The 251285-nt window shown below is 37.4% G+C and overlaps 76 protein-coding genes across 76 annotated transcripts; 41 read left to right on the forward strand and 35 right to left on the reverse strand.

Moving 5' to 3' along the window:
• Nucleotides 1-2671: 2671 nt before the first annotated feature.
• Nucleotides 2672-3975, reverse strand: GCK72_019185 (uncharacterized protein; the record flags this gene model as incomplete). The annotated part of the gene is made up of 6 exons (XM_053732912.1): nt 2672-2706; nt 2749-2938; nt 3067-3242; nt 3348-3424; nt 3701-3861; nt 3904-3975. 6 exons carry the CDS (start codon nt 3973-3975, stop codon nt 2672-2674), a joined length of 711 nt encoding a protein of 236 aa, XP_053581825.1.
• Nucleotides 3976-5266: 1291 nt separating this feature from the next.
• Nucleotides 5267-6325, forward strand: GCK72_019186 (uncharacterized protein; the record flags this gene model as incomplete). Its single annotated transcript, XM_053732913.1, has 6 exons — nt 5267-5362; nt 5409-5507; nt 5550-5663; nt 5720-5836; nt 5901-6014; nt 6071-6325. The coding sequence occupies 6 exons, from the start codon at nt 5267-5269 to the stop codon at nt 6323-6325; spliced, it is 795 nt and encodes a 264-aa protein (XP_053581826.1).
• Nucleotides 6326-6436: 111 nt separating this feature from the next.
• On the reverse strand, nt 6437-9322 carry GCK72_019187 (uncharacterized protein; the record flags this gene model as incomplete). Its single annotated transcript, XM_053732914.1, has 8 exons — nt 6437-6680; nt 6725-6987; nt 7033-7153; nt 7202-7368; nt 8049-8345; nt 8399-8668; nt 9132-9249; nt 9315-9322. The coding sequence occupies 8 exons, from the start codon at nt 9320-9322 to the stop codon at nt 6437-6439; spliced, it is 1488 nt and encodes a 495-aa protein (XP_053581827.1).
• Nucleotides 9323-10563: 1241 nt separating this feature from the next.
• GCK72_019188 (uncharacterized protein) lies at nt 10564-12229 on the forward strand (the record flags this gene model as incomplete). Its single annotated transcript, XM_003115507.2, has 5 exons — nt 10564-10592; nt 10638-10761; nt 10882-11109; nt 11164-11906; nt 11992-12229. The coding sequence occupies 5 exons, from the start codon at nt 10564-10566 to the stop codon at nt 12227-12229; spliced, it is 1362 nt and encodes a 453-aa protein (XP_003115555.1).
• GCK72_019189 (uncharacterized protein) lies at nt 11972-16491 on the reverse strand (the record flags this gene model as incomplete). Its single annotated transcript, XM_053732915.1, has 5 exons — nt 11972-12224; nt 14199-14345; nt 15905-16026; nt 16073-16195; nt 16414-16491. The coding sequence occupies 5 exons, from the start codon at nt 16489-16491 to the stop codon at nt 11972-11974; spliced, it is 723 nt and encodes a 240-aa protein (XP_053581828.1).
• GCK72_019190 (uncharacterized protein) lies at nt 13525-15392 on the forward strand (the record flags this gene model as incomplete). Its single annotated transcript, XM_053732916.1, has 9 exons — nt 13525-13566; nt 13867-13988; nt 14033-14138; nt 14187-14528; nt 14624-14778; nt 14824-14904; nt 14951-15061; nt 15105-15258; nt 15306-15392. 9 exons carry the CDS (start codon nt 13525-13527, stop codon nt 15390-15392), a joined length of 1200 nt encoding a protein of 399 aa, XP_053581829.1.
• A 2232-nt stretch (nt 16492-18723) lies between the features above and the next one.
• GCK72_019191 (uncharacterized protein) lies at nt 18724-20204 on the forward strand (the record flags this gene model as incomplete). Its single annotated transcript, XM_053732917.1, has 6 exons — nt 18724-18804; nt 18998-19339; nt 19384-19592; nt 19639-19881; nt 19925-20078; nt 20124-20204. 6 exons carry the CDS (start codon nt 18724-18726, stop codon nt 20202-20204), a joined length of 1110 nt encoding a protein of 369 aa, XP_053581830.1.
• A 51-nt stretch (nt 20205-20255) lies between these two features.
• GCK72_019192 (uncharacterized protein) lies at nt 20256-21499 on the reverse strand (the record flags this gene model as incomplete). The annotated part of the gene is made up of 5 exons (XM_053732918.1): nt 20256-20404; nt 20529-20718; nt 20776-20909; nt 20960-21304; nt 21355-21499. 5 exons carry the CDS (start codon nt 21497-21499, stop codon nt 20256-20258), a joined length of 963 nt encoding a protein of 320 aa, XP_053581831.1.
• Nucleotides 21500-22959: 1460 nt separating this feature from the next.
• GCK72_019193 (uncharacterized protein) lies at nt 22960-24579 on the forward strand (the record flags this gene model as incomplete). The annotated part of the gene is made up of 6 exons (XM_053732919.1): nt 22960-23168; nt 23285-23445; nt 23546-23893; nt 23945-24078; nt 24122-24311; nt 24398-24579. The coding sequence occupies 6 exons, from the start codon at nt 22960-22962 to the stop codon at nt 24577-24579; spliced, it is 1224 nt and encodes a 407-aa protein (XP_053581832.1).
• Nucleotides 24580-25881: 1302 nt separating this feature from the next.
• GCK72_019194 (uncharacterized protein) lies at nt 25882-27043 on the reverse strand (the record flags this gene model as incomplete). Its single annotated transcript, XM_003115388.1, has 5 exons — nt 25882-25992; nt 26036-26214; nt 26295-26538; nt 26586-26801; nt 26852-27043. 5 exons carry the CDS (start codon nt 27041-27043, stop codon nt 25882-25884), a joined length of 942 nt encoding a protein of 313 aa, XP_003115436.1.
• Nucleotides 27044-30293: 3250 nt separating this feature from the next.
• On the reverse strand, nt 30294-31262 carry GCK72_019195 (uncharacterized protein; the record flags this gene model as incomplete). The annotated part of the gene is made up of 4 exons (XM_053732920.1): nt 30294-30419; nt 30517-30698; nt 30744-30987; nt 31038-31262. 4 exons carry the CDS (start codon nt 31260-31262, stop codon nt 30294-30296), a joined length of 777 nt encoding a protein of 258 aa, XP_053581833.1.
• A 954-nt stretch (nt 31263-32216) lies between these two features.
• On the reverse strand, nt 32217-33424 carry GCK72_019196 (uncharacterized protein; the record flags this gene model as incomplete). The annotated part of the gene is made up of 5 exons (XM_003115317.2): nt 32217-32342; nt 32390-32571; nt 32622-32865; nt 32924-33139; nt 33236-33424. The coding sequence occupies 5 exons, from the start codon at nt 33422-33424 to the stop codon at nt 32217-32219; spliced, it is 957 nt and encodes a 318-aa protein (XP_003115365.2).
• Nucleotides 33425-37732: 4308 nt separating this feature from the next.
• GCK72_019197 (uncharacterized protein) lies at nt 37733-39132 on the reverse strand (the record flags this gene model as incomplete). The annotated part of the gene is made up of 5 exons (XM_003115254.2): nt 37733-37861; nt 37917-38098; nt 38307-38550; nt 38601-38816; nt 38911-39132. 5 exons carry the CDS (start codon nt 39130-39132, stop codon nt 37733-37735), a joined length of 993 nt encoding a protein of 330 aa, XP_003115302.2.
• A 1198-nt stretch (nt 39133-40330) lies between these two features.
• Nucleotides 40331-42837, reverse strand: GCK72_019198 (uncharacterized protein; the record flags this gene model as incomplete). Its single annotated transcript, XM_053732921.1, has 4 exons — nt 40331-40543; nt 40654-40755; nt 40802-40996; nt 42568-42837. 4 exons carry the CDS (start codon nt 42835-42837, stop codon nt 40331-40333), a joined length of 780 nt encoding a protein of 259 aa, XP_053581834.1.
• Nucleotides 42838-43318: 481 nt separating this feature from the next.
• Nucleotides 43319-44310, reverse strand: GCK72_019199 (uncharacterized protein; the record flags this gene model as incomplete). The annotated part of the gene is made up of 4 exons (XM_003115194.2): nt 43319-43525; nt 43582-43752; nt 43800-43994; nt 44041-44310. The coding sequence occupies 4 exons, from the start codon at nt 44308-44310 to the stop codon at nt 43319-43321; spliced, it is 843 nt and encodes a 280-aa protein (XP_003115242.2).
• Nucleotides 44311-47272: 2962 nt separating this feature from the next.
• Nucleotides 47273-48319, reverse strand: GCK72_019200 (uncharacterized protein; the record flags this gene model as incomplete). Its single annotated transcript, XM_003115650.2, has 4 exons — nt 47273-47476; nt 47563-47733; nt 47813-48007; nt 48050-48319. 4 exons carry the CDS (start codon nt 48317-48319, stop codon nt 47273-47275), a joined length of 840 nt encoding a protein of 279 aa, XP_003115698.2.
• A 732-nt stretch (nt 48320-49051) lies between these two features.
• GCK72_019201 (uncharacterized protein) lies at nt 49052-50061 on the reverse strand (the record flags this gene model as incomplete). Its single annotated transcript, XM_053732922.1, has 4 exons — nt 49052-49258; nt 49334-49504; nt 49550-49977; nt 50022-50061. 4 exons carry the CDS (start codon nt 50059-50061, stop codon nt 49052-49054), a joined length of 846 nt encoding a protein of 281 aa, XP_053581835.1.
• A 256-nt stretch (nt 50062-50317) lies between these two features.
• GCK72_019202 (uncharacterized protein) lies at nt 50318-51293 on the reverse strand (the record flags this gene model as incomplete). The annotated part of the gene is made up of 4 exons (XM_053732923.1): nt 50318-50521; nt 50566-50736; nt 50786-51213; nt 51257-51293. The coding sequence occupies 4 exons, from the start codon at nt 51291-51293 to the stop codon at nt 50318-50320; spliced, it is 840 nt and encodes a 279-aa protein (XP_053581836.1).
• A 551-nt stretch (nt 51294-51844) lies between these two features.
• GCK72_019203 (uncharacterized protein) lies at nt 51845-53270 on the reverse strand (the record flags this gene model as incomplete). The annotated part of the gene is made up of 8 exons (XM_003115675.1): nt 51845-52074; nt 52129-52249; nt 52302-52402; nt 52450-52592; nt 52640-52776; nt 52844-52950; nt 52995-53133; nt 53193-53270. The coding sequence occupies 8 exons, from the start codon at nt 53268-53270 to the stop codon at nt 51845-51847; spliced, it is 1056 nt and encodes a 351-aa protein (XP_003115723.1).
• Nucleotides 53271-58263: 4993 nt separating this feature from the next.
• GCK72_019204 (uncharacterized protein) lies at nt 58264-59728 on the forward strand (the record flags this gene model as incomplete). Its single annotated transcript, XM_003115192.2, has 7 exons — nt 58264-58340; nt 58403-58484; nt 58684-58759; nt 58971-59116; nt 59159-59228; nt 59291-59470; nt 59517-59728. The coding sequence occupies 7 exons, from the start codon at nt 58264-58266 to the stop codon at nt 59726-59728; spliced, it is 843 nt and encodes a 280-aa protein (XP_003115240.2).
• A 1184-nt stretch (nt 59729-60912) lies between these two features.
• On the forward strand, nt 60913-61676 carry GCK72_019205 (uncharacterized protein; the record flags this gene model as incomplete). Its single annotated transcript, XM_003115268.2, has 3 exons — nt 60913-61080; nt 61146-61247; nt 61311-61676. 3 exons carry the CDS (start codon nt 60913-60915, stop codon nt 61674-61676), a joined length of 636 nt encoding a protein of 211 aa, XP_003115316.2.
• A 117-nt stretch (nt 61677-61793) lies between these two features.
• Nucleotides 61794-66126, reverse strand: GCK72_019206 (uncharacterized protein; the record flags this gene model as incomplete). Its single annotated transcript, XM_003115253.2, has 7 exons — nt 61794-61910; nt 61969-62357; nt 62415-62757; nt 62860-62931; nt 63014-63638; nt 63683-64007; nt 66051-66126. The coding sequence occupies 7 exons, from the start codon at nt 66124-66126 to the stop codon at nt 61794-61796; spliced, it is 1947 nt and encodes a 648-aa protein (XP_003115301.2).
• Nucleotides 66127-69892: 3766 nt separating this feature from the next.
• GCK72_019207 (uncharacterized protein) lies at nt 69893-71561 on the forward strand (the record flags this gene model as incomplete). The annotated part of the gene is made up of 5 exons (XM_003115264.2): nt 69893-69909; nt 69975-70373; nt 70473-70829; nt 70878-71249; nt 71315-71561. 5 exons carry the CDS (start codon nt 69893-69895, stop codon nt 71559-71561), a joined length of 1392 nt encoding a protein of 463 aa, XP_003115312.2.
• A 392-nt stretch (nt 71562-71953) lies between these two features.
• GCK72_019208 (uncharacterized protein) lies at nt 71954-72782 on the forward strand (the record flags this gene model as incomplete). Its single annotated transcript, XM_003115239.2, has 4 exons — nt 71954-71970; nt 72014-72103; nt 72210-72548; nt 72596-72782. The coding sequence occupies 4 exons, from the start codon at nt 71954-71956 to the stop codon at nt 72780-72782; spliced, it is 633 nt and encodes a 210-aa protein (XP_003115287.2).
• Nucleotides 72783-73802: 1020 nt separating this feature from the next.
• GCK72_019209 (uncharacterized protein) lies at nt 73803-75780 on the forward strand (the record flags this gene model as incomplete). Its single annotated transcript, XM_053732924.1, has 7 exons — nt 73803-73819; nt 74001-74186; nt 74599-74949; nt 75048-75321; nt 75371-75466; nt 75519-75599; nt 75652-75780. 7 exons carry the CDS (start codon nt 73803-73805, stop codon nt 75778-75780), a joined length of 1134 nt encoding a protein of 377 aa, XP_053581837.1.
• Nucleotides 73959-77452, reverse strand: GCK72_019210 (uncharacterized protein; the record flags this gene model as incomplete). The annotated part of the gene is made up of 7 exons (XM_053732925.1): nt 73959-74210; nt 74667-74996; nt 76137-76287; nt 76334-76456; nt 76509-76609; nt 76654-76765; nt 77304-77452. The coding sequence occupies 7 exons, from the start codon at nt 77450-77452 to the stop codon at nt 73959-73961; spliced, it is 1218 nt and encodes a 405-aa protein (XP_053581838.1).
• A 2027-nt stretch (nt 77453-79479) lies between these two features.
• On the forward strand, nt 79480-81301 carry GCK72_019211 (uncharacterized protein; the record flags this gene model as incomplete). The annotated part of the gene is made up of 5 exons (XM_003115467.2): nt 79480-79628; nt 79693-79781; nt 79831-80030; nt 80473-80946; nt 81185-81301. The coding sequence occupies 5 exons, from the start codon at nt 79480-79482 to the stop codon at nt 81299-81301; spliced, it is 1029 nt and encodes a 342-aa protein (XP_003115515.2).
• Nucleotides 81302-81567: 266 nt separating this feature from the next.
• Nucleotides 81568-84300, reverse strand: GCK72_019212 (uncharacterized protein; the record flags this gene model as incomplete). The annotated part of the gene is made up of 10 exons (XM_053732926.1): nt 81568-81727; nt 81774-81989; nt 82042-82369; nt 82412-82512; nt 82583-83121; nt 83204-83305; nt 83375-83442; nt 83490-83570; nt 83841-83989; nt 84266-84300. The coding sequence occupies 10 exons, from the start codon at nt 84298-84300 to the stop codon at nt 81568-81570; spliced, it is 1779 nt and encodes a 592-aa protein (XP_053581839.1).
• A 1719-nt stretch (nt 84301-86019) lies between these two features.
• On the forward strand, nt 86020-86232 carry GCK72_019213 (uncharacterized protein; the record flags this gene model as incomplete). The annotated part of the gene is made up of 1 exon (XM_003115812.2): nt 86020-86232. One exon carries the CDS (start codon nt 86020-86022, stop codon nt 86230-86232), a length of 213 nt encoding a protein of 70 aa, XP_003115860.2.
• Nucleotides 86233-91223: 4991 nt separating this feature from the next.
• Nucleotides 91224-91578, forward strand: GCK72_019214 (uncharacterized protein; the record flags this gene model as incomplete). The annotated part of the gene is made up of 3 exons (XM_003115631.2): nt 91224-91300; nt 91370-91441; nt 91494-91578. 3 exons carry the CDS (start codon nt 91224-91226, stop codon nt 91576-91578), a joined length of 234 nt encoding a protein of 77 aa, XP_003115679.2.
• A 2435-nt stretch (nt 91579-94013) lies between these two features.
• GCK72_019215 (uncharacterized protein) lies at nt 94014-95921 on the forward strand (the record flags this gene model as incomplete). Its single annotated transcript, XM_003115817.2, has 8 exons — nt 94014-94234; nt 94279-94410; nt 94458-94566; nt 94617-95097; nt 95142-95380; nt 95423-95532; nt 95589-95724; nt 95790-95921. The coding sequence occupies 8 exons, from the start codon at nt 94014-94016 to the stop codon at nt 95919-95921; spliced, it is 1560 nt and encodes a 519-aa protein (XP_003115865.2).
• Nucleotides 95922-95994: 73 nt separating this feature from the next.
• GCK72_019216 (uncharacterized protein) lies at nt 95995-96444 on the reverse strand (the record flags this gene model as incomplete). The annotated part of the gene is made up of 3 exons (XM_053732927.1): nt 95995-96063; nt 96123-96371; nt 96418-96444. 3 exons carry the CDS (start codon nt 96442-96444, stop codon nt 95995-95997), a joined length of 345 nt encoding a protein of 114 aa, XP_053581840.1.
• Nucleotides 96445-96706: 262 nt separating this feature from the next.
• GCK72_019217 (uncharacterized protein) lies at nt 96707-98310 on the reverse strand (the record flags this gene model as incomplete). Its single annotated transcript, XM_003115307.2, has 8 exons — nt 96707-96860; nt 96915-97291; nt 97342-97494; nt 97546-97643; nt 97705-97898; nt 97948-98039; nt 98083-98197; nt 98264-98310. 8 exons carry the CDS (start codon nt 98308-98310, stop codon nt 96707-96709), a joined length of 1230 nt encoding a protein of 409 aa, XP_003115355.2.
• A 341-nt stretch (nt 98311-98651) lies between these two features.
• On the forward strand, nt 98652-98913 carry GCK72_019218 (uncharacterized protein; the record flags this gene model as incomplete). The annotated part of the gene is made up of 2 exons (XM_003115810.2): nt 98652-98690; nt 98740-98913. The coding sequence occupies 2 exons, from the start codon at nt 98652-98654 to the stop codon at nt 98911-98913; spliced, it is 213 nt and encodes a 70-aa protein (XP_003115858.2).
• A 3049-nt stretch (nt 98914-101962) lies between these two features.
• GCK72_019219 (uncharacterized protein) lies at nt 101963-102395 on the reverse strand (the record flags this gene model as incomplete). The annotated part of the gene is made up of 2 exons (XM_003115548.2): nt 101963-102097; nt 102147-102395. 2 exons carry the CDS (start codon nt 102393-102395, stop codon nt 101963-101965), a joined length of 384 nt encoding a protein of 127 aa, XP_003115596.1.
• Nucleotides 102396-104794: 2399 nt separating this feature from the next.
• Nucleotides 104795-107010, forward strand: GCK72_019220 (uncharacterized protein; the record flags this gene model as incomplete). Its single annotated transcript, XM_003115647.2, has 6 exons — nt 104795-104956; nt 105230-105428; nt 105896-106329; nt 106412-106509; nt 106559-106775; nt 106822-107010. The coding sequence occupies 6 exons, from the start codon at nt 104795-104797 to the stop codon at nt 107008-107010; spliced, it is 1299 nt and encodes a 432-aa protein (XP_003115695.2).
• Nucleotides 107011-107198: 188 nt separating this feature from the next.
• On the reverse strand, nt 107199-107845 carry GCK72_019221 (uncharacterized protein; the record flags this gene model as incomplete). Its single annotated transcript, XM_003115480.1, has 3 exons — nt 107199-107363; nt 107478-107729; nt 107807-107845. 3 exons carry the CDS (start codon nt 107843-107845, stop codon nt 107199-107201), a joined length of 456 nt encoding a protein of 151 aa, XP_003115528.1.
• A 2001-nt stretch (nt 107846-109846) lies between these two features.
• GCK72_019222 (uncharacterized protein) lies at nt 109847-111555 on the forward strand (the record flags this gene model as incomplete). Its single annotated transcript, XM_053732928.1, has 6 exons — nt 109847-110007; nt 110055-110140; nt 110237-110682; nt 110730-110914; nt 111095-111365; nt 111451-111555. 6 exons carry the CDS (start codon nt 109847-109849, stop codon nt 111553-111555), a joined length of 1254 nt encoding a protein of 417 aa, XP_053581841.1.
• A 317-nt stretch (nt 111556-111872) lies between these two features.
• GCK72_019223 (uncharacterized protein) lies at nt 111873-112306 on the reverse strand (the record flags this gene model as incomplete). Its single annotated transcript, XM_053732929.1, has 2 exons — nt 111873-112007; nt 112058-112306. The coding sequence occupies 2 exons, from the start codon at nt 112304-112306 to the stop codon at nt 111873-111875; spliced, it is 384 nt and encodes a 127-aa protein (XP_053581842.1).
• A 256-nt stretch (nt 112307-112562) lies between these two features.
• On the reverse strand, nt 112563-113503 carry GCK72_019224 (uncharacterized protein; the record flags this gene model as incomplete). The annotated part of the gene is made up of 4 exons (XM_003115659.2): nt 112563-112718; nt 112815-112948; nt 113022-113352; nt 113441-113503. The coding sequence occupies 4 exons, from the start codon at nt 113501-113503 to the stop codon at nt 112563-112565; spliced, it is 684 nt and encodes a 227-aa protein (XP_003115707.2).
• Nucleotides 113504-115220: 1717 nt separating this feature from the next.
• Nucleotides 115221-116165, forward strand: GCK72_019225 (uncharacterized protein; the record flags this gene model as incomplete). The annotated part of the gene is made up of 4 exons (XM_003115175.2): nt 115221-115283; nt 115415-115745; nt 115827-115960; nt 116010-116165. The coding sequence occupies 4 exons, from the start codon at nt 115221-115223 to the stop codon at nt 116163-116165; spliced, it is 684 nt and encodes a 227-aa protein (XP_003115223.2).
• A 215-nt stretch (nt 116166-116380) lies between these two features.
• On the forward strand, nt 116381-116813 carry GCK72_019226 (uncharacterized protein; the record flags this gene model as incomplete). Its single annotated transcript, XM_003115731.1, has 2 exons — nt 116381-116629; nt 116679-116813. 2 exons carry the CDS (start codon nt 116381-116383, stop codon nt 116811-116813), a joined length of 384 nt encoding a protein of 127 aa, XP_003115779.1.
• Nucleotides 116517-116822, reverse strand: GCK72_019227 (uncharacterized protein; the record flags this gene model as incomplete). The annotated part of the gene is made up of 1 exon (XM_053732930.1): nt 116517-116822. One exon carries the CDS (start codon nt 116820-116822, stop codon nt 116517-116519), a length of 306 nt encoding a protein of 101 aa, XP_053581843.1.
• Nucleotides 116823-118531: 1709 nt separating this feature from the next.
• GCK72_019228 (uncharacterized protein) lies at nt 118532-119861 on the forward strand (the record flags this gene model as incomplete). The annotated part of the gene is made up of 8 exons (XM_053732931.1): nt 118532-118588; nt 118635-118738; nt 118810-118910; nt 118960-119213; nt 119265-119393; nt 119436-119630; nt 119674-119751; nt 119796-119861. 8 exons carry the CDS (start codon nt 118532-118534, stop codon nt 119859-119861), a joined length of 984 nt encoding a protein of 327 aa, XP_053581844.1.
• A 967-nt stretch (nt 119862-120828) lies between these two features.
• GCK72_019229 (uncharacterized protein) lies at nt 120829-122422 on the forward strand (the record flags this gene model as incomplete). The annotated part of the gene is made up of 7 exons (XM_003115536.2): nt 120829-121049; nt 121094-121174; nt 121222-121375; nt 121420-121617; nt 121744-121933; nt 122219-122283; nt 122333-122422. The coding sequence occupies 7 exons, from the start codon at nt 120829-120831 to the stop codon at nt 122420-122422; spliced, it is 999 nt and encodes a 332-aa protein (XP_003115584.2).
• A 94-nt stretch (nt 122423-122516) lies between these two features.
• On the reverse strand, nt 122517-123215 carry GCK72_019230 (uncharacterized protein; the record flags this gene model as incomplete). The annotated part of the gene is made up of 4 exons (XM_003115304.2): nt 122517-122668; nt 122743-122929; nt 122983-123120; nt 123204-123215. The coding sequence occupies 4 exons, from the start codon at nt 123213-123215 to the stop codon at nt 122517-122519; spliced, it is 489 nt and encodes a 162-aa protein (XP_003115352.2).
• Nucleotides 123216-126563: 3348 nt separating this feature from the next.
• GCK72_019231 (uncharacterized protein) lies at nt 126564-127923 on the forward strand (the record flags this gene model as incomplete). The annotated part of the gene is made up of 7 exons (XM_003115392.2): nt 126564-126778; nt 126910-126990; nt 127036-127273; nt 127318-127431; nt 127479-127540; nt 127583-127713; nt 127757-127923. 7 exons carry the CDS (start codon nt 126564-126566, stop codon nt 127921-127923), a joined length of 1008 nt encoding a protein of 335 aa, XP_003115440.2.
• Nucleotides 127924-128607: 684 nt separating this feature from the next.
• GCK72_019232 (uncharacterized protein) lies at nt 128608-130451 on the forward strand (the record flags this gene model as incomplete). Its single annotated transcript, XM_053732932.1, has 6 exons — nt 128608-128666; nt 128711-128819; nt 128863-128978; nt 129024-129734; nt 129832-130122; nt 130289-130451. 6 exons carry the CDS (start codon nt 128608-128610, stop codon nt 130449-130451), a joined length of 1449 nt encoding a protein of 482 aa, XP_053581845.1.
• Nucleotides 130452-138482: 8031 nt separating this feature from the next.
• On the forward strand, nt 138483-140419 carry GCK72_019233 (uncharacterized protein; the record flags this gene model as incomplete). The annotated part of the gene is made up of 6 exons (XM_053732933.1): nt 138483-138730; nt 138801-138932; nt 138985-139093; nt 139138-139253; nt 139306-140019; nt 140125-140419. The coding sequence occupies 6 exons, from the start codon at nt 138483-138485 to the stop codon at nt 140417-140419; spliced, it is 1614 nt and encodes a 537-aa protein (XP_053581846.1).
• Nucleotides 140420-141365: 946 nt separating this feature from the next.
• GCK72_019234 (uncharacterized protein) lies at nt 141366-144399 on the forward strand (the record flags this gene model as incomplete). Its single annotated transcript, XM_053732934.1, has 2 exons — nt 141366-141717; nt 144176-144399. The coding sequence occupies 2 exons, from the start codon at nt 141366-141368 to the stop codon at nt 144397-144399; spliced, it is 576 nt and encodes a 191-aa protein (XP_053581847.1).
• A 1106-nt stretch (nt 144400-145505) lies between these two features.
• On the forward strand, nt 145506-146037 carry GCK72_019235 (uncharacterized protein; the record flags this gene model as incomplete). Its single annotated transcript, XM_053732935.1, has 3 exons — nt 145506-145652; nt 145701-145779; nt 145838-146037. The coding sequence occupies 3 exons, from the start codon at nt 145506-145508 to the stop codon at nt 146035-146037; spliced, it is 426 nt and encodes a 141-aa protein (XP_053581848.1).
• Nucleotides 146038-146601: 564 nt separating this feature from the next.
• GCK72_019236 (uncharacterized protein) lies at nt 146602-147666 on the forward strand (the record flags this gene model as incomplete). The annotated part of the gene is made up of 5 exons (XM_003115400.2): nt 146602-146779; nt 146827-147017; nt 147064-147294; nt 147345-147423; nt 147476-147666. The coding sequence occupies 5 exons, from the start codon at nt 146602-146604 to the stop codon at nt 147664-147666; spliced, it is 870 nt and encodes a 289-aa protein (XP_003115448.2).
• A 476-nt stretch (nt 147667-148142) lies between these two features.
• GCK72_019237 (uncharacterized protein) lies at nt 148143-150349 on the forward strand (the record flags this gene model as incomplete). Its single annotated transcript, XM_053732936.1, has 5 exons — nt 148143-148182; nt 149078-149449; nt 149716-149969; nt 150031-150109; nt 150156-150349. 5 exons carry the CDS (start codon nt 148143-148145, stop codon nt 150347-150349), a joined length of 939 nt encoding a protein of 312 aa, XP_053581849.1.
• Nucleotides 150350-151101: 752 nt separating this feature from the next.
• On the forward strand, nt 151102-151467 carry GCK72_019238 (uncharacterized protein; the record flags this gene model as incomplete). Its single annotated transcript, XM_053732937.1, has 1 exon — nt 151102-151467. The coding sequence occupies one exon, from the start codon at nt 151102-151104 to the stop codon at nt 151465-151467; it is 366 nt and encodes a 121-aa protein (XP_053581850.1).
• Nucleotides 151468-152008: 541 nt separating this feature from the next.
• On the forward strand, nt 152009-152335 carry GCK72_019239 (uncharacterized protein; the record flags this gene model as incomplete). Its single annotated transcript, XM_003115542.2, has 2 exons — nt 152009-152084; nt 152139-152335. 2 exons carry the CDS (start codon nt 152009-152011, stop codon nt 152333-152335), a joined length of 273 nt encoding a protein of 90 aa, XP_003115590.2.
• A 590-nt stretch (nt 152336-152925) lies between these two features.
• GCK72_019240 (uncharacterized protein) lies at nt 152926-154187 on the forward strand (the record flags this gene model as incomplete). Its single annotated transcript, XM_053732938.1, has 5 exons — nt 152926-153211; nt 153452-153522; nt 153568-153798; nt 153845-153923; nt 153994-154187. 5 exons carry the CDS (start codon nt 152926-152928, stop codon nt 154185-154187), a joined length of 861 nt encoding a protein of 286 aa, XP_053581851.1.
• Nucleotides 154188-159249: 5062 nt separating this feature from the next.
• GCK72_019241 (uncharacterized protein) lies at nt 159250-160552 on the forward strand (the record flags this gene model as incomplete). The annotated part of the gene is made up of 5 exons (XM_053732939.1): nt 159250-159595; nt 159645-159835; nt 159891-159995; nt 160189-160267; nt 160368-160552. 5 exons carry the CDS (start codon nt 159250-159252, stop codon nt 160550-160552), a joined length of 906 nt encoding a protein of 301 aa, XP_053581852.1.
• Nucleotides 160553-176146: 15594 nt separating this feature from the next.
• GCK72_019242 (uncharacterized protein) lies at nt 176147-177142 on the forward strand (the record flags this gene model as incomplete). The annotated part of the gene is made up of 4 exons (XM_053732940.1): nt 176147-176429; nt 176475-176548; nt 176592-176759; nt 177014-177142. The coding sequence occupies 4 exons, from the start codon at nt 176147-176149 to the stop codon at nt 177140-177142; spliced, it is 654 nt and encodes a 217-aa protein (XP_053581853.1).
• Nucleotides 177143-187874: 10732 nt separating this feature from the next.
• On the forward strand, nt 187875-189033 carry GCK72_019243 (uncharacterized protein; the record flags this gene model as incomplete). The annotated part of the gene is made up of 5 exons (XM_003115515.2): nt 187875-187911; nt 188042-188274; nt 188348-188448; nt 188497-188590; nt 188665-189033. 5 exons carry the CDS (start codon nt 187875-187877, stop codon nt 189031-189033), a joined length of 834 nt encoding a protein of 277 aa, XP_003115563.1.
• A 238-nt stretch (nt 189034-189271) lies between these two features.
• GCK72_019244 (uncharacterized protein) lies at nt 189272-190678 on the forward strand (the record flags this gene model as incomplete). The annotated part of the gene is made up of 4 exons (XM_003115729.2): nt 189272-189308; nt 189452-189879; nt 190255-190425; nt 190472-190678. The coding sequence occupies 4 exons, from the start codon at nt 189272-189274 to the stop codon at nt 190676-190678; spliced, it is 843 nt and encodes a 280-aa protein (XP_003115777.2).
• Nucleotides 190679-192789: 2111 nt separating this feature from the next.
• On the forward strand, nt 192790-194237 carry GCK72_019245 (uncharacterized protein; the record flags this gene model as incomplete). Its single annotated transcript, XM_003115293.2, has 6 exons — nt 192790-192848; nt 192956-193158; nt 193206-193523; nt 193571-193722; nt 193800-194003; nt 194151-194237. 6 exons carry the CDS (start codon nt 192790-192792, stop codon nt 194235-194237), a joined length of 1023 nt encoding a protein of 340 aa, XP_003115341.1.
• Nucleotides 194238-195108: 871 nt separating this feature from the next.
• Nucleotides 195109-196143, reverse strand: GCK72_019246 (uncharacterized protein; the record flags this gene model as incomplete). The annotated part of the gene is made up of 1 exon (XM_003115436.2): nt 195109-196143. One exon carries the CDS (start codon nt 196141-196143, stop codon nt 195109-195111), a length of 1035 nt encoding a protein of 344 aa, XP_003115484.2.
• A 789-nt stretch (nt 196144-196932) lies between these two features.
• Nucleotides 196933-197898, forward strand: GCK72_019247 (uncharacterized protein; the record flags this gene model as incomplete). Its single annotated transcript, XM_053732941.1, has 4 exons — nt 196933-197202; nt 197254-197448; nt 197494-197664; nt 197710-197898. 4 exons carry the CDS (start codon nt 196933-196935, stop codon nt 197896-197898), a joined length of 825 nt encoding a protein of 274 aa, XP_053581854.1.
• A 220-nt stretch (nt 197899-198118) lies between these two features.
• On the reverse strand, nt 198119-198838 carry GCK72_019248 (uncharacterized protein; the record flags this gene model as incomplete). Its single annotated transcript, XM_003115671.2, has 1 exon — nt 198119-198838. The coding sequence occupies one exon, from the start codon at nt 198836-198838 to the stop codon at nt 198119-198121; it is 720 nt and encodes a 239-aa protein (XP_003115719.2).
• Nucleotides 198839-199406: 568 nt separating this feature from the next.
• Nucleotides 199407-200966, reverse strand: GCK72_019249 (uncharacterized protein; the record flags this gene model as incomplete). The annotated part of the gene is made up of 5 exons (XM_003115564.2): nt 199407-199583; nt 199672-200184; nt 200357-200446; nt 200494-200566; nt 200716-200966. 5 exons carry the CDS (start codon nt 200964-200966, stop codon nt 199407-199409), a joined length of 1104 nt encoding a protein of 367 aa, XP_003115612.2.
• On the forward strand, nt 199716-201955 carry GCK72_019250 (uncharacterized protein; the record flags this gene model as incomplete). Its single annotated transcript, XM_053732942.1, has 2 exons — nt 199716-199881; nt 201846-201955. The coding sequence occupies 2 exons, from the start codon at nt 199716-199718 to the stop codon at nt 201953-201955; spliced, it is 276 nt and encodes a 91-aa protein (XP_053581855.1).
• A 626-nt stretch (nt 201956-202581) lies between these two features.
• On the reverse strand, nt 202582-204969 carry GCK72_019251 (uncharacterized protein; the record flags this gene model as incomplete). The annotated part of the gene is made up of 6 exons (XM_003115524.2): nt 202582-202722; nt 202824-203264; nt 203348-203970; nt 204051-204525; nt 204795-204870; nt 204920-204969. 6 exons carry the CDS (start codon nt 204967-204969, stop codon nt 202582-202584), a joined length of 1806 nt encoding a protein of 601 aa, XP_003115572.2.
• Nucleotides 204970-205281: 312 nt separating this feature from the next.
• On the forward strand, nt 205282-206529 carry GCK72_019252 (uncharacterized protein; the record flags this gene model as incomplete). The annotated part of the gene is made up of 4 exons (XM_003115663.2): nt 205282-205348; nt 205544-205711; nt 205758-206065; nt 206191-206529. 4 exons carry the CDS (start codon nt 205282-205284, stop codon nt 206527-206529), a joined length of 882 nt encoding a protein of 293 aa, XP_003115711.2.
• A 393-nt stretch (nt 206530-206922) lies between these two features.
• On the reverse strand, nt 206923-208726 carry GCK72_019253 (uncharacterized protein; the record flags this gene model as incomplete). Its single annotated transcript, XM_003115762.2, has 4 exons — nt 206923-207480; nt 207558-207994; nt 208095-208159; nt 208605-208726. 4 exons carry the CDS (start codon nt 208724-208726, stop codon nt 206923-206925), a joined length of 1182 nt encoding a protein of 393 aa, XP_003115810.2.
• A 1023-nt stretch (nt 208727-209749) lies between these two features.
• On the reverse strand, nt 209750-212088 carry GCK72_019254 (uncharacterized protein; the record flags this gene model as incomplete). Its single annotated transcript, XM_003115291.2, has 8 exons — nt 209750-209974; nt 210019-210129; nt 210213-210506; nt 210558-210659; nt 210705-210812; nt 210879-211011; nt 211058-211829; nt 212061-212088. The coding sequence occupies 8 exons, from the start codon at nt 212086-212088 to the stop codon at nt 209750-209752; spliced, it is 1773 nt and encodes a 590-aa protein (XP_003115339.2).
• Nucleotides 212089-212521: 433 nt separating this feature from the next.
• On the reverse strand, nt 212522-214726 carry GCK72_019255 (uncharacterized protein; the record flags this gene model as incomplete). The annotated part of the gene is made up of 7 exons (XM_003115464.2): nt 212522-212746; nt 212793-212981; nt 213031-213114; nt 213168-213335; nt 214277-214359; nt 214443-214572; nt 214619-214726. 7 exons carry the CDS (start codon nt 214724-214726, stop codon nt 212522-212524), a joined length of 987 nt encoding a protein of 328 aa, XP_003115512.2.
• Nucleotides 214727-222592: 7866 nt separating this feature from the next.
• Nucleotides 222593-223814, forward strand: GCK72_019256 (uncharacterized protein; the record flags this gene model as incomplete). Its single annotated transcript, XM_003115811.2, has 3 exons — nt 222593-223135; nt 223179-223469; nt 223647-223814. The coding sequence occupies 3 exons, from the start codon at nt 222593-222595 to the stop codon at nt 223812-223814; spliced, it is 1002 nt and encodes a 333-aa protein (XP_003115859.2).
• Nucleotides 223815-224030: 216 nt separating this feature from the next.
• Nucleotides 224031-224901, reverse strand: GCK72_019257 (uncharacterized protein; the record flags this gene model as incomplete). The annotated part of the gene is made up of 4 exons (XM_053732943.1): nt 224031-224198; nt 224269-224356; nt 224405-224643; nt 224695-224901. 4 exons carry the CDS (start codon nt 224899-224901, stop codon nt 224031-224033), a joined length of 702 nt encoding a protein of 233 aa, XP_053581856.1.
• A 654-nt stretch (nt 224902-225555) lies between these two features.
• On the forward strand, nt 225556-227486 carry GCK72_019258 (uncharacterized protein; the record flags this gene model as incomplete). Its single annotated transcript, XM_003115750.2, has 5 exons — nt 225556-225645; nt 225825-226346; nt 226396-227106; nt 227155-227325; nt 227373-227486. The coding sequence occupies 5 exons, from the start codon at nt 225556-225558 to the stop codon at nt 227484-227486; spliced, it is 1608 nt and encodes a 535-aa protein (XP_003115798.1).
• A 1213-nt stretch (nt 227487-228699) lies between these two features.
• GCK72_019259 (uncharacterized protein) lies at nt 228700-229870 on the reverse strand (the record flags this gene model as incomplete). The annotated part of the gene is made up of 5 exons (XM_003115271.2): nt 228700-228872; nt 228925-229204; nt 229252-229319; nt 229405-229616; nt 229785-229870. 5 exons carry the CDS (start codon nt 229868-229870, stop codon nt 228700-228702), a joined length of 819 nt encoding a protein of 272 aa, XP_003115319.2.
• Nucleotides 229871-246141: 16271 nt separating this feature from the next.
• On the reverse strand, nt 246142-248071 carry GCK72_019260 (uncharacterized protein; the record flags this gene model as incomplete). The annotated part of the gene is made up of 9 exons (XM_053732944.1): nt 246142-246418; nt 246467-246733; nt 246781-246884; nt 246946-247098; nt 247144-247241; nt 247303-247493; nt 247552-247643; nt 247687-247798; nt 247923-248071. The coding sequence occupies 9 exons, from the start codon at nt 248069-248071 to the stop codon at nt 246142-246144; spliced, it is 1443 nt and encodes a 480-aa protein (XP_053581857.1).
• Between the last annotated feature and the right edge of the window lie 3214 nt (nt 248072-251285).

The raw sequence follows: 251285 nt of genomic DNA on the forward strand, positions 1-251285 counted from the left end.
TATAGTAGCTGCTCTGCAAGCGACCGATACACGTATCGGGGGCTCTCGAGGGGCTACAAGACGCTCTCTAACAACTTCTCTTACAAAACACAATAATAACTCTCTTAGAGAGAGAACAAAAAGAACACTCTAAAAAGGAACACTGAATTATAAATGGCTTTAGGCCAAGCGAGGGGAGTCGGTCGAGTACGGTCACAGTCGTTTAGCAGGTGTGCGCGTGGCGAGACCAGCGGACGTCGGAAACAGCGTGCGCCTTTGACTGGAGAGACGCAGACACGACTAAATGGCGACAACTTGAATTGTGGAATATTACTTCCGCCTGAAATGGGGTTAAAGGGACAGGGAAGAAGGGAGTTAATTAACAGAAAGTAAAATACGTAATAAGTATAAACTAAATTAGAATAATTTAGTAATACAAATTACATTTTAGTTTGGAGTGGGACAGGAACCTGATTCGGGGACCAGGAGACTGTCAACAATTTACAATGGTTTCCGTGTACTCAATTAACAATATGATGAGTACTATCGATTCTTGTTCTTTCTCTATCTTGAAATCCGATCTTTGAAAAAATGAATTCTCGATAAGAGCTGTTCTGAAATATTACAGTCAAAGTACATGGAATAGGTGCAGAGACAAAGATGAGATTAGCAGCTATGGTTAGATCTGAAAAATTTTTTTGATTAAACTGAAACTGATTATGAGATCCCACTAACTTATGGTGTCTTCTTCTGGTGTTTTGTAAGCATTCCAAATTTGAATAAAAGGAGCAAGAGCGAGGAAAAGAAATAATATAACATTCTGAAACACAACTATGGGAACAAGGACTTGCCAATAACTCTACCTGAATTAACGTGTCTTTCATAGCTTTTCGATGGTATTTCAGAATATGAGAACTCAAAGTCTTGCATTGTTGTTGAATTTCATAAAGAATAATTTGGTTTAGAATTAAGTAGAGCTAGATTAATAATGGTCCATTATGAAATTTCTAAATATACTCACCGCTCCTCCTGTAGCTAGAACTATTCTAGCACAATAAATTATTCTCTGAAATTTCCAATCGTCAGTGTAAACAAAAACTCCCCGAACATTCAAAACTTTAACGCATCTTGGGTAATACTTTGAAACATAATCATGAATTTCAGAAGCTGTCGAATAGGCTGACAGCCAACAAAAGATCATTGGGACATAACAATAAACCAATAAAATTGAAATAAACACGACATAAGTGGAAGATGAAAACTGAAATTGAAACCACTTTTATGGGGAAGGAGAGAGTGTTAAACAGGGTACTTACACTAAACTTGCTTTCTGTACGTGCCAATGTCCGTAGCCTGAGAATCAAAATAAGGCATGAAAACGGTTGTACAAAAGAGATTGAGCCAGATGTTCTGGAAGTAAAACAAAACGAACACTGAACGGTACTCGAGAATTCTTACAACGAGAGCGAAAGAACTGAACACAGAACCCAAATACCCAATACCATATAATCCAGGAAATGGGAATAAGAAAACTAAACTGTGCAAACTTCCCCAATGGAGTTGAGATAGCCAAAGCGTGACAGTCTTTATAATGAATAATACTCGATAAGTTTTAGATTCTCTTCTTTGATTTTCGTTTATTGTGAGATAAAACAAAAACGCATGGATTACAATCGAAATTAAGTTGATAAAGTTCATAATTGATAATTGCGGACTTCTATCGAAACGTTGAAGAACTGAGAATTCGTGGAGAATCGGTTGAAAGGCCATTTTCGAGCACGTAGAATAAAGTAGGTATGCCTTTTTCAAAGAAAGAAATGTATGTAATTCAATTTGCTAGTTTGACGTTGGAAGCCAAAAATAACGAAAACGGGACTCTAGTTTAATTTTTGAGAAAGTTTTGAACATTTGATTTCATTACAAACATTTGATTGTGAGATCTGTTGCCAGATGAACTGACTGATTTCCCAGAAACCAAGGCTGTCAGAAATCGCGGCCGGCCGCTGCTTTTTCATGAAAATTTCAAACAGCCGCGTCTCTCTAGAGTTTCAAGGGAAAACATGACTTGATATACTTTTGACTTTTTGGTACCAATTTGACAACCAGGGTTCGACCCCCCCCCCCACTGGTGCCGAAACTTTTTTGGGCCGACTTTTGAGATTTTCAAGAAAAAGCCGCGGCCGGCCTTGCGACAGCATTGCAGAAACTAACATTCAAAACTATTTAATCCTGCTTTCGGATCAGTTTCTGTTTGGAACTCTTCCACAGTGATGACCTGAAAAAAATAGAGGATAGTGTCATGAACAAAATCAAATTTGCACCACTGTTCTGGTTTTGCTGTAGTGTTTGTGATTTGTGAAATGGGTTCATCTGAGAATTGTGTGGAATTCTTAACGAGAAACATATCTTTGAGATGTATCGAAGTCATATTTTATTCAAATGTCTTTTAAAGATAACATCATCAGAAGTCATTGATCAACAAATTCAAAGATATGCATATAATTATGAAGCTGGTTCTTTCAAAAACATATTTTATATCTATAGATCACTTTAAGAACGCAAAAGAAAAGTTTGATATTCAAGAAGAAAAAGTTATGTGTAGTCTGATCAAAAACCTTTCTGAAATCTGTTTCTATTTTACAATCTCTGTATAGACACGAGTTTTAAATGCCTAGTTTGATTCTTTAGAAGTTCATCCACTAGCTGCAACTCGGTTATTGCTGTTGTCTGAAATGCTTGCATTTGAACAAAAAACTATTCTCAACTCACTTCTACTCCATCTCATTGGATTCTTCATCAACATGTTCCTGAATTCTCGATTCAAAAGGATCAACACTAACGGATCAATTGTATGAACCATACTCCATGCAACAGTGGTACACAAGAAAATCAAAACTGGATGAGTTTGTTTTGATGAAACGATGAAGAAGAGGACTAGTTCTGCTGCAAAAACAGCTCCCTGGATCAGACATTGTTTCACAAATGTGATCTCTCGTTGCCTCTTCTTTTCACTTTCAGCCAATGCAACCGAAGTTTGCCGCTGTGATTGGAAGAATATTCTTGACATTCCTTTTCCTCTTAACTTACCGTTTCGACTGCTGTCACTTTAATCATTATAATAGTTACAATATCAATCACTGCGATAGCTGCTACTACACTAAAATCCTTGCAGAAGTCTACATAGAATCGGATGACGTCACAATCTACAGATGTGTTCACACCAAAGTACCAGCCGAAATCAACGTATGGAAGTAGACAGTTGTCTGATAATATTTTGATTAGGGAAAAGAATTGATATTGCAGTGAAAGTCATGATAACTTTCACTGCAGATTATATCGGCAGTAAATGAATTACTCCCACAACTTACGAGCTAAATGCATGTAGATAGATGTGAAGCAAGGAATAGCATAAGCTAGACCAATAAGAATTCGTGTGTTTCGAACACTGAAACGCAAATTCAAAATTAGATGATTCGAGAGAGCATTTTTTGTTCTACATGCTCAAACAATCACTTGCCTAAACATGTTGTTATATGCTATCGGAAATGATATGGCACAGAGTCGATTGATTGCAATGAATAAATGAGAGAAAATACAAACATCATAACAAAAAAGAAGAACGAGACCAACATGTGCAGATGCAGTTTTGAAGGAGGAGATGTCACTGAAAACGGTTTGTTTGAAGACCAAATTCAAATTCAAATTCAATTTCGAATCTTACAGCAGAACCATCGGACAGTAAAAGCAAAGAAAAACAGCACAAAGTATAGCTTCAGCAAATGATTGTGATGCTGACAGTCGTCCGAATGAATTTTGAAGTATTTTCAAATTCGTAGCATACATGAAAACAGCCAAGTTGCCAATAAAACCGATAAGAGCGATCTACAAATAGTGATCACACATTTTTTCAGATCAGAAACTTACCACAAAAATTGCTAATGTTACAAAAGCCCTCTGAATTTGACTCGAAGCAGCAGGTTCAACAGATTCGTTCATAGTTTCTGGAAATATGTAATGGATCGACTTGTACGAATTCAATGTTTCGGAAAGTACACTTTTCAAGTAGAGTTGAAGTTAAACTGATGTCATTAATAACATGGTTCTTTTAATATGTCTAGTTCAGTGGACGCAATGCGACGAGGCACATCACTATGGGAGATATAAAGTGTACGGAAATTCGTTCTTCTTATCACGGAGAAAAAAAAATCAGCTGGAAAAAATGTTGTAATTCTAAATTTTATGGCTAAAAGAGAATAAAAATAAACATGCCTGATGTCACAAATTCTTGTCGAGACTGGTACGTAAAGGTTAGAATTTGGTATTTTCATTTGTCATGATCATCGAATATAACCTGTATAATTATGACCAGGTAACCACGAGACTTTCTCGACTAACATCATAAGGTTACTCTCTGAAGTAGTAAAGATTAAGTAGAAAATGATGGAAAAGGGTGTGTGATTTCTGTTTTTTTTCAGAAGATTCTTATAGAGAATCAGAAGATCAATCCGATCTTTGGAATTGAAAAAAAAACGTTCTGAGGGATGAGAACAATAATACCCATTTCTGAAAATAATTGTTTCCAGGTGAGCTTCACTTGGAAACACGAGCTGAAATTCGAAAGAATCATCAAAGTATTCAAATCGTTGATAACATACGTTTTCTGAATTTTCTGACAGAAGTGTTGATTTCAATCCATATTTTCATTTTCCAGATTCTGCCAGCCATCTTGTTCATAAAAAATCTGACCAGTTCTTTGATTTTTTGATAAACTTCAAATATACGTCTTCCAAAAAGTTCGTTTGCAACTCTTAAAGGCTGTGTTTTCTGCAATTTCTATTTTACTCAAACTTCATATTTTTGAGAAGTTGATATTTGTAAAATGTTTTTCTCTTCTGATCAATATTCCTTCTTCGTCAAAATAGTTTTTTTCTTCTCAGATATCAAACAAAGTCTAGATTTCCGTTCTTCTAGAAAGTGAGCGAGTGGATCAATCAAACGTACTTTCCTATTTTTTTCCAAAACTTCATATTTCTTTAATCAAAACTAATTTTCAGTGGTGAAAGAGGAAATGAATGAAACTATAAATCCAGACTTCCGAATATACGCTACCGTATTGTTCTCTGATCATTCACTACAATACTATGCCACTATTATTGTGAACATATTGGCAACACCTATCAGTTTCTTGAGTTTTTATTTGATTTTAAGACATTCAAAACATGAGAAAATGTCATACAAATTTTATCTTTTTGCATCGCATTTGTCATTTTACCTTGCTCAACTTCAAATGGGATTACTCGGAGGATTGGTCACTTTGAATCCATTTCCAGGGGTTTATTGTCAGGGATTATTGAGTAAATATTTCGATGCATTCACTTTAGTTGTAAGTTTTCTTTACATGATTATAGTTTTTTCTATTAAAATTATAGACGTTCTGGTGTTTTTTGCTCTGTTCTTACGCCTATTCGAGCTTCATAATGCTTCTGATTCGTCTTCAAATTGTGGCCCGAGGAGGGAAAACGTTTGATGTGAGATTTTCTTAAACTCAGAAGATTGAAACTAATTTTCAGTGTAACCAGTCTTACTACTATGTTGTCTATGGGATAATCGCATTTTTCGTTTATTTTCCAGTACCAGGTCTAATGTTTTTATCTCGTAGAACTCCAGAAGAAATGAGTGATTTCGTGAGACTTGTTGGTTCTTTATAAGTTTGAACTTCGAAAAAAAACGTTTCATTCAGAAGTTTCCCAACAATTTACAAGTCTTGGAGCACAATGGAATCCATATTTTTACGGAGCTGGACAAGACTAGTTTTGTCAATTTTGTGATGGTTGGAACAGTCGTCGGAGCGTTTGGGGTGAGCGGGGAGGGGACTTTTCCAGGAATATGTGATATTTTAAACGAATAATCATGTTTTTCAGTATCTCGTAGGCATCTATATTTGTATATATCGAGCAACCAGAGTTCACGCTATTCAAAAAAGCAGTCGACATATCAAAGAACATCTGAGAAGTCTTTATAACATGATTATTCAGGTATCATTTGCCTGTATCCCAGTTTCCTATCAGTATATACACATTTCATTTTCCAGACCACCTTCATTGGAGCATTCATGACAATATCCGCTCTTCTCATCCTCAAATCTTTTTTCAATGATCCATCAGTGGACTCCAGAATATCCAACACAATCGCTTATTCTTGTTTGTGTGGCGGATCAATACCGTCACAAATCACAATGATTTCTCGGAATACTGCGTATAGAAATTTCGTGTTAAGAAGGAAAGCAGCTTATCGGAACAGTACAAGTACCCAAAATAATCGGAGATCAACTATTGTAAAAGTTTGAAAAATAGAGAAATGATTCTCTTAAATTAGGTTTCAACGCTATTATATTATTTCTAATTTTACAACAAAATATTCTGATTTATGTTTTGAATGAAAATCGAGAGAGTTCAACTCAAAAAGTGCTTTTTCGAGAACTCATGCTCTTGCTCATGCTACTTCCGTTTCTCCCGACACTTTTGCTTTTCGAACTATTCAATTCCGTATTCGACTTCGACGTTTTGATTGCTCCCTGAATTTTTCCCCTCTTACGAGCTCGACGCTTCTCCAAAGATTTATCCAGTTTGCTGGAATTAGGATTAGTTTTCGATGACGAAGACATCTTGGAAGTAATCGACGACTTGGTGCTGGTCAAATTCCTGAAAAGGAGGACGTTGTCCTTATTTCATTTTCATTCACCCACTTGCTACTATTTCCTGGTGGTGGAACTTTCACTGCGTTCGGATCTTTGAACGCTGGTCCCTTCTTATAATTCTTCTTACTAATCTTACTCTTCACATAATCCAAACACGCACATCTACTCTTCTTCGTCTTCTTGATTGGCGTTTTCTTCGATTTCGCGTCTTTTTGTTTCTTTTTCATCTCCTTCTTCGGAACAGTCTTCTCGACTTGTATGGGTTTCGGATGCGAGTTAATCAAGTCGATGACACGAGGTGCGGTTGAAGGCTGTAAATTGGATGCGAATGAATATCCCTCAGAGTATAAACTCACATCGAATGCTGGTCTTGCTTTCGGTTCTTTCGATTTTTTCATCTTCATATTGAAAGTCGGACGACTCAACGGAAGTGAAGTGTGAGAATTGAACGAAGCAGGATTCACGTTGGCACCGCACCTAGAAATTATTTCACTGTCTATTGATGATTGAAGTAAATTGTCGTACCTAGCCAAGTTCTTTCGGATGTGACCCGGTTCCAAACAAACACGTTGGTTGCTTGGTGACTCGAGCATTCTGGTGGCAAGACGAACAAGTTTATATGGCATGTTCAGCTGGTTAAGACGTTCAGTAATGATGGTACGATCGACGGGACTCAAGAATTTAGCACGGATCTGGAATAAGAAAAAACATCTCTAAAAATTGAGAAAGTTACTGAAATGGAATGCTCGATGGAAAACACGATAACCACAGTTGCTCATACTTGTGATTCAACTAGGGAGTCTAGCTAACTATAGGCGAAGCTTATTGAAAGAAAACCTAGTTAAAGCTTAGGAGGCCTATTCGGATAGATCAGTAGTCGCGTAGCCTGACGACAGATATCAGAACTATGTAATCACCCAAAAAGTGTTTTGTTTTTCTTATCCAAAGAACACCCTCTTATCATTTCACAATCACATTGACAACACGCGGTTTGAATCTATCTCTCAAATTGTTCAAAGAACTTTCTGCAATACCCAACAAACGGATCACATTTCTTCTTATCACTTGAACTTTTTGATCAAAAAGAGGAGGAGCTTAGGTGTAGAACCATCTTTCGGTACCTTTTTCAGTGGGTGAACAGGAATTTGATATATGCAACAGGAAATTGGAATATCAAGGTGGTTGGAGAAATTCACGTGAGGAAAACTAGAGAATGTTTAATGAAAGTATGAAAAAATAGGATTTAATTGAATCCATACCTACACGCTCAACGCTATAGCATACACTCATATACAAGCTCAACAAAAAAATTAGGAAAATAGTTTTTTTTGTAAAACTACACCATCTTCTATGTACTGAAGAAAAAACTCACACAAGACAACAAAGCAGGTGCGAATGGATTCACATGATTCTGTCCGTTCAACCACAGTAAGACGACATCGGCCACAAACATTTCATGAGTGATTGGCAGTTCACAACTCGATAAAATTTGAAACAGTTGATGGAATGGAATTTTGTGGAAATCCGGAAGAGTGACCAGTTTGTCGATTGTTTCAATTGCAAGATTTTGGAGAGATTTCTCAGTATCAGGGTTGACATGTGCCACGTCACAGATGAGCAATGCCTGGAGGAGATCTGCTTCCGAAGACTTGGCTGCTTCGACCATACACTGAAAAATGAAATTTCTGCAACTAGGAACTGGCAGATATCTCAGAATCTTACATCCTCTAAACAAAACTTCAAATCCTTCATCTGAAAAGTATGTGCCAGCTGGACCAATTCAGCAATTGCATGATAAGTCAACGCCGATTTTATCTCTCGATTCTGAATGAAATTGACGAAAGCAATTATGGATTGATCGCTGTAAAGATGCAAGTCGGCAGTCATCATCATATTTCCAGAAGCTTGTTGTTGTTTGTAAAGTTGAGAGACTCGAACGAAATCTTCTACTGGAACATGGTAGACACTTCGGTTTCCGAGGAGACGGACCACCTGAAATGAATGCAAATATTGGAATTAGGTTCCCCGATTATTTCTTTTCAAATATCTCGGTTTTCTGATTTTCATTATCCAAAGTTTTGCAGAAGAATAACTCATGACACTTGTTCAGATATATCAACATCATAAACAACAGAACAATTAAAAAGAGGAAACATGAGACTAAAAGCTAGAAAGACATGGGAAATCTCATTAGTCCTCCCACGACTTTTCCCGAAACACACGTATTCTCACAAAGTGAGCAGCAGAGAACACAACTAATTAGGTCAATAATTAGAACGTTGCATGTATGCATTTTGCTCATCTTTTCCAAGAAAATGATTTTTTTGATCTCAAGTCACGAGTATTGAGTTTCTGACATAAAATAATTCAACCAATTCTGCTCGATTTTCGAATGGTTTAATTCAAATTTCGTTTTTCTGCTTCCGAATCAGTTAAAAATAGAAACCAATGATACCTTTGCACTGTTTTGAGCATCTTTTTTCTTCTGTTGTTGTTCTTTTGTCTTCATACTAGTCTCCGACTCGGACGGTTTCAATTTTCCACCGAGTCCTGCCTTTTTCTTTTTCGACTCGCTGAAAAAATTTTTTTGGATAAAGTATCAGTCTCATTCATTGTTTTTAATGACCGTAATACTTACGAGGACATTTTTTCAGTTTCCATAGCGATCCCTGCTGATCCTTGGGTTTCAAAGTGCGAGTAAAATAGGAATGAAAGAAAACGGAATAATCGAGAAAACTTTTCTGTTTTCCAGAAATTCTATTACGTGTAAACTAGGGTGATCGGTGGTTCTAGGTGGTCACGTTGGTCATATACATTCAGAAGGAAAATCCCATATTCAAGATGTTCCATACTTGAAGAAGATTACTTACCGAAAAATACCTCCACTATTTCTGACCAAAACACTAACAATCCCAACAAAAATCAAATTTTTGTCCTCGATTCCTGATCTTTACAATGTTTTTACAAGATGGACAAATTCGAATAATTTGATAGACAAGAAAGATGAAACATTTCATTTTTGATTTCTGAAATTCCATATAATCGAATCAAAACTTTAGCCTTCTATTAGTCGATGACCTCAAAAATAACATTGAAGGGGTTAAAAGTGTTCATTTGATGGGAAATGCGAGGCTAAGTTGACTGGTTTTTATTCAGTGTTTTTCGACTGAAAATATGGGAAGTGGCGGAATGATTTTTTCTGGAGTAGTTTTTTCTACTTTTTTCTGAAACTATCGTACCGTCTGGCTATCTGTTTTACGTTGGTTTATTCCTTTCAAAACGTGTACTATTGTAACTGGAGTTTCACATCAAAACTCAACTTCTTGTTTGATTTAACACCGATTCTTGATCATCTAAACTTCTTTTGTTCATAAAGATGTAAATTCTAAAACAGTTTTCCTTGGTACAATCCTATTAGACAATGAATGTTCGATCTTCCTCATCAAATCAATACGATAATCGATTCAAACCCGGAAAAGAGAGAAAAAGTAACAAAAAATTCAAAAATATGCAAATTCCAAAGAAGATAACACGTGCTCTCCACCTCTTTTTTCTCATTTTTTTCCAGAGATCATCGTCCAGTCGATGTCGTATTTAGTCGTTGAGTTGTTCACTTATTCTTTGCTTCTGTTCTCCGAAACCGTTTCTTTCTTCGCTCCGCCCACTTCTTCCTTCCTAAATGATAAGAATCTTTCCTTATGACCAACAAATATTTTGAACCGTGCCTTGTAGTTGGATGAAAGGAATAGGAGTGGCTAGAAAGTGGGCGGAGTCGACCAGATAGATCATGGTCGTTACTACAAAAACCCCGATTTTTTAGCTCAAAGTATTCAGATATTCGTCTCCACATATTCTGAAATCAAAACCAAATACAGAAACTCTTCAAAATGTCAAAACTGTGGGGCAACTACTACAGGTAAACAACTTTTTTTATTCGAAAAACCCGTGAACTTGTTTTCAGATGGGTCATTCTATTCGTTGGATTCTTGTGTCTGACATCCATCTGCTCAAATTATATCATCATAAACTTCACATTCATCTGCATGAAAAATGACATGACAAATGCAGTGGCGGATAGTAATGGAGTGAGTTTCAGACAATATTTAGTTTTAGAGGCAATACGACTAGGTTTACTGTAATGACACGGTAACTGTAACTTCAAAATTTATCAACTTCAACAACATTTACATATCGTTTTCTTTCAGACTCTTCACAGCATCTATGACTATTCCAGTGGTGAAAAGAAATGGATTCTCTGGGCAGTTGCTTTGGGAACCATGATCGGAACACTACCAATCAACGTTCTCTATGTCAAGTTCGGAGCCCGTTTCCCATTTTTGTTGGCTGGTCTCGCTTCAGTCGTCTCAACTGCTTTGATTCCATGGGCTGCTGGATTCAATTATTGGTTGCTCATTTTGTTGAGATTCGTTCAAGTAAGTTCTCTAATTCATTGATTTCAATAATTTTCATTCTGTCTTATTTTCCAGGGACTTGCCTACTCCGCTGACTTCGCAGCCATCGGTCTCATCACTGTCCGCTGGGCTCCACTCACTGAAACTGCCACATTCATTGCCATCATGACTTCGTTTACCGGTATCTCATCCACTGCAACCAACTCTGTCACTGGTGTCATCTGTGAGAGCTCTTTCGGATGGAAATGGTCTTATTATCTGCATGCCGCGGTCGGAACTTTCCTCTTTTTCCTCTGGTACGTCATCTATATCGACCATCCACAAGACACCAAGAGAGTCTCCTGCAAGGAATTGAGCAAGATTGAGAAGTCGAAATCAGCTGCCCATTTGGACAAGAGTACCGATGTTCCATACAGAAAACTTCTCACGAGTCCAGTCATCTGGTGTGTCTGGCTCAATGCATTCTTCGAGATGTCCGCTGTCATTGTCTGTTCCACCTACATGCCAATCTATTTCCACGAAGTTCTTGGATTCGGAGTAACAGAAACTGGTTTCTGGGTTGCTCTTGTTCTCTTCATCTGGCTTCCAGTCCGATGGGTATCAGCAATCATGAGTGACAAGATCAAGTTCGTTGGAGAGAGAACCAAGATGCTCATTTTCAATACAATTGCCGTCGGAGGTACCGGAGCATTTTTCGCCATCATTGGATTCATCCCAGCTGAGAACAAGTATTGGTCCGTCGCCGCATTCACAATGACCATGTGCTGTGTTGGTGTAAACTCCGGAGGTTTTTACAAATGCGGAGTTCTCCATGCTCGGTAAGTATGGGTTCAGACTGAGAACTTTTCTTTCTACTCTAGCAGTTTTTTTCGAATCTTTATCATCAATTGTTTTTCTTTTCAGTCAATACGCTCACGTTGTCATCGCCGCCATCCAATGGACCAAATGTGTTGCCCTCTTCTCTGCCCCAGCCATGGTCGCCCTCTTCGTCACCACTGAATCCGTCCGAACCCAATGGATTGGAGTCTATCTTGTCTTTGGAGGACTCATGCAAATCACCAACTTGCTCTCCTACTGTATCTTCACTGACAAACCAGCTGAATGGACCAACACTGACGAGAAACCAGTGTCCAAAGCTTAGATCAAAATGCTTTAATTTCTATTTGACTGTGACTTGATTATAGTTGATCGAGTTGGTCACAAAAATTATGTAAATAACTAGAAACAAACTGTCCACATATCACAATCCACTCTTTTCCCTCATTTTTGCTTTTTTCTGTCCATAGATTTACATACATTTGCCCCGTTGCCCTCACGTGTACATTCCCATCTTCTCCCGCTGAAACAAATGCATAAAACGGTTTTGATTCTTGTACTTTTTCGAACATTTTCACACTTTGAAACTATAATTCATAACAGCCTCAAGACTCTCTCTGTATGAAAGATGAAACGACTGAACTTTGAAATCCAAACCTCCTAATTTTTCTAATTTTTGTGGGTGGCTCAATTATAGAAGTTCAAATTTCAATCCATGCTTCCGTTCTTTCCCCTTTTTTTGACCATCAGTCCCTCTTCCACTGGTTTTGTGCACATGTTTACGGAAGCTTCAAAACACACTTCATCGGAATCTTATTGAGAAACTTGCTCTAAAACTATAAAATATTTGCAAAATCCTTGAAAACCAAAACAGATTTCTGAAATCTTTGGTTCATAGTCACGAGAATTTTCACACATCCTTCCGAATCCTCCTACCTAATTGGTGTGAATAACCAACTACGCATATTTAAAGAGTCACAAGACAAAGATCCTTCAGTTGAGTAGAGTTTCGAAGTTGGCAGGAGCTGGCTTCTGAGAATTTTTGTTTATTTCTTAGTCAGCATTTTTAAACATCATGGCAATCTGTGATGCTTCTAATAGGTTTTTCAAATTTTAACACTTTCAATATTTTGTCTGCTGAAACACTCTATTCTATCATAAATCACTAAAAAACCTCTTTTCTTTTCTTCTTCTTTTTCTCACTTCTATCCGTTTCCAACAGCGTCTTCTCTTTTTCCACTTGATCCCAACGTGTCACTATGTAACGTTCTTCGTGCGCATCACATGTTGATGAAAGGGATCACTCCGTTCAGTGCGATTTCTTATTTCTTATCAATTTTTCTCTCCTCATCGGTCAAAATTTTATTTGTCTCCATTTCTATCTTCTCATCGGCTGTACCTGTTTTGATGAACCTTGTTGAACCCATGCATTCGATATCTTCATACCATTTTTAGACGATAATCAACTATGTCTCTATGGGGAAATTACTACAGGTGGGGGATCAGAACAATTTTCGGAAAGAAATAGAAGATTTCAGATTGATAGTCATAGCAGTTGGATTTCTGTGTTTGGCATCAGTCTGCTCTAATTATATCGTGATCAATTTTACATTTATTTGCATGAAAAATGACAATTCAGAAGTTTTCGTGGATGGAAATGGGGTAAGATTGCAAATCTTTTGGTGCCAGAATTTATCAGAACATCTCAACAACTATCAAAAACGAGTCGAATATGAAAAAAAAAACAGGTTGAATAAAGTTCCAAATTTAGATCAATCTGAGCTACTTAAATAAGCAATTAGAAATCTGAAAATGGGAACATGTAACTTTTCGATCCATACAAGATTTAATTTCAACCTCATCCAATTAGAAGAAGTACAGTAACCCCAAACAGTTATTTTTATCAAATCACATCGCCTACGTGACTTCTGCAACAAAATTATATGTTCTGTCAATTTTTAGACCGTACGAAGTATCTATGACTACTCTAGCAGTGAGAAAAAATGGATAATGTGGGCCGTGGCAGCTGGTACCATTATAGGTACCATTCCAATCAACTTGTTGTATGTCAAATATGGAGCAAGGTTGGTTAAACTGTAAGGGATTAAATGGAGATCTCAGATTCTAGGTACCCATTTCTTGTCGCTGGAGTAGTCTCATCTTTAGCTACCGCATTTGTGCCATTGGCGGCTAGAGTCAACTTCTTTATTTTGATTTTGTTGAGGTTTTTGCAAGTAAGTACTTTATTATTTCACAGATATTTTTGCAACAGTATCTTCCAGGGTCTCGCTTACTCGGCCGACTTTGCGGCGATTGGTCTCATGACTGTCCGATGGGCGCCTCTTTCGGAAACTGCTACTTTTGTAGCCATTCTTACTGCATTCACTGGAATATCTTCAGTAGTCACCAATTCACTGACCGGATTGATTTGTGAGAGCTCACTTGGATGGAAGTTTGCATTTTATTTCCACGCAATCGCTGGATTCATTCTTTTCGTTATCTGGACTTTTGTGTACATTGACCATCCAGAAGACACGGAAAGAGTATCTCAGAAGGAACTCGGACATATTCAGAAAAACAAATCGGAGGCTCATTTGGATAGAAATACCAGTGTTCCTTATAAGGTAACTTTTGAAGCTGGTTCAATTATAAAAACATTTTTCAGAAAATCCTGACAAGCCCAGTTATTCTCTGTGTCTGGGTGAATGCATTTTTTGAGATGTCTGCTGTCATTATGTTTTCTTCCTACATGCCCATTTATTTCCATGAAGTTTTGAAGTTTGGAATCACTGAAACTGGATTTTATGTTGCCCTCGTACTATTCTCGTACATGCCAATCAGATTCGTTGCTGCGGTATTCAGTGATAAGTTCAGGTATGGCAAATTCAGATTCGTCTCTTGAAAGTATTTTTGGTTCAGGTTTATTAGTGAAAAACTCAAAATTATGATTTTCAACACGTTCGCAGTTGGTGGTTCAGGATTTTTCTTTGCGTGTATCGGGTGAGTATTATGATAACTCCACTCCTCAACAACTACTTTATTTCAGTTTCATTCCGGCCGAGCACAACATGTTGTCACTCTCATTTTTTATCTTGACAATGTGCTGTATTGGAGTTAATTCTGGTGGATTTTACAAATGTGGAGTGTTGCATGCACGGTGAGTTGATGACTGAATTAGAAGGAAAAAAACTTAATTTCAGTCAATTCGCACATGTTGTTATTGCTGCTATCCAATGGATGAAATGTCTTGCTTTATTTTCTGCACCAGCTCTAGTTGCAATCTTTGTATCAGATGAGTCAAACAGACTTCAATGGATGTGGGTGCATTTGGTACTCGGCGGTCTCATGATTATTGTAAGATTTCCAACAAAAGTTATTTCAAGAAATAGCTCATGTTTCAGACAAATTTCGTGTCATATTTCATTTTCACGGATGAACCAGCAGAGTGGACAAATAGTGAAGTGACAGAGAGATTTGAGAAATCATAAAATATTGAAGAACCTTTTTTTGTATAAATAATTGACTCCATATTCGTATTTCCACTTTCAGATATTTGCAACAATTGATCTCCGATGAATATGAACAGAAACTTCGGGAATTACCACCGACTTTTTCCTTCCCAACAAAAAATTTCTATACGCTGAATTTCTTGAAATCATAAGAAGCTGAGAAGGGATTGAAGCTCCACAAAGACATGAATAGGCAATTGTATTAGTCATTCTAGAGTCTGTAGATGGGTCATTGAAAAAAGATTTGAAGATGAGGCAAGAGGAGATTGTGATGAAACCACCCATCAAAATAGACTGAAAACTAGTGTAACTAACATCAAAGGTGATATCTGATTACCTGTGCTACAAAGTTCTGAATTCCTTTCAGTCTTTCTTTTATACTTTTGTAGTTTTTATTATCTCTGCTTACTCTGGTTTCCAAGTATATAGAGATATACAAAAAACATGAAATCTGAAAATAACTTACTGCCCAAAATCTTGTTTCAAAAAACCTTACCATGAAGATACCAATCACTGAACAAATCATAATAAAGTTCATGACAGTGGTGTTTCCCGAATCAGTGAGAATATAAACACCTGGATACTCGAGAACTTTCAAATTATTTGGGTACTTCTGAATACTTATTCTGGTTTCTATTTCCTTCAGATGTCGCACTAACCCTTTTCACGAACTCTTCCATTTCTTCTAAATCACTTATAGTTAAAAACATAAAACTTGGTGTTGGTACATAGACCAGAAGACCTATAACAACATAGAATGTGTAGTATGTTGACTTGTGACACTGCAAACGAAATTAAGAGATTTCCGAAAATAAATGTCTCACATCGAAAAATTTTCCGGGCCTCGCCACAGCTTGTAAACGCTTCAGTTGGATTATAAATATTGAATATCCATGAGTGCAGAATAGAAGTACCCAGACCATCTAGAAAAAGAAAATAAATTGTTTTTGCCCCGATTATTTTTGCAATGAGAGGGACAATAAATCGGATTCAAACTCACAAACAAAGTGAAACAATCGAAATAATCTCTGAGAATTCCTTGACAATACGCTGCTGGAAATGGATGTAACGTGACCATTCCTCCAAAAACACCCAGTTGTAGTTGGCTACCATAGAATGAAAGATGATAAATAGACGACCATAACTTGATTGAAAATCTCTCATGTTTCGACTTTTTCCAAATTAGATAAAATGTCAGAAAACTAATTGGAGTTGCCAGAATGCAAACGAGTACTGTAGCACGATATTGTAGAGAATTATCAGAATTGAATACAGTGACATAGGTTCGATAGTCCGTTGTGTTATCAATAGGCATGCAATGTTTTTAGAAGGTGTTAGTTAATAAGAATAGAAAAAACGTAAAAGAGCAATCTCTCTCAAAATTGTGAGATACTTAGAATTTTTGGGAAGACGAAAAATGGAAATAAATATGTGTTTCATAATTAAATTCCGCGGAAAAGAGTCCAAATTTCACTGGACAGAAATCAAAAGAAATTTTTCGTTTGATTGAATTTCGAATTACTCGGAGTTCGAAAGTCTGGGATACGAAAAACACATTTATTGTAGCTTTGTGCGTCCGAAGGATAGAAACTTAAAGTGGACTAATCCATTTGAACTATTTGGAAGTTTGAAATTTGAAATTTGGTAGACCAGGAAGTAGAAGTTCAATCATCGATTGAAAATTCATACAATTTTTCAAATGATCTTTTGAACATTTATTTTTCGAAAGAATTTGATCTGTACTTTTCGATGATGTTCCTTTTGATAGAAAATTAGTTTGTCACTTTATAATCAACCCTCTTTTTTAATCCAAAAAGTAATGAAGATGTTTTTCTCAAATCAATCTCAGTGGTTCACACATTCTGAAATTCTTGGAATTTTTAAAGAGATTTTTGAATATTGAATTTGTACACGAATCTTGTTTTTTGAACTCCTGATAACATGTCTGCAAACTATTATGACTAAAGCGGTGCCGAAAATTATTCAGTAATATATTTCTCAGAAACAATTTCTGATTCATGCAATTTTCAAATGAACTTTTGAACATTTATACCTCGAAAGTGCGTTACGAAATCTGTACTTGATCTGTACTTTTTTGAGGATCTGTATTTTTTTCGATAGTAAGGTTGAAATAAATTAAAAGTAGAGTAAAAACAATATGTAAATTTTTTGCAACATTTGTCACCCATTCTCAATTTCAGAACATAACATAAGCGGAAGAGAGGAGGAGAGATCCAACACGCGAAAGGGATTAAAATCGAATAAAAATGCCCTCTGTGAACTGTTGAAACGTTATTCTGGCAACATCATGTTCAAAATAGATGTGAATTTCAAAAAATAACCTCTTTTTTCTTTTTGAAGTTTTTTTTGGAGACGTGTGATTTTTTAATGAACAAGTTGTTATTTACTTTTAGTGTGAATTTCAAAGAAAAAATAATCGGAAGATCTCATCGGTAGATAGTATCTCACATGTTTGAAATTGGCAACCAGCGACTAGAATTGCCTTCCAAACTTTGTACCTCTTTGCTCTCATAGTCTTTTCCATGAAGATTTCAGTTTTTTCAAACTTTTTTTGTTGAAATTTTGCTTCAATCATGGAATCGAACAATTCCAGCGTTCCGAAAAACTGATTGTGAACATTTTTTGTGATTCCTTTTAAACAACAAACAAAGAAAACAACAAAACAAAACAAGAAAGGAGCAGAACATGCATTGTTCCCATTATCATTGTCACTATCTCTCCCAAATATTTCTTCTCTCAAAACATTTCGTTTTCTGGTCATTCTTCAAAAAGGGCTATCACATGGCCGTCATGCTGTTTGAGGGGTTCAATAAGTTCACATCTTCCTTGTTATTCCCCATTTATCTCTCATTACTTCTCACCTCCCGCTGTCATTTTGTAGTATGGAGGAACTTCAGTCGATCTATGGTTTTTTTGTTGCAGGGACAGTCTAACGGGATCAAAACCAAGTAGGATCAGGATACATACAAGAATATAGTGTGATATTGAATTAAGAAGAAAACAAAAACAGTATGATTTGGGGTAATTATTACAGGTGAGAAGAGAATGGAATCAGTGAACGAATTGATATTTTTTGCAGGTTAATAGTTCTATTCGTCGGGTTCCTATGCCTTGCTTCTCTATGCTCAAATTATTTGATTATTAATTTCACATTTATTTGTATGAAACATGATTTTTCAGACGGATACATAGAACATAATGGAGTTAGTTTCATTTCAGTAGGTTTTATTCCAAGTGGTTAATTTCAGACTATCCAAAGTAAATACGATTATTCTACTAGTGAAAAGAAATGGATCTTGTGGTCGGTGGCAGCTGGTACTATTATAGGAACAATTCCATTGAATACGCTGTATGTAAAGTTTGGAGCGAGGTTTGTTAAAAAAAAGTTTCTCTGATGAATCGAAATTATAGGAATCCATTTATGATAGCAGGTCTGGCATCTTGTGCGTCGACTGCGCTTATACCATGGTCAGCAAAATTAAATTTCTTTATGCTGATACTTTTGAGATTCATCCAGGTTAGCCAGTTCTATAATATATTTTCAACGGACTCATACTCTTTAGGGTTTCGCGTACTCAGCAGACTTTGCAGCTATCGGTCTAATGACTGTCCGATGGGCCCCATTATCTGAAACTGCCACTTTTCTAGCTGTGCTGACTTGTTTCAATGGAATTGCTTCAACTATCACTAACTTCGGAACTGGCCTGATTTGTGAAAGTTCACTTGGTTGGAAGTGGTCTTATTATCTGCATGCAATTGCTGGACTTGTTCTATTTGCACTATGGTTTTTAGTCTATATCGATCATCCCCAAGAGACCAAAAGAGTATCTGATCAAGAGCTTCAGAAGATTCAGAAGAACAAATCGGAAGCTCATTTGAGTAAAAAATGTGATGTGCCTTATATGGTGAGCCTAATATAAAACCATTAGATTCATGGAGACATTTTCAGAAACTGGTCACTAGTCCTATAATTCTTTGTGTCTGGGCAAATGCATTTTTTGATTTAACAGCTGCAATAATGTTTTCCACGTATGTGCCTGTATATTTGCACGAAGTTTTGAAGTTTGGAATTACCGAAACTGGATTTTATGCCTCTCTAATTCTTGGATTATCTCTGCCTGTTCGTTTCGTTTTCGCCCTTGTCAGTGATAAGTTGAAGTGAGTCTCACAATCATTAAATCATGTTCATTTTTATTGTTTTCAGATTCATCAGCGAAACTGCCAAGATTCGCATTTTCAACACTGTATCTGTAGGAGTATCCGGGTTATTCTTTGCTAGTATTGGGTATGTTTCAAAAAAACTTCTTTTCAACATGAAAATAGCTGAACCGATTAGATTCATCCCGATGGAGCAACGTGGCTGGTCGTTGTTTTGTTCTATTATGACAATGTGTTGTATCGGAGTCAATTCAGGAGGATTTTATAAGTCTGGCGTGCTACATTCAAGGTGTGTAACCTACCTTCCAGCATATAAAAATTACCTCTTTCAGACAATTCGCTCACGTTGTCATAACGGCAATCCAATGGATGAAATGTTTAGCGTTGTTTGTTGCTCCAGCTCTTGTTTCTGTGTTTGTATCAGAAGAATCAAATAGACTTCAGTGGATTTGGGTGTTCTTAGTGCTTGGTGGTTGTATGATTGCAGTGAGTTCATGAATAGCCTTTTTCAGAATAAGGTTTAATTTTCAGATAAATATAATTTCATTGTTCATACTGACCGATCAACCAGCGAAATGGACAGAAACAGAAGAAATCAATGAAAAATTATGATTTTTTGAATAAAGCATATTGTAATTCATCGAACTATGTGCAGGTGGGAGCTCATAATAGCTTAATAAATGTCATTAAAATCATGAGAGGGAATCCAGATAGAATTGCCACAGAAACTTTGGTGGTTGTTTCAACATGTCTTGGGGTTGTCGGTTTTGGGGTTGTCGGTACTGTAGTTGTAACATTGTCCAGTGCTCCTTCTAAAAATATTACTGCGACTGGGAAAAAGTGTTGAAGTTAGGATATGTTTTGCTCAGATACTATGAATTCAAATTTTTCTATGCGAGGAAAGCTCGCCCGCCATGGACGGAAACAAAAACTTACGGGATACATAATACTGCACATAATACTGTCCATCTCTAGAATTCGCAGAAGAAATGACAAAGTTATTTCCGATGTGTGGAGTACTCCATGGAGCAAAGAAATCATTTGGAACTGTAGCTTGAGAATAGTGTAAGGAACCATCGTAAACATCGAAGTTCACTACACCGTTATCTGGTAAATGTCCGAGAATCTTAAATTTTGAAAATTTTTAACTTTCGAAAGTTAGAGTAAGTTTTCAAATACTCACATTAGAACCAGTGTAACCTGTTTTAGTAAAATCTCTCAACGTGTTGATAGTGAGTGCTGCATCAAGAACACCGTATGGTTTCATATAAAATCCCGTAGTAGTAGTACTTGTTGTCGTGGAGCCAGCAAGTGGAACTGAAATGGGAAATATGTTTTGGAAACGTGTCCTCCCTCTACAAACTCACCATATCCTGGCTCAATTAGAAAACTGCATCCAGAATACGTTTTAAGATAGAAGGCAACGATTCCCAAAGAGAACTGTTCTACATTTGAGAAGTATATATCTGTTATGTCAGTATGCATTGGATTCGAAAAGATTTGAGTATTTATTGGCTCGATGGAATCCATCGGAATTCCGGCGTACATGAGTGCACGAGCTTGTTCGCCTTGCTTCCAGTTGCTTATTTTTGTAGATCTCACTGGATTAGTATTATTATTTGTATTCAAGAAAACCGAAACCACATTGACATTTCCCAGTCCTTGCATATTAATGTTTTGAGCATCAAAAACATCGAACACATAGAAATAATCTGTATAAGAGAAACATGGACACTTGTAATGCGGGTTTACGAAAACTGACTGTTCTGAGTTTGCTTCAATGTGCTTATGTAAATAACTCCGTTCAGATTTTTGAGCTCGTCTGTGCCTAATGTTGTCGTCAAATAAGCAGATGGTTTGATTGGATATCGTTGAAGTTGTCCAGTATTTAATGGCAATCGTCTCATTTTTAGATCAAACAGTCTGAAAATGCCATATTTCAGCTATCACATGCCCAAAAACTTACGAGATCTTTGTCTGCTCAGATACAAGAATAATGTTTCGTAGAGTTATTTCGTCATCAGACGACGCCGAAACATAGATAGAACACGGTTCGGTAACTTGTAAGTCATTTTTTGCGTTTCCTCCTTTGAAACCGTTCAAACTAATTAATTGTTGACTGAATACACTGGAAATCAGTGAAGAAAATATCAGAAAACAATACAAATGATTCATTTGGTGATTTCAGTCAGTATCAAAAATTTTTAAAGTCATTTTCTGTTTTTATAGAAACATTTTTAGGGTGGAGTGCTGTAAAAATAAGCTGCAATTGAAAAATGATAAGAAAATAGAGTGACTATGACATCAATTTATAGTTTATTTAATGTTGAAATAGGTTAAATGTGTGTAGTTTAGTACACAAAATGTCATCCAATATGACTGTACTCGTCTGAAATGTTCTTATTTCCAAGAGGAAACTAAAGAAATCGGAAACTGACACAGAAAATTGTTTAAAACAAAAATTTTACTGTTCTGATTATAATCTCGCAAAACGAAAACTGATAAAGAGTGTCAAAATGCACCGAGGACTTCAGTATATTCCGTAATTTATGATCACCAAAAAAGGACGGTTTCAACAAAGTTATTGAGCTGAGAAGTTTCATGAAAGTATGTTTTAGAGATGTCTCAATGTTGCCTGGGTCGTCAAGAAAATTTATTTTCGATGCCACCCTAATTTTTGATTTATCAAAAGAATAATGGGTGCACGAAATCACAAGAAGATAAGAAAACACTGTTTAGGAAATGTATTTTGTCCAAGAAAATGATTGTTGTGAGCTTTGTTAAGATCAGCAGGTCGTTGTAGGACTATAACTCACAATTGAGGAATGTTACATTTATTGTCAGTCATGAGAGAATTACAAGTCAACTGCATCTTTCCCAAATTTCATAAATCAAGTGAACTACTCGCTTGTACGTCCAAGACTCTGGCACACTTCAAATATGTTATCATGCGCTTTGTGGATCGGAGAAACACTATACACTAAGAGTAAAAATAAAACTAGAAAGCCCTAGATCTCATCGATTTTTTGCAGACGGTATTTGATAGTATTAGTTCTCAAGAGAGATCAGAAACATATAAACCTTTTCTTACCTGATAATATTTCATCAAAAACTAAGCATTTTTGAAAGAAAATATAGCTCAAACCAATAATTGAATCATTCAAAAATAATTTCCAGACATCAAAAAATCAAGTATACTGACAAATTTTCTGTGTAATATTTCCTTATCTTTTGATTAAATTGTCTTTATCTTTATGTGGTTTCATCCAGCACACCCACAAAAATGATCGTTTGGACTGTCTTCAAGATTTTCTATAAAACAGACTCTGAGAGCAGAATATCACATTTCCCGTGAGACCTTTGCAGAATGAAGTTGCTATTTCTTGTATTTCCAGCTCTTGTTACTGTATGTTTCAGTCAAGAATTAATAGATTTGAGTGACTTTAGTGGAAATAATATTAAAAATCAGTTGAATACAGTTCCTGCACCTTTTGGAATTTACATTTCTGCCCATTCGGATTCCGCGAATTTATTGTCTAGTATGTTTATTGTCACTGGAAATGGAAAACAGATTTCGTAAGTTAACAATTATTTTATTCGAAAAGCAAACTATTGAAATTTTGATATAGATTTAGTAGTCTCTTCTCTCAAATAATAATATTTCGATACGGAAGAAAATACCTTTTTTCCAGACTGAACGAGTTGAAGAACCGGAAAGCTGCAGATAATCCATCAGAACTGGAGCCTTACACAGTGGATGATACTGCATATCTGACGACTGCTCTCACTAAATATCAATTAAGTCAACTTAATGGTGTCATGTACATTGGTATATTCAATCAGTTGTTGAATAGTGAGTCTTTCAGGCCTGAATTAGAAAATAATGTATTCGCGAAGAAAACTTAGATTTTTCTCAGAAAATTAATTAAAAAAGTCCATTCCCAAAATTGCAGATAACTTCTTCGTCATGGACATTTCCAATGCAATGAATATAAAACTTCAAAGACTCGGCAAAATCAATTCAACTATTCTATTCTTAAACACTAATATGGCTTTGAATCCATATAAATCAAGTGTTATCAGTCAATGGAAACAAAATGGAGACTCATCTGCATATCTCTACGCCAACTATCCGATGGACACACCCGAGACAAAAAACTCTCAAATATTCTCAAATCCGATGAAAACCGATCAAACCGATGTGTTCTTTTCAAATGTAGAAAAGTTTTCAATCATCATGAAGTCGTTTTATTTGAAAACATTTAATGGGGGACCTGACTTCACAGTGACACCTGGATATTGTAAGTGGGGAATAATGTTTTTCGCATCTCTCAGAGAACAGCTTTCTTCAGACTCCATCGATAGAACAACTACTTCCGCATACACTACCACTGGATTCTACATGAAACAGAGTGGGAAAATTGACAGCACAATGACGATCAATACGATGAGAGATACTAAATACTCTGGAGTAACCGGTGCAAATGTGAAATAGATACAAGATTCCAAGTTACAATTATCTACTTCAGATAATCGGAAGTCTCCCAGTGGGTGGCAAGGTTCAAGTGGGAGAATATGATGGAGCATCGAAAAATGAGTTCTCGATTCCTCCGAATGATTCTATTGTTCCATGGAGTGCTCCAGTTATTGGACAGAACATTCAGATTTCGTCAGAGAATGGGGCACCCGGACAGTATTATGTGCAGTATTTTGTTTTCCGTGAGTTATTTGCTTTATTAGAAAAGTAATCAAATTTTTGGGCCAGTTTTTGTGGAAATTCAGTCAATTCATTTCATCAATTTCAGAAGGACAACTCTCTACTGGAGCCACTTCTCTCCCTGGTCGACAGACTACAGTGAACCCTGGAAATCCAACAGTTCCAGGAAAAACCACAACAAAAATTGAAACCACAACAAAATCTTCTGGGCTATTGAACACTATCGGGTCAATGATTATTATGACTGTTTACTGTCTTGTTTTGAAGTAACAACATTCGATTCAAAATAAACTTTTTTATGAATAAATAAAAAATCGGATTGAAGGAGTTATGAGAATAAGAAAGAACGAATTTTGTATAGAATCGCTTCGACAAGTTGTGCTCTGCTTAGTTCGGGTGTCTGTTGAGATAAAAATAATAAAAAAGGGATTAAATTTGAAAATTATAAGGAAACAAAAAAGTGTATCAGGAGACAATAACACTGGTGACAACAACTGAAACAACTCTTTTCAAACGAACGACATATTTTCTGATGTTGGAGTCGAGTCAGAATATACGGTAACGCCAATGCCTTCTGGAATACTGATAATGTATGTTGTCAGATAAAAGGTATCACTCACGTTGAAATGTCAGAAAAAGAAAATTGCTGTTCACGACCAAAGTGGGAAGAAAAGAGAAATAAGAGTCAAGAGGTGTGATAGCACTCCATAGAAAATTTTCTGTGTATTTTGAGCTGAATCATAAGTCGGAGTTTCATTTTTAAATCTTACCGCCAACAAGCCAATCTGTACCATCTGATAAAATGAGTTTGCATCATTAACTTTGGAGTATTCAAGAAACACAAGAAGGAATAGGTTCCATTGGAGGTGTGATCGATTGGGACATCGTTTGAGTTCAGTTTATTGAAATTAATGAAGATTGGAGAGTTGGTTCACATGAAGAAAAAGCAGGAAATCGAGGGGACAAGAACATGGTTGACAAAGATGCGGGAGAAAAGTAGAAGTTCTGAAAATGGAGTTATCGTACGGGCTCTAATAGGTCGGCACCTTTAAATTAGTTTTTATCTGAGAATTGGACACGCGATAGCTTCCTATGAATATTAGAAATACAATAGAGTTTTCACAAAATTAGGAAACAATAGCGACGTTAGCAAACAAAAATATACATATTTACAAGGCAGGTGAAAAACTAATCCTTCGGAAATGATACTGAGTAGAATCTTTTGAGTCCAGTTATTGTCTCATAAACATTCTGACCTCTAAAACTCCAGCACTAACGGGTAAAACAAGATTGCAGAATACATCCAATTCGTCTGTTCCTACTTGTATTAAATCAAGACACGTGGTTCTTAAGCATTTCTCATCTAATCAACAAGTATTTTTCTCCGGATGAAACTACATACACCTCCCAATTAGTAGATCTTGATGACTCTCCGTTTCGATAATTCCTTGTTTACATTTTTACATTTTTACATCCTTTTTAAATTTACGAAATTAGTGCAGTTTGACAACACGAATAACAGAAAAATTTCAAGGAGACCGGGGATCTGCTTGCTTCGATCTCACTAACCAGTTACGAAATATCAATTACAATGACTTTTTTGATTTCATTAGATTTATTGAAAAAATCTCGTTTCACATTTCCATCGAGACGGAGCAGTAAATATGGAAGAGAGAGTGTCATCTGAGAATTACTTTTTATTTTAAACTCAACCGAGTCCACTTACCAGATCAGAGAAAAAGCCAAGAATAACAGTATTATTTTCCTTGATAATCTTAGGAAACCAGTCAACGTAAGAGTCAATAGCAGTGAAAACGGTCCACAAGAGGATACCCACGTAGAGGAAGCAATAGGTGTACGCGACTTTTGTCAGGGTTTTTGTTATGGAAACTACAGCATTCATTTCTGAAAACAACTATTATGACCTCAAATTGTCTGGTTGCACCAGACCCAATTAGAGATATCATTTTAATTTCCAGACTTACTTTTGAGTTTGCTTACTGTAAAAACTGAGTAGCTTCCGAGAAAAGCCAGGATCAGAAAGTAGAAGAAAGCGAAAACGGCAGTGATATTAGCACCTTTCTTAAAAAGAGCATCATTTTTGGTTCTTGAAAGAGTTCCTCCGACGAGCTCAATTTTCGTTATGAATCCATGATACAGAACAAGATTTGGAAGAAAACTGTAGATGACGGCAAAGAAAGTGAATCCAGCGAGCATTTTTCTCCAGAACTTAATAAACTATTAGAGGTTGAAATGTGTATGTAAAGGGCTCTTACCAATTTAGTCGTGTTTCGTTTTTTCATCATGATGATTCGATGAACACTCATGAATGCAGCAGTCAAAAATTGGAAATGCATGAAGTAGTTGGCCAGAAATCGGGAAAAAGTCTGTAAGCCAGGGAGATAATGTTCCAGAACTTTCAAGAATGGTATGCCGATAGGAATCTTTTCCAAACGCATTGTTAGCCACGTGTTCAAATAACAGAGAATGTTCTGAAAGTAAGAATAATCGACATAGAAATAGGCAAACGATGATGGTTTACCACGAGAAGATCGAGTTGAACGATTCGATAAAATGGTCCAATGTATCGTTTTCCGAATGCAAAAAAGAAAAAGAAAAAGAGCATAAGGAAGACAGAAGGGATTCCATAAAACGCTTGAAAATAAGTTAAACCAATTGTCCACACATCCAAAGAAACAATCTCCATCGATGTGATGGTAATTGAATCCGACATTCTTGGTAAGTGTTTAGAACATTATGGAATCTGTAAATGTATTCATATAAAACACGGAAAATAATTCTAACGTAGTTGAAGAGATAAAGCGTAAAAGGATGGGTCTAACGAATCGTGTTCCACGAGAGACTTCTAGTACACAGTGCCGTAAGATGATAAAATGGGAGACTGAACTCATTTCTTCCATTTCTTTTAATTTGATAGCCTACTATTCTTTGAAATTTATCAGAAACAATATTTTGTCGTCTACTTTGGCACATCTTGTCACTTCTGCTATTCACCTGGAGACTATGGTAGGAGATAATCAGCGGGAATCTCAACGCTCTACCTTCGCCCAGATATTCTCAAATTCCAGCGAAGGAGTAGATGGTCTCTCTCATTTCCGTTATCTATACGACATTCGAAGGCGTGGCTGACTAATCGGAGTAGGAGAGTAAAGAAGGCGTCGGAAAGACACGGTCTCTCTAATTGTAATTATCTTTCTCACAATGATTTCACAAAGATACTGCTTAGAAGGAGTATAGAGTTTAGAGAGTCAAAGATACTCCTGCTACAGGAAATAGTGTGGAATAAGGATGTCGAGCAGCAGCCCTTGAGTCACGAGAAAGAACCAGCGACACTGTGGCTGAAGCGTAGACGTGGTGAATATCGTCAGGTAATGAGAGATGTGGGTAGGCGGAGCACAGACGGCCGTCTAACTCGTAGGGAACGGTACGAAATTACCTGGATAGACGAACGATATAAATGTAATTAATACAAACATTGTGATTTCCTATAGAAAAGTCAACAAAAAAGGACCGATATTCTATAGAATTATTGGTTCGAGAAGTGAAGTTTTAAGAGCGAAACAGAAAATAACTATATTTGGAATGATTGATGTTAGGGAGCCATTTTCAATAGAAAAGCTAAATAAATCATTCCAAATATAGAAAAACGCATACTCTAATGCGACACTCTGTCTCCACGTGCTCGAATGAGAAACGGTTTTCAAAAGATCATTTTAGAGTATAAAACAAGAAAAAGGATTAATGAGTTTATCATTGAATTCTTACTCAGATTTCATCTCCAGGGAACTCTAATTACTCAGCACGCTCACGCTCCTCGTGATGTTAAATTTCACAAATATTATTTGAGAATCAAACTAAAAAGAAACGAGTTGATGAGCAACACTTTATCAGAAGATCAGAAACTCTGGTACGTGAGAGATCGCACGGAACACGAGACAAGAGTACGGAGGCTCGTCGGTATTCTCAGTTTTCTGTAGACGATTAATCTTCAATTGAGTCGGAATGAGCTCATGAAGCCATGAGCTAAACGAACAATTTCATGATTTTGGTTCTGATAACTACGGGGCAAAACATTCGAGAAATTTAGAGGTCAATTTGAGGTTTTAAATTTTACCTGGGGCAATTCGGTATGCCTGAATCTTGCACAAAAAATGTGAGCGATGATCTTGAAAACGTTTTGAACAGAGCAAAAGCACCACACAATAAACTCATCCCTTTATCTAACAGTCATGTAATAATTTCTGTTCAATTCAATTTTATTCAACAAAAAAGTCATGAATTGAAATTGAAATATCCTTTTTGGCGTTCCATGATTAATATCCAGGGCAAGTGTCATCTGAAACTTTGTGAACTGTAACTTAATGCTTTATCTTCCCTATCAGAAGAAATAACCGAAAGATTTCAGTTATATTATAAAATGAATTCTGGAATGAATGGAATAATAGAATTGAGGCTGTCAGCACAGTTCATGATACTTGTGCAGCATACACAAAATAATATGTCATGGCTATTTTTGTAAGTTGCCGTTTAACGAGTACATTGGAATGATGGGTCACTGGAAGAGAAGATACAGTCTGTATTGAAAAATGAACCGAAAGCGATCACTCTTTTGATCAGCCTTCATTCAATCCCTCATCTCCACATCGCTGCTTATGCTGATGATATCAAAATTTACTCCCACCTCCCCTCCAGCCTCCAAGCAGGTATTGATTTGGTATCAAACTGGGCAGTTTCCAACGACCTTCCTCTGGCTCATTCCAAAACTAGTTTACTCCGCTTGGGTGCTCTCAACCCCCAACACCAGTTTCACATTGTTGGCTCACCCATTCTGGTTTCCAACTCGGTTCGTGATCTAGGAATTCTCTTTGAACCTGATCTCAAGTTTCGTGCCCATATTAAAAAATCTGTTTCTCTTGCTCGTCTTCGCTCTTCCCAAATCCTCAAATCTTTCAAATCTAACAATCCTGCCTTTTACTCTTTTCTTTTCAAAACGTATGTTCTTCCAATTCTTGAATACGCTTCTGTTATCTTCTGTCTTGCACCCTCCTCACCTCTCTCTAGACTTCTTGAATCCACTTTACGTATTTACTCTAGGAAAACTCTCCAACGATGTAACATCCCTTTTTCGTCCTATCCACATCGTCTTGAACTCCTCTCAATCCACTCTATAAGACACCGTAGACTCAAAGCTCAATTACTCCTTATTTACAAATTTATTGCTGGCGCTTCTCATTTCCCAAACCTCAATTCCTTTATCAGACTGTCAAGTTCTCCTCGAAGACCCATGACCCTCATTAATCTCTCCGCCTTATCCGATAACTTTTTCTCTTTTATTGTTCCCATTTGGAATGCCATTGTTGCAAATTTTAATAGTTTCCTCTCACCCACCCAGTTTGAATCTCTTCTTGACACTGCCATCACCCGGTTCTAATATGCACTTTTCCTGGTTTTTTTGTAAAATATAGTTATTTCTCTTTTCCTTTTTTTTGGCCTTTATTACGGTTTTCTCTGCCCCCTTGCCATTATGTCTGTATTATCTACATTCCGCTTTTTTTCCTTATTCCCTCGATTTTTTATTTCATGTCCCCCTCTTTTCTTACTCGAAACTGTCTCGTGAGGGACTGTTTCGAGTCTTTTGTATCTATAGTTTTTCCTTTCGACCCAATAAATAAATATGACTCTCATTTCATTTTACTTGATACCAAAGGGGGCCATGAAATAAAGAAAATTTCAGTCTAGTTCTGTTACGTATGTAAGTGGAGGGATTGCAAAAAGGAAAAGAAGAATAACAATATTTGGAAAACAAAGAGGGGAACATTGAAAGATTCTGGAGCCTGCAAATCATCTTGAGAAATCAAGAAATCAGTTCTGAGAACGGTGCACTTCCTGGGCACGTTTAAATGTAAAAAATCGAAACAAAAAAAAACAAAAACAAACACTATTTATTGACAAAACATTAGAAACTAAGAAGAAATTAGAAAGCTTGTGAAACCGAAGTTGTTGGAATTTACTGGTGTTTTCCGTCGGAAGACATGTTTCCTGACGTTTGTATCAAAGATGAGCAGAATGTATGGTAGTGACAGTGTCATCTGAAAATATATATCTTTCACAAATATTGCTGAACCTTTAGCTTTTTTCTTATAAAACTAGCGCAATACACTCTTACTACACTTGATAGAAACTCACTAAATCCGAAGAGAATACTAGGAGGTTTTGATTGATCGCAACAATGAAAAGCGGTAAAAAGTTCAGATTTGAATTCATGGCAGTGATAACACTCCACATCAGGATTCCAGTGTAGACGAAACAATATGTTAGAGCAATTCTGGTGAGTTTTTTCGCCACGTTTTCGTAAGAAGAAGAGACGGCTGAAATCAGTTATCATGACTCCGTGATAAAATTTTCATGTCAACCTTTGAATTTACTCGATACCAGTATGGACGTGGTTAGTCCTAAAGTCAATATAACAATAAAATAAATTATTGAAAATACTGCTGTTACATTAGTGGCCTTCACAATATTTTCGGAGTTTCTCTTCTTTGAAAGTATTCCGTTTATAATACTGACTTCGTTTCCGAATCCAAGCCATAAAAGAGTTGGCAAAAAGCTGTATATGAAGAAGACTAAACCAAAAATGAAATAGTATTGAGACCAGAACTGAAATGTTCTGATAAGAATAACAGCCGTCTGTGTTTACTCGAACTTACTTTCTCATATCTCAATGGAAAAAATATAGAAGATATTCTGTGAACACTTAGAACAGCTGCAGTCAGAAACTGAATATGCATGAACCACCAGGTGAAATATTTGGACCATGTTAGCACTCCAGGAAGTGTTTTTTCAATGAATTTAAGTGCGGGAATACAGGCTGGATGCATTTCGATTCGGATTCCTAGCCACGTATTGAAATAAAGAAGAAGATTCTGGAACATTCTGTCTGCCCATAACAAGGTTCAGATCTACTTACCGTTAATAAATCTAACTGAACTAATCGATAGAAAGAATTCGAATAAATTTTAGAGCAACCAAACAGAAATAGGAAAATAATCATTAGTCCGAACGATGGGAAACCATAAGATAATTGAATTGTTGCAAGTGTTTGTACGGTTGAGTCAATTTTAACAGCTTCCATTGAGAATATGTTGTCCGGAGTGACATTCGAAGACATTATTATTCTGAATAACTCGAAATCACAAAAAAAGAAATAAGAAAACAGCTGAATGTTCAAGCAATGTTTTGAAAGGTGGGTTGGGAATATAAAATTTATGAAAATAAAGACGACTGACTTCATCAGCAAGAGGCAGCTTCAGAGCTTCACACAGATCACAAAAATCCTGAAACCAGTGGAGTTAGTTGATTCATTATGGCTTATTTATGACAGTTGCGTCTTGAAAATCTAGTCTTTAGCCTGAACTTTCACGTAAATCGTTCAGAAACCGAAGAGAAAAACAGAAACAAAAATATGCACCAGTTGTTGATGTTTTATTAGATTAGAGGTTAATCCATTTACACCTGCTGGCGAGATATAACATGTTTTCAACTACTTTTTATACTCGAATTTCCCGTTTTGTTTGGTTAAAATTAGATGATTTACAGAAAAGGCAAAGGAGAGCAGTAGGTTTTGGGATACTTTATTACAGAAACGTTATGGGATCAATTGTTTTTTGTCTCTGTCTCCACTTTCAGTTTTTCGTGTTGTTGTTGGCAAGGAGAAGGCAATAGAATACTCCAATATCTTTATAAAATATCCCCTGGTTAGGGAAGAAAAGAAGTTGTTATGGATGTGTTCAGAAACAAAAAATGTGCAGTTTTTTATTAAAGACGTGACAAAATATACAAATATACAGATACCATCTTAATATGTATAAAGTGTTAAGAGAAGTAAATCAGGACTGTGATACGAAAACGATTGTTCCTTGATTCGAAACCGGACGTTTTTTGCAACAAATGCATACATCTTTCTTCACATTGGTGTCGAAAGCCAACATAATATAAGGAAGAGAGAGAGTAAACTGAAACAGTTCACGTTTGATCTGATCATCTTGTCTGAAAATTATACCATGTCGGAAGCGAAAACCAGAAGACTGTTGTTGAGTTTGGTGAACCATGGCGGCAAGAAATGCAAGTATGAGTTAGCAGAATTCAAAACACTCCAAACAACTTCAGCTGTGTAGACCAACGAGTACGTTATTGAAATCAAGGTAAGCTTCTTTTTAATATTCGATTTTGATGTTGTTGCCGCTAAAACATTATTATTTTAACAATTAATACATCTGATATGAGATTCAAACCTTCGATCTTTCTAGACGCCAAACCAATAGTCAGAACTCCATTGATTATATTGAGAACAAAATAAATCGTGGAGAATAGAGCGACCACATTGATTGCTGTATCCAGAGTCTTCGGGAAATTGATAGAAATAAGTTGTCCATTTACGATATAGACTTCATAGAGGAATCCAGTCCATATATATTTTGGTAGATGACTAACTACGCAAATCACAATAAATATAACAGGGTAGTAACGGTTCCAGAACTGAAATAAATTAGGGTTAACAATTGTGGTGACGTGTCTATCTCTCGTAAAGACTTACATTCTCATAATTATATGGAAATAAGATAGATGTCATTCGATGGAAAGTCAGTAGCTCGGCAGTCCAGAAGTGCATATGAAAGAACCAATAGGGAAAGTATTTGAGCCACGTCATCAGACCAGGGAGGCGGGATTCAACGAATTTCACAATGAACACAAAATTCGGATGCATTTCGATTCGAATTGCAATCCAGGTGTTGAGGTAAACCAGAATGTTCTGAAATGTGTTTTTTTCTGATCAAATTCAAAAAATTTTCAAGCTTTGACAAGATTTCTTCTAATTTCAAAATAATTTTTAAAGATTGAAACTGACCGTTAGCAAGTCAAATTGTACCAGACGATAAAATGAGCTGTTCTTGTATCTTTTTCCAAAAGAGATCAGAAAAAATGCAAAAATCATCAGACTAATCGATGGGATTCCGTAGGCAAGTTGTACGATTGCCATGATTTCAGTTGTACTGTCGATGGTCACATTTTCCATATAAACTGTGTAGTTTTCCATTTTTGCTTGTGAGATTTCTAATACTGAAATTTAAAAAATTGGAAAAATGTTGAATTTTCTCAAAATAAATTTTTGAGCAGTTCACAGTCTCCCAGACTTCGAAAACGAATTGCAAGGAAATTTTTGATCTACCCTCATGAAACGAAAAATTTGAGAAATTAGCAGGTCTACAAATTTATTTTTTTGATTTTTAGAATAAAGTTCCAAGTCAGGAATGATAAAATTCAAGTTTTAGAATTATTCAGAAAGCATTATCCACCCATTCAATCCAAAAAATCCTGGTTTTATATATTTTTTCAGGTCGAAATCGCAATTTTTCATTTTGATTTCGGAAGAATCTACGGGATTTGTTCATTTCTCAACATTATCTAGCGAATGATTGCTCAAAACGTGCTCCGGAGATTTTTACACATTTCTGTAGGACGGATTTTCAATTTGCTCATTAGTTTTTGAGAAATCGATCAAATTCCGAATTTTTTTCAATTTTTTGTTATTTTCTCGAAAACTAATGAGCAAATTGAAAAACCGTCCTGCAGAAATGTGTACAAATCTCCGGCATACGTTTTGAGCAATCTTTCGCTAGATAATATTGAGAAATGAACAAATCCCGTAGATTTTTACAAAATCAAAATGAAAAATTGCGATTTCGACCTGAAAAAATATATAAAACCAAGATTTTTTGGATTGAATGGGTGGATAATGCTTTCTGAATAATTCTAAAACTGAAATTTTCTTACTTCTGACCTTGAGCTTTACGCTAAAAATTATAGAAATAATGTTCTAGACCTGCTAATTTCTCAAAATTTTCGTTTCATGAGGGTAGATCAAATATTTCCTTGCAGTTCGTTTTCGGAGTCTGGGAGACTGTGCAGTTAGATAGAATTAAAGCCAATAAGCGATGAAAGGATACAGTGAATCTAGCTTCCGTTGGAGTAAAAATGAAAACTTCAAACTGAAAACAGTGGAACAAAACGAATCAAACTATTCGTCAACAACATTATGATAAAAACTCGAAAATGGTTGTTTTTAAAGAATCGTTCATCCCTCTAACATGACTAATTACAATCTTTTGGGAAATTAGAATTGATAACTCCAGTCTGACCATTTTCTATGTTAATTTGTTCAAAATGAAGATTTCCGGTTTAGTCAGAGACACTTTGAGTCATTTCAAAAACTACTCACAAATCGGTGACATTCTCCGTTCCACAGACAAATTATGTGGGTAGACACAGTGATTTTTGGAAAAAAAAAACAGCTGAAAATATGTTCCAGATCAGAACGTTTTTCAGTTGTTTCCTTTTTTGGATAGTAACGGAACAGATTTCTAGAAGAACTTCTGATAATCCGAAAGTCTGAAATAGAAAATACACTATCACTTTGGCTCATCGGAAGTTCAGAGAATTTCAAACATGGATGGGGAAAGTGTAGATTGTGAAGTCGAACAACTGTGTATTAATAAACCGTTTTAGAGACATTAGGCCTTGGGAAAGATGATCTCAGGCAAGGTTGGGCGTTTTGACATCAACTTGAAAATGTTTTTTCTAATTCATGAGAGCCTGCTCAATTGCCACGTTATCGAGAAACATCGTGATTCACTTCTATTAGGAAATTTTTAAAGTCTAATTCGCTTCAGGCTTTGGTGATAAAACTTAGAAGAAAGCTGGTCGAATTTTTCGTTATTTTGTTATCTCCTCTCAAATCTATCAAAATATCTCCTGAGAGCACCAATTAAATAGTGGCTTCGTAGTTCCAGCGAAATCAGTTTTTTTTTGTGTTTTCTCTCGTCCCTTATTACCACCGAAAAACAATAATTAGCTCCTGTCGATAGCAGAGTGAATAGTACACATGTCTTTGAAATAAACTATTTGTTATTGGACCGGAGGCTGTGATGACTGAATACAGATGCTAGATTGAAACTAAAATTTTGACTGATCACACTCGCTTTTATCAAGAATTTTAAGCGATTCTCATTAGTCATAAGCTCGTGTGATATCTAAGTTCAGTTAAAAGATCACCAGGTTCAAATGTGCGATTTGCTAAGTTAGATAATTGTAAAAGAGATTACTTCTCTCAAAACTTCAGGATCGAAGTTCAAATCATGAAAACTTAGAATAAAACTACTCTAATAACTTTCATCGCTTCAACAAAAAGGAAGATGAAGGAACTCTTCCATCAGAGACTCTGATATTGCAAAGTGATTCTATTGAGAAAACCAAAAGTTGCAATACCGTCGCAAACATATCACTCTCTTAGTTTTGCAAGGTTGTCAAAAATAATGGTTTTTGTCGTGGAAATAATGCTCCATCATTATTTCCACAACTGGTATCGTCTAACTCGTAGACTTTATTACGTTATTATTAAAATATACAACGGTGAACTTATTGTTACCCTCAAAGGTTAAACCCGCTAACCGAGTGACACGTTCGACATACCCACATCTGGATGACCTTAGCTACGTCTCACTGTCGATGTAAGCTATTGATTTGCAATCAATTAGTATCGGAAGTTAGCCATCCACCGATCGACCGTCAGAAGTTACTCGCATACCGGAAGTTCTACACCATCAAAAGGACGTGCTCCCAACAACTGCAACAATGACACCGGATCCAAGAACTCTCTAACCAAGGTGCTCGACCTTTGGGAGTACGATAATAAACCGTTTGTATTTGTCTTGTTTCCTATGTCACTGTCTCTCTCACTCATTGAGGTGGTTTGGGTTCACCAGCCCTATAAACCTCCTCAACAGTTTTCCGAAAAAGGTTTAGAATCCAAAAAATACTAAACGCCCCACTAGAAAAACAAGTTAAACTATTCCTCAAATATGTATTGTACTTATTAATTCAATTTTTCGCATATTCCATTCCCATTCTTGCTCACTTATTCCATTATTCTTGCCTCGATGTGTTCCAGTTTTTAGTAAATAGAGCAAAAATGGATTTTCAGATAAAAAAGGGAGAGTAATTCATTGGGAACTAGAAAAACCGAAATTCTTAATGTTGTCTATTCGGATCGATGAGAGTGTTGTTGAGCAAAAGATTCCGAGACGGTGACAAAAGAACAGACTGATCACTTTTGCAGATTGAAGAAATGTTATTTCGATTTATTTAAAGAACTGAAAATGTAGTCTTGATCAACCCAAATCATCTAACACTTTGACGTTTTCACTTGCACTTTTCAAAAGAATAAACTTCAGAAAGATGTATATAACAGAAAGAAATGGTTCTCGCAACAGGTTTTCGGGATGGAGCAATATAATAAAACCACCAGAAAAGTTCACTATTAGGTTTCCTTGCCGCGTTCGGGTCGATGATCCCGCGAACGTTCTTGATAAATGGGCAATCACCAAGATTACTTGTGAAGCTATTCGAGATCTTTGTCAAAGGAAGATTTACCCTCCTCGATCATTAATTGAGAAAACATCTTGACTTTTCGATACATACATATGCAGATTGACATAAAGACACGCCCAACTTTACGACTGGCGCAACGTCTATCTGTCGAAACGCGTGGGTTGCAATCCATTCAACAGTTCAAAGTCCATCAGCAAAACATCGAGAAAGAATTAAGAGAGTCTCAAGTGAATCTCATTTTTAATAACAAACCCAACGAGTCTCTCTGCTTTTTCACAGCTTAATCAGTGATATGCGTATGTATTCAGACTCTCTTTTCTCTTAGTCTATTACTAATTAGTCTCCAGAGACTCCACTCACGGACTGATCACACGAGTGCTCTCAAACAACACGTCCGCTATGTTCCGTTGATTTCTCGGATAGAATCGTCTGGAATTCTATGACGAATTCTGGGATGATTTTTGTTTTTGGAAAAAATAATCATGAGATGATTAGAAATGCGTGCGTGTGCGTCAAAGAGGTGGGGCTGAGAAGTTTCCGAAAATGGGCGGGGCTTACAACCAGGAAGTGAAGTGAGAACTATAAAAATAATGGTTTTAAACCCATTGGCATACAAATCGGGAATCGAAAAAAGGAAAAGCGCTGGAAGATCTTTGGGAGATTGAACGAAGGGATGCATGCGTTACTTTGTAGTCCGAATCGCAACAGACCAATTTGAGTATCTCATGGGGTTTTTCAAACAGATGAAATACACACACCCTCTATTACAGTTGTTGAATTTTCTATCGGAAAAGATCCATATGAGGGCACATCGAAGTTATTTTTGATTTCGATGTCAAAGGTTTCTGTCCGTCAACAGTATGATTAGGACGAATGGCTGCGAAACATCTGTATTCAATATGTTTATTACCCGAAAATGATAGAAGGAAAAATAAAAGAGAGCGAGAAAGAGAGAAAGTTATCTTGAAACGACAAAACTTGTAGAATTAATCCTGCTGATTATTCTTGATTCAGTTTTCCTTCTCCAGAGATCTTGTTTCACATTTGTATCATGTATAAAGAGAATATATGGCAGAGCAAGAGTCATCTGGAAGAGAAGGATTTTATTCGCGTTCTAGAAATGTTTAAAAGTTTCAACCTACCATATCAGAAGCAAAAGGCAACAAATTGGAACTAATCTGTGAGACGATAGTTGGCAAAAATTTGAAATTTGCGTTAAGAGCGCTGACACAACTCCAAATCAGAATTCCGCTGTAGATGATACCGTACGTTCCAGCAATTTTCGTAAGTTTTTTGCCGATTCCTCCATTAGAGAAACTGGCGGCTGGAAAATTAAAATTCTTTTGAAGATACATTTGTCACTCTCAATGTTGATTCAGACTTCACTCGATTTACAGAACTCTTTTTCAAGTTTTCAATTTTGTGAAGTTTTTTCATATTTTTCTCAACAAATTAATACCTACTCCTGGTCTACACATCATCTTTAAAAATCAGCCTGGATGACTCAAAATATATTTCCATTTCAGACAAACCTTGAATTTTCCTCGTCACTAAGTGTGATGTTGCCAGTCCGACAAAAACAAGAAGAATAAAATATATGGCCGAAAATATTCCAGTCAAATTGAGAGCTACCCCAATCACCGAGAAAAACATCTTCTTCGTGAGGGTTCCATTGTAAATGTAGACTTCTGTCATGAATCCAGGAATGAGCAAGTTACACGCAGAGCAATAGATTATGCAGAGAATGCAGAAAGGGACAAGTCCCCAATTCCATAGCTGAAAATATGTCCTTGTAATCAATTCCCTCGCCGTGATTCTGATTTTACCTTGTTATACTGTGAATGAAGAAAAACTGACGAGATTCGATGAAAACTCAACACAATTGCAGACAGAAACTGCATGTGCATGAAAAAGTAAGCAAAATATCGTGTCCACGTCAGAAAACCAGGAAATGCATACGTTAGAGCTTTCAGGGCTGGGATGGCAATAGGGTGGCGGTCGATGCGAACAGCAAACCAGGAATTTATGTAAGTGAGAAAATTCTGAAATGATGCAACCTTTAGATACGAGTCTTGAGTTAATGACTGTGACTAAACTATTTTCAGCTACAGTACTCGACGCGTTTTATCAACTCACCACCAACAAATCAAACTGCACCAGCCGGTAGAAAGAGTTTGAGTACTTTTTTCCAAAGAGGAAAAAGAAAAAGAAAATAAGTAGACCAGCCGAAGGGATTCCATAAATTAGCTGTACAATTGTGAAGATTTGAGCAGTTGTATCTGCAGTCACTGTCTCCATTGATGCTGTCACGGTCAAAGGAATGGAAACAGTAGGAGTTGTGGTGGTGTTGGACGCCATCTTGTTTACTGTAAGTTTGAGAAAAATATTGAAAGAAGTACCATAAATGATTAAATGAAAAGGAAAGATAATGAGGAATATTAAACAGTGTCAAAATCTTAAGAGACTTTCATATCAGAGATTCTCCCTCATTACTCAACAAACTCCATTCACTGGCTCCCTCCAAATGAGAGCTTCAACAGAATGGGAAATCAGAAGTGACATCTTCTCTCTTCCTCTGCCTAGTCACTCACATATATCTTCCTCGTTTTTCACTAATTAGAGCCCCCCCAGAGAACTTCTGGCAGTAGACAGTGATAATGCAAGACTCGTTTTCTGTTGTGTCATAGAAGGAAGTGGAGACAATAACAAGAAATGAGCACAAACCAATTGATTAAAATGTGTGATCTTAGAGAATTTTAAATGATTACGAAGAAGTGGCTAACCATCAAACAAAAGGAAACTAAGCTAAGTACACCCAGAAATGAATATTGAAAAAATACAAGATACCTGGGGTGTATTCAGTGCCAAGAAATTTTCAATGAGACACAAACTACATCAGATCAGGCACACTGGAAGTTTTCCCATACAAACAGTTAACTACCTGAATAAAAATTCATCTGCCTGAATTTCAGCTAGTCAAAAATCTGAAATTTTCAGTGTCTAGAACTATTACTATAAGAGGAAAACGGTGAATAATCATTGTGTTAGTGAGAGTAATGCACTTTTACTAAAAATTTTGAATTAGAAAATTGAAACCCAAATAAATTCAGCTTCTCCAGTAAAAGTAGGAGATGAATATGAGCATTTGCGTCAAAAGCAACCAATATCAGAAGACTAATCATCTAATTTTGAGACTTGTACTTTCGAGAAAACTAGTCACTTGATATTTTGATGATTTGTGTTTTGGAATGAATCACACCTTTCACAAGTATTGATTAGAGATTACAAGAAGTAGGTAAACCGATAGAAAGTAGAATTTGATAGGAATACAATGAACTCTAGGTCTCTCGAATGTGAAGATAGGAAATTACTGTTTTCGTCTTTTTGACCAAGAACTGCAGACCTTTTAGTGAAATTTACATAATTAGACAGTCTGTTGAAGAAGCCCTTGTTGTTTAATTACATGAGATTTTCATTTATTAGAAAGGCAATACTCATTATTTATCCTTCAGCACCTACATATAATTGAAATCGAACAAAAAATATTCTGATAAAATCATACAGTGGACAATCCGAGAAGAACATTTAAATTATGAGCCTGTGCACCCATAACCAAAGTGGTTCCACCGTCCACTACAATTGATTGCCCAATTATGAATGAAGATAGTTTTCTATCGGCAAGAAACAGAATTACATTGGCAATGTCTTCAGGTTTACCGGCTACGAGAGCAGGAATACATTCTTTTCTTGAAGCCATGAAATCGTAAAACTGAAAACTTATAATTTATAATGTAGATATTCAAATGATACCTTTTGAGTGGCTTCATCAGGCATTCCCATGGCATTGTTAAACCCAGTTGCAACTACTCCAGGACTAACAGAATTTACTCGAACACCAAACTGAATGAGATCAATTGCACAGCTTCTAGTGTATTGGTCTAAAGCAGCTTTGGAAATTGCATAGTACATGAACTCAGGTTGCTGAAATATGACGAAGTTATGATAAATAACAATACTTATTTTTTACCGCTTGTGGTCCTGCCACAATACTTGAGACATTCACAATTTCTCCTTTTGTTGCAAGCAGATGAGGTTTCACTTTTTGGGTCATTTCGATGACTGATTGGAGATTTATTTTCAGTGTTTTCTGATACGTATCAATTCCTTGATCGGTTCCAGTAGCACCTTGAGAGTCTGGGATGGCGGCTCCGGCGTTGTTGACCTGAAGAATAGATATTATAAAAGGATCAAGACTCGCCTGTCTTGTCTTTTAGTCTTGGTGTGTTTCTTCTAACACTTTGATATGTTGCAACATATTTATTAAATAGTATAAATAGTCGGTATAAGAGAGGTGCCAAGAGGCAACCTACTCCGACCGATGCGTATGCATAAAGTGAGGAAAAAGGCCGTTCGTACGGAAAGATAGTGGAAAGTGTAAACAAGAGGGGTCATTGGAGATAAATCATTCTGCGCGCTGGCAGGAACAACAGAATAATAAAAGAATGACAGGAACGTATTTTGCCCTGTCACATCCCCGCTTCTTAGGAAAAGATGGTTCGTCCTCGAACCACAAAAATGATTGATGGAATTTTAAATTCGAATTAGAACCATTTCCCCCCAAAAAGTATAACAATAGAACAATAACAAAACAAAGCTTTGCGGGTTCTCCCTCCTTTTCGAATAGCTACTTCGTCCCTGAAGTCTCATATCCCATGGAATGATATGAAAAATCTAGTTAGAAATAGTTACACGAAAAACCTTAACATCCAAAAGAATAAACACAATGTACTAATATTCTATCACTAAACTTATAAACTAATACGTCGGAAAAAGTCACTCTCAATAACTGATACTCTAACTCGATTAGTGACAACGACAAAACACTAAGAATCTGAGATACAATAAAATCAAATGAAACTCGACAATACAAAATAGTGAAAATCAAACTAGGAATGTAACTCTCAAAAGATTACCATACAATTCATAAGTTAACAATGGACGGAGGTCCCAACTCAAAATCCATTGGTCTCAAAACTAATCCTACTCGATAATTACCTAGGTGTAGAGATGCCTTAACAATACACTAGAATAATTTCTTTAGGGTAACGCCTACTACTCAGTGGGTCAAGCTTTTCGATAATTGTTAATGAGAACATAACTTATGATTGCCAGTTGAGAAGTCAGCATCCGACGGTTGATATCACAGCATCCGCATTGGAGATCAGCTTCCGGAAAATCGGCTTACAAATAATAGAAATAGGAATAGTAGAACGGCAAAACAGAAGGGAATAAATAGACGGTTCGGTACCCAGGTGTAGCGGTAATACTCGGGAGCACCGAGGAATATGAATCCTTGACCGAGAGTTCACGGATAACTACTGATTATAGGCGAATCAGTTGAAATCCTACTCTTAGGAACCTCCATATAAAAGGATCAAGACTCGCCTGTCTTGTCTTTTAGTCTTGGTGTGTTTCTTCTAACACTTTGATATGTTGCAACATATTTATTAAATAGTATAAATAGTCGGTATAAGAGAGGTGCCAAGAGGCAACCTACTCCGACCGATGCGTATGCATAAAGTGAGGAAAAAGGCCGTTCGTACGGAAAGATAGTGGAAAGTGTAAACAAGAGGGGTCATTGGAGATAAATCATTCTGCGCGCTGGCAGGAACAACAGAATAATAAAAGAATGACAGGAACGTATTTTGCCCTGTCACAATATTTAGGAATGTCATTTCAAAATATTATGATCAGTGTATGTGAATCCTCGTGAATTCGGTGTGACTAACTAACCAAAATATCAATTTTCCCATACTTATTCACGGTTGTATTGACCAACTGATCCTGTCCATTGGATGTTGTTAAATCAGCAACTACAGAATTTATATTTTTCTCCGAGACTCCTGATTTCAGAAGAAGTTGTCTTGTTTCCTCCAGACGATCAGCATTTCTTCCAGTAATTGTCACATTTGCTCCATCTTGAGCAAACAAAAGAGCAGCGGAACGGCCGATTCCGTTGGAGGATCCAGTGATTATGACAGTTTTTCCAGAGAAACGAGGCATCGTTTTTAAACTAAACAACGAGCAACGGTTTTACAAAATAACGAATAAAGGTTCGAATAGAGATAACCCTTCCCAACAGTTTATATATCAACCAAATATGTTTACATGATGACTTTATAATCCCCTCCTCCCATTAATGTCCTTTCCAAAAAGAGAAAACGAATGAGATAGTACACGTTTTCATAGAGAATAGTAGAACATTTTGTGACCGGATAGATCAAAAGTGAAAAGTTAATTGACAGATTCTAGGCATCTCTTTCTGCAAAAAAGGAGTGTACGATTATTGACGATCAAAATGTTATCGTGTCTAGACATTCCACAGAAGTACTATCTTGTCTAGACATTTCACGTGAATTAGTGTAAAAGAAAATTCATGAAACATTCATAATTTTATTTGGAACTTCCTTCTTCGCCATGAAAAATAATGTCAGTGTAATCCTGGAACTTCGGGAAAACAATTGAAATAAACATTTTAGTTTCGTTAAGGTGCAGTCAAGATGCTCATCATGTCGTGAGCCTGCATTCCCATGACAAGCGAAGTTCCACCGTCAGCAACAATCGATTGACCAATTATATAAGAAGACAGCTTTCTATCGGCAAGGAACATAATGATGTTGGCTATATCTTCTGGTGTAGCAACAACTCGAGATGGAAGACATTCTTTATGTTGAGCCATGAAGTCGTACAACTGAAAAACAATCACCACACGAAGGTGTAAATGAAGTTTCCTTCAATAAAACATACCTTCTTGAACCCTTCCTGCGGAATTCCCATTGCTTCTCCGAAGCCAGTCATCACTGCTCCAGGACTCACGGAATTCACTCGAACACCGTGTTGAATGAGATCGATTGCACTGCTTCTGGTATATTGGTCAAGTGCTGCCTTGGCAAGACTGTAGTACACGAAATCAGGATGCTAAAAAGATAAATTATTGTTTCAACGCTCATTATCGAAACTCTTACTGCTTGTGGTCCTGCAGCGATACTGGAAACATTCACAATTTCTCCCTTTGATTCAATCAAGTGAGGTTTCACTTTCTTCGTCATCTCGATAACTGCTTGAAGGTTTAATTGGAATGTTTTGTGATAGGTATCGATGCTTTGATCAGTTCCCTTAGCACCAGTAGTGTCTGGAATTCCTGCTCCAGCGTTGTTAACCTAGAAAGATACATCTTGTTTTCATTTTTCTAACCTTTCGACTCACCAAAATATCAAGTTTTCCAAATTTCTTTAAAGTTGTGTTGACCAACTGATCCTGTCCATTGGATGTTGTTAAATCAGCAACTACTGAGTTTATATTTTTCTCCGAGACTCCAGCTTTTAGAAGAAGTTGTCTTGTCTCCTCAAGACGATCAGCATTTCTTCCAGTAATTGTCACATTTGCTCCATCTTGAGCAAACAAAAGAGCAGCGGAACGGCCGATTCCGTTGGAGGATCCAGTGATTATAACAGTTTTTCCGAAAAAGCGAGACATATCTTTGCGGCGAACTTCTGAAAATCTAGTTTTCAATTAGATTGGGTTATTGGAAATGTAGACATCATTAGTGGCAAGGATTGTTATTCAAAAAGTCAAAGTTTCATCAAAACACGGGAGACATCCAGATGGACCAAATCTATTCCTTTTATACCATTTCTCTGTTTCCTCACAATGATAATATCTCTTCACTTGCTGTGTTTGTTTGTGTGCAGAGTGAGACTGAGAGGAAATAGTATTTGTTTCGAGGAGGTATCAACACAAACTTTTGTGACCCGACGGGTCGAAAGTGATGGGTCGACACAGAAAATTGGAGTCCATCCAGGAGAACAAGTTTCTCTTGGTACTTTCGTTGAGAATTAAAACACAATAGAATGTAGTTCTGAGTTTGCGCAGTATGATTTTTGAGTTACCGCAAAATCTGTATTATAAAGGCATGCCGTTGTATTTTTCAACTGCCTTCCAGAGAAGTTTTAGTGGTTTTTGAGACTCTTAAAGGATTACAAAAAAATTTTCTAGATGTTCTGTTTGCTATTGTAAATGTTATTCTAACCAGTCGGTTAACGCAGCCTAACGGCTGCTCAACCTCCTTCTCTACACCACCCTTCTGGGTGTTACAGCGCCTGCGGCGCTTCTTAAATGGTTCAAACTATCGAAGTCTCAGAATTTTCTCCTTCTCCTGGATCGTATTAATTTTCTTCACTTGTCCGTAGTTTTTGTTAGCTAAACAGCCCGTTCCGGTAGAGAACAATTAAAACATCTCTGCTTTTCTGATACGATTTCGACAAATTTACTCGGTGACTTTTCTATCCTGAGGAAAAAAGGATTTCAATATGAGCAGTTTTCAATTCACTAATCGAAACTGTATTCATTTTTTCTGCTTTATCTAACATACTATTTCAAAAGAACAGGAACTTTTAACTCTCCTTTCTCCCTCCTCAAGAGGCGAGTCATCTTTCAAATATTAATGTCAAACTTCGGCGACAATGCTGTCTCCCTTCTCTGAATATGGCAGACTGAGACCATGTATTAACAAATCCTCATCCTAGAAATTATCAAGGTAACTGATCAACGACAAATTTACTTATTCACAAATCACCACCACTTTTTGAGTAGTGTTTTTTTCATTCAATTTATTTCTATTAAGCTTCTGACTATTGCAACTTCTTTAATGATGGAGACATCCGAAGTCTCAGAATGAATTGTACTAAACACAGCAAATGACTTTTTTGGCTTCAGACTGAGAAAGCCTTACCAACTCTTTTACTGAAGCTTAGAAATTTGAAAATTTTCCTATTCACATCTTTAAAAAATTAACCTAAAGTACTACTTTTAAGTTTTTGACTGATCGGCAGTGATGCCGCCTCCCTCCCCAAAATCTTTCAAGATTGTTTCTCATATACACGAAAATCTTCTCTTCAGTCTGGTTTGATCTGAACTGTTCTGCTTTCTGATTTTTTTTTCTCTAAAAGACTTCAAAGCTATTCTACATATTTCTAAGTGTGAAAGTTAGACAGCCGGTAAAAATGGAGTACAGTAATGGCCATAAATCGAACAACTTTGATCGTTTTTCAGTTAAAAATGTCCAACTTTGAAAGGGTGTCAATAAAGAGATTCTATTCCAGTTTAGATGTCCTTTGAAAACTCGAACGTCCCTTAAAACACTTAAACGTCCTTTAAAACACTTAAACGTCCTTTAAAACACTTAGACGTCCCTCAAAACATTTAAACGTTCTTTGGGGTCCCAAAAATGCTCAGAAATGTTTAGACATCCAAAAACCGTTTAGATGTCCCTTGAAATCCCAAAATTTTATTTAACCAATTAGTCGTTAAAAAAATATTTGGACGTCCCTTGAACTTTCAAAACCAAGACCTTGCTGTGACACCTGGAAGTAGTGATTGCCTAAAAACAAAAACGTCCTTGAATCTTGACATGATAATGGCTCAGCACCCGGGAAGTAGTGGATTCCTTAACACAGAGACATCCAACATCTAGCTTAAAGTTATGGAAAAAAGTGCAAGCAAGCATCAGTGTGTCTATGCTTTAAGGAAACCACGTCTAAAGATTTCATGGAACTTTTAAGCGTTTTTTGGGACGACTAAATGTTTTTGGGACGTTTGAACACTTAAAAGAAAGCCTTAGCTTTCGGAAAAAATTTAGGGCATGACAGGGCGTTTAAGTGTTTCATGGAACGTTCGAGTTTTCAAAGGATATCTAACCTGGAATAGAACCAAAAAAATTGTTTAAAACCCAAGCATTTCTCCTGACAATTTGAAGAAATGAATTCATTTGAAGAATGAAAAAGTTTTATAACTATTTTCCGCGTGAACTCCTATTTCCCTATTTCGAAAATGAAAGCCACTGAAAGGCTTGAAAACCACTTTTTCTCACGTAGTGACCTAATTTAGAACTATTTTAACTAAAAAAATAGACGGGCATCATCCGGGACAAATTTCCAATCGATCTGTGTAAATTTCATTGAAAACGGTTCAGTACAGAGGGCGCTAGAGTCGGCGACAAACGGACAGACAGACAGATCTGCTGAATATTATTAGTAAAGATTACGCTGCTGTTATCAGAATCCTGGAAATTGTTCAGGAGAACACTTGTGCTGAATTTTGAGCATGTAGAAGGTGGAGTTATAATACAAGGGTCGTTTCATTACACGTGCCGTTATTATACAGTATTTACGGTATATAGTTTCAGCGCATGTCTGATTCCATTCGATAACCCTGGAAACTTCGATGATAAAGTCAACAGCAACATTATTCGAAACTTAGAGTTCTGAACAAATACCTTGAAAGGTCTTTGAGGTTGAAGTGCGACTTTCTTATATAATTTTTTTTCAAAAGGAACTTCCTTTTTGTTTAAAGGTATTTTTGTATGTTTTTAAAATGTCTGATGGAAATGACAGATGCTATAATATATTTATTGAAATTCGAAGAAATACAAGAGGCAAGTTTAAGGTTTCAAAATGTCCATGATATCGTGAGCTTGCATTCCCATGACCAAGGTGGATCCTCCATCTGCGACAATCGACTGTCCAATAATATAGGAAGAGAGTTTTCTGTCAGCAAGGAAGACAATGACATTGGCAATATCTTCTGGTTGACCAGAAACCCGAGCAGGGATGCATTCTTTATGGGATGGATAGAAGTCGTAGAACTGAAAATATGAGATGAAATGCACATCGGTTAAACTATCTCTTCCATAAGCTAATAAGACATAGTTCATTCTTTCAATTAACCCACCTTCCTTGCCATATCATCTGGCATTCCCATTGCTCCAATGAATCCAGTTGCGACGATTCCAGGGCTCACAGAGTTCACTCTGATTCCATATTGAATAAGGTCAATTGCAGTACTTCTGGTGTATTGGTCGAGAGCAGCCTTGGCGATTGCGTAGTATATGGCACCAGGTTGCTGAAATTATTATTCGTTATAGGATTATTTTGATTGTTTTCAAATTCCCTATATTTCTATTCAAATCTATATTACTAACCGCTTGTGGTCCTGCGACAATACTGGAAACATTCACAATTTCTCCTTTTGATTCGATCAAGTGAGGTTTCGCTTTCTGGGTCATCTCGATAACTGCTTGAAGGTTTAGTTGCAATGTTTTGTGATAGACATCAATGTTCTGATCAGTTCCAGTCACTCCAGAGCCATCAGTGATTGCTGCTCCAGCGTTGTTAACCTGTAAATCGAATTTAATTCTGCACTTCAACAGGGAATTTACCAAAATATCAAGTTTTCCAAATCTCTTCAAAGTTGTGTTGACCAACTGATCCTGCCCATCGGATGTTGTCACATCAGCCACTACTGAGTTAATATTTTTCTCCGAGACTCCAGATTTCAGAAGAAGTTGTCTTGTCTCCTCAAGACGATCAGCATTTCTTCCTGTAATTGTCACATTTGCTCCATCTTGAGCAAACAAAAGAGCAGCAGATCTGCCGATTCCGTTGGAGGATCCAGTGATTATGACAGTTTTTCCGGAGAAGCGAGCCATATCGAAGTTAGTTGAGAAAAAGTTTGCTGAAACATGTACGAAAATTAGGAAAGACGTTCGGTTATTTGAAAAAAAAACGAGGAAAAAGGAGTACATGGAATTCAATTCTGAAGTGCATTGCTTTCTAAGCCTTGAAAATGCGAGTAAATCAAATATAACAACGAATTTTCATATAATCCAAAGTTTCAAAGAGTTTATATACTTTCTCGATTTGATGTGACTGTGTTGTGCGTTTCGTAGTGTAAAACTAACAGAGAAATAGTTTCGATTTCGAAGAGACGATAACACATATTTTGTGTCGGTGGAAATCAAAATAGGAGGGGCGCTACAGAAAATTGAGACGACGGAAGAAATCAGTGGTAAAACTGAGAAATCTATTGAGAATAGTGTGAGAGTTCAAAATTTTAAAGTGAAGAATAAAGACATTAGAACAAAAAGTTGTAGCGGTGTCAATTTGAAAGACCTTTCTCATAAAATACACTTTTCGTTTAATAGAGAAAGATGTGAATTGACTAACAAAAATACATTTTACAATACTGCTAATTTTCTGATGCGTTGAATCTAAAAAGTTTAGAAAAAAGAGTGTCACCAGTTTTTCTGCTCTATTCCAGATTTACAAACTTTTGGGATCAAATGCATTTTCACGATTTATTTCATTCTGATAACCAATTTAGAAACGTCCAGTCTTATTAGGTTGATAAGGGATAACTTCTCAAAAATGTAATATATAATTTATTGAGACTTCAAGATATCCATCATATCGTGAGCTTGCATTCCCATAACCAAAGTGGATCCTCCATCAGCGACAATCGACTGTCCAATAATATATGAAGAGAGTTTTCGATCAGCCAAAAATGCAATGATGTTGGCGATTTCAATTGGTTTTCCCATTGATCCGCATGGAATGCATTCTTTGTGAGATTCCATGAAGTGGCCATACTGAAATAAATGTTCAATAATACTCAATCAAGAGCGTTTTCTATCCTAATTAAGCAATTCAGTTGTTGTTCTTACCTTTTCATGCATCCCTGCCGGCATTCCCATCGCTTCTCCGAATCCAGTTATTACTGCTCCAGGACTCACGGAGTTGACTCTGACTCCGTGTTGGATGAGATCTATTGCTGAACTTCTGGTGAACTGGTCAAGTGCTGCTTTTGACATTCCGTAGTACATGAACGATGGCTGCTGAAATAACACTTTGGCTTCCTTAAAAAAAATAATTAGACCTACAGCTTGTGGTCCTGCTCCAATACTCGATACATTGATGATCTCTCCCTTGGCTTCAATCAAATATTTCTTTGCTTTCTGAGTCAAAGTTACAATACTTCTCATATTGATTTGCATTATCTTGTCAAATACCGACACATCTTGATCTACTCCAGTCTTTCCTTCGGCATCGTTGAATGCCGCTCCGGCGTTGTTAACCAAAATATCCAATCGACCGAATTTCTGAATAGTTGAGTTGATTAACTCATCTTGTCCTTTCTCAGTAGCCAAATCCGTGGCAATAGCTAGAACATTATCTTCAGAAATTCCAGACTTCAGAATCTCCTGCTTTGTCTCTTCTAGTCGCTCGGCATTTCTTCCGGTAATTGTTACTTTTGCTCCTTCCTGAGCTAAAAGAACTGCTGTAGCTCTTCCAATTCCATTTGAAGATCCTGATAAAACAATGCAAGACAAAACCAAAAAAAGAAACAATTACCTGTGACAAGAGCTACTTTACCAGTGAAACGGGTGGACATTGTCCTGTCGGTATTTACTAGCTTGAAGTAAACAATGAAAATAAGAGCAACTAAAAATCAATTTAAACTGATAAAGAACTCATGAGAATTATCATGTTTTATAGTGTGATAGCGTGGTCTGTGATGGCTAAGTGTGTCTGTTTATGTGATAACAAATTGAGAAAAAACCCGAAAGAGCTTTATTTATTTTCTGGTTCCTTTATGATGATTATTGCTTTAAAAATGTCAAATAAAAGAAGGTAAAAACAACCTATTACTAAAATTTTAAAACATCCGTCATATCAAAAGCCTGCATTCCCATAATGAGAGAAGTCCCTCCGTCGATTGCAATTGTTTGTCCAATGATATAAGAAGAGAGTCTTCGATCAGCCAGAAATGCAATCAAATTTGCAATATCTTCAGGTTGTCCTGCCTTTCCACATGGAATGTAGGCTTTGTTAGATTCCATGGATTCGACCATCTGAAAAACGATTCTTCAGTGACCGATTTGTAATGCTGTCTCACCTTTTCAAAAGCATCATCAGACATTCCAATAGTCTCTCCAAATCCTGTTCTTACGAGCCCAGGACTCACGGAATTTACTCTTACTCCATGTCGAATAAGGTCAATAGCTGAACTCCTGGTGAACTGATCTAATGCCGCTTTTGCCATTCCATAGTAAATAAAGTCTGGACTCTGAAGTTTCTCTGTTTCCGTATCATCAATATCTTCTTGCTTTTCTCACCGCTTGTGGTCCTGCTGCTTTGCTTGAAACATTCACAATCTCTCCTTTCGCTTCAATCAAATGTATCTTTGCTTTTTGCGTTAAGGTAACAATACTTCTCGTATTGAGATTTATGGACTTATCTAAATCTGAAATATTTTGATCTACTCCAGTTTTTCCTTCGGCATCAAGGAATCCTGTTCCTGCATTGTTAACCAGAATATCAAGACGACCGAATTTTTGAATTGTAGAGTTGATCAATTTATTCTGGCCTTCTTCACTAGTAATATCGGTGACGATTTCTAGAACATTCTCTTCTGGAATTCCGTTTTTTACTATCATTTGTTTCGTTTCTTCTAATCGTTTGATGTTTCTCCCAGTGATTGTCACTTTTGCTCCTTCCCGAGCAAAAAGAATTGCAATAGCTCTGCCAATTCCATTCGATGAACCTATAAAAATCGCTTTCAATACCATGAACAGTTCTGAAACTACCTGTGACGATGACGACTTTTCCAGAGAATCGAAGCATTGCCAGTTCTATTTGAATAAAAAATACAAAGTCTTATTTTCTCGTAATTGTACACCCCTTTTTATTTATGTTATCTCGACGTGTTTTGTGCCGACAAAATGATAAGAAGTGTTGATTGAGAAAATACAGATTGTAGTATTTGGACACTCTTCACATAAACTTCAGATTGAATCAATCTAACTCTACTTTTTTGAAATACTATAGTAGAGGTTGCCTATTGTGGACAAAAACGTGGAAGATATGATATGCAAAAATAATTTATTTAGAGAAGCGGCGGACATCAATAAATACAGAAACACTGCCACATACGCTTCATGAATGTAGGCAGGAAAATAAAATGTCCGTCCAGAGTTCGTCGATGAAATGTTTACTTTATAAGGGTGAGATGATCATTATCTACACGCATTCAATTGTTCAATTATTTCATCAAAAAGTTTGAAACGTTTATAATCATGAGATTTATGTAATAATGATTATGACCGGTGAGATATTATTCAGCATCAAAAAACTACATGTCAACAAAAAAGAACTGACTATGTACACGGTTCAACTTAAAATTTATAATTATTTCTCAGCCTCCATTGATTGTGTTCAAATGCTCGACAGTGCTCGTATTTCTCTCCTTTTTCATAATTGCATGGCTTCAGAGGCTCACATTCACCACTACATGATCGTGGATAACAGATAAATTGTAGGCCGTAGAGATCTTTTAGTGCCAGTAGATGGAATGTGATGTAGGCCAGAAGTAGACTGTATTCCATGATGGCAAAGTGTCGGGGGACTGAAAAATGGAAGAATTGAAGTAGAATGGATATTGAAGAAACAAAAAACATACTGTATGAGTGGCATAATGACTCTTTTGTCCATCCAATGTGAAACTGAAAATACTGTGGAGCACAATAACCAAATACTATTGTGCAGACTGCTCTGATGAAGACTACACTAGCTTCTGAGCGCTAAAAGAGGCATTTTTAGTTTCTTTAAATTAATAAGTCTGAAAAGACTTACTTTTGAACTATTTATGGATAAAATGAAATGAAATACTGTTGGTATACACATATTGACTACGGATACAATTGCGAAGGTTGACTTGCAGAAATGGTTGATTTCTGAAAAAAGAGAATTAATGCTCTGAGAGGATTGAAAATAAAAATACCTTTGAAATCACTATGCATTGTAATAACACTAAACATTGCAAGTGCACTTGTTTCAATTAAAGTAATCATTGGCATCAAGTCACAAAGCCAACGAAATATCGGATTAGGAACATCTCTCCAAAACCCATTTAGTAAGAGATTTCTGAAAATATCCGTTTTTAATCTGGCAAAAATGAATGAAAATGTTACCTGAAAACAATACTGTGGAAAAAACGAACAGCAATCGTTAAGCACGTGGCAAGACGGAATATAACATTGCCCCACACATTCAGTTCGAGTAGGTTTAATATTGATAGTAGACCATCCTCAGGATATTTTAGAAATGTCTGAAAAGTTTACAGATGACTAAATTCCAGAAATGAAACAATACAAGTTAACTATTGAATCACTTACCCTACATCGAAAAACTTTTGCCCCGTACATAATAATAATTGAGTTGTCAATGAGTTCTGTGTCATGTAATGGTGTGTAATTTGTTTGAAATGCGGCACAGACGGCAACTGAAAAACACGATTCGGTAATCTTTTTGATATTGTATACTCACTTATAAATGCTGTCAGTGAAATAAAAGTGAATATTAAACTGGCTCGAAGAATTGGAAAATTCAGATATGCTATGTCAACGTTGTCATCTTCAACATGCCCATATTTCAGCTGCTGGTTTTCTCGACTCGTTCTGGGGACCTGCAATAAAATGAGGTCAGACATCAAGAGTTTGAATAAATTGATTTCTGATTTCTCACCTTTATACAAAAATCTTCATCATCCCACTCTGCTGGTCTGTACTCTTCTGTATTCACTGTAAACGTATGTGATGGCATTTTTCTGAAAAACTCATTCTTATATCAGGTAAAATACATAGAACAGTCATAGCAAGGTACAAGGTACAAGGTATTGATGAATAGAATATAAGAATATAGATTGCCTGAATAGAACTCAAATTACAGACTTAATAAAACATCGCGTAAATTGTCATTATTATAACCAATCAAATGTCTAGAAAGAAGAAAATCGTTGTATTATTTGAATTGCCATGTATGTACTTAGATCTGAGAGAAAACGCCAGCTAGAATCTTGCAAGTTTTCTTATCTGTCTTCTGAGATCTATAGGATGTAACAGTTTCCTTGGAAAGCTGTATTTTTGGAAAAAAGTGGACTTCAGTGAGAAAATCGCTGAATAATATCATTCACTAAGGAGAAGGAATTTACATACAAGTGAGTTTTCTACAGTTTTTTCTAAAGATTGATTTATCATTTTTGTCTCTCAAAACAGTGTCCTCAAATATCATGAAGGGAAATCTAGGGGAAGTTATTCATCATAGCTGTTTTATGACCCAATTTACAGAAAATAATATGGAATCATACAATTGAATGATTTATTATAATGATTTTATATGTTTTCTCCAAAAACTGTTTTGAATGAGAGCTTTCATTTATACTAGAATATGTCACAAAATTTCGATTTGGTTGATTTTAAATAAATCTTGTGATGCCGAATGATGAAATATCAAAATGATGAAGCAATTACCCCGAAAAATTCAAAGCGAACAGTTGCAGATTGAAAGTATCCAACAAGAATGGCAAATCCACAGAAGCTTTTTTGCCTATAAGAAAAATGACTAATAAAACAATTTATTCTAATTCAAATAAAGTGGAAAATTGGTCACTCAAAATCAGGAAATTCATTTCACCGTCAGTTTTTGGTGACTGATCTATGAAGGGATAGAAAAAAGGTGAAGCCTAGAAGATAACGGAGGAGAAGAAGAAGAAGACGTCAACGAAACAAGGTGAAGATATTTCAAGGAGAATTCGGTTAGAGGAAGGGAAGAAATGAGGTATTTTTGGTTGGATGGTTGTTCAATGACACACAGAAAGATGATGAATGGATAAGAGAGATTTTTAGACGAGTTGAAAACTTGGAATGTACAGAATCGCAGATTGGGCTAGGCTCAAAGAATTCATATATACATGAGAGACATGTAGAATGACAGGATTTGAAATTAATATCGGAGATTCGGTGTATTTTGTGATAGGAAAAGTTCACTGATCAAAAAATCTGGAATCCCCCTCCGAGAGATTGATTTTTTGATCTTTCCTCAGCATACACGCCAAAAAATAATATTTTAACAAACATATTGTGTCTACGGAATTAGAAGAATCAGAAGAACGTAAGAGTGTCGTCACGAGGGTATTGGGAAGGCAGAAAAACGAAACACAAGCATTGTTCAGGGGGAGACTGGCGGCTAATAGATGCAGTCTTCTTCTTCTTCTCTATATCTGGTGATGGTTTTGTGTGAATAGTGGATGAGATGGACTGAACAAAAACAACGAGACGTAGAATAGACAAGTACTAACTGACTGACCAATCCATTCAATTGAGGAGACTTAGTGACAAGAAAGATCATTATATCGTTCCATTTTCCCTCTCTTATCTTCGTTGTTTTGATGAAAAAAAGAAGCAGGGAGGGTTCGAAATAATAGAAAATGTGAAACACAGATATTTAAATATACTTGAAATTATTTAACTTTGAGTAGTACATTAGTGTTAAGAGTAGGTACAAATATCTGATCTTGCTCTCATCTCATTCCAAAGATGGTAGAAACCCCGGGTACTTGAAACTTTTCAGCAGTATTCAGAAGAATGGGAATTACTGAAAGTATTGAAAAAAACACGTTATGGAGAATTTAAATCCTAGAAGTTTGTGAAGAATAAGAATTCCAAAAAAGACTGTTCAGCTTCTAAATCCTGCTTAATTAATTCAATGAAAGTTAAGACAAGGAATAATTTTAAAACCAGGGAAGGCCTTACAGTAAAGTAAAAAGTTCTAGCAGAAAGAAGAGTGAATTCAAAGTTCATACTACTGCGATTATTAGATAGAAATGAATGGAACATGACAAAGGGAAAGTGGTGATGAAGCCTAAACGTTCGGCGGATGAATGAGACAAGGTAACAAGAATGAAAGGGAGGAAGATATCAGTTGATAAGCGGAATGTTCGAAGATTAGAAGAAAGAGAAAGGTGGTTTTGCAGGAGATTCAAAAGAAGATATGAGGATAGAGAAAATTATATCGACTGTTTCTTTCTCATATTGAACTGATTCAGACGGATGAAAAATGAGGAGAGGGGGAGGAAGTGGACTATGATATGTGATTCGGATATACAGAAATGGATACCTGATGTGTGGCAATATTCAGAAAAAAGAGAAACGTCAAATATATATATATATATATAGATATAGGTATACCGATCCGAATGGGTTTTGCATAATGGTGTCAATTGGGTAATGGTTTAAATTTATAAATAACAATTGTCAGTAAAATGATAGATCTCAAGTTGACTCGTTCTTGAGCAGATTCCCTATAAAAAAATAATCAATTTTTAAAATTTTTTTTTTAAATATAGTTTTTTTTACATAGTTCTTTGCATATTTTCTCTTTTGCAACAAGCCATGAGGACTAGAGCCAATCCAAGTAGTCGGAAATCTATGTGCTTCAGTTGCAGATCTTGAAGACTTACAACTTTTTTACGGTTTTTTAATATTCTAAGCTAAAATTCAAATAGCTGGAATCTGAAAGATTCAATGACCACCCAATGAAATGTTTTCTGTCTGCTGCAAAATTTCGAAAATCAAATGTGAAAGAAATCGAATGCCTATTGAGAAAGCTAAGATCTTTGCATAAAGATAACAAGCTTGTGGGATGCGATAAGTTTTTGGCAGAATGACATACTGTTTCTCTTCTTTTTGGCAATAAACAGCCAGTTGGTAAGAAGGGAAAAAGATAGATAATGAAGGAACTGTGGAAGAAAACAACCGGGTGGAAGAAGTAGTAGTTCCAGAATATATGTTTTGTATGTGGTATGTTGATCATAATTATAATGATGAAAAGAAGAATAAACAAGATGTTCTTAATGAAGATGATATTGAAGAAGTGGAAACTTGATCTCTATGATAATTATTATTGGTTTTAGATGGTTTATGTTATTAGATTTATCTTAGTCTATTTTGAATTCGAAAGGAGTCCGAGCCTACTGATTCCATGAAAATGCATTAGTCAAACATTTTTGATTTCAGTCTTAATCTTCTCGGAACGTAGATGCACCGAAAGCTATTTCTTCCATTTCTTGCAACACTTGCTGATTTGTTAAGTAGCTTCCAATAAGATCGGATTTTTCTGATTTTTGATGGTTTAAGTTTTTTTTCTTGGCCGCGTGTTCTCAGCTTTTTCAACTATTCTCCTCATCGTAAATACGGCCGATAGTCTAGACAATCGTCTTTTTTTTAATCACACTCTTTATGCGATAATGTTACGAAATATCAATCACAAATCAACTGTGATTCATGTGTTTGGAGAAGATAATTCGAAAATTCGCGAAGTGTAATTTATGGAATTAAAATAAAATATCTCATTTGGCATATTGGAAAAGTTACGGGACAACTAAAAATCAAAAGTACCGTAAATACTGTATTATAACAGTACCTGTAATAGAACGGCACCTGTATTATAACGGCACCCCATCAATATTCAGAATTCATGAATATTAATATCCCGGTGTTTTTTCATGTTTCTGATTAGAAGCAGCGTTATTAGTAACGTCTTGATCAGCGAAAAGAATGCCCAAAAAAGGTTTTTTGTTAAAATTTAATAAGTTTTTAAAACCTCAAAGTTTCTCTGGGGCAGTTGAAAAATATAACGGCATGCCGCTATAATACAGTATTTACGGTATTCGAAATTTTCAGCAGACAAGAAATCTAGCAATCCTTGGTTACCAGAGATGTTGCAAGTGACAAGTTTCCTCACTTTCATTACAGAACTTCAACGAAACAAAGTTTAAAGCGAATGATCTAGATCAAGAATCAAATTCTAAAAAAAAGGAAACTGTAACTTCTCGTCACCTTCTAAACTTGAGAACATTCAAACATTGCGTCATTTACAACGGAAAAGCAAAGAGAACATTGGCGACAAAAAAACAAAAAGCCTCATCCACCCTCCGATGGCAAGTGAGTGAATGTACATCTTATCCGATGCGCACGTTTCGTTGTTTCTCCTATTCTTTTTTCCTAAATAATTTTTCTTTTCTCCATGACGTAGTCCCCCTCCCTCTCACGTAGCTTCTCCAAATCCTTCCAGCTGTTCCAATATTAGAAAAGGAAGTGATCAAAGAAGAAGAAGATGATGATGAGAGACATGAAAAGGCGTTTCCACTTATATTCCATTTTGTTTCGTTTTGAAGGATCGTAGGCATGACATATTCTATATATTGTGTGGTCAGTGTGGGCAAAAAGAGGAAAAAATCGGTTGATGAGGAGGAAGTATGCATAAAAACATAGATTACACGGTTCATTTTTGGGGGAAATGGAAATCAAGTGTACAGGATAACACACGCAATATTAGCAGAGAAGTATGGGGACAAAGACAAACGTCAATTTTTCAGGTTTGTGTACGATTAGCCTGACCAAAGGATGGTTTGAATGAATATTACGTTTATATTCAAATTAAAACATTGTGATTTTAACTCCGGCTAGTATCAGATGCGAATGATTAATGTTATCTTCTCTTATTTTTGATTTTCCGATTTCTCTAGTACATTATGTATATGCAATCAATTCCTTCTCCTTCAGAATGTGTGAAAATGAAGGTTTGGCAGGTGAAAATTGTGTAACAACAGCACCCGTAATCTCAATCCCGAAAAAAACCAAAGTTAATCGGAAAATGAAAAAAACCATGGCAACCGAGACAATTTTAATCAAGATTATGTCCAGATTACAATCGAAACGTAGAACTAACTTTCTTTTCTTTTCGAGAAGCTTTTACGATGTTAGTTGTGATTCTGATCTTGATTCAACTTCAAGATGTCATTGGTTTTAAATGTTTGTGTTCTGGAAACATAGGGTGAGTTCGATATCAATAGATACTCTCAAAAAAGTGAGAGTTTTAAAATTGTTGTTTTACAGAAGTGCGTGCCCCGATGGATGTGACGCAGGTTCTTACTGTGTAACTACGTGGATTGTGGCTCATGGAGCAGTGAGAGATCAGGTACAGTATCTCCGTGTTTGATGTTACTAAAATGAGAATTATGACACTACCTTAATATCTCCACTTTTTCTTTGATCTATGCTCTTCCTTCTCCTTCAAACTACGAAACTTAGGTCATCATTCAGATCACTTTCAACTCATTTTCCCCATTTCTTCCCACCATTGACAACCTAAAAACTTGATAACGGCATTCTTGCAGGGATGCAAAACTACCCGCACCGATCTGTCGGATCGTCAGTGTCAGACGAATCGGAAAGGACTTGTTTCATGTGTTTGTATGTGTATACGGTAGATAAATTGGCATGATTTTTAAAGCGCGCATGGAATTTGACGAAGAACAAGAAGTCCGAAGGTCACATTTTATTTGAAAGAATGATAAAAAATTGTAATGAGATGGCTAATAATCAATAGTCAATTTAGTTTTCTTCTTTCTGGAAGTATTCCAGCTGTGATAACTGATTCTTGATTTGATGACTGTATTTCTAGGCAGCTCAGAAAAATGCAATGATGCCTCATTTGCGATTCCATCGGATGTCGCCCTAATCGTTCCACCTGTCATCAAGTGTTTCAGCCAAGATTTGAATGAAGATAACTTCTGTTTTGGTCATTATTGCACTTACTCAGCCGAATTGGTAAACACATTTAACGAAATTAGTCAGTATTCGTAAGTTTAGGTTATGAATGACTTTGGTGACGTATTCCCAACTCCTTATAAACCAACACGAGGTTGTTCGGACGATGAGTGTGAGTTTTATCGATTCCTCAGATGTTCTCTTTTTATTGAATAATTTCAATATTTAATTCAGATAGCGATGATTTAAACTCTGTGAATGTATGTACTTCTTCCAACAATATAATCAATTGCAAATGCAACACGGAGTTCTGTAATCGAGCTCAACCATTCCCAGTTCCATTGGGAAACGTCCTATGCTATATGAGCTCGGCTTACTCGAATAGTTATCCTGTTGGTCTTAAGTATTGTCGCGGTGAGACGTTTGAATAGTAATTTATTCACACGTTTTCTTTTTTGAGGTCACTTATGCTACATCATGCAAACGGATTACGAAGGGAAAGTTGGGAGAGGTTGTTTGAGTGTTAGCGATGGAGCACCTGAAGAATTGAAGAAACCAGGAGCATATTTGAGCTACAAGTACTGTGATCAGGATTTGTGCAACGGAGATTTCATGGCCGATGCACCAAGTGTAATAAATGGAGAAGGTTCTGCAACTACACCACAACCATAAATTATTTGATTTCATAACTTTAAGAGAAGTAATAAACACTGGAATAATATTTTTGAAGTTCATTATTTTTATTTGGGATATAACCCTCTTCTAGTAACGGATAAAATCGTTATGCAATAAATTTCACAGATCTCTTGTCTGATTAATGAGAAGAAGACCCAGAGGGATTGTGCCGGACTGTTATTTGCAGATGACGTGAGATGGCTAAGGTGTTTTTGAATAATAAAACATCAGAGATAATTACTTGAAAACTTGGTCTGTATACTAACTCTCGGAAAGATGAGTTCGAATTCGAAACGAAAGACCAATTGCATATATTTCTAATGAGTTGAACTCAATATGAACTGTCTGCTCAAAAAATTATTTTCTTGTTCTCTGAAAATGGGTTTGGACCAGAAATTAGAAAAAAATAGTTATATAATTATGTTTTGGATTTCAGTTTTCTATTCTCATTAGTTTGTTCTCGATCGCAATCTCATTCGTTACATTATTTCTTTTTATTTTCGACTAGGAATTGATTTTAATTTGACTAATTTATGATTTAATACTGAGACCCTCGGTTTTTCAGGTTAAATTTAAGCTTGAGAATGTACATTCACTGGACACACCACTACCTTCCAAAGGTTTTTGGAATCTTATCTTTTATCGCGAATCCAATTTTCATTTATCTTATTGTCACTGAACAAAAATCAAGTTCGATTGGAAAATATCGATTCTTACTTTTGTTTTTTGCCATATTTGATATGACCTACTCAACAGTAGAGCTTCTGGCTCCAGTGGTTAGTTCTTGAAAAAACAACATGTAAATCATAAAGTAGTTTCAGGGAATCCATGGAACAGGATCTGCATTTGTTGTATGTTTGACAGATGGTCCGTTTTACGGAAGAAGTGTAAGAACTTACACAGAAACTGGGACACATTGAAATGTTTCAGAGTGTCCGAATTGGTCAAATCGCTGTATCTATTCGTTGTGGCTGTATATCTCTATCATATGGAATACTGATCATACATTTTATTTATAGGTACATTGCTTTGTTTTTGTAAGTCTATTTGAAAATATAATAATTGAAAACACTGATGTTCTCGTCGTTTGTAAACAGACGCCTTTCAGATTATGAGATTCTAGAACCATTTTTCTAATTTTCAGTCCGAAACTTGTGAGCCGAATATTTCAACCCAGTGGAATGGTTTGTATTTTCATATTTTTCATAACTCATGGAATTGTTTGGAGCACTATTTGTGAGCTGTTTTTATATGCTGATGAGGAAATGAGAGACTATATAAAAGAGGCTTTCAAGAAAGATTACGGCGTCGATTCTTATGATATTGCGTTTTTGGGAGCACTTTACATGGTGAGTTCGCTGTTAAAAAGATATCAGACAGGAAATTAGCATCTCATCGAAAGAACGCGTTCCAGGAAGGAAGCGACTCTGTGAAGAGACGAAGTTGGGCGGGAATTCTGATTCTGACCGGAATATCGACGTATGCTGTCTCGTTGTACATTGTATTAGGGTACAAGGTAAGTACAAGCAAACTAAAAATATATATTGCTTAAACATGATAAAGATGTGACTAATTTCAGATAATGCAAAAACTTCGTAACAATCCAGCTCTATCCGTTAATACCCAAAACATGCATCGCCAGTTGTTCCGTGCTCTATCGGTCCAGACCTGCATTCCAATCTGTATCAGTTTCTCTCCATGTATGGTGGCATGGTACGGGCCAGTTCTTGGTTTGGAACTCGGAATGTGGAACAATTATCTGGGAGTCATTGCTTTATCTGCATTTCCATTCATGGATCCATTAGCCATTGTGTTTTTACTTCCAGGATACCGTAACAGAGTGTTGAGAATAGTTCCAAAACCTCAGATTTCTATAGCCACAATTGTGACAAAGTCTTGGAATAGAGGATATACAACAGTCACATTTCTACATAGACAGCTTTAAATTAACATTCATTGATTAGATATCTCGATAAAATTCTATGGAAAATATCACAAAAACATTATTCACAAGTACATGGATTTTCTAAATTACAAGATAAAATAATTTCATTCCGCATGTTTACAATGACTCGATCTCCTTATACATCTTTGCAATCTGTGGTGCAAAGTAGTCTTCCAAAATCTTACGACGATTTTTGAGTGTGGAGGTCACGAGCCCATTTTCTTCACTGAATTCCTGTAAATAAAGCAGTTGTGAAAATAATTATTCAGAGAATTTATGAAAATGTTCCAACCTGCAGTGTCAAATGAACGTTTCTGATGAGTTCAATTGTCTGTAGTCCATTCTCCTTTGCATACTTATTCAACTCGGCAATCACTGCATTTTTCACTTCCTTCTTCTCCATAATCACCTCGATTCCCTCTTTTCCATCCAATGCTTTCACTACTGGGAGCTGTTTGAAACGTGGCAAATCAAGCACCACAATTCCAACTAAAAACGATCTTTCGGTATTTCCGGTGACATAAATTTGAGTGATTAGTGGAGAGTTTGCGTAGATAGCTTCGATTTGAATTGGAGAAACAAAGTCTCCTTGACACAGTTTGAACATCTCGTTTTTACGATCAATGATTTGGAGAGCACCAGTTGGAAGCCATTTGCCGATGTCACCAGTGTGAAGCCAACCTGCAAATAATTGTGTTTAAAGATGAAGAAATATTCTTAAAATAAAGGTCAACTCACCCTCGGAATCAATAGTTTTTGCAGTTAATTCAGGGTCTTGAAAGTATCCTGTCATCAGAGCAGCTCCACGGAAACAAACTTCTCCCTCATCATTCACTGCCATGTAGTTTTTCTCCACAACATCGACCAATTTCACTTGAGACCATGGAGCTGGTCCACCAACATTTCCATAAGTAGTATCCCATGGAAGAGTCAATGTTCCTGCTGCACTGCATTCTGTTTGACCGTATCCCTCCACTAATGGACATCCGTATGCATATCTTGTGAACGTTTTGACCTCTTTTGTGACTGGAGCACCACCGGTGGTGAGCACCTTGATCTTCCCTCCGAGCATTAGTTTGAGCTAAAAAATTTGAAGTTCGGGTTTCGTTATTGGTGCCGATACTGTGAACATTCAAATTCTTGATGATGATTCGTAAAGGACTGATATTTAACTTTAACTCACTTTCTTGAAAACGATTTTGTCAAAGAAAGTGTCGTATCGCAGAACTCCGTTTTGAAGTTGACGGGTTTTAGTCTGAAAAAAAAATGATAACACGAAAATGATACCTGGAGATATTTAGGTTAACATTAATCAAAACTTAATCTGATGAACTCACTCTCTTAGCATACTCAAACAATTTTCTCGCAATGAAACCCTTCTTTGCCACTCCATTGTGCACAGCTTCATAGAGTTTATTCAGAAGACGTGGCACCAATGAAACAATAGTAGGCTGCAACTTCTGAATCTGTGGTATCAATGTAGCCGTATTTCCATCGTAAATTCCAATTCTTCCTCCGAAATAAATAGCCAATGTCTGCATAAGATGTTCGTAGATATGAGCCAAACTGAGAAAACTGAAATAAGTGTCTTCCTGTCCGAACTTCCATTTATAAGCGATTGTCCACGAAGTGAAGATTCCAGAAACTGCAGCCAGGAGACTTCCATGAGACATTTCAACTCCTTTTGGTCTTCCAGTTGTTCCACTTGTATGACAGATAACATAAATCGTCTCAGGCTTTGGTTTCACTGGATTTCTCTTGTTTTTCTTTCCAATCTCTTTGAATTCATCAAGACTCATAATTTCCACATCATCATGCTTCTGAAGAGTCGTCGTCTTATCCAGAATAATCAACGTCTTCAAAGTTTGAAGACGTTCTGGAGTTTTGGACGACAGAAACCCTTCGGCACGCGACGCGTTTTCACAGAAAATGATTTCGAGCTTGCAGTTATCGATGATGTCGCTGGAACATAATTATTAAAAAGTTATCAATACAAGCCAACTCACCAAAGTGTCTCTAATTTCGACTGATGATAAAGTGGTACTGTAGTAAGGTCGAATCCAGAGATGGCATGCATTGTGTGCATGTAATTTCTCGAATGAATTCCGGCGATCCCGATCAATTTGTTTGTGGAATGCAACTTCTGCATTGTTGCCAAAATACCGGAACCGATAATAGTAGCCTCTTCAATTGCTTCACGATAGGTGGTAAATACGTGTCTTCCATTCACATTCTCTCCAAAAAGTGGACCATTTGGATTGAGTTGAGCACTACGAGTCAGCACATCCCACACTGTTTTGGTGATTCCATCAGGGCAACCGGTGATTGGTTCTGTAAGAGAACAGTTTAAGACGCACTCTCTGACTATAATTTTGATCAAATGATAGTATAAAGTGTTCTCAGTAAATTGGGGTACTTTTTGGCCGGGTCCATCACCTGGGTACCTAGGAAAATCAAAAAATCGATATTTTTCTAAAATTTTTCCTGAAGAAGTTAGGAATGAAATCTCAACAGGAAATTATTGTAGACACTATTTTAAGCATTTTTTGTGTTTAGAAGAAAATTCCAGCTCAACACCTTCATTGTGAAAATTTTCAAAATGTGTGAAATTTTTGGGTTTTTTTCATGAAATCGTTTTTATCTCGTTAGTGACACGAGAAGACGGGCTTTTTTATTTTAAATTCGGAATCTACATAAAATTTGGTATTGGAAACATGCTGGGCCTACTTGTATCTCTAGACCCAAAGAAAGATTTTTTGGGAAGAATCAGAAAAACTTGGATTTTAACTTTCGAGGTCCTCCGGTAAATCATTTTTTATGTTCCAAAGCCATGGTTTTTTAAGTTTTTTCATTTAATCATGTCATTTTTCTTCTGTCCCGACACATATTTCGATCATACCACTAAAAAAATTTCGAAAAAATTGAGTTTTTTGAAATTTTGAAATTTTTTCCAGAATTGAATCATTCGAACAGAAATATTAAGGATATTAGTATAAAACTAGGAGAACATGACTGGAACATAATTTAGGTTTATGAAAAAACTGATTTCCATTATCGGGTCGTCTGAAACTTACGCTTTCAGGGTGAAATTTAGCGAAATGTTCAACTAGGGAAGTTGATGCAAAGGAACTTCATACTTACAACGTTATTTGACAGAGGACTATGTTGAATATGACAGGAAAAGTGAGAAAACGATAAAAATTGACTGATATAACAAGATTTTCAAAAAAAAAAGACTAAATTAGACTCTTACATGTTCAATGGTTTGACCTTTTTTTGGAAGTCAGAAAAGTTTTTTTTGAAGTCTTTTTTGAAAATCTTGTTATATCAGTCAATTTTTATCGTTTTCTCACTTTTCCTGTCATATTCAACATAGTCCTCTGTCAAATAACGTTGTAAGTATGAAGTTCCTTTGCATCAACTTCCCTAGTTGAACATTTCGCTAAATTTCACCCTGAAAGCGTAAGTTTCAGACGACCCGATAATGGAAATCAGTTTTTTCATAAACCTAAATTATGTTCCAGTCATGTTCTCCTAGTTTTATACTAATATCCTTAATATTTCTGTTCGAATGATTCAATTCTGGAAAAAATTTCAAAATTTCAAAAAACTCAATTTTTTCGAAATTTTTTTAGTGGTATGATCGAAATATGTGTCGGGACAGAAGAAAAATGACATGATTAAATGAAAAAACTTAAAAAACCATGGCTTTGGAACATAAAAAATGATTTACCGGAGGACCTCGAAAGTTAAAATCCAAGTTTTTCTGATTCTTCCCAAAAAATCTTTCTTTGGGTCTAGAGATACAAGTAGGCCCAGCATGTTTCCAATACCAAATTTTATGTAGATTCCGAATTTAAAATAAAAAAGCCCGTCTTCTCGTGTCACTAACGAGATAAAAACGATTTCATGAAAAAAACCCAAAAATTTCACACATTTTGAAAATTTTCACAATGAAGGTGTTGAGCTGGAATTTTCTTCTAAACACAAAAAATGCTTAAAATAGTGTCTACAATAATTTCCTGTTGAGATTTCATTCCTAACTACTTCAGGAAAAATTTTCGAAAAATATCGATTTTTTGATTTTCCTAGGTACCCAGGTGATGGACCCGGCCAAAAAGTACCCCAATTTACTGAGAACACTTTATACTATCATTGATCAAAATTATAGGCGAATCGGAGATGGTCGACTTTTTTCGTGTGCCTATGGTCAGTTGATCGATGCTCGATCGACTCGGAGAGTGCGTCTTAACTTTTTTGAACTGAATGTAAAAGAAAACAATTTTCTAAAATTCATCTACTTGCCAGATAAAAATACCAGATGATAGACTCTATTTTTTTGAATATCGTTTTCCATTTGAAACTATAACTCACTTGAAACTTGAACACTCTCCCTAATCCGTTCAGGACCATCGATAAGCCTTGAAAACTGTTCGGGATGTGCCAACATCTTTTTCTGTACCATTGTTGCAGAAGGTACTGAATCCACTTAAGGGTCGATCTGAAAGATTAGAAAGAACTCATAATTGAACAACAGAGCATGAGAAACAGTCAGAGGTTAAGAATAGAATACGGACGATGGCATGTGGACATCCGGACAATTAAAAAAACAGAAACTATTCTGAACCTTTTCTAAAAGTGAAAATCCGAAATATACAACACACACCTACAATAAGAAAACGAAATAAACTTCGTGTTTTGTGGGTGCTTATTATAATAATAAACATAAAAAAGAGACACTTTCCAATTAAAAACAACTTGGATTTATTCGATGTTCCGTGGATTATAGGGATCCTATTGGATACATCCATTAGGCTACAATTTCGCTACAATTCATCCCTCCTCTGCTTTCGTTTTTCCGAAATTTCCGATTTTCATCAAAGTTTCACGGAAAAACTATAAGCAAAGAGTATGGAGGACAGCGAGATTCAGATTGTAGTGAGGGAAGTGAGGGATGACCTCATTTCAATTGAAACGTCTCCGTCACTCCTCGCTTCTTCTTATTCACGGATCGTGTTTCTTTTTGGAGACGAGATGGGTGTCCAAAGGGGTTATTCGGATTAGACTATTCCTTGTTTTTGTTTCAAATGCCTACGCGATAGGATAAGAAAGCGGTGTGAAATTATGAGAAGGGTTGGAGGAAAAGCATACTGCTAACGAAATTGAGAAGGAGTGGAAATTGGGGTGACATCTAGGTGTCCATTGTGGCAACGGTGCGAAAATTGTAAGGAGGTATTGGAGGAAAGGTATACTCATAACAAAAATTAAGAAAAAACCATACTCATGTTAAGCTTATTCTAGAAACCTAGCGATCGGGAGCTCTGAATATTTGTGTACAAAAATCAAAACATGAAAAGTACTTAAAAATCGGAACTGTCTATACAGATACCTAAAAAGTTATTCGCATCAATATCTTTATATACCTATTAGAACTTTGGGGGCGTGATATATAGGTGTCCAAAGTCGTAAAAACCGCAACAATCGCAACACAAAAAATAACAGAACGTTTCTCTTTCTCTCCAGATTACTGTAGATCTCCTCTTCAGTCTGTCTATCTCTTTTTTCTTGTTTACAGTCAGGGGTGCCCTCTACATCGACAGGGCACCCCTCGTTTTTTTTTTCACCCGGCAGGAAAGTATAGGGAAGTGATAATAGGTGTGTGATGATATAATAACAGGAATGACACGGTCGGACTGATAAGAGATCATATAGTTTGGTGATTTTGTATCTGATTCCTTTTTGATTGGCAAAAATAAAAAGAATTTAGAGAAGAAGGAGAAGAAGATGATGAAGGGGAACTGACACGCTTCAGTTTTTCCAATGGGTGTGTAAATGAGGGAAGGAAAAGTGGATTAGAGATTGAATCGGAGTAGGGAATCGAATCGAACGGAATAGTAGAAGAGGAAAAGAACAGGGTTATGGAATGTGTAAACGGAACAAAGAAGATGGGTGTAAAATAAAATAGTAAAGACAAACTGTAGTAGTAGTAAAATTAGGCGCTTTTGAATCGGAATATTTCAAACAGTGAGAAAAACGTAAAAACGTAGAAAAATAGGGAACAACTAATTCCTTGGATCAACAGTTCAACACAACACTGATATATTTGATTTACTAGATTCCTTCCAAAAATTTTGTCTTAAGAAACACAGAATCAGTTTAACCTTTTTTGTGTTTCTTGAAAACTTTCAATTGAAATTTGAATCCCGGTAACACGAAAAAATGAAAGTCAACTGACAAGGGAACTGATAACTTTTTGAAGGAAAGCACCAAGAATGGCAATAAATTGTTCAAAAATCTGTAAACACTTTTTGGAGCACGAGTTGAATTAAACTCTGACTGCTCTATAGACGTTCGGAACAGGTTTTTGATGAAACTAATATTTAGCTGGTATAGAAAAAAGTAGTAATGAGAGAGACCTCACCAGACGTCGGAAAAACCGAATGAGACGTTCTGGATCTCTCATAACTAACAAAACCTTCAGACGGTCAACCATGGAGTAATCTTTTCTTTTAACAAATAAAATACGAGATAAGACAGGACAACAAGACAAAGTACATCCATTCACTTTCTTTCAACATCTTCGAACCCATCATTCATATCTTATCAAAAGTGCAAGATGAAACAAAACCGACGAACAGTGGTAATGTACTTTTGGAAAAAAAAGGATTTTTTGTCTTATCTTCTATTTCTATCTGCCAATTTGTCTTTCTACTTCCCCGAAAATTCATAAAACCTTGTTTAGGAACGATGTTTTCAGTTTTTCAATACAATACATACAATCTAGCACGTCATTATTTTAAGCATTTTACATCGTTTTGGCACATCTGAAAAGTAAGTTTTCCATACCAGAAAGAATAAACGAGAAAATATCGTTTTCCTTTTAGCTTTTACTTTTTACCAATAAATTTTTTTTGTCTGCATTTTTAGTTCCTGGCAGATGGAACTGGTAGACGAGTATCAGTTGGGAGTGAGTGGAGGGTAAAATCTTGTGATCTGAAAAACGAACATCTATATAATGACAGTCATTGCCGTTTTTATGATTCCTATGTTTCCATAAAGTTTTTGAACCAAGACTGAACAATGAAATCGAAATTTTCGAAACAAAAAAGACGACAAAACAAAAGTGGATAATCTCCTGAGATTATCACACTCCCGCACATTTGTTTCAACGAAGGTACATACTGTAATTGTCGGAAATCCGAGTTGTAAACAATTTCGACGTAACTTTTTTCATTACTATATGCGATCTTTGTTCATGATTTGGGGTACACCGCTGTGAAAAGATGTTAGACACGGGTACACGTGGAAGGGATTCATGTCAATGGGTACAGGAAAATAACCTGATTTTATGATACTGAAAGTGTGAACGAACAGCATTTGGGTCACTATAGCATATTGAATAACTGAAAAACTGGTAAAAGCAGAAGCCATTCAAAGAAAACATCTTTAAAGCTGATATCATTCACGTCAAGGATTCTGATTTCTAAAAACTACGGTGTATATGGCTGGTCACTGGATGTCTATCAAACTCTTCTTTCAGCTTTGTCTGTTCCTGAATATGATTACTTCTTCTTCATTTTCCTTCAACATGTTTCCACCAAGTTCATCTTCTTCTTCTACTTTATGTGCCGAATGAGATCACTTGAAACTTTACACTTCCTACCGCCCGTTGTTACACCGCAGTGCTCACGGGAAAGAAGAAGAAGAATGAGAGTCGATGCCATTCGATTTCGGCTTTCCATCTGTTTTGAATCGAAGTTTTTATCAGATTCGTTGATTTTTTGTTTTACTCATTTACTTTTTCTGAGTTGGATTTAATATTTTTCCATAACGATACCTGAATAATAATGCTATTCCTAAATATTCCGGTGCAAGTTGTTTTTCTCAGTTCTGTTTCTCTCTGATAAATTTATTAGTTTCAAAAAAGCCGTGTTCAATTTTTTGTTCTTACCCAGTTATTGATTACTTCACTCACTCTAAGTAGCACTTGGAAATCTAGGTAGGAGGAAAATGAGATAAGAGAGCAAACTTTCGAAAGAGATATACTTTGCCCATGACGTTTTTTTCCCGTTTGTATTGTTTGCGGGAAATTATTGTTTGGAAAAGTTATTTTCGATATGCACTGATTTTAAATAAGTTTTGTCGCTTCTTACTTTGTTTTTCTGAGTTAATATTTTCAGGTTTCACTTGCCGGGTGGTATAAATCTATTGAAACAATGAATGAAAAGCACAGGTAAGAACAGTTCTATTGAATAACTTGAACAAACAGACCCATTAACCCATCTTGTATTTTTCCAGCAAAAAGAATGCGAATGAAACCGAAAAAGTGATGATCGCTGCCAAGAAACGTAACGAGAACGACGAACAAGCCAAGAGACTGCATGAGGACAGAAGGTTAAAAGAAGAAAAAGAGCGTCTGAGAAATCATGAAGAAAGACTGAAAAAGCAACGTTTGCAAACTGTGATGTTTGGGAACGGGAATTTTACAGCTGATGAGCAGACACGATTCATTTTGGAAGAAATCGGAAAACAAGTAGAGGAGGAAATACGCAAAAAAGAAGATGAACGACGATGTTTGACTGAAGAAGACAGAAAACAAATGAAGAGAGAAAATAAGAAGCAGAAACATGAAGAACAGAAGTTTCGAATGTCTCAAATGCTGACTGGAAGATCTTCAGGACAACCTCAATCGGCAAGGTAAATATGAGTTTTAACAAGTACAGTTTTAACAAGTACCAGATCTCGCCTTTGTCCTAGTTTCAGCATAAGTTCTTGCGTTTATTCGTACAGTTTCAGAGATAAAAAGATGAGAGCCAAGCTCACTGCTAAACTGGCTCAACGTTCAAAAACTGAATATGCTGTTCGTAAAGCTGAATTCGAGAAGGAAACAAATCGTGTCATGCTCGAGAAAACTGCTCGCCAAGTTCAACTCGATAAAGAAGAAATGCGTTTGAAACTTCAGGAAGAAGCCCGTCGTGCACAAAAAGAAATGGAAGCAACTCTTGTTCAGAGAGAGATTCTTGAAGAACGATTGAAATTGTTCCAGGAGAAATTAGTCAGAGAGCAACAGGCGCTGGAAGCTGCTGAAAAGAAACAGAAAGAAGAAATGGAGATGAAGAGACAAAAAGAAAAACAGGCTGAAGAAGAAGCGAGGTAATCAAAATTAGAATTTGATTCGGAGTATAAAAGTTTTTATTTCAGAAAAGACGCAGCGGTTGAAATTCGAAAAGCCGAAATCATGGCTAGAATCGCTGGGTACGAGTTGATCCGTTATGCTGCTCTCCGGAAGTTGAAAGCTCGGTTTTTGGAGAATGAGAAGGAACTGGAATCTCGTAGACAACAAGAAGAATTGGAAAATGAAGAAGAAAGAAAGAAAAAGGTGGAAAGAGAGAAAGAACGTGCTTCCGATGATCAGCTGGAATCAGTTGAGGAGTCTGATTATTTGGAAAGTCTAGATTTTGAAACTGAAGAGTATGAAGATGAATCAATGGTTGAAGAGGAAGAGGAAGACGGCCATTCGACACAACATACCTACAGACTGACTATTGTGGCCACTGAAGTTATAAAGAAAAGGTTAGTTCAAAAACCGTGGCAGACTTATTTTCTGAATAATAATCCAAAACGCAAAACTTTTTCAGAGATGTCAGTGTTGAGCGAAGCCTGAAAGAACATGTTCTCCGGCGTCTGAAAGTGAAACTTCAAAATCGAATTTTGGCTAGACAACAAGAGAAACGAGAAGAGTATAATTCTGAAATTAAGAGACAGAAAACTCAAGAAACCGATGTGAACCTTCGTAAAGAAGATGACGAACGACTTGCACGAGTCGAAGAAGACAGATTGAGAGACGTGCAGTATATGCGAAGAGGATATAGAGGAGATTTCTAAAACAGAAATTATCTTTAATGATGGAAACCGGCCTGTAGATCCAACTTCTTTTATGTATATTCATAGATTTGTTATACAGAATTATTGTATGAACTTGTATTTTTCGAACGAACTCATTTTGTATTCATTTTGTAAATGCTATTTTTGAATAAAACACAACTATTAAGTTGTATACTATCTGATCACATGACAACATTCGAGGAGTACTGTCCGCCTACCTGAAAACTCAGTGAGAAATGAGGAGACAAAGCAAACTTTGAGGAGAGTCTCCGCTCGTTGCGAGCTCGTGTATGCACAAGATTTCATCGAATATTGTTATCTGACTATTGATTTTATTACCGCCAACTAAACTACAATTTTTTACATTTTAAAAAACTTGTAAAAACTCCAAGATGGCAGATGATAAAAAGTGAGTTTCTTCATTTGCATCCCATCAAATTTCTTTTTTTCAGATTGTTGGCTGAGTTCGAAATAATCAGCTTGGATGACATTGTAGTTGTTCAAGATTCTGAAGGAACAGCACAAACAGAACCACAAGAAAAGTTAGTCTGTTATCTTTTTATTAATGCTAGTTCATGATTGCCTGGAATATCATGAAACTCTACATACCTAATTTCTATTAAGAACACTCAACTTTCATATTTTCAGACCCCAAAATAAAAACGAAATAGAAATTGCTCGTGAAAAACTTGCTGAAAAACTCAAAATTCTGAAGGAAAAACAGAAAGAACAGAAGCTGGAAAGAGAGCAGATCAAGAGAGATGTAGATGAGTTGAAACGGTCGAATGAGGAAAGAAGAAGGAGAGAAGATGAGAATAGGAAAGTTTCAGCCAAACAGGAAAAGGGTGTTGAACACGGAGAAGAGGCGAAGAGCACAATTGAAGCGAAACATGCAAAATTTGAAGACTATGAGAAGGCTCGACGAGCTGAATTCGAGAAGTATTTGAGGAGATACAGAGAAAATCATCAGAATCCAGAACTGAAGAGGTCAGTGAGACTCTTGTTTTCGTTAATCGTAAACTATATATTTTCAGAAGTCAAACATCTAGTCTGTCTAGAGGAAACAGCAAAACAGGGACTTCTGGTGAAACATCTAAAACTTCCAAACTGGGAAAACCCAATCGCAGAGTCAGAAGAGTTCAATCAGAACGTGTTTGGGAGAAAAAGCGAATGCAGCAGTGTGAAGAAAGGGAAGCAAACAATCAGACTTTGGAAGAATGAAAAAATAAATGGTAGATTATGGAGAAGAAGATCAAATTGGGAGCTTCGGATACATGGCCGATGAAGAATATATGTAATTGTTATCCAAATGCTGGAGAGAGCATTAGATGTACATCGCGAAGAATCATGATGTGGGACTTTTTGTCGTTTTTTTGGAGTTTTTGACTGCATTTATTTTCTGATCTTATCTCATTAAATAGTATTTTTCGGATATCTTATCTCTCGTTTTCCATTCGTCAGCTTTTTTCAATAAACATTTTTCATTGACCCTTTTTAATTTCTGAATCACAATTTCCGACACTAAACGAACTGCTGAATTCTAAAACCGTTAAAGAAGCTTACAAGCTAGTTTCAGACAAAAACCCATCTTCATCCTTGATCCATCTCCACCCATCTTCACTTTCAGATTACTCATACTTCCTAATTTTTCGTATTTCCCCCCACTTTTTTCATATTTCTCCTACACATCAGCGATCAATGGCTCGACATGGTTGTAGACATAAGTAGCACTCGAGAGCTTTCCGCCGTACCGCGCGATTTGCCAGGATATGAGTCTCTTCCACTTTCATGATATTTTTGTGCCGGTGAAGGTTTTCTCTCCGAGAAAAAGAGTATGCACACTGTACGCCCACCTCAAGAAGATCTCCTCCTCTCTCTCTTCTCTAAGCTACCACTTGTTGGAATTTCCAATTTTCGGAAGAAAGGAGGGATAAAGGGGGGAGGGTAAACTTTGAGAAAGACACTGTGTATGTAACACTTTTGATTTTCTGTGTATACGAGTGTGTGCTCAGTTCTTGTTACTTTTTTCTCCTTTTAGTTTTCCTGCTACTTTTTGAGATTTCTCATATACCAGCATCCCAGTATCATGAGGTGTCCTTTCTTCGAGTGCCCTCTGTCACTTTCTCTTTTTTCTTTTTGTTTTGAAAATTATTTTTGTTTCTCTATTCTCAAAACTTTTTACGCATCCAGTTTACCCAGTTTTGATTTTCAGGGTAAATTTCCAACAACCCAGCTTGAATCATGTCTGACGAGGAATAGTAAGTTTATGATTTTAAATTGTTGTGATTTGAAATAGAGAAAAATATCGGTTCATGAATGTTACTATGAGGCAATAGAAACTTCAGAGTTTCATGTATTCAATTCATTTTGACCAGTTTTTGAGTGTTGAAAACATTTTTATACAAAATTTTGTGCATTTTTAAATGTTCCAATTTTCAGCTCTGAGTACGAAGACGAGGAGGTAGAGGAAGAGGAAGTCGAGGAGGTCGAAGAGGCCGAGGCTGAAGTTGAAGAAGAAGCCGAGGAGCAAGAAGAAGAGAGGTTCAAGAGAGCTTCTGTCGACACAACGGCTACCGGTGGTCCAGCAACCCCGGCTGCCGCTTCGCACGCTCCTGTCACTTTCGAGTACTTCTTTTCCTTCTTTCCTATCTGTAAAACTCAACTGTTAGACCACTAACTTTTAATTCTTTCAAAACGAATTTTTGATTTTCCGAGACCTCCATGATCTCATTTTGTCTAATCATCAAATAGTCAATTCAGCGAGAAAAAAAGTTGAAAAGGTCTGTGTCTCTGCATTTTTCACGCTGAATTTCCCGTGTACACACATCGGCTATGTTTGCACTTTTTCAAGCACTTTTATCTCTTTTCCATTATCACTAGGAGTTTCACTATCTAGCAATATGGTCAGAAAATCAGGGAGAAGATGGGTTTTTAGAAAGTCCAACACCCTTCATACTCGTCTGATCAATGATTTCTTCTAACTTCACCAAACATTTTAAACGGAATATACCAAGTGTTTCATCTTGTTTTCTTCCAGCGGAGAGAATCTGAATGAAGCCGAAAAGGCGATGCTCGCTGCCAAGAAACGTCACGAGAACGACGAACAAGCCAAGCTTGATGACTACGAGAAGATCCGTCGTGCTGAACGTGAAAAGGAAGAAGAGGAGTTGAAGAAGTTGAAGGAGAAACAAGAGCAACGTCGTCTTGCCAGAGAGCAAGAAGAACGTGAAGCTGCTGAACGCAAGAAATTGGATGAGGAGAGAAGAAAGAGGGAAGAAGAAGATCGCCGTGCTCGTGCTGAGGAAGAGAAGAGAAAGAAGGAGGAAGAGAAGCTGAAGAAGGCTCAGATGATGGGAGGTGGATTCCCAGGACAACAACAAGGAGGAAGGTAAGGAGAACAAGTGCATGTAGTCGATTCGGGGAAGGAATTGTAATCTGAATGTTCATGAAATGAAGTTAGATGACTGATGATTTAGCTGTTTGCAGAAACTTCGTCATCAACAAGAAGGAGGAATCCGCCGGAGTTGGAGATCGTTTCGGAAACATTGTTCAAGCTAAACAAGAAATGGGAATGACCAAGGAACAACAAGAAGAAGCTAAAACCGTCTTCATGCAAGGAATCCGCAAGAACATTGCTGAGGCTTCGACCATCCTTCCAAATGACATGAAGGCTAAAATCAAGGAGCTCCACCAACGTATCTGCAAGTTGGAAGCTCAGAAGTACGATTCGGAGAAGAGACACGAGAGGCAGGAGTACGATGTAAGAGAGAGTAGTAGTTTTAAGAAATGAAGAAAATGAAATGTTTCAGCTCAAAGAATTGAACGAGAGATCTCGTCAAGTTGCCCGTGCCAACAACGCAAAGAACGGACAAATTAACTCCGACGATACCGGAGGAAGACATCCAGTAAGTTCAAGTTTCAACAATCATCCGTAGTTGAATCATCTCTGTTTTTCAGCCAAAGGTTCAAATCGCTTCCAAATACGACAGACAAATTGACAGAAGAAACTTCAAGGAACGTCGTCAGGTGTACGAGAACGTGAGTTATTGACAAGGCTGACAGACTAGAAACGTAATTTTGAAATTTCCAGAAGGTCGCCTTCCCCTGCTTCCCAGGAGTCCCACCCCCACCAGCAATCTACGAGAAAATCATCAAGAAGATGGATTACGAAATCCAACAAGAACTTGATGCCGCCGAGGAAGAGGAGGAAGATTATTAAACTACTAATTACTTTTTTTCTTCTCTACTTTCACTTGATTTTTTGTATTCTTTCTACCATTTAATACATGTGTTTCCTTCCATTTTTCATAGTATAAAAATGAAAAACAAAAGCAATTTCCCGAGGTAAAGTAAGTAAAATTATAACTCTCCATGCACAAAAATTTAACAAATTAACTTCAGAATCAGTATCGTTGAGTTCGAGTGAAAAGTGATCCATTATTTTCAGAAGAAGATGGGGAACTCCTAGCGCCTGAGTCTGGACTTGGCTCAATCTGAAAGTTAATACAATTTAATTATTGGACTTTGTTATCAGAAGAATGCATTGTATATCAGCCTACAAATCACTATTCTTACCCGTCGGTTTTGTCTCTTCTCGAGACATGGAAACATCTCTTTGACGCAATTTCTATATTGTGATGACATCGAAACACATATTAACCAGTGAATCGCCGAGTTCAAGGTATACACTAAATACCATGATTTAAATATACTTGTAACGATTTTCCTGAAATTCGGAAATTGAATTCAGGTCTGTCAGAATTCTACATTACATCAGAAAGATGTCCTCTTCAAGCATGGTCAGAAGGAGAGTGAATATTGGCAACGGTCCTTCAGACACTAGAAGAGAAATGGTCATAAATGTGACCAGTTTTGTGGTGTGATCATTTGAAGAACTGACATAAACAACATAAATTATGATATTCTTGTCTCGAAATGTCTACTCACTTCTCACTATTTCTCTGTAATTTCTTTCTCGAAGCTTCTGCTTTTCTGAGAAATCTGATGAGTATAATAGTCACGATTGGCAAAGAAAAAATTGATATAATCTGAAAAGTGGCAGTGAATTTTGATGAATTCTTTTGAGAGTTACTTTGAAGATCGAGTCAATTGCCGACACTACTATCATCATCGTATAGCTGAACATCCATCCATCGAGCGCACCTCCATATTTAGTCATAGTGAAGTTCTCTGAGTAGCCGCAACTGGAACGAATAAATAACTTCAAACATAATGTCTCTGGATTCCCCACGTTTCGTTAGCTTTCCATTGTATATCATTACTTGTTACGTCAGGGACAAGATACATAATAGGGGTTAATGAACAGAAAAACATCAAAATATGCATTGACAGTATGGCAAAATAAGGTTTTGTCAGTTTCTCATAGCTTGGATTCATTGGATTTGAAACAATTAAAACTCTTGCTGTGGCCATGATAATACCAATCCATGTGTATAACCGACGGGTCATTGAATGGATCGCATTACAGTAGTTATCAAAGTATGTTTTGAAAAATGAGCCGGGAGGAAGGCTGAAACAGTTAGATGGTGTCATTATTCATTTCTCACAAATTTATATTTTTTCTTCGAATTCGGAATTCGGAATTCCGAACTGACAACATGTGTTTGTAAGCTTATTATCGTCCTGAAATATAGCCAAAAGAATTAGAACAGGTAACACCTGCTACCTCCCGATAATCTGCTTATTGAGCTTCTAATTTCTATAAATAGATCAACTACTCACCATTCGTAGCCTACTTCGGAATGTGTTATAGAGAACTCTTCAATTGCTTGATAGGAACTCCAAAAAAGCATAATCAAATCACATATAGCAGTAGCCATCAACCATACGTTCACACTGTTGTTTCTCATGGATTTCCGAGATAATACCATCAAATGAAAGATATTTATAAAAAACGCAAAAATTGCAAAAGGAAGTTTCATATAAATAACATTCTTATCAAAAAATGTGAGAGTATCAGTTAAGACTGTGAATGCAATCAACGAAAATCCAGTCTCGTTTCGAAAGTATTCAACATACGTGTTGTTCTCCATCAGAAAAGATAAAAATGAGAAAGGAAATGCTTGTAGGTTGGCACGTGCGTTTTCAGGTTTACGTTTATTACGTGTCGCAGACAAATTATTGGGTTTGGTGTCAAGTGGTATGTAGTGTAATTGCCGTTTTCGCGGTCAGAGCAAAGTTTTCAGATTGGATTTTTGGAATAAGAGGTTTAGATTATGGGTTAGAGCTGATTAGAAATAACAAGTAAATTGCTGTAAATGCGTCACATAATTATACTCTGACTCAAATGATAGAAAAAAAAACGAGGAAATGGCAGAAAAATTATCTAGGAAATAGTCTTACTGTATGAAAAAAAACGAGTGCTTTAATAAGTATAGTGGAGATTGACAAAAACTTACTGAGAATTATTGAGTATTTGCAGTTAGTAAATCCGTAATACAAAAAACTGATCATTGCTCAAAATTCCAGTTTTCTTAATTCAGTGCCAACAAATTTCCTTAACAGTTTTCGAACTAGTCTAATTAGGTCCATCAAAACCATACTTGTCACGGGCCGGGCCGGGTCAAAATCAGGAAAAATCTCGGCCCGGCCCGTTTTGAAACATTTTTTGAAACATTTTTGAAAATTTGATGTTTTTTTGGGAAATTTTTTGAAAAAGTAAAGTTTTTGAATAAAACTTCAAAATTCAATAAAAAGGTAAATATGTATGATAATTTAAGCATTTTTACTCTAAATTTTCGAAAAATAAGTACACATTTTCCAATCCGGGCAGACGGGCCGGGCCGGGCCGGCCCGATTTTTGACAAGTATGATCAAAACCGTTCCATCCTAAACCCATTATCCAAGTCTTCAAGTACCTCTAAACGGTTCTTGATTCCATTCAATGACCCTTCCAGTGTCCACTTATACAGTCCCCAATTCCATCGAAATCGTCGTTGTCATCTTCTACCAAAAGGTGACACAACCGGTTTCTCTGTGTCTCCCGATGTCTCGTTTTCGTTCATCCATAACATCAAAAAAGTCATCCGAAGTGTTTGAATGTCGTGTGTTTGCCGCCTTCTTCTGAGTTTTTTCCACTTCTTTCCAAAAGGTTATTTGGTTTTTTGTGTTCGGGTGAATTATGAAATTTGAATATTCATGACTGATGGGTTTTGTAGGGAGTGTGATTCTTTTTATGTTGGGAATAGCAAACCGAAATGGAGAATAGAATAACATACATATTAAAGTCTTACCATTTTTAATTTCTGAATAGTTTATGGAATATGTTCGATAGTTCAGAAATACAATCAGATTTTCATCACTTTTCCATTCAAACTGTTTACTAACATTACATGTTTTAATCTTCCGGTTACTCATTCCTGGGCAGCTACAATCACAGTCACTAGAAAAGTTACAGAAGAAGCAGTATGAACGACAGGAGAACTAGGATAACTTTCAAAATCGTGGTCTTTTTTCGTGTCGTTTTGACTTTTTTTGTGTTTTGATAAAAGATCAACGCCAACTTTTCTCTCTTCCTTCCTTTCGTTTTATTCCATTTGTTGTTCCCTACTTAATGATGACTCAACTTCCCCATAAATGTTTTTTTGTTTCTTGTTTTTATATCAGTTTTTGATCGAAAATCCACTTACTTTTGGAGTATAACTGGAGAACAGTTATGATGAAGAGTTACGAAATACAGAATGGCTTCATATATATTTATGAATGACTGAAAGATCGATTTTTATTTCTAGCAACTTTTATTTTCTAGTCATTTACTGTAAATTAAGTTTTTACGCACCTGATAGTTTTCCTACATTTTTTCGAAATCCTTCTTCCGTTTCGTTATTTTTATATTTGCTCACAGTCTGTGTTCCTGTTCCAATCTTGTTTATTCTTTCACCTTTTCCTCTTTTCAGGAATGCGACCTGTACTCTTTTTCCTACTTCCAATCTTATCCTTATCAATTCCTCTCGGTAAACAAACAGGATATGATGATGCAGAAGCCAGAAGACTTGTCAAGTTAGCCGCTGCTGCATATGGAGATAGACATGCAACTTGTATCAGCAAGTGAGTTTTTACATTTACAAGTGCGATTAGAATTGGAATTTCTGAAAAAGTTATATAACTTCAGAGCTTTCGGAAACGGAGAGAATTTTCATATTGAAAACATGGAACAAAAGAGTTGCGATCACTTGGATAGTACCTGTGCTGCTTATGCAGGTGACATAGCCATCAACTATGAAACTTAACCTACTTCTGATTCTTTCAGTTGTATCCGACAGCACAAAACGGATAATCGTGGTTTTCCGAGGCACCAAATCTAAATCTCAGTTGTTTTTGGAAGGCTGGCAATCAGTTAATCATGGCATTGATTTCTTCGATATGGGAGATGTGAATCGATACTTTTTGAATGCTCACTTGGTTCTTTGGCCGGAAATTGAGAAAGTCATCACTAATCCAAGATGGGTGGTAAGTAGAAATATGATAGTTTCCCGGATCATCACTCAAATCAAACATAATAAAAATAGGATAAACTAGATCTTCCTAGGGGTCAAAAACTCGGTCATATAGCGAGTGTAACACAACATCCTCGCATATTTGAATTTAGTCATTTCTCAGAATCTTCACCATATATAAAACACAACACACATCTCCGTTCTCATCTGTCCAGATGGCTCATTGCCTAGACAGTTGACGGAGAGACAAATACTCGATGGTTCGACTCCCGGATATGACGAAATACCATCCTTGCTCTGCGAGTCGATGAGCATTCACTTGAGAACACTGACGAAGTACAGTAGCATCGGGTTACTGTAGCTGACTCAGTGAATTCTTGAGTGGTTCATCGCCGGTGAACAGTTATGGCCTCTGATCCGTTTTTATTTAGAATTTCAATGTATTGGTTTTTCAGGATTACGAAATCACGTTCACTGGTCACTCACTCGGAGGAGCACTAGCTGCTCTTGCAGCAGCCAGAACTGCCAAACAAGGATACCGCCCAGGAAATATGATAAAGGTTTACACATTTGGTCAGCCACGTGTCGGAACAAGACTATTCGCTCGCAACTTCGATGCTCTGCTTCCAAATACTTATCGAGTTGTTTTCCGAAGAGATATTGTTCCACATATGCCAGCGTGTCACAAGAATCAGACATTTATATCAGAACATGAAGGTGGAGCAAAGCCTTGTCATGCTGATCATTTGGATTATTATCATCATGGAACTGAAATTTGGTATCCGGATGAAATGACTCCAGGAGCTCATTATGTCGAGTGTTTGGGTGCTCCGAAGAATGAAGATTTCGCTTGTTCAGATAGAATCAAGTTCTTCATCGATCAATCAGAGAGTTACACTTGGGATCATAGACATTATTTTGCAGTAAAAGTAAGTTTGCTTGGTTTTTAAAATTTATTTAAATAATGGTCTGTATTAATGATTTTTTAAAAGACATTACTTCTTTTCAAAAAGAAAAAACCGGGATTTTTTGCATACCATTCCTCTGACCTGTCAATAAATATACACGTCACACTTCATTTGACACCTCCCTTGAAGTGTGTGTTTTATTAGTTTTTTTACCGGTTGACTGATTTCATGATAAACTACAAAAATAACTTTTTTACAGGTTCCACCGTATGGGAAAACTGGATGTGATGACACGATGCCCGAAGGAAAACCATCTGTATTTGAAAATGTTGTGAAAAGATTAAATCTACTAACCAGAACCATTGGCCTTGATTAAATTTGAAAATTAATGCAACACTGAAATTTCCAAAAAATTTCAACAAAAAAACTGAATTCTAGCTGCATATCTGCTTTCTGTTAACTTCCCCTCATAAAATCTCACTTTTCCTTCCCTATTTTTACTGTTATTTAAAAAAACGAGTACGAAAACACAATAAATATTTACATCATAAAGTTGAAATCTCAAATACAAAAAATCTCGAGAACGTTGAAAAATAAGAAATTTTCAAAAAATATGAATACTTTTTCCTATCGAAAGACGATTTAATCCTCCTTTTTATCCTCTTTTTCTCCTTCTTTCTCTTTGAAAACCCAAGGACTTTCCACTTTTTGTCCCATTAGTTCAGCCGCCTTCGCTGATTCCATCGCTTTTCTGTGGATTTGTCTCATTTCACTCTGATCTACACGGTGACCAGCAGCTAGCCTGGAAATTGAGTGAAACTTTTTCAGCTATTCTGTCTGAAACATACCTCATCAACGCTCTCGGCAATTCATTCTCCATTCTACCATAGTTGGCCTCAACCATTTGATCCATTAATGCCTTTCCTTTAGTTTCTGGTTGGAAGAAGAAACCAACGATTATAGTCAAAATAATCATGGCTTCAGGAATAACAAATGCTCCGGTAGACCAATTTGAAGTAAGAAGTGGTTTCAAAATGATGAATCCGATGATTGCTCCAATATGTCTGAAAATAGAGCATTTCATTCTGATGGTTGATCAAATCAATCAATTCTAACCTGAAAGAATGCAAGAATCCAAAAGCGATACATCTGATGACAGTTGGATATCTTTGGGTTGTAATTTGCACAATATTGATCCAGAAAATACAATCATTAATCATCGTTGCAATAATCACAAGAATCGTGACTGGCTTGGAATCATAAGTACATGTTCCAGTGGCTACCAATGCAATAATAACTCCGAATAGAATTCCCTCGATGACAAGAGATCCGAGGAATTGGATTTTGCGACCGAAACTTGGAACCATCAAATCAAAAATCACAATGACAATTGGGACAAAAAGTCGGAAAACTCCATCCAAAAATGTGAACATGATGGCAGAGTCTGAAAATAGAGAAATGATTTGAGAAAATCAATGAATCGAACCGTGAAGTCCAGTGACTGTGAAAAGATAAGTATTGGAGACCATTGCGTAAGTGAGAACTGAGATGATTTGGAGACAAGACTGCTTAGCGAGACGCTTGGTGCTGAAATTTGAAACTTGTATATTTGAAAATCTTGAAAAGTTTTTCAAATCAAAAAGAATGAAAAATTAACCTGAACAAATGATAGAACCAATAGAATCCTTGTTTTTCTGTTTTGTGAATAGCTGAAATATCCTTCGTTGTGAATCTCGCTTTTGTATTATTCCATCTCTGATGAGCAATATCATTCAAAACATCACAAGCCTGACTGAGTTCATTTCTAGCGATTAACCATCTTGGTGACTCTAAGAACAACATGAATCCAATAGCCAATGGAGAAGAAACCAAATTGAGGAACACGAAATAGACTTGCCATCCTTTTGTCAAAAATGCAATCAAAGCAGATGTCATATAAGCGATCGGCCATTGGAATGCGTTCACCATAATGACTCGATATTTGTTGGAAGTGAATTCGACCATCATTGTGAGGGAAGTTGTTTCAATGACTCCGTATATAAAACAGTTGACACCTTGAATTGCAGCAAATGCAATCCATGATTGAGCTGCTGTACACATCATAGAAGTGATGATAATGAGAAGTTCTCCAGTGAAAAAGATGGTTTGACGCCCGAAGTGATCTCCCATGTGTCCACCGATAATACTGCCGATTAGCTGGAAAAATAGGAATCAATGGACACATGCCACGTTTTTTTCTGGTTTTTCGTGATAATTTGGATGGAGCAAAAGATCTTACCGACGATCCAGCCATAATAACTTCAATATATTCCACCTTATCCTCATCGTCACAAATCAATTGAAACTGTCCGACTATCGAGAAGAACTCCAGGTTTTGTTTCTGAAATCATTCTTCTGATTTAAAAAAGTTCTCAAGAATTCTTTAAATAATTTGTTGAAAAAAACCTACAATCGGGGACAAACTTTTGCAGTTTTTCTTGATATAGGCGCATGAAGAATCATTTGTTGGAGCAGTGACTGAAATAAAAGTTGGAGCTCGAGAGTTGAAAACTAAAAACTCTCACTTTTCACTGTGTTATTATTGGCAAGAGTGCAGTTCCAATCCGGTTCAAATGATCCCAGAACATGCATAAATGTAGAGTTTCCTGAAAATGAGACAGCTCTCTTCATCTTTATTTTCAATTATTTTTATCGATTTCTACAACTGATCCTAGTTACCAATTTTTTGATTCTCAGGCCACTAGTTGACCAAAACTCACATTTTGAACTCGTTTTTCTGATCAAATACATCACTGGAAACACTTTTCATCGACATTGCCTTTATCATTTTTGTTAAGTCTAAGTAAGTATGTTTTTCCTGTGGTTTTCCGGTCTAAGCCCTTATTTATTTTGTTAAACCTCTCTTACTGACTCACCTGCCCACTCAATCGAAGCATATAGAATCACAATGAAACAGAATATTTGGTATGGTCCGAATGCATTGACCTTCTGAAGTACTTCCTCGAAATTCGTGTAGAAAACGACATCCTTCTTCTCTTTTCTCTTTTTCGCGTAGGTGGGACGCCTGCCATATTCATCATTTTCAGAAAATACAGTATCCTTTCGAACTTTATTTTGGATTTTAGAAATATTATTTATTGGTTTTAGCGTAGAATCGGAATTCGAAAAATTCGATTCCATATTAAAAGAAGTCGGAGGAAAATGATCTTGTTATAGGCGAAAAACGTACATTTCTGATGGGAGGACGGGTCTTTTTTGACAATGGTTTAGGCTATTTAGCGGATTAAAATATTAAATTGTTGTCGTCAGTCATTTTACTGATTAAAATCATTAAACTTACACTTGAATCACTCGACTCTCCTCGTCGTCTGACATTCTCTTTTATTTATTTTGCAACGTTCCGATTTGGTCCCAACTCCCAAGGTCCTAAATTTAGAAACAATCGATATTTTGGTAAGAAAACCGGAACAAAAATTGAACTGTACGTTTAACTTAGGACTGAAAATCGAAAAAGGCTCGTAAAAGTTTTTGGAGTGTACATGTTATCTCTTTCTCTACACTCTTTTTTAGTTGGCAAATTCAATTGTGCTGCTGCCAATTGATAAAACAGAGCAAAGAGACAGTAAGAGAAAAGAGCCACGCTGTAAATTTGTGTGCGTAAGAGAATAAATTATCGATATGGAGGAAATTAATAATGTCGAATTAGGAGGAGAGAATAATTAATTTTTAATGGCATTTTCAGAGAGGAGGAAAAGGAATTGATAACCGGTGGAGTGGACTAGAATACAGTAGGCTCTGAAAATCTTTTGAACACATTGAAGTTAAGTGAGAACTAGGATAAAAGATATAGGGTATCATGATGACATTCTCTGAATGAGAACTCGGAGGCATCAAGAAACCTCTCCAATGCTTTCTGAAAAGTTTTACAAACTACGTTACCACCGCCTTTTTTGAACTAACTAGCATTGTTCTCAGTCTGTATTTTTCTCTATTTCATTCTACAATAAAAGAGATCTGCAAGACTGTCGTTCAGAAGTTGTCAACTCCTGTATAAAGTTATAATTAATATTTCTCAGATTTTCTTGTTCAAATTCATATTAAACCATTCATTTCAGACATCAGAACCAGAACCAACTGCTCCTTTTTATCCAAGAACTGATAACATTAACCACGTTTTGCCATCATTCTCTCTCCTTTTCCGCTTTTAATAATTGAGGTCAAAAACTGATAAGAAATCGTTTTCCGTTTCGGCGCGTATTATTTTTAACTTCAATACAGAAACAACATTTTATTGGATATTAAACAGTTTATGAGAAACAGACTGATTAGAAATAAAAACATTCACGAGATGCCGACAAAGTACAGAGTGATGTTGAAACATTACATTTTAAAGAATTATGTTGTAGATCCAGTGAAAAGTTGGATATTTTGACACAAACAATGTCGTGTAGCTTGAATAAGCTCATTTGAAATCAAAACTAAAATCTATTAACGACACTACAGTAATCTCATCCACAATAGCAGCAACATGACTGCCTGATGATTGATGAAGCATGAAATAACTTCTATTTTGAGCAAAGCGACAACTGTATGGACAACACTCTGCAATATGCCAGAGATAAGCATTCAAAAAATCTAAAAATAATTCGATCAGGATGAGATTCGAACTCACGCGGGGAAACCCCAATGGATTAGCAGTCCATCGCCTTAACCACTCGGCCACCTGATCACGCCAAACATTAGTACGGAAAGGCAAACAGATTCGGGCATCTCTGTTTCTCTATTCAGATTGTTGTGTTGTTATATATTGCGATAAAAGTGTGGTAGGACAAACAAGTTCAAAACTAATCGAAAAACTATTTTGAAAAACTTCAAATTTGGGCGCAGTTCGATGGGGCGCGATTGTATCCTTCCGGATGAGTCCGAACTGTCGTTTTGGAAACGGCGTACGTCGAATAAGAAAAGAAACGTATAATTCAGTTTTTTGGACTATCTTTGCCCCAAATCTTGATTTTCTTTGCTATAAAAGCCGTTCGAATCGTCAAATAAATCATAATTCTGAGCACTTTCAACTCGCGAAGAAACACACGAACAATGGCGGACAAATCGGCGTACATGTCGGCAGGAGGATACAGCTCCGGATATATGGGATCGAACGCTTCCTCTTCTGGATACGCTCGTGAGGACTACGCATCTGGAGGATCTGGTGGAGGAGCATCGAACAACCAAGGATCGGGAGGAAACACCAATCCAGGAGCACAAGTCTTCAAGGCTCGCACCGATCAATCGTGCTACTTGGGACCATGATTCAACTCGTCGAAGACATTAAGAGAACGCTTCTGCTGTGTCCTTATCCTGACTTTTTGGAATAAATACCACATTTTTGTCTCCGTTTTTTCACTATTCCATAATTCAGTTCAGCACAAGATATACACATTTTTGCTTATGAATAAGATTCTATGACTATGCTGGATTTTCAGATTTCAACAGATTTCCAGAGATTTTCTCATCGAATTATGTGCCAGCTCATAGGTATACGCCCTGTATTTTTCCACTTTCTTTGTCATGAATTTTCCTTCTCATCGGAGTGAGTCTGGTGCACCTAAAGCACGTTCACATAACTAATTTATTCTGAATCCTTCTTCGTTTTCACTTATAGACAGACATCCGAAATGAGGAAAATTAGTTCATCTTTGAGCATTTGCTTCTTCTTTATATTCAGAGAAACAACACTCCATCTCTTCCCCCTTTTCGCCCATTTTCATCTTTTACTCTGTCAAAAATTGAGTCAATTCAAACTTTATGATCACATTCTTCCGTTTTTTATGAGATGTGCACTAGGTTTTTCGCTTTTTGGTTTTTGTCGAACTAGGAGCATATTTGGTATTTCTGGAAACATCAAGAAGAAATAAGTGTAGTTTGATTTTGTTTGACGATTCTGTTTGAGAAAGTTTCGAGAATAGCTCCATTATGGTGAACATTCAGCTCAAATATTCCTCTGAATATAGGCTAGTGTAAAACAAATCATATTGTTCTGAGCTACATTTGTTATAATATAACAGTTATCATTTGAAATTAGATGCTCTGGAAACTTTCCGATTCCCTTTTCGCTTTCCATTTCGTCCCGTTTTCAACATTTCTTGATAATCCATTGCAAGGTATTCTTTGAAACCTGCTTATTTTTGTTTTTCAACTTTTCCCGCTTTTTCTTTCCTAAAAAACAATTTGGAGAGAAGGCGTTAAGACGAGGTCTGCTGCTTCTTCTACGTTCAACCAAACATGATGAAAACATCCGAAAAACGGAGAATTAGCTTCCTCTTTTCTGAAATCCCCAATAGACAAAATAAGGGAAAGAGGGGAGAAAAGAGCAGGCGCCAAAAGTTGTCAGTTCGAAAAAAAGACGATGGGACGAAGAAACTTTGATGAGCACACATACACAAGAAAATGCACAAAATGCACACAGAAAATAGAAACGGAAAAGAGGAAAAATACGCTTTCTCCGGTCACTTTTCTCTGATATTCTGGTCTTGATGAATTACTTTTTCGCACTTTTTAAAGTTTTGGGAAAATGTTTCCGAGACAAGGAAACTGATTGATTATATGGGAGTTTGTGGAGAGTAGGCAAGAGAAACTAGAAAGATATCCGGAGTCTATGGGAAAGTTCATTTTGCTGTAAATTCTCTGAACTATGTTTCTGTATTCATTTATTTTTGGGTCGAGGAAATAGGTCCTGGAAAGGGTAAGCAACAAATTATATCTTTCCAGACCTTCCAATACTCAAAAATGCAAAATTTCTGGAATGAAAACATTTGTTTCCAAAAACCAACTTCCATTTCTACTGACCAACCCATTCATCATTCTCCATCAACATTGAGGATCTTCCCTTTTTTTTCGGTTTTTCTTTCTTTCTCCGAACACTTTTCAAACGTTTTTGTTAGCTGTGACGTGTCCGGAAGTTCTATTTTAACCTCGTGTATAACCTGTTTTGCATAACATTTTCATCTAAATATTTTTTCTTTTTCACTTCCTCTATAATCAAATCTCTTCATTCGTTTTTTCTAGATATAGACGAACTTCTGTTCAACTTTTTCTCCTTCGCTTCTCAAGGAATTCAATTCAGTCTCTCATATAAAAAGTCTCCCAAAAAAAGAGAATCCAATTTTCGAACTCATTTCTCATTTTTTATACTCGACAAGATTTTCTTTGTCCCAACTATCTCTCTCTCTTCTATCTGTATCCTCTTTGTCCCTAAAGTCTCGATTCTCATTTTTAAAACACAGTTTTTTACAGAAGTCTTACATTCTACAAGTTATGAAGTATTGAAGCTGATTTCTACTAGAAGATTCAGACTTTTCGGAGCTTATATATTTCTTGTTAATTGTTGGCTAAAACGATGAGTGATGATGACGACAGTCTCGATTTCGACATTACCATTTCAGGATCAATGTGAGTATTTTGGGAACTTATTTTTGAATCGGTTGGATATGTTAGTTTTATGTACTAAAATGGGTCCGTTTGTAGAAATTGCTGTGAACGCACGGACATGAATTAGCATCTTTTTTAAAACTATCTGATTTAACACATCATTCTCTAACATCATCGGTTCAGCCACATATACTCTGTTATTATTCCTATTATTTTCCTTCTAGACTGTCTTTTTTATGTTTGTCTAGGTTTCATTTTCTCTGATGACTGATAGACAGCTGAAATTATTTCACGCTTATTAAAGACTTTTTTCTGTATTTTTCTGTGAAACTTGACCTTTAGAACTCAAAAATCTCACAGTGCCTGATTGACAAACAGAGGTTCGGTGAAGAAATTTAAGTATAGACAAGTTAACATGGCGCGTAGTCCTGTGGTGAGTGTATGGTTCAGATTTGTCTTCCTATATTCGACGATACCGGCAACAAGTTTTTAAGTGCTCTTTCGCCCGTTCTTGACCCTTCTAGAGGCTTGATCTTAAACTTTCTTGAAAACACACTACAGTCCTCCACATAAATATAGGTTCACCCCCCAAAATGACCCAAAGTTGAAAAAATTAGGTTTTTCAAAAAAGGTGTATACGGCAATGATAAGGAACTAGAAAGTCTATTTTGATGGTAAAAGTTACAATTCTAGAAATTTCCAAGTTTTGAGAAATTTCAAAAAATTTCAATTTTGGGTATTTTCCATTCCACAAAATGATAGGTTCACTTGATCAAAATCTCAAAATTTTCGAAAAAGGACAACAAAAACCGGTATTTTTAGAATGGAACCGACCGAATAACTCTTCCTAAGTAATTTTTTACTAATGTGCCACTTGTGTCTGTTGAGGGGATCTCGCAGCGAGTAGAATATCGCTAGTGACTACCCATTTTCCAAAAATCACACACCGTGGTGAAAATTTTTGGGAAAAACATCCGATTTGTCAGGGATATGATGTGAAACATTTTTTTAGAGCATTTTAAGTTATTTGGAGTCATTTTAGATTGTCAAAATTTATGGAATGCAGAACTTCTCCAATTTGAGTTTCGCATTGGTTATATCGTCCGAGCTGTTTCTGACCTCACTGGGGTCTGGGCTCAATTTTTGTGACTTTTCTTACAAAATTAATTGTCACAAGCATTAAACACGTCATTTTCATTCAATTTTCAGCTATCATTATGAGAGGGGGCCATCAAATTTCAAAATAAACTTCATTTCATTCGTTGGATATCGGTGACTTAGTCAGTAACTATTCGGTCGGTTCCATTCTAAAAATACCGGTTTTTGTTGTCCTTTTTCGAAAATTTTGAGATTTTGATCAAGTGAACCTATCATTTTGTGGAATGGAAAATACCCAAAATTGAAATTTTTTGAAATTTCTCAAAACTTGGAAATTTCTAGAATTGTAACTTTTACCATCAAAATAGACTTTCTAGTTCCTTATCATTGCCGTATACACCTTTTTTGAAAAACCTAATTTTTTCAACTTTGGGTCATTTTGCGGGGTGAACCTATATTTATGTGGAGGACTGTAGAAATCCGGTAGCTTCTCTCCCTTTACATCAAAAGTTGTACTTGCAAAATATTCTCGTTTTTCCAGACATTATTTCTAATTCGTAACGCTATTCTCCTCTACTTTTGCTCATTAGCATCTTGTCTCTCTTCTTATTTTTCTTCCCCGAACATGTGCTCTTTCTTTCAGAGATTGAGCTCGAAGAGCCGAGTGTCTAATCCGTTATTACCGATGTAGTGCGCACTATGAAACTTTTTTGCTCTCAGGTTTCTTTTCTTTCATTGCTCCGCCCCTTTTCGGCTAACAGAGTTTCCGTTCAGTTTTAACGCGAAATTTATAAGGGAAAGGAGAGAACATGTCCTCCTCGGCTAGCCAACCTCTTCTCATTAATTCTTTTTTATCGAGGTAGGTAGTTTCAGAAATTATAAATTTAGAGTAGAAACTGTTAGGCTAAAAACAGGAAATTGTCTAGAAACTAGAAAAACATGTGGCACATACCAACTAGGTACGAGAAGTAAACGTTGTTTGGTAGCCATCTTCAGAACTATTTATCTCATTTTTGTTGTCTAGACCTGTCTGTATTTTAGTAAAAATGAGTACCTCACAAACAGACGAAATACTTCTTGATGTAACATTTGCACTAACGACCCTACGTATAATATAATTTCCATTTGCTCCTGTGTATTATTCTAATAAGAAATCACTGAAACACGGGAAGATCTCACATTAAGTGACGTATTCTTGTCTAGTCAATTTGAACAGTGATCTCATAGTGTCTGTCGTTTAGACCTCTTCTGATATTTTATGCTAGACTGATTGAGAATTTTTCACACTTTTTTTCCTATTCGGAATAGAGGGATTTCTCGGTTTTGGGAAGAAACTCGTTCGAAATTTCGCATGCAAGAGACCTTTTAGCCAGTGCCCCTATAATCTGATGACGTTATATATTCAATATTTTTTGAACCTGAGTTAGCAAGTAGTCTCAATCTGGTTTATAATACATAGTAATTATTCATCAGCATGTTTTTTAGAAAGTTTCCGTGTGTTCCAAGAACTGAAAGAAGTCAAAACAAGACCCTCAAACCCATCGCCTAATCACCTGCTGCAAAAAATAACATGGAATTCAGCATAATCTACTGATCATAAATTATGTCTCCCTTATGTCAAGATGTCTTTTTTTCACTTTTGGCAAAGTGACATGAGCACTTTCCTCCTCCCCTTTTTTGGTAATCTTGTTATTATGCATAGAAAAGTGTGCTCTTTCTCACACACACTTCATAAATAGCTCCGTTGAACGAGAGGATTCTCTATTTTTCTTGAAATGGAAGATTCTGTTACACTGAAATCTATTCAAACTGACTCAACTAGCACAACAAACTTGTCTGAAGATTTTTCTCGGTAAATTTCAAAAGAAAACAAAAATAATTTTTTAAATTTTAAGTCTGGAGACAAATTTTCACAATTCAGACCATCCTACGGAGACCCACTGACTCCTCCGCCAACAATCCGCAAGTCATGGTACGTCAAAATGCAGAATCGGTGAGTTGGACATCTGGACATCTAGACACACATACATCACTTATCATTTCAGACTCGCCACTCTAGCTGTCTTTATTTTTGTCTTCTGCATCGTCATTTCAATCATCTTGATCCTGGCTAGCTGGCATAAAATCTGAATCTCACCTTCTTTCTTTTTTGTATTTTCGTTGAATTCTGATGTGAAGTTTTCCAAAAATTTCATGTAATTTATTTTTGTAGAGGTATCAAAATACCGTACACCCTTTGAATAGTATTCAATGAATACATCAAAACGAAATGTTGCGTTCCCATCTCAAAATGTTTAACCGTAACTCGAAAACATTACTCATCAGCAGAAGACACGGAATACACACGGATACAAGTTGAGATCAAAATTAAACAAGACTGAAAAAGTGGTTAATCCGTTACCGACTGACACAAAATCCGATCGGGCCACATGTGACAAAAGATCGACTCGTTTACTTTTCAAGTTTTCTCTTTTTTTTTTGTCATTTCCGCCTAGAAACTATGCGTCAAATTGCGGCGGTGTGTTGTTTTTTATTGGTTTTTCTGGCTGAAAATGGTGTCAGTGGAGCAGTTAATGATACATTGGAAATGGAATTAGGTGAGTTCTTTCTAATGAATGACTAGGTATCAGTGTATCCAGAGTTCCTTGAAATCAGAATCTTGACTTTCAGAATCCAACATCACTGTCGTCAAGTTGGAGCATGGTCTGAAATTCCAAGCACATTCGGAGTTCGGACTTCCGGAGAACATGACAGATTTGTTCAACTCAACAGCTGCTGATTCAGAAGGTGTTCGAATTGAAATTCGTCAAACTATCATTTTGCGTAATAGAAATAAGACAGGTTAAAATTGAGATAATTATGTATATTTTCAAGCTAATTTTTATCAGTAGCTCTACAAAAAATAAAATGAAATCTACTTTTTACTTCAACCGAGCTAAAATTTTAACTCATGACATTTCCAGGCGCGAACAACTCCACTCTCCCAGAACTTCTAGAGCATCCTCGTTCTCGCCGAAGTAATAAAGATGGTGAGGTATTCTTTTTTATTGAATTTTCAATCAAAACTCCATCTAATAAATAATTCAGATAGCAGCAATTCAGAAGAAAGCGACCACCAAAAAAGTCACAAAAAAGGGTATGACCATAAAAAGGACCACAAAAAGAAAGACGACGACAACGACAAGGAAGAAGGTGACAACGAAAAAAGTAAAGATAACAACCAAAAAGCCGAAGACAACCACAAAAAAGCCGAAGACAACAACGAAAAAAGTAAAGATAGCAACCAAAAAGCCGAATACAACAACAAAAAAAGCACAGAAAAAGACGACAAAAAAGAAGAAGACAACAAAAAAACAGACGACAAAGAAGATGACAGCAAAATTGACGACACAGTTCACAACTCCACTACCACATCCAGTAACTCAACACAAAGTGCCGGACCAGGTAATTATAGTGATAGATTAAGAAACGGGTACATTTAGCACGGTTTTTTTTAAAATTTGAGATAATAATAGACCACCAGAATTGCTAAGACATACTGAATTAGATTTCAAGTATAGCATTTTTGTAGACCTCTTGGAGAGTCTAGATATCCAATTTCATCACGTTCACAGATAATAAGGTAATAGGAAACCAGACCGACCAGTCAGCTGTTGGTTGAAACAAAGAACATCTGGTAGCGATGATGTGGCGGATAATTATTTTATTGATAACGCTGTAGTGGTAATGTCAATAAAATCGAGTTAGCTATACAAAAGTTTACTCTCGGAAAACATCTCAACCCATCACAAACAAAACCTTTCTATCACATAAAACGCTTCAAACATTTCAGCGCTTCCCCCCAGAGTTCCCCCAGCAACCGACAACCGAACAGAAATTCCCGTGGACAGTTCCAACTCGACACGTCCCACGACAGCCGACAACTCGACGAGTGTTCGTAATGTATGAGGATTATGAGTTGGAAAAGAAAACACCGAAAAAAGAAAAAGATTTTGATTTTGATTTTGACCGGCGTTCTCCTTGAACTGAAATAAATGTTTTCAATTTGAATTTTCATAACTCTAGATTTGCATACACGTAGATCATAAACCATCGGAAGACTTTCAAGTTCCAGGCCTACGAATATTGAGTAAAAAGATCCGATACTTTTTCTCTAAAAAAGGAAAAAAGCATCTTCGAAGAGCGATAAGTTCCGCTTCTGTATCGTGTTTCCTCCAGAAAAGAAACGCCATTTTCTGTTCGTCTCAACGATTAAAATCTTCAGAAGATCCGAATCTCCGCACCTGTTTATTTCTCACTCTTTGTCCAATTGAGAGAGACGAAATTCTCAATCTTGGTCAATTATTCATCTAGCTTGGAACTTTCTGTTCCTTCGAATAGTGAACTGAATGTATAGTTTTGAAAGCTGGAAGTTGTATCTATTATTTCTTTGAAACGTTCTCTTCCTATTCTACAATTCCTAGTACATATATCCTCGAGTTCGTTAAATTCTCTATGATGTTTCCTCTCAAAATGTTTATTGTATTCTCATTATTCTCATACATTTTTCAGCTGTTTTTCTGGAAATGCTTCCAAAAACCAATAAAAATTGGAAGCAGGTCAAATCGCAACTTCGACTTCCATGGGGAATACTGTTTCTAGTTTTATCAGTGATAAGTGTCCTGATATGGTTTTTCAGTGGAGATGAACAACCAAACCGACTTTTTTACGACGAGATGAAATTGATGGAGACTGGAGAAGAAAATGCGTTCATTCACTCTGCCTACTATTATGAAAGCTCGAAATCGTAAGTGCACCTGTAGTAATTTTTCTCCTAATCATAGCTTTCAGATTGGGCAAAAACGCCATAGCTATAGTGTCCACCATGCACAAAGGAGCAGTCACTGATCTCAATGAGTTTGTTTTGAAAGTTGTGGGAACAAACTCAACGACACGATTAGTCACAGATGCAAGATTGAGCACGTGAGTTTTAAAATAGTCTTAGTGTCTCGACATTGTGTTATTTTCAGTGAACATGATCCTGACGAGAGCTGTGAATACACAACTGTCCTGATCCAGGCAAATACTTTGAATTCAATGACAAAGTTGGAAATCGAGACCAGAGATGGATTGGTCCCGGTGAGTTTGTTCTCTTCATACTCATTACATTATTAGTATCTTTTTTTCAGCTTCCATTTTCTGAGCCGAAACTTGATTCTCCGAGACCTGTTGTTTTCTGCATTGCCCCTCTCTTTGCTGCTGAACAGTGGCAATCCTTCCTAATGCAACTCCACGTCACCAAAAAGTTCGGAGCTCATCTCCACGTCTACATGATGACAATGCTCGAACACTATTATCAAATGGTTCGAGAACTGGGAGAACTTGGTGTCATCTCAACTCAGCCGTGGCTTAGCGTGAAGTTCTCACAAGTTGGAAAACCTTTTTTGGAGCCAAATCGCAATTCGGAGCTGAGAAATCCAGCAGCCGCTTTCACGGATTGCCTGCTTCAGTACAAGGAGGCAGCACAGTTTATTGGATTTATGGAAATCGAAGACTTATTATTCCCAGTTAATGCTGATTCTTATTATGAGGAGTTCGAGAGAGAATATGAAGGAAGTTATCAGATCAGTGCTCTTTATTATCAGATAATAGAACAACAGTCTGTTAAATGTGAGTTGAAATGTATGAATCTCTGATAATATAATGCTCTTCAGACAGCTCCCCTGAGCAACAAAGTCTTGGAGCCCTGCTTGGAAGTGCTCAAGGAGGAGACGCTATGAAGAATGGCCGGTCTATTGTCCGTCCAGAACGCTACAATTCAACGTGGACACACTATTCAACACAAGCTGAAAGTCAACCAGTATATCTGACGGAACAACAAGAAGATCCACATTATTTGAACAGGAAGAAGATTTCAGCAAATGCATTTTTAAGATTCAAAAATCTGGAATATGTAGGTTTTTACAGAAAAGAAAAAATTAGTTTTTTGGTTTAGAGTCCTGGGGAGACTGTCAATTCGACAGTAATCCCGATGAACCCATTGAGTCATGATCAACCACTTTTGAACGAGGAACAAATGAAAGAGATTGAAGATGGAATCAAAGAGTAAGTGAATTTCATGTTTTTCGTTGTTAGCTTCCAAGGTTACACTTTGTTTTCAGAACTCTACTTCTACCAACTCTTCAAGATTATATAAAACGTCTTCCAACTGAAGATTTTTATTCAACAAAACTGAAGGAATGTCTGGATAATCAAAGACACGGAAAGGGACATTGTGTGAATACAAAGTCGTGCAATGTAAGTTTCTAGAATATGAATGAGACCAGATTTTTAGATTAGGTAATCCAATAATTATTTTTCAGCTTCCAAACAATGACAAGATCCCATGCCGGCATTCTGATGGGCTCTATCACTCGGTCCGAGTAATGAAACCATATACATATCATTATGTTACTGAATATTATTTCACTAGAAATTTAGGTTGTTATGAATGAAAAATTGTATACTGTTTATTTATTTTCATTTATTCGCTCACTGATTGTGAGAGATTATACCCTCCACGAATCCTCAAACGATGACACTAGAGCTGGGGCTTTTGTTTCCTTTGTCAATCTCAAATCCAGTGTTGATCGAAATCTGAAATTATTTCAATTCTCAAAATATATGAACTTTTGTTGATGTCTAATAGAGCTTACATCAGAGCGATGGCGTCGAATTTCTGGCTTCTTTTCTTCCAATTTTTCAATTTTTGAAGTCGGTTTTGTTTTCACAGTAGGATCATCGGTTACCGTTTTGGGAGGAACAGAAGTATCTTCGTTTCGAGCAGTTCCGGATGTTTTAGGTGTCGCAGTATTCGGAACACTTTTCTTTGCTTTCAACTTCTTTTTACTTTTTGATTTGCATGTGATAATAATAGGAAAAATTGTAAGTAAAGCAATGAATATCTGCAATGGAAACTCACTATTTGAGCCGATTTTTGAGTGAAATCACCTTGAAAAGCAGCACAATTTGATACATAATTCTGAAGTTTTCCGTTGAAATTGGTTTCGAGTTAAAATTAGAATAGTTTTTTTTTAATAAAATGTCTATTTTCAAAAGTTGTGTTCGTTCTGGTTCACGTACAGAAAAGGTCAATCTTTATGAAACAAATCAGGATTCGGAGATATACGGCTATAATTGGTTTTATGGTGCTTTCTCCTTTTTCGCCACGTTATCATACAATGAATTTCATTGATTTTGTATTCAGTTACTTGAATTAATAGAAAGTTAGAATAAACATTCATTTCGACAACTCGTAAACATGTTCAACCATATTAGCCACTTTATGAACCAAAAGCTTTTCCAGTTCTGGTTCCAAACCAGTATCGGTGAAATTATCCCCGTAAACCCAACCATTTCCTATACTGTTTCTGACGGTTGTTACCCGGTAGTGTCTGAAAATTAGAAAATTAGCAAATTAGCGAATTGAATAGCAACAACAAGTGTACCTAAACATTGCTACATCTCTCGGAATATTTTTCACAAAAACTCCAGGATACTGTAAGTGAGTATGATGATATGTCTGAACTGCAACTTTTTCCGGCCGGTAAATACTTTTAGAAGATTCCCAAATTCTTGTCATTGCTGTTTTTAAGAACTTCAATGCCTCCAAATTGTCAATCGTTTCCAGTAAATTAGTGTATTTTTCTGGAGAATTTTGAGTCTTTTGAATTCGTCTAGCCTGAAAATTCAATTCTCCGACATTGTGGTGTTGTGATTTCAGCAGTTGTATTAAAGTGAGATCAGGATGAAACATGACGAAACGCTCGTCAATATCAGCATTGATGACCCACTTTGAATGAGAACGACTTCTATGGAAACAATCCTGAAATTCGTTCTCTTGATACAATCAGATAGAGATAATCATAAACTGACGTGAAGTTGAATCAAGTGGAACATCCAATCAAGCTGTGTGTACTCTGTTTGAATTACTGTTGTTTCTGCTAGTCCCTGACGCTCGTATTCATCTAAAGCCAGTCGGGAGTATCCATCCATATCGAAAATAGTGAAATAAAACATGGATACTTCCTGAAAATGTCAGCTTATGTGTCTTCTTAGCATCCGGATGTCCACACTCACATAAATTTTCATATGTTCCACAAACTCAATAAGTGTCAACCATCGTTTCTCGGGCCCATAAAACGGACCTACACACATTCCTATCTCGTGGATAGGTTCTAATAATATGAAAATTAGTAGGATTAGTCGGAAATGGCTGAATTACAAGATTTCACTTACCTTCAAACGCTCTGAACATCAGCGGAACTGCTGGTTTTGCATAGAATCCATCCTCCTCGAATGAAATTGACACGAATTTCGCCCCAGCTCTTCTCACACAGTACACAGTGTTTAATGGGAAGAAAGAGGACTGCCACGAGGAGTTTGGTATTTCTCTCTGATTGCAATCAAAGTAACGGCAGAACGCAGTTTTACTGTAACAAAGCCGCTTGAGAGAACAACAATTAAAAAAACAACGATTACCCAGTTTTATACTGGACTGTAGTTGTTACTGCAATGAAGTCTGCATATAAATAACCATTAAGAAGGCGGAGCTCAGATTGAAACATGTTGTCCTAAAGAGAGATTGTAGAGGATGAACACCGTGTGTCAACTCACCCTTCTGCTCCAATTCTGCCTCATCCATTCAGCGTGAATATCGCCATTTGGGATGGAATCTGTGTTTATGAGATTCCAATATTCTACCGGACAAGTGGAGTTGAAACTTGAAGATCTGGAAGATACGTGGTGTTTCAAAGAAATTCAAACTTATCAGCTTCCGTACAGATCTATCACTTACTGTTTGGAAATACCAAAAATAGCCAATGAGATGACTATTAGAAACATTACGAAGGAACAGGAACTAGCAAGAAATTGAAAACGAACGGATCAAAATGAGGAGACATTTGCCGTCTCATTTTTTGTTTATTTGGAGGCAAAGTTATCTGATCTTCCATATTTTTGTCTAGTTCGAATAAGTCTCCGATGGTTTTTTGGAAATGGCTAGAATATGTCAAACTTCTTATAAATCACTCGTTTTTCTTTGTTTTTGATACAAAAATATATTCACGCGACCCTTATTCCACGTCAATCTTTACTTTCATTGCGTGGCAAACGTGGAATAATAAAATGTGAACAAATGTATCCAAAAATTACTGGCAGTTTGAATAAACACCTGCTCCGAAACGATGATTCAATATATCATCCTTGGTTATCTCCTTTACGAGGTCAGTAAGTTCTCAATGAAATCCTATTTTCACAGTTCAAATTTTCCAGATTCTTCGTCTCGCCCAACGTCCCGATGTCTCTGCTGTCAAGTTCGCTCCTCCAGCACCTGAACAATCCACTCCATCGGCTCCAGTCGCATCACAGGCTCTTCCACCACCACCAGCTCCAATCATGTCTCCTGAGCCAATGAAATCTGAGGAAAGTACCGCGAAATCCGGATGAAACTTGTTATTCGAATGAATTTTCACAAGCACATGTAGTTGAAATGGGAGACAGTTATTCTAGAGTAATAAAATATTTTGGTGTTTCAAATTGTTCAGTTTTTGAGGCAACATGTGCTCTGAAATGTCACCTCCTGTGATAAATGTAATTCTAGAAAATCGTTAAAAAAGAAACATTTATCTCTTTGACAACCTCCTTTGAAACATGTGTCATTTTGTTTTATGAGATGTTTCTCCGTGTTTTACAAGAGGACAAATGACGTTTCACTGGAAACTAAAAGAGAGAAAAATAACACAATTAACAAAGGAAAATGACTTGTAGTATGGATAAGAGAAGAAGAAGTTTTCAAGAAAAAGTGGGTCTTCAGTAGAAGAAAAGAATGAGTTAGTCTAACCCGAATAGACTAGTTAAGAAAGGTTGAATGTGTCTAGAGAGAAAACGTTCAAGAGTTGATGTATGGATGTTCGAGAATGGCTCAAAAAAGTTTAGATTTTTTATCAACTTTTGGGCCATCCGGCATTTCTTACGTTATATTTATTTCTTCAAATTTTCTGGGTTCGAGACTCATAAATATAGTGAAACGTCGTTTTCCTTGTGCTTTCGACTCCAATTTTTTCTCGACATAATTACGACAAGGGTATATGTATTTCCACGAATCCGGGCCGTCTCTGTGTTTCCTTTTTTAGGATCTCACGCGTTATGTATCCTTGCTTGTAGTTCAAATGTGATCTTTCGAATTCCTCGGTGTTAAAACTTCCTAACCTTCCTAAGCTCTTCTCCCTTCCCACCCTGTCTTTTCCCTCAAAATGTACCAACACATGTCTCTCGGACACTCATAAACTCGTAAAACATCCGGTTGTAGCAAGAAAAGAGGGCAAGAAATTGATACGAGTCAACTCCTGGAGGTCTCTCTTTTCTATGTCATTTGCTCCACGAAACAAATGACAACGGATACAAATTTATGTGTATGGTTATGTACTCTTTGTTTTGTTTCAATTGTGTTCGATGTGAAGGTGGGAAGAGTGATAATCTGGTGAGCTCTGTGACTACATGCGACTACTGACTAGGGAAGGATCCCGAAAAATCTGTATTCTGTTTTATTTTTGGTTTCGTTAATTTTTGGAGTCTTGAAATTGCTCATTTTAGCACGGAGAACCCACAAAAACGCAAATAACTTTTTTCACGAAATCGTTCAGCAAAAACAGAATACAGATTTGAAATCAGCGCAAAATTTAGGTTCTAGTGATATATGTCTCGACCTGTAACTCCATCTTGACTCGGGATTCTTCCCTAGTGAGTTGAACTGATAGTGTCTCTAGGCTTATTGAGAAACACTCTGAAATAACCAGAAAGTAAAGGATATCTAGACTTTAAGCTTTAGGAAATATCAAAGTTTCTGGTGTATATTCGGAAGAGAACTGATATAGAAAGGAGTCTTGTTGTTGTTTTTTTGGGTGCTTTCCATAGGATCTCCTGCACTCTAACACATGTTTCGCATAAATATACTGGTCTCACTGACTTTTAAACTTCTTTTTATTACTCAACCAGGAACTACTTCTTGTCTAGTGATGAGAGTGGAGATCTCAGCATTTCCGACGTTTTGAGAAGATGAAGAAGCTATTCCAAATGCTTATTCATTTTTTCCTTCTTTTTTGAGATTGTTACCTTTATTTCAATTCCCCAATTTCTTTTTCAAAACTCTGAAGACTCCACTTTTCTTTTATTCTTCTCACCTCATTCCATTCCCACCCCATCGTTTCATTTCTTCTATCCAATTCTTGAAACTAAACTCTCATAAAACTTTACAGCCACCTCACCGCGAGTCACCTTTTGTCACTTTTCTCCTGAATCTTCTATTCAATTCCACGTCACCATTAATCTTTCATCTGTCTCTTCGTTTCAAAAATTATATATCTGTGTCTGTTTCGATTCGTTTTCTCCCCAACTACTAATTTACGACTTTGCGCAAAAAGCAGTTCATCTCTTTTCCAATCCCGTCCGTCTTTTTCTATTTTCGCTCACATAATTATGAAAACTAAGACAAAAAATTATTCCACTAGAATATATGAGTATAGTTTCCGGTTTTGTTGGGAACTTCTTGTCGACTTTCCAAGACCTACCGTGGCTTAGTTGCGCTGATTATTATATAACTGTAGCAGAAAAATTCTTGATAACTTATTGTTCTCAAGATCGTCTTCTAGTTTTGTATCAACGTAATGCGTTTCCGGGTTTTCAAACCTTTCTGCACCAAAAACCATCTCAACAAAATTTACAATTACCACAAAAAAAAACTCTTTATGTATTCATCGCATTTACTACATGCATGCCTGCATATAAATGTAAAAAGTCACCATTCAGTGGGAGGAAAAAGGGAAAAGAGACCAATTAAAAACGGTTGTTGTCTTTCACGAAGAACATTTGAAGGGGGGAGGAGAATAGAGAATTCACTTCATTCTTTTATTTCAGTTACTGACTATAAGTTTATCCATTCTGCTCAAAAAAGGTTTCTACTGATTGTCAAGATTCCCTGACATCTCCATTCTATCCAACTGAATACCTAATTTCCATGTTTCACCCTTCATAATTTCCAAAGGTTTCCCGACATGCTCCACGACGTATAAGTATTTGTAAACAAGGCGTTTTGACTATTCTTATAAGTACTCATATTGCAATTTTCCGCAGAAACCTCAACCACAAAACCAGATATCAACTTCACACGTTTTCTGTTTGTCTCATTTCGTTTCCCATGTTTGTCTATGTCTCTTATTCTTGTACACTCTCTCCTATACTTTTCACACATATTCTTTTTTTCAATCTTCTCAAATTGCTGTTGTGTTCCGCAACACTGTTGCTACCCGTTCATATCACTCATACTTTTTCTTCGTACCTTTTTTACGCTTTTGCTTGCACTAAGTAACCTTCCTATTTTTCAACTTATTTTGTATATTTTTGGTAACACCTGTCAGCTCACACAAATCCAACAGTCAAAACAAAAAATAGAGAAAAAGAAACCATTTATTTCTTGATAGACATTGAAGTTTGGCTGTACTTATGGATTGTACTCGATCGGCAAGTTCTTACGACGGACCATTCCATCTCCTTGGAACCATTCACGACGGAACTGCTTCGCAGCACCATCTGGAGTGTTGGTCCATTCGACGGTGATACGGTCGTTGTTGGTGTCCTGAAAGAGCAAAATAAGCAACTGACAACTTGTTGGCAAGTAAACAAACCTCCTGTCCGAAGGCGAAAGCATCACAGGACACAGCCAAAAGGACAGCTTCCTTTGGGTCGAGAACTCCACATGGTGGATCGACTCCAAGTCTCTTCATGTTGGTTGTCTTGATTCCATACCCAATACGACGAGCCGAAGAGTTGATCACCTTGATGTGGTAGGTGTGCTTGTCATCATAAGGGGCATTGAAGACAATCTTGGTTCCTGGCTGGGTCTGGATGTCTCCTGGTGGGACGGATTGGGCCATTGTGGTGGTTGGTTGGAAGGAGTTGTTGAGAACTCAATTGAATTTTCAGACGGATCCATTTTTCTTATATACGGAATTCTTATCAGCATATTCAATCTGCTCTAGATTAAATGTGGCGATAAGGTTGTAAGTTCACAGAAAAATATCACGTTCTGGAGTTTTCGAAAAGTTTTATTTTTTTCTGAACGTGTTGCCCACTTCAATGCTCACTAATTTTGATAGTGTCAGTTATCTTCTTTGACACTTGACTTTCTCTTTTTCAATTTGAACTGGTGTTCCGTGTATTTCTCACCTGGTCTATGATTAATAACATTCTGCAGACCTTATTCAAAAATGCATGTGTTCTTTTGGTTCGTTTTCTGTCTGATTTACTGAAATAGTAGACCAAAACGGGGTTCCAAGAAAATCCGTATTTTCAGTTGTCTCTTTTGGAAAGTTAAGACAAGGTTAAGGAATAGTACAGCTAGAATTATTCGGTTTGATGACAAGGTTCCCTGATTCTACTTCTGTCTTCTATCCATTTTATAGAATTGATGATTCCTGATCTCGTTTCTGTTTCAATATCATGTCCGAATCCACCAGGATAATTTGTTTTGCCCTTCTTTCTCTCCAGTATATTAGTACATGCTTCTTCCGGTTGACTTGTTCACCTCTTCCCCCAACTGATCCCGTCAACTTCAAACAACTATCCGCCTCCTCTATCTCTCTCACCACAATATTACCGATGCATTTTTATTTTTATATTTCGTTTTACACATCTCTTCTCTCATCATCAATTGACACGAAAATTTGTCAGAAAATCATGTATTTCGGGCGGGGCCTTTCGGTTTTGCCCAATGAGCTTCCGGTGTGAGCCGCCAAAGAGCAAAAACGTGTGCTCTTTAGAGATAATCAGTGATAAGAGAAAAATGAGAAAGATAGAAGAAGAAGAAAGACAAGAAAAAATAATAATGTGGTGACAAGAAGGATTAGTTTGTATTCTATCTTTTCTAATCAGCTGTGTAAATCTCTTGGAGAGAAGAAGAAGAACAAGTGCAGAAAATAGATTCGATTTTTGACTTTTGACAAAATTTTGAGCATAAATTCAGGTTAGACTAGCAATACAAACCCATTTCATTTCTATACCAACTATTCTTTCGTATTGTTGTTTTCTTTGTTTTCTTTACTTTTTCCTCTCTTTTTTCAATTAATGAAGCATGAAGAATGCATTCAACTATTTGGAGGAAAATGGAAGAGGAACAAAAGTAGGCAAGGTTATTGTAATGGTAAAGAATAAGAACTGGTAAATATGGCTAATATATCTAGCCTAGCATATTGGGAATGCCTTTGACTTTAGATTTTTTCCGCAAAGTCTAGATATTAATATTCTGAAATGAGCTCAATAAGCGATTTCTTATGGTCTTGAAGTTCTGAATGACGTCATTTTTGACAGTCCATTAGATGACTAACACTTGTTCACGGTCAGCCGTGATGACCCAATGAAAAAAGATGAAATAAAAAGAGAATTAAAGAAAAAAGTACCTAATTCGATTTGGTGATAACCCAATCTTCCAACTATTCTCATTGATTTCCGATTCCATACTAAAAATAGACCGAAATTTTGAACTATTCCAAAAGAAAGAATTTTCAAAGTTCTTATTTTAATCCCTACTCTTCACTCCTTTTTTGAAAATTCGCTCTTTTTCTTCACCATTTTTTTTTGGAAATTATGTTATCTGCTGACTCTTTTTTTCCATTTCTTCCCTTTGAATGTTTTCTTTTCCCACTTTTCATCCGGTGTTTGTCTCTTTTTTGTTTCGAACCATTTTCTCGTCTCCTCTGGCCATTAGTTCGATTGGTAAAAGAGACGGAATGCTCTTTTTGCAAAATTGCGGGAGAATTTGGAGTTGAAAAAAACTAGGAACCTCCTTCTCTACCAATCTTTCGTGTTTGTTATTCGATTTGAAGAGAGAGGGGGCTCCATAGGCCACGCCCCTTTTTGGAAAGAAGGAAAAGGGTGGAGATGGAGGGGTGATCATTCCGTTCTTTGTTTCTGAGGGAATAAAAAAGATGAATTTCGAGAAGTTATTCAAATTGAACATCACTTTTTCAGAAATTTTTATATTCTCTGAAGTATTTTATCTTTTTTCCTCGTAGCTCTCTTTCATCTACGGTTCTCAACTTTTTCAATTTCCTACATTCACCCCTTTTCCTTCTTTTTTTTCTTTTTCACCGAATAGAATACCAACATTTTCAGTCATCGAAGCTTGAGAATCACTTTTTTCCATTTTTCCATTAGTCACCCTCTTTTCTTTTTCTTCCCCAAAATTGTTTTCAATCAAAATATCGACCAATTTTCTTTCAGGTATATCAAACCTTCTTCTTACTCCTTCCCCCATCCATTATAGTAGGATGAAATAATGGGTCATCTGAATTCAAGTCTTTTGAATCTTCTGTTTCTATTCTTCTCATCGACACGGTGTCAGCATATTCGGAACGATGATTTTCTAACGAGAACGGAAGAGAAGCTGACAACAGATAGGGATTTTTACGATCAGTGGATGGAGTTGATCACATTACAGGTTGGAGAGAAGACTCAAGAATTCAGAATTATAGGCCTCATTCCTTCTCTTAAGAAATTTCCCATACCAAAAAAAGGAAGAATGTTTCGTTTTCCCTTTTCGACTTTTTTTGACAAATAGCTGGCTCATTTTTCATTTATTTTTCTTTGCGGGAAACCAGCGAAGACTATAAATCATGAAAGGAAACTAATGGCTTCGGACTAGTTATGGAAGGGTACTTAGGTCTCAGTACCCTCAAATAACCTCACTATCTGAAATACAATCTTTTTACAGAACTCTCAACTAGAAGAGCAACAAACTGACTATCCTCTGGATTATGTTTTGACAGATCTTGCTCAATGTGGTCCTCGAAAAACTGCAGTTCCAGCACTGAATGACGTTCATCATTTGCAAGCGAATTCGATTAAAATTTATGGAGAATTGGGACAACTCTCTTCGTATTGTCCCAGTAATTATACTTTGTTACAGAAAGGTGAGGAGCGATACAGACAAGATATAACAGGGGTTTTCTGTCATCGGTTTCCGATTTGTAGAACGAAAACTCAACTTCAGAAACTTTTTTTGGATTAACAAGTTTGTGAAATTTCGAATTCAAAAAATTCTCCCTTACCTTCAAATTATTCAAATTTCAAACGATATACTCATAAAGAAACCTTTTATGATATATCTCGTACCTGGCAGATGTCCTCTTCCCACCTCATAATCCTCATCTCCGAGGTATCCATCCTCATCCAAAACAACCCTCTCATCCCTGTTATATTTCTATGTCCCTCTAATTACCAGCTTATTTTCTTTCTCTCTATTTCTCTCTCTCTCCCAAAATGAGAGCTTTTAATGAGGACGTTCCTCTTGCCCTTTTCTCGAGAATTTTCCCCGGGGATTTTTAATTTCAATTTCAAGATTCAACTCCAAATTTAAATTCCTACATTACTTTTGCAGGAATCTTGGGGCCATGTAATCTTCGATCTTCTGAAATGTCACTCCCCTCTCTTCCATCAATGCTTCAACTTCGTGGAGCACAACTTCAAAAGATTGAATCAAATCAATTAGATGAATCATTAGCGGATCAAGCAAGAGATATTGGGGAGAATATTCGAAGAATTGAAGGATTCGAGAATGAATGGAAAATGATTGTGATTCTGGCGACGATTCAAGATGGAAAGGCTTCTGAAACAGGACAAACGGCAGTCGAAGTACTTGCAGCTATCGAAGAATTACAAAAATTGATTCCAGAGAAAACGTTTATCGTAGTTCTCAGATCATCTGGAAGTGGAATCTGGAGAGATGCAAGTCATCAATCTCTGGCTTGTAAAAGTCAATTGGCTCAATGGAAAGTACACAATAAATTCAATTACAATTCGGTGTGGGATCAGGTACGAACTTATTTTTTACTAATAAGTACACTTCAAAACTAAGGAAAATCATGCTTGAAACGAAATAGATGTTCGTTTTCAGGTTGAAATAATCGTCGAGAAAAACTACCGAAAGCCTCAATTCCACGTAGAAGTTCTTCCACTTCTCAAAGATCCAGGCCTCACTAATCTTCCAGATGGGTAAGTTTCTCTTGATCATCTCAATCAATCTTTTTCTTTTCTTTCACAGTGTGGATCTCAGTGTTCTCGGCTACGACTGCGCTCATTTCTCTGAGCGAGGGCTCTCTCTTCTTCATCTTGCCGTTTGGAATTCTCTTTTCACAAGAAATTCAGCAAGAGAATCACAATATCGACCGACAGCTTCTCAAGTTTTGTGTCCCGATCCAACATGTCCATTTATCCGGACTCCTTCGAACTCTGACATGTGCATTTGGACGGGTACAATGGTGAGCAATCAATCGATAATTGAAATAAAAACCATATAGTTTTCAGCCTGACGACGAATTCTATTGGGTTGATTACCTGATATTCATTGGCATCTGGGTTCTCCTGATGGTTCTTCTAGTGATAATCTTCTACTGCATTTGCGTTACAAGAAGAGTTGCATCCGAGAAGACGCCTACCAAAGCTTTTGGAGCAAGCTTTAGTTCGATTAAATTTATAGATGAGGACGTTGTTTAGAAAAAACGCAAAATTGAATCTCTAAAAAGCGGGTAGTAATCACAATGTTTGCATTTCTGTGATAAATACTTTCGAGTTTAAATATTTTTTATAAAGAGAGGAAGCTGATAAAATGTTGAGTGTGTACCGGAGTTGGAGGCAATAGAATATAGAATAAATAATAAATTGTATTATTTATAATAGGAAGTTTATGCTTTCTCGTAGACACGGGTGCACTTGACTCCGTTGCAGGTGCAGACAATGACGAGCTTTCCGTTCTCGATGTATCTCTCGATACGGGAGTCTTTTCCTCCTCCCTTACCGGTCTCGAGTTGAACGAGCTTGTCTCCTTCGATGTTGAAGACACTGGACACCTGAAAATCATAAAGTTAGCATAATAGGGAAAAAACTTGTTCGATTAAAGAACACATCCTCTCACGTTTCAATACGCAAGTTTTTTAACCAAGAGAACAATGATAACTACTTGCCTCACGTCCATCGGCGGTCTTCTCATCGCTGGCATTTCCAAGCTTCCAGGTGATAGTGTAGTTCTTGAAAGTCGAGTTGGAGTTCATGGTCCATTCGTCTCCCTTGATGGCAAACTCGAGAGTTGGCTTGGTCTTGGTGGCAATGGTACGGACGGCCCATCCGACTCCAACCTCCTTGAGGTAGTCATCGAAGTTCTCCGAAGAAACGAAGTTCCACTTTCCAACGATATCGGTTTGGATTGGCATGTTTTTCTGATCATAAATATTACAAAGGTAGAAGAGGAGACAAGAGAAGATAAAAGAGAACGCGAAACGAAGAAGAAAGTCACCATTGCACAATGAGCGGTTCTGATGAAAGCAGCGAACATTGGACTCCGAGATAGATAACTGAATCGAATCGAATCGAACCGTACTAAACTAAACTACCGAAACGAAAAGTTCTAGAACTGCAGAAATCTCCACGTGTTTATTCCGTAAACAAACAGAAATAGAAAGAGGGGTCACGTGCAGGAGAAAAAACAAAAGTGATTTCAAAAAAATCTTCTAGAATATTTAGCAACGTGGAATTCAATTTCGAAACGGCAGCTGCAAAGAAATTTCGAAAGAAGGACATATAGAAAGTGTATCAGACTGTCGAAGAGTGGCGTGAGCGCAGAATGGCCTCCACCGCTGCCCCTCGCGTCCCTCACAGAAATAGTGTGGACCCAGAGAGAAAACGAGGGACAAAAAACTGCGGCGCGGAGGGGACAGCGACCAGTGTTCGTCTCGTGGCTCTTCTTCTCACTGTTTTCCGTATCTCTCCGCACATCTCGCCACCGGCACAGGGCCGCCCACGGGAGAGAATCGAAGTCAAAGCAAAAACTGTGTAGAAAACAACAATATATAGTGTGACTCAGGGGAGAAAAATCTGTATAATTGTGCTGGAAGGTATGAAAAACAGAAGAGAGATGAAAACAAGCCGAGAGACAGATTGCAAGAAATAACAAGAACTGTAAAGTCAAGAGAGATGAAACGAAGGTTTAAGAAATGGGAGGCAATAAAAGAAAAATACCAAGGCTTCAGAATATTTTGCAAGAAACAGCCCCTTTCGATTAAAAAATGACTTGTATTATAGTGGACAGATGGCCCCGAATGCCATCGAGAACCTCAAAAATGCTAATTCTGAAATAATACAAGAAACACTGTTTCGAAAAAAATAAAGGTGAACAATCAAATTTGAAGATAAAGTAAGCGGTTCAACCTATATTAATGAGGCCGGAGGCAAACTGAGAAAAAAACCGCTATTCATACTGAGAATTTCAACATGCTTGAGTAAAAACCAGAAAGTTTTCTAAATCAAGTAAAAATTGACAAAAACTGTTACAAATTCAAGAAACATTTAGCAAAAACAATGGAAAAAACAATCAACAAAATAAAAAAAAAGCGCCGCGCGGAAGCTCGGGTCTCGACACGATTTTGTAAAAGTGCAACTTAAATACTGTATTAAATACTGTATTTTTACAAGTTGTTTTTTTTTCTTCAAATTCCAGGTTAAAATTCTCATCGAGTTTTCTTTAATTGAAACTCTTTCAGAATTTTATAACTATCCTGCAGGGCACCCAAAAATTTAAAGTAAAGTTTTTCGCAACAATAATTCGAGAAAAGCCAAGAACATCTATTAATTCTTCAGTTTCAAAAAGTAACTTTTACGAAATGTCGAAAGTTCTTTTGCTTTAAACGAAAGTTCTTTTGCCTTAAAGAACATGATCAGTTGGCAGACGAATGTTAGTATCAAAATCCCCAGGCACCATTTAATCGTCTTCTGCAAAATTCTGAGTGAAATGTTTCCATTTTCTATTTCCCTCCTTCCCAAACACCTAATCCCTTGTTTTTCAATTTCCGATTCGATTAATAATGCTGTCGTCTAATACAAACTACAATTTTCGTAGTTTGTGCAACCACTATAAACTACAAATTCTACATTTGTTTGCGCTTGTCTTCGCATTACATTCTCACTCTCAATTCATGTCTTTTTGGTCGAGAAATTCAATTTTCGTGTTGCTTTTGCAGCAAAGTTTCTGATATCTCTGACTGAAAATCTAACAAAAAACATGCACTCATCGAAATCCATTTTCTCTCAAATGTTCTATTCCTCTTATTTAGTCGCCCTGTTATTGGTGGCAAAGACAGCAACGTAGTAGACATCCGACCACAAACTACACTTTTTCTCTTCTCTTTACTATTTTCTCCGCAAAGCTGGTCTGCGTATTCGTCTCTCTTTCCTTTCCGACTACATTCCCTACACTCTAACACACCAATCGCCCTTATCAAGTGTCTTATGGCTGTTCTTCATCGATTTTCCCGTTTTTCTGACATTTTTAACCTTTCAGATGACCACAAAATTGGAAGAGGAATCCTCGCCGTTTTCGCTACCCGTGTCACCAATGGAATCGAATAGTTTAAATTCGTCATCGTCGACAGCTGAGAAGAAGAACTGCGCTGTTTGTCGAGAAGAAGGAGACGGCTACCATTTTGGAGCAGAAGCATGCAGGTATGCTTAAGGCAAGAGAAAAAATACCTTAAAATTCATGTTATTAGAGCGTGTGCTGCCTTCTTCCGTCGAAGTGTTTCATTGGACAAGAAATATTTATGCCGAGGATCTAATGATTGTGATATTGCAGCAAGTGAGATTAATAATTCTAAAACAATATAAAGAAAAGCTGAACTTTGAAAAAATACAAGTAGCTGAAAAATAAGTTTTAACTCTTTAAAGATTTCAGACATTCGCTGTATGTGCCGTGCATGTCGGTTCACAAAATGTCTCGAAGTAGGAATGAATCCGGCTGGTGTTCAACAAAGACGTGATACGATAGGAAAACGAGATATCAAACATGAATCGCCAAATATGAATATTTATCAAGCGCTCGGGGCTATGGTTGAAACGACCCCAACTACGAGTATACCATCACCCCTCGTCGATGATTTACCAATGTCATTTAATGAAGAAATGACTATTTTGACAAAGATGAGAGTGAATTATCGGAAAATGGACAATGCACGGTTGGTTATTCACAGAAAGGATGGACAAAGTCTATTCAAAGAGAAAGCTCCGAAAGCTGTGAATTATAAAGAAGCGGCCGAGCAGAGTATTCGAGAAGTTAATCTTGTTGCTGACTGGATTGCTTGGTGTTTCGAGGACTTCGTAGAACTTCCGATTGATCAGAAGGTAAAACTACCGAATTGAACTTCTTATATCGCTTTTTTTTCTTTCAGAAAGTTCTTTTCCGTAATTTCTACACACCATTTAGCATGCTCGAAGGTGCATTCTTATGCCATATCAATGATACATCTAATGCCATAATTTTCCCTTCTGGGGACTACATTGACATTGAAAACCTCGATAAATTCTTCTACGACCCTGACGCAGAGCAACCGATGACGGCAGACGAAATCAACAAGTGAGTATGTAGTCCCGCATAGTCACGGCGTAAAGAAACCGATACTGACATTTTTGTAGAAACTGTATTTCGGCATTTTGCCAGCGCAAAAGTCTGGTTGTTTTGACCCGTAAGAAAGTTGTGCAACTTTGAAATCACGATAAAAGAAACACCCTATTCAAATACGTATAGATGTTGCAGAATGTTCCAACCATCTTTCGAGCTCCATCGCCGCTCTCTTATTCTTCCAATGATGGCCGAAAAGGTTGACGTGTTCGAGTTTTTCGCTCTTTGCACAATTCTTTTCTGGGATTTCGGATTAGACGATCAGACAGATGAATGCATGATTATTGGAAAGAAAGTAAAAGATCGAGTCATGAGAGAGCTGGCGTTCTATTTGAGACATGCGAAGAAATTAAATGAACCGGCGATTCGAGTTGCAACGTTGCTCACACTCCTTCCAGCTGTTCAGGTATGTAAACTATATTTTGACACTTCTACAGTTCTAGATGATTGTCACTATAACACTAACGAAGTTTGAAAACCTGATTTTTCAGAGAAGCGTTCGTCGATTCCAAGAAGACATTGAAATCACTAGTGTCTTCAACATTTATGCACCTGGAAAAGCATTCTACGATCTTGTCAATGGAAAATTTTGTTAATTATTACATTTTCCCCAACCCATATCTGTAAAATTCTTCAGCAAACTCATAACGTGTATTTTAAAATTCTGTTTAGTTGTCTCTCCTAGTTCCTCCACTCGTATAACGTGTATTTCCCTCTAGAATTGCGTTAATCTGTTTCTTTAGAACTCATGCTTCAACTTCAATGATGTTGTTCTTTCAAAACAAAAACTATGTTGGATTAACAGCGGGAGTGAATTTATGAAATTCACAGGTGCAAATACAATAGGAACTGCTTTATTTTGTTGGAAGCTAGAAACAGAAAGTCATGGAAACCGAATGTTTTGGAGTGCTCTTTATGGATTGTACTCGATTGGCAAGTTCTTACGACGGACCATTCCATCTCCTTGGAACCACTCACGACGGAACTGCTTGGCAGCACCATCCGGAGTGTTAGTCCATTCGACGGTGATACGGTCGTTGTTGGTGTCCTGAAACAGAACAAATGAGAAACTTTTCCTAGTATTATAAGAAAACAAACCTCCTGTCCGAAGGCGAAAGCATCACAGGATACAGCCAAAAGAACAGCTTCCTTTGGGTCAAGAACTCCACATGGTGGATCGACTCCAAGTCTCTTCATGTTGGTTGTCTTGATTCCATACCCAATACGACGAGCCGAAGAGTTGATCACCTTGATGTGGTAGGTGTGCTTGTCATCATAAGGGGCATTGAAGACAATCTTGGTTCCTGGCTGGGTCTGGATGTCTCCTGGTGGGACGGATTGGGCCATAGTGGTGGTTGGTTGGAAGGAGTTGTTGAGAACTCAATTGAATTTTTAGACGGATTCCCGTTTTCTTATATACGGAATACTTATCAGTAGATTTGATCTGCTCTAGATTTGAATGAAGATAAATAGTTCAAGTTCACGTATGAAATCAGAAAAGTTTTATTTGACTATAAATTAAGTACACATATTTTGATAAAGAGAGAAAGTATTTATGTTTTATTTAACAAAAGGTACATGTGAAATTCCATGAAGATCTAGTTTACTTCTTGAAAGCAACATGAGTTCCGTCTCCGAGGTTCAAAAGAGCCGAGTAGGTTCGAGCGTCCTTGTAAATGATATCATTAGTAGCATGGATTGCAGCATTTTGTGGGTCGTTACGCTGATTCTCATCAGCAACTTTTCCTCCTCGTAGACTCTAGAATTAAATTCTATTTTAGAAACATTACACAAATAGGGCACCTGATTCTTCTAAAATAATCCAGTTTCTTATTTTTCCATCAAGTTCACTTACGTTATCTACCAAAATGACTCCTCCACTACGAAGAAGAGTGACACATTTCTCGTAATACGCTGGATAACTTGTCTTATCAGCGTCAATGAAAGCAAAGTCGAAAGTTCCAGATTGACCATTAGCAATGAGTTTATCTGAAATATATTCTACGATGATGGATGTATAGTTTTGAAGGAGAAAGTACAAAGAGTAGTGTATCCAACTGACCTAGACTCTCGACAGCTGGTCCCTCAACAGTCTTGATCTTCTGGAATGTTTTCTGATCCTTCGATAAGATTGGAACTCCGAACTTCTTGTAATTGGTATGATCAATGTCAAAAGTGTAGACTTCTCCATCATCTGGAACAGCAAGAGCCCATGCCAACGCAGATGCTCCAGTGAATGTTCCAACATCTAAAGCACGCTTTCCACCCAATGATCTTATGAAGTTTTGTCCGAAAGTAAGAACTTCTGGAGCTCCGAGCATTCCACCGAACGGAGCATTTGCAAGAGTCTCCTTTTGTAGTTCAACTTGAAGTGGGATTTGGATTGTCGTGTGCTGAAATTAATATTTTGAGATTTTACCTGTTATTCAGATGTGCAGATATCCTAAACAAGAGATTATCTGCCTAATTTCTTAAACCAACCTCCGAACAATAAGCAACGATTGGATCAGCACTTTTATTATAACTTTTAGCAACAACAGACATGATTCAGTTCTGAAAATTCACAGAAGTTCAAAATAAGAGTTCAATTCTCATTCCCATCCTTCCCTCCTTTTATATACCAACTTTGTTCAATGATCTACGTGAATCTCTTTCTTTCGTAAGAGTTTCATTCAATCTGCGTCTCTTCAATTCTCTACTTCAGATGTCTGCGTCTCTACTATTGCAACTGATCTATCAAAATGTCTCAGAGTTCAGCGCCACTAGAAAAGAAGTAATGTTGTGATTTGACGCTGATCAAATAGATGTAGTTGGTGAATACGAAGATGAGGATATATGATGACGATCCAATAGATCAAATGGTTCAGTTACCATTTTTGACTCATGAAGCTTGTTTCTGAATGAAATGGAGAACGTGTGTTGCAAGAATAGATTTGAAAAAAAGCTCGTCAGCTCAAACCAAAGCTTCTGTTTTTTCAGAAATCCCACAGCCCAGTTTTCAATTATTCCGTAAAGCCTCAAATCAGAGAGTTATAAGAAGACTTAATTGTTTTTGTTTTTCAATTCTCACTTTCCAAGAAAGTAATTTCTGGTTGGGTTTCTCAGAAAACGAAAATAAATACTACTCTATCTGGTTGTATAAAAACAAGTCACAGTCTGGAATGGTATAACGTTGATTCTCATTACCAAATTCTCTGATTTTGGACTTCTCAGTTTTCATCTTGCCTTGTTTTTCAAACCTTTTTCATTCTGTGTAGTTTCTTCCATCTCCATTCATCCTATTTCATTCATAATTGCATCTTCTCGTATTTCACGTTTATGTTTCCTCAAACAGTGATGGTTTCTAACACAAGCGAGCCTTAATATTCCTTTGCCCTGACCTGTTTCGACTTCACAGATTTGATCTGTTGACCTAATAGTATATTGTAGTCTGTATCTAGTATCCTTCTCTTTTCATTTCTCCTTTCGTCTAATACTCATTTCTATCTCGATTTCTTTTGGTGTGTTGATGCAGAACTCTGCGCACTATTCTTCGACGAAAACACAGCTACAAAACACGGAAACCGAATGACTTTTTAGACTTTTTGTGATATGAATCGCTGCATTTTTCGAAAAAGGGCGATCAGGGGTGACTGAACTTTTCCCTTACCTAAAATACTTACAGTAGAACGCGTAATGTTCATACGTACAGTTTCTTACCCCACTCTACAGTTATGACCTCCCGTTTCCATTCAGAAAATGTGTAAACTTCAAACTTTTCTGAAATCTCTAGTTTCATCAGCTTCTGAAGCATGACTTGGGTGGCAAAATGATGATATTTCGGAATAGTTGCCATTGCAGCCAGAAATATTATTATCAGTTTTCTTGTCATCTGATATCATTTAATTGTTTACATACACACAAAAAAAGTTGGTCTTTGGTGTGAAAGGACAGGATGAATACTCAGAATCCACCGAGTTTTCAAATTTTCCGAGTTTTCCCATAATCCTCACGTCTACCAGAAGTTCAATTTCCAATTTCACATTATGATCAGTTGCAAAAGAACACTGAAATGAAGAGTGTGTACCCGCCCCTGTAGATACGCAGATGGTTAGACAAACAAAACGTTTTTGTCATCGTTTCGGAAGACCCTCTCTAAAGTATAAAAGCAATCTATTTGACTGTCCTATCTTAGTTCTTTCCTCCATTTTACTTCTTCTTTTTTTCGTTTCTCACACTTTAGTTTTCAGCAAGAATCATGTTTCGAAACTTTCAGAGAATCATGTCGACTGTGGCCAAAAGTTATAACAAGAACGCTGATTCCGTCGTGGCTTACTGTTCAGAGGTTAGCTTTTGATTCATTTCTGTTAACCTGGGATTTATAGACAAGTCAACACAATATAAAAACATACTACTTCGTCTTGATAACTTGAAATAAGTTTTAATGGACATCAAAAAGAAATCTTTCACTTTCAGCGCACCGTCATTCAATCTCCTCTCCAAGATGAACTTCAAAAGGAAACTCTTGCAAATGCTCCAATGTCAATGATGCTCGGAGCTCCAGAAGTCCTTAGTTTCGGACAAAACTTCATTAGATCTTTCGGAGGAAAACGTGTTCTCGATGTTGGAACATTCACTGGAGCATCTGCGTTGGCATGGGCTCTTGCTGTTCCAGATGATGGAGAAGTCTACACTTTTGATATTGATCATACCAATTACAAGAAGTACGGAGTCCCAATCATCTCGAAATGCGAGAAGACATTCAAGAAGATTCATGCTGTTGAGGGATCCGCTTTGGAGGCTATGGGTAAGTTTAACTGCTCTTGAGAATGAGTTCTCACCAAATTGAGTACGTTTTATGTCACACCAACCATTGCTGCATTTTCAGACAAACTCATTGCCGATGGTCAATCTGGAACTTTCGACTTCGCCTTCATTGATGCTGACAAAGTCAACTACAGTAACTACTATGATAGATCCATCACTCTTCTTCGCAAAGGAGGAGTCATCTTCGTGGATAACGTTTGTTTTGAAATTGTCATAACAGTAATTCATAGCCTTTAACTTTCAGTGTCTCTGGGGTGGATCAGTATGCAATCCAGACACAAGAAATGACGAAAGCACCCGTGCTATTCACGAGGCTAACGACAAGATCTATAGCGACGACCGTACCTACTCAGCTCTTTTGAATCTCGGAGACGGAACTCATGTTGCTTTCAAGAAGTAAATTCGATTTTACCACAGAATATGTGTACTTAATTTTTAATGAAATAAAACTTTTCTGATTTAATTTTTTAAATTTTTTTACGTGAACTTGACTTATCTTCCAATCAAACCTAGAGCAGATCAATTGCACTGATAAGAAATCCGTATATAAGTAAACGGGAATCAGTAAGAAAATTCAATTGAGTTCTCAACAACTCCTTCCAACCAACCGACACTATGGCCCAATCCGTCCCACCAGGAGACATCCAGACCCAGCCAGGAACCAAGATTGTCTTCAATGCCCCTTATGATGACAAGCACACCTACCACATCAAGGTGATCAACTCTTCGGCTCGTCGTATTGGGTATGGAATCAAGACAACCAACATGAAGAGACTTGGAGTCGATCCACCATGTGGAGTTCTCGACCCAAAGGAAGCTGTTCTTTTGGCTGTGTCCTGTGATGCTTTCGCCTTCGGACAGGAGGTTTATTTACTTGCCAACAAGTTGTCAGTTGCTTATTTTGCTCTTTCAGGACACCAACAATGACCGTATCACCATCGAATGGACTAACACTCCAGATGGTGCTGCCAAGCAGTTCCGTCGTGAATGGTTCCAGGGAGATGGAATGGTCCGTCGTAAGAACTTGCCGATCGAGTACAATCCATAAAGAAACCATGGAACTCCAAGAGCACTCTGTTCCTAGATTCGTGTCTGTCTCGATAAATAAAATCGTGAAAAATAATTGTTGAACAATCTCGTCCTTATAACTGAACTCTATCATGAAAAACTATGGAAAATGATAAAAAGTAAATACTATTAGTCTGCTGACCACCGGAACAGTATGCCTTCTGTTTTTCTTCCTTTTCTCTTTACAATCTTTCTTATGAATTTCACATCATCGGAACGAGATAGTGTTCTTTTGCTGGAGATAAGTGTAATTTTGATCGAGATCAGTAGTCAGTACACTTCTCGCTTTCTCTTTCTTTTGTTTTCTCCGTATAAAAGGTGTCAGAATACGTCTTCTGACCAAATCAGAATTCAGTATGCGTTTACTATCATATTCGTTGTTTCTTCTAGTAGTTGGAGTTCAGTTAGTGAGGTGAGTATCTCTGAATTTTCATTTGAATCTAATTTTTTCGTTGAAAATATCTCATCTGGACTTTTGGATGTCTTATAACGTTTCTTCCAGTTCCCAATTCAATGACTACGGACCTCCACCGCCTCCTCCCCCCAAGATGTCCTCCACCTCCACCTCCGCCTCCACCGGGACCTCCACCACCATGGGGACGTCCACCACCACCTCCACCTCCTCCACCGTTCGGATGTCCTCCACCTCCTCCGCCTCCCGGACCACCACCAGGGCAATTCAACTTTTATTAAAATTCAATCAACGCAGTATTAGACCTTGTATAAAATATAACAAATCCTGATTTTTGTGCATTCCGGCTCTTGTCATTTTCTATCAATCTACCAACCTATAAACAAGACATATAAAACACAATAAAACCTTCACCAGAAATCATAATTTGTCACCCAGTGCCCACCTAGAAATCAGAAAACAGTAAAATAATAACACAAAAGAAAATTAATGTTTGTGTTGTCTAGGACCACAACAGAATGAAAGGCGCTGATAAATAAGTATTGATCTAATTCTGGAGATATATAAATGTGATTATAGTTATTAGAAAGTTGACTATTTTTGGAGTTTGGTTACACAAAAGTTGGCATAAGCGAGATTTTCGCTTTGTAAGACTACGTTTCTTGGCTTTTCAAAACCAGGAACAATTGGCTAATGGGATATTTGTCTGAAAGCTAATTCTAATTTTAAAAGAGTTTTGTCCCTCAAATATCATTATCTGAATTCAGTCCTACTCTGAGTATCCTGATTATTTCACATTCCAACACAGAAAACTGCTTGCACTGATGTATAAACTGATGCAGAGATATCCCCGAAGGCACATTATTGCAGAGGAAGTTCCATTAAAAAAGTAATCCGGATCATATTTTTATTCTCCAATATCTTGCAAAACTAATTTAATCTGCGTCATCAGACTATTCTTGAACCCTCCAACTCTAATTTATTTTGATTTACACAACCTTTGGACTCATTTTTTCTAGTTACTTCTCCTGGTGATTCATTCAAATTAACCACCCACCTGTCCCAATCACTCAAAATTCTCCATCCCTCAGGCACTAATCAAATTGAGGGGTCCTCGTGATTTTTTATTCTCCGAATTTTTCTCGTTTTTTATTTTTTGTTAGAAATCACTTTCCTCTCACAATTAGCTTTGTATTCAGGTGCCCTTCAACTTTTTTCACTACTTTTTCTTTTATTCAAAATTTTTTGATCGTTTTGATTCTCATCCTCTTCATTCAGCACTTCAAATGTCAGACATCAATGGGATCATTTTCTCTGAAAAATATACAAAAGACTACGATAAGGTAAGACAGTTGTTTTTCCGATTGTAAAATAAAATAAGATTTTCAGACATTTATTATATTATACATTGTTGAAGGACTTTTTATTATATTGGTAAACTTATTTCTGACTATTCGGTTGTTCACAAATCGACAGTTGAGAGCACAGAAAGAGTGAGTTTATTTTTCGATTGTTGTTGTCAACATTTGAAATTCTCTAGTATAACATTTGAAACTATTTTCAGATTTATTGTAATTGGAGCATGTCTATTTTTCGATGTTATTTTCGGAATAACTTATTTCAGTGCTGGTGTATATCGTGCCATTGTAGTATTCGTGTATGAAAGTAAGCCAATATCTTCACCTTCTAAGACTGAAACATCTATATTTTCCAGAATTTCCCCTTGTTTCTATGTGGGATTGTTTCATGACAATTCATAACCAATTCTTCATTTTTATCACAATTATGGCTGGAATTGTTCTAGTTTTCACTGCTATCGATCGCTTTATTTGTGTATTTTTTCCAATTAGATATATCAAGTTACACGTGGAATATGCCTACATGCTCATGTTTTTACCATATCTGATTATTCTCCCCTTATGGATACCAGCTGCAATTGGTGCTTATGAAAACTACTCGGTGAAAAACGTGAGTGGAAGTAATCCTAAAACCACAAATAAACTAATTTCCTTGATTTAGTTCACCATGAACTGTCTCATGAATCAAGCTCTTACCATTGACTATTATGTTCTCTACCGTACTATTCGTATTGTTTCAACAATTGGTTGCATCTTTTTATATCTTCCTATATTTGTAAAAATGTGTGTAGTAAGTTTTTCAAATCTTTCGTGTTTTATATTAATTGTACAGCGAACTCAGAGTATCTACAATCACACGAAGATAGCTCCCGGCTCCACAAAAAACGGAAAGAGATTATTGAGTATGACAAAAACAGTGGCATTGATAACTGGAAGTACTGTTTGTTTGTTTACGGTACCAGATCTGATAACTTATTTTTCTCCGTTTATTAACTCGAACGTAATGTATTTGATGAACTTGAATAAGGTGAGTTCTATATAATATCCAAAGTGTGAATCCAAATTTATAGGGAGTTGTGAATCTAATTATTTTCTTAACCACCCAAAAATGCCTTCGCGATTTGATGTTTCCTCGTAGTGCCAGAAAGGTATTTCCGGTTCCAGATTCATCTGATTTTCAGCATATTTCCAGACGTCAGCTATGTTTGCATCACGAACCACAAGAACCAATCACACTATAATTGTGCATCAGATTTGATTCTATAAGAATAAATAGTTTAAATGAATAACTCGAAAAATGTTGATCATTTTTAAAAGACAGGACATCAGGGAATTAAATTTTGTAAGATCAGATAAAAATCTAATTTCCTTGTTTTATATTAAATTATTCGATAAAGGAACAAACTTTTGATGAATGAGAAGAAACCTTCTGATCTGTTAATCGGACATTAGAAAGACACTTGAGATATTCTGATAACAGATTCACTTTTTGAAAAAAGAACGATATCATCACGGTTTGACTATAAAAATATAAAAATGTAGAATAAATATTTTGAGAAACTGAAACACACGAAGAGAACGAAGTTCTCTGTTTCAGACAAAGCTATTATCACAACAAGATTTCTGACTTACTCTTTCTCTCATTTACATTCTGAAGTTTTATGAACCGTGTCAGAAACAACTTGCCTTCAGCCACAAGCTAGTTTCATCTCATATCCAAAATTATGCAAATTGATAAAACTGATCACTCACTCTCATTCAATTTGCAACCTTAGTTTATTTTAGTTCTTGAACTTTTTGGTCACTTTTCAATACTAAATTGTCTACATCGACCGATGAGTGTACTCTTCGAAACATCACGGATAAAAGAGTTTAATAGAATTTAGCAGCCTCCAGTCTTTTGGTCTTTTGACGTATTCACTGCAAATCCAACGATAACAATTATAAGAATCGGAGCAGATTCTTGGTTTTCGGTGACAAGAAAATCCCAGAGGATGCGACCAGTCATAAAAGCTGAAAGAAAAAATTTATTATTCGAAGAAAAATGATCGGAAGGTAACGGAGAGGCGGAGTCTTCAATTAGTGGATATAAAGAGACTCGTTTCTCAGGATTCTGGTCATTAGCACCGAGACTAGCACATCTTAACCAGGCTACCGGATTTTGTTTCATCAATATCGTTCGGAATCACGGATTACCTTTCCTTATTGCCTGTCCCATTTTCAGAATGTCACCCTCTCTCACTCCTGATTGTGCCCAGATGGAAGCATTTGCATCATCTAATAATCTCAAAATATCTCTAGCAATCAATCTGTTGATTGCGACTATAGCAATTCCAGTTCTCTTCTACAGTATTTTTTTCATTTCAACCACTCACATGTTCCATAAGAATACTCGCCTACAAATCCTAGTTCACCTTTTCGGACTTTTGTTGCATTCGATCGGGAGGTATGAAATGACAACAGTTTCTCTCAGAGTTTTCCCATTTCCAGATTGCTCCTCCATATCACAGATCTCTTCAACTATATTACAAGGAATGGGAATTCTTGTGAGATAATTCCAGACTTCTATAGGTAAGACCTTTTTTCTTACTCAAATTCTCCTCTTTCTTAATTTTCAGATGTCTCGTCCTTCGTGGTTTTTATAACGTCGGTCTGGCAGTTTCCTCAATGTGTTCCATTGCTCTGGTTCTCGAGAGAATTGCAGCCTACGCAATATCAGAACACTATGAACACTGTGGAGCGTCGTTTGGAGTTTTATTGGTGTTATTCCAGGTAACCAATAACAAACGTGCACCGTGCAAAGTTAAGATTTCCAGATTTTCCTATCCATGTGTTATCTCTTCAGTATGTACTTTCATGCAGCATTTTCTCCAGGGAATTTTGTTCTCTATTATTGCCAAACTATCGCGTCCTCCACTGGATCTGTATGGTTTGTAATTGGACCATTGTATTGTGTTATGGCAGCCCAAATTCTTTCAAGAGTGATGTTCCAAGTGCTAATGGCTAAGAGTAAGGTGAGTTTTGAAAAAAAAACAAGAAAGAAGCAAATGAGAAGTTTTTCTATCTCCCGAATAGTACTACTTATTATTTAGTTATCTAATAAGCCATTACTCTTGAAACCATCTAATCTTTTATTCCAGAAGCTTCGTTCCCAGAAGTTAACCCTATCCAGCCGATTCAATCTTGAGCAAAGCATTCGTTCACTTGCTGCTTTGAAACTTCTTGTGAATGCAAACACTATTGTTTTCACCTTGATATCAGTTGTCACTACCACATTACATTTCAATGCTGCATCATTGTCCAAACCAGATTACATGGCTTTGGTAGAAGGTTAGTGATTAGCTGACACTGCTTAGTGCCATTTCAGGTTCTTCTATTTAAGTATCTAAACGTTTCTCCTAGTTCTGAAGTGGAAAACTCACTCTGTTTGAAACATCACTGATTCATTAAATGCGTAATTAGAATCAGAAACCCATTTGATCACCTAAATGAAACAAAAGTGCACAAGACCAAATACATCAGAAAACGAATTATTTCCACAAGAATGAAGCATATAAAATTTCCTTGTTTTTCGAAACTTTCGACTCTCCAAAGGTAAAACTAAATTCTTTTCAGCAGTACACATTCTTCCATTCTACGGAATCGCAGTCTGTTATGGTGTTCATTTGAAACTACGAGTGGTAATTTTGCACCATCAATCTTAACAAATATTACATTTCCTCTTTTCAGATTTCCAAAAGCGACGAAAAGTCGTTGTGGACAGCAATGAAACTCGATGGAGACAAATACTTTGATCAATTTCGTCAACAGATAAAATGACTTCCACTCTTCGTTTATTCTAACTTTTATTAATATTGAGAAAAATGTAAGGGTAAAAAACATTGATAATGAGTCATAAACGGAAATACCTTATTTATACATAAAGAATGTTTTCGAGTTTAGCCAAATGTTGAAGTGGAGTTGCTTCACGCACAAAGTCCGGTCTCATCCTCACACACCCTGTTTCCAGGACAGTTCGAGCAACTCTCGCCCTCTTCGTAAATATCCTCATCCAACACATTTCCCCTGAAAATAGATGTTTATCGAAACCATTCTTCGGTCATTTTTCTCACTTACATTGCTCTATAATGACAAACTACCATTATTTTGTAAGCTCATCGGATCCGGCCCACAATTTTTGACTCCACACCCAACATAACCAGTTTTTGCCCAAACCATTTGAATGGCGTCTTTGATTCCAGATTCCAAAGTTTCCTTATCAAGATAAGTGGAAGACCAACCGAAGTAGGAAAACTGTTCACTCCATGAAACAGCTGCATTTATTCCCTGAAACGTTATGGACCTGTTTGTCCCATCGTATTCTCAATTGCCAAACATACATATTTATCAAGACTCGAGGGATTCTTCTCACTCCAATCCAAATAAATATTTTCTCCGACATTTCCCTGACCAGATGCTCCGTCTGAGCACGTGTTGGCATAGGCTTGAGCTGTCTTTGCACTTGCAGGACTCCATCTCTGAAAGTACATTCATTCAAATTTGTTTTGCTTTGTCGATAGAAATGAAACTACAAATCTATCAGTCTATTGTCACTACATACCATTTTGATCATATTGGCTGCAGCCGGATGCTCGACTCCCTGAACTTCATATCCCCCCAAAGCAACAGCAGATCTCAAGTCATTGTGAATTTTAAGAGACAATCTCTGACTGGCTCGAGCATAGGCCTACAGGCCATGTTACACATAAACCAAAGTGATCCGTTTCGGCCGATTTTTTGATATGTTACTACCCTAGGAATTCTAAGAATTTTATACCATACCAAATTAGGCCCCGCCCCCTTTGACCTATCGAAACGATCAATTGAAGTTGAAAAATGAAAATTTTTCTTTCGAGAGATAGTATCAAAATCTCTTCAGAAATGAATTGCCAGCCTCATTTTGTGCATTTTACAAGATAACTACTTTTTTCTAGCTCGCCTGCATCATATAGAAAAAATCACTTTTTTGAAAAAATTGTCAAGTTTTTCATGTTTTTTGGATTTTTCGGCTGGTCGAAGTACTGTGGTCCGAAGTAAATTTATAATGGTAAGATACGTATTTGTGTTGGCTATCTGAAAATATAAAGACTTTCCCCAGATTCCACTGTCAAGGTGAGTTATGATCAAAAAAGTGACGAAATCTGATGCATATCGACGTACCCCCCTCCACGGTAAAAAATGGCTGGGTGACGAAAATTAAAAATATCTTTGATTTGAGCTATTCAAAGTTAGAATAGTGCTTACACAACTTTTCAGACAATTCTAACCATGTTTCAGTGAGTTACAGACCCCTACTCCATTTTTTCGAATCAAAAAGTTTGAGCTCTCGTAACTTTCCTAATTCTGACTTAAAATCTTAGAAACTTCTGGAAAATAGTAGAATATACTTCAAAAACGCAAATGAATAAATAAATGTCAAGTTTTGTCGTTTTGTTCAACTTTCGTTTCATATCATATAAGATAGCTTCATGTGTCTACGATAGGGAGGTATTCTAGGGCATGAAATGCCAGCATTCTTTTTTGTAATCAACTTTTAACTATTCACTTGTGTTTTTAAAGTATATTCTACTATTTTCCAGAAGTTTCTAAGATTTTAAGTCAGAATTAGGAAAGTTACGAGAGCTCAAACTTTTTGATTCGAAAAAATGGAGTAGGGGTCTGTAACTCACTGAAACATGGTTAGAATTGTCTGAAAAGTTGTGTAAGCACTATTCTAACTTTGAATAGCTCAAATCAAAGATATTTTTAATTTTCGTCACCCAGCCATTTTTTACCGTGGAGGGGGGTACGTCGATATGCATCAAATTTCGTCACTTTTTTGATCATAACTCACCTTGACAGTGGAATCTGGGGAAAGTCTTTATATTTTCAAATAGCCAACACAAATACGTATCTTACCATTATAAATTTACTTCGGACCCCAGTACTTCGACCAGCCGAAAAATCCAAAAAACATGAAAAAATTGACAATTTTTTCAAAAAAGTGATTTTTTCTATATGATGCAGGCGAGTTAGAAAAAAGTAGTTATCTTGTAAAATGCACAAAATGAGGCTGGCAATTCATTTCTGAAGAGATTTTGATACTATCTTTCGAAAGAAAAATTTTCATTTTTCAACTTCAATCGATCGTTTAGGTAGTTCAAAGGGGGCGGAGCCTAATCTGGTATGGTATAAAAATCTTAGAATTCCTGGGGTAGTACCTTATCAAAAAATCAGCCGGAACGGATCATTTTGGTTTATGTGTAACATGGCCTGGTGGCTTGAGCGAGACATTGTCTCTTAAGAATTTCATCTTGAGCACTCTGACTGAATTGAGAATACGCGGCAGCAAAAAGAGCGAACAACAAAAGTAACAGTTTCATTTTGATAATGAGTAGGGTTTTTGTTTTCGAAATTCAGTTTTATACTCATTGGAATTGTTTATCAAAAACTGTTATCAGTTGGAGACAGTAAATGAGCTCAAAGGTTAGATAGTGGGAAAAACAAGGTCTCCTTGAAATATAAAAACGATTCTTCAACCACAGTGCACGACATTCGGATATGAGAATAGACAAGATTTAAAATGAATAGGAGGCCTGAATCCTCACTTGGGTCAGTCCGACTAGGTACTCCTGGAAAACAACAATTAAGCAATTCTCTCCTTCAGATTAAATGCATTACCCCGCGGATACACTTTTTTGTTTTCGATCGTGAATATTCTTCGTCGAAACTATAATAACAATTTGTTATATATTCAATTACATCTTTCGTTTTTTTCAATAGAGTCAGTGTCTTCATTATTAATGAAAAAATGGGGAAACTCGTCTTAATATTTTCACTGACTTTGTCAGCATCACCAACTAATTTCCGTTCCTGGTCTGATGAGATTTCTCAGAAACGTGGTCTCGTTCAAACAGAAACTAAAAAATGCGGAGAGGTATATGTATTCTGTTTTACTTATTACTTATCTTTCTATGATTTTTCTTTCTTCATTTTCTGATCAAACAAACACCGAAATAACATCATCTCACTAAAAGGTAGTTGCCTCAACATCCAATTTCCAGAGACAAAATGTCCGTCTATGTTGAAACGTCTGATTAAAAATGACTTCAGAGTCAATTCCTGTTGTTTTCTGACATTTTGCTCCGGTTTTTGACTGGCTGTTTGTTTTGTTCGGTTGGGAATTCTACCGATTTTATTGAATCTTGAATTAAAAAAACTCTCATGAGAAAATCTATATGAATATCATGTACAAACGAGATCTAAAATGCAGTTCCTACTCTATATCTTTCAGAAACTCATCCAAACATGTCTCTATGATCTTATCTTTTACCACCAAACCTCGTCATAATATTCCCTGTTTCCGTCTATTCCACCACTAATCAGAAGTTCAAAATCATTCAATCGGAAAGGGTATAGTCATAGATGTGTCCCAGACATCTTTTGTATCTTTTCTTTTTGCTCTTTTTTCTTCGAGTTCTCATAGAGATATTTTAGAACTTCAGTTTTCAAAAGATCTATACATAACTATCGAAAATTATTCATATGTTTTTTGTTTTCTATATTCTCTTGGTGATTTGTCTCCATGCCTGTCGTCAGACAATGGTCATGAATCTTCTTAAGTTTATCTTCCAAATCGTCAGATTCTCATTGCAATAGTCAATGGTGTGAACAAGCATTTTGTGACCAAAACTCAAGAAAACATAAATAATAGGTACAGACTATCCCTTTCACAACTCTTAATAATTACTAGTTAGTAGTCTTTCGGTTGTACCCACAACTATTTTTCTCGACATTTCAGAAGAGAGATTGCTCAGATCGAATTGAAAGTTTGAAAGCTGTTCTTCTTTAGTTTTGTAATCAATTTCGTATTTGTATTTCCGTTTCGAACTGTACCGATTTACAGTCACGAAGACTGATTTTTCAGAAGGTTAATTTCAAAATGTACAACAACACGACTTGTGAAACAATGCTCACCTACTCCACATCAGTCGAACTTCGGATTTCTCTACTTATAAATTGGTTCATTCTTCTTCCAGCTTTTCCAATAATCGGCTATTCGTTCTATTACTCAATTACTCAAAAAATGTTCCACAAAAATACGCAAATACAAATCACGATTCATTTGGCAGCCTTGTTGATTCATTGCACTGGAAGGTGAGGTTGAAAATCTAGAATTCTAGAATAACTTAAAACATAGTTATCTGCCTATCTTGCTTTGAGCCCTCACTCTGAGTTTCTTAGAGGGGAAGATTACATCTGAACATAACTTAAACAAATCAATTTAGATTTATTTTGCATACTGCCGACCTCTTCAATTATTTCTATCCGACTACAGACGGGTGCAAACTTTTACCAAACTTCTACAGGTTTGTACACCCGAAAGTATAACACAAGCATTCAAGTAGTTCCAGATGTCTATTCTTCCGATTTCTTTATAACTCTGGCCAAGCAGTCGTATCAATGACTCCAATATCAGTCACACTAGAACGATTAATAGCAGTTCGATACAACAGAGCCTATGAAAATTGTTCAATGAATTATGGACTCATTTTGGGAGTTTTTCAAATATTTTTGGCTGTTTGTTACCTTACAACAAGATATATTCATGCAGCATTTAGTCCGTCCAGTTTTACATTTTTCTACTGTCAGGTATATAAAATACAGACATATTCCCTATCCAAGATATATTCCAGACCTTGGTTTCAAGTACTATCACAACTGCTGAAACGATAATTCCGTTAGCAATGATAATATTTTCTCAGATTATATCTTTTGTTGTTTTTCGGTTTCTAGAAATCAAAAACAAGGTGAGAAAATAGATTCAGTGATTAGATAATTCATCGAAAAATTCCAGAGATTACGAGAAGTTGCGGACATAAACCTCAGCACTCGATACACGCTGGATCAGGGAAAACGGTAATTTTCAAGTTAATTCTCAGTTTCATTCAAAGTTTTCAGATCATTCACTGCATTAAGCTCGTTTGTCCATTACAATTGTCTCATGGTATCCACTATCTTTATGGGAATCATTGTACTGTATTTCTTCTCTTCGAACTTCTCAAAACCGAATCATATGGCGATAATTGAATGTAAGTCGCACATCTTTTAGCTGGTTTTATATCCTCATTCCAGTGACTCATGCGTTACCTCTTTACGGGATTGTAGTCTGTATCGCTGTCTGGTGGAAATTACGAATTCTAGACGGAGAACAACGAAAGAATATCACAGTTGCATTGCGAGGAGGACAATCAGTACACACGGATTTGTATTTCCAAATGTTCGAGAAGCAGTTGGAATAGATCTTCAACAGATTCTTTCTATGATTTTTGATCTGAATAAATATTCGAGTTACACAGGAGAAAAGAAGATAAACAATATCTAGCGAAAAATTTTTCAGAAGTCAACTTCAGATCTTCTAAATCTCTATCTCTCTCCACTGATTTTTTATACGAGCCTCCTTTAGAAAGACGGAACAGGACATGTTGTTTATCTGATCCATTAATAGTCTATTCCGTCCTCAATATTCTTTCCTTGACCATCGAAATGTTATTTACCAAAACCGAAATTGAGCCTTATTTTCTACCGATGACGTCAACAATAGTTAGTCTCCAAAAATATCGATTTAAAGTTCACCCGATTCGAGTTGTTAAGTTATTGGCATTACTTTCATTGGTTATCATATACTTGCTTTTCAAAATAATGCCGAGATTTCAGTCACAAACAGAGTGAGTTTAATGAATTTAGTGGTTTTTCAAACATTGACGACATCTACGACTTTTTTCGCTTTTTCAGACCTGAAGTACAGTTATTTCAAAATACTCACACATTTATTCACTCTGCATATTATTTTCCAGTCTCAAAGTCGTAAGTAATATTTCCTGATTGTTTAGATACGATTTACATTGTTTAGTCTCGGGAGCAATGCAGTAGCTATCGTGACCACTATGAACAAACGAACAGCGTCAGACATAACAAACTACAAAATGAATCTGATTGGAACTAGCCGAACTGCCAGATGGTTGAAAGAAGCAACATTGACTACGTGATTATTTAGAAATATATCACAAACTGATAAAATATTTTCAGTGAGCATGCTCTGAACGATCGCTGCGACTATTCTCTCATAACAGCACAATCTAACTTTATGCATCAAATGCATACTTTGGAGATTGAGTCGGAGGGAATTTACGTGAAGGTACTTGTTTTAATAATGCAGCGAGTTGATCTAGTATTTCCAGATTCCATTCAAAACACCAAAATATTCGGCTCCAAAACCAGTTGTTTTCTGTGTTTCTCCTCAATTCGCTGCTGAACAATGGCAAACTTTTCTAGTTCAACTGCATGTTTCGAAAAGGTTTGTTCATTGAAATTGTTGATACATTCGTCTAAAATTGCACAGATACGGAGCACACCTGCAACTGTACGTAGTTTCTATGGTGGAATCATACTTCAACTTGATCAAAGAATATGAGAAACTTGGACTTGTCTCAATTGAGCCTTGGCTTACAATCAAGTTCCCAGTCACTGATGGTCCATATCTCGAACCAAACAGAAATGTTGAACTGAGAAATCAAGCTGCTGCTCACACGGATTGTTTGCTCATGTACAAAGAATCAGTCAGTTTTGTTGGCATTCTGGATATGGATGACATATTGATTCCAACAAATGCCAACTCTTATTATGAAGAGTTCGAGAGGGAATATGCTGGAAGTTGGGAGATCAGTGCACTTCATTACGACAAATTCGACTACACTACTATCAAAACGGGAGAATTGAAATCTCAAAGTATAACCTCAATCGTCAAAAACTCTCGGAGACTTCGAACGAAAGATGCAGGAAAATCGTTTCTCCGTCCAGAGAGATTCAATTCAACTTGGTCACACTATTCTCGGAATTCGGATCGAAAACCTATTTATCTCAGTCCGCATCACGAACCAATATTCTGGCAGAGAAAACTAGTTTCCAACAATGGAATATATCACTTGAAAAAGATGCTCTACGTTAATTCAACTAGCGTCCCAGGTGGAGCACTTCCAGTAAATCCAGGGGATAACATCACAGCTCTGATCAGTGAACAACATTTGAGAGAGATTGATGAAGATATGAAAAAGTGAGTTGAACTGAGATGTGTGACTCATACACCGAGCAGCTTGAGCAAAACCCCAAACGAGTTGAGATACGAATCATACCCGAATCGACTTTTCCAGAATGCTGACTCGTCCCGAAATTGCGAATCTGTCTGCGAGCCTTCCAAAGGACGATTTTTACATGGACATTGTCTTCTCATGTTACAACGAATCCTTCTATCATATTCGAGACACTCAATGGCTCTATAATGATATCACTTGTGTCAATGCATTCAATTGTGAATTACCACAACGAGAAGATATGCCATGTATTCACTCTGATGCCACGTATCACTCCGGGCCGTCCATGTGGCCAATCACATATCATTATGCTACTGATTCATTTTTCTCGAGTGATATTGGTTGCTATCAGTGATTTGAACAACACATAATTGTTTAGTTCTATTGTTTTGATCTCGTTTGAAAATAATTTATTGAAAAATTGAATGAATCTTGTGTACTGCAGAGTCATTTTAAAAACTCTATTTTCTAAAGCAAAACTGAAGAATATAGGTTCTGATGGGAGTAAATTGTAAAGAGTTCTCAACAACCACATCCTGGCACAATCCGTTCCACCAGGAGACATCCAGACCCAGCCAGGAACCAAGATTGTCTTCAATGCCCCTTATGATGACAAGCACACCTACCACATCAAGGTGATCAACTCTTCGGCTCATCGTATTGGGTATGGAATAAGCTAACCTGAAGATACTTGGAGTCAAATGGTCAGCCACAAAATCTCCCAACCAAGTACATCCTTTATAGAATATGTCGTTTCCCAACTTTCGACACGCGTTTTTTTCCCGAATAGTTTCTTTTCAATTTTCTCCGGAAAATCAGCAACATGCCTGATATCTTATCTCTAATAATGACGTTTCCACTTCTCATCTCTGTTTTTGTGTCGAACTACGAAATATTTATGAATCCTATAAATGCATGATCCATCTCATACAGCTGAGATTTCTTCTATGAAACATCTTTTCGGAGGTGAAATGGCAATTTCGAAGATCGAAGAACGCGAAATCAAGATGGTGACACAGATACAGTAGCGAGCATAAGTGAGCACCCCTTCATACTTTTATGTGTAACTCTGCTGAATCGTGTCCGTTTCGCATAAACTTTTTTTTGAAAGAAAGCCAAACTATTCAGCAATAAGAAAATATGTTTTTTGAAAAATTTCAATCACTGATTTTTTCGATAATCGATTTTTCCTAATCTTGATTTGAAAATTCGAAAAAAAACTTTTTATTTTTCTCTTGGAGATATTGAGTTTTTGGTTTTAAAATGTTGGAAAACACTCAAATAAACAAAAAATTGTGTTGAATTAGCTTCTCAACTCCTAAGTATCGTGCTAAAGCTCCAGAAGTCAAAAGTAGTGCCCTCGGGGAAACCATCATAACTCATCAAAAAATGTTCCAAATTTTTTGAAACATGTACCAAAATACGTGTCTTGAGTTTTTCTACAAACCAACATTAAAAAGTTACAATTTTAGAAAAATAATTTTTCAAATTTTTTTCACTCAAAAATTATTTTATTCTCATTTTTTCTCAATTTCCGTAATTTTTTGGCTATAAAACGTACATACCTTTCCAAAACTGTATGCAAAGTGCGTTATCACAAATAACAAAACACATGTATGTATTCCTTGTTCGTGTTATAGCCAAAAAATTACGGAAATTGAGAAAAAATGAGAATAAAATAATTTTTGAGTGAGTCAGAAAGTTAGACGTGACAACGGTGTCACGCTAGCTTCTGGTAAACAGACAATGAGCGAAAAACGAAGAAAATCAATAAACACAGTTTTCTAGATAGTTACGAATTTATTCTAGTAACAATCAATCGATTATCTTCTCGATAATCGCTTACAAAAGAACGAGACAGTATAGCTACCCTAAGCTAGAAAGACAAACAAAAGCTAATTAAAACAATAGAAAACAGGTGACAAAAACCACCCAAAAAGTATAAACGGGCGAAACTTGACTGAAACGGGTAAAAATCACCTAACTCTAGGTGACCCCAAGCTCAAGAATGATTACAAATCTCCTTTTCCCTTCACTTTTACATGTTCGCGCCGGAGAATAGATACAATGCGCTAGAGCGCAACTGCATCGAGCCCGCGAGTTATGAAGGCAAGTCTGAAACTTGAGATGACTTTATGGACTTTTTAGAGATAAAAACCGGTAGAAACCGGACATCTCGGGGTCCTTTCAAGTCCCTTCTCCCGTGGCTTTAATGAATGACACGGAACACTCGTGAAGATACTAGGAGATACAAAAGATTGAGCTTTTTTGGGTTTAACTTAAACACTATAGAAATATAGAATATGATAAAAAGTAGATAAAGAGTTATAGAAAATGATAAGGACATGGGGGGGTAATATCGTCGTTGGAAAGGGGGGAATAAAACTATAGACTAAAAATAAATAAATAAGAAAGATAAAAGGATTATTATATTAGAACTCCGGTAGTGAAGAGAATCTAGCTGCTGACCGTAGACATCGGAGTCGGCAAGAACTGCGTAGACTGAAGACATCCAAGTAGGTTCCTATGACCATGTTGACAATATGGGCTCGGTGGGTCCTTTCGAGGGCGATACTCCTCCTGCATGCGTCTCCAATTGACATCCTCCATCCATGAATCCGGTGGATCATTGAGTGGACGAGGTGACTCCTTGGCAGATTCGAACTTGGTGTCACTCCAAGTCGATTGATTTGTTGAAGTTGGTGGATCCTTCAGAGGACGAGGCACCACTTGGGATTTGAACATCTTTGGAACAGCTCTTTTCCATTTTTGATAGGAATCGAGTTGATCGTCATTGTCAGAATCCAATGATCCCTGTGAGGTATCATGCAACCATAGATCCGAATCAAAACGAAGTATTACTGGTGGATCCGTTCTCGGACTGGTTTCCTCCTTGTTACGCCGTTTGGATTTCTTTGGAAAATTAACACCGCAGGTGTCATCTCCCGTTTTTTGTAGTCCAGGCTTTTTGGGGCACTTTTGATTGAGAAACTTTGATTTTGATGTGTTTATCTTCACAATATCTGTTGCTTCGTTAGCATCCACATTATCATATTGATTGAGACTTGAAGAATTTTCTATGAAATTCAGTGGGGGACCTTGACACATAACATTGTCGACAGCTTTCTGGTCCACTGTATTCCTCTTTTTCTTTCCATCTCCATCTTCTGAAGACATGTACGACTGCGTCGACTCATAGTTCACTATATTTTTCTGAACATTATGTTCTTTCTGATCTCTCTTCAGATCTCCAAAACTTGAAATCACATCAGAAACTTTCTTCTGTTGGACACTTTGCTTCTTGGTTTTCGTCAATGAAATACTACATAATCTCTGATCCCTTTCAGATTTATGCTCTTCATCACAATATCCGTTTTTCTGACTATTGGCTTCTGTGAACTCCCTGTTCACACCACCACTATTGTCCTTTGTATGCGCGTGTTTTGTGCAGGAGGTCTGAAGTCCATCATCCTTTGTATCCCCACTACGCAACATCTCATCGGAACTCATAACAGAAAATTCTATGGAATTGATGCTTTTAATTGGCACTCTGTCCACATCAATAACCATATCTTTCTTGAAAACACTAGCAGCAACACTCTGCCCTTCATACAGATCTTTCGTTTCCATTTCGTGATCAATCAGTTTCCTTTCTGATTCCTTATCACTTGAACACTTTGTATCAAACTTCATTTTGCACTTCTGATCTTCAACTTTCGACTGAACATTCGGAGCCATTCTAACTTCTTGTATCGAAGCATTCCGTGTCGGACACTTCGAAGCGATATGTCCTTGCTGATCGCATCTGAAACAAACAATAGTTGAATTAATCTTCACTTTTGATGTATTTGACCCAGGCGCTCTCGAACAAGTAGGTGCATGGCAACCAGTTTGATTGCATTCACTGCATTTGTGAAACCCCAACGCATTACTCGACGCGTTATTAGCAGAATCGGAACTGTGGGCTAAATTCTTCCAACATTCCGGACTTTTCTCATTGTACATGTAACCTTTCGGAGCCCATTGATTATTCAAATCATTGCTTGTACTGAAATTTTGTTGTTGGCTAGTGGTTGATGTGCATTGATTGCTATTTGAATCAGATCCCGAATTAGTTTGATAACTATTCGATTGTCTGATCGGAGTGTATCTGTTGACTCTGGAGGACTGTTGTGAGACGGATGCATTGTTCTTTGTAAAACCTGTGCGCGGCACGTTATTAGAATATTGATCCGAGTGCTCTCGGTTCATTCTCTTCTCATGTTGCGTCGCTTTCCTTTTCCCACTTCTCCATTCTTCATCAAACATTGTTGCTTCTACTCGACACAACTCATATTGTTCCTCAACAGGGCAATTTCTCAGCTGTGAACCCAGAATTTGAAGTAAAACTTCAAAAACAGTGTGCTCCCTCATTTCATCAAGCAACTTTGTTGTTTTCATTGACGAAATTTGGTATTCAGGCACTCCTTTGTAACCAATGCGAACAACTTCGTCCATAACGAGACAAAAGTCTTGAACAGTTTGCTCTTTGTGCAATTTCAAAGCTTGAAATTTGCTCTTCGCGCGGCGCGACTCTTCTGGCTCCGACTGACTCAAACGACGTTTGATAGCATCGAGAATACGCGAAACCGAATTTTTATCCGACTCCGGTAACCCTTTATACACTGTCAACGCGTTTCCAGACAGGAATCTCGTTTCAAGAAAGTTTTTCTGAGCCTCCATATCAAAGAATCTGTACTTCATGTAGAATGCCCTCTCAAAAGTTTCCGCATTAACAGAATTTTTTCCTGCAGAGAATACTGGAGGGTCTGGCAGAGCTTGTGCCATTCTCCATTGAGCATTCATGTTTGACATTTCATGTTCATTATGAACAATAATGTTTCTTTGAGCATTTTGTTCAACGATCCTTTGATTCCAATTTCTCCCAGAATCAAGCGACTCTTGCAGAGGAATTGTTTCAATGATTTCGGATGTTTCTGCATTATAGTAACGCGTACTTTCTTTTCGCTCCCCTGTTTGCTGGTTACACTCACCGACACGAGTCGACGAATTTGCACGAAGATTAGAATACTTCGTTTTCAACTCTTCCGACATCTTCTTTGCTTTTTCCTCTTCGGCGAGAAGCTTCTGTTGTTGTTGATCGCACTTGACCTTCAATCGACATAGTTCCGAACGAAACGAGTCCGTTTGACGTTGAGAGCGCTGCAAATATTCCACTTTGACGCTCAATTCATACTCCAGTTGTTCGTATTTCTCAAACAACTTGTTCAATTCCTCTTCGGTATGAATCTCATTTGCTTCTAGCAAACTCACCATCTTCGTTCTTTCTTGATTTCCTTGTATCGATTGACCGGAAAACACACTTGTTGCTGTTGGCTCCTCGAGTGACGTCGGCGGCTGCTGTTGACTTTTTCTCTCCAATTCATTCTGCAATGACAAAACAGTTTCATTCATTTTGACATTCATCTTTTCCCAGAATTCACTTTCTTTCTTTTTCCCACGGAATTGTTCTTCTACTTCTAGAATTTTACCAATGAGTGGCGACAACAATACTCTACACTGTTTCGTGCTGAATTTTGTCTGGTTTTTGATGTCAGTGCAGGTTTCATTGATAGCCTTTTCAATTTCCTCTAATCTCACCTCCTGGACTCGTTTCTCTTCGTCTCCTTCCTCCATTGGTTCTTCTGCCAACAATTCGTTTTCCAGTCGAATTCTTTCGTCCTCAGCCAATCGATTCGCCTCTTCTTCAGCCCTTCTCGTCGCTTCGTCTTCGTCGATGTCCGCCATCTTCTCGCAATGATAGAGTTTACCCTGGAAATTATACTTGATTATTCAATTTCGCAAGGCTATATTGACGAAAAAGAAGTAAATTCACGATGAAATGACGATTATTTCGAAGAAATGAAACAGCTTCTCCGAAGAATTCACACACAGTTATTCTCTGCGAACAATTTGAATTTTCCGACAAGAAAATACTTGAATTTTAGAAATTCGCAATGTTTTTGCCAAATTCTAATTCAAATATTAGCCTTTTCGAAAAATTTTACTGTTTCAGCACGAAATTTTCACCGAAAATTAATTTCCGACGAAAAAAATCAATAATTTTCCCGGAAAATCGACGTTTCCGTTGAAAATTATGTGCCGAAATCAGTAAAACTGACAAAAATTGAGTGTGCTTCCGGGTTCACGTTTAGCAACACTTAATTTTTGTAACACGAGGCAGAGAAAACTGAATGTGCTTCCGGGCTCACGTGTAGCACACACAATTTCCAACAAGAGACAAATAAAAACTGACTGTGCTTCCGGGTTCACGTGTAGCAACAGACAATTCTTATACTAGAGGCAGCGAAAACTGATTTTTGCTTTCCGGGTCCACGTGTAAGCAAAAAAACAGAGTTCTTATCACTTCGCTAGTTTTTCTTTCCGGGTCCACGTGTAAGAAAAACCAACGAAATGAACAATTCTCGTCTTCCGAAGAAGATTTCGGTAACGAGAGGTCAAACAACGGCGTTCGGCCCCCAAGTCAGAAAGTTAGACGTGACAACGGTGTCACGCTAGCTTCTGGTAAACAGACAATGAGCGAAAAACGAAGAAAATCAATAAACACAGTTTTCTAGATAGTTACGAATTTATTCTAGTAACAATCAATCGATTATCTTCTCGATAATCGCTTACAAAAGAACGAGACAGTATAGCTACCCTAAGCTAGAAAGACAAACAAAAGCTAATTAAAACAATAGAAAACAGGTGACAAAAACCACCCAAAAAGTATAAACGGGCGAAACTTGACTGAAACGGGTAAAAATCACCTAACTCTAGGTGACCCCAAGCTCAAGAATGATTACAAATCTCCTTTTCCCTTCACTTTTACATGTTCGCGCCGGAGAATAGATACAATGCGCTAGAGCGCAACTGCATCGAGCCCGCGAGTTATGAAGGCAAGTCTGAAACTTGAGATGACTTTATGGACTTTTTAGAGATAAAAACCGGTAGAAACCGGACAAGTGAAAAAAATTTGAAAAATTATTTTCTCTAAAAATGTAACTTTTTAATGTTGGTTTGTAGAAAAACTCAAGACACGTATTTTGGTACATGTTTCAAAAAATTTGGAACATTTTTTGATGAGTTATGATGGTTTCCCCGAGGGCACTACTTTTGACTTCTGGAGCTTTAGCACGATACTTAGGAGTTGAGAAGCTAATTCAACACAATTTTTTGTTTATTTGAGTGTTTTCCAACATTTTAAAACCAAAAACTCAATATCTCCAAGAGAAAAATAAAAAGTTTTTTTTCGAATTTTCAAATCAAGATTAGGAAAAATCGATTATCGAAAAAATCAGTGATTGAAATTTTTCAAAAAACATATTTTCTTATTGCTGAATAGTTTGGCTTTCTTTCAAAAAAAAGTTTATGCGAAACGGACACGATTCAGCAGAGTTACACATAAAAGTATGAAGGGGTGCTCACTTATGCTCGCTACTGTACCATTTTTACGGAACATTCCCATGTTTAAATGAAGAATTCTCGTGAAACAAGATACTTGGTTTCATCTGAAGGATGTATGGTTGATAACCATAATCATTATAATCGTTTAGAAAATTAATGGTATCTTAACAAAATTCTTGAGCACGAGGTCGCCTGAAAAATAAATCGATTCAATATTCTACCATCCGTAATATCCTTTTGACCTCATCGAGTAGCTTACATGTATTTGTTTAAAAAAGAAGTTGAAGGGACACTGAAAATTTCAGTTGGAGAGTTAAACAAATGCCTGTAAGAACAGAGTCAGACGTTCTGTGGAGTAACAAAATGGAGATGTGCTAGAATATGATAATATTTCTGTAATACATAATAGTTAAAAAAATAAAGATAACAAACTACAGACAAAATGAAATTTGATATTTCGATTCTCGAATTTTACTTTCATTACAGATGAGTATCCCGAACCGCACATTTTCTGCTTCTCTTTTTGACGTGAAACAAAATTTGCTTCGGAAGATCCGAATCTCTCATGTTTTGAACTTTATTTCTCTTCTGACTGTCACTTTTCCAGTTTTTGAACATTAATTACACCCAGTGAAACCTGAAACTTGACCGATACCAATGTGAAGGCATGCGAAGTGTTTTGCATAAAAGATCTGGTACATTTTTGGTGCCGAAGAGTTTTAAGAACTCAGAAACCTCAATGACTCAAAATAATATTAAAGGAAAAATAACATGCATTTGAGGAGAGTAACATGAGTGACTTGCCATACCGAGAAATCTCGAACTCTCAATAGCTCGTGCATTCTTTTTGCAAACGAGCTCTTTGAGAAATACTGTATTGTATAATGCAAGATGGTCCTAAGAATGCTGTTTTGTGAACAGTTCATGATGAACCCAGAGAAAACAAACTCAAAAACCGTAGTCTCTAGGTACACTTTTTGTATCCTGTTTCGCCGACTTTTTTCTTTTCTCTTCTTGGTCACAACACAACTCTCAAAAGCCAGACGTTTCAACATGTTCCTTTCTTCTTTCCTTCGCTAATAGACTACGTCACATCGGCTAAATATTGGAGACGAAGGACGACTCCAGAACAGGACACCTTTTTCCCTCCGTTATCTGATCCGTCCTCCTCCCAATTTCAACAATTTTTCATTGAAGATCTCCGAAGCTTTAGCCGTCGGCACTCGGAACATTTTGTTCATTTCTCCATTATTCGGTGGAAGAAAATGGACACTTTTTTGCATCCGATAGCTTATAGCTTACTCAGTTTACGGAAATACCGCTACAAACTTCATCCTCTTCGAATCTGCAAACTTGTTGCATTCGTATTCTTTGTGGTTGTTGTTTCTCTGATATTGATTACTCCACTTCTATCACATAATGAGATATTGTACAGTACACCCAAAGAGGTGCCGATATTACAAAAAACCCACGCTTTTATTCACTCTGCCTATTATTATCCAGTTTCCAAATCGTAAGTTTTTGTTTCATTTTGATAAACTATTCGAATTTTTTGAAAACTTCTCCCAAGTTTGGTATTTCAGACTTGGTAACAATGCTGTTGCTCTGGTGACTACAATGAATAAACGAACGGTTCCTGTGATTACGGATTACACGATTAATCTGCATGGAAGTCATTTGAAGAAGCGGGTAGCCAACGTAGCTACTTTAACGACGTGAGTTTTTGAATAATTGTTCGCTGTTCTGTAAAACATCTTAATTTTTCAGGGAACATCTCCTAAACGATCGTTGTGACTACTCTCTGGTTCTTGTCCAAACAAACTTGCTCACCGGAATGACAAAGTTAGAGATTGAGTCTGAAGGAGTGTTAACTGAGGTCTGCTCTTTCACATCATTCAGGAACTAATCTATTATTTCTAGATTCCGTTCAAAACACCAAAATATTCCGCTCCAAAACCAGTTGTTTTCTGTGTTTCTCCTCAATTCGCTGCTGAACAATGGCAAACTTTTCTGACTCAACTTCATATTTCCAAGAAGTAAGAATGAAATTATGAGCGTACTGAGGAAAACAGTGTTTATTGTTTTCAGATACGGTGCCCATCTCCAACTGTACGTGGTTTCCATGGTAGAATCCTACTATAAACTTATAAAAGAATATGAGAAACTTGGACTTGTCTCAATTGAGCCATGGCTTACAATCAAGTTCCCAGTCACTGATGGCCCATATCTCGAACCGAATAGAAATGTTGAACTGAGAAATCAAGCTGCTGCTCATACTGATTGTATTCTTATGTACAAGGAAGCGGTCAGTTTTGTTGGAATTCTGGATATGGATGACATTTTGATTCCGAATAATGCCAACTCATATTACGAGGAATTCGAAAGAGAGTACGGTGGAAGTTGGTTTGTCAGTGCACTTCAGTATGGAAAGGCAGACTTCGAAACAATAAAAGTAGCTGAGTTGGAATCCCAAAGTATATCTGCAATCGTGAGAAATGCGAGAAGACTTCCAACAAAAGATCAAGGAAAATCCTTTGTTCGTCCAGAAAGATTCAATTCTTCTTGGTCTCATTACTCAAGAAATTCGGATAACAAACCAATTTACTGGACTCCAAAACAAACGGTTCCATTGATGATGAGGAAGAAACAAATGAAATTTAACGGAATTTTCCATATGAAAAATATGTATTTGAAGAATTTGACAGATGTGAGAGATGGAGCAGTTCCATTGAATCCAGGAGATAATATCACACAATTGATCAGTGAGGAACATCTGGCAGAGATTGATGCAGAGATGAAGAGGTGAGTATTTCATGAGTTAGAACTCTGTTAGGTTTTGAGAACAGGTTATTGTTTATTCTAAAATGCAAGCGGTTCCATATTTTATTCATTTTCTCTCAATTCCAGTATCCTATCCCTCGAACCGATCGCCCAACTCTCTACAACTCTTCCCAAAGATGATTTCTATATGCCCATAATCTTCAAATGTTACAATGATTCATTCTATCATCTGCGTGACACAAAGACCCTCATGAATGACATAACATGTGTGAATGCATTTGATTGTGAATTACCACAACGAGAAGATATGCCATGTATCCATTCAGATGCCACGTATCACTCCGGACCGTCCATGTTTCCAATCACTTTCCATTGGGCTACTGATCCATTTTTTACCAATGAAATAGGATGTTATCAGTAGATCTAGTTTAATGTTTTAGGTTCATGTTTAAGCTTTACAGTAGTTCAGTTTGATCACTGACTCTCGTTGTTTCAGGTACCTTTCTTTTTTTATTTAAAATAAATTTCAAAGACTCTTGTTCTCATTTCTTTTATTTTTTTACCTTTCAAACTTAATTATATCGATTTTCTTGGAATTTCTTCCCGAATAAAAAGTTCTAAAGACCATAAATCTTGCTTCTCCAGCTTTTTCCAAAACAATTTGTTCCGCGAATCCCAGAAAGTCCGAACATCTTTTTGTCTACCTGACGCCTATCTCCACATGCTGAATTCTTGTTTTTCTACCCAGAAAAGCAAGATTTGACTCCGCTTTTCGGAGATTGAACTGAAAGATTGGGAGTGCAGGATGTGTCTTCCATGATCCGGTTTCCATTTTTTCCATTCACCGAAAAGGAAATACAGAAGAGAAAGAACCAAACTAAATATCCAAAACTAAATAAAGGTGTTTACCGATAACTTATATAACTCCTTGGAGCTCTCCAACTATTGGTGAAGTTTTCCATCTGGTCTTTTTTCAAGGGAGTGTTTGAACTTCTGATGTTTCTTTGGTTGCTGAGTTGCTCTCCTTTCATCAAAAACCTTACCGAGAACTCGTTGGAAACATAATGGCAGGGTGCTGAAGGAACATAATTGATACGTCTAAATCGACTAGAGAGACTTTGAAAACAAAAAAAAAACTTCTTGCCGACAAACTTATTAAATTGCATACTAATTCTATTTTTTCAAAGTGAGTGGAATACGTTTTTGTCTTTTTTCTGGTGAGAAACACTTGGATTTTTTTCGGCAAACTTCCAAACCGAATGATATATTTTGGCTCCCGAAAATGCAATAAAAGTTATTCTTAGAGATCAATCTTACTTGAATACTAATTTGTTAGCTCTCGCTTGTACTCAACATTTCATTAAGCCATGAATTTAACATGGCCTGACTATATAGAATCCAACTGCCGTCAAAACTATTCATTTTTCTGCACAACTGACTATCTCCGTAATGCATATCACTGTACTGCTCTTATTTCTGTCACTCTATCCTTGTTCACTTTTTATGCAATCATCCGAGTAACACCTCCAAGATTGAAAAATATGAAAACTCCTCTATTGATAACTCATGCGTGGAGCACAAATCTCGACCTGATGCTCACTGTGTATTCAGCTCCAATGGTCTTCTTTCCGAGTGCATCTGGAATTCCACTAGGCATCTTTGGATCCTTGGGGATTCCAGTGAAATGGCAAGCCTATTGGGGACAAGTCTCCATTTTCTGTTAGTTTCTTTCCTAAATCATCTTTCACTTTCTCAATTATACAGGCATGGGACTCTGCTTTGTTATGCTCTATGAAAATCGTCAAAGTCAAATCCCAACAATAAAGTTCAAGATGAAAACAAAACGAGTTCGACAGATATATTTTGGGATAAACTACATTATGGCTTTCACAATTATGTTGCCTTTTTATTTGGAGGATTCCAATCAGATTGAGTTGCGTCAATATGTATTGAAGGGGAGTTTATCATATCAAAATCGGATCTTTGAGTGAATCATCAGTTTCATCGGTCGGTTATTGGAAAATATAAAACTATTTTCAGAGAATTCCATGTCCCGCAATCGAGTTCTTTGATCCCAAAACGTATGTTCTGCTGAAAGGAGGAGAGATTGTCCCATTCATTTCAATTACCATATCTCTGGTTTTGGTATATTTTCAGACATTGTTCTTTTTATTACATACTATATGTCACCTAACTATGATAACTAACTCTAATATTTCGGATGCAACAAAATCGTTGCAGAGAAAATTATTGGGATATAAGAAAGCCGGAATTTGGAAATTTTTAATTTTGATTAACAAAATACGAAAAACTTAAAAATTCCTGTGATTGCTCACAGGAAAACTTCTTTTTTGCAAAAAATTGCATTATACCTGAAAATTCAACGTTTTTAGACAGAAAAAGTTGCAATCAGACCAAATGTAGATAGTTCTGTTGGGGAGTTCCAGTAAAATAGCAACTATGCGTTGTTTCCAGTTTTAACTAAGATAAAGCTTACGCTTTCTGAAACTTGACACCATTGATAAAATAAATACGTGAACTTTATTCAAATATCAGAAACACAGAATAGGCAATATCGCCAACTCAGTGAAAAAAAATTAATTAAAGGAAAAATATAAAAACACGTGAACTAAACAGGGAGAAAAAGGCTTCCCAGAATCGGCAAGCTTGCCGATACTGTTATTAAAGAAAGATTCCAAAACATTTAGAAACGTGAACTCGGTGTCAGTAGAGAGAGTACTTCGTGGATAGAATAATCGGTCCTCGAAATCGTGAAAACTGTCGATAAGTTATAGTAAATGCCGAATAAACATATGAAATGGGTGTCCTTCAAGTCTCGTTGTCTGAAATAATGAGGATTTATAGAAAACTCTGGTTTCTATTACTAACCTTTGTAAAGTGTTCATCCAATTGTATCAAAATGATTTCAGTGATAAACCAACACTTATATTTATTGATTAAAAAACAGATAAGAACACTGATAGCTTGGGTCCTGCAATATGAACTTGTATTATGTATATATCTCACCTGTCCGAGAGAAGAACGCTTTTTGAATAGTTTTCCATAGAGATAAACCAAAAATGAAAACATTGCTCTAAAACTGTGTTTTTTTTAAATCTAGGGCACGTTGATATTTTTCCAGCGATTTCATTCCCTGATGCTCACTTGAATGCGAAGAAAATTCATTTCTCATTCAGCGGTAGCAATGTTTTCATTTTTGGTTTATCTCTATGGAAAACTATTCAAAAAGCGTTCTTCTCTCGGACAGGTGAGATATATACATAATACAAGTTCATATTGCAGGACCCAAGCTATCAGTGTTCTTATCTGTTTTTTAATCAATAAATATAAGTGTTGGTTTATCACTGAAATCATTTTGATACAATTGGATGAACACTTTACAAAGGTTAGTAATAGAAACCAGAGTTTTCTATAAATCCTCATTATTTCAGACAACGAGACTTGAAGGACACCCATTTCATATGTTTATTCGGCATTTACTATAACTTATCGACAGTTTTCACGATTTCGAGGACCGATTATTCTATCCACGAAGTACTCTCTCTACTGACACCGAGTTCACGTTTCTAAATGTTTTGGAATCTTTCTTTAATAACAGTATCGGCAAGCTTGCCGATTCTGGGAAGCCTTTTTCTCCCTGTTTAGTTCACGTGTTTTTATATTTTTCCTTCAATTAATTTTTTTTCACTGAGTTGGCGATATTGCCTATTCTGTGTTTCTGATTTTCTAATAAAGTTCACGTATCAATAGAGTTGAGTGATTATAATGTTTGCCTCATTATGAATAGGAATTGAGTGGAGCACAGAATAAATAGATATTCGGAAAAAATGTGTTATCTCTGATGAAACTCCCGAAATTTCCCATAATTATTGAGAAAAAGCGAATTCGTAATTTTTCTGGGTGCCCCCAAGAAAATTTTGAAAACTTTGATTTGTGAGTGACAAATTAAAAATTTCCAAATTCCGGCTTTCTTATATGTCTCTGTTCAGGCAAGCAAAGTCAACTCAAAAGAGATTAGAAGCATAGATTTTCAGATTTCAATTCCCCTTATTGCAATAACAGGACCAATACTGTATTCATTGTATGCTGATCAAAATAACTATTACAATCAAGGTGATTTCTCTTCTAGAACCAATTATGAATAAATTGCTTCCAGCCTACAATAACAATTCGATGCTTCTGATGGCCTTTCATGGAATTCTCTCAACCACTTGCACATTGTTGATCTACCAACCATATCGAGATCTCATCAAACATATTATTTTTGGAAAAAAAGAAGACGAAGACAGGAGAACATCTATGGCAACCGCGAGTTATATTGGCAAAGGGAGACGATCGACTGGAACAAGAATCGTACCGCCGGTGGAGACTTCAATCTAATACTGCAGATGTTTCTTAATTCTAAGTCTTAAACTCATTTATTGAAAATTCGAATCATAAATTGTTTGAATAGTGCCATGTATGCAGAAATCTCTACATCCTTCTTCTTTTGGAATTGATCTCTTAGTACATGTATCAAAATTCGTGGTTTAGAGTTGGCGAAGTAATTCAGTAAATAATCATGTTGGAAATGTCGAGAATAAAACACTATTGGCTCAACGAAAGCTGAAATGATCAGAGTTTACCAAAAAAGTTGATCAGTTTTTCTTCCGCGCAAATGCTCTCCTCCTTGATTATCAAATTCCAAAATCAAATTTTTATTGATAAATCAAACCATCTGAAATGTTTGATTTTCCGTCGTCGTAGTTTCCGTATTCTTGCTCAAACATGACAGTATATTGGCCTGATTACGTGGAATCCACATGTCGTCAAAACTATTCCTATTTAGCATCTGAAGACTTCCTCCTATCTGTATACCACTTCACTGCACTTTTCACTATTCCTCTATCTATTTTCACATTTTACACTATTGTTCGTGTGACTCCAAAAAAAATGAAAAACATGAAAGTCCCATTGATAATTGCTCACTTTTGGAGTACTAATTTAGATCTATGTTTCACTGTTTACGGAGCACCCTACATGTTTTTTCCTAGTGCAGCTGGACTTCCACTTGGTACTTTGAGGGCTTTGGGATTTGCTTCCAAATGGGTCGCTTATATCGGTCAAGTTTCAATCGTCAGTAAGTGTTATCTTCTTTATTGCTAGATAAAATATGAGTGTTTTTAGTAATGTCTATCAATTTTATTATGCTCTTGGAGAATCGACATAGCCAAGTTCCTTTGATTGAGGTTCGAATCACTAATCAAAAAGTGAGATTGGTGTTTTTTTCAATAAATTATATCTTGGCATTTCTATACATTCTTCCATTCTATTTAGATGAAGATAACCAATTAGAGATCAGAAAGTTTGTTCTGAAGGTGTGTATTCTATCCCTTGTGTTCTTCATAACTGAACATTTCCAGAGAATTCCATGTCCAACAATAGAATTTTATGAAAAGTATACAATTGTCCTACTAAAGGGTGGAGAATTTCTACCGTTTCTCTCAATGATTGTAGGGTTGATAATTGTATTGAGTCAAACATTATTCTTCTCAATCCACACCGTGTATTATTTGAATTATGTGAAAAATGCAAACGTGTCAGAATCCACAAAAGCATTGCAGAGAAAGTTCTTGAGATATGTCACTATGCAGGTATTCCGAAAGGTGAAAGGATTGTCAGTATTGAAAAGAAAGATTCAGATGACAATACCCTACACTGTTCTTGTTGGTCCAATTGTGTATTCTTTGTATGCTGATCGAAATGATTATTATAACCAAAGTTAGTCAAAAAAACTATGAGCCTTCTGGACTAATTTTTAATGTTTTTTTCATTTCAGCTCTCAACAATTTCTCAATGATCTTCATGGCTGTTCATGGATTTCTGAGCAACTCGTGCACATTATTCATCATTAAACCATTTCGAGAGTTCGTCAATAGCCTGATTAGAGGAAATAATGAATACAATGCAAGTGAAATGTGGGCAACACATGCAAATGCTCCACCAGTATCAGCGCGACTGGGAAGTTTAGTGGATTGACAATATAATAGCACATTGTATTGAACTGAGAACTTTAATGAATGCTTAATTACAAATTCCAAGTTAAAGAAACAGAAAAACTAGTGGAATGTCGGTGTCTTCAGATGTCACTTTAGCTACAATCTGATATATTCTTAGAATTTGTGAAACATTTCCAGACCAAAGAACCAATTTTCGGAAACGAGTTTTGTATCCGAAATGTTACTAATGAAACTCAATTTGTAGCGAATCGAGCAGTGGCTGAACAGGAAAACGTGTTTTCGTTAGATTTCTTTTCTTCCGCCATTCTTGAAAATCTTCGATATTTTTAAAAATCAATGCTCAAAGAATAATAGAGTAGACACTTTCTTCGGTTGTCTATAACTTTTAAACTCTTTATTTGGCTCTGAAATGACAATATATTGGCCTGACTACGTGGATTCCACTTGTCGACAGAACCATACTTACTTTGATTCAGGAGAATTTCTCCTCTCTGCCTATCACTTTATTGCCCTTTTCACCCTCCCTTTAGCAATATTCACATTCTTCGTAATAGTCAGAGTGACTCCAAGAAAAATGAAAAAGATGAAAATACCCATGATAATCTCACATGCTTGGAGCACAAATCTGGATTTTTTTTTTACTGTATTAGCAGCTCCATGCCTATTTTTCCCAAGTGCTGCTGGTGTACCTTTAGGAACTTTCAGTGCACTTGGGGTCTCGTCGAGATTTGTGGCATATTATGGACAAGTTTCCATTGTGAGTAAGTATACTTAAAACGAGTAATTTCTAATTTTTTTGAATGTTCAGTGATGGCCATAAACTTCATAATGCTTTTGGAAAACAGGCACAGTCAAATACCAATGATCAGATTCAAAATCACAAATCATCAATTTCGCCTCGTCTATTTTGCAGTAAATTATACATTGGCACTGTTGTATATCGTGCCCTTTTATCTCGATAGTGATGATCAGTTAGAGTTGCGGAAGTTTGTTTTCAAAGTAATAACCACAAGGGAATTTTACTCAACCTCATTTGAAATTTCAGAGAATTCCATGTCCTGTCGTTGAATTTTATGAGAAAGGTACATTTGTTTTGTTGAAAGGAGGAGAATTTCTGCCGTTTCTGACGATAACTGGAGGATTGATTATTGTTTTGGGGCAAACGTTGTTCTTCTCAATCCACACCGTTTATCATCTGAATTATGTGAAAAATGCAAGTGTATCAGAGTCCACGAAAGCGTTACAGAGGAGGTTTTTAAGATATGTAGCTATGCAGGTTGATTATTTTATCACTTTTTGACAATTGTAAAACTCAAATATCTGCAGATGACTGTACCTTGGGCTGTCCTCGCTGGTCCCATTTTTTACTCTCTTTATGCTGACAGAAATGACTACTATAATCAAGGTAATTCCACTTTTCATCTTCCCTATTATCACACTGAGTTTTTTGATTTCAGCATTCAACAATTTCTCGATGTTGTTCATGGCTATTCACGGACTGCTCAGTAACTCTTGCGCGTTATTTATAATCAAACCATATCGAGTATTCGTTCGAAATCTAATCAAAGGAAACATTGATTTCAATTCAACTGGTACAACACATAATGCACCTCAAATTTCCGTTCGATTAGGAAGTGTTTCGGATTGAAGTTGCACAAGAAAAATTCTGCTTTTTGTTCATGTTTCATAAAAACTTTGACTCATAACTTTTTCAAATAGTTTTATTTATAGTTTATTGAATACTGATAAAAAAGTAAATAACCAGGTGGAACAAGAATAAGACATATGCTTTATAATTTTTCGTTGGTTTTTGATTTGATTAGTTTAGAAAAACTAGATGGATAGAATAAAACTTGCGGAAATAATCATAATTATAAAGTTTTCAAAAAACATCTTGGCCGGACTGCTCATTTACTACTACAAGCAGGGTATAAGACACAGGCAATAATTCAATGCAAACTAATATTTTTCAGCATTCAAGAATTTGTCTATGTTGTTTGTTGCTCAACATGATTTTCTGTGTACAACGTGTACCTTATTCATAGTAAAACTATATCGATAATTCATGAAAAGCCACAGGAAACAGTCAATGCAATGCGAATGTGCTATGGATGACTAATGTGAATGCACCAAATTCAGCAAGAAGAGCTAGTGTATCTAGTGGGTAATCTTTGGTTTATCCACGGATATGTTTACATCCAAGTCGCGAAAATAATCGGAAAACAATTAATATATCGGAATAATCTCTTTTCAATTCCGATTCAATTAAAAAAAATTACCTACGTAACCGTATTGCTATGAAAATTCCCCGAATGAGTTATGTAGTTTTCAAATGTACGTCAGCCGATTTCTACTTACAACTTCATACTGAACTCGGACCGACATTCGACTAAAGAACTGGAAATGAGAAAAAATACTTGTTAACTTGAAGTCGTACGCGGACATGTACGTAATAATTTCCTATTGCGGAAATATAATCACGTTGGTTTGAAATGTGATGAAAATAAAGAAATACGAAGAGTTGCAAACTATATCAGAAGTGAAACATCTTGAAGAAATAGTTATTTCCGATAAGTTCTACGAAAGATTTCAATGAGAATTTTGAAAATGTTATCAATTCTTATGTATCTTTTGATTAGAAGACCAACTGAATTCAATAGTCCTAGTTGAAAGACTTCTTGCCCTCAATTATGACGATTTTCTGTTTATTTCCTCATACTCATTTAATTTCAGGTTCAAGTGTCTGACACATTTTGAGTATTTCTAATTGCTCCCCTTTTCACGAAATTTGTTCTCCGAATTGCCCAAATATTAGAACTTCGTGATTCCGTATAAAAGATGAAAACATTCTAATTCTGTCCTTCATTTGATTGGATAATTCTTATTTCTTTATGTATTAGCAGCAGCTTCTTCTCAAATAACACTTCCTCCGATTATGAAAATAACATGAATTGAAAAAAAACTTGTTGTGTTACATTTCGTCGCCTCCGTGTGTCCAGAAACTCCAACCTTTTGATTTTATTAAACTAGGAAATCAAGAAATTATGCCATTGTTCCAGATCTCCATCATCATCCAGATATGACAATATACTGGACAGACTACGTGGAATCTACTTGTCGACAGAATTATACATATTTCTCTTCATCTGATTTCCTTCTCACCGCCTATCACCTCACTGCTCTATTCACTATTCCGTTATCCATTTTCACTTTTTTGACAATCATCCGAGTGACTCCTAGGAAAATGAAAAACCTAAAGATTCCAATGTTGATTACTCATGCATGGAGCACTAATCTAGATCTCATGCTAACTGTCTACTCAGCTCCTCTCACGTTTTTTCCAAGTGCTGCCGGCATACCAATGGGTTTTCTGGCAACTTTGGGTGTTTCACCGAAGTGGTTGGCTTACTTGGGTCAAGTTTCTGTAATAAGTAAGTGAATATGAACCCGTAAAATAGCAAACAAGAAAAACTCATTTTAGTGATGGGAGTGAACTTTGTCATGTTACTTGAGAATCGACACAGTCAGATCGGAACGATAAAAACGAAATTGAGAAGAAGGAAAACCAGAATTATATATATTTTATTTTTAATTATGTCGCTGCATTTCTATTTATCCTACCGTTTTATTTAGAAGACACCGACCAATTGGAATTAAGAAAGTTTGTTCTTAAAGTGAGAAAAGTGTTTTCTTCTAGGCATTCAATGTGATTTTTCACAGAGAATGCCATGTCCAACACTCGATTTTTTTGAAAAAAATGCATATATTCTGTTGAGAGGAGGAGAACTTCTTCCATTTGTGTCCATATCAGTTGGTCTACTTACAATCATGTTTCAATCACTTTTCTTCTCAATTCACACTGTTTATCACTTGAATTATGTCAAGAATGCAACAGTATCCGATGCTACCAAAGCTCTGCAAAAGAGATTTTTGAGTTATGTTGTCCTGCAGGTTAGTGTTCACTTTTTTTAAATTGAGTTCAGGAATTGAACTACTATAAAGCAATTTTCAGGTAACAATTCCTCTGACGGTGCTGTGCAGTCCCATTATATATTCCCTAGTTGCTGACAGATATGATTATTATAACCAAAGTAACCTTTTTTCTAGATGTATTTTGCTGAACACTCCCATTTTCAGCTCTTAACAACATGTCAATGCTGTTTATGGCAAGCCATTGTCTGTTGAGTACTGCTTGCACTCTATTCGTCATCAAACCGTATCGAGAATTTGTGAGGAATATAATTAGAGGAAACAGGAATTACAATGCAAACGACTTATGGGCAACACAAATTCAACCGGCTTCACAGATAATAGGCAGTGTTTCTGGTTAACTGTTTGATATAAAAATTTACTGATGTGCATAGTTGTTTTTGTTTGACTTTTTGCTTACTAGAATACAGTATTCACCAAAAATGAATCTTAACGAATCTTCACCATAAACGAATCCTAATGAACAGAATATCATCAGACCAAACAATGAAATGTTCGACTGATATCACACACCAGAAACAAAAAGTTATACGCCGTGTTCAGTGAACTGAAAACTGTTTGATAATGCATTTCAGCTCACTAAAAGTCGGAAGAATCTTTTCATTTTATATTCACTTTATTTCGATTTTTCAAATACAATTTTTTTCATGCGTTTGTCTTGTTGATAAAAAAAAGAATTATTGAAACCGACTATTTGACTCTGAACAGGAAACGAGTCACGTTATGTACACTTTCTTATTCATAATTTACTTTCATTTGAAGTACACTGATGACAGAAAACACAAATCACGGAAAGTCCAGTGGGATCAGTGATTTTCAATAATTGAAAAGAAAAACTTTCTTTCGGATAAAAGTAATGAAACCAGTCCAATCAGATAAAAATCCTTTTAATTTTATGCAGTACTTTGATAAAATTTGCAACCAAAGAAAACTATAAAATAAGAAGTTCGTGGAAATTTATTGGGTTCTCGCATCAAACATTGCTAATGTGTTAATCTACATGTTTTGTTTCGTTGCTTTTCTAAAAATTCTTCTGCGTCACCGCATCGTATTCTGAGTATTTCAAAAAATAAACTTCTTTAGCAAGCTCAAAATGTCCATCTACTGGTCAGACTACATAGAATCCAGTTGTCGTCAAAATGTATCTTTCTTCGCTTCATCAGAATTCTTGATGATAGCCTATCATACCACTGCAATCATAACAATCCCACTATCCGTGTTCACTTTCTGCACAATTATTCGTGTGACTCCGAACAAAATGATAAAAATGAAAGTACCCCTGTTGATTGCTCTCGCTTGGAGTACGAACCTGGACTTGATGCTCACAATAAACATCGCCCCATTTATGTTCTTCCCGAGTGCAGCTGGTGTTTCAATGGGACTGTTAAAATCAACAGGAATTCCACCCAAATGGTTGCCCTATATGGGTCAAGTGTCTGTGATGAGTAAGTTCTGCTGATGCTGGGTAAAAGTAGATGTGGAGATATTTAGTGATCGGAGTATGTTTTGTGATGCTTCTCGAGAATAGGCATAGTCAAATAACAACAATCAAGTTCAAAATAAGGAGGCAAAGGACGAGATTAATATATTTCGGAGCTAATTACTTTTTGGCATTTTTCATTATTTTGGCATTTTATCTGGATGATTCAAATCAGTTGGAGATGAGACAGTTCGTTTTCAAGGTCAGTTTTCAACGCGAACAGGTTTAGATTGAACAGATTTTAGAGAATCCCATGTCCGGCTGTTGAGTTTTATGACGAATATGCGATTGTACTGCTGAAAGGGGGAGAATTTCTTCCGTTTCTATCAATTACTGCAGGCTTGGCGATAGTTGTGATCCCATCTCTATTCTTCTCATTACACACAATATACCATTTGAATCATGTCAAGAATGCGCATATATCCGAGGCAACAAAAGCATTGCAGAGGAAGTTTCTGAGCTATGTTGCGATGCAGGTGTTATTTTCTGTTAGAACTTAGGTACTATACTTTTTCAGGTAATGATACCATGGACTGCCCTGGTTTGTCCCATAATGTATTCCTTGTATGCTAACAAATATGATTATTACAATCAAGGTAACTAGTTGAAGTTTAGAAACGAAAAGTAATTAGATAAAGTTTTTTCTTCAGCTCTCAATAACTTTTCAATGCTGCTCATGGCAAGTCACGGTCTAATGAGTACAACTTGTACATTGCTTCTCATCAGACCATATCGCGAGTTTGTTATGAGTGTCTTCAGAGGAAACAGAGAGTACGACGCAAAAATGATGTGGGCGACAAATATCAGATCCCAAGGATCCGTTATGTTGGGAAGTGCGACTGAATGATTTTGAATGCTTTTTGTGAGTAATGGACTTGACAAGAGTTTGATCTGACAATGAATAAATATGGGTCAATTTTTGTTCAATTATTATTTAAGTCCGCTTAGTTGACTCATGTCAGTCGCTAGTTCTTTGTTTCAAACATATAACATGAACTGTGACAAGAAATACGCAATACATATGCTCACAATAATTGTATAAACAAAGTTCAAAACCTAATAAAATATTAGTCATAATAGCCAAGAGTGGTCCTTATTATAACCGATTAGCTCTACACCTTCATCACTTAAATCTGCAGGACATCTGTTTACAATCAAGCGAAAAAAAACTGAAGAAACAACAACTTAATCAGCAATTAACCGGAACATTTTTCATTAAAAAAGTCCAAAAGACGGCTGAATATTTATTTCGATTGGTCTGAAATCAGAAGTCTCCTCACTTTTTGCGTCGACTAACTCACTTTGGTCACCAATCTTGCTGGTTAGAGTGTCTATGTCACTACTTTTCAGAGTTCTGAGAAAATGAAAACAGCTTCATAGGAATCTTGTTTTCTGAATATAGAAACAACTAAATATTTGTTTATTTTAATCTTTGAAATGTCAATATACTGGTCGGACTATGTAGAATCAAACTGCCGTCAAAACTATAGTTATATTGCTTCATCGGCGTTTTTGAAGAACGCATATCATTTCACAGCTCTATTCACAATCCCTTTAGCAATATTCACATTTTATGTTATAGTCCGAGTGACACCAAGAAAAATGAAAAATATGAAAATTCCACTGTTGATTGCTCATGCGTGGACTACAAACCTGGATTTGATGATAACTGTAAATGTAACCCCAGTGATATTCTTTCCAAGTGCTGCTGGATTGCCAAGTGGTTTGTTAGGATCAATTGGTTTCAACGCAAAATGGTTGGCATATTTCGGCCAAGTTTCGATAATCAGTATGTTGTTGTTTTGTTGAATCATGAGAAACGGTATCTGATGCAGAATTTCAGTGAATGGAGTCTGTTTCGTAATGCTTCTGGAGAATCGACATGCTCAAATAACAACAATAAAATTTAAGATTCAGAGAAAAAGAACACGATTGATATATTTCGGAATTAATTATTTTCTAGCTTTTTTTCTGATGTTGACGTTTTATATGGAGGAGTCGGACCAATTGGAATTGAGGCAAATTGTTCTGAAAGTAAGTTGAGGAGAACAGGTGTACATCTTATGGAATCTCTTTCAGAGAATCCCTTGCCCAACAATTGACTTCTATGACAAGAACGCCATTGTTCTTCTAAAAGGTGGAGAACTTCTTCCATTTCTTTCAATTTCTGGTGGCCTATCTATTATTGTAATTCAATCTCTATTTTTTGCATTACATACAATTTACCATTTGAATGTTGTCAAAAATGCGCATATATCAGAGGCAACAAAAGCTTTGCAAAGGAAGTTTCTCAGTTATGTTGCGATGCAGGTATGATTTATATCTGAAAGTTATTTGAAAAGATAATAATTGTTAGGTGATGATACCGTGGACCGCTTTAGTATGTCCTATTCTATATTCTTTGTATGCTGATACTAACAACTACTACAACCAAGGTAAGTCCGACTTCGCCTATGAATTACCTCTACTAAATTTTTTCATATTTTTATATCTCATCTATTGCAGCTCTCAATAATATCTCAATGCTCCTAATGGCTTGTCATGGACTTATGAGTACTCTTTGCACCCTATTCATCATGAAACCGTATCGAGATTTCGTCAAAAGTGTAATCATGGGATCGGAAGAACCAGATACGAACCGTTTATGGGCAACATCTGTTGTCAGATCACAAGCGTCCATGTTGGGCAGTGTTGCTTGATAATATTTTTGTTATTAGTTGTTTGATTGTCAAAAAACAATTGTTTTTATTATTAAATTTTTGAAGATCTGTGTCATGCACAACCCTAAATACAGCCAACTCCCAATATCCGCACATCACCTGGAAAAACGTTTTCATAACAATATTAACTGAAACTTTCATCTTTCGATTTCTTGTTTCAAAGTGTGTATTATTAAAGAACAATGATCAGAGGTTCAAAGATCTTGAGCTTGTGACGGCTGCATTCACACCCTGCACGACTTTAATTATGCATCGAAAAACGCTTTGCAAGAAAAAACTGAGGGTTCTGAAAAAAATCTCCAAAAAATCTCGCTCAGACGAATGAAGATAAGCACAGATGAGAATGGGATTTCCACTGATAGGGAAACTTCTGGGGAGATTGGATTTTTTGCAAGATGCGTGATAGAAGCACTTGTTGAACTTCACATAATACCGAAGGAAAACAAACTCTGTAAAGGTTTTTTTAAAGTTCAGAACGACTAGCCGTGCTGATGACATCAAAATCTACTCTCAACCCCCTTCCAGCCTTCAAGCAGGAATTGATTCAATTTCCAAGTAAAGTATCCAATTGCCTTCCTCTTGCCCATTCTAAAACTGGGTTACTTCGTTTCGGCTCTCTCAACTATCGTCATCAACTTCTTATTTCGGTTTTTCCCATTCCCGATTACGATTTTGAAATTTTAGAAAACCCTCGAAAAGTTTATAAACGAAAGAACTAATTCACAGACATAGGAGACGAAAATGCAATTTCTGTTCAATTAAGAAAAATTGAAAAAAATGAAAAGATCAAAAAGTACAACGAGGAGTTCTTAGAAATTGGGTCTTTTCCGACACTCCGCAACTCCGAAATTTATTAAATTAAACGTTTCCAACGGACACATCGAAGATCAAATATAAAAGAGACTTGCCGCGCAGTTCATTTTCGCCTTTCTACTTTTTTTTCTTTTTTTTTCGTATGGCCTGAGCAATCTATGGCTCTATTCCAGTTTAGATGTCCTTTAAAAACTTGAACGTCCCAAAAAACACTTAGACGTCCCTTAAAACACTAAGACGTCCCTTGAAACACTTAAACGTCCTTTGAAACATTTAAACGTCCTTTCGGATTCCAAATATGTTCAAAAATGTTTAAACGTCCCAAAAAACATTTAGACGTCCCAAAAAACGTTTAGACGTCCCATTAAATATGGAGACGTCCCTTGAAGTCCGAAAAATTGGTTTTAAATAATTAGACTTCCCACAAAACGTTTAGACGTCCCAAAAAACATTTAAACGTCCCAAAAAATGTTTAGACGTCCCTTCAACACTAAAAGTCACTGAAAGTGTTCAAGGGACGTCTAAAATTTTTTTATATTGCCCAGAGGCAATGATTCTTGTAGACCCATCAAAGTAGTATTACCATGTTCAGCATCCCAGAGAGACGTTCTGTCCAAATCCCACCGCCTACGCACCTTTGACACAGGCTCCTATCCCCCAGTATTTGTCAGTAAGTCCCTATCCCGTAAGGAATTGAAATGTCTCCGATAGAAGCCCCGTCCCTCTCAAAAAACTAAGTAGTCTTGATTTGTCTCCCCAACCAGCCCAAGTAGTGAATAGGCCCCCATCAAATGTCAATTGCCATCCCTCTCATAACAGCCACAACCGTCCATATCACAATCGTCTCAAAACAAATTGTACTCACGTCCCTGATTGCTCCCCTCCGAAGAACCTATCTCTTAGTATACTTACCGCTAATATACGATCAGCTGTTGCTAACCGATTAGAAGTCCAAGCGCTGGCTCATCGAAGAATTCACGAAGTAATATGCCTCCAAGAATCGTGGCCTTCTGACAAGCACCAAAATACCATTATCACGGGTTCCAGTAAAAACTTCTCAGTCTTCCGCGTCGACAGAAATGACGACCGTAGAGGTGGCGGCGTATGCAACCTAGTTAGTAACGAAATTCCCTGCGAAACAGTTCTCGCCGAATCAAAGTCAAAATCCTATGAAATTCTTGTGATGGATCTCAAAGTAGACGTAGTTCCCATCGGACTGATTAACATTTACAGACCTCCCTCTTGCCCTTATCACGCCACAATTCGCCTTCTTGCCAAAATATCGGACATCATACAGCATCCCGGGAAAGTAGTTATCGTGGGAGACAGAAACATAGGAAAAATTGACTGGAACAATGCCGATATAAACAAGGACACCCAGGAGGAAAAATTACTCCGGGACTTCAGTGGTACGCATAACTTAGCGCAATTCATTACAGCACCCACTAGGAAAGACAGTATTCTTGACCTCGTGTTCTCAAATACCACAATTGACAATATAAAAATAGGTGCTCCACTGGGAGCAAGTGATCATAACAGAATAGAATTCAGACTCGACATATTGCTAAAGGTCCCTGCTCGTATGCTCACCCTCTATGACTTCAAAAACACTGACTTAAACTTTTGCGCAAACTACTTCAACAATGTCAACTGGGCTCATATCTTCCAACCCAACGCATCAGTAAACGTAATCTATGAAACACTCTTAAACCACATCCGGTTTGCGTTCGAGAACTCAGTAAGCAAAAAAACGGTCCCAGAAGGTGGTCAAAGACTACCAGACTATCTCCTAACATTTGAGAGAAAGGTAGAAAGAGCATATCTAACTGCTAGAAATACTCGGCTAGCCTCAGATTTCATTGAATATGTAAAATTAGCAAGAAGATATAGAAGAAAATTGAACAAGTTTCGCTCTAACGCAGAACTCAAAATCCTCGAAAAACAAGGCAACAGTCGCTTTTCGAAGCACGCGAAAACAATGTTAAAACCGAAAAAATCGGGTGAGTTGAACCTGGTGGACGGCGCGGGCACTCGGGTAACGGAAGATGAGGTCAAGGCAGACTTACTAGCTGAAGGGTATGAGCAACAATATGTAAATAAAAGACAAAAACCGCTGATAATTCCACAAAATTATACCTCTAGCCATCCCTTCATTTGGGTGACAGACGACGAAGTCTGGAAAAGATTACGAAAGTCCAAAAACTCGTGCTCCCAGACATCAGATGGTGTTCCTTTTACATTTATAAAAATAATCGGTCCATTGATATCAAGCGCCTTAGCCCAACTATTTAACCTGTCTATGATGAAAGGAGAAGTGCCCCATTCATGGAAAGCCTCCATTGTCATCCCCATCCAAAAAGTACCCAAACCCTCCAAACCAGTCGACTACCGACCAATTAGTCTAACCTCGCATCTGTGTAGACTTTACGAGCGCTGTGTTCTTGCCAAATTGATCCCCTATCTAGATGAAATAGAGTTTTGGAGTCCGAATCAGCATGGATTCAGACCAAAACGGTCCACAGTGAGCAATATGCTCGAGACCTTAAATGACTGGACTTCAACGTTGGATGGTAAATCACAAGTGGATGTATTATACCTCGACTTTTCTAAGGCATTTGACAAAATCCCCCACGACCTCCTCCTAGAGAAACTTATTGCGCTTCGGCTAAATGAGCACCTGGTCAAATGGATAAACAACTTCTTAAGCGACAGAACTTTTAGAGTCAAAGTGGGGGACAAGCTATCCTCTTCTTACGCCGCTCCCTGCGGGGTTCCACAAGGGTCCGTACTTTCCCCTATTCTATTTGGCATCTATGTGAACGAAATATCCTCGCTTCTCCCTAAAGGAGTGCAATGCAAACAGTTTGCGGATGACACAAAACTATATGCGCCTGTTTCAAATATGAACACAAATAATACCCTCCAACAAGCGTTAGATATTATCTCCACCTGGTCCCAGGAGGCCAAGCTCCCCTGAACAACGCAAAAACGGTAGCAATGACAATAGGAAAGTGTAGACACAACGTAACCTACTCCATAGGGGGACTCCAAATCAAAAAGGAGAATATAAATAGGGACTTAGGATTTCTTGTCTCAACCAAACTAGACTTTACGGAACATTGGAGGAAAGCCACAAACACAGCCAAACATCTCACACACCAAATTTTTCATCAGTACAGCAGCAAAAAGACACGCCTAATGTCGCTTCTCTATAAAACATTTATCAGACCAGTTCTGGAATACGGTACATCAATTAGCGCACCCACAAAAAAGTCAGACATAAAAATGATAGAATCCATCCAAAACTCCTTCACACGAAAACTCTACAGTAGGCAAAAAGGGAGATATATATCCGTAAATGACCCAGACTATAAAACAGCAGAGCAACGCAACCACCTATACGGGCTCCATTCGCTCCACGACCGAAGACTGGGAATAGACAAAAAACTTATAAGCAAGATGCTCCTGGGTAAAATAGATTTAACGCTCACTGATTTTTTCACACTATCCACTAATAGCAAAACCCATGCGAGTCCATGATTTATCTGGAAGGCTCCTAAAACCAAACTTCGAAAACACTTCTTTGTAAACCGCGCCTTGAGCAAAATCGGTTAGCAACAGCTGGGCCCTATCAACTCGCACCTTCCCGGTCTCTGAATTGTCGCTTAATTGTATCATCATAGTCTCCCATCGTCCTGTTATGTGTAACACCAGCCCGGTCATATCATAACTTTTGTGTATGTGCCTCACCTTCCGATTTACTTGTACTGCTTTTTGTATTCTTTTTTTCTCTTCACGATTCACGAAATCGTAAATAAATAAATAAATAAATAAATAAATACATGTTTTTTGGGACGTCTAAATCTTCAAAACTGTATTTTGGGACTTCAAGGGACGTCTAAACATTTTATGGGACGTTTAAACGTTTTTTGGGACGTCTAAACTTTTGAAAGGACGTTTTAAAAAAACTTAGAGTGCGAAAGGACGTTTAAGTGTTTTAAGGGACGTCAAAGTGTTTTAAGGGACGTCTAAGTGTGTTAAGGGACGTTTGAGTTTTTAAATGACATCTAAACTGGAATAGAGCCCAATCTATTTAGCATATGTCAACGATAAAACGTAGATTTTCGACTTAGTAATAATATCATAACACAATAGTATTTTCACCGTCCCGGGAAAAATATCTGTCTGTAAAAACACTTTTCCATCACTGTGAATTTCAGAATACAGTATGGAGTGGCTAGATTACAACGAATCGAAATGTCGAGAGAACTATACCTACTTTGGATCAGCTGATTATCTTCGGAATGCCTATCATCTAACTGCATTTCTAACCATTCCATTATCATTATTCACGTTTTACACCATCATCAAAGTGACTCCAAAACGGATGAGAAGCATGAAATTTCCACTTTTGATTGCCCATGCATGGAGTACTAATTTGGATTTGATGTTCACTGTATACTCAGCTCCCTATATATTCTTCCCAAGTGCTTCTGGAGTTCCACTTGGTCTCCTGGGAGCCGTGGGAGTCGGTGTCAAATGGCAGTCTTATTGGGGACAGGTTTCTGTGACAAGTAAGGGAAATAGGGTATTACCGAGAAGTTAGGCTCTATGAAATTTCAGTGATGGGTGTCAATTTCATAATGCTTTTCGAAAATCGTCAGAGTCAAATCACAACAATCAAGTTGAAAATAAAGAAGAAAAGAACTCGTTTGATCTATTTCACACTAAATTATCTGTTCGCTTTCATTGTAATGTTGCCATTTTATCTAGACAACACGGATCAAGTCGAAATGAGAAAAATAGTTCTTGCAGTGAGTGAGAATTTGTGACATTTGAATAGTTAAGAAAACAAGTTGAAAATTCCAGAGAATTCCCTGTCCAACCATTGAGTTCTTCGACCCGAAAACATATGTTTTGTTGAAAGGAGGAGAAGTGATTCCATTTTGGTCCATCACCATTGGATTCTCGTTTGTGATTTTTCAGTCATTCTTTTTTCTGTTTCATACGATTTATCATCTCACGATAATATCAAGCGCCAAAGTGTCTGAAGCCACCAAAAACCTACAAAAGAAGTTTTTAAGCTCTGTTTCTTTACAAGTTGGTTTTTTTTTGGGATTTCAAACATCTCTCACAACTAATCTTGTACTTTTAACACTTTTTGCAGATATCAATTCCGTGGATAGCAATTGCATTTCCAGTTGCATATTCAATGTATGCCGACAAAATGAATTATTATAATCAAGGTAAGACCAAATCGGGGATTGAAATGTGCAGAGTGCTGGACCAAAACGTTCAGCCTTTTGAATATTCAAAGTCCAATCAACAAGTTTTCTTTGTTTTCAGCTTACAACAACAATGCAATGCTCATTATGGCTAATCACGGTCTTCTCAGTACTTGTTGCACCCTCTTCATCTATAAACCATACCGAGATTTTGTCAAACAAGTGCTGACTGGACAAAAAGAAGACAGGGGACAGTCTCTTACAGTTGGAACAGTTGCATCAAGAATTGGAAGTATTTCTAATTAGTTTAAGCTTTTTTATGCATTGAGTATTTATGTTTTACACTTTCCAAACTGTTTTTTTAATGACGTTTCAATGAACTTCAGTAAAGAATAATAAACTTCTCATCTCCAATAAAATAATACCAGTTTTCACAAAAACCCCCTTCTTGTAAAAACAAAAACGATTTTACGTCCTTGGGGACCTTTCTTAATGATGGGATATGTAGGAAGAGGGCAGATGAGAATTGTATTTCAGATATAAATAACAAAAATTAACTGAAAGTTGTATTTCTTGTGGTAAGGTGTCCAAGTTCAAACTCAATTAATAAATTTTAGTTGCAGTTTCAGAGTTTTATTGTACTTTTCATTAATTAGTACCTTTTACTTGACAATAATTGTTGTAACTAATTTTTTCCAGAAACTGGCACGACATGTTCGTAAACTGGGCTCACTTCTTGATTCCAAAAGTGTTCATAATTTTATCATTGATTGCAAATCCTATATTTGTTAATCTTATTCACACGGAAAAAGTGTTTAAATTCGGAGATTATCGATATCTTCTCTATTTTTTCGCAGGTTTCAATGTGACGTCAGCTCTATCAGACTTGCTGATTCCAATTGTAAGTATTAAGAAAAAAAGATTTGTAAGCAGAGTTTCCAGTGTGTTCACACGTATCGTTATGCTACAGTAGTGTTCATAACGGAGGGACTATTCGAAAATGTAAGTTGTCTCAAGTCTTTTAAAAAAGTATTTTTCCTTTTTAAGAGATCTCATTTTGGCAGTTTTCTGATTGCCTGTCGATGTGCATTCATATCTGGAACTTATGGAATTCTCAATGCTCACTTCATTTTTAGGTTTCTCGTCCTCCGTTATAATCAATTTGTTGTTCAATATTTCAAAAATTCTGGTTTTGGTGCTGCATGCGGTTTGGTTGTATTTCATTGGTTTTCATGGGCTATTATGACTGATATAACAATGGGGGCAGATGGGGAAGTGCGAGATTATATCAGAGAATCGTTTGAGGAAACGTATGGGAGTATGGAGAATGTTAACACCAAGGTGGTCATATTTTCTGTATGTGCATGTATCTTTTTACCGACGTGTCTGATACTCTATCTTTAAGGAAGCATCTCCTGACGTAGTCTTCCGCTCGTGGGTTGGCACAATATATGTTACTTTTCTGGCGACCTATTCCATTATTTTGTATTTCGTATTGGGATATATGGTAAAGTATTTTGAGTTTTCACGATAAGCGGTTTGTCGAACTTCAGATAATGTCCAGTTTGAACAGAGGTCTCACTACGATGAGTCATAAAACCACTCAAATGCAGAAACAATTGTTTTTGGCATTATTTGTCCAGACAGCTATTCCCATTTGTGTCAGCTTTGTGCCGTGTACAATATCATTGTATGGATCGGCTTTTCGACTCGATTTTTTAAGGTGATTCGAGAAATAATCAAAATTTTATGGTGAAAAACTGTTTTTCAGTTGGATAAATTGGTCAGCATCAGTTGCAGTTTCATCATTTCCATTTCTGGATCCCATGGCTATAACTTTATGTCTACCAGCTTTGCGAAACAAACTTCTTCTGAGAATTGGATTTCGTCTTTCTCCGAACAAGATTCAGACTATTTCATATCTTTAAAACTCCACTCTGTTTTCCAATTTTCTTTTGTTCAGACTCGTTTTAAGTCAAAATGAAAGCTCAGAAGATTTAGTCAAATGCAAATAAAAGTGCAACAAAAAAGTATAAAATTGCACAAAATAATTAAAATACATGAAAATTTGGGGATTTTGACAGGCAGTTTTGAAATCGACTAGAGTAATAAAAAGCACCACAGCCTTATATACAAAAAAGACGAGAAAAATTAGATGAAAAAGATAAAGAAATAGGAGAAAAATTGGTGAGAAAAATTAGAAATTGAAAAGTAAAAATATGAAAATGGGCAGCAAAATTTTCAAATTCTTCTAGTCAAATTTCAATGAGATGGTGGGAAAGTAATCCTAAAAGGCAGCAATTTTTAGAATTTCGATTCTCGTTTCATGATTTGGAATTGATTTTATCTAAATTCTGATAGGGCAGCAATCTATCAGAACTATTGATTCCAAAGTTTTCAACCAAAATTTTCCAAAATTAATTTTCAAAAATTTACTAAAATCTAGTCACTACATGTAGTTGGGAGGGAGGAGTAAAGCGTTTTAAATCAGAGAAATTGAGCGAAATCGGCGGCAAAATCAAATTTTGAGAAAACAAAAAAGACTACTTGAATTAGAAAAAAGAATTGAACAAATTGGAGAAGGCACTTAGAAAAAAACTACTCGTTTCCATTGTATCGATTGATTTATTGTGTTATCAATGAATTGATTGATGACGTGGCACGTATTTAAATTGAGAAGATATGAGCAGTCTAGCGACCTGAAAACGAGGAATTATTGTCAAGGGAAGGTGGGGTTAGAGGGAAAATAGGAGGTTTAGACAAGCTGGCGATGGGGTAATTTGCAAGCGGATCGTTTGAAGAGACAGATTTTGAGCGTGCTTGGAGAAAATAGTATTTGAAGAAGTGGAATGAATAATAGTGAGAGCCATGCGCTTTCTTTAAATTTTAGATGTTTTGAATTTTGGTTTTTGGTTTTCAGCAAGGTTTCAGCAGTTCGTCTTTTCTCCTTTTTCTGTTTGGAGAAATCTACGCACTGAGTGTGAGCTTGGCTTGTGACGTGGCGGCTCCCTTGTCGTTTCGAATGACGATTTGGTATTCGCCGGCACTGTCCGGAGTGACACGAGCCAACTCGAGGATGGCACGTTTGCCGTCACGTGAGATCTGGAAAAATGTTTAGCGTTAGGAAGGGAATGACGGTGTTTCTGCGTGTTCATTTACCTTCACGTTATTTGAAGCAGTAATTGGTTTTCCCTTGAATTGCCAAATAACACTTGGTTCTGGATTTCCATCAACTTCGGCACTGAACTTTACAGTATGTCCTTGTCTTGCAGAGATGTCAGAAAGTTTCGCCAAGAAGTGTGGGGCATCTGCTGCAGCCTTATCGGTCGATTGATAAGCAGCAGATCCGCCACGAGAGATCGTCGACTTGGCGATTCTTCCAGATCGTGCTGAAAAGATTATAAGCGTGGGGTGTTAGCAAGAGATTTGATAAGCGATGGGAGTAAATGGTTTGAAAGCTATTTGAAAGCAAAGCTGTGGAATATATGAAATTTGCTTCAAGAATCTTGGGGGTCAGAATTTTGAAGCTAATGAAAACAAGAAAAACTTACGAGTCAAAACCAAGTTAGCAACCGACGAAGCCTTTCCAGCTGGATTACTAGCCTCCACCTTGTACTCAGCAACATCTTCGTTTCTAGCAGCAGATATCCTGAGGATAGCTTCTCCCTTGGATTGTGAAATTTCATAACCATCGGAGTGTTTCACTGGCTCATTATTTCTGTACCACCGGATCGTTGGTTCTGGGAATCCTGAGAACTTTGCACTGAATTGAGCACCCTTTCCTTCATCAACAACAATTGGTTGAATCTGGGAAGTGAATCTTGGAGCCTCGTATCTTGGTCCCTCCTCCGCACCTTTTCCAGTTTTCTGGAGGTTCACATTGAGACGAGCCTTGCATCTAGCTTCTCCTGCTCCATTCTTCGCAACAATCTCGTAGATTCCAGCATCAGTTGGAAGAATACTAGCAAACTTGAGTTTGTAGGCACCTCCTTCTTCAACAACTTGGAATCTGTCATCATTTGGAAGTGGTTGTCCATCCTTGAACCATTGGATTGTTGGCTTTGGTTCTCCTCCAATCTGGCATGAGAACTCTGCTGGTCCATTCTGTTGGATGCGGAGATCGTTGAGACGGGCCGTGAAATCTGGCGCCTTTCCTGTCGTGGATGGTGGAGCGACAGTGAGATTCGCTAGAGATTCAACGGTTCCCGCGGCGTTTTCAAGCCGGACAGAGTATTCTCCGGCGTGAGAGTTTTCGAGGCGACCGATATGAAGACTGGAGTTAGTTGGTGTGGTTGTGATCTGAAAATTTTGAAAATGTTTGGTTGCTACTGTTCAATCAAAACAAAAAGCTCTAAAATTCCAACTCACCTGGGATCTGAATGTGCTCTTAATCTCTTTTCCGTCCTTGAACCAGGTGACCTTGACTGGAGCAGCTCCGGCAAACTCGATGGTAAACTTGGCAGCCTTTCCGAGCTCGCCTTGGAGTGGTTTCAACTGTTGAGAAATTGTTGGTGGAGCTTGTTTGGATTGACCGATCTTGGTTGGTTGCGGCTAAAAACACTTTTGTATTGAAATGCTTGAAAAGTTTAAAAGAAATATGATTATGAGAATCTAGTGCTAACGATGATAACATTCAAGAAGAACAATCTTAATCATCAAAATAACACTCATGACTGTAGTGATACATTCCAGAAAACCGACAGATTTTGGAGACAAAAAGTTTCAAAAATAAAACATGCCAACCCTTATCATATGAAATCCAATAACTCGTTCTCTTCTCGGACTCCTCGGGCTATACTCGAGCCTTTGTACTTGTGAGAATGAGTCGGCAGTCTCGACGGATAAATAAACCTGAACAAGAGAATAGAAATATCACAACAAGACAGAAAACAACAAGACACAAACATCAGAAGATGAAGATTCCTTGTGTTCCCGATAGGCTTGATAGGTGACTCGTCCTTGATTAGAAGCAAAGGACGATGTGTATTCAGATGATGAAGTTTCATGCGAATGAGACTCTTTGATATCAAGATTCTTGGAAATACTCTGCAAGAAACATTCCAAAATTCAACATACAGATGTTAATATCAGAGCAAGCCAAACGAAAAGAAGACAGGTTAATAGAAGTTATCGAAACAGTACCTTGTTGCTGATTCTGGTCTCCTCAATGACTGGTTTGACGACAGCTGGAGTCTCCTTGAGATCCTTTTCTCTATCAACAGTGAAGTGATCTCCCTTGAGTCCGGTCTTTGGAAGTTGTTGAGTCTGAAATGGGGGGACGATGCATATAGTGAAGGGGTATGTGGAAGGATCGGTGGGAATGTGCACTAGCTTAAGCGATGAGAGGGTCACACGAAGACGTCTTTTTGTTATCTTCGTGGACCCAGTTCAAATGAAAAATGCTTTCACTTACCTTCAACTGTACTGTATCTTTATGCACAACTGGTTCCTCCTTCGGCTGTTCTGGTTTCTGTTGGATCTCCTTGATCTTTGCCTTCTCAGTCTTCAGTTTCACTCGTTCTCCAGCCTCAAGATCCTTTCCACGAGTTGGTTTGGCAGTCTTCAGCTTGACTTGATCTCTAGCTGGAACATCAAGCTCTGGTGGTGGAGTTGGAAGTTTCTTGAATCGACCCTCATCAGCTCCTGGCAATTTGGATGCTCCTTCTTGACCGGCCCAATCTGGTCTCTCCCAGTATTCGACTTCCTTCTGTTCCTTGTCTGGTAAAGCCTTGAGATTGACTCTCTCCATCTCTTCTACTGGTGGTTGATATTTCTCCACCTTTCCAGCCTTGAGGTTCACCGCCTCCAACTCCATTCCCTTGAATTGTGGCTTCTGAAGTTCCACATACGAGAGTTTGTTATAGAATTGATCGTCACGTGGACGAGTGAACTTCTGGATGAGTTCTTGAGACTCGAGTGGCTCAATTGGACTTTGAGCTCTCTCCACATGCATAAGCTTCTGAGCATCTGGCTTTGGAGCTGCTTCGAATGCAGGTCCAAGAGATCCAAGAGTGTCTCGTTGCCATTGCAATTCTCTTTCTCTGAGCTCTTCAGATGTTTTGAAGTTAGCTGGGCGGAGCTTGGCTTGTCTGAAGTCATCGTTCTGGAAGATGTCCAATGTAGCAGATGAGATTGTCTCTCCTTCAGTATTTCTTGCAATAGCGACAACTTCTCCAGCATCAGAAATTCTGGATTTGCTAACGGTAAGATAGTGAAGACCGTCGAAGTTGAGCTTAAAACGATGTCCGTGAAGACATTGGTTTCCATTGATGAACCAGGTAACCTTTGGTCTTGGATATCCAGTAACAGCACATTCGAATCTTGCTGGTTGATTTTCGGTGACTTGGAGATTTCTGACTGGAATAGTGAACTGCGGTGGCTGCTTCTGCTTTGGCTGAGCTGGTCCTCCTTGTTCACTCCAGTAGATGTTCGCATTATCCTTCTTCACATTGCTCACTCTCAATCCTTGTGGCATCTGGCTGTCAGTGATGACATGAGAAGCTCCTTGGCATGCCAACTTGGCACTGATCATTGCTTGACCGTGACGGTTGGTGGCAACACAATGATACTCTCCAGTGTCATCTGGAAGAGCATACAAGAGATCAAGACAAGCGAATCCAAAATCAAGAGTTGATCTGAAACGGTGTCCGAGAAGAACTGGTTTCTTGTCCTTGAACCATTCAACCTTGAGGTATGGATCGTTGATTGGCGCCACTTGAGTTTCGAAGCGGCAGAATTCTCCTTCAAGAACTCCAATGTTCTGGAGTTGAGTACGGAATTCTGGAGCACGTTTGTCACTCTCATTGTAGATGTCATTGGAGGTAAGTTGAAGTTTGGCCTGGGAGTGTTGTTTGAAGTGAGATTCAAGGGAATCTTGTTGGTTTCCGTGAGTCTGAGAGGTGTAATCCAATGATGGTCTTGGAAGAACAGTGATCTTAGTCTTGCTTCTAGCCTCTCCCTTGTCGTTAATAACAACCAATTCGTAGTCTCCGTTGTCTTCTGGATAAGCATACAAGATATCCAAACTGACGAATCCGAATTCGAAAGTTGGCTTGAATCTGGAAGCTTCTGGAAGTGGAGCTCCGTTTCTGAGCCATTCGACACGAAGACGTGGGTCGTTGATTGGAGTGACACGGCATTCAAGATGAATAGAATCTCCTTCCAAAATGTTGTCAACACTTTCAACCAACTTTTGCACAACTTGCGGAGCATCGATTTGGGTGGCTGATTCAACAGCAACAGTTCCGGTCGAGGTGGCGGATCCCTTGGCATTAGTTGCAATGCACTTGTACTCTCCGGCATCAGCGGCAATAAGATGCTTGATAAGAAGAGTGGCAACTCCAAATTCATTAGTGCAAGAGATACGGTTAGAGTATGGAATTGGATGTCCATTATGTTCCCATTGAACTCTGAGAGTTGGGTCTCCAATTGGTTCCAAGACACAAACGAATGCAGTTGCATCGGCCTCATTGAGTTGTCCCAAATCAGTAAGATCTTGAGAGAATGATGGTGCTGGATAGTCAACTGCTGGGAGGTTGAGATCCTCCTTTGGTCTATGAATCCAGTCTTCCAACTCCGTGATGCGTTCCTTTCGTTGAGCAGGACTCTGCCATTCGTAGGAAACGCCTCCACCTCCGACGACCTTGATTTCGGTAGAAACCTCATCTGATCCATGTTGGTTCGTAGCACGACAAGTCCAAGTTCCACTGTCTTGTGGCTCGGCTGGAGTGAGTTGAAGAACAACAAATCCGAAATCGTGAATGACTTTCATTCTGTTTGTATGGTTCACTGGTTGTCCATTATGGAACCATTCAATTTTCAATCTTGGATCGGCCACTGGGGTGACTTGGCATTCAAGATGAGCTTGTTGTCCTTCTTGAAGCTCTGGTGGACCAGCAAGAGCAGAAGTGAACTTTGGTGGTCCATGATCGGCATCTGGAGCATCTTCACGAGCTGGTCTTGGTGCTTCGATCTCAGCGATTCTTCTTCCAGCATTAGCCATACGTTCAGGAAGTTGAGTGGCACTGATAATTCCTTCTTTTGGTGTACATGTGAGCTTGGTTGATGTAACGGCTTCTCCGATACGATTGACGGCACGGCAAGTGTATTCTCCATTGTCTTCTGGGTAAGTTGGGCTGATCTCGAGAACAACATATCCGAAACTGTTAATGGTCTTAATACGACTTCCGTTCTTGAGTGGACGTCCATCATGATACCATTGAACTTGAAGTTGGTTGTCATTGACAGGTTCATATCTTGCAGTGAAGTGAGCACGTCCTCCTTCCTCGGTCTCAACTGGAGCAGAAAGTGGCTCAATGAACACTGGAGTAGCCTCCTTGAGTTCTTGTTCAACTTCTTCTGGACGTCTTCTCAAGTTATCCTCCAGAATTTCTACAGCCTTGGCCTTTTGTTCGTTTTGTGGTTGAAGAATGAGTCCAGAGCTTTCAGCGACTTGGAAGGATGTTGAGGTAGAAGCATCTCCATTACGGTTTGAAACTCTGAAAGTGTATTCTCCACCGTCGTGTCTCAAAAGATGCAAGATATCCAAAACAGCAAATCCAAAGTCGTGAACCATCTTGTATCTGTTGGAATGGAAGATTGGTTGGCCATCCTTGAGCCATTCCACCTTGATTGATGGATCGGCAACTGGCGTGAATTGAGTTTGGAGATGGGCACTTCCTCCCTCTTCCAAAGCTCCTTGAACTTGCAATGCGTTGACAATGACTGGAGATTCGAACTCTTGGTCTGGACGTTCTTCTGGAGCTGGTTTTCCTGCTTCGATTTGACGGATTCTATCCAAAGATTGTGGTTGAAGGGAATCGTGAAGAATGACTTCCTTTCCTTGAACTCCGAGAGTGGTAGTCGAGACAGCTTCTCCAGCTGCATTCTTAGCAACACACTTCCATTCTCCGGAATCTCTTGGCTCAGTTTGAGCAATATCCATAATAACCCATCCGAAGTCGTTGATCATCTTGACACGAGAAGAAGCAGACATTGGTTGTCCGTTCAAGAACCAATTGATAGTGAGAGTTGGATCATCAACTGGTTCAACTGTTGCCTCAAAGTGAGCTGGTTGAGTCTCAACCAAGTCTCCTGGACTGGAGAGTTGTTGAATGAAACGTGGTGGTCCCTTTGGTTCTGGATCAGCTTCCTCGAGTTTTGGCTTTGGAGCCTCGATCTCTTGGATTCTCTTCCAGCTTTCTTGGTGTTGAACGTCTCCAAGAATTGCATCTTTTCCATGGCACTTGAGAGTAGCAGATGACACAGCTTCTCCCTCTGGATTCCAGATGCGAAGTTGATAGACTCCCTCGTCTTCCGGATAGGTATAAGCAATGTCGAGAGTGCAGATTCCAAAGTCTTGTTGGATGGCATACTTGGATCCGTGGGCAAGTGGAACACCATTGCGGATCCATTGTACCTGAAAAAGAAAACATAATTCCTCATATTCTCTAGCTTGCAATGATATTTATGAATACTTACTTGAAGTCTGGGATCGTTGACTGGAACAATGAGTGCTTCGAAGTGGACATGATCTCCTTCATTACACTCCTTATCATCGATTTGAGTGGTGATTGCTGGATGATCGTAAACTGGAGCTGGTGCATCTGGCTCCGCCTCCTTTGGTGCTTCAAGAATTTGGATTCTCTTCCATGATTCTTCATGACGAGTTGCTCCAATGATTGGTCCAGTACCAGCAACACGAATGGAAGCAGTTGAGACTGCTTCTCCTTCGCTGTTGGAAATGGTAAGAGTGTAGACTCCATTGTGGTCCTCATTGACAGACGAGATATCCAAAGTAGCCCATCCGAGTTCATGCTTGGTTTGAACCAATTGAGAAGCTCCGAGTGGCTGTCCGTTCTTCTGCCAAACAGCCTTGAGCTCTGAGTCTCTAGCTGGTTGGAATGTAGCTTCCAAGTGAAGTGGAACTCCTTCTGGAACATTCTCGGCAGACTCGAGTTGAGTGAGGAATTGGGGTTTCTCTTTCTGGATGACCTCCTCGATCTCTTCAACAATCTTTGGAGCTTCGAGTTCTTGGATACGTTCCCATGAGACTGGATGCTGAGAATCATACAAAATCTTCTCATACCCAGCAGTGGTGACCGTCGCAGAAGTGGAAGCTTCTCCATGTATATTCCAAGCACGGCAAGTGTAGACTCCAGAATCATTTGGAAGTACGTGAACGATGGTGAGAATGGCATTTCCAAATTCAAGTTCTTGACGGAAACGGTTGGCATTTCTGAGTGGAGTTCCGTTGAGAAGCCATTCAATTTGAAGAGTTGGATCTCCTGATGGCTCGACGAGTCCGTGGAGAGTGACTGTTTGTCCTTCTCCAACATTCTCGTAGTTCTCGAATCCTTGTACCCATTGTGGTTTGTCGAATTCTCTTTCTGGAGCATCAAGCCTAGCATACTTGTCAATAGCCTCAAGCTCTTGAATCTTTTGAAGAGAAGCTGGATGAGAAGTGTCCAAAAGAAGTCCTTCGGATCCCTGAACTCCGACATTGGCAGAAGTGACAGCGTTTCCACTCTCATTCCATGCCTTGCAAGAGTAAACTCCGGTGTGTCTAGCATAAACTGGAGCAATTCTTAGTGAAACACACCCGAAGTCATTGCTGGTTGAAATCCAGTTAGACTCCATGAGTGGTTGATCATTGAAGAACCATTGGACGCGAAGATTTGGATCATTGACTGGAACAAGACGAGCTTCGAGAAGAGCAACTGATCCTTCTGGAAGATCTCCAACAGATTGAAGTGGTTGAATGAAGCTTGGCTTCTCGTAAACTGGTCCTTCCGGTTCGGCTCCTGGAGCTCTTGGTGCTTCAATCTCTTGAATTCTCTGCCATGATTGAGCGTGTTGGGTGTCTCCAAGAATTGCGGCTCTGCTGGTGCAGGACAGATTTCCAGAAGTACGATCTTCTCCTTCTGAGTTCTTAACGACAACAGAGTATTCTCCATTATCTTCACCAAGAGTGTATTGAAGATCGAGAGAAACCAATCCGAAGTCGTTGCGAAGGATTCTGCGTGAAGAAGCGGACAATGGATTTCCATTGAGATACCATTGAACTGATGTCTTTGGATCCGAGAATGGAATGAATTGAGCTTCGAAATGAGATGGTTGACCTTCAACGACTCCTTCCAAACTGTGAAGTTGAGTGACGAACTTTGGTGGTCCGTGTTTGACATCTGGTGCCTCCTCTCCTGGAGCTCTTGGGGCTTCGATAAGTTGGATCTTCTGCCATGATTGCTCATGCTGAGTGTCTCCAATGATCGAAGCATTTCCACAAACTGTGAGTTGAGCTTGAACTTCAGCTTCTCCCTTGGCGTTGCTGGCTTTGACAGAGTAGACTCCACTGTCTTCTGGAACAGTGTGGCCGATGTCCAAAGAGATGTATCCAAAGTCGGTTGTCAACTTGAATCTGTTGGAGTTTCTCAGTGGTTGTCCATCCTTGTACCATTGGATTCTCAGATTTGGATCAGTTTGTGGAGTGACCTTGGTCTGGAAGTGAGCTGGTTGGAACTCAATTCTTTCAAGACTCTCGAGTGGCTCGATGAATTGTGGAGCATCATGATCAGCATCTGGTTGTTCCGGAGCTGCGGCTCTTGGAGCTTCGAGAACTTGAATCTTCTGCCAGCTTTCTGGATGTTGGGTATCAGTGTAAATGGTTCCACGTGGCAAAACAGTGAAGTTGGCGACAGTTTGAGCTTCTCCGAGGGAGTTTCTGGCAACACAAGCCCAGTCTCCAGTGTCTTGAGCGAAAGCGTAAAGAATGTCAAGAGCAACATATCCGAAATCGTGACGAGTACGGAAACGATGACCGTTGGCAAGTGGTTGTCCATTGTGATACCATTGAACAGTGAGCTGGTTGTCGTTGGTTGGCTCCACCTGGCACTCCAAATGAATTGGAACTCCCTCTTGAAGTTCCCCGAGGGAAGAGTTCAATGGGGTCACAAACTTCGGAGCAATCTTCTCTGGTTCAGCATCAACAGCCTCAAGCTTCTCACGATTCTCGATTTCTTGAACTCTCTTCCATGAGGCATCGTGCATGGTATCGAGGAGAAGAGACTTGGTGGCGGCGCACTTGACGTTGCATGACGTAGCAGCTTCTCCAAATGCGGAGACAGCTTTGCAGGTGTAAACACCAGAATCTTCTCCGTAAAGAGCCAAAATATCGAGATTGACGTAGTCGAAGTTTCTAGCTGGCATGAATCTTGAAGCTTCTGGAAGTGGTTGCCCGTTTCTTGTCCATGTAACTCTCATGGTTGGATCGTTTACTGGAATCAAGCGGCACTCCAAACGAATCGATTGACCCTCTTGAGCATCATCCTTGTCAACGAGATTCTCGGTGAAAGTTGGTGGTTGGAAGGTGAGTTCTGGAGTTGGCTCACGTTCGTCAACACGGTTCTCAATTTCTTGAATCTTGACCCAGGATGATTCGTGATGCGTATCAAGATAGATGTTACGACGAGACTTGCACTCCAGGAAGATGTCAGTTGTAGCTTCTCCAATGAGATTGGTAGCCTTGCAAGTGTAGGTTCCAGTGTCTTCTGGATGGATATGAAGGAATTCAAGTCCGACATATCCGAAATCATGAATTGTACGAATTCTAGATCCGAACATGAGTGGTCTTCCATCATGGAACCATTCAATCTTGAGACTTGGATCATTGATTGGTTGGACAACACAGTCCATGTGAACCGATTGTCCTTCCTTGAGTGGCTCAGTTGGTCCGGTGAGTTGTTGAGTGAAGACTGGTGGTTGAGCTGGTCCGTCGTCGTCCGATGGCTTAGCTGGTTGCAATTCTTCCATTTCACGGATACGACGAAGAGATTCTGGATGAGCTGTGTCGGACAGAATCGACTTGAGACGATCGACTTGGAACTCGCAAGATGTTTCGGCACGTCCAGCGGAATTATACACGACCAGGGTGTACTTTCCAGAGTCCTCGGCGATGATGTAGTCGATGTCAAGAGAGACAAATCCGAAGTCGTTGAGGACACGGTATCTGCTGGAGGCTTTGAGTGGATTTCCATTGAAGAGCCATTCGTACTGAAAGAATTGAAATAATTTAGAAGGTTGAAACACATAAAATGTGAACCTTTGAAGTGAGTGTTGAAAAAAAAACTCACTCTCAAAGTATTATCATCAATTGGTGTGACTTGAGCTTCCAAATGAAGGGTTTGTGACTCATGAACAGAATCAATAGTTGGTGGAAGAGCCTTTACGATCTTTGGCAGCTCCTTTTCTTTGTCTGGAAGTGGATCAGCACGTTGGATTGGAGCCTCAAGCTCGGCGATTCTTCCCAATGAATTTGGATGGAACGAATCTGTGAACTGAAAGAAAAAATATTGAATGACTATGACGTTAACGAACAATTCCAATATGGTGTCAGTTTACACCAGAACACTCTGTGGCTGTGTAAATAACCAACACCAACAAAAATTTTCGCAACTACTCAAAAAAAAACCCACGTTTCCTCCAGTATGTCCACAATTGATGTCCACTGAAGATTGCGCTTCTCCAGCACGATTTCTGACGACCAAAGTGTATGTTCCATTGTCTTCTGGATAGCAGTAGAGAATGTTCAATGCGATGTAACCAAAGTCTTGAGAAAGAACGAATCTGTGAGCCTTCATCAATGGCTGACCATTGACAAGCCATTCGTACTGAAAATTTGAATATCAATATATATTTTCTGGAATTAATCTACTATAGTGGTTCCCGTTTTCATTTAAAGGCTTGATATTTATGCTGCTAGATTAGTAGAAAAATTAAAGTTGCCAAAAGACTTTAGTCATCTCAAAAACCAATATTTGCTTTTTTCTGCTCATCGCGCCGTGTTTCTTTCTTTTGTTTAACCTCGAACGCTTGCCAAAGAGGAAGTTATTGACCACACCCAGTCAAACTTCTTTATCAGAATTATGGAAAGTTAAAAAGACTTTTGAACTTTTAAACATGTTAAAAATGAAACTTACTGTCAAGGTGTTGTCATCGGTTGGTGTGACTTGAGCCTCGAGGTAGACATTATCTCCTTCCATACACTGGATGGCTGGTCCCAACTGCTTAACGAATGCTGGTGGCTGAAACAGTTGAAATATGAGTTATGTTTTTCGAAAAAATATCTGTTTCATGGATCAAATCAAGTCTTTTACGTACCTGTTGTGGAAGATCTGGAACCTCTTGTGGTGGTGGCTTCGGTGCTTCGATCTCTTGGATTCTGGCATAACTTCTTGGATGTTGAACAGCTCCGAGGATGGCGTCTTTTGCTGAATTTGATAGATTTAGTAAGCCCATTCCACTATTTGGTCGTTTCGCTGTTGGTGATTTTGTCGCAGTTGTTTTCAATATATGTCCCATTCCACTCAAACTAGATGAACTTGTTGGGACTGTGGGTTTAGGACCATAATTAACCCCGAAAACATATTTATTATTGGAGTTCATGGAAGACTGTTTCTAATAGTAGTAGTAGTAGAGGGGGAGAAAACAGTGCGAATGAGAAGAAAAAGAAGGATGAAGAAAGAAGGCATTGGGTTACGCATTGCGGGCGGTAGGAATCAAATAAGCTTTAAGTTCAACATAGTTTTACGGAGGGCTAGGTGCACTTGCTTCAGTGCTCCTGTAAGGGAAAAAGAGAAGATGATCAAGAGCGTAGGTGGATAGGAGGGAATCAAGTTTTTTGAAAAGCATTGATAAACCATGTCTTTAACAAAATGATAGAAGTGTATGCTGTCTGGAGCGCGACGACATAGCAAGTTGAATGTTTCAAAATAAAGAAAACACTTACGTGCACATCGAATCGTGGCAACAGTTTCAGCCTGTCCAAGAGAGTTCTCGGCACGACAAGTGTAGGTTCCAGCGTCTTGGGCGTAGAATCCAAGAATATCGAGAGACACAAATCCGAAATCGTAGAAAGTGCGGAAACGATGTCCATGTGGAATCGGTTGTCCATCACGAAGCCAAGTGATCTTCAAGCTGTTGTCGTTGATTGGATTTACTTGGCATTCTAAATGAATTGGTTCTCCTTCCTCGATCTAAAATGAGAGAAATAGTTGAGCTGAAATTTTTCAAAATTGTCAAATCATACATCTCCCAAGTCGGCTTGAAGTGGGACAACAAACACTGGTGGTCCTTCTGGTCCCTTATCTTCAATTTCGACTCTTCCATATTTGTTGAGATTCTCAAGATAGTTGATCTTGCCAAGAGATTCTTGATGTTGAGTGTCAGACATGATCTGCCCGGCTGCTGAAATTATTTCACTTTGGTGGAGGAAGTATCATTACTTGAAACTTACGAGTTACAGTAATCTGGCACTGTCGGATAGCTTCTCCAAGAAGATTGCTTGCTCTGACTGAGTAACAACCCGAGTCTTCAGCAATAGCTCCCTTGATATCCAAAGCAATGAATCCGAATTCATTGAGGGTCTTGACACGACTTCCAGTCAACAGTGGACGGCCGTTGACGAACCACTCAATGACCATGGTTGGATCGTTTACTGGAGTAACACGAAGATCAACGTGGATGTTCTCATGCTCGTTGAGTTGGACGTCTGGAAGATCGTTTAGGAACTTTGGAGCAGCATCGCAAGTTCGGTCCTCGACCTCGGCGATTCCTTGACGACGATCTTGTTCGAGCTCCTGAAATGAAAGAAGTTGAATATTTGTACACAATTTTTACAGTAACCAGTTGTAGAAGCAACGCATTCTATATCCCCGGTCAAGTCTCATGGCTCCTCCTTCAATTTATCAATCTTCATTAACCGTCTTCCCATAAACAAAAACTATATAAGGTGCGCAAAATATATAACTAAATAAACAAAACACTCCTCTTATTGACACAATACACTTAGCCCTTCTTCTCTCTTTATTGTTTCTGTTCCCGACGGGGCCATAATCATTCACAACTATGCATCGCCTTACTATTCTCCTTCTGCTCTTTTGCTCTCTGATAACAATTAATTGTTATCAACAACAACGTCTCAATCAGTACCGTATTCCTCATTTGAATCTTCCATTCACTGATGAGCCTAGATATTATGCACCGGAAAGAGTAACTGCCGTTCAGAAACAAAAAACTATTCCGCTTTGCGAGTATTGGAGAATCCTAGGAGTCTATCGGGAGGAGTGTCAAGAAGATGAAATTCTGATGGACGACTATGAAACCAATAAACAAAAGGAGTCATTTGAGAGTGAGTCTTCAGAATAAAGTGATTGATATTTAGTCAGATTTTCAGTAGGTCTCCCAGTTTGTCGTCTGAAGTTCCTAACCGCGTCTTGTGTCAAATCAGCTAAATGTGCATCTGGAACGGTAAGTCTCAACCCTTGAAAAATGCTCATTTTCTTCAATTTAGGTATGTCTCGATTTCTCAACTCAACGCTGCTGTCATCCGATGCCTGGAACATGTCCAACTCCCACTCAACTCGGCTATAAATGCATGGTCTACACTCCTATCAGCTGGTGTACCACAGATCAAGACTGTAAGGGAAAGAAGTGCTGTCCAACGGGATGTGACTATAATGTCTGTGTCTAACTGTATTCTACTGGTTCTTCTCATTCATTCAAAATGTATTCTCTCCTTCTTAGAATCTCATTATTCTGTTGTCAGTTCTCAAATGCTCACATCTAATTCTTTTCGAAATCTTACCTTGATTCTTTCTAATCCTTCTGGATGATGTGGTTCCAAATAAAGTACTTTCTCAGTTCCCACAACCAATTCAACATTGCTTCTTGCTTCTCCCAATTCGTTTCTAGCAACCAAAGTGTAAGTTCCAGAGTCTTGTGGGTAAGCATACAGAAGATCCAATGCCACATATCCGAAGTCAAACATTGGGCGGAAACGATGGGCTGCTGGAAGTGGATTACCGTTGTGATACCACTCAACAGTCATCTTCACATCGTTAGCCGGTTGGATTCTGGCTTCAAAGTGAACTGGTTCGTTCTCCATCACTTCGATCTTTCCAGTGAGTTCACGAGCGAATTTTGGAGCTTCCAGGGAGTTGAACTCTTCTGGACGCTCAACGGATTGTGGGCCAATGTGAATTTGATGACTGTCAAGATATCCGATAATCGGTAGACTATCGGCATGCTTGGAGTCCAATTGCAATGTATCGATCCAGACGGTGGTGAGCTCTGCAGATGATTGAGCTTGTCCGTGGGAATTGAAAAGAACACAAGTGTAAACACCTGCGTCTTCTGGATAAGTTGGATGAAGTGAGAGGGAAACAACTCCAAAGTTCTGGAAGATTTGAATTCTGTTTGCATTTGGAAGTGGTTGTCCATCCTTGAGCCATGAAACACGAAGAGATGGATCATTGATTGGTTGAATTCTAGCTTCGAAGATTGATCTTCCGAGTTCTTGTTCACAATGGAAAGGTTTCAATTGGGAAAGGAACTTTGGTGTTAGATCTTGAGCAGAATGGGCAAATTGAATCTCTCGGACATCATCGACGTCCAATTGACGGTTTTGCTCAAATTGGTGAAGCTCAACTTTCGGGTGAACAATGATGGTTGCTTCTTGTTCGGATTGTCCGACTTGGTTGGAGGCACGGCAGGCATAGTATCCACTGTCGTCTTTCGATGTTTGTGGAATATCGAGAGCGGCAAATCCGTGAGAAAGCGATTGACGGTACTTCTCGCCTGAAAAAAAACGAAATTTAAATTTTTTGAAGATAAAAGAAGTACTCACTGTTAGCCAACTCTTTTCCATTCAATAACCAAATAACTCTTAAGTTTTGATCGTTGATTGGTGTCAACTTGGTCTCCAAATGGATCGGTTGACCTTCGAAGATCTCTTGAGATCTCAATTCAGAATGGAAGTTCGGTAAGTCAAGTTGCACTCCAGCCGGAGCCTGAGCACCCTTTGATTGATAAGTGGTTCCTCCGAATTGAGTTCCAGAATCTCCTTGTTGTTGAATGAAGTTTCCATGTCCAACGACGGCGATGTTAGCGGCGACACGTGCTTCTCCAAGTGGGTTGACAGCCACAATGGTGTACTCTCCTTGATCGAAAACTGTAACTGGATTGATTTCCAGAGCAGCGATTCCGAAATCAGTGAGGGTGGCAATTCTGGAAGAGGCCAAAATAGCCTTTCCATTCAGAAGCCAGGCGATTCTGAGATTTGGATCATCGACAGGAGTGTACTTGATTTCAAGTCTGGCAGATTGTCCTTCGATGAGTTGTTGTGATTGTAATGATCCATCGAACTTCGGTGCAGATTTTGATTGAGATACATCTTGCAATTGATTAACAGGTGTTCTTGATCTTTCGACCTTGTCAACTTTTCGAAGTGTGATCATTTCTCTGTGGGCTGGTCCCGTGAACTTTTGACGAGAGTTTACGACGACTCGACCCTTGAGAGTTGTTGTTCCATGTTTGTTGGTTGCGTCACACCGGTACCATCCTCCTTCTTTCAGTGTGGCATTGTTGATGTGCAACGTTGTTTCGTTGCCTTTAGTATCAACGCTGGAAATGGAAAAATTATAATCATTTATGTCGAAGACAAGTTACTCACGCATAGTTTCCACCCGATGAGATCGGTTCATTATCCTTGAACCATTTGAAGCTCACTCCTTCTCCTGCTGCCTTACAGTAGAGCTTCACAGAATCCCCGTCATAAAGTGTAGTCGACTGGAACTTTCCGGTGAATTCGGGTGCTTCCGGTGACTTGGCTTCTGAAAAATAAGTTTTTCGCTGATAACAATTTGGATTAATTGTGTTCAAAACGCAAAAAGAAAAGAAAACTCACGAAGGACGTTCAATGAGAACCTGCTCTGGAACGATCCTCCTTCATTTCTGGCTACCAACATGTACATGTCGGCGTCATGTGCATCCACTTTCTCGATAATAAGCCGACCGCTGCCGTCTGGCCCACTCTCGATTTTGTACTTTCCTCCTGATTGAATCACAGTTCCATCCGACTTCTGCCATGTCAGTGATGGAGTTGGTGTTCCTACTACTTTAGCGCTGAATGTTACTGTTTCAAAAGCCTTTGCTGCCACAGATTGTGGATGAACGAGGAACTGTGGTGGACGAGCGTTTACAAGTGCTGCTCCATGTTCGTGCCCGCGTGCTGATTGTGATGATGGACCGCCGTTTGCTGCGTGGACGGCGGATCCATTTGCTGAACCGTTTGCTGCTGACCCGTTTGCGGTTTTGGCGGAACCATTTGCTGCTTTGATTCCACCGTTCTGAAATTGAGATGGATGAATCATTCGAGAAGAACTAATTGACTCACGGTGACTTGGGTAGGTTGTTGCTGTCTGAATACTGGCATATTGTTCTGATGATGTTCTCTGAGATGCTGCTGATATTGATTAAAATGATGGAACGGTGCTAATTGTTCCTGTTGTTGCTGCTGCTGCTGGTGTTGGTGTTGATGTTGATGTTGTTGATGTTGTTGATAGAGTTGCTGCTCCTAAAAGAAATTCAAAACCTTTTTTTCAATAATTTGAGATAAATGGCTCACTCTATTCAACTGCTGTTGCCTACGGTGTTGTTCGTATAGGTTCTGATGGGAAACTTCTTGACGTTGTTGTTGTTGTTGATGGTATTGCTGCTGATGTTGATATTGTTGTTGCTGCTGTGGTCTGATCTGCGCGTAATGCGGTTCTTGATATTCGTCAGAAGCGTATTGAGGTCGACGGACTAGGTCGAAATCTTGCCAGGTTTGATGTGCTGGTTGGGGTTGTTGTTGTTGGTATTGAAGATGATAAGGCTGAGTTTGCTGCTGTTGCCTTAACCTCTTCTCGTGTTCCAACCGACGACGTTCTTCTTCAAGTCTGGCTCTCTCCTCCTTCTCTGCCTTCTCGCGTTCGAAAAGCTCTTGCTGCTGAAATTATGAGGTTTTGTTTTACTATTTCTAGTTTCTCAATGTGAAAAACAGTATATTTAGAAATGGCCCTGTCTCAAGTTTTTTTTCAGAATCAAGACCGTCCTTACCTGCTGCTGCCGCAATCGCTTCTCGTGCTCCAACTGCCGACGCTCCTCTTCCAATCGCTCGCGTTCCGCTTTTTCGCGTTCAAAAAGCACACGAAGACGGTCCTGCTCTTCACGGATGCGTCGGTTCTCGGCGTCGCGTTGTCTCTGTTGAGCGAGACTCGCTTCGACGAGCGCCTGTTGTTGTTGTTGGCGATCACGCTGCAAAAAAAGAAGAATTGAGAAAGAGAGAATTATTTCATAATGTTTGGAGTCATTTTTTATCGTTTGTCACTTTGTCATTTTGTGTGAAGTAAGTGTGAAGTCATTTGGTCTAGCTGGTGGGATGTCGGGTTGAACCAATTGTGCGTGGGAGTCCCGGAGAGAGACGGGGGAACGCTCAAGACTCAAAAATCAGTCGGGAGTCATTAATAGTGATTAATATATTTCACGCTTAGAGATCATAAGGAAGCGATAACGTTGAAGACCGAAAATCTTAAGGACTATGTTAATGGATGAATATAAATTCTCTAACAGAGTCGATACCTCTGATAGCATGTTCTCTCTAAATTTACACACAGACCTAGTTATTTATTATAGAATAAGGCTAGATCAAGGTTAAAGCCAGGTACAGGTTAAGGTTTAAAGATCAATCAGTTCATCGAACAGCTCCAAAACAGTGCTTGAAGTTAGGTTTGTTACACACTCTATCAATTAAAGTTTTTAACTCCGTAAACATCATCTAAGATCAAGGTTCAAGTTTTATTTTTCAAATTCCCCTGCTCTTGGTCAACAAGAACATTTTCTTAGACCAACAACTATTCTGTTGGCTCTCTTCAAGACCACGTCGTTTTGTTTTCAGTAACATTTTGTTTTATTTCCAGACAAATTACCCATTACTTGTCTTCTCCGATTGTCTCCTCCTAACTAACAACCCATCTCACTCAATCACCATGTCATAAAAAACTCAATAGAGCTGCCCCAACCAGAAGATCTTGGCAGGAAAATTTGCACCTCCGATCATCATTTGATTTCGTAACATTACACACTGGGATCCCGACAACAGGCATGGCACACAATTGTTATCCAATAACCGAGAGAGGGATCCCCGTGTGCAACACAAAAAATCAGTTGTGTTGTCACGGAAGTCGAGAAAAAAGCACACAAGAAGATCCGAAGATATCGGATGACGTGGTCAGTCAAAGATGTTCTTATTTTTGAGAACTTTTCGAACCGAAGTTTTGAATAAAGGGGATAACTCACCTCTTGCTGCTCGCGGAGCTGATTTTCCTTTCGTCGTTCGTCCGGCACGTTCAAGGGGTAGACCTCGATGCGCGCTGAACTTTCGACCTGCAAAGAAATTAGTTATTAATTTATCAAAATGAGGAAAAACGTTTCAAGTTCCGATCATTGGAACACTAGAAGACATAGTGGAAGAAATATTTGAAAAGAGGATAACACTTGCAAGATGTCTGATCATATCTAATTGTGTGTGATGATGGTGAGCAAATATTGAGACGATCGTAGAGAAAGAAGCATAAAGACAAAGGATATTTCGAATTGATAAGCAAACAAACATTGCGCAACTTTACAATCAGGGAAAATCGGTATTATGTTTTCTAATTTGGGAGAAAACAAGTACATGATTGCAATCAAAGCAGGCAAAAACTTAGTTGGAAAGTTTTTGTGAAATGTTCAAAGTTATCCGCAAACAAGGGTCTTAACATAACATAGGAAGTTACGGAATCCGAGTTCTACGAACCCGGAAATGTGTGTTTTTAAGAAATACAATTTTGAATTGATAGTACGACAAATTTGAATACTAACAAGAATATACTTATAAGAATGTTTGAATCAAATGGATTTTAAAAAAAGAATAACAAAGAGGTTTCTGTCGGAAAAGTTAGACAAATCCTGAGAGCACCCGTTTTTTTCTTAATTCAACTTTTCCTACTAGAAAAACTACAAACAAAACATATAATTAATCATAACCAATAAATCGGAATTCGTTCTATTTCAAGACTATTCAGCACTTATAGTCAGTGGAAGGTGAAGAGTAGTACGGAATTCCGATACCACTTGAAAGAGAATCAAAAATTGTTACAGATGGGTGCAAAAAGAATCTGGCTGAGATTGAAAAATAGACGAAATTGTTGTTTATCGCGTCTACACCGAGCTCAGGTAACTAATAGAAAATAAGTCATCAGGGAACGTCAAGAAAAGGGGCGGAGCCTCCTTCTATCAATTCATCTCATCTCTAGGAGAAGGAAAGAAAAAAGAAGGTAAAGGTGTGAAAGTTGGAGACTTCAAGCTTCATATTCTCTTCCTGCCAATTGATGATGGCAGTAGAGAAGAGAGGATGGGACCAGGAGAAGCAACAACAAAATATCAGATCTTTTGGCAGGGGCCCTCTGATCAGATCAGGACTCTCTGCATCTCTGGGTCTGAGTAAGGTGTCCGAAATTTCTGTGGATGGAGAAGGGGATTCTCTTTTTCTCTTTCTCTCCGATCACCAACATCCTAGCTGTTTATCTTCCTTCTCCTTCCCCCGCACCTTTTTGCCCCTCTTTTTTTTCTGAACTCTCCGGGAACCTCTGCGTATGCGCCAATTAGCACAATCTCTATTGGTTTTCTCAAGCTCTCCCACCGGCGAAGATTGCAACACACAATGGCTGGATCCCCGGCTTCGATGAGCAGCTTCTTTCTCATTCTCACATGTGGGAAATAATGATGGAACGGGCGAACAAACTACCGTAGGGCCCCAAGTCGTTGGAGAAGAAGAATAAGATGAGAGCAGAAAAAGTGGTTTAGTTGCAATAGTAATGTGGCTTTTAGATGGGATTGAGGAGAAGAAAAAAGATGGGCCAATACCAAGATCGATAGATCAAAGAAGAAATAGAGATTATAGATTTTGAAATTGGGATCGAAGAAATGGGAAAAAGTCAGGAAGCTGCAGGGACCAATTATCAATGGATTAGAAACTTTTGTTTATCTTACACATAGTTTTTTTTTCAATTGAATATTTAAAAATCTAATCAAACGGTATCGAAAATTCTTCTTGGTTCAGCACTTCTTTTCTGAGCTCTCACTAAAGTTGTACTAACGGATTTTACCGATTCAAAAATCTATGTACTTTGTAAACTTTCAGATTGTTTATAGATATTATGTCAACTTCAATTTCGTTTTACTAATGTAGCACACTTTCAGAGATGTTGGATTCATCTAGAACTATCACAAATGTCTTATATCATTTCCAAAAAAGGATTCAAGGCACTAATGAACTTATGTCGCCGTAATAACCAAAAGAAACCAAAAGAAAAGAAATTTCTTTTGGTTTGTTCCACCCAAAAAAAAACTTTTTTTCTGAAAAATTGTAAGTGATAAGAGAAGCGCGAAAAAGGGTTGTGAATGAACTTCCGTTCGTCAATCCTCTTATTATCCAACCTTCTTCCTCCCTCTCCTCCTACTCTTCCAAAATCTTTTCTCCCACACACACAAAACTGTTTCATCACCCCCTATCCTTTTTTACTGTCTCTTTTTCTCTCATTTTTCATTTTTCCACATTCATTCTCAAGTGCTCGGTAGAAGGATTTGCTTAGCAAATATCTGAGAAGAAGGGAGGAGGCAAACTGTCTCAGAGATATGAGCTACGTGCACTTTTGGCAGAGAGAATCAGATGAATAATATTGATTTTTTTGAGTGAACAAAAAATAAAAGAAAAAATGATGAGAACGAACGCTTGAACTTTTCTATGGACTAAAAAGAAATGCATGGGAACGAGAGGGAAAAAACACCGAAGAAGATTCTCACTGATGGCTCATCTCATTTTAACAGTCAAGTGAAATGATCTCTGGTTCAAAGAAAAATATTTACAGCTAATTTTTCACAAGATTTGAAACATACTTTTCCGAAGCGATTTTCCGAAACGACAGTATAATCTCCAGCTTCTTCTGTTGTAACCATTGAAATCTTGAGAACAGCCATTGATCCCTTATATGTCATTTGCATTCTTGGACCAGAAACTTGTAGTGGGCGACCGTTGAAATGCCATTGGATCTGGAAAGTGGGGATTTCTTTTTTGAAACTTGAAAGGATCTGTCTTAGAAAAAGTGCAAACGAAACAATAAACCTACTCGTGGTTTCGGATTTCCAACAATGTTGGCCTGTAGGATGGCATCTGTTCCCTCAGTTAGTCTGAGCCCTCGAAGTGGTGTTCGAATGATTGGTTTTGTTCCAACGCCACGTGCATCTAAGGCAGAAAGCTCTGGTTCTGTTTCTGATTCGGATATAGTCCAGTGCTGAAAATTCCAGGTAGATAGAGAAATAGAAATCGTTGAACAACTTTAATTCAGATAAATACAAATTCTAATTACTATTGAACATTTTCAGACTTTTTTTTCTAGCACTTTTGGTACTGTAGTGAGAATTTTGGTACTGTAGTGGATGATAAACGTCAAGAGCCACGTTTTACAGGCTTGTCTCCTAGTAAAGTTTTCGATTTCTCCCAAAGCAAAACTTCACTCACCATGTCAACACTTCCTTGATCCGTATCGTATCCCTGCTTCTGCATCTGCTTCTGAGCAACACTGCTTGGTCTCAATGTCTGTGATAACATTCCCTGTTTTCTGTCTTTCGTGAGCCGTGTCTGCTCATTTGCAAACCACCGATCGTACTGTTCTCTTGGGAGTAATTGTGCTCCACTGATTGCTTCTCCATGAACATTTGATGCTTTGATGGTGTATTCTCCAGCGTCATCGTTGAACATTTGTGGAATTATCAAAGAGATTATTCCAGATTTTGCATCATGCTCAATTTTCGCTCTGTAGTTTTGAAGCGGTTTTCCGTTCTTCATCCATTCAATATTTGGTGGTGGGACTGCAATTACACGTCCTTCGAAAGTGACTCCAGCTCCTGGTTTCAATGGTTGATGACGAAGTTCTTTCAGGAATATTGGGGCAGATGGGCCAACAGGGGTTTGTGGAGGCGCTGGGGATCTAAAACTCGCGGGATTCGGATGATCATTTGACAACTGAAGAACTTACGCCACAGCTGACTTTGCTCCTGGAACTGGTGTTGGTGCTGGTGCACAAATGAGGATACACGTGGATTGTTTGGTACCAGCAGCATTTGAAGCTTGAGCTGTGAATCGACCACTGTCAGCAGCTTGAACTTGAGGAATGACAAGTCGATGTTTGAGACCGTCTTCTTCGATCTGAAATTTCGGAACTTTCAGTTGATTGATTGGTTTTTTCTGGTTAAGAAGCAAAACAAGGAATGTTTTAGAAATATATCTAAAACTAAAGTTCAAAAAATTACTCGATAATCTGGGCACATAGAAACATTATGTCCATCTTTGAGCCATTTGATCGCCGGATCCGGATGACCTTCGAGTTGGCATTCCAGAATGATCGTCTCGCCAACCACTGCTCGCTTATCGGCTAGCGGCTGAAAAAATTTTAGTGTATCCTTTGATTCATTGCTAGATTGCATATTTTTGTTTTGAAAAAATAACTCACCCTAATAAAAGTCGGTGCAACCCGGTTGGCGGCATCTCGCTCGCCGAGCGGTTGCTTGAACGGCATACTCAACTAAGTAGTGTCTTTCGATTTGTAGTTTTTTTTCTTACAGACAGAGATTTTCGATTCTTTTCAGATGGATATAACTTGGCCCATGCGCTGGAAAATTAAATGTTATTTGAGATTTAAAAAAAGACAAGGAAAATAATGTTTACAATCGAAACATGAAAATGGAAACTGGAAACGTTGAAAGGAAACATGAAAGAGGATACAAAAGATATGAATATTCTATCTCTGAACATTATGCAACTGTTCGAAAGAAATGCTCCCGCGGGAGGAGACACAGAGTCACTCGAAAAGGGCAAAAATAAACAGAGGGAGCCGGAGACGAAACAAAAATCTTCAGAGATATGAACAAAGCAACTCGAAACAGTCATCTTCAGTTTGGAATCATGATTATTGAGGATATATTATGAAGAGGGTTAAATGCATGGATTAGAGAAAGTGGAACAGAAATACAACAGAGATTTTAAACTGAAAACGGTTTAATCTGATTTTTTTAATTGAAAAACAATAATGAACAATTTGAAAAAAGTCACAATAACTTTTTCAACTTAAAAAAACATAAATATTGTAAGTCTTTTCTCATATTCTAGATGCCTTTGTTATAACTGCTTTAATAATTAACATAATTAAGTTGACAGATAATTTTTACTTTTACTATAAAAGGTTTCATCTTCCACATGAGAAAATATTGATTACAAGAACAACTGTCACTTTTTTGCTACTGTTGATTGCCACACACGCAAGATCCTATTCCTACTAGCTTTTTAACAGTCTTTTTTCTTGTTTGTCGAGCTCTCAGAAAGAAAATTCAACACCCACTTTCTCACATTCTTCATAACAGATCAAAGGTGGTCCACTAGAATCATCATAACTTAAAAAGAAACGGTTGGAAGTTAGAGTTTGTCACAGAAGCTAGAAACTGTATACAGTCTGGTTACAGTTTTCAGGAAAAAAACAATTTTGGAGGATGACTGTAATAACTTTATGAAGCATTTCAATTCATGTAGCCCATTTCAACTGTATTTTGCGTTTCGAGAATTTCAGAAAAGTGGCAAGTGAGAAAATAAAAGTATGACATTCCAAAATAAGGAAACTCGAGAAAAAGAGAGAACGTATGTAAAAATACATTTTTCGTTTGTGAAAACAGTGAAGAAAAATCAGAAATACACTTTCAAACTGTATGGCTCCCATACAAAATATCCACAAAAACTGAATTGTCAGCTATTCGATTGAAATTGGACTCATCTGATGATCGTATGATTTTCTGACTCCTTACCTAATTTCGATCTAAAATATAGATGTGCAGAGAACGTTCTAAATCCATGCATAATGAATTAAAAAAGAAACAGAAACAAACAAGCAAAAAAAAGAAGCACAAAGAGTATCTTCAACACATATCTACACGATGGCAGTAGTAGGTGGAGATGGAAGTTCTGACCCTCTGTCTGTTTCTCTTCTAGAGCATGCTCTCTCACTTCGGGAGCCGCACATCCCGAAGGCTCTCGAGCACGCTGTAATGCTCGGAGACGGGAGGAGAAAGAGGAAAGCAGGGAGACGATGGAGGGATCCCGTCGATCTGAGGAAACTGAGATATATAGAGATAGAAGTGAGTGCGGTTTGGTAAACACTTGCTTGTCTTTGTGGAGATGCGAGAGAGGATTCAGTTGCTCCCGAAACATAAAGAAACATGATTTCTTTACTTATAAATGGAACGGGTGTTGAGAAAATCAAAATTGAAATCCAATTAAGCAAATTTCATTTTATTATGGTCAGCCAAGCGGCTTATTTTTACTTTTATTGATATTGTGAACTTTTGTGTCAGAGTGTGAATTTCAAATATTAAAATTATCAATCATTAAGGAGTTCTACAGTTTTTCATCCAATTATTTCAAAGTGATCAAACATTGAAACTGTGTCCTTCAATTTGATCAGTGACCTTTTTCGAATTTTAATTTTTTTTAAACATTTTTTCTGTCTGTCTCCTCAGTTCAAATTAAGAACCGCCCATTTTTCTCTGTCATTTCACACGTACTCAAATTAAATAATCTCATCATCCACATCATGTGAATTACGACGACGACGGTATATAAATCGTATATGTTTGTGTAAAAGTTTAATCTGAAACAATTTTGGACAAAATGGCGAGATTTTCGAATAAAGTGGCGATTGTCACAGGTAATCCTTTTTCATTTTTGGTTTTATTTCATACTTCGAAAACAATAATTATATATTTTTACTTGAAAATGTATTTATGCCTGTTGAAATACTAGATATCTACTCATCATCAGCTTGACTTCTTTTTCAGGTTCTTCCTCTGGAATAGGTCGCTCGACTGCGGTCCTTCTAGCCAAAGAAGGAGCGAAAGTTACTGTAACTGGAAGAAATCCAGAAAAGATCCGAGAAACTGTTGATGAAATTCTAAAGAATGGAGGAAAATCAGAAGATGTCAACATCGTCATTGGAGATTTAACAGAGAGTGAATGTCAAGCAGAATTGGTGAAAAGTACATTAGAGAGATTCGGGAAAATTGATATTTTGGTGAGTCGGGATTTCGTGAAATTCTTCATTGAAATCATCATGAACTTGAAATTAGAAGACACTTTCTGTTCAGGTCAACAATGCTGGAGCTGCCTTCGCTGATCCATCTGGAAAAGTTGGAACAGAATCGAATCTCGGTTTATTCGATGACATGTTGAAGTTGAACTTGAGGAGGTACATATTGCTATAGTTTTCATTTTCGAAACGCATTCCGGTTTTCAGTGTAATTGAACTTGTCCAAAAATGCCGTCCTCATCTAATCGCCAGCAAAGGAGATATTGTTAATGTATCATCAATTGCAGCTGGTCCATCGCCGGTAGGTCTGGAAAAGATTTATTTCATAAATTTTGCAAATATTCCTTCAAATTCTTAAAATCTCTCGGTTTTCAGTTTGTCTACTACACCTACTATGGAGTAGCGAAAGCCGGTCTCGATCAGCTCACTCGTTGTATGTCAATCGAGTTTATTCCTTTCGGAGTTCGTGTCAACTCGGTGAGCCCTGGTCTCATTTCCACTGGCTTCTTGAATGCTGTCGGTTTTCCGAATGACGCCGTCAGAAAGACTGAAGAATACTATGCGAGTCAACGTGATTGTATCCCAGCTGGACGAACTGGAAAACCAGAAGAAATTGCCACGTTGATTGCATTCCTGGCAGATAAAAACTCAAGTGCTTTCATTATAGGACAGTCGGTTGTGATTGATGGAGGCACTTCTCTTGCATTGGGAATGCCCAGTCATGATCTGTCTAAAGTTTTGTAACCGTATGTTGTGTTTCGCTGTATAAACAACTGCAATGCAGTAGTTTCATTCTTTTATCGTTGAATAAATTCGTATTATCATCATCACAAAAACTACACTTTCTCTGTTTTGTTTGCTTTTCAATTCGGACACGGAAAGGGCGGCGTTATCAATACAAAGACACAAATATAAGTGAGTATATAAACAGCGCGGTCGACAGTTCACACAACCATTTTTGCTTTCAAAGTTCATATTAACAATGGCTCGCTTCAATGGAAAAGTTGCTCTTGTTACAGGTTTGTTTTTTTAATCTGAATCTAATCTGAAAAACTGGAACACTGATTAGTTTTAAACATTATTACAGTCTTAACGAGTAAGGTTTGTTTTTTATTTCGGAGCCTTTCACCCAATCTGTGTTACAAAAATAGTTATTTTATAGGTTCCTCCAATGGAATCGGACGTGCCACAGCAGTTCTTCTAGCTCAGGAAGGGGCTAAAGTGACCATCACTGGAAGAAATTCTGAAAGACTCGAGGAAACAAAACAAGAAATTCTGAAATCTGGAATTCCAGCAGATCACGTTTTGGCAGTGGTTGCCGACTTGGCTACAGAAGAAGGACAAGATAAACTCATCAACTCCACTATCCAGAAGTTTGGACGTCTTGATATTCTAGTGAACAACGCTGGAACTGCTTTCGTTGACTCTCAAGGACGTGTCGGAATTGATCAAGACGTGTCTGATTACGATAAGGTTATGAGAATTAACATGAGAAGTGTGGTCACTTTGACACAAAAAGCAAAAGAGCATTTGGTCAAAGCAAAGGGAGAGATCGTTAATGTATCAAGTGTTGCTGCTGGACCACAGGCAGTGAGTATTCTTTCGATTTGAAAATGTCTCAACAAAACAGTTCTTGAAAATCTTATGGGTTATAGAAGAGCTAGTAAACAATGTTTTTCATATTTCAGACCAAAACTTATAAGTTCCGAAATAAGAGGATTAGTTCAACTAGCGTAATATTTCTTTTGGAGAAAAACAATTTATGAAAATTTGTGATCATTGTCTTCAAACTAGAATGTTTTAAGTTTGATAATAGCACACAGCTCGTGAAAATTTTGGTGAAGGTGTTCAAAAGCAAAGATGTATCAGAAATCGCATCAAACACTATCTGCTATTAGGAAAACCTCCATCCTGTTGAATTTCTATTATAAATGAAACGAGAAACATCATACGGAAAGCTTTCAGCAACCCGATATGATGTACTATGCAATGTCTAAAGCAGCCCTGGACCAATTCACCAGAAGTACAGCGGTTAATCTCATCCAGCATGGCGTAAGAGTGAATGCAGTCAGTCCAGGAGGTGTCACGACTGGAATCGGAGAGGCCATGGGACTTCCAGCTGGAGCATTCGAAAAAGTAAGGCTATAAATGTGCGGTTTTATTCAATGTGTCTTTTTTTCAGATGGCATCATTCTGGGAGTCTCACAAAGAATGTCTTCCTTCTGGTAAAATCGGTGAACCAGTGGATATTGCTAACGTGATTGCATTCTTGGCTGATCGAAAACTTTCTTCCTACATCATTGGACAATCGATTGTTGCTGATGGTGGATCCACTTTAGTCATGGGAATGCAAGCTCACGATATGATGAGTATTCTGACTTCACCATAATGTGTTCTTTGTTTGTTTCATTACTTCTTTGTACAATAAAATTAGTTCTCTGTAATCAGCTGTTTGAACCGCAGTTGCTGCAAAAATCAATGGGGTTTCTGTCTGTGAATTGAGTTAATACACAGGAACTTTTCTAGATTGTTTTTAGAATGATGTTTGAAAATTTATGTAGTGCATTTTTTCAATGACAAAAAAATCAAGATCAGAATCTTATTTGACGTCAGAAAATCACATAACTCAATTTTGAACATGTTCGGAGAACGTTACGCATACTTCAGCGTTAACTGAACTTATAATTTTTGTTTCCTTGTGTATTGCAAATGAATCGAATTGAGAGTTTGTATCAATTTGTGATACGCCTTACTAAAGGAAACATCTGAAAGTCAAAAATTATATTTCAGTAGTTTCTGTTGATTTCGGAACCTTGATTTTACAAAAAGACATGTTCCTTGTTATCTGAGGAACAGTTTCGGTTAAATAATGGAGTGGATGTAAGTTATTTTCAAACGTCATTCAGGTCAACCCGGTATTTACTTCGAGTATCCAATTGTCCTCCTATTGTTCTTTATCTGAACACAACTACGTGAAATGAAAACAACTTGTGAAAAATATTAAATTAAATTTGAATAGGGAACAAATTTCTCTATTGAAAATCGAACGCAATAAGTCAAAAAAAAGAATGCAATAAGGAAATGACCAAAAATTTTATATAAAGTGGTTTGAGAGTTCTGAAAATATTTCGATAAGTCAGATTTTTATTTTGAATCCAGACTAATATTTAGTTTTTTTTTGTCTTTTCAGAGCCAGAACATTAATTGGTCACGGCCTTTGAACTAACTATTTTTCAATGGATGTCATATTTTTCAAAATATGAAATGTGTTTTGAAAAACACGAGAAAGATATTTTGTATTATTTCACACGGCTAATAACTAATTTTTTGATCTTTTCCTTTGTTTTTCAAAAATGACAGTGACATATTTTTTATATCTCTACGATTTTTCTGTTCACTAAATCTACAAAATTCGTATTCTGCTTTGCAATTTTTGTAGTCATTCAGTTTACTATAAAACTGTTAATTTTCTGAATCCCTTTTCCACGACAGTAGTGTCAGTAGTGCTGAGTATTAGAAACCTACTAAAACGCAGTGCAGTAGAAGTTTTGCAGCTAGAAGACTTCAATCGTTTTCTGAAAGAATTAGGATGTACTTTTCCTAATCTTATATCTGAATCTGCATCAAACATCGTGACGAATTACTTTAATTGAAAAACTACAGTTCTTTATTCTTTGTTTTTCCACGGTTTCAAAAAAAAATTGATTACTTTGATTTGACTGGGAAATCCCCAAGATCATACGAACTTCTTTTTTCATGCCGTAACTCGACAAACTGATCCGTGAGAACTTGCAAAAGTTCGGGAATTTCAATTCCTGGTATACATGATTTTTGATATAGTATCTCACCTTTTTCCATTATTCACGTTCCCACAGAATGATCAAGAAGACGAAAATTGGGTCTGAAAAAATATGACAGAATAGAGTGTGAGATCAGGAAGTCTGCACTCAATATTTAAGAGAAGGAATGAGACTTCAAATTTGAATTTTCCGGAATTAAAAGTTGAAATGTTATTTCAGATGTGACACATGGTTTTTTTCAAGTTTTGTAATCCCCCTATTAGATTGCATATCCTGGTTCAATTCGTGAATCATATTCCTGAATCCTCAAGTTCAAAAAGTGAAATTTTCCAACATAATCCTCTGCGTATTTCTTTTGATTTCAAATCCACGCGCCTTTATCTTGAATTCAATAAATTCTATAAATTCTGTCTGAATTCAGAATGTGTCTACGTATTTTAATCCATCTCGTAGTTCTCCACCCGTTTTCTTTTCATTATTTTAAACCCCTTCACCGTCATAATCTTTTTTTGAATAAAAAATAAAATAAAATAGAAAAATACTATTGAATAGTAAATGTGGGATGACAAAAAAAGAAGATTTCAGCTTAATCCGATCCCTCCCCTCAAGTGTACGGTAGTCATTCGGAGACACCTATATAAACTGAGCTCCGACGCTGAAGAGATACACAAATCAGATACTTTAAGTATCCTTTGTAATTATGGAATGGCTCATTGCTAAACGTGGAGATGTCAATGCAATCTATAACTTCAACTGCAGGTGAGTTTTATTCAGCTATTTAGTACCATTCAAATAAATTAAAAAATAACCTTTCGAATAATTCATAACCTAAATCTGAGTTTCAAACATCCTCATTTTTCTTTCAGTGACAAATATGCCACTCCGGAAGAGTTCACTCTGAAAGACGGTACTCCTCGTCCAATTCTTGGATACATTGATTTGTTATATGGAGTAGTTATAATGCTTCTCTACGTTCCATGTCTTTCTGTGATGCTTCAAAAAGATAATATACGTCTTTCATGTTTCAAAATTATGTTTTTACTTGGATTCGTCGATTTGTGTGCAATTGGTAAGTTCTTTTCCACTGGCTGGATGTCCAATCTGTTCTATTTCCAGGTGTGAATTCTGTCACTAATGGAATTCTCCTCATCGAAGGAGCAGTCTACTGTTCTCATCCTTTGACCATTTTCATCACTGGTGCTCTAGGACTTGGTTTATGGTGTTCTGCATGTATGATCTGCCTCATTCTGGTACTCAATCGAGTTTTGGATATTCTTTTTCCGACACTTGTCAAGAGATATTTCGCTGGATCCAGAACAACAATGGTTCTATTGATTCCAGTCTTTTATGGTCTCTACTTCTGTTTTTTCACTCCTCCATTACTTTTCACTTCGAGATATCAAGCATGGTTCTTTGATCCGTTCATTTACGAGAGTAAGATTTCGAGCCTTCTAGAATCTTCTATCAGTTTTAAATTACAGACAAAACTTTGGAGTACCAAAACTATCCACATACTGCCAATAATCTGTTCATTGTCGTTGCCACTTGCATGCTTTATGGATATTTCTGTGCTGCAATTGCGAAACAATTCCGGAAAAGAGTGGAATCGACAAATAAGAAATCTCATACTCAGGTGAGAAGAAGATTCGAGCTCAGGTCTTATGATGATTTAGTCCATAGACTATACCATGGACAATTTTTTGTTTTCAGATTTTCTTGCAATCCACTTTGATTTGCCTTGTCAACTTCGTCGCCGCCATGATTTATGTGTACATGCAATTCTTCCCGGTGGCTGATTTCGTCATCGTCATCGGACACATCTCTTGGCAACTTGGTCATGGATGCCCGGCATTCATCTACCTCTTCATGAACACAACGATTCGTAATGGAGTTTCTCGTATTTTCAGATTAAAGGTAACATTTTATTTTCTTTTGAGCAATTAATAGTTTTTAGTTGTTCCTTTTCTAAAAGCATGTAAAATTCAGAAAACGGATCGTTTGGTCTTATATCCACTTTCAAAAAATATTCGTTCTATCTTTATATATTTTCGATGTGTTCAGAGACCTCATGTTCACACCAAAACAACGACTACCGTATCCATGGTTGGACATCCAGGACACCATCATCATTCCAGCTCAGTTCACTAAAGGAATTTATTCAATTTCTCTTCTTTTTCTCGAATAACCGTGATTACAATAACGACAACAATAAAACTTTCTAATGCAAAAATTTGGATTCTGTGTAACTGAAAGCTAGAAAATAAGAATGATCTGCAAACAGGAAGAAGGAAGTCAATTGTGTTTTTGACATCAAACTATCAACTATAATGTCCACAACATAGGCAATCCATCCAACAGGATACGAACCAGTCGAAGCAATTGTTAGCGGTGGATTCAGATGTCTCCTCGAAATTTATTGCATCATCTTGTGGAGGTTCGGATCTGAACTTCAAGCGTTGAAAAAACAGATAAAAAGAACTTTATTTAATTTGAAAAATTGCTGTATTTATGGAATCAACTTAGATCAAAAGAGTTTTACTTCTCTAGATATTTGAAGATAAACATCACTCACATAACGACATCAGGTATTTTGGAGTAATCAGGCGGATTAGAATTATTATCCGTCATAGAGAAGATTTGTTGATCTCTTTGTAGAATGTCGATTGAGAATCAAACTGAAAGTTCACATGAATTGTCATACTATAAGTAAACATGTAACCGTGTATTCATAAAAAATGAATCACGGCCATAAAAATGTGTGTAGAATTGGAGATGCTAATACAGATTCAATTGATGTGAGAGAGGTCAACAACAAGAAATAGTTAAACGACGATTTTAACAACGATGCTTGGAAAAATTCAAAAATGTTCTATGCTGCCCAACAGTCTTTTTTTTAAATCTGGGGAAACTGAAACTGATATTTGTATGATGCTATATTACTTTTAAAAACACATTTTCGGAACCAATTTTATTAGAGAACGAAGGGAGAACCGGAACCACTGAAAGAAATAATAATCACTCAAAGTAAAGATTCCCAGAACTCAATATCCCTGATTCGCGATTCAATATCATCGATCTCTCGTCGAATCTGCTCTTCCCATTTGAGTTCCTCTTCAGCCGTGCTTCTCATCGTCATCAAAACATTTTCCACTACTGGCAACGAATTCTGCATGAAGAAATAAGAGATAAGAAACGAGGTTTGGCTCAAATAGTTCTCCATCCAGTTGTTTTGCTCATAGAGGGTAGCTTCCAAGTATTGAATCCTTTCAGCCGAGTCATTCAACATTGAGCACATTCTTCCATAAGTTGATGCAGGAATAGCATCAAAGTCGTTAGTTGGTTCTGGAGTACTTCTTCCCGAAAGTTCAAAGAATCCGGATTCCATGCTGATTTCGGATGCACAGTCCGAATCGACATTTTGCTTTCCAGTTGATTTCTCAGCCCATGCCATCTCAATCTCTTTAATTTGATCCTTCATATCTTCTTCGAGTTGCTGAACTTGCTTCTGACTCTCCATCATCTTCTCCTGACAGAACTTATCAATTTCCTCAATCTTTGTTTCCATCTCTTTGGCCATACTCTTGATTTTCTTCTGATGATCCTTCTTGGCCTGCTTTCTTGAGATTCTCATGTTCTCCAGAATCTCATTTTTCTCCTTCAACTCAGAGTTCTTCTCCGACAACTTCAACTCGAGTTCTGCGATTTGTTTCTTGAACGAATCACAATCATTCTTTTCTTGCTGTTTTGATCTCTTCAGTTCATTCTTTTTCAATGCGAGGAGTTCGTTCTCCTTGACATCCAAAGCATTGACAGCGTGATCCCTTTCTGCAGTAACATGACTCAACTCGAGTTGTTTCGAAGCAAGTTGTTCACGGAGTGATTCAATCAGTTCTGATGTCATCTTATGAGATCCTTCATTGTTCTCCATTCTCTCGATCTTCTGTTCGAGACGTTTAGCAACATCGTCGACAGTCTTGGTGATTTCAGAAAGTTGCTCGTGATGAGCTGCAAAACGTTTCCGAGTAGTTGACTCCTGAGAGTACTTGTTGGACATCTTGGAGGTGGTTTTGGAAATAGTTTTAGTGTTGCACATTTTCACAACTTTGGTCGTTTTCTGTAATAAAAATACGTATTGTAAGATAGCCTTTAAGAGAGCAAATGAAAGAAGAATGAGAAAAAAGGCAAGTGAGAATGAGAATGAGAAGAGAGAACTCACCAACTCGTAAACCGAATGGGAAGTATAATGATGGTCCGAGAATGCATTCCTAACGTGAGAACGCAGTCATTTGATGGGCGGAGCATGTGAATGCGCGCGCTGTTTTGTTCTTGGGAATTCAGGCTCTGGGAAGATATTGACTCAAGACAGCCTGGAATATTTTATTGATCGAGCTATAACTTATCACAGGGATTTTTAAAAACCTATCTGGAAGCTAGGTTTCAAGGTTCAAAACAGTAACTTGAAAATGTTGTTCTAAAAAATTATTAAACTCTCACATTTACCAGATACATACCATGCTGACAAAAATTAACCGACAGTAACGATCAAACTTCAGACATTTTGTTAATTGTTGGTCTCTCTGCCAAGTCACAAAATAATGTGGTTCGTCTCCTTGAAACTGCGCACTATTTCGTTTTAATTCACACCTCAAGATGTACAAATAATTCGGAAAGAAAGAATTCGAATCATCATGTTCAAATTGTAAACACAACAAAATGAATGGTATATAAGACAGAAGAAAAGTCAATCTTTTAGTTTTATTCAACAAGTTTTCTTTGCATTTCCGACTTACTCCGTTTCCTACAGTTTCAAAAGTCTTCAATTGTTAGTTTTCTTATTTCAAGTATGCCTCGTTTCTGTGGAAAAACTGTAATTATCACTGGATCCTCCAACGGAATCGGCCGTTCTGCTGCTCTTTTGTTTGCTCAAGAAGGAGCAAATGTGACAATTACTGGAAGAAATTCTGATCGTCTGGAGGAGACAAGACAACTTCTTCTGAAATCTGGAGTGTCGGAGAAAAATATAAACTCTGTCGTCGCTGATGTGACTACCGCGAGTGGTCAAGATCAGTTAATCAATACTACGTTGGCAAAGTTTGCCAAGATTGATATTCTTGTGAGTCAATAAAAGAGTGGGAATTGTTATCGTTCAATTTCAAATTTCCAGATCAATAACGCCGGCGCTTCTATTCCAGATGCCACAGGAGCAACTGGAATCGATCAAGGCATTGATATTTATCAAAAGACTTTACAGTTGAATCTTCAATCTGTAATTGAAATGACAAAGAAAGTAAAGCCTCATTTGATCGAGACTAAGGGAGAAATTGTGAACATTTCTAGTATAGCTGGAGGATCCCATGCCGTGAGTCATTTCATCTCATGCTTTCATGAACCAAACTATTTTCAGCAACCCGATTTTATTTACTATTCCTGTGCAAAATCAGCTCTTGATCAATTCACTAGAAGCTCTGCAATTGATCTCATCAAATATGGTATCAGAGTCAATTCAGTTAGTCCAGGAGTTGTTGCAACTGGATTCATTGGAGCAGCAGGACTGGATAACGAGGCAGCTAAAAAGGTTTGTCCATCATTTGTAATGAAACCGAAAAGTGATGTATTTCAGTTCTACAAACATATGGCTGCTCACAAGGAATGTATTCCTGCTGGAGTAGCTGGAAAACCAGAAGATATTGCTAATATCATTCTGTTCCTTGCTGATCGGAAGCTCTCTTCCTACATCATTGGGCAATCTATTGTTGCCGATGGCGGTTCCACTTTGATGATGGCGATGCAATTCGGAGATGCAATGTGAATAACTGAAATATGAAAACTTATCCATATGATTATTAATTATTCCAGTACTATGTCCCCTTCACAGTTTGAGAATCTCTTCTACCCCTTTATTTCTTAATAAGCCTTTGTGTAGAACTTCAATCTCAACATTTGTGCTTTTTCATGTACTTCACAGGAACTGTTTTACTTATAAATAACTTTATTAGCAAACATTGAAATATTAGTTTAATAAATTATTCTCAGAACTTAGAATCTCTGAGTCTCCACTGAAGGTTATCCACATCATCGTTCATTCTCTGGTTCATCGTCATCATTCTGACCTCGGTTGGTGGTTGTACCCAGCTGGCTTCATCCTCCTCTTTGATGTATCCCATGATGTATTGCAACTTCATTTGTACTCTTTTCGGGAGACATCCCTGGTTATGGATCAACATATTTGGAACCAATCTGGCATTATCGCTGAAAAGCTTCTCGATCCATTTGATTTGAGTGTGGAGACAATTCTGCAGATAGATGACTCTCTGCTCCGACTCATGAAGCTTATCCGACATTGCTCCAAAAGCATTCGCACAAGAGATCGTATCGAAATCATTCGTTGGTTGTGGTGAAACGGAACCATCTCTAATGTCGTATTGGCTCTCGTTCTGCATTCCATTGTCTCTTTCAGAATATTGACTCTTCATCATCAAGTCTTTTATCTTCTGCTCGCAAACCTCCTCAATCAATTGCACTCTTCTTTCCGTCTCTTGCTCAATGAACTGGAATCTCTCCATGTGAGTTTTGTCGGTTTCCTTGAGAGCCAGATTCAACTCATTGATCCTTCTGTCTTTTGCTTCCACTTCTTTCTCAGCAAGTTTCCATTTCAGATTGGCGATTTGTCTCAAGAGATCATCCGTTGATTCTCCATGAACTACTTCGGAGGTCAGTGGAGCTTTGACTGGAGTTCCGTTGATTGTCATGGCAGATACGGTAGTTATTGAGGTTTCTGAAACAAAAGTAGAGATGGAACGTTAAAGTAAAGATGGTCAATTGAACGATCAATAACTTAATTCTCACGCTAATATTGAGAAAGATTTTTAAATAGAAAATGTGAAGATCGCGAATAATAAAGAACCCATAAAAACTGACTAGATAATCTGTGTGTGAGTAGGTCAACCAAACAGAGACAACGGAGAGGACAAATGAGATCGAGGGGATGAGAATACAGGACAGAAGGTGAAGGAGCTCACGAATCTCGAATTAGCAGTGAGAGTGGAATGAGAATATCTTACGTCAATTTTATGTCAGACCCCACCCCCGTGTCTGGTAGAGCGCGATTTGTATTTCCGACCGTTTTCAGGTGTATCGATCTAACATTATAAAGAAACAAAAAGCTTATGCTGGTGGCTCTGACGCCTGGAAAGATTGGAATTTGAATCAAAGCAAGACTTTATTGAAAGAGAAGCAGAAAAATACAAGATTTGAGAGTTTTCCTTCTGGAACCCGTACGTCGTAACCAGTTTCTTCACATTTGATCTATTTCGATGTTCACGGAGCTACATCTTCTTTATTGCATCCCTTCAGATACCAAGATTCTAAGTAAACATTGAAATAAGTGAAATGATCCTCGATATTGAATGGAAATACACTGCGCCCTACTGTAGTATCAGGAGCTGATCCTATTTTGAAGTTTGCTCCGAGAGCCATTCCTTGAGGGTACCAGATCTGGAAAAAAAACTCTCTCATGGAAACTCTTTTATGAATAAAAAGGCTATCAGATTCAATTCTATATCTCAAAATACCCGCCACTTACCTCTGTATTGTGATGAAATGATCCTTTATCAATCTCATCTGGGAATGTTCTTGGTGGAAGTGCCGGAATCGGATCTTTACTATGTTCAATTCTCCACGAATCTGGAACCAACTCGTCATGTGCTTCTGCCAAATCAATATCTCCAATACGTGGCATCCCGAAAGTCACAAGTTTCGTACGAGATCCATCGATACCATAGGTTTTTGCCACGTAGGAAGAAGCTATCGAAGCCAAACCTCCACCAAGAGAATGCCCGAAGAACCACATCTTCATGTCTTGTTTTTCATTCAGAATCTTTTCCACGTCCTTCTGAATTCCCTTCTCCCATAAAGAATAGAATGCATTCAAATAATATCCATCAACAACTCCTTTTGTCACATTAAATTGAACTTTTGGATGTAGGAAGAATGAAATTCCCTCATCAATCAACTGAAACAGTGTAGTCGTTCCTCTGAACACCAGAACCATTGCATTTCGGTCTTTGAGATAAGCACTGTATGCAAAACATGTCGTCTGAAATATGAGAGTGACGTTTGTTTTTCTTCGGTGTGTTTTGGTTGTTTCTTGTGTATTTCAATGTATGTGCATTAAAAATTAAAAATTGGTGTGCAATAGCAAACATTACTCATAAAAAAATAAGTCTATGAAAGTCACTTTGAAAAATACTTTTGCAAGAAAAACTCACAATTTCAGTCTCGTCACAGTAAATTTCATATGCATTGATTATTTCAATGTTGTCGTCTTCTCCAAAACAAGTGTCCAGGGATCGAGAAAGCTGAAATTATGAATTTTTAGAAGGAATCGTGGGGGGGAAAGTAGTACCTTCTGGTAACTGGGTGCATGTGTGGCAGCAATCAACGGGAGTACGGTTTCTCTCATGAACGATTCATCATATCTGAAAACAATATATTTCGGATTAGATCAAATCTTTCGATCTGTCGATAATCTCAAAATGATTCAAATGATCGAGATATATCATAGGACAAACTAGTTAGCTACGTATTTTCCAGGCAGCTAGCCGACGGGACTTGCAAATGAACTCACTTAACATTTGAAACATCCATCGGACAATTGTATTCGTGAAGTGTCCAATCATCCACGTGGCAATTATTCGTTGTAGTCTGCTCAGAAGCACAAGTATTCGAAGTGGAACACCACTGGCACCTGTATCCGAATCCAGTAGAGTTCACACATTTTAAGCAGGAATCAACACGTGAACATGAGTCTAATGGAGCGCAGTTACTCCAGGGAATCATGCAGAATAGCCATGAAATAAGAAGTAATAAATGTCGCATTTTTAAAAATTTTCTGATCTGCTTTATTTTGACTCATTCCCTTTTATAGAATGAGTGCGTCACGGGGTATTAGGCAACGATCACTGCGATCCATTCCTTTTTCAGCGGTACTGATTAAGAAAAAGTGCAAAAATGTGAAATGACTAGGCAGTATCACTTCGAAAATAGCAACCCACGTGGCTATTTTGGAGCAGTTTTTAGAATTTAGTGGTCATCCCCACCAACTCAAAATAGGTTATCAGTTGATAAAAACATTCCATTGAGCACAAAGAGCCAATGGTCGAGACTACAGATTACTAATGATCTTTTGTCAATTTTCAGACCGCAAGAAGAACTGCCAAAGAACATAACATTTGTAATCTGTCTGGAAGTGTTATCACACCACACTCAATATATTGAGAACACCCGAAAATTAGAGTTACAGTAATCAGTTCAAACACTATAGTTACCGTAATCTGATCCCCTCGCATTCTGTTCTTTTTCAAAACCTACAAAGTATGAAATCATCTTATCGTTCCGTGATTTCTTCAAATTCATTCCTCTTTTTCTGACTTTATTGCCATGATTCATCTGATTTAACATATTCAAACAAGAATGTTTGTACTTGAATCACTATTCTTTTGTGTATTTAAAGACACCCATTTCACCATTTTGGGTCACATTTCCGAATTACCCAAAGCTTTTTTTTTTGAAAAATGGCCGCTTATTATAGTCCGTATTCAAACAACGTGTGTACAACACAACCTTATCCACAACCACCGCCTCCAGTTATTGTGTGAGTTTCTATTTACAGACAGTTTGTGTTTCTAGTTTCTATGCTAATATTTCAATAAACTCCAAAAAGTAAACTAGACTTTCCATAACTTTCCCAATTTTCAGGTGTCAACCCCAACCTGATCACTGTCATCACCATGAACCGTCTTGCTGTGAGAGCTGTTTGGCATGTTGTGCCTGTTGTTTGTGTTTCAGTTGGTTGTGTTCATGTTTAGAAGACGGTTGTTGTTGTTGTGGCTAATAAATCAATATTTTAAAAAAAATTCAAAGTTCGATATCCCTATTACTTTTCGATCTTCCTACTATGAAGCTACTCGTGAAGTAGCCTCGATGAGATAGTTCACTATTGCAAATATTTACATTGTCCAATTTCGTCGCTCTCTATCCAAAAAGAGAACAAAGACTGCACCCGGAAGAGTCTGAGCGCACAGAACAGCAACATTCTATTGTGGTATTGTGTTCGGTTTCGTAAAATTATGATTTTTTAGTAATACTTATCGGGGAAAACAATGAACAGGTTTAAATTAAAGAAAGCGGGAGGAAATGCATCAGAGGATTTTAAGGCAAAAAAAAGAAAAAGGCCACCAAAAGACTAAAAAGCAACCCATAACTTTAAAAATAAAAAAAATCTCTATACATATCTTAATTATTAAATATCACATGCAATAAATAAAATTATCGTAATTCGTAAGCACTGCCAAAACAATGGGGAAGCTCCTGGTGATGAGGATTTCAATGAAAAGAGACACAATCTTTGGGAAAAGGGGAACAACGATGGATTTTATACCCGGATATGTACAACATTTGTGGTTGATAGTTTCAATAAGAGGAAATTAAATTATTAACTGGATTGGTAATACTCCTTCCACACGAATTTCTGTCGTTGATTATCTTCAGTACAGGTTTCCAACGATACGTCAGATCCAGCTTCGGAAATTGTAATGCACATTCGTTTAGTGTTGTGTTGAATTTGTTGCGTATTCTGCAACCAGTAAATTTAGTTTTAATACTCCGAGTTGTGAAGCAAAAAATTAAGGTTATTGTATTCAAATTTATCCGATATTCCGAGTAAATATTCCTTACCCGGTCATATACGAAGTTTCCACTAACTGATCCTTTGACACAGTGATTAGCTTGAATTCGAATTCCATTTGCTGTCAGACACCATTCTCCTTGAGCCATTTGTCCTTGCACATTTAATCGAATCAACTGATTTCCACCGTATCCATGGCATCCAGATGCTCCAAGTGGTCCAGGAATACCACCCATTCTATCGAGACATTTTCCAGTTGCCGGATTTCTAGCCTCTCCCCATACGTCATTAGGTGGAAGAAGGGGATAACTCTTTAGAACATCATAGGCAACATTCTCCATATACCATTTGAATGATTTACATTGAAGCTTGTCACGAAGAGCAAGTTGAGCAGATATGTCTCCTGGATTCACATGGGCAGCTTGTGGTTCACGGGTTAAGTAATATTTTGAATAATCGTCCATCCATGTTTTCACAACACGCATCATGTTCTGAAATGAAAATATTGGGTAATGTTTACAATATCAGGTGCCTTATTTAAACATTTCAATATCAGAGCGCAGAATAAACTCACAATAGAAATCACTGGTTTTCCAGAGAACTTTCCGAAACCATAAGGCATATGGCTTCTGTAAACATGACCAACATGCGAGCAAGGAACGAAAACGATTCCACCTCCACATTGCCAAATCTTGAAACTCAATTCGTACTGTTCTCCTCCCCAGATTTGAAGTCCTTCGTCATAATATCCGAGCTCCTTGAACCACAAACGATTGATAGCGAAAAGACCTCCAGCGTGAGTTGGCGAACGGAATGGCTGACTGTTGTGCTGTCTATGAGCCGATTCTCTTTCAGTGATTTGAGTCTCTTTGTACAACAATCCCCACTCGAAAATTCCAGAATGATGAGCATTCGGACTTCCGTACACACTTCTGTATTCCCAGGAATTCGAGTCGATTCCATCGATAACTGGAACTGTCATGACTTTTCGATTCTGTTTGATTGGAGCCAGAAGTGGTGGAAGCCAATTGGTATTGACTTCACAGTGAGCATCGAGGAAGAGAACGACTTCTCCTGTTGAGTGTTTCGCTCCAATTGAACGAGCATTGATGAGTCCTTCGCGTTGTTCGGTTCGGACTACGATTACTTTTCCGTTGAAACGAGTCACATACTTGTCCAGCTTTTCTTTGAGATGAGCTAAAAACAAATAGGCGTCTTTGGTTAATTTCTTGCTATATTCGGAATGTCAGTTGGAATTTTGGAAATAATTGACTTACGTTTATCAGAATCGTCATCAACCATGACAATCGATTCAATCAACTCTGGTGGTGACCTGAGCAACACCGAATGAACAGTTCTCAACAATGGAGTCCATCCTTCGTTATGGAATACAATAACTACTGAAACAGTCGGTAGATTCTCTGGATAATCCCAATGCTTGCACTCTTTCGGTCTAATATCCGGAATAGTTCGATTCATTGAGATCAAATCAGAGACGTATGTATTGAAACCAAATTCTTTCTCTGCTGCTCTTCCAGCCGCCATTCCTTCTTCATCGGTTACAGGAACAGGTCGACCATGTTCTCCAGGTTGATTTGACGGAATTTCTGGCGTTTTAGGCTCATAATTTCCCAGTTCACCATCTCGGAAAATAGTGTTCGGATCCGGTCCTCCAGGAAGTTCTTTGTTAGTCAGTTCATCCAAATCATCGAATTTCAGAGCAGCACTATTGGAATCAAGAGAAGAGAAAGTCTGAATACAATTGGAACTTGACGGGTTAGTTATTAAAGTAAACTTTTTTTAAATCTCTGAAACTGTCTCATATTTATTCATTACAATATCCGATTACCGTAAGAGTTACTGAGCTTAAAAAGTAGAGTTTTTTCAAAGCGCTGTGAACTTTACTCGCATATTGTGAATTGAATGTGAAACCTTTTAAAATAGCTCAATTTCTTGTCTGCATACAATTCACTTTTGTCACAATAACGTCGTTTCCTCTCTTCAAAGTCACAAACTCTCACCTTTCCTTTGTTATTATATACAAATCCAAATAGAACGAGGACTCCTAGACAGATGTACGTCGTCACTCGACATCCTCTGAAAATAAATTAACTATACAAAAACAGAAATGTCTTCAAAATTCTACCTTTGCCTCCATAATCTTTGAAGTTGGAGTTTTTTCCTAGCGATAATCATTCTGGTTTATACCCTGCAAGATAAAAATACATGTTGAAGGGTATAGAAAAGTTCGAAAAAAAATCAGAAAAAAATCAGGACCAATTTAAAACGAAGAAGCTCATAAAAATTCTGTAAAACTGTACCTGTACAACGTTTCAATGTGTTGGCAATCCAGTCTCCGCCTACTTTCTGCAAGCCCGCGGCATGGCTTTCGGCAACCGCCGCACACAGTTCTCTCTGAACAAAGGCGATATTCTATTTCCTGTCGACTTTCTTCCATTTTCTGATGGTTTCCGTAGTTAATTGAATTGTTTTCTAGGTCAATTGAACATGAAAGTGCCCGTCAGAAGTATACTCGCTCTCCGGAAGGCGTCGACGGCTGTGGCTGCTGTTGAAAGTGAGGCTACGTTCAAATAAATATATAAACTGAATAAAAATTAACTAAACATCACAAATCTGAAGTATTTAATGACAACTCTCTCCTTTTCAAAAATAGAAACCTATTCTATGAAGAATCAGATTTTTAACGAACTGTCAACGATTTTTTCAATCAAAAAACCTTAACGATTGTGCCTCAAAAAATCAATTGCAGAAATTACGCCAGTCACTCTCTCATCCGAATTCTTCGATCACATTCGCCATGAAGTGTACGGAGATTCGAAAAAAGTGGATAAAGTCGTCGTAACAGTGAAAACAGAAGAATCCAGTAAGCCAGTTTTGGTTAACCGAAACGTGTCGACTGCATTCCACTGTCTTAATCGTGAGTTTTATCGGTTTTAGAATTTATCTAAAAGATGAACTTGCAGACATAAACAAGCAATTCGCTGATGATGCAGTTCTCGTCGAAGTGATTCCATCAGTTGGAGGTTCATACTTCAGTAGTGTCAATCAACCACTTCAAGATCAAGCTGAAATTCGCAAAATTGGATTCGATACGCTGGAGAACTTAAATTTAGTCAATGAAGCTTATTGGAGATCATGCTCACTGGTCACTGCTGCATTTTTAAGAGAAGCTTTAGATGTTGACGTGGATTTTAAGTTTCCAGGTGGAAATATTAAAGACGGATTCTTCTCAGTTGTTGTAAAAGGATTGGATGGAAATATTTTCACACCGGTGAGTTGTTTTGAAAAAGTATTATTGTTGATGTTAAAATTTTGCTGAATCAGCGAGTTGTTTTTATAATCTCGTTTGAGAAGCTATGAACAACTAGAGCCTTAAACAAAAAAACATGTTTACAGGATGAGCTGGGAACAATCAATCGGTTTGGAAAATCCTATATCCGAGAAGAAAAACAATTGGAAGTAATTTCAATTCCAAGCACAATAGCAGAAGAGTCTGGAATCAACGGAGATAATTTGATTCGAATCGGTCGTCAAGTATTCTCAACAAATGGTCCAGTCATCAGATCTACTCGTCAAATTGGTCGTTTTTTGATTCTTCGATCTAAAATTGCTGCAAAATCTGAGAAAGATGTTATCGTCGGAGGAGTGTCGATTCCAACAAAACAACCAACTTCTTCTTATTCCTGGAGTCTTATTGCGAAGAATGCTAATCAGAAATTCAATAGAAATTTATGAATTTTGTAGATCTCTTTTCTTAACTCCATTGTTAAATTTAGACTTTCAGTTTTCATATTCTGCAGTGTTTAAGCATCAAGTTTCACGAAAAAGTTTCACGAAAAAAAAATTTTTTTTTTAAGAAAAAAAAAATTTTTTGAATTATTAAAAATCTGGTACTGTTTTTGTAGAGTAGTTAGATTTTTGCGCATTATCTTTTGTTATTCTCTTCTTCGTTATTTCTGATCTTCTATTCAAATTTACAAAAAATCTTTCAAGAAACGCTTGATATTCTTTGTGCACAATGGGGAGTTTTTCAAGAAAACTGAATAATTTATTATTAATTAGAACATATGTACAAAAAAAATTCTAGATAAAGTGGCTAAAACAACTTCGAGCCACTCAAAAACTAAGTTAACCATTTTTCAGGAAGTTATTGAAGAATCCCTGAGCTACTTCCCCGCTAATCAAGTTATTCAGTTGTCCTAAAACAGCTGCTGGTGACTGATCCATCATTCCAGAAACCTCCTCACATCGTTTCATAGCTCTCTGCAATTGAGTTCCAATCTCTAAACTAGCAATCACATCACACGTGGCAACAGCCTCTCTCAATGAATCGCATTGCTGTCTTTCGGCACCGCGTCGACACGTTTCTTGTGATGCCTTCAGAAGATCAATCTCTCCTGTCATGATTGCTCTTCGGAGTTCTTCACCCCACGCATCGAATGTCTTCTCATCAGCTTGATCTTGACATTTTCCATATGCGATTTGCATAAATTCAGAAATAAATGGAAGACATCCTTTTCCACGTGGCAAACCGAAATTACTATCGGCATTTGGCACGAGATCTTGAATTCCGATTTGGGGGAGCGGCTCTGGTTTTCCAGATGCTCCCTGGGGCTGAGTACCGGTGCCAACTTGAAGGAAACGACGGGCGATTTGCATGAATGGAGATCCATCGAATGAGTTTGTCTGAAATTTAAACAATTGAACATGCTAGAAGTTATGGAAAGACAGGAATTTTTATGCCAAAGCATTCAATGACTCACAGGTGCTGGAGGCCTTGACAGCGTTGGAGCAGCAGCGGCAGCAGAAGATGCAGAAGCTGGAGCAGCCACTTCGACTGGAACGGCATCTTGTGCTTCTGGAAGAGCTTCTCCAATGGGTTCAGCATATCGAATCTCTCGAATCTTCTCTCCCATCGCAACGTTCTTTTTGAATTCTCGAACTCCCAAAACATCTCGTCCGCCTGTATCAAACGTATTATCTCTAGAAGACGAATCTTGAGAATTGGAAATTCCAAAAATTGGTGGCATGGTTACTGTAGATGGAGTCGAAGGAAGAGGCGGAGTTCCGAAAGTCATTGGAGGAAGAGTTGGGAATGTGGATGGAGGTGGTGGAGGAGTGGGGTTGGCATTTTGAGATCCCATTTTATCAAGAGCATCGAGGAAGGCGTTTCGTCCTTGGAACGCCAAGTTTTGGATAGCTGAAATGAGAGATGTTGGGAAAGAATTCTGAATAATCTGGGCATCCGGAAATGCGGACACACAGACAGACGACTAAATGAAAACTCGTTTAATTCTCACCTCCACCAATCATCTGTGACGGTCTTTGTTCGGGTGTCGGTGGTTTCGGAGCGGCTATCGTCCTCCTTCAATTCGGAATACTTTGTACTTTTTTCAAGTTGTTTCGTTGTTTCTCTTACATCAAAAACAGGTTCTTTTGGTGGAAACCCACCGTTTAACCCTAATCCTTGTCAAAAAGTCGAGAAAGTAATTTTGATTTTTTTAAACTTTCGGAATTTTGATATTCTGGAGAAGAGGTGTGCAGATTTGGTAGAATTCTCATTTTAGAGTACGGTTGGTATTCATAGCAAGCTGGGGGTGGTGTGAACTCAAGGTTCGCTTTTTTGGAGCTCGAAAAGAACAAATGGGTACTGTAACCTTGAAAGAAAAGGACTATTGCTATTCAATGAGATAATCTCTATAGACTAAAATATTTCAGAAACTACTGACTCAGATTTCAATCAAAGATGATCCTACTGTAGAAGTGCAATCAGATCAAGTTGCAACAATTTTCAAAAAGAGAAAACTCACTGAACATCTCTCTCGTTCTCTTTCATATTATTAGTTGCCATTGACGATAACTCTGTTGCCAACTCAGCCATACTTCGCATATTCTCAGGTCGTAACAATGAAAGCAATGGCTGAATGTCCATATTCTATAAACTGAAATTTCAGGTTTCAAATCTGAAATCGACGGAACTCACCTGACATTGAATACCTGGAAAGGTCAGGAGAAAAAGTAAAAGTATCATATCTGTGTAAGTGAGAGGGATACCTAAATAAAAGTGAGATGTGTTGTCAAAAAGGTGAAAAGAAAAAGGGACGGATGTCTTTCTGTGGTTATGGTTGGGTGACAGAGAGGATACAGGCAATCTGGGCAACGAGGCATGTCTGCTTCTCTGGTTGAGTCTCTATGGCTTGCATACTATCTACGAAGATTCAAGTTCTTCTGAATGAGAGAGAAGAGAGGGATGAAGAAGCTTAGTGATGAGAATGGAAGGAATGACTCATTAACTACTGCATCATTCTTTTATCATGTAGCTACATCATTGCGTTTTCACGATTATGATGATGATGTAATCAGTAATTACGAGGAACGACACGAAGAAGGCTTGAAGTTAGGTACGAATCTTGATGAGACTGGTTTGGTTCTAGAAGATACGTGGGATGATTAAGGTTCAAGAAGATATTAGAGACTACATGGGTAATCACATCTCTAGCATAGAGAAAGATGCGCACTTTACAAAGTTTTAAACAACAACAACAACCATCTTAAGATTCAGACACACATTGACAGTTTTCATAGTTATCTATTATATATTCGTGAATCTCTTAATCCTCTCTGAAACCATATTTCCCAGTTTCAGTTTCAGCAGTTACATTTCATGAAACTATCCATCTACAATGTAACAAAAATACTATTCTTGATTTCTTTTCACTTTTCGAAAATCGAATGGCATCCTCTGATAACTTCAATCAACTGGAAAGAGAAGGTAAATCGTTGACAACTGGCTGCCAGTTCCATGGATCGAAAGGGAAAGTTATTCATGTAGCATATTATGGGAATAAAACAAGTTCAAAAACAAATAAATTTTAAATTGAAGAGTCTCTAAAAATAAATACTTTATTTTTTCGAATCAATTAGTTCACAAGTAATTCATCACTCTTCCTATCCCTCAAAACTCAATCTTTCTCTCCGGCCGTGGCTTCATCCATGGATTATTCTTCAGCCATTCCTCATAATCCGCTTTCGCCCCAATATCCGCCTCTCTTTGCCATGGAGCTGGCAGTTTCATTGGTTTCCGATCAACCCAATCTTGGATAATTCTTTCAATGAAATAAGCAGTCTGGTACACATTTTTATTTGTGGCTGCCATACAGTATTGATTGATGTGTTTCATCTGAAAAGTTGGGTTAATGAGAAGAGAATAAACCCAATAAATACCTTCAAATCAGTCAGTGGATCCCGATATGACAACTTCTTTATAAAATTATATTTAGCCAATGCCATCGTGGTATGCTCCATATCATTATCTTTTTCCCATTCTAGTGGTTCCTGCAATTCCGATTTCAGGAACTGACGCACAGTTTTAAATGCGTCTCGGAATAGTAAGAGTACTGTAGAACACTCGATCTCACCTCATTCAAAATTCTTGCACAGACGTAAAACCATGACTCATAATCATCAGCTGTTCCAGTTGCCATTCGAAAATGTTGCCTTCTTGACATGTAAGGATTCACAGGATTTTTAGGAAGACGCTCTCTTCTGAATTCTTTCTTCAATCTTCTCAATTTATCATTTTGCATTTCGGGTTTTTTCTTCAGAGATTCACGTGTATTTGCAAATTCGAAATTGTTGAAAACAAAGCTGAGGCTATCGGAAGATGAATAGGAAAACGACGAAGGACTGATATTGAGATGACAGTAACCGACCTGCAAGTCATTTAGATAGTAATTGAATAAGTCGAAACTACGGAAATTAACCTTATGCAAGTCTTTGACACAGTAAAACGTCTGCTGAATGATATGAACATAAGCTGAAATGTCCATCTTTTCCTTGATAACAGAACTCAATTCTTTTCGATTCTGAAAAATTTCGAAATCTAGTGACCCAGTTACTCTTTCGGTTACCACTGTTGTGATCCAATACTGCAAATTCAGGTACTGCCCATGAAACAATAATCTCATTGAGTTTCGTGAATTAATTTGAGCGAGACGAGCGAGGATTTGAGCTTCTTTCTGAAAAATGAAAATTTCGGGAATGGAATGAGTTCTGCAATTTTTTAATCTTTAAAGTCTACTCACCGAACCACATTTATCAAAAGAAATTGAACATTGCCACCGGAAAGTTGCTTTCACGTTCTGCTCGGGCTGTGTATACCGAACTTGGCAAGTAACTTGCCCGTAGTTTCCAATCACGTCTTCATTTGTGGCGATACTGAAATTTTAATAATTGAATGAGGAGTGTGAAACCTAAAACTCACTATAAATTGTCGACATCCACTCTATCCTTTTGTTTTATATGCTTCTCAGTAGACTTCATCTCGATTGCATTAAGAGTTGGTTTAATTGGAAATTGTCTCTGATATTCCACACGTTTCGAAGGTTTTTTCGGCTTCACAGGAGTCACAGAGTTTACTTTTGCTCCTGACTTTGACACTTTCGGTTTTTTCGGGATTTGACACTTTCTCCATACAGTTAGACCTTTTCTCTTTGCCAATTTTTGAAGTTTTCTCCGATATCTTCTATACTTCTTCTTCTTATGTCTTGCCTTTTTGAAACATTTTTTGAAATGTCGAATTGCTTTTCGTTTCGGAGCACAAGTCATAGCACGAGCTTTGTGAAATTTGAACAGAATCTCTTTTCTTTTTCTTCTCAAATAGTTCAATCTTCCCTCAATCATTTCTGTTGTCATTCCCTTCATTATATTTCCTATCAGTTGAAGTTTTCGCTCTTTAGAGCCTGGGAGATGTCTTCGAAGTCTGTGTTTTCTTTGTCTCACCTTCTTCTTTCTAATTTTTTTTCGTTTTTTCAGCTCGTTTCTTTTATCTTTTTCTGCTTTCTCGGCAGGTGAAACAGATGATTTAGAAGTTTTCGATGTGGTCGAACTTTTCGTTTTCAGAGTCTTTGCTTTTCTCTTTCTCTTTCTCCTTCTCCTGTATTTTCGAAGAAGGGCGCGCCATTTCGCCTTTCTTTTCGATCCTGCCGGGTACTTACATCTCCGTTTTTTCCTACGATAACGAGGATCCACGTAACCTGGAAGACACAGAACGTTTGTGAACAAAACACTGAGAAATTTCTGAAAAAAGATTTCTTTTTTTGCGAATTTATTGGGTTCCAATGGAGAAACTTAAGAATTTTCAGAACTGTGGCATAGTGTGAATTGTCAATTGGAAATTCAGTTCGATTTCTAAGAATTCAGATAAACAAAAAGTATTTTTCTCTGTACGCTTTCCATCTTTTTCTTTCACCAACTAGATCTCTTACCTGGCAGAATGCCGATCTCTACCAACATATTCGTGTTTAGTCCGATGCGAGGAGTTTTTAATTTGAAAATAGACGAGTTTCATTCAAAACTCCATGAAAATGCTGGAAAAATTGGGGCACACGGGAAAAATGAGAAGAGTTCGAAGGTCGAAGGCAAACGCGGGAAATTCAAGATTTTTCACAACAAAATGCAATGATTGGAATCAAGTGAAAAGGTAGGAGAAAAAATAAATAAGGACCCGTATGCCAGAAATAGAGAAAATATAATACAGAAATAGGGTGAAAAAATGAATTTGAAAATGGGCAGAAACATTGAAAGACACCAATTTGGGCCAGTTTATAGAAGAGAAATCATAGGGAAAGGAGAAATATAGCACTGGGAAAAATAAGAGGAATCTCGGGATTGATGACGGACGAAATAAATGAGTTTTTGTTTAATGGAATGTTTCTTTTTCTTTGGATCATTGAACTTCTTCCACTTCCTTAGGAGTTGGTGGTTCCATTTTCAGAGTGGGCATCGAAATTTCTGTGCAATTCTTCAGAAAATGAAGACAAGATCCTCGAACCGCCCATGTGAACTGCTGCCAGTCACTTTTCCTCCACATCTCCACACGAATCTCCTCTTCATTCTCAAGCTGTGTCACTCGGATTTCGTTACCACAGTCGGTTAAGGTGACCATTTTGTGCTGAAAATCAGATATAGGTTATATGTCATTCAAATGAACTGCTTACATTCTTCGCATTGTTCTCAAAACAATATTCACCAGATTTTCTTGCATTAAATGTGAATACTAGGTCAGAGTCGGTGGCTATTTGAAGAAGAGCAGCAATACTGGAACCGTCATTTAAATGGAAATCTGATGATGAGGTGGATATATGTGTACTGCCACTGACTGATGAGGAGGATGAATCTTCTTCTTTCTGAAAGAATTTCAGATGATTCGTTTCAATTCTAAAAGAGATAACTTACTGTAATCAGGTACGTGTTGTTCAACTTGCTGAGAAAAACAGAATCACTCGTCAGACTTTCATTTTCATTTGAGGCATTTCCTTCCTGAAATAAATTTAAGTTAATTTACTTGTTTCATTATAAAAACAGTAACTCACAATAGAGTTAGCAGATGGGGATGTGCTGGAGTGGGAGTACTGTTTTGCCTGTTCGATAAGAGCTTGCAAGAAGTCATCTGGAGCTCCCATTTTGATTTCTGCAGTGGCGAATGGATTGAATCCAAATGGTGATGGTTGAGAAAGTGCTTTCAGGAGCATGTCTTCTGGCTGAAAAATGAAGAATTTCCAACAATCAGTGCTCTGTGAAATCAGAAATGTCTTAAACGAACTTAGAATTCTTTTTCTGGTTCGAATTCCAGTAGGAATGAAGTCAAAACATCACCTCTTTTTATGGATATTTCCCAAATTATATCAGGCACAGAACCATTTCAAAACGTTGTTTCCCATCTCATTCAACCACTTTTCTGCCTATATTAGTGTCTCATCTCTTTCTCTAAAAAACCATTTTCCCAAATCTTCTCAAAAAAGTGAATGCTTTTCCTTTTGTAAATGTCCAATGTCCAGTTTACACATTCAATCGAAAATTGGGAAAAAAAGAAAGGAAGAGAAGAAATAAAACTGGATTTCGGGTGGTCTCTCCTTTTTTGGAATATATTCTATAAAAGCTACTTTCCTAAAACTTTCTTCCCAAAATGTGTCTGCTTCTCTCTCGTTTTATCACAATGCTTCTCCCATTTTTCTGTTTTCTTTTTCCGCGTGGCGCCCCGCGCGGAAGGGAATTGTAAAAATTAATGCGAATTGCGAATTTCGGTGATTTCTAGGTCACAAGTTCTCATTCCCCATTCTATTTCAAACATGTTTTTCTACCTAATAAAAACAGTAGGGAAAAGTAAGAGACGCAAAGACAAAAATGATATATCCGTGTGTCTTTGTGGTTTTTTTCCGCATCCACCATGTGTTTTTGGGTAAAAGAAAAATTGCCGGATAGTTGGGAAATGGATAAACTGGTTTTTGAATAGGTTTTTCGACCTAGATTTGGATAACTTGAGGTTGACTCGGATATCCGAATATCCTTATCAAGAATTGTTGGGAGACTGAGTTTTTGAACCGAATTCAAGAGAAAAAATTGATCAGAATTGGGATCCAAGTCCCAAAAAAAGAAGCCCGGTTACACATTTCTCAAAGTTTGCTGAAAGAAAAAATCGTACCTGTTTCTTCATTCGTGGTGCATAATTTGCTGGAGCTTGAGAGTTAATTTTCTCTTCACAGATCGCCCAAAGACCACCTGGTCCTGAAAGTAAGGATAGTTAGGTTACAGCGACAATAGAAGATTTAAAGATGGTTTTCAAATAGAAAGAAATTCTACACTCTTACCTGTATCATGTTTCCTTTTCAAATGAAACTTCATTGTCGTCGGACTTCTATCATTTGTAACCCAGTGACAGAATCTACAACGAACTCCTGCGAGACCATGGGTTCGGAGGTCCGTGAAGAACTCCCAGACCTAAAAAATCATCAGTCTCAAAACTTAATATTTCTCAGAAACTCACTGGATTACTCTTCTTTCTTCCGGCATTTCTCGGATTCGGAATATTCGGTGCCGGAGCCAAACCGGTTCTCATGATTGCGTCCGGGATTACTGTAGTTGTTGTCATCATTTTCGCATAAGAATTAAGGAAGAGCTAGAAATAACTTAGGAAAAAATGAGTTAAAATCAGAAAATAAGAATAAATAATATCATGTTGCAGATATGAGAGAGAAAGGGAGAAGAGAGGAAGGTAGCGAGTGGGAGTGTTCGGAAGAAGAACGTCTGTCTGTGTGTCGCAATGTCCGAATTTCTGATCACAAGTAAGAATGGTTGCATCTAGATTTCAAGCAGAGATAGGACGACAGATAACGATTAGTGGGAACAGTGAATCAGCAAAAACAATAAAATAATTGAAACAAAGTTTTGAATATGGACACTCGAATTGGAAAAATGTTGAAAATTGGAAAAAGAAACATTGATTATCACCAGATTTCATTCTAGAATAGGATACAGAAATCAATCGAATACTAGATTTTTCTCCAAAAAAGGGAAGGGGGAGGGGTGTGACATGAAACATGAAATCGAAAACTGACCCAATTTTTGGTTCTCCGAAAATAGTTTTCTGTGTCTGCGTATATTTAAACTACTGACTATCCTCTGGATTCTTTGGGAACATATGTTTCTATTCTTATTGTTGCATAACTACTAACTGCATAGCTAATAACTGCATTATTAAACAATTTTTTATAATTGACTCTTCAACATGTCATATTTTTGATAGAAACTGTCAGATAACCCTATCGGAATCGCTACAGTAATCTGTTTTTTCCATGATTAAAAATTTGAAAGTTCAAGAAAGAAAATGTCGATGAGACTGGTGACCGTTGAATCTAAATCCTTACGAAACTTTCAGATCTAACTCGGTCTGATAGTATTGTTTTAGATTTCAAAAAGCATCCAACTCAACCTAAAAATCTATGTTACTTCGAGGTTATGAAATTTGACAACTAGTTCATCACTATTTTTTCCCAAAAATCCAAATCGAGGGCACGAACACAAAAAGATTTTTGGGGCGTGGAGAAGAGGGGTTTTAGGATTTTCACTCCCACCACAGGCCATCACCGAATGGATTTTTGAATTGTGAATTTCGAATTGAATTGCTTTTGGAAAAAGGGAAAATACGAGAATTCGCCTGCAGGCGGAATTTCGGAATTCACGAATTTTCGCGGAAAAGAAGGATTGAGAAGACGAAAAAATGGTGAGTGGCGAAATGATGAAAACATAAAATTTCACAGGAGCAGATTTTGATTGGAAAGGGTTTTTCGAGTTTTCAGGCGGACTCGGATTTGCATAAAATTTGTTGAAAATTGAATTTCGGAGAAAACAAAATCTATATTTAGTTTTTATTTGAAGCCTTGACTCAGAAGTCTCGGCTTATTGACTTCAAAAATTCAAATGTTCCTAGAGACTTCTCCCTTCAAATGACCTCCGCATGGATAATCAGAACGAAAATATTTTCAAGGGCGTCTGGCTTTGATCTTTTCTCGAATGTTTCTATTGAGTCTTTTCTCAAGGTTGAAATGTTTTGAACATATTCAAAAGTATCTGCTCTATCTGACAAAATGTTGAAAAAGAAATGGGCGGCGACTGATTTGAACGGAAGAAGGAGTGGTTTTCTAGATCTTATCTCTAGATTGATTCATCATAATCCAACTATTCAAATCTATAAATAAACCCAGACTGAATCTGGAATCTACAGTTATTTTCCGCTATATATACACATCTGAACTTTGAATTTTAATTGAAATTAATGAGTTTTTCCAGTCTTTGAAAAAGTGAAACTCCGGTGAACAAGTCAAATGTCAGATCGAACGAAAAGTGAAATTTAAGAGAATATGTCGAAATGTATTCCCTCATAAATCATACATTTCCGATACTAACTAGCAATTATGAAGACAGAAAAGCTGGAAATGAAATTTAGGTTCGGAATATTCGTATAATACCAGGAACTAATAATAATAATAATGAAAATTTGAATGAAAAGAGCGTATGCAACCTTTTTTTCGAAAATGTGTAGGTGGAGGAGAGATTTCAAAGTTTTCGGATTTCCAATTTTGATCTCAGACATAAAATTTGAAAAGAAAGAAATTAGCCCATAGTTTCAGGGATACGAAAAAATTAGAGATGAAGAGAGTGTAGACAATCAGACACTCTGGTTTCTCTGCTCTCTCCTAAAAATTTCTTCAAAAAAGCAATTACCTATGAATATTTTTTGAAAGTGTTGAAAGCTTCCATCGGGATTCGATGTTATACTAAATTTCAACAATTCAAAAAAAAAATTGTTTTCATCCCACGAAAAAAATAAAACGGAAATCAAAAAATTTGCAATCCGATATATCGGATGAAGGCCATATCTCCGAAAATGGGCGGAGCCTCTTCCCTCTCTTCTGTGGATTTTAGAAATAGAAATAAGAGGGAGGGAAAAGTGAAAAAATGGGGAGAAAGAGAGATGGATTACTGACCGGTTTTGTGGTTTTTGAGATGGAAATGGATGAGAAGAAGAAGAAAAAAGATGGAAAGTTTTTGAAGCTTTTTGACGACAAAACGAAAGATGGAACGAAACGCAAATTATGGTAAAACGATTTGATTTCGAAAAAAGAAAAGAGAGAAAATGGGAAATGAACGTTATTTCAAAGAGATATTCAGAATGTTGGGTGGGAGAAAAAAGATTCGAGGATGCAGGCGTTGGCAAGATTATGATCGATGAAAAAAGGTTGGCATTTTGAGATTTCATCGGAATATGTTTTCATACAGTTTAGGATGGGTGTTGGACTAATTGGGATTCAGATGATCGAGAGGAAAAAACGACGGAACTTCCAGATCGAACTCTTGCTCACATGGTCTTCGAGATTTCCGAGATTTGAGAAGCTGGCAGAGCTCTAACACACTGTTAGAATCTAGTATCAATTACCCATCAACAAAAAACTTGAAACATTTCAACACAATGGAAACAGACACTTATATCACATATAAATTCTTGAGGACCGGAACACGTAAAAAATGACGTCATAGAGGACAGACACAAAAGAGAAAGCTTCGGAATTAGTCATTACTTGACTTTCTATTAGTTCGATTGTCATAAGATATGTTCGCTTGATTCATGTTATTCTAGAATTCTGAAAAGAGTCGGCATCTCTTAAGAATCGTACTTTGCTGAAAAATCTATCTGAATCGGGAGACTCAAAAAGGGTTGTTATAGACATGGCGCTAATATATTCAAGAATACTGTTATTAGCTACATTTCACTGTACAAAAATAAAAAATTCAGCGTATTTGTCAAGTTTGAAAAAGCCATTATAAACAAAAAACCAACATAGAACATTCGAGTTTAGCCTACCGAACCTTCAAACTTTCTAATTTTCGAGTTCAACCAATTTTCAACTCAAAACACAACAAGTCCATTCAAAAAATAGGTCATTTTTGTTCAAAATTAAATTCAATGGACATGGAATACAAAAAAAGTCAAATGCCTATTCAAATTGACCTGGAAAAAATAGTGGGACACTGTGAGTGAAAGTAAAAAAGAAATTGGACGGTCATCTCTTCTTTCTCTCTTCTTCAGCCCATACAGACAGACACAGAAATATATTTCCGAATTTAATTGTACCTAATGTGATGGATGACTGCTAGAGTAAGGGGATACAGGATACTTGTTGGATTTCAAAAACAGACGAGAGGTGTCGTCGGTTGGGACGAGTTTTCAAGAAAATTTAAATGAAATGGACTGATGGAGCATCTTTGAACCAGATATTACAGGTTGTTCAGGTCTCAAAATGTGCAATCAATTTTCTACAAATAAACGAAAATTCTAACAAAATCCCCCAGTTGACGTAACAAATTAAGGTAATCATTAGTCTCAATTTTTCGTAAAAACACAAGTGATAAAAAGATATAAAAACAGAAAAGTGGGCCATGAAAAGAGAAGAAAAAAGGAAATTAGGTTTCTCGGTTTTTCGTTTCGAGAGAAGAATGCAGTCCAATCTGTCCGGGAAACACTCTTTTTTCGTATTCTTGTTGCAGCTGATAAGCCGAGAAAAGACAAATGTTTAGTGTGTACATGTGTATGCCTTTTTAACAATAAAAAACTGTCTTTCCGCGAAAAATTTTGGAATTAAATTGGGAGGAGGCGAGAGGAGAAAGTTTAATTTTTGAAATTTTGGAAAAGTCATGCTTTCTGAAATTTGAAACGAGAGAAAGAAGTCTGGAAACGAAAGAAGTTTTGAATCCAAATCTGTAAAATGATTCTGCTGAAAACTGAAAAAATGAAGAATTTGGAGACTAGAAAACTAAAAACTTTCAAAAATCATCAAATTCAATTTTTTCCAAAAATTGGTCCAAAACCGAAAGATAGAAATTTCTCTTTTTTCAGTGAAAACGAAACTAAAAGAGTTTTCGTAAACAATTTTTCTCTTTCAAAAAACAGAACATTTTCAAAAAAAAATGTGGAACTTTTGGAAGGGGTCTATAGCAGCGAGCCACTGCAAAAATGAGAAAAAATTTTCGTTTTTTTTCGGGGAAATATTAGGAAGAGGCCCAAAATTTTGTATGTATGAAGAGTTTTTTGAATAGAAAGGTCCCCAAAAAAGAGGAAAACTTTCCTTCCAAAGAGCTCTCCTCCAATTCAATTACTTGAAAAGAGGGCTCAATGAAATAGTGTGGAAGAAGTAAGAAACGCAGAGAGAAAATGAAGTAGTCGTCCCAATTTTTCGTCACTTTTTATGATGCTCTTCAAGATGAATTTTAAGAAGTTGCAACATAAAAAATTGACAGAAACCGAAAATTGGGAAGCAACGAGCAAGTTTCTATAGGGGCTCATCTCTTTTCTTGAAGTGGATACTATGAAGTTTTCAAGAATAAAACATACCAGAATACTCAAATTTACCTGAATTTAATAAAAATTCGAAAAAAGAAAATGATAACAGAGGGTTCAAAAACATAAAAAGTAATGAGAAAGAGAATAAAAAAGATGGTAACAACACAACAACAACAATAAAAATGTGCAGTTCTGGTAAGAATTGTAACAATGAAAAACGGGGATTGAAAACTGCAAATTTTCGAAGAGCGGTAGATTCAGATGGAAGCTTAATAGAGGAGAAAACAGTGAAAATCAGAAGAACAAGGAAGATAAGAAAATCAATGGGAACAAAAATGAGAAGCGATGGTTGAACATAGTGGGCGGAGTCTCCAGAATTATCCGACCTCCATATCTTCCTCCTCATCGTCGTTATCGTCATTCTGAAAAGTGAACGGTTTTTACAAATTTACAATAATGTGCTGCTAGGGGTTTCAAAACTTTTTTTAAGGCAAAAAAACAAAACTGTGCGGCATCTCAATTCGAATTGATTGTTTCCGGCTGCGATGACATTTTTTTTAATTTAATAACGTTATCTTCCATTTTTTGTTGCTTTCCTACATTTTTCTAATTTATATTTCGTAAATACCAGACTTGCAACGGGCCGGGCCGGAATGAAAATTTCTAGGGCCCGGCCCGGCCCGGCCCGGTGGGCCCGGAAGTTCAGTACTGAAAAAAATTCAAATTTTTTTTTCGAAAATTTCCCGATTTTTTTTGAAAAATATTTCTTAAAAACAATTTTTTGTAGGTTTCGAAGGGTTTTGAAAAATATACTTGAGGAAAAATATGAAAAATTTTCAGAAAATAAATTTTTGGACAAAAATTGTAGTGAAAAAAGTTCAAAAATTCAAATCCGGGCCGGCCCGGAATTTTGCAAGTCTGGTAAATACTAGGAATTTTAGAGAAAACCTAGGGATAAATATGTTCATACAACCCCAAAAATCAGGTTCTCATTATACAACACGATGAGACATTGCGTCCATTGCCTTGCCTTGCTTCGGCCAATCAACCAGCTAGCCAGTCAACACAAAAACTGAAATTACACCTAGAAAACTTAATATGGATTTGAGATCACCCACAGGCGATAAAGATCCTCATTTAGTAGGAGAGAGAAGATAAACTGAGAAAGTTTTATAGTGACAAGGGGAAATTGTAATTTTTAATTGAATAAGGTTGCCTATGTGAAGTCTTTTGAGAGGGGTAGACATTTTAAAAGACTGCGAAATTTCTAACTCTTATAAAACTTATTGGAGTGAGGAGGGTGCGAAAGCATAGTAAGTGACTTTTGCTAACTTGGAAACCGCTTTGAATGAAAGTCCTATTTTTACAAATGATTTTTTGAAGTCCTTACGTCAGATCCAGATGCACTACTGTCAGCACTATCAGCGTCCATTTCACTATCATCCGATCCATTATCATCATCGTCGTCATCATCTTGATTCTCTCCGTCCTCTTTCAATTCGTTATCTTCCCACCAGTCGTCTTCACTGCTCTCGCCATCGTCGTCCGAAGCAATTGTATCGAAATCTTCGGAATCAGAATCGATATCTGAAAATGCCATTTAGCTATTATTTTAATGAAAGAAATCAGAAAGATTCTGAAAAATCTTCAAGTTTGTTCGCGAAGAATAGTTTACGCTGATTTAAGGTAAAATTTGGTTGTTGACTCCAGATCTATCATAAGAACTATATCCCAGAACATGGTTCATGGAATATAAGGTAATTCGATAACTCACCATTATTGAACACAACCAAAGGTTGTTGAACAATAACCACATTATTTGTGCGTCTTTTGATAAGATCGGCAATCGTTGAAATTTTTCCGTGAAGCGCCAACAACTCCTTGTGATGACCGACTCTTGAGCGCAGCCAGCCGATAAGTCCACCAATTTCTTTTTCCAAATTCGGCAAAGAACTGAGATATGGCATATGAATAGAGAATGCAATTTGAGCCCATCGGATTGTTGGTCGAATGCTGAAAAATATTTTTATAGCGAATTATATTGAAGTCCGCTTACTCTACTGCATTCCTCGTTTTTAGGCGAGACTCGATGATTTTGAGCAATGGCAAGACTTGCATAGGTTGGAGGTCACGGAGAGTCGCCTGAAATTCGAAAATAATCATTACGGATAGCACTTGCAGCGTTATACAAGGCGATAACGGGAATATGTGAAAACTAACATGAATGATTTCAGAATTCATAATTCTAATAACAGCATCTATCTTGACACTGTCATTAGCCATGATTCCTTGGGTAAGAAGAACACATTGTGATCCTCCTGCTAGCCCGCTTGCTTTCACTTTCTTGGAGTCAGAAGTTGGGCTGTAAAACATTGTTTGTTTGACAAATAAACATTGCAGAATCTCTTACGTAGATGGCTCTTTCTCACGATCTCCTAATGGTTTCTCTGACTCGCTCAGTCGTGGCTTTCCGTTGCGAAGGAAACCATTAACGTGCTTTTTCCCGTTTGTTTCCGGCATTTCGGCTTCCACTACTTTTTCTACTTTTTCTGGAGTCGCCATTTTTTCGGGTATGGGAACCGCCACATTTGATTTCCTTGCCTTCTTTTCTCGAGCCATTACTACCTGAAATCATTAAAAAGTTTCGCTTTTAGAAAATTATATGAAATCAACAGATTTCACAGCCCAAACAAAGCGAATATAGTAAGAAAAGTGTCTTGAGTTCAATCATTATTCAAAGCACACTTTAATATTCCTAATTTTGTCACAAAACCTGATGAAAAATGGAAAATAATGCCGAAAAATAATAAAAATTTGCACCGGAATTGCGCAAGCCGTGCATGCGCTAAGAGAACGCTTGGCACATAAAATGTGTCCGCGCGAAATTCAAACAGAAAATATTGAGTTATTCGCGAATAATTATTCCATTTCACTTCCTTTTTTTCTTTTTTTCATGTCAGCGGTATTTGAATTTTTCGCACCGATTACATCACGCTGTACTTGAAGTTTATGTGGTTTTGCTTTCAATGTCTTTCTTATTGCGAACGTTCTTCAAAATTTCAGTTTATTTCTTCAAATATTCTCTTCACCTTCAGTTTTATTTCCAAAAAATGTTTTTTCAGCATGTCTCAAGAAGGCAACAAAACGTTCATGGCACGAGCGTCGCTGTTCGCATCGCCAGCCGATTCTGCAGCGGTTCCAAAGAAACGAGTGGCTCGCGAAGCGCCTCTCCCAGCTCCAGTTTTCCCAGACGAATCTACTATCCAACACGAAAGTCCTCAACGCTCTCACAATCGTTCACAGAGAGCTCTACCAACAAAAGTCGTTGAACCTGCACCAGAAGTGATAGCAGATGCACCAGAGGCAGATGAAGATGATGTCGAACCTATGGAAGTCGATACAACTGTTGTTCCATCCCCAGAAAAAGCTCCTCAATCTTCACCACCACGTGGCGATACTCCATGCTCGAAATCAACTACTCCACGAAGAAAGTCTGGTCGCAAATCGATGCCAACTCCCGGGAAACGTCTATTCTTCTCGAGCAGAGACACCGAAACAAGCGAGTGTCATGCGGCTGACCAATCGACCCAATTAGAACTTCTGATGGCGAATAGTGGAAATGAAATACCAAAGGCATTGAAGAACTATATTCAGGATAGGAAAGAGGTAATCATATTTTTCGAAACATTATTGAAGTTTTTATTTCCAGATGAGTGAATACGACATGCAGTTGAGAAGAGAGATCGAGGAAATGGAGGCAATAAGAAAGTCGAGAGAGACTATGCTCAAAAATGCCACCGAAGTTGCCAGTAGAAGCCATATTCTATCCACAGTCGTCCAAGAAATTGCTCCATTGGACCTCACACTTCGAAGAGAGCAAGCTCCAGTTGATGTCGTAAAGAGACTTTACTCGAAATTTTTGTCGATAACCGAAGAAGCCGGACAGAAAAAAATAGCGAATAGGAAAGCGTTGATGGAGAAAGAAACCACAAAAGAACTGGTAATATCTCAGATTTGTTATTGTAACTCTGCAGAGTTCTGCTTTTTTGAATTTATAACAGTACACAACTCTCGAATTGGAGGTTTACTAGAATGGTGAAAGTAGAAACCCAAGAAATGTTTATATTTCAATTTATTTTTTTCCGAAATGTTTATATTTCAATTTATTTTTTTTCAGAAAAGTCATCTTGAACGTCTTGAAAATATTAAACAAGAGAAGGATAAATTCCAAGAGACATTGCTAGAGAAATATGAGCAAGAAAGCACCATTTGGAATGAAACTGCCAAACAAATGGAACAACTCGAACTCCTGTCGGATTTCCTGAAGCCGCTTCCAATCTTCTAAAGAAATGTAATCTCCTTCTTCTGTCTGAATTTCTACTTGTAAGATAACAGAATAACAGAATAAAATTCAGTGAAATTCGATTTCATTCAGTTTATTGCTATTTGATTATTTCATGTTTTTCCGTATAAAATATTATTTGACTAGATGCTATTTTTGGTGAGAAGTGAGATCCTATTTGGTCCTTTAAAATGATTTGATTGTTTTGGTGAATTTTTATTATCGCAAGTCTTCTTCTTCCTCTTCTTCCTCCTTCTGTTCTGATTTCGTTATACTTTTTCCCATCAGTTTTCCACAGATACCACCATCCCGAAGATTCTCGAAAACCACTTCTCCGTTGTTACGGAAGCAGAAGAACGGCATCTCAAGAAGAATGTTCAAACCGACCTAAAATACTTTAAGTGGATTATTCGAAAGAATTGTATGTTGCCTTTGCAAAAATATTCTGTGAAGCGACAGCAGTTGCCACTGTTGCCACGTAGTCACATCCTTCATTGACAGCGTTCTCGAGACTTTTTTCAACCAACTTTCGACCAACTCCTTGTCTGAAACGTAGACTGTCTTTTCCAAAGTCTTTATGACTAATTACTCACCCTTGGCAGGATTTTGAAACGCACAAAACGTCAATTTTGAAAATTTTCTTTGAATTTCCAGTCAAAAACGCCAAATCCTGCTCCATAACTTGTACAAAAGCTGCCAACTTGTTTGCGTTTTCTCGGTCGTAAGTTCCGTTGGAAATCTCAGTACTGTAGTCACGATGAGGATCAAAAGATACTGTATCAGAAGATGTCGAGCAATGTTTTATGGCATTTAGACAGACAGCAACAACTTCCTGAATTACTTCAAGAGGATAAGTCTATATTCAGATGCTCATTGAGCTCACCTCTCCATCAAATACAACAATTGAGCTCTTCTCATCTTCCAGTCCGCTCATCGCCAAATCCACAAAAAATTCGCCAACATCTTCCTCTGAACAACTCAGAGAAGTTGTGATAGGCTCAGTGACCCGAAAGTGTTCCATTAGAAATTTATGGACGACATCTTTGTGCTCCAGCAACCCAGTTTTGAATTTAAGCTCAGAATCTGTCATTTTCAGACAGATTGAAAGTTCAGAAGTGCCACTTCCAAATTTTCGAAATAGTGTAGTACTAAAATCAGAGTAACACGGAACAAAAAAAGAATAGAAAAAGGAACTTGCTTCTGCTCCGGGGACTCCTGTGAGCAAGAAAGAGCACCCACTCTTTCTCTCTGAGCCCTCCTCACATTTCGCCTAGACAACACGCGTTACATTTGCATTTTCCACATTTCCCATGCTTCCAAGTATTGACATTTTCCTTTTCCTTCTCCTCCAACACTTCTTCACCCTCCTTCGCCGTTTCTACACGGCGATTAAGGGCTCTCGGAGCCCCTGAATTGCTCTTTTCGTAGTGGAGCGCGCTTGCCACATTGAATAGTGACGGGCGTGGCCTAGTTCTGGTGGACTAGAATTTGAATGGGAACCGCGACGCGGCGCACGCTTACGCACCCAAAATTCTTTCGAGAAGAATATTTTTGTTCGAAGAATTTCTCGATTTTCCTTGCAATTTCCGACTTTAAAAAATGTTTAACTTAAAAACACAATTTTTGAAAGGCTCTGAGTATTTAAAGATATTCAGCTTGTTTTATAACTCATTCTTCGTTGATTTTTTGATTTCCTAAATTTTGAAAAAATTAGAAAAATTAATGTTTCTTATTTCAGAGCAAAATGATGCGCCCACCGATTATTCTGCTTAAGGACGGGACTGAAAACAAGCAAGGCAAGGGTCAGATCGTTTCCAACATCAATGCTTGCATGGTTAGTACTGAAACAAAGATATACTGTAGGAATGAGTGACAAAAATTTAAAACAAAGCTAATTCTTCGCAAGTTTTGCTATTCAGTGAAAGGAAAAATTATGTTTGTGTTTAACGAGCGAAAACGCTATTTGCGGGTTCAAAGTTTTCGAAATCATTGACTTATGCTCATAATTTTCAGGTTGTTGCCGACAGTGTCCGTACCACCTTGGGTCCACGCGGTCTTGACAAGCTGATCGTCGACAGCAAAGGCCACACCACCATCTCTAATGACGGAGCCACTATTCTCAAACTTTTGGATATCGTCTTCCCAGCAGCCTCCACAATGGTTGATATCGCCCGATCCCAAGACGCTGAAGTTGGAGATGGAACCACTTCTGTTGTCATACTGGCTGCTGAAATCCTGAAACAGATGAAGCCATTCATCGAGGATGGAGTTCACCCACAACTTCTGATCCGTGCTATCGGAAAAGCTTGTGAAAAGACGCTGAAAGAGTTGGCCAACTTGGAAATCAAGATCAGTGGAGAGGCTGAGCTCCGTGAGATGCTCGTCAAGTGCGCTGCTACCACTTTGAGCAGTAAACTTGTGAGCCAAGAGCGTACTTTCTTCGCTAATATGATTGTTGATGCCGTCAACACTTTGGATGCTCATCTTCCATTGAACATGATTGGAATCAAGAAAGTTAATGGAGGAAATTTGCATGTGAGTCTTTAAATCTGAATATTCTCCTAAGCGTCATGCATTTTTCTAGGAGTCCCGTCTCGTCAAAGGAGTTGCTTTCCAAAAGGCATTCAGCTACGCTGGATTCGAAATGCAACCAAAGAAATATACCGGCGTCAAAGTCGCTCTTCTCAACGTGGAGTTAGAACTCAAGGCTGAGAAGGAAAACGCTGAGATGCGTCTGACGAACGTTTCCGATTTCCAAGCTGTTGTTGATGCTGAGTGGAATATTCTTTACGATAAACTCCAAAAAATCGCTGATTCTGGAGCTAACGTCGTCCTTTCAAAGCTTCCAATTGGAGACGTTGCAACTCAATGGTTCGCTGATCGTGATATGTTCTGCGCTGGAAGAATCCCACAAGACGATCTTGACCGTTTGATGGCTGCTTGTGGAGGAAGTGTTCTCACCACAGTGTCCCAAATCGAGGATTCCGTTCTCGGAAAATGCGGAAAGTTCTACGAACAACAAGTTGGAAGTGAGCGTTACAACTTCTTCGAAGAGTGCTCTAAACATCAAGCATGCACGCTTCTTCTTCGCGGAGGAGCTGAACAATTTATTGCTGAGACTGAGAGATCCCTTCATGATGCCATTATGATTGTTCGACGAGCAAAGAAGAACGACTCGATTGTGGCGGGAGGAGGTGCTATCGAAATGGAATTAAGCCGTTTAATCCGTGATCAGGCACGTACCATCGAAGGAAAAGATCAAGCTTTCTGGATGGCATATGCTCAAGCTTTTGAGGTACATTCATTGAAAATGAATTTTCTATATTAATTGTTTTATTTTCAGATGATTCCTCGCCAACTCTGCCAAAATGCCGGTCTTGACGCTCTCGATGTGCTGAACAAGTTGAGACATCGCCATGCTCAAGGAGAGAAATGGGCTGGAATCGATATTCATCGTGAAGCTGTTGGAGACAATCTTGTTGCTTGCGTGTGGGAGCCAAGTATTGTGAAGAGGGTTAGCGCAATTTCCATGAAGCATTGTTCGAATATTTATATTTTCAGAATGCCATCACCGCTGCGACCGAAGCTGCGTGTCTCGTCCTTTCTATTGATCAAACCGTCAAAAATGCACGCTCACCTTCCGGAGGACAAATGCCAGGACTTCCAGGAATGTAAAATTCATCCCCGAAAGTTTGAAACCCGGCTGCTTTTCGTATTCATATTCAAAACATTTTGCAATTTTCTTCATAATTCGTTGTTTTTGAACCCTTTTGTTGTTCCCCGTCCTTCTCCTTCAAACGTTCTCATAGCTTCTTGCAAAAACTTTAAACTCCTTTTTTCAATATCCCGTTTTCTTTTTCTATTCCCGCTTGTTTTATTTACTGCTCCCCGTTTTTTTCTATGCGTGCTGTTTTTCTTTCTTTTTTTCAGTTTTTGGATTTTGTCTCAAAAAGTGCACTTTTCATATTCTGATTTTACTCGAACAGTGTGAGGATATATCAAAAACTTGTCGATTGAGCGTCTACTGGAAATGTGTACTCCGATTCCTTCGATTACAAGGAAATGGAAACCAGACTTGTAACGGGCCGGGCCGATTTGAGAATTTTCACCGGCCTGGGGCACAGTTCAAAAATTTTTCGACTATGTTTTTACATATAGATAAAACTCGGTCTTATATAGGATTTTTGATCATTTTTGATGAAAATTTGAAAAAAAAATAGTGCACATTTTTGGCTCCGGGCCGGGCCGGCAAATTTCTCTACCGGCCCGGGCCATTTTGCAAGTCTGAGGGAAACACCCGGAAAAGCGGATCCCAGTAGAAGAATTATTGAACAGGCACTTCTGCCGGGAGATCATTGGGGCAAATTTTTTCTGACAGGTTCTAAACTGTTCTTTAGAAACGAAATTTGATAGCCAGAACATTAGCGACGAATTTCATTAATTTCAAAATTTAAAAACAAAAACGAATGGATTCCCACAGCGGGAAATCTGATGAAGAAGGTCAAACCTTACGATGGTATTTCAATAATGTTACCGGAAAAGCGAAAAAAGCGGTGTGGTCGGGAAGTTTTGGGGGAGAAGGGAATGGATACCGGCTTCAGAGTCAAGGGGAAGAAAGAAGTGCATATAGAGGCCACGTCGATCGGGCTCGAACATAAGAGAAAAAAGTGAATTTTCAAAGGAAAAACTATCAGGGAAGTAATAAATGGGTTTAAAATCGAAAAACTTAAAGTAACTTTTAAGTGGCAGTGATATTAGAATAAAAGTTTTCGAGAGGGCGGGAACTTGAGCATATAAGGTTATTAGACTTTTTAGGCAATGATTTGCTTTGAATGAATCAAAACAAAGCATGGATAAAAAAGGTAAATTAGCGAAATTGATGATATAATTAGACACTATTCTTGAGTGGAACTTGGTCGTTATGAAGAGCTCGTTCTCGTTCTGCGACGTTGTATTGATCGGCCTTGTATTTTGCACATCTCTGACAGGTGAAGATGATGATGAAGAGAAGAATCAGAGTGATAAGGATGATAGCGAGTGGGAGCATCCATCCGTAGTTGTCTGGAATATGGAGAAATGTGTTATGTTTGTGCACAAGTGTCTAATTTCCTACCTCCAATTTTCAATTCTTGCTTCAATTTCACAATGAATTCTTGTTCTGGTCCATCAATAAGAACTGGGAACTGATTAGTTCCTTCGCAACGATAGATTCCAGCATCTGCCTCTTCGACCTTTTCGATACTCAAAACACCCGATGTCTTGTCAAACGAAACGCGTCCTTCGATCTCTAACGGGAAATCGTTTTTGAACCAAATGACGTTCGGTTCTGGATATCCGATGATTGGGCATGGAATACGAGCTGTTGTTTCAGGGGAAGCATAGACGGCGGATCCCTATAGCATTTGGTTATGAGATTCCTTTTTAGTTACACATCACTTACCGTGACAGTGAATGGTTCATCTGACTTTTTGAGTGGCCAAGATTCGTTGTTCTTCACTACTGGGTGTGCTGAAAGCAAAGTTTTAGAGTTAGAGTTTCAGATTTTCGCAACAAAATCCGAAAAATTGTGTCTTGTTCGTTGTTAGAGACTCACAATAAGCGAACATATTCCCGGTAATAATCGAATTATCTGGTACTTTCACTTCACAACGGTATTTTCCAGAAGCCTCGGCTTTCGACTTTCCGAAATGCAAGTAAGCTTTGTTATCCTGTCCGATATCTGCTGCGAACTCCTTCTTATCACGAATCCGAATGAACCGAGCCCATGTTGGTTTGTAATGAATTGTTCCTTCGCGTACTTGACACCTGAAACACTTTGGAGAAATTAATATTGGGTTTTTGACAAGCGGTGATTTAGCTAAATATGAAGCAGTCTTGTTATAAGATACGGGTGCGAACTATATAACCCGAGAGGCTAAATAATATATAGTTCGTTCCGTCTGGGTTGTTCTCGTTCATTTTCATCAAACGGACCATAAAAATCCGGTTATTTGTCTGTCTGGATCGATATCTGTCGAGAAGAGTGCTTCTCCATGAATCACAGTCTGCAAGTTTCCCATTGCAATGTACCGGGAGCTGGTGGCCGCATCGTTTTGCAAATCTGAAATAGAATTCTATTAGAATAAATACTTTGGAATTCAACAAAATTATTGGAACCTATTTTTCTTTGCCTGTCTCGTTACTTCTGACAACATTTTTAGTACTTCAAAGTGTCAAGTCAAAAAAACAACTAATACTTTCTGTAAAGAACATCTTCTTTGTGACTCAACTATTCTACAAATATACGCGTTCACCAGCTTTTTTTCTGCCTTTTTCTCTTTTTTAGTACAAAAGTAACGAAAAAAGGCTTACACAGTGCAAACAATACGGCTAGTATCGTTGTGCCACGTAGCATTCTGGTGGATGTTCGAATGAAAGTCGGAGAAGAATCGATTCGAATGGCGATTCTGAAAATATTTCTTTCGTTGAGAACTATCAAAATTGAGAGAACTGAAATAAGAAATCGCAACGGAGGTGTGAAAATTACGATAGACAAACGAAGACATTTCGGGAGAACAAACCGGGAGAACGCAATAAAAATATTGAGAACTAGTGGAAAACCTCACGAAAACCTTTTGAACAAAAGACCCAACGAGCCGGTAAAACTTGCAACATTAATATTGAAACTGATTCATCTTACCAGCGAATTGCATGTTTCAGGAGGTCAAAAAACCGACAACTTTGAGTGAATCTATAAAATTTTGTTGACTGTTTTTCTCACTTCCAAGTCAAACAACTCCAAAAGGAGTGATAAGGACTCTCCCGCTGCCAAAAAGTATGGTGGGGGAGACGCAGAGATTTTGAAGGAAAAGGTAAAATGAAAAAAGCATACAAACACATATAAAAAAGCAAATAGTAGAAGGAAGAAGAAGAAAAAAGAATGTACATGACAAACTGTATGGGTCGAAAAAGTAAGCATAGGCTCTGAGAATGTTTCCACGAATAATCGAGTTTGGAGAAATGGAACAATTAGAAACGATTCAACAATTACAAATCGTCATAGAGAACGGATTTTTATGGCTCCCCGGTGAATACGAAACTCTTCAAATGAAAAAACACGGTCTGAGACCAATAAGCCAACAAAAGCAGTTGGGGTCAAACATTAGACAGACACAAAAAAAACCGACAAAGAGATGACAGATACACACAGACTCAGAATAAGAAAACGAAGAGAATGCCGATGTTGTCAAAGAGCAATTTTGCGTGTGAAGAGGGCATGGAACAGCGGTGCCCGCCAACTCTTATTTCTTTCGAATTTATTGCTTCGATCGTTGGTTTTTTGGAAATCGGTGTCATTAAAGGGATCCATATTTTCGACGAAAAGAATATAACTGGAATCAGAATTCGAGGAGGTGGTACTTCTTGAGTATAATGAGAATTTAGTGAAATTTCCAACGATAGAGCTTCTTTGTATAGACACTATCGTTACTATGATCGTATTCTGCAGTGGTTGTGACTCAGAAGGCGCCAAGAACAAATGTTTTCACAAGAAAAATAGGTGTTTTTGATTGAGTTTTGCGATTTTGTCCCAAAATAAATTTTCAATCAGAACACTATCTCCCTCTTTTTCTTCTCATTTTCGAGCCAATTTTCTAATCCAATTGACATTTTATGGGCGGAGAAACGTCGACAAAACATCCAGAATAAATATCCTGGTTTGTTTTAAAATGGAGCAATTAGACCAAATTTGGCTCCAATTTTTGACGATAAAAAGAGCTCAATTTCCTTGGACACATCAAAAATCAAACGTCTCCGTTTCCTTCTTCGTCGCCTCTTCTTTCTTGGCGGTCGGATTCAGTAGAGATAACATCTTCGCCCAGAAATAACACCCTCTTTGTCAAGGTTTTTGTTTCTTTTCACTCACTTCTTTGCGAGAAAGAAACAGAAACATTTACATAGCATTTCTTTAGACTACGGTATTTGTAGTTGTCAGAGTATGGAATCCGAAGGAAAAAGGTTCTGGGGAATAAAACTGACTCATGCATTTTTGATTAGGCGGAGCGGACGGCACAGAGCAATTTGGACGGATGAAAAAAAGAGTTATGAAAACTCAATGAATGCATGTGGAGAAGGAAGAGAACAAATATCAACAACTGAAAAATAATGGGATTTCAGAGCATCGGAATCTAGTTTTTGTTTGAACTTACTACACGCCATCTCAAAGCTGAAATTCTAATCTAAAAACGAACTGTTGGACTCATTTTGGAGACGCTAAATCTAAAAATGAAGAAGAACAACAACTGAATTCGTTCAGCCGTAGTAATTAGAGACAAACAGAACGAACACTACTAAACGGTCCCCGGAGACATACAATACGTATATAATACGAAAACGCCGAAGTTTTCAAATAATACAGTATGATGACAATGGGAAAACTAATCTCAGAGGCTACGACATGAAAGGAAAAATTGTGAGATTTGATTTGATCTGAAGACGATTGGAACAATTCAGAGAGCAAGACCACAGTAGTATGTGACGGAACAGATAAACCAAAGAAAAGAAGCAAAAAAAACAGGTAGATTCGAAGACGTCAAGGATTACATGTATTTATTATTTATGCAACCGATGTTTGAAGAGCATCGTTCATATCAGAACTGAACTTTTGAAACAAAGAAACGGAGTTCTGGGCAATCGTTCGAACACGGAAAAACTAACTTTCAGAAATGAACGACTAGGAGGAAAGAAAAACAAAAACATGTATAATCTTCTCTTCTCGTTATTTATAATTTCCGCTTAAGACAAAAAGCAAAAAATGGAAAGAGAGATAGAGAGCTCAAAAAAGGGAGATGCAGAAAACGGAGAAGTTGTGAAGAAATGGAAACTATGTGTCAATGTGCAGAAAAAAGTGCCCCACATCATCTTGCGGGGGGCTGCTCCTTGCCATTTTTGAGTTGTTGTGTATGTATGTGTGTAAGCAATGTGCCAATGTGCCAAGACGTGTGCACAAATCCCTGCTTTTTATTTCACAAAAGCTTTTTCCTGTTTTTTTCGAGTTGCTGTTTTTGATAGGAAAACAGAGATATCATATTACGTTGTGAAAAACCAAAAAATTCAGAAGTTTTCATTCCTATTTTCAGGAGTTCAGAAACGTTGAACAACTTGCTTTATGATGGTGAGCTTGGCGGAACACATGCAGAGCATGAAGCCGAAGACGGCAATAGGAAAAAAAAGCAGCCGTCAATAAAAAGAGATTTGTCGTTTTTCTTCTTTTCTTTCTGGCGACAGCTCCCGCTTTCTGTCAGTACATTCTCATTTTCTTTTCAAAACATTCCGGATACTGAAAACTTTCAGGAGATGCGAGATGGAGACGTGCGAAATTCAAAACTCGAGAATTCGATGGTGGCGGGAAATCGCGAAATCCGAAACGCTTTCACTTCAAAATGGCATCTTTTTGTGAAAGAAAGGACGAAAAGCAGAAGATTGGAAGGGAAGTGGGTCGGGAGTGAGTTCCCTTGAGGTTTTGAAAAAAACCGGCACCTAAAGATTTTGAAAAAAACTCATTCATAAGATTTAAATGGAGAAAAAGGAAACTCGTTGAGATGTGGATTGACTTTTGAAGGAGCGGATGTAATGTTTTGGTAAAGTAATAGAAAATTAGGAATCTGAATGTCTAATTATGCCAGTATGTAGACGTCTAGAGTTCGATACTGATAGAGAACATTTCCACTTAGATCAAAAAAGTATTTTGCACTCGACTATTGAAATCATCTGAGTTCAAGAAGCTGAGTCTAATCCAAGAAGTTTCCAACTTTAGGATCGTTACTATTTCAGTCGGCTACTCTTCTAAGACACATGAGAATATAGCAAAGATGAGTTTTAGAACCAGAAGACCTTGAACGGGAATGCAGAGCGAGACTTACTAATCCTAGATTCTTTGGAAAAAACTTCCGAATCTTGGAACATCATAAACTCCGAAATATCCTCGATACTAATTCAGCTGTAAGAATGAGCCGATTATGAAATATAAACGGTGCTCCGGGAGACACTTAGAGACTCAAAGTTAGAGGCGGTGGGAGGGAGAACGAACAAAAAAAGAATGCACACATAGGCTCAGTCACACAACAATTGCTCATTTCTCATTCTTCCATTTCTAATTTTCAACGATTATGAGCGGTTCCGCCAAAGAAACTTGAAAATTCGAAAATCCCAGAGATTAGTGATTTTCAAGATTTTTTTTGAAGAAAAATACATCTCAAATTCGTCTGACTGCTTTTCAGAGAATACGGAAACAAGGAAGGTGCTAGAAAAAAGCAGAGGTTTTTTAGCATCCTTGTTTTTTTGTGTTTCTCTTCCTTCAAGTTGTATAGAAGACATCTGAGGAGAACAAGAAAAAGGAGTGATTCAGAATGCAAAAGAAGAAGAAAAAAACAACAAAATAATGTTTGCATTTGAAGTGAAACTGTAGTATCTTCTGACTTCTCGGTAGCTTTACAAACAACATTAGTGATGTTTCATTTTACGATTTCGTACATTTCAGTCAAAATATTCATGCCAACAACAAATTCGAAGATAGATAGATACAATTTTTTGGATTATCAGTTTTTGTATATGTATCAGCTTGAATCAGAGCTAAAAGATATCAGAATCGTATGAATCAGAACGGGATGAGTCAGAAAAGTGGAGAAATTAAAAACAGAGGCTTCGTGGAGCTTTTTCAAACATAACCATCAGTAGGGTATTTGGAAATTTCAATCAATGAGAACTAGGGTTGAAAACTGAGACGTTTCAAAACTAGAAAATGTTTGATGACACAGAGCAAGATATCCGAACCTGTATGAGTCATATGTCAAAAATCTTTAATCAAGAGCCTCTAACTATCACTCGGAACCACGGAACCGATTCGTCATTGTCAGGATTCAAAACATGCAATGCACTGATGAAAGGTTGTTGGAACATGACAAGTGAAACAGAAGAGGATCCACTGGACAGCTGACTGACAAAAAGAATGAGAGAAAGAAGCATGAGCTCTTTTTTGAGGAGCTTTTCCCTTCTTTTTCGAGTAGGTGATGTGCTCAATGAGCAGACAGGATTTAGAGAAGAGAGAAAGACAGAAGTGAACTTCTGAAGGAAGAAAATAGGAAATCTGGAGAAGGAAAAGAAGACGTCATAAGGGGTTCAAATTTAGAACTATTGCATTTTTCATGAGAAAAAAATCGGAAGAAAAGGGAGTTGATTTCTGAACAAGAAATATGAAGGAAATAAGAAAACGGCATATGTCGAGAATGTGATAGGTCCAGCTGTACCGTTCATTACTAAACATGGTTTTAGATGACCAGATGTTGGCACAGTGCCAAGAAATGGTTTGTGTAGGATTCAGGATTCTTAGGGTTGAAAATTCAAAATTTGTGAAGGCAGGATATTCTTTAGTACGCATTTTTTATGATTACCAATTTTAAGGGGAGGTGATCAATCAGCAAAAAAAGAAGTTCCTAACTAGAATGAAATGATCGGAATTCGAATTACTGAAATTGGTTTCGAATCAGAGAATCTTCTGATAGACTGATTCTGACAGACAAAACTGGAACAATCATCTCAAAAGAATGCCGTCGATTCGAAATCGGTTGATTTCAAATGAAAAAACTTCCCGCCGAACTGCGCAATACTGTCCTATCCCCTCTCATTCCATGTGGTCAATGATTCTCTCCCATTGTACTTGTCACTTTTCGAAACGTTCAAATTCGAATTTCAAATTGGTGTGATGTAATGGGTGAACGAAAAGAAGAGAAGCAGAGAAAGTAAGGTTAACCTCACAATCAAATGTAAAGAGAAATGAAAAGAGAGGAGGAGGAGGTGTGAGCGAGTCGAAAAAATGGTATATGCAGATGTGTTGGCATTGCGTACTGAATGACGAATGTGGGAGCGAGGAGACGGAAAGGGCGCAATAAGAAGAACAATAGGATTCGAATTGGGAATACATTTGAAAAAAAAACGGAAAGTTCAGGGAGCAGTGTTTGCATTTAAACAGATTGTTTCAGTCAGAGTTTTCATAAAAAGTGAGACACGAAATACAGTTACCTGTAAACTTTTCTCGTTTCTTCTCATTCAAAAAAGGCGCCACATAGGTGGCCTAAACCAGGTGTTGAGGATTAAGAACGACCTTTCAAAGGTAGAATTTTTCTTCTTTTTTCCGTCACAAAAAAACGGAAGGAGTAACGCAGAGGCGAAAAATTAAATTGAACGATTTCTGTTATTTTTTGTCAAAAAGTGTCTAGAAACACACTAAAAATGAGAGACGACTCAGCACAATGGAAAAATGAAATTACAAGAAAAATTATGAAATTTTGTTATTTCGAAATCGACTAGTTCGGATCCATTGAAATTGAACAAATAATTGCAGGGAATTTACAGGCAGGAGTGTGAACACTTGGCTTAATTTCGGGAAATTAGGAGTGGAGACGGGGAAATTATGAAAAAAGGGATGAATTAGCATATGAATAATGAGTTAATTATAGGAGGGTACACGGGGTTTTGAGGTTTCTCGCTGTCCACGAAGATAGGTGGTTTTAATTTCAAATTTGAAAGAGAGAAGAAATTGAAACAAACGTGTGGGAGAGGTTTTTTGAGAAGTGAGTCATCGGAGAACACTTGATTGAAAAGAGGAGTGGAGAAGAAATAAAATAGAAAATGATTGTTGCGTTACTGCAGCGATTTCGAGGGAACACTGTGAACTTTAGATTGAGAATTCAAAGTTTCGGCTGATAAGAGATTAGAAGGATTAGCGGTATTTGATATTTTCAAAAATATGTAGGAGAGAAGCGAATTTTTTTTTCGAACAGATATGCAAAAATTAGATTGGAAAAATAGGTGGAATTTATAAAAATGTGGCAGAAAGAGGAAAACAATTTCAATAGCAATCAACCACAAGTTTTTCATCATTTAAAAATTAATAACAAGTCGGTTTTTTCTTTGCCATCCTCTTGATGCCGTCGCCACCGCCCCTCCTCCAATGATGTTTCATTCATTCAAAAATCGAGTGAAAGTGAAAAAAGAAGTATCAGTTTTCTCTATTTCTCTAGTTTTTTCTCAAATATTTTGCTTCAAATGAAGATATATTAAACCTTCTCGAGAAAAAGATGAAAAGGGGAAGATAGATGAGAAAAAATGACTGGGTGGGAAATGATGCGGAAAGTATCGTTTTTGTTTGAGAAGTACATGTGAAAATTTGAAAAACAGCAAGATTTTCACGAAAATTTCGATCCCAAGAAACTGTGGAAGACATATCAGATTTATGAGTAACACAAGGAGAAAGACAATTTCGGAGATGAACAGCAGAACGATTGAAAATTTGAACGATAACAGAAAATTACGGGCGAAACAAAAAATATATTTAAATAAGAAGAGAGCTACTGATTTTACACTTTTTTTCTATTCTCTCTGATCTTCTCATGATGATAAACACATGTGTTGTTTCTTCTCTTATTCTAAGTTTGATCAAAGAGAAAGATTACAAACGGATATACTGATGAAGGAAAATCTTTTCAATTGAAAAATGTATTTCGGAAGGTTTGAATAGACGAATAAGAGTAAAATAAGTTGATTTACATTGAAAATTATCTTAAAAGAAGAGGAAAATTGATGAAAATGCAAGAAAAAAAACACCGAAAAACTTTATTTTGAATCGGCGGTAACCGAAGGGTATTGCGTACTTTTGCAGACTTGCGCGTATGATGACCGTACTTGATCCCTACAGTCTCAAAGAGACCGTACAAATCGGGAAGAAACGAAATTGGGAAGAAACGAAAGCGGAAGAAACGAAACGGGAAGAAACGAATCGGGAAGAACAAGCTAAATTTCTGTGAACACCTTCACGTCAAATTGCGGAGTTGACCGTAATCCAAAATTGGGAAAAGATTTTACTGGCTTATGCGCTAAAATTTGTGTCAAAAATAAAGCTACGGAACTAAAAAATCGATTTAGAGCATTGTGCGCAGCCATTACTACAGCTAAAGTCAGGAAAACTTGCGAAAAACTGTTCTTCCCGTTTCGCTTCTTCCCGAATCGTTTCTTCCCGTTTCGTTTCTTCCGCTTTCGTTTCTTCCCGAGTTCATTTCTTCCCGATTTGTACGGTCTCGTCTCAAACGGAACGGTATGAAATAAAACAGCGATGAACAGGATCTGCGTTTTTAGAGCAATGATAAAATGAGTAAAAATCATTCGGGAAAAAAGGTTGTTCGCAACTCGCAAGTGGAAAGATAATGTTAATGTTACCGAACTGTAAACCCTAGTCAAATTCCAATATTCATAAAAAGAACTGCACATCTTTCTTCATGGTTATTGTGGTTTCCGTTTTGCAGGAGAATGGCTACTAAGTTGAAAACGATGAATACAATCACTCTGTACAGTTTTACTCATTTTCTGGATACTGTAGCCAAAGTGATTTTGACAGAATTTGCACTCACAGCGAGAATCTATCTATGATTTCGAAGATTCTTGAAACTCGCCCAACAAAGATTATGAGAAGACACACTTTCAGTACCTGAAAATCAGTTTAACAGTAATTTCTCTTAGTGCCGTTCAGTGAATTCATCTGAATCGCTCATTCATTTTCTTTGAAGATGATCTGATAAAGAATTCCAAACCAATGTAAACGTTCGATGTAATCTTCAAAAAAGATTGGAAATCCCCCCTATCACTTATGTCCGAATTTCAAAACTCTTGACTCGCAAAGCCTCTAATCTCTAAATATCCGGTGCTTCCCCCATATCTTCATTCCCTTCTTTTTTTCATTTACACCGTCATCATCACCATGTTAGAGTATGTATCCTCAAGGAATTCCTTCTCATTTCCATATCTAGGAAAATAAATATGCGTATATAACATATATAATTTGACACGCAATCCATTACACACGCACTGGTAAGGCGAGTGAAGAGTCTCTTTTCTCTTACTCTCTTTCGAAAAACTTTAGTTTTTGCCTCTTCCTCCTCCCCTTTTTCTCTTTTCGTTGTCCCGGCAACCCACTCATTCGTATCTCGAAAAAGAGAAAGAAGGGCGCCCTTCCTTTTATTTTCAAACACCAAACAATACTGTGAAAAAAATAAAGTTTGGCCAAGGATTTTCAAAAAAAATTTTCGCGCCCAAAACACTTTAGTGCATTTGTGAACTAAAGTGTTTTGGGCGCGAAAATTTTTTTTGAAAATCCTTGGCCAAACTTTATTTTTTTCACAGTAGTACCCTTTGTACTCTTTTTATGTCTGCAACCTCTCTCTTTTCTATTGGATTTCTTTTAAATTGGTTCGGTGGTTCACTCAGGAGTTCCCTTTTTTGAGTTTTGGAGAACTCTGTTATACTTTTAGGTGGCAGATCTTGGAACATTTCAGCGTCATCTATTCATAAGACTATTCAGATATTACATACATATTTCCGGAATCTCCACTATTCGTTTTACTCCTTCCAAATTCAGCTTCTGAAACGTTTGTGTCTAAATTTATTTTAATCTGATCCCATTCTGTTTCAATCCTAATTCCAATCAAAAAATTACCTCCCATTCTTCAATTTTTCTCGGATTACCTTAATCCTCTTGATCCATGATTTCTACTATTTATGTTGCTTTTTTTGCTTTTGACCTGCTTCCTCGCATTTTATTCCTTTTTTAGGAGGTAATTTCAACTTTTTAGATACATACAACCAATATGAACATGTCATTGATAGACGCGTTGGATCGACACGAGAATGACAAAATTCAGCAAATTTTGGAGGACAATCCGGTATGATTTTTGTTTTTCAGAGGAGTCCAAAAAGGCTAGAGAGAGAAAAACAAACGCGAGTGCATTCTCACGAGACATGTAATTATGGGGAAAAAGAGTATTTTGGTTGTGGAGTGACTTTAGGTCTACGAAGCAGATGAATTTTCATTTTATTATAGTTCTAGTAGCTCCAACAGAGAGAAGTAAGCAATGAAAAAATAATCAGCAATGTGGGCGAGTTGGTAATTATTAATGAGCTATTAGTCAAATTACACGTGTAGAAGTTGGTGAAAAAACAGGAAATAGCAATGCACTCGGAATTCAGACTTGAGACTCTTGAGTATATAATGTGTACTCTTACTTACAGGACGAAGTCAGATATAGAAACGAAGAAGATAAAGTGGCCATCCACTATGCTGCCTCAGATGGTGACTTGAATGCATTGAAGTTGATATTTCTAGCTGACCGGACTCTTGTAGATGTCAGAGATGGAACAAAGTAAGGAACATAATGAGATTGATCTAGTCTAGGAAGTATTATTTCAGACAGACTCCCCTTCTGTGTGCTGTCATGTCAGGAAGAATCGAGAATGCAGAGTTTCTTGCGAACAATGGAGCAGATGTTCATGCGATTGATGAGAATGGAAGGAATGCTGTACATTGGTCTGTTGTTAGTGGACAGGTCAGTTCTATAAAGGTGACACTCAGAAAATCTTGAAAACTTCAGTTAGAATCATTGAATTGGTCGATTGCAAAAGGAGTTGATCTGCAAGCTCAGGATAACGATGTAGGTGTTCCTTCGAAGTTGTAAATCCACAAATTGTTCTTTTCAGCAAGAATGTACCCCACTTCACTACGCCACATGCAACGAGGACACTCCCCCAGAAGTCTCTCAAGCCATCATAGTAACACTATTGAAGCATGGAGCAAAACCGAATCCGGTGGATACAGATGACCGTACTCCAATTCATTGGTGCAGTAGTAATGGGAATCTAGAAGCGATAAAAGCTCTATACAATTCTGGAGGCGATTTGACTTGTAGAGATAAACAAAACTTGAATATCCTCCATTGTGCAGCAAGTCATGGATATCATGAAGTAATTGAATTCGCAATTCGAAATGTTGATAGACCAATCATTGATGACATCGACAAAGCAGGTCACTCTGCTCTATTCTATGCAATTTCATTTGGACATTATGAAGCTGCATTGAAGTTACTCCAGAACAAAGCAAACCCGAACCATCAAGATCAACGACTCGCCACAGCTGCTCACAGTGCTGCGTCGAAGGGACAGATGAGAATGTTGAAACTTCTGAAACAGTTCAACGCCTCATTTGATATCCAGAATTATAGAGGAGATTTACCATTTCATGAAGCAGTTATGGTCGGTAGTAAGGATGTCGTCGAGTGGCTGCTGGCAGTAGATGAATCTGTATTGGATATACCCAATCATAGTGGAAGAACTGCATTACATCTAGCAGCTTCTGTTGGAAATCTGGAAATGGTTATTCTGTTGTGTACGAAGAAATGTTTTGTGGATCCATTGTGTACTAGAGATGTAAAGAGCTCAATGTAAGATGCTTCCAAACTCTCAAATTGGGTTTTTTCAGAACGAAATTCTAACGCCGCTAGACCTTGCAGTCCGACAGAGACATGAAGCAGTCGTCGAATATCTCACTAAACTTTGTCGTGCGAAACGAAGCAGCGAGTTTTCAGCAGAATACGTGGAAAACTGGAAAATGAATTTCGAGGCGATGATAGCGGAGGCGAAAAGAAAACGAAATGAGTTCATTGCCGAGCAGAAGAGTAAGAGAAGACCATCAACAAGTGATGGAGTCGTTGCGAGTGAGAGGAAAAGAGAGATTGCTGATGTTGGGGTGAATACTTCGGTAAGTTGTTTGAGTGAGGAGGAGATATTTTAAAACTTTAAAATACAATTATTGAAGCAATAAGTAAGTTTTCAGCAACGAAGTATCAAATCTGCTGACTCGAACACTGTCAAACGAAAGTACTCAAAGTCAACATCAGTTACAAATCTAATGGAAGTTCCTTCCATTCCTAAGAAAGAGCTGGAAGCACTGAAAGAGTCCATTGAGAACGGGCAGAGATTAGTGGATGAGGATGATGACGATTTGCAGAATATTGACATGTTGGATATTGACGACGAGTTTGAGGTGAATTGGAAGAATACTGAGCTGGAAGAAAAATGAACTTTTACTCTTTTCAGAACCTGCCGCCAATATCCGATTCTTCTGAATCATGTTCTTCTTCAGATTCTGAACCCAACGATTCAGATGATGACGCTGATAAAAGTGATGATGAAGACGTTGCAAGAAAAGTTACGGTACAAGAAGTCAAATCTGCGGTGGCAACGAATAAGAAACCAAAGAAAGAAGTGAGGATTGAGACAGGAAAGAACGGAAAAAAGGTGTGAGAAGAAATCAAGAAGAGAGCTTACATTTAGTTTTTTCAGAAATCCTCCACGGCTTCTCATGGTACTTTAGTGATGCGTGTGAGGCGTGAACCAGAGATTGGAAGTGACGGTGGTGACGTGGATATTTATGATGATGGAGAGGGTCAACCAAGTGATGACGAAGAGAAGAAGAAGGAAAAGGAGAAGGAGATGGAGTCCAGTGAGTTTCCGAATCAAAAGTTCATAAACTATTCCTTCTGAATTCCAGCTACAGTATCCAACCGTCGCTACGTCCACGAAAGAGCGATATTCCAAGAGTTGACTCACTTGAAAAGAATGCAGATTCAGTATGGAAAGGTAGTGATTGCACGAAAGAATGCGAAGGCACTCTTGCGAAATTACTACCACCCAACTGAACAGGTGACCTGATAATAGTACATTAGAATACATATAACGCATTCTCTGTAAGACTCGAGCATGGTCACTGTAGGTAGGGGCGTAGGGCGGCTAAGTTAGCTACAGTTTTGAAACTTCCAAAGAAGGTATATGAGGACATGTGCAACACATGTGCACAATATTGGGTCGCAGTTCCGGGTTACTGTAGTACGGTAGGTGCTCATAGGTCAAAAAATGAACTTTTTGAAAATTGATCGGGGAAAGCTGAAATTTTTAGCATATATTGAATACAAATAGAGTATTCATTTCGCAAAGTTTCAAAATTTTTTAAACTTTTTCAACCGAGTTATGGTCAAAAAACACACTTTTTTGACCGATTTTTTGAGAAAATCCAAAATTAGGATTCTTAATCGGAATTTCCCCATTCCAAAATTTTTATTTTCACATTTGTTATTAATTTTCCTATCAATTAAAAAAAATTCATCAAAAAAAACCTCGTCTAAAGGGTTGAAATCCAATCGAGAAAAAACAAAAAAAATGTTTTTTTTGAGATTTTTGAAATTTTGTTTTAGAATTGCGTAGTCCTTGTAATTTGCAACATTTTTTGTATTAACACTTATGTCTTAACTCTCTATCATCACCTAGAAATCTTGAATTTAGTGCAATTCTTCAATTGAGCGGCGTGTGACTTCCAGCTGTCGCGAAAGAGCGACATACACAAAATAAATGTTTTTGTTCAAGTAATTTTATGATTGGGCTTTGTTTGACAATAAACTGTTTACAGTAGAAGACAATCCGGTACGTTTTTCATTTACAAAGTTGTGCATAAGTTCAAGTAATATCTCACATGAGAATCTCTTGCGTTGGGAACCACAGATCATGATATTTTTTTTGTAAAAGACATAACTTGGTCTTACTAAAAAACTCCTAAAGTAGTAGCGGCGTTCTCCCAAGTTTTGCTAAAAAAATCGATTTTTTGTTTTTTGGAAAAATTTTTAGTCGACTCACTTTGGCTCTTCATAACTTCTGTCATTTTCAATTTTTTTAAAAGATTTTTTTTGCAAATGGTTGGTAAAGACATGTTCTTTATTTTTGCTTATTAAATTATAGAGCTACTACCTTGTCGGAATGAGATAATTTAGGAACTACTTTTATTTTGGAAAAGCGTTCTCAAGAGACCGAGTCCATTTTATCATTTGACGGATGATGCAAGTTCACACACTCAAATGTAGATCAAACCAACAAAATAAGATTTACTTTGAATTTTAGACTCCTTTACAGGTTATTTAAGTATCACTACCCTACATATGCTCTACTCAACAGAAGAATCGTTCGACCCTCTGTTTTTTCCAAAACTCAGATTTGGGTCATTTTTTAGAAAAAGAACATTAAAAGTGTTTTAAATTGAAATGGAAATCAGGCCACTGTGTTCTTTTTCCCATCACGTGACCTAAAAATAAAAAATTCAAAAACAAATTGGTTTTAGGGTAGTGATACTTAAATAACCTGTAAAGGAGTCTAAAATTCAAAGTAAATCTCATTTTGTTGGTTTGATCTACATTTGAGTGTGTGAACTTGCATCATCCGTCAAATGATAAAATGGACTCGGTCTCTTGAGAACGCTTTTCCAAAATAAAAGTAGTTCCTAAATTATTTCATTCCGACAAGGTAGTAGCTCTATAATTTAATAAGCAAAAATAAAGAACATGTCTTTACCAACCATTTGCAAAAAAATCTTTTAAAAAAATTGAAAATGACAGAAGTTATGAAGAGCCAAAGTGAGTCGACTAAAAATTTTTCCAAAAAACAAAAAATCGATTTTTTTAGCAAAACTTGGGAGAACGCCGCTACTACTTTAGGAGTTTTTTAGTAAGACCAAGTTATGTCTTTTACAAAAAAAATATCATGATCTGTGGTTCCCAACGCAAGAGATTCTCATGTGAGATATTACTTGAACTTATGCACAACTTTGTAAATGAAAGACGTACCGAATTGTCTTCTACAGTAAGTAGTTTATTGTCAAACAAAGCCCAATCATAAAATTACTTGAACAAAAACATTTATTTTGTGTATGTCGCTCTTTCGCGACAGCTGGAAGTCACACGCCGCTCAATTGAAGAATTGCACTAAATTCAAGATTTCTAGGTGATGATAGAGAGTTAAGACATAAGTGTTAATACAAAAAATGTTGCAAATTACAAGGACTACGCAATTCTAAAACAAAATTTCAAAAATCTCAAAAAAAACTTTTTTTTTGTTTTTTCTCGATTGGAGTTCAACCCTTTAGACGAGGTTTTTTTTGATGAATTTTTTTTAATTGATAGGAAAATGAATAACAAATGTGAAAGTAAAAATTTTGGAATGGGGAAATTCCGATTAAGAATCCTAATTTTGGATTTTCTCAAAAAATCGGTCAAAAAAGTGTGTTTTTTGACCATAACTCGGTTGAAAAAGTTTAAAAAATTTTGAAACTTTGCGAAATGAATACTCTATTTGTATTCAATATATGCTAAAAATTTCAGCTTTCCCCGATCAATTTTCAAAAAGTTCATTTTTTGACCTATGAGCACCTACCGTACTACAGTAACCCGGAGCTGCGACCCAATATTGTGCATACGTGTTACCGAAGGTCCATAGTACATGTTTATATAACAAACTTTGCCTAGTACCTCTGTTGCTCGAGACTTACAGAGAACGCGTTATATATGAATGGTCCTGTTCGGTAGAGCGCGGTTGTGTTTTCCAATTTTTGATGTTGTGTGAAAGTGATAGGGGTGTTTTGCTGAAAATTGTACGTAGATTATTGTCGGCTTCAATATCATTCAATTGATAATTTGCAGGTCCAAGAAAAAGTTCTAGTCCGATCTCTTATTTCCAATTTCTGCAAAATGCATAATTTGGACGTTCGAAATTTTAAGTTCACTTCATTTTACGCTTGGGAGAGATTCTTATATGGTATGTGATTTCATGAGGATTCAGATAAGTTTTCAGATAGTATTCATCAATTTCAGATGCACTCTCTGAGCAATTGAAGATTATTTATTTGGAAGAGAGAGAACGATTAGCAGAAACGGAATCAGAAATGAAACCGAGTGCGACGATGAAATTGAATAAATTTGGTGAGTTGCTTTCACAGTTTAAATGACTTCCCAGTATTCTGGAACATTTCAGATTCGAAAATTCGTAACAGTGTTCCAATTAATGACAAATTCCATGACATGCAACGTATTTACACTCATGCTGCAATCTCCCACAAATCCTCATTGTCAAAGCCACGTGGCACCTCAGCTGCTCCATCGAAAGAGATTTCATCTCGGAAGCGGTGCGACTGTCTTGAAAAGCATAAACATCTTTTTCTCTAATCTCAAATGATTTTCAGAATAACAAAACCGTGGTATTAATCTTATATAGTGGAATGATTTGTGTGTGTTTGTGTGCCACCATCTGATTCATGATGTAGAAAGAGAGAATGAAAGTCTACTTATTTTCATTTATTCAAGCAAAATCACCCAATATCATTCCGGAATGCATATCTGTATATTTATTTGTTTATCTATTGTAATTATTTATATTGATAGCCTATCGATTATCTTATTTCGAGTGTCCAGATGAATATTTATTTATTTTTATGAAGTTTTTTTCTAGGCAGAAATATTGCTTTCAAGCATTTTCGATGTGTATCGCGAATTTCAATCTCGTTTCCTTACAAGAAAACCCGAAAGATTCCAATTTCCGACCTTTTGATTCTTTCAAAGAAAAATAAAACATTTATTCAATTGATTAAAAAAAAAGAAGTTCAAAAACCCGAAATACCAGTATTTTCGTTATCAATAATTTGAGATTCATTTCTGAAGTTACAATCAAGAAGTCGTCGTTCGAATCGGTTGAATATCCACGGCGGAATTTCTTCGCAGTGAATCATTCTCTGATCGTAAACATACTTCACTCTTTTCAACACAGCAGCTGTCAGTCTTTTTTCAAATGATTCCTCAAGGCGAGTCTCTATTAGACTTCCGTTGTAGAATGTTCGCCAGTTACTGTTCAGTTTATTCTCGTCTACGGATCGATAGTGTCTGAGTTCAGAAGTTATGTTTTGAGTCTTCATCTTCTAGTGCCCTCACCTAACATACGCAAATCTTTTGGACACTGACATCACTTTTGTTTCATCAAACTGTCTACATGACCAATGATAAAACAGGAGAGCAACCATTTCAGGTCGGACGATTCCTTTTAAATTATACCAACTGATTTCAGTCGTTTGATTGTATTTCAAAAACATCATATCGGCTAGAAGTTGTTCTTCACTTTTGAATTTCTCTGGAAGCTCTTCAAATTTCAGAACTCTATTCGAGCTTAAACTGATTTCTGAGAATGCTGGTGGGATGGATCTGAAAAACTTTTGGATTTAGAAAATATATTATAGCTGAAGAAATACCTCATAAAATGAATGAAATTGTTAGGACCATTATAAATTAACCGTTCGTCAATATCCATGTTAATAACCCATTTCGAATGAAATCGACTACGATGATGACATTCCTGGAAACCGAACTTTGTTGTTTCTTCCAGACAATTCCATCGAAAATATTGAAATACTCACATGTGTCTGAATCAAATGGAACATCCATCCCAACTTCACATATTCCATAAAATATTTTGTCGATTCTGCCAATCCTAATCTCTCATAATCATCTACAATCTTTCGGTCATAATCATTCATATTGAACAATGTGAAATAGAACATTGAGGTGCCCTGAATCAGACGAATTTCAAACTTCTTAAAAACATGAAGGCTCACTAATAATCGATAGTGTTCCACGTACTCAACGACTTCCAACCATTTACTTTCTGGGCCATAGAGTGGACCAACACAGACAGATAGCTCGTGAACTGGCTCTGTAAAAATTTAATTTTTGAAAAGCTCCTCCTCTTCTCTTTTTTCAAAATTCCAACTGACGCTCATACGCTCTGAAGATGAGAGGAATCGGTTCTTGTGGTTCAACGTCATCATCAAAACTGAGGCTGACATATTCAGCTCCATATCTCCTTGGACAGGTTACCACTGTCAATGGAACTACACGAGATTTGAAACGAGATGATGGGATTTCTCGTCGATTACAGTCATAGTAAAGACAGGTGGCGCGTTTTCTGGAAAATAAAAATTTGAAAAATAAAATTTGTGATCAAATTTTCCGAATACGCCTACCCGTATGTATGAAAAGCAGTTGTAACTATGGAAATCTGATCGGGATAGACGAATGCGGAGAGCAAGCGGGATTCAGCGTCAAGAATGTTGTGCTGAAAGCTATGAATGATTGAAATAATATCAATCTATTCCTACATGTGATCCAATTCTCCTTGTTCTCCACTGCTCAAATTCAGCTGCATGTGGGAGAGAGTTTGTGGTCTTCTTGTTCCACTCCGGAACCATACATTTTCGAGGAACTATTCGGCTGAAAGTTTTTGATTTTGAATTCAAAAGTTCTTCTGGAATGCCCAGTATTAATAACAGTAAACATTAATGTTCACATAGTGAAACTTCCACAACAACTACAAAATCAGACAGATCAACCTCACCTATGACCCAATCCTTCCACAATATACGAATCCTCACTGTCCTCTTTCAGACGTGTCCTCTGGAGAAATAAGAGCCAAGTAAAGAAAACCACTAGAACGAGAATAATTAGTTTTCGACGGTTCGCTCCTCTCATTTCAAGGGATTCCATCTGACCGTCTTCTGTTGAAATTTTAATCGTTTTTGCCTTGCCGTCTCATTCTACACCTAGCAGATAACAATCTGCGGAACGGGAAAATGAAGTTGCCGGATGCTGTTGAAGCTACTTTTTGTTCCGTAAGATATTGGAGTGGTCAAGGGAAATAGAGGAAGAGGAAAATGATAGTTTGTAGTAGGTGGTATTCGGATATTCAAACATTAATACAGACCGACCAATGGAGCACGGGAGACTTCAACTATTTATAGTTGTTTTCTGACTCATCAGGGACTATTTTACCATCATGGTACATTTTTCGAATCGCAATGATCAAAATTAATGCAGATCTGGAAATCCATAAACTTTAAATCTCCACTACAGTAGTTTCCTTCTTCATCATCTTCTCTCCAAGTTCAAGAACATTTTTGCCGAAACCAAAAAGTGGAATACTCCATTTTCAACTTCATTTTTATCTTCACTCACTCCATGTTTTTGCCCATTTCATTTTTCTACACCTTGCAGATAAAGATCTTCTGGAACGGGAAAGTGAATGAAATGCCATTGAAAAATGGTCTGAAGACGCAGAGAAGCTTCTTTTTATTCCGCTAAAGACACTTTTTGAATTGATCTCTAGATTGTGAATAGAACGAAATTTGGTGACGCAGTGAAAAAATGTGAACGTGAAAAGGAGAAACCTGGGAAGGTATTGAACAACTGGAATGCAGTGATACTAACTAGAGCGGGAAAATTTGCGACATGTGGATGATTTTCATGTGATCCTTTACGGGAAGTTTGAGTACCAGATTGTACTGCACTCAAGAAAACCAGCAGATAAACTCAATAAAGAGAGCTGCAACATTCAAGACGACCAATTTTCTGAAATTTTATCCCAATTGAGTCATACAAATTTACTTTTTCCAGACAAACAATAAAAAATATTTTCATTTTTCTGTTTCCCTCTACATTTGATTTTTATTTCCTTTCTGCTCCCTTTTTTCTCTGACCCATTTCCAGACTTCCTTTCCAGTGCCCCTATTTTCAGACTGACTCATTCTTAAATTTGTTCCCTCTCTTGTTTCCCTTTTTTGGTTTTATTTCTATTATGAATGCATGGACACAAAATGTGAAGAAGTGGCCGTGTCCTAGTATAGTGTCTTTTTCATTCATTTTTTATATTATTTTCTGGTTCTTCTTGGTCAAAAGAGACAAATTGGACGAGTGTTCTGAGATGAGACAATGAGTTGGGTATTTACTTCTAGATCATGTCTGAAAAGATGATGAGGGAATAAAATATTATGCGATTCGAGGCGGCAAGGTATTTTTTGAGAACCATTGAGCCTTCTATCAGTTTTCTTTTTTTAACTTCTGTCATTGTTTTTTCCAAGTTGTCAATCATCTTCTTCAGTTTTCTTTCAGGGGTCCAACCACATATCTATCAACGACCAGGCAGTTCTCCATGACACAGAACTCATATTTCTTCTTTGCAGACTTTCCAACGTTTCTAGTTTGATCTGAATCCACTTGACTCTTCGTCCAATCCAATCAAAACCAATTTACCCTTCGATTCATTCCCAATAATCGGTTTTCTTCTTCTTCTCAAGTGGAGAGCATATATACCCATCTCTTATCTTTTATCACACCTTTCGTCCCTACATCTATCCCTTTTATCTTCACATTTTCTCTTCGCCAAATTGATTGAATTGTTTGTTTGTCAATAAAAAAAAGAAGGAAAATGTGATGGAGGTGTTGAGAAAAGAGAAACAGATTTTGAACACATGGTGGTTTTTCTGATGGTCATTCCGATTTTTTTCCGTTTTGTTTTTCGATTTCTGAAGGTCTTTTTGTTTAGGAAATTGTTAGTAAGATGCGAATAATAAGGCGAGATAAGACTTTTTGTGAGAAAATAGTTTGATCACTGAGTTAGAACTACTATGTATTTCATATATTGGAAACTTTTTCATCGATAAGAATTATGTTGTTTTCTTTCATCAGAAAGCTATCAATATGATCTATAATTTGCAATTATAGGTAGTTTCAGATGCCGATTTCCAAACTTTCAGCGTCTGTTGAGTTTTTTTGAAGTTGTTCCAGCTCATGCTTGTTTATCTGTTATCATTCTGTTTATCCGAATGTCGATCCATCTGTTTCTCATTTCCCTTCTTCAAAAATCTTCTTCTCAACATCTTCATCTACTTCCTTCTTCCACCTCATCAGTTCCTTCCTCTATCCCCTCGTCTTTTTCATCTCCCTTCCTAATTTGTGTTGCTCCATCTACTTCTACTATTCACTTATCTGCTCTCCCTCCCTCTAAATACATACCTTAAGTTGTCAGTAGTCGTCGTTTTCAGAGTCTCCACAAATTATTCCGCCTTTCGTTTTTTTTTTCGGAAGGCTTTGTCCATTTTTTCTCTTTTTTTGCGCGTCAACGAGTTGTCTGAATGACTAATTCTAGACAACTTCTTGTCACTCAAACCTTACTTTTTCCTGCAGCTTTCGTATTCTTTTCCTCTTGTTTTATTCTAGTTCTGCTGGAAATCGCTGAGCGTTTTCCTTCTTTTGTATTTTAGTATCGTAAATAATGAAGAAAGATCAGACGTGGAAGTTCAGACATAAATAATATATAATATTCCAGCAACAAAGATACTTTTTCATCCAAAGTACAAAAAAAGAAGAATGTGACTTGCTTTGAAACGGAAAAGAAAAGAGTTATGAAATTCTTTTTATTGCTCCTTCCCATCCATTCGTCTTCTTTTTATTGTTTTCTTCATGTTCCTTGTTTCTATATTTTCTTGTTCCTTTTTCAATAGTTTACTTTCTTTTTGTTGAGAAAACCAAGACTATCCAGATCTGATTCAGACTTATACCTGCTACCTCTGTACATCTATTTCTGGATTATTTGACCTATTCCATTCTTTTTTTGCAGCTTCCTTTTTTAGGACAACCTTTTCCCTTTTCACTTAAGATTTTAACCCTTGATTATGCTAATTTTCTAATTTTCTTTTTCTGTTAATTGGCATGACCACCTAATTAGAAATAATAAACACAGAGAACATTTTCCTTGAATTCTCAGTTTTCAGAGAAAATGAAAATTCAAGTTGATTCCAAGAATTAATTTCTTGCCAATTGAGCTTCATCTTTTTGACAGTTAACTGACCGAAGTTGGATGATCTTGATATAGTTCAATTGACCTCCTTCTTAGCTTGTTTAACTTTAAACAAAAAGCTCTCTC

The sequence above is a fragment of the Caenorhabditis remanei genome, chromosome V, assembly GCF_010183535.1.
Source record: "Caenorhabditis remanei strain PX506 chromosome V, whole genome shotgun sequence".
NCBI classification, from domain to species: domain Eukaryota; kingdom Metazoa; phylum Nematoda; class Chromadorea; order Rhabditida; family Rhabditidae; genus Caenorhabditis; species Caenorhabditis remanei.